The sequence below is a fragment of the Schistocerca piceifrons genome, chromosome 3 (assembly GCF_021461385.2).
Source record: "Schistocerca piceifrons isolate TAMUIC-IGC-003096 chromosome 3, iqSchPice1.1, whole genome shotgun sequence".
NCBI classification, from domain to species: Eukaryota; Metazoa; Arthropoda; class Insecta; order Orthoptera; family Acrididae; genus Schistocerca; species Schistocerca piceifrons.
Window position 1 is genome coordinate 862,771,652 of NC_060140.1, and position 288,358 is coordinate 863,060,009.

Sequence of the window (288,358 nt, forward strand, 5' to 3'; positions counted from 1 at the left end):
CGCTGGAAAGGTGCGAAAACACGGACAGAGGACACAGGAGGTTCAACAAAGCATCCATCTCCTCTAGAGGCGAAAGATAAATTTTTGTTTACAAATTTGCAGATGTGCACTGCTACAAAACAATATGCCCGGACGTGTTTCACAACATTTCTGTCGTTTCATACTGTTTCGTTATTTGCAGACACACTTTGCTAATCTTCCTTGGCACACTCTTCTTCAAACGGAGTTCCTTAATATCGCATCTTACGATAGTTTAAAATCAGTATGGACGCATCTTCGTCACACAAGAAAGGTAGCATGAAAAGAGGGCTGGCAGGGGTAGCGACAAAAAAGCCAAAAATGAAGACAGCCAGAGTTCCCAGGCGGTCGCCGATCCGAATACTAACGTTGTTGCTTATCTTCGGTGATCGGACGAGAACGGCTGTTTTTTTTTTTTTTTTTTTTAATTTATGTATTTAGTTAGTTTTTCGAATTTAGCGCCGCTACAAAACAGTTGGCTCTGACGCGTTTCAAGGACACATCTGTCGATTCGTAGTGTTTCGTTAATTCCAACGACTTCCTAGCACTCTTCCTCCGCGCATTCTTGCTCAAACTGAGTTCATTACTGCAATTTCGTGTCTTACGTTTAGTACAGTACTTTAAAATGCTTGTGGAAGCATCTTTGTCACACCTGAAAGTTAGTATGAAAAAGAGGGCAGGCAGGTGTAGCGACGCAAAAATTAAAAAATGAGATAGAGCCAACAGCACCCGGTGTTCCCAGGCGGTCACCCATCCAAGTACTAACCGGGCCCGATGTTGCTTAACTTCGGTGATCGGACGAGAACCGGTGTATTCAACATGGTATGGCCGTTGGCGTCCTTATAATGTGGCCGCACGGCAGAGGAAGCCTTCGCCCCTTCTCCCAACACACGCAATCGCCGTTTTCCGTGGCACATTTGACGCAAAGCACGTCCTTCCACCGCCACGTGGGTGACACGCACAGCGCGGCTGCTCGTTGCACCGCCTGTCATTCGTTTGGTGCGTGCGGCCTCCGACACTCGCGGGAGACGCACCTTGTTCTTGTTATCCGGCGCGGGGCCGGGCGTCGGGGGGACTGCGCGGGGTGTGGCAGTGTCCTGCTGGACCGGCGGAAGCTTTCTCACCCGGCTGACACGCGCCGCGCTTCCAGATATTTGCGTAATTTGCGCGGTGCATTTTCGCCTGTCCCCTCCCCTTCCGTCCCGACTTGTCCCGACTTTGCTTCGACTGCCGCTCGCTGCCGCTCGGGTCGCGCTCCATATGACCGCACAAGCACGACAAACATCTGCGAGATGGGCGCGGGCCGAACCGGCGTGTCCGAGACGCCGTGTGCGGCCGTTCGGAGCTACTAGAGTAGAGCAGCGCTGCGCTGGAAAGGTGCGAAAACACGGACAGAGGACACAGGAGGTTCAACAAAGCATCCATCTCCTCTAGAGGCGAAAGATAAATTTTTGTTTACAAATTTGCAGATGTGCACTGCTACAAAACAATATGCCCGGACGTGTTTCACAACATTTCTGTCGTTTCATACTGTTTCGTTATTTGCAGACACACTTTGCTAATCTTCCTTGGCACACTCTTCTTCAAACGGAGTTCCTTAATATCGCATCTTACGATAGTTTAAAATCAGTATGGACGCATCTTCGTCACACAAGAAAGGTAGCATGAAAAGAGGGCTGGCAGGGGTAGCGACAAAAAAGCCAAAAATGAAGACAGCCAGAGTTCCCAGGCGGTCGCCGATCCGAATACTAACGTTGTTGCTTATCTTCGGTGATCGGACGAGAACGGCTGTTTTTTTTTTTTTTTTTTTTAATTTATGTATTTAGTTAGTTTTTCGAATTTAGCGCCGCTACAAAACAGTTGGCTCTGACGCGTTTCAAGGACACATCTGTCGATTCGTAGTGTTTCGTTAATTCCAACGACTTCCTAGCACTCTTCCTCCGCGCATTCTTGCTCAAACTGAGTTCATTACTGCAATTTCGTGTCTTACGTTTAGTACAGTACTTTAAAATGCTTGTGGAAGCATCTTTGTCACACCTGAAAGTTAGTATGAAAAAGAGGGCAGGCAGGTGTAGCGACGCAAAAATTAAAAAATGAGATAGAGCCAACAGCACCCGGTGTTCCCAGGCGGTCACCCATCCAAGTACTAACCGGGCCCGATGTTGCTTAACTTCGGTGATCGGACGAGAACCGGTGTATTCAACATGGTATGGCCGTTGGCGTCCTTATAATGTGGCCGCACGGCAGAGGAAGCCTTCGCCCCTTCTCCCAACACACGCAATCGCCGTTTTCCGTGGCACATTTGACGCAAAGCACGTCCTTCCACCGCCACGTGGGTGACACGCACAGCGCGGCTGCTCGTTGCACCGCCTGTCATTCGTTTGGTGCGTGCGGCCTCCGACACTCGCGGGAGACGCACCTTGTTCTTGTTATCCGGCGCGGGGCCGGGCGTCGGGGGGACTGCGCGGGGTGTGGCAGTGTCCTGCTGGACCGGCGGAAGCTTTCTCACCCGGCTGACACGCGCCGCGCTTCCAGATATTTGCGTAATTTGCGCGGTGCATTTTCGCCTGTCCCCTCCCCTTCCGTCCCGACTTGTCCCGACTTTGCTTCGACTGCCGCTCGCTGCCGCTCGGGTCGCGCTCCATATGACCGCACAAGCACGACAAACATCTGCGAGATGGGCGCGGGCCGAACCGGCGTGTCCGAGACGCCGTGTGCGGCCGTTCGGAGCTACTAGAGTAGAGCAGCGCTGCGCTGGAAAGGTGCGAAAACACGGACAGAGGACACAGGAGGTTCAACAAAGCATCCATCTCCTCTAGAGGCGAAAGATAAATTTTTGTTTACAAATTTGCAGATGTGCACTGCTACAAAACAATATGCCCGGACGTGTTTCACAACATTTCTGTCGTTTCATACTGTTTCGTTATTTGCAGACACACTTTGCTAATCTTCCTTGGCACACTCTTCTTCAAACGGAGTTCCTTAATATCGCATCTTACGATAGTTTAAAATCAGTATGGACGCATCTTCGTCACACAAGAAAGGTAGCATGAAAAGAGGGCTGGCAGGGGTAGCGACAAAAAAGCCAAAAATGAAGACAGCCAGAGTTCCCAGGCGGTCGCCGATCCGAATACTAACGTTGTTGCTTATCTTCGGTGATCGGACGAGAACGGCTGTTTTTTTTTTTTTTTTTTTTAATTTATGTATTTAGTTAGTTTTTCGAATTTAGCGCCGCTACAAAACAGTTGGCTCTGACGCGTTTCAAGGACACATCTGTCGATTCGTAGTGTTTCGTTAATTCCAACGACTTCCTAGCACTCTTCCTCCGCGCATTCTTGCTCAAACTGAGTTCATTACTGCAATTTCGTGTCTTACGTTTAGTACAGTACTTTAAAATGCTTGTGGAAGCATCTTTGTCACACCTGAAAGTTAGTATGAAAAAGAGGGCAGGCAGGTGTAGCGACGCAAAAATTAAAAAATGAGATAGAGCCAACAGCACCCGGTGTTCCCAGGCGGTCACCCATCCAAGTACTAACCGGGCCCGATGTTGCTTAACTTCGGTGATCGGACGAGAACCGGTGTATTCAACATGGTATGGCCGTTGGCGTCCTTATAATGTGGCCGCACGGCAGAGGAAGCCTTCGCCCCTTCTCCCAACACACGCAATCGCCGTTTTCCGTGGCACATTTGACGCAAAGCACGTCCTTCCACCGCCACGTGGGTGACACGCACAGCGCGGCTGCTCGTTGCACCGCCTGTCATTCGTTTGGTGCGTGCGGCCTCCGACACTCGCGGGAGACGCACCTTGTTCTTGTTATCCGGCGCGGGGCCGGGCGTCGGGGGGACTGCGCGGGGTGTGGCAGTGTCCTGCTGGACCGGCGGAAGCTTTCTCACCCGGCTGACACGCGCCGCGCTTCCAGATATTTGCGTAATTTGCGCGGTGCATTTTCGCCTGTCCCCTCCCCTTCCGTCCCGACTTGTCCCGACTTTGCTTCGACTGCCGCTCGCTGCCGCTCGGGTCGCGCTCCATATGACCGCACAAGCACGACAAACATCTGCGAGATGGGCGCGGGCCGAACCGGCGTGTCCGAGACGCCGTGTGCGGCCGTTCGGAGCTACTAGAGTAGAGCAGCGCTGCGCTGGAAAGGTGCGAAAACACGGACAGAGGACACAGGAGGTTCAACAAAGCATCCATCTCCTCTAGAGGCGAAAGATAAATTTTTGTTTACAAATTTGCAGATGTGCACTGCTACAAAACAATATGCCCGGACGTGTTTCACAACATTTCTGTCGTTTCATACTGTTTCGTTATTTGCAGACACACTTTGCTAATCTTCCTTGGCACACTCTTCTTCAAACGGAGTTCCTTAATATCGCATCTTACGATAGTTTAAAATCAGTATGGACGCATCTTCGTCACACAAGAAAGGTAGCATGAAAAGAGGGCTGGCAGGGGTAGCGACAAAAAAGCCAAAAATGAAGACAGCCAGAGTTCCCAGGCGGTCGCCGATCCGAATACTAACGTTGTTGCTTATCTTCGGTGATCGGACGGGAACGGCTGTTTTTTTTTTTTTTTTTTTTAATTTATGTATTTAGTTAGTTTTTCGAATTTAGCGCCGCTACAAAACAGTTGGCTCTGACGCGTTTCAAGGACACATCTGTCGATTCGTAGTGTTTCGTTAATTCCAACGACTTCCTAGCACTCTTCCTCCGCGCATTCTTGCTCAAACTGAGTTCATTACTGCAATTTCGTGTCTTACGTTTAGTACAGTACTTTAAAATGCTTGTGGAAGCATCTTTGTCACACCTGAAAGTTAGTATGAAAAAGAGGGCAGGCAGGTGTAGCGACGCAAAAATTAAAAAATGAGATAGAGCCAACAGCACCCGGTGTTCCCAGGCGGTCACCCATCCAAGTACTAACCGGGCCCGATGTTGCTTAACTTCGGTGATCGGACGAGAACCGGTGTATTCAACATGGTATGGCCGTTGGCGTCCTTATAATGTGGCCGCACGGCAGAGGAAGCCTTCGCCCCTTCTCCCAACACACGCAATCGCCGTTTTCCGTGGCACATTTGACGCAAAGCACGTCCTTCCACCGCCACGTGGGTGACACGCACAGCGCGGCTGCTCGTTGCACCGCCTGTCATTCGTTTGGTGCGTGCGGCCTCCGACACTCGCGGGAGACGCACCTTGTTCTTGTTATCCGGCGCGGGGCCGGGCGTCGGGGGGACTGCGCGGGGTGTGGCAGTGTCCTGCTGGACCGGCGGAAGCTTTCTCACCCGGCTGACACGCGCCGCGCTTCCAGATATTTGCGTAATTTGCGCGGTGCATTTTCGCCTGTCCCCTCCCCTTCCGTCCCGACTTGTCCCGACTTTGCTCGACTGCCGCTCGAGTCGCGCTCCATATGACCGCACAAGCACGACAAACATCTGCGAGATGGGCGCGGGCCGAACCGGCGTGTCCGAGACGCCGTGTGCGGCCGTTCGGAGCTACTAGAGTAGAGCAGCGATGCGCTGGAAAGGTGCGAAAACACGGACAGAGGACACAGGAGGTTCAACAAAGCATCCATCTCCTCTAGAGGCGAAAGAGAAATTTTTGTTTACAAATTTGCAGATGTGCACTGCTACAAAACAATATGCCCGGACGTATTTCACAACATTTCTGTCGTTTCATACTGTTTCGTTATTTGCAGACACACTTTGCTAATCTTCCTTGGCACACTCTTCTTCAAACGGAGTTCCTTAATATCGCATCTTACGATAGTTTAAAATCAGTATGGAAGCATCTTTGTCACACCCGAAAGTTAGTATGAAAAAGAGGCCTGGTAGGTGTAGCGACGTAAAATATAAAAAATGAGATAGAGCCAACAGCACCCGGTGTTGGGCGACTCACGCATGCCGATGCGTGCTAAGCGCTCGTTTGTGGGGATCGTCTTGTGTACGACTTTGTACCACGTGTCTCTAGCTTCTGCAGGTACGGCTTTTTCGTAGAGATTCTTCCAGACTTGTGGCCAGTCGTGGCCTGGAAGATTCGTCTCCGTTCTGCTTCTGACTTGTTTACCTCGTAGCGCTCGGTAGATTTTCCCTGCAGTTCTCATCTCCTCGATTGCTAGGGTGGATGTTATGTAGCTGCTGTCCATTTTTACTTGTTTTCGGTAGCGCATCTTAAAAGGTATTCGACTGACGTCTATCGGCGCTGCCTCGGAGTCTGGTCTGTGTTCCTTCAGCAGAGACGACGTGGTACAGTCTACACTTCTGTCCTCTAATTGTAGAGCTCTATGGAGCAACAGTGCCGCGCATTTGGTTGTGACGTCTTTTACACCAAGTTCCCCTTCTTCTCTAGGAAGAGTGCTGGTGGCTTGTGACACTTTGAAAATTTCCCGCCTCCACACTAGGTAGTACACAGCGCTTCTTATAGACTTCCCTATTTCTATTGGTACGTTTATGACTTGTGCCATGTACCAAGCCTTCGCCAGGATCGTTTCGTTGATCAGCTGCGTTTTCTGATCCAACGTTAGGTGTCTGTTGGCGTGTGTCCTGACGAACCCTCTGGTGGTGTTCAGGATGTTCCGTCAGCTCTCTGCGGCCATTTTGAGTGGGCAGGCCTGCAGCTGGACACCTAGCACCTTATATTTGTCGGTCACCTGGTACCATGGTCTGGCCTCTCTCAATTTCACGTTCCCTATCGGGAGCAGCACGGTTTTCTTGGGGTTGGTTTTCGCCCCAGATGCCTTGCCAAAGGATTCAATTATTTGGAGGACACTGGTGTTCTACGGATCGGAGCGTGGAATGTCAGATCCCTTAATCGGGCAGGTAGGTTAGAAAATTTGGAAAGGGAAATGGATAGGTTAAAGTTAGATATAGTGAGAATTAGTGAAGTTCGGTGGCAGCAGGAACAAGACTTCTGGTCAGGTGACTACAGGGTTATAAACACAAAGTCAAATAGGGGTGATGCAGGAGTAGGTTTAATAATGAACAGGAAAATAGGAACGCGGGTAAGCTACTACAAACAGCATAGTGAACGCATTATTGTGGCCAAGATAGACACGAAGCCCACACCTACTACAGTGGTACAAGTTTATATGCCAACTAGCTCTGCAGATGACGAAGAAATTGAAGAAATGTATGATGAAATAAAAGAAATTATTCAGATAGTGAAGGGAGACGAAAATTTAATAGTCATGGGTGACTGGAATTCGAGTGTAGGAAAAGGGAGAGAAGGAAACGTAGTAGGTGAATATGGATTGGGGCTAAGAAATGAAAGAGGAAGCCGTCTGATAGAATTTTGCACAGAGCACAACTTAATCATAGCTAACACTTGGTTTAAGAATCATGATTGAAGGTTGTATACATGGAAGTACCCTGGAGATACTAAAAGGTATCAGATAGATTATATAATGGTAAGACAGAGATTTAGGAACCAGGTTTTAAATTGTAAGACATTTCCAGGGGCAGATGTGGACTCTGACCACAATCTACTGGTTATGACCTGTAGATTAAAACTGAAGAAACTGCAAAAACGTGGGAATTTAAGGAGATGGGACTTGGATAAACTGAAAGAACCAGAGGTTGTACAGAGTTCCAGGAAGAGCATAAGGGAACAATTGACAGGAATGGGGGAAAGAAATACAGTAGAAGAATGGGTAGCTTTGAGGGATGAAGTAGTGACGGCAGCAGAGGATCAAGTAGGTAAAAAGACGAGGGCTAGTAGAAATCCTTGGGTAACAGAAGAAATATTGAATTTGATTGATGAAAGGAGAAAGTACAAAAATGCAGTAAATGAAACAGGCAAAAAGGAATACAAACGTCTCAAAAATGAGATCGACAGGAAGTGCAAAATGGCTAAGCAGGGATGGCTAGAGGACAAATGTAAGGATGTAGAGGCTTATCTCACTAGGGGTAAGATAGATACTGCCTACAGGAAAATTAAAGAGACCTTTGCAGATAAAAGAACGACTTGTATGAACATCAAGAGCTCAGATGGAAACCCAGTTCTCAGCAAAGAAGGGAAAGCAGAAAGGTGGAAGGAGTATATAGAGGGTCTATACAAGGGCCATGTTATTCAGGACAATATTATGGAAATGGAAGAGGATGTAGATGAAATGGGAGATGCGATACTGCGTGAAGAGTTTGACAGAGCACTGAAAGACCTGAGTCGAAACAAGGCCCCCGGAGTAGACAACATTCCATTGGAACTACTGACGACTTTGGGAGAGCCAGTCGTGACGAAACTCTACCATCTGGTGAGCAAGATGTATGAAACAGGCGAAATACCCACAGACTTCAAGAATAATATAATAATTCCAATCCCAAAGAAAGCAGATGTTGACAGATGTGAGAATTACCGAACAATCAGTTTAATAAGCCACAGCTGCCAAATACTAACACGAATTCTTTACAGACGAATGGAAAAACTAGTAGAAGCCGACCTCGGGGAAGATCAGTTTGGATTCCGTAGAAATACTGGAACACGTGAGGCAATACTGACCTTACGACTTATCTTAGAAGAAAGATTAAGGAAAGGCAAACCTACGTTTCTAGCATTTGTAGACTTAGAGAAAGCTTTTGACAATGTTGACTGGAATACTCTTTCAAATTCTAAAGGTGGCAGGGGTAAAATACAGGGAGCGAAAGGCTATTTACAATTTGTACAGAAACCAGATGGCAGTTATAAGAGTCGAGGGACATGAAAGGGAAGCAGTGGTTGGGAAGGGAGTAAGACAGGGCTGTAGCCTCCCCCCGATGTTGTTCAATCTGTATTTTGAGCAATTCGGAGTAGGTATTAAAATCCATGGAGAAATAAAAACTTTGAGGTTCGCCGATGACATTGTAATTCTGTCACAGACAGCAAAGGACTTGGAAGAGCAGTTGAAAGGAATGGACAGTGTCATGAAAGGAGGGTATAAGATGAACACCAACAATAGCAAAACGAGGATAATGGAATGTAGTAGAATTAAGTCGGGTGATGCTGAGGGAATTAGATTAGGAAATGAGACACTTAAAGTAGTAAAGGAGTTTTGCTATTTGGGGAGCAAAATAACTGATGATGGTCGAAGTAGAGAGGATATAAAATGTAGACTGGCAATGGCAAAGAAAGCGTTTCTGAAGAAGAGAAATTTGTTAACATCGAGTATAGATTTAAGTGTCAGGAAGTCTTTTCTGAAAGTATTTGTATGGAGTGTAGCCATGTATGGAAGTGAAACATGGACGGTAAATAGTTTGGACAAGAAGAGAATAGAAGCTTTCGAAATGTGGTGCTACAGAAGAATGCTGAAGATAAGGTGGGTAGATCACGTAACTAATGAGGAGGTACTGAATAGGATTAGGGAGAAGTGGAGTTTGTGGCACAACTTGACCAGAAGAAGGGATCGGTTTGTAGGACATGTTCTGAGGCATCAAGGGATCACCAATTTAGTATTGGAAGACTGCGTGGAGGGTGAAAATCGTAGAGGGAGACCAAGAGATGAATACACCAAGCAGATTCAGAAGGATGTAGGTTGCAGTAGGTACTGGGAGATGAAGAAGCTTGCACAGGATAGAGTAGCACGGAGAGCTGCATCAAACCAGTCTCAGGACTGAAGACCACAACAACAACTGTCAATACCCTCCTTTCCGTCCACAAAAATGCTAAAGTCATCGGCATATGCCATACTCGTTACTTTAACATCCTGCAACTTGTAGCCGTTGATGGTGGTGGCGAGTTTTCTGAGGACTTGGTCGAGGGCTACTGTGAATAGTGCCATCGACAGTGGGCACCCTTGCCTCACAGATTTCCCCAATTTTATCGGCTCAGATATCCAGCCGTTTACAGTTACTCGTGATGTGGCATTTGTCAACATGTTTTCGATGACTTGAGCGAATTTGGGGCCAAAACCTAGTCTCGTCAAAGTCTTCAGTAGGTACCGGTGACCGATCCTGTCGAAGGCCTTTTGGAAGTCTACAGAAATGATCGCTGTAGTCGTTCTGTTGGATGCGGCGTGTGCTATAACGTCTCTGTACGTGCAGACGGCGTCGAAGATGTTTCTGCCCAACACTGCACATGTCTGCCACGAGCTGATGGCTTTCTTCAGGGCGAGCTTCATATTTTCAGCAACGCATTTTGCTGTTAGCTTATAGTCCGCGTTTAGAAGAGTTATTGGGCGGTAGTCCGCTAATGTTTTAGGCGCTTTTGTTTTCGGGATCAGAGTGATGGTCCCTTCCAGGAACGAAGGTGGTATTTCTTTTCGATTTAATATTTCATTGACAATTTCCGTCATAATTCCACCTACTTTGTCCCAGCAGGTGGTGTAGAATTCTGACGGTATTCCGTCCGCTCCTGGAGCTTTGCCGTTGGCGCAGGTTTTGAGGACAGCTCTTACTTCGTGCTCTGACACTGCCTCCGTCAGCAACGCGCGGTCGGCGTTATTCAGCTGTCTGCGAGTTTGATCTAGGATTTTCGCTGTTTCTGCGTCGCCTGGTACATCGCCCTTGAAGAGGTCGGAGAAATGCTCTTCTATGTGACGCATCATGTCCCATTTAGTTGTTATCTTGCGGCCAGTTGCGTCGCTGAGCTCCCTGATTGTTCTGCTATGAGGCCTCTCCCTCACCCTGTGCAGGTGGTGCAGTGTGGCAGGTTCGTCTTCAGTGGCGCCGTGTGTCTGGCTGCGGACGACGACGCCTTTCATTTGTTGACGCTTGATGTTCAGTAGGCGCGCCTTTATTCCTCTAACTTGCGTGAGAAGCAGGTCGTCGTCTGAAGGACAGTTGAACGCGTCCTTTGGACACTGGGCGTAAAAGTCTGCCGTGCTCTTCCTCCAGAAGGCCTTCTCCGCACTGTGCCTTATCAGCGTCTTCCTTATTTGTGGTTTCCCACGTTGAACCCACCATTGTGTGGTCGACGGATACTGCTGTCGCGTCCGTAAGCTTTCTTCTATGGTGTGCGCAATCTCCTGATGTAATTTGGCGTCACTTAGGTGTTTCGTGTTAAGCTTCCACACTGATCTTCCTCCTGAGATTTTCCTCGTTGACAGCTGTAGCTTGCAAGTGTAGGCACAGTGGTCGGAGAAGATCACAGGGCAGACTTCCACATGCGATACAGAGGCGGCCAACTCTCTGGTCACATAAAACCTGTCAAGCCTGCTTCTTCCGCGGTTGTGGTAATAAGTGAATTCGATTGTATTTGGGTTTAGTATACGCCAAGAGTCGTCTAGCCTTAGCTTTCTTACGAGTTCCTGCAGCTCCGTGCACAGATTTGGTACCGGGACTTGGTCTTCTGGAGCAGCCACGCAGTTAAAGTCGCCTCCCAACACAACGTTGACATTGTTGTGTGGAAGGAGTCCACAGACGTCTTCGCTAAAGAACTGGCTTCTGGCCCGCTTGTTTTCTGTGCCTGACGGCGCATAGATATTGACGAGGTAGGTGTCGGCTAGTTGCATCGCTATTCCGCGGCCGTCAGTCAGGGTCTTGATGTTCTCCACGTCGATCTCATTTCTCACCATTATCGCAGTACCAGTTCTCGCTTCTGCGTCGATGTTCGTAAATACGTCGAATCCTGGTATTCCTTCTATGTCGTTGGTTACTGCTTCTTGCAGCATTGCTACATCAGCAGCTCGGTGCTGCAGGAACTCCGTGAGGGCTTCTATCTTGACAACCGAATTCATCCTATTTACGGTGCACGTGATGACGTTATAGCATGAGCGTGTCTCCATTTAAGCGCTGTGTGGAGGCGGGAGTTGTGCTTCCTGTGGCCGGTCCGGCCGGAGAACGACGTCCTCCGGTTCGGAGAGTTGTTTCCCCGCATTTGCGGACGGTATGTCCGACGCGGTGGGCGTGGACTCGGCGCTCGGCCCGGCCTGCTGGCTGCTCCGAATGACAGCCTCAGCCGACGGCTGGGCGGGCGCGGCGGCGGGGGAGGGGGCGGCCGCCGGCTCGGCCTCCATTGTGGTCTACTGCCGCTTCTCCCCTGCGCTGACCGCGGCGGCCGCTGCTGGGCTGGTGTTGCCGGCCTCGGCTGGCGCTACTTCCGCTACGGCAGCCTCGTCGTTGGCGCGCGGGCTCTGCCTGCTCCGCTGCGTTTTCCGCGTTTTCACGCGGCAGCTGAGCCACTCTCTTATTTCTGGGGCAGCTGCTCCTCATGTGCTCCGTGGAGCTACAAATGGAGCACGTCGGTGGTTGTCCGCTGTATTGAACCACACCTCTGTGTCCCCCTATCACTATGAACGACGACGGCACGTGTTTTCTTAGGACCATCCTGACGGACCTAACACCAGAGTCCACTTTATACCGGTGCCCGGCACCCCAGAAGTCTCTCGTTACAGAGAGAACTTCACCGTACAGCTTGAGGTAGCGTGCAACTTCCTCGTTTGGCACCTCGAAGGGGAGGTTATAGACTTTGATGTTTCTCACGCCGTGTCCGGCGTACGTGATTTTCACATCGCTCACACGACCGTCCCTGTGTTTGAATTTTCTAATACCCCCGCTTACGTTCACGAGCGTCTCGCATCTCACTGAAGATTTTAGTTTCAGAAAGAGGCTTAGCAGCGTAAAGTCTAGCTGCAGCCCCTCTATTTCGTCCTCCTGTATTTTTAGATCGTCGAACACCCATTCCTCTATACCGAAGGAGGATGGCCTCTCGTATTCACGATCGAACGCGCACTGTATCGTGGTACTGAAGCGGTTGAACGTTGTCATTATTCCGTTGAAGACTCACAAAACCGTTTCACACGAATAAACGATCGCCGACGGCGAAACAGCTACGGCTGGCGCGGCGCGCAAGCCGGCGAGCGCGGTTGAATATCGGGCGGTGGCGGCTCGGCGGCCGGAATTCTCGTCTACCTGCGACACACAATGGGCTGCTAGACCCTCGGACCGGAGCAACCTGCGCGCCCGGCGCCTCAGCGGCGACTGCTGTAATCCCGATGCAGTCTCTGTATTCGCCTATGGCCTCGAATATTGTCCTTCCCGGTACGGCACATGTCTGGCGAGGGCTTATTATTTTTGCCCTGACTGTTTTTAGTTTGTCGGCCACGCATCTCGCAGCTATTTTATAATCTGCGTTTAGCAGCGTGATGGGGCGGTAATCTTCCACTTTCCGGGGCGCATCTTTTTTCGGGATTAGTATTATGTTTCCCATTGTGAAGTCTTCTGGCAGTCTGTCTGTATTATATCGTTGACGACTTCGGTGATCGTGTCGCCGATTATGTCCCAGTATTGGATGTGGAATTCCGTCAATTCCTCGGGCTTTTACAATCGCACTGGATTTGACAATGTTGTGTACGTCGTCTTTTTCCATGTTTGCCACCAGCTTCGCCTTTTCTGTGTCTGTCAGGACGTACGGCAGGTCGTGGAGTAGAGTGTCTGTTGCTGCTTCGCTCGTTTCTTCTCGCTTGAAGAGTTGGCTGAAGTACTTGTGTACAAGCTTTAGGATCTCTGCTGGCGCTTCTGTGGTGGTTCCGTCTTCTTTCTGCAGGTGTTTGATCTGTTTTTGTTGTGTCCTTCGGATTATTCTGTGTATGTGGTGAAATGTGGCCGGTTCTTCTTCCACTGTCCATAAGGGCTGGCTGCTTCTTTTTATTGCTTCAGTTTGTTCTTTCTGCATGTTTACTAGTTTTGTTTTTATGCGCCTTAATTTTGAGGGGAGGGCAGGGTGATCGTTCGTCTGGGTGTTTATTACGTCTTTAATGCACTGTGTGTAGAAGTCAGCGGTCCATTTCTTCCACATTGCTTTTTCCGCACTGTACTTTATGACCTTTTCCGTAGCAACGGTTTTGCATGTTTTACCCACCATTCTGTGGGTGATTGTGTGTTTGATTTTTTTCTTAAACATTCTGTCCACATGTCGATGATAAGTATTTTGCTATGGGCTTAATTTCTACTGTTTCTATAGCTTTTTCTAAGTTTTTGGAACCGTATATCCTGTCGAGCCTACTCTTTCCGTTCCTGTAGAAAAAGGTAAATTCAGTTGGTCTCGATATTTCATTCTCCACACGTCTCTGAGTTTCGTTTTTCTGATTATTTCCTCTAATTCTACGCACATATTGGCTGTTGGTATCTGATCTTCCTTCGCCACGCCGCATTTGAAGTCACCTCCGAGTACAATGTTGTCGAAGTTTTCGTTAATTAGCGTACAAACGTCTTGTTTGAAAAATCTCGCTCTAGTTGTTTTATTTTCCGATCCTGAAGGGGCGTATATGTTGCTGAACAGCGTGCCTGGTGTTTTGATAGCTATGCCTCGGTCGTTAGGTGTTGTGCGTACGTCATCAAGTTCGATGTTTTCTTTTACGAATATAGCTGTTCCGCATTTTGTTTCAGGGTCTACGTTTGTGATGATATTGTACCCATCAATGTCATCCATTGTCGTTTTGGTAATTTCTTGTATTAGCGCTACATCCACTGTGTTGTAGCGAATGAAATCCGTTAATATTTTTGTTTTTCCGGTATATGAGATTTTTTTCACATTTAATGTTGCGATCGTGTACGTGTGCATTGCAGGGCCAGTCCTCGGAGCTAGATTCGGCATCCATGGTTGGTGCGGGTGGTCAGTTTTCTCTGCTTCCGCTTGCACCTGTTTGTATTGAGCGAGAGTTGTTTCTCCTCTTTCCATTTTTACTTTATCCTTTTTTGATTGTGCTTGATTCGTTGGTGCCGTTTTGGTTCGTGTTCTTTTTGGTGTCCTTTTTCGATTCCGATTTTTCGCCACTTATTTTTCTGGATGTTTTTTGTGTCCTGTTCGTTGTCTTGGCTTGGTTTTAAGATCTTTTTCAATTGGTTTGTTCTCTCTAATTATTTGCTCAGGCGTTGCCTCGTGGGTCATTTTTCCAGTGCTTCCCGTCTCGCTCTCGCCTTTCTTCTTTCCTTGAGTTCCTGCGGTTTTCGTGTGCTTCGGCTGCTCCTCGGCGCTGTCCTCGCTAAGTGGCCTTTTGTCAGTGCTGGCCGCTGGCCGCTGGCCGCTTCCGCGCGCGCGCGCGCGCGCGCGCGCGCGCGCGCACACACACACACACACACACACACACACACACACACTTTTTATTTTTATTTGTTTGCTGTGCTCGACTATCGGCGAGGCACGAAAACCTCCATGAATGAGTTTCTTAGTTTTGAGTACACTTACGAAAGAAATATAAAAACCAACTATGGGAGTTACTGATTTATGATGCGTAGTTTGCAGTCAGTTCTGAGTATTATTAGTAACTACGCTCCAGCCCCTAAACCTAGTACAGAAATGAGAATCCGACGCATTACGTATTCCAGGCCGTAGCAGCCTCGTCTTTGAGACGTCAGCTATGGTCACATCTCAGCCCGCCGCAAGATAACATCGGTTCGTCTTCTTCCTGCTGGTACTGTAACTGAGATTTGGCAACAAGGCAAGGTATGTTTGGCGACTCTGTGCTGGACGAGTTACTCCCTGGTGTGCACGGAATTCAGCCTCAAAGTTAACTTTTTCCATTGAATAATCTGAGTTATTATCGCTTGAGGTGTAACAAAGGATTGCAGATTTACAGTTTTGAGCCCCTGTGAGTCGTTGCAGGTGGAAATCGCAACTTATGTCGTCCTTTAATTAGCGGTTTACTATTTCTAGCCACTATTGGCCTCGTAAGAAGCAGCCAAGACACCTCTTCGCTAGCTGCGCGGAAACATGCTGACCTGAGAAAATGTGTCTTATAGTTAGCGGTTCCAATCTCACCAGCTGTGACGTTTTGATCCCTTCCGTGAAAGAGCTACTAGCAGTCAGATCAAACATCGATAAGGAAATCGCAAAAAAGACTTTCGGGTCAAAGTGCAATGGTTAAAAACTTTCGCCACTGACAAGCAAATTTTGGCTTTCTAGGAATACACCACATTATTTATGAAGTGCCACATTTGCATACCTCTTGAGTATGACACAGCATACTAATTAAACACAGACTCAATCGAAATCTAAGTGAGTAGTATTTTACTAATTCGTGCCGATAGAGGCACGCTTGTGTACAGATATTCAGTTTTATTAAAACAGACTTTCGACGTAAGGTTATCGTGGGTAGTTTTGTTTCATTTCTTATAATACAGTGCTCTATTTTCGTAAGGTTTCTTTTAGTGTTGTTAAAACAATAGTAAACATGAGAGAGAAATTAATCATCAACGACATATGCGAATTCTCTGATGTTATCTATAACAGTCTGACAATGCACATGCAGCTTATTGATTACATGCATTTAGAAAACTTGTTCTGAGTTAAAGCTGTCAAACATGGTTTGAAGAATAAAATGCCACCACCACACGACATCAAATGTAGAAAATACTTTTCTGACGTATTTTGGCACAATGCGTTCTCACCATGCATAATACAAACATTTCGAGATGCATCTTTCGCCTGGTCGTCTATTTGAACAAGAACAAAATGTGGCAGAAGTTAGCCCTTTTTCCACATGTGACAATTTTGGAATGGGAAGTGAAGGGAATTATGTTCAAAGTTCCAATAGACTGATAACTTCAGCAGAATTGCGTTTTAAAAAATGTAGCAGTGAATGTACTCCAACTAGAGACAGCTTATTTACAGTGCGCAACGCTTACCGTTAGCTACTAGCTGACACATAGCTACAGCAGCTCCAGACATCAGCAACAATTGCTCCAGAACTTCCGCATTCCACAGTGCTGTGAGATGATCCATATGACTGGATCCAAACTTCTGAGAGACAGACAATTACAGCTTTTGTTTTGCACTGCATGACGTTCTCAACAAACAGATAGCGCAATAGAGTAACTCAAGTGGAAACGAACTCTTCCTATCTAAATTTCTGCATCCTACACTGTTGGCAGTTCTGTGTATGTGGCAGTTACGTAATTCTATTTCGGTGATTACAAAATAGAGTCGAATGTATGCACTGGGTTGCCGAGGCAGGTAGTTCATGGCGATTCGGTCAACCAAGTAAATGAATGTACTGGACATGCTGCAAACCACTACAGGGAGCTTGTGTGTCAGAATTCTCATCCAGTGTGGCGCACCGGCGTTACGATAAATAAATGAGTCAGAGGATTTGGCGGTCTATTGGATTGATGATAGGTTCATATACTTATGGTCTGGGTTTGATTACAAATTCTGCCGATGATTTTTGATAGAGAGAAACAGATTTTATTCTCTTCTGGCTACGCCAAGTGAAGAAGGTATAATAGCATTGTGGTCTGAAATTCACATTAAGCATTATATTGCATCTCTGCTAAGTAGACGTTAGGTTGAACCACAATAAAGTCAGGAGTGGCGACATGTAGAAACTCCATCACAACCTTTCTTATACTAGTTATTTATTTCTAGTGACGAAAAAAACGCTATGTAGGGGCACGGGACACTTATTCCATCTTTTATTTGGGCTTCTGTATGTGAAGGAGCAATATTTAACATCTCTCGTAGTTCTTTAACAGGGGCAATAGATGCTGGGTAGGAATTCCAGTCCGTTAAAAATGTTTACGTAATGTAATTTAAAGTTGATATTTGCTAACTAATACTGTCTAAAGTCGAGGTATATCACTCTCTGTATGCCTTGTCAGGAATGACTGGTAGTTACCGTCAGTCACGAAATCTTTGCTTAGTCTGCATGACCTGAGTTTTAATCCATATGCAGAAGGAGATGGTTCGTCGTGTCATTTGAAGTTCATACATATTCTCAACTCGCTGCTCGTCAGTAACTTAAATTTTTAATGACATTTTGTGTTAAATAATAAGTACGGTATGTTACCTTGAAGAGGAATCCATGAATACGACGAACTTACTACGTGCATTACCTATCTGACGCAAAAATTAGAGTGGTAACATTTCAGGTATGTCATTTATTGTAATAAATGTGAGCTTAATAGCCTTAAGGACAGTCATATCTGTGATAAGGTGTTCCCTGTTATTTGTAGTATCGTGGTGTTACTTTCCACCTTGAGTTATTGCGATACAGAGCAGTGTTTTCTAGTGGTGACTTGTTGGAACTGTTTTCAATAGTAAAACGATTAGAGCACTTGCTAGACAGTTCAGCTGCGTTATGAGGGTTGCATGCATTTCAGGTGAAATGGAATGTAGGTCGTTCGGATACTTTTGAGCATGACTGTACACTACTAAAAAACAATAAGCTCTGACGTATTTCAGAACATATCTGTCGTTTCATACTTTTTTGTTATTTTCAGTGACTTTTTGGAAATCTTCCTTGGCACACTCTTCTTCAAACTGAGTTCATTGTTATCTTATCTATTACAATAGTTTAAAATCATTATGGAACCATCTGTGTCGCATGAGAAAGGTAGCATGAAAAGAGAGCTGACAGGGGTAACGACAAAAAAGCAAAAAATGAAGACAACCAGAGTTTCCAGGCGGTCACCGATCCGAGTACTAACGTTGCTGCCTAACTTCGGTGATCGGAAGAGAACGGTTGATTTATTGATTTCTTTATTTAGTTTGTGGAATGTAGAACTGCTACAAAACAGTGGGCTCTGACGTATTTCACAACAGATCTGTCGATTCGTAGTGTTCCGTTATTTTCAATTAATTCCTAGCACTGTTCCTTCTCGCGTTCTTCCTCAAACTGAGTTCATTACTGTAATTCCATATCTTACGTTTAATACAGTCGTTTAAAATTCCAGTGAAAGCATCTTTGTCACATCCGCATGTAAGTATGAGAAGAGGGCTGCAGGGGTAGCGACGTAAAAAAGGAAAAAATGGAGGGGAGCCAACAGCACATTTTTTTTTTAATGAGGGGAAGCCAACAGCACCTGTTTCTAATTTTTGTTGAAACCTCCTTCCGAAACGGAAAACACTGCTACTTGAGGTTCTCCCAATACCTTTGTAGTGCGCCTCACCGGCAGAAATCCGATGTATATTTGAGCACAAGTTCGTGACGAAAAATAGACCACTTCGCGGTAGTGAAAAGGAAAACACAATCACTGCAACAAAACTAAAACTCAAACATTAGTCAATAAGCTCGTCATGCTTCAAAACGAGAATAACCGGTATATACTGGCACAGAAGCCAAAGACTATTGTTGGCAATGACATCCATGAAACACTTTTTTTGTTCGTTTTTCATTTTCGTCAATTGTCGTTGAAGAAAGAAACAAACATTGATGATGTTATATATGAATCTATGTTTTTTTATCTTTTTTTTCGTTTAAGGGCGATAGAAGGAATTAGAATAGAATGTCCACGCTACGGAGCTACTGACATTCGTGCAAATGTATTCACGAGTGCGACCTCCCCAAAAAGTTAGCAGAAATTTGCCGATAGTTTGGTAAAGTTTGAGTCTGACCGTGTTGAGTCGATAGATAGGTAAGAAAGTCCAAATTGTACGCAACTTTAGGGGAAAAATCTCAAAGACTGTGTGGACAAAAATCCATACCGTGGCATTCAGCTTGGTCAGTGGGGATACGGCCGACTGTGGAATTAAAACATGAGCCACTGTAACAGCACGAGTGTCCACTCAATGTATAAAACGGGTCATGTCTCTAGTGACACCCCAGACGCGACGAAAGTGTTCACATTAAAAGCGGTGTTCAAAAGTATCTTCTGCAGTACACAAGTCACACGCCCCTGACTGGATAAGGTTGATAGTGTGCCGTTTGGAGTTGATGGGGAAGGTACGGTGCACAACCTTATACCACACTGCGTGCACAGAAGCAGGGAGAACTTCGTTGGCGAGGTTTTGCCAGACTGCCAGCCAATCACAGTGTGGCAATCGATACTCCTCCTTGCAGCGAACAGGAGACCCGCGAAAAGCACTGCAAGCAGCGCGAAGTGTGTCGGTGGTGATGTCGCCAAGCGTCATGTAGATATTGTCCAGATAATAGCGACGCACGTAGGTAAGAAAGAATGGGATGTGTAACACAGTGACAGGCGCCGTCTCAGAGTGAGGACGATAATGACTGAAAACTGCCGGTGAGACTGCAGGGGGCCTTCTTCATAACAGCGGTAGTTCGCTTCCAGGAAAGAGCTGCACAATTAGCCGGAAAATCGACGAGCCCAACCCCCGTCGTGCAGGCCCAATGTGCAGATGGCATGCGACACTTTAAAAATGTGCCCCCTCCACAAAAACCAATAAACTACCTGTTTAATAGCGCGCGCCGCCCCCCCCCCCCCCCCCCTGCTTAGGCACCGGGAGAACCTGCGCAAGGTATCACGCCCTGGCCAGGATGTTAACATTAATTAGGTTCACCTTATTTCGAAGGGCCAAATTACGAACCGCCTAGATCTTCGCAACGGCGCGTATCTGATACAGCGTGGACCTCAAATTTAACGCTTCCATCCGCTGCGTGTTAGAAAATAAAAGAACCTCGAGAACTTTATGCTGCTCCTGTACACAAAATCAGTCCCGACTGAGGGTACGTGCGCGGGGGATCAGAGGTAAAAGAATAGTTTATTAATTTACTATTCAAGTTCCGTAGGACCAAACTGAGGAGCTAATCTCCAAGGTCATGGAACGTGTCAGTACATGAAATTACAACATAAACGTAGTAACAGATAAAAATAAATGTTCATGAACCTTTATAAAGTCAGTCCATAAGTTTAAGTAAACGCTATCAGCAATACAATAAAAATCAGCTTAATTTTTCAAGGAACTCGTCGACGGAGTAGAAGGAGTGACCCATGAGGAAACGCTTCAGTTTACGTTTGAAAGCGCGTGGATTACTGCTAAGATTTTTTAATTCGAGTGGCAGCTTGTTGAAAATGGATGCAGCAGTATACTACACACCTTTTTGCACAAGAGTTAAGGAAGTCAGATCCAAATGCAGGTTTGATTTCTGCCGAGTATTAGCCGAGTGAAAGTTGCTTATTCTTGGGAATAAACTAATATTGGTAACAAGAAACGACAATAGGGAATATACGTATTGAGAGGCCAATGTCAAAATATCCAGACTCGTGAACAGAGGTCGACAAGAGGTTCGTGAAATACACTACTTATTTCCCGAAACGCCCGTTTCTGAGCCAAAAATATCCTTTTAGAATGGGAAGAGTTACCCCACAATATAATACCATACGACAACAACGAATGAAAAAGAGCAAAGTAGTCTAATTTTCGTGTCGAGCGATCACTCACTTCTGATACCGTTCAGATAGTAAAAATGGCAGTATTAAGTGTTTGAACAAGATCCTGAACGTGGCCTTTCCACGACAGCGTGGCCTTTCCTATCTGAACACCTAGAAATTTGAACTGTTCAGTTTCACTAATCATATGACCGTTCTGTGAAATTAAAACGTCAGGTTTTGTTGATTTGTGTGTTAGAAACTGTAAAAAATGAGTCTTATTGTGATTTAGCGTAAGTTTATTTCCTACAAGCCATGAACTGAGGTCATGTGCTGCACTATTTGAAACCGAGCCAATGTCGCACACAACATCCTTTACTACCAAGCTAGTGTCATCAGCAAACAGAAATATTTTAGAGTTACCCATAATACTAGAGGACATATCATTTATATAAATAAGGAACAGGAGTGGCCCCAACACTGATCCCTGGGGCACCCCCCCCCCCCCCTCCACTTGATAGTACCCCACTCAGACCCCACGTCACAGCCGTTATCAATATTGTGAATAATGACCTTTCGCTGCCTGTTGCTAAAGTAAGATGTGAACCAATTGTGAGCTACTGCCCGTATTCCGTAATGGTCCAACTTCTGGAGCAATATTTTGTGATCAACACAATCAAATGCCTTAGTTAAATCAAAAAAATATGCCAAGCGTTCGAAACCTCTTGTTTAACCCATCCAGTACCTCACAGAGAAAAGAGAATATAACATTTTCAGTTGTTAAACGACTTCTAAAGCCGAACTGTACATTTGATAGCAAATCGTGTGATATACATAGCCTTTTCAATAACTTTTGCAAAGACTGATGGCATAGAAATAGGTCTAAAGTTATCTACATTATCCCTTTCTCCTTTTTTTATAAAGCGGCTTTACTACTGAGTTCTTTAATCACACGGGAAACTGACCATTCCTAAAGGAAAAATTACAAATATGGCTAAATACTGGGCTAACATGTGCAGCACAGTACCTTAATATTCTGCTAGACACTCCATCATAACCATGAGAGTCCTTAGTCTTCAGTGATTTAATTATTGACTCAATCTCCCTCTTGTCTGTATCCCAGAGGATTATTTCAGACATCAAACTCGAAAAGGCATTTGCCAAGAAAGTTATATGATTTCCTGTACAAACTAAATTCTTATTTAATTCACCAGCAATGCTCAGAAAATGATTGTTAAATACTGTACATATATATAATTTATCAGTAACAGACATATTTTTACTGCAAACTGACGTTATATCGTCGACCTTGTGCTGCTGACCAGACACTTCCTTCTCAACTGACCATATGGTTTTAATTTTATCCTATGAATTAGCTATTCTATTTGCATACCACATACTCTTTGCCTTCCTGATAACATTTTTAGGCACCTTACAGTACTGTTTGTAATGAGCTACTGTAGCTAGATTGTGACGACTTCTAACATTCTGATATAATTCCCACTTTGCTCTACATGATATCCTTATCCCACGAGTCAGCCACCTGGGCTACTGCTAGTACCCCGTTTAGGATATTCAAATGGAAAGCAACACTCAAAGAGCATGAGAAATGTGTTAATGAAAGCATTGTATTTATCATCTATGTTATCGGCACTATAAACATCCTGCCATTCTTGTTCCTTGACAAGGTTTTTAAAAACTCTCTATTGCTGTTAGATTAACTTTCCTATATAGTTTGTAATTAAATATGACATTGGTGTGAGTACAAAAGCTTTTTAGTGTTAAAATTTGTGCATCATGGTCTGAAAGGCCATTCACGCTTTTACTAACAGAATGCCCATCTAGTAATGAAGAATGAATAAAAATATTGTCTATGGCTGTGCTACTGTTCCCCTGCACCCTAGTTGTAAAAAACACAGTTTGCATCAGATCATATGAATTTAGGAGATCTATCAACATCCTTTTCCTTGCACGATCATATACAAAATTTATATTGAAGTCACTACATATAACTAGTTTCTGGTACTTACTACAAAGTGAACCAAAAACCGTCTCTAGCTTGAGCAGGAATGCTCTGAAGTTGGAGTTACGGGACCTATAAACAACAACAATTAGAAGTTTACTTTCACTAAATTCAACTACCGCTGCACAACATTCAAATATCTGCTCCGTGCAGTGTTGTGATACGTCTATGGACTCAAATGGAATACTGTTTTTTTTATTTTTATTTATTTATTTATTTATTTATTTTTTTTTTTACGTATAGAGCCACTCCCCCACCCCGCAAGGAACTCCTTGAGAAACAGCCAACTAAGCTGTAGCTTGGTAAAGGAAGCCTCTGATTTGTCAAATTGTTTAAGTGGTGCTCTGATATACCAATAATTTCATAGTCAACATCTATAAGCAGTTCACTAACTTTAATACCTCTTATATTTTGATGAAATATGCTAATTCCTTCTCTACTTGGAAACATTACATCCTCTGAAGGTTAGCCCTTAGTTAGAGGGACTTCCTTTAAGCAGGTATACCTATCAGCTGACTTCAATCTAAAAAAGGTGCACTTCTAACACCAACTACTACAGGAATTTTTCCATGAGTGACACCACCACTCCCCACTACACTGTCACCTATAAGCTTAGCCAGCATCCCCTTCCCGTACCTATTGAGGTGCAGGCCATGCCTAGTGAAATCCGATCTACTGATAGTCCCAACTGGCACCACTGAGATGTGACCCATGCCGTCTGCCGTCAGCGGCCTCCCCAGCCCCACGTTAACGCGCCTAACAGCCGCATTACGGTGAGGTTGATAATGATGCTGAAACAGTTGCACAAAATGCACACTAGTGCCACCAGTTGGAGTAGCTATCTTTACGGGGTCAACACTTACATCATATTCACCGTCCCTATCGAGACTGTTCCCTGCTCCACCCATTACCACTACCTGATCCTCCTCCGTAAAATTCTTACATAACTCCCCTATGCTGTCAGTCACCTGAGCCAACCCTGCACTAGGCTTCACAATACTGGTGACCTGGTACTCACTCCCCAACACTTCCTGCAACTACTGGCCCACACCTCTACCGTGAGAACTACCTAGCAGCAGAACCTCCTTCTTTCTGCTACACTTTGCGACTAACCTAAGCCTCCTAATTGGTGAGGACTGCTGCATGTTCCCTACCTCTACAGCTACACGAGGCTCCTCTCCACTCAGCTCTGACAGTTGGTCATATCTATTGCATGTATGCAAAGAAAAACTGTCTGAATACCTCCTCTTCCTAGCTGCCTTCTTGCCGACTGCCAGTTCCCATTCCCCACCACACTTCATCTCCTCAACCTATGTAGTTCCTCCTCTGCACATTGTAACTGCAATTGAAGGGCACAGATCTTACGCTCCTGCTCCTCTGTCAACTTATTTCTATTACAGATTCTGCATTCCCAGGAGGGAACCTCACTAAAATGACCACTGGCTTTCCCACTGCATTTCCCCCGATGAAATTGCTTTGAACAAATCCCACACCGTAACCCACTACTCACAAACCTTCGACGGAGCCCACACTTCTCAAAAAATGTTTCAAATGGCTCTGAGCACTATGGGACTTAACATCTGTGGTCATCAGTCCCCTACAACTTAGAACTACTTAAACCTAACTAACCTAAGGACAGCACGCAACACCCAGCCATCATGAGGCAGGATTCGAACCTGCGACCGTAGCAGTCGCGCGGTTCCGGACTGCGCGCCTAGAACCGCTAGACCACCGCGGCCGGCCCACACTTCTCACTGGTAAAATTTTACAGTTACTGAAAAAACTATATGTCTACGTTACCAAAGCTCAGGTACACCAGTAGAACTATTTAAGAACTAACAATAACGGTCTCGAAACTCTGCCTATTAAGAAAGCTGCTACTCGTATTAATACTACTACACAACAGGTAATACCAATACCAACAAAATTTCACAAAATTATTTGCTAAAACCAAAAAATTCAAACGGCCACTGGAACACTAAGCGAAGTTAAAACACCGAATGAAAATTTTACTGAAATATTTCACTAGAAACAATAATAAACGTCAGTTGAAAACTAAAGCACGACATTTACTAAACGACTTCGACGCACAGAAAACTCTAAAAAACACAGCGAGCGAACGATTACAGAAGTTTATTAAGTCGTTATTTCGCCACAAACGGCACGCAACACCGCTGAAAACTATTAAATTTAATAACTGTATTACAGAGCACAAATACGTTTGTCAGTACTTAGCTTTATAACCGCTACAGCTGCAGTGCACGCCGCAAAATGTAAACACACTACTGTCTTCCGGGTGTTAAAAATTGCACCTGTAGCTCGTTGAAAGTTTTGCAGGACACCATGCAACTTGTCAACATCGTCCGAATGTTCAATAAAAACGCCAAGGCCATCAGCGTACACATTGCATATTAATCTGGCAGCCTCCATCTGAATTTCACGACATTCCTGGGCGATATACCGGAGCAGGGGATCCCATGCAATGGCAAAGAGTGATATTGAAAGCGGACACCCTGCCGCACCGAGCGACCCACCCGGAAAGCAGGAGTAATGCGTCCAATAACATATATGGGACGTCGCATTTTGTAACCAATGTGCCACCAGTTTAGTAAATTTCAGTCCAAACCCCACGCGCACCATGATCCAACGCAGGCAGACATGACTGATGCGTTCAAAAGCGTTTTTAAAGTCAATTAATAGTATCGCCGCTGTCTGTGGCCGAGCACTTTTCACGTAACCAATACAGTCTCTGTAAGTGAGGATAGCGTCAAAAATGTTCTGATCTCGCACCGCACACGTTTGATGGTCACTGAGAACTGTCTGTAAAACTTTTTAACTCGATGGACTACGCAGCGCGTCATAGTTTTGTAATCGGCATTTAATAAAGTAATCGCCGGACAGCGTGGATATGTGGTGTAGCATTCGATTTGGGGACGAGCCTCACCTCCCCCTCCACAAAGGCAGTAGGTATAGTCACACCATTTTGAATATCAGTTGCTGGATCCGCTAAATCTCCCTAAAAGTAGTAAAAACTTTCAAGTGAAATTCCGCGGGAATCCCATCGGACCATGGAGATTTCCCCTTGGGGCTCGGTCAAACGGCGTCTGACATAAAGGCGTCATTTAAATGATTTCTATCCGTGCTCGTTAATCCATGTAGTATAGTCCGTAAAAAAAAAAAAACGCAGTGCTTCTGAATCCACCTCAATAGGACGGAAAAGCTAATTGAAATGCTCAAAAATATCAATTTCGATGTCTGTCTGTACAGAAGTCCGACTGCCGTTTGGCATCTGCCAAACGTTAATACTCAACCGGTCGCGCCTTTTGCGTTCTCTGTTTTAATGATAGATGGACAAAGGTTCTCCATTAACAGTTCCCATAGGCTGCGTTTAGTCACTCCATCACTGACTGCACGCATTTCATGTAAAAGTTGGGCTTGGAACTGTTTCAGAGTGGGCAACAGCTCGGGCTGTGACGTCACCCGTAACGTCATGTTCTGTAAACATGCCTGGTGGAAGCGAGTCGCCGCCCGACGCCAGCGTGCTGCCTCGCGGCAGTAGTCGATTAAAAACTTGCTGATGGCCGGCTTGGCTATCTCGACCCATTACGCAATTGCGCTACTATGACCGTTCCTAGTCCGCACCAACCTTTGCTATATAAGGGTAAAACGAGTCACAAAATGGTCGTCATTTAATAAACTACAATTAAACTTCCACATATTGGTACGTCGATGAACACACAAACGAGGCAACAAGACCCCACAAGGATAATTAGAGTGCTCGGAAAAAAAATTACAGGAATCACTTCAGTCCGACAGATGCGGGCAGAAAGTTGTGTAGACACGTAAATCATGTCGAGGCGACTACGTCCCGCACCGTAAAAATAGGCGAAGCACGTAACGTCTGGATTTAAAGCATGCCACGTATCGAGGAGTTTAAAGTTAATGACCGAAGTTCCCAGTTCTGGTGTCTGTCATCCAAAACACAAAATCACCTCCGACGATTAAAGTATCTACATTCCTATATAAAAGCTGACACAAGTCTCTTCTATAAAATCCTGTTCTGGCCGGTTTGTTGTTCCCTAACGAAGCATACACATTGACAAACACAATTCCAAAAATAGTAGAAGCCACAACACGATCACTTGTTAAAATGTCAACTTTTGTTATTTCTAAGTCATAACGCACTAAAATTGCAATCACAATACAATCGGTAAAATCGTGCAAAAAATAAGAGAGCATCACAAGTGACGTCTTGCAAAAAATTTTTAAAAAGCATTGCCTTCTGGGATTGCGCATCTTGTTAAGATTAACAGTAAAAATATTCCACTGACTACAATCCTAAGCCATATGCACGTAAGACACAGTTAAAAACAAATAACACTAATAATCACGCCAACGTGCTGGGTGGGGGGGGGGGGGGAGGGGGGGGGAGGATACACAATAAGTCACACTAAGGTCTGTCACCTTTCTCAACTTCCGCCGACCAGTCCAAAGGTTCACTGTGAGTGGGGGTGTGGGAGCGGTGTGGGCGCAGAAATTGTTACACCATACTCTGTGGCCGAGTGCTCCACGACGGGAATCTCTACATCCGAAGATGAAACTGGCACCAAATTGTGGGTGGAAGGAGAAGCAAGACGGTGGTACGAATTTTCGACTTTCCGTTTTGTCGGAAAGTGGGACGATGCTAGAGACAGAGGTGGATCCACTGCCATGCCGGAATCGGTATCAAAGTTCGGTTGACTCAGTATGGCTTTCAGATGTTGAACCGTAATGTCTCGTTTTTGAGCTGCAGTAGTGACATTGTCTTCCGGCTGAGTGCGGGAAGAGGCCTGCTACCCGCACCCTGAGACGGTCGATGGCCAAGGTCTACGCCAGGGGTGGGCAAATAGCGGCCCTCGGGCCACATGTGACCCACGGAGGGGTTTTGTATGACCCGCCAAGACATTTACAAAAATCATAGGAAAAACAAAATTTCCCTTCCCCGCGCGACTAAAAAAATCCGCTAGCGTCTGCGCTGCTTGGTAGTGCTTACTGCCGACTGATGTCTCTACTGTCACGAAACCAACCTAGCTGCATGTGGGAACGATGGATTATGGCAGCACTACCATCACCCACCACGGGCACGGAAAAAAGCACTGTGCATCCTGCTATTGGCGCAAATTTATGCTCCACGCGGTGGCTAATGGGAGCGCTGTATTTCTCCCGCGCCGAGTGAATACTAACAAGGGGAGGCCGCCAATTGTGAAATTCAGATTCGATTCATACTGCGCATAATAAAAGCTCATGGCCAGAGGTGTAATGTGGCAAAGCACCAAGATGCACTTCTCAGCCGTTGTCGAGAAAATCGACAGTTAAAAGAAACCGTTGTGGTGAAATGCTCTCTACGGTTAATAGTTTTATACAGTGTCGTGGCGCAGCGGTAAGCGCTCGCGTTTGTAATCCGAAGGTCGGTCGCCGGATCGAATCTCGCGCCATGCAACATTTTTTTATTATTAGTTTTTTATAATTCAAATTATATATATATATATATATATATATATATATATATATAAAAACTATTAATGAATTGCTTATGCATTTTGGTGCAGGCGGATCGCTCTCCAATTGTACCGCCTCCATTTTTCCGTTTGTTTAACAGGGTGTACCAAAGCTCTCACGTCCGCACTGATTTTCGACGATGTTATAAGTTGCGCTAGGGACCGCATCTACCTTCTTTCGAAGTTAGGAGGCAACTACGCTTTTATGCGGCGGCTCGTTTCGGCCCATTCAACATCTGTCCTTCAAGTGTAACGAGCGAGTAACGGAGCTTATATTTCATACCTGCCACAGCAAATTTGTGTTCGTGGGGTCTGTATTCTAATTCGAACGTTTGACTTACGCTATACGTATTCGTTTCGGAATATCGTTTCTACGTCTTCCGTTAACTATACGTGGTTAACATTATGAAGACAATTAATAACATTTGTGAAATACAACTTTGTTTGCGGGAAAACATAATGATGTTCGAAGTCGCCAGTTTTTCCACGACAAACGACTTTCAACAACTTATTATATGCATAATTGTTGCAACTGATTGCCGGGAATTATATATATATATATATTTATTAATCGTTGAGAGTATTCCACCGCAACGGTTTATTTTAACTGTCGATTTTCTCGACAACGGCTGAGAAGTGCATCTTGGTGCTTTGCCACATTACACCTCTGGCCATGAGCTTTCATTATGCGCAGTATGAATTGAATCTGAATTTCACAATTGGCGGCCTCCCCTTGTAAGATGTTCAGAGCAATTTTCTTCTTTTTCGGGTGGTTTACTTGTGTTTTGTCTGTGCAGCATATATATATATATATATATATATATATATTATATATATATATATATATATATATATATATATATATTACTCCAGTGCAATCATGACTCTTAAGAAGAAGCGTAAAGTCGGTAATAACTGCCGTCTGTTTAATGAAGACTGGACGACCAAATATTTCTTTATTGATGCAGGTAATAAAGCCGCATGCTTACTATGCCACGATACAGTTGCCGTATTCAAGGACTACAATCTGAAACGGCATCACGAAACAAAACACAGTGACTTTGGCTGCAAACTTTCAGATGAGGAACGAAAAATAAAAGCAGCGGAGTTCGTGAAAAAGCAACAAGTGTTATTTACGAAGCAAACGCCGCTTCAAAATAGTGCTATAGAAGCAAGTTTCACGGTCGCCTATAACCTTGCTAAACGAAACAACCTTTTTCGGATGGCGAGTTCATTAAACAGAGCATGGTAGAATGTGCAAGTGTATTGTGTCCTGAGGCTAAAACCAAATTTGAGAGCATTTCGTTGTCACGGAGGACTATAGCGCGGCGCATTGATTTAATTAGTGACGAACTGGCAGACCAGCTAAGGACTGTGAGCGAAGATTTTGTTTGGTTTTCACTGGCAATGGACGAAAGCACAGATATTGAAGACACTGCACAAGTACTCGTCTTTATCCGTGGAATTAATGAACATTTCGTCATCACCGAGGAATTACTTGGTATAGTATCCATGAAAGATAGAACCACTGGTCAGGACTTGTTAGAATGTGTTGTTAATTAAGTGGAAACAAATGGCTTATCGTGGAACAAAATTGTGAGCATTACAACAGATGAGGCCAGAGCTTTCCGTGGAGAAAATATAGGTATGGCGAAACTTCTAAAAAAACAAGTTACAAGCCGAAGACACAGACGGTGATATTTTGGATTTTCATTGTATTTTACATCAGGAAAGCCTCTGCAGGACTGCACTAGACTTAAAGCATGTGGTAGATCCTGTTGTTGGTGTTGTGAACATAGTCAGAGCAAGGGCACTCTATCACAGACAGTTCAAATCTCTTCTTGAGGAGGTGGGGGCAGAATATGAAGATGCAATTTACCATAACAGTGTGAGGTAGTTGAGCTTGGGCAAAGTATTAAAAAGAATCTGGCCATTACAGGATGAAATTATTTTATTTCTGGACACTAAGGAGATATCTCATGATTTTGTTGCAAAAATAGGATGTGAAGGGTGGAGATATGAGATGATGTTTGCAGCTGATTTTGAAAAACTGAATGAGCTGAATGTGACATTGCAGGGAAAGGGGTTGTTTGCTCATGAAATGTGGACATGTGTCAAAGTATTTAAAACAAAACTAGGTCTGTTTGCAAGGCAAGCAAATGAAGGCAAATTTTGTAATTTCCCTTTACTGGGGAAAGAAAGTACCTGGAAGTGTTTCAGCTAAGATTAGGTATTATCTGCAGAGTTTAGAGGCTGAGTTTCCTGCAAGATTTCAGGATTTTAAGAAAATTGAGCCTCAGTTTAATGTTTTATCGTATCCCATCACTGCTGATATTGAAACTGCACCACAGGAGCTGCAACTTGAACTGATTTGACATGCAGGCCGATCACGCAGTGAAAAAAATGTTTAGTGCTGTAACTTTAGTTGACTTTTATAAATCTTTGTCATCTGAAAAATTTCCATGTATCAAGAAATTTGCAGGCAAAATGTTCTCCATATTTGGATCGACGTAGATTTGTGAAAAAAGTTTTTTCTTGCCTGAAAAATCAACAAGAGCAAATACCGAAACTGTTTAACATACAGTAATTTGCAGGCTGTGATGAGATATAACTAGCAGTCTGATACGTGATTTCAAAAAAATTGTCCAAAATTGTGATAGGATGCATTTGTCCCATTAAACTTGTTTTAAAATTTAATGTACTTGGAGATGATATTAAATTAGCAAAATAAATGAAATTGAACACAACTGCCTTATTTGAGGATGTCAGAAGGAAAGAGGTACGGAAATACGGAAGTGTCCGATCCCACCCGTCTGCTTTGACCCATGACGTCACAAATATGGCGGAAACAAAAACACACACACTTTCCACAAGAAGCCTAATGACACTAATGGGACAAGCGCGGGAAATGGGGTGTTTTGGGTGGGGGGCAAACTAAATATAAACAAATTTAGACGCCTTGCGTAGCTACAACGTGTAAGTGAAGACAGCCATGCATGAATACCCACCCACCTCCCCAGGGGTCGTAACCCCTGCAACCCATAGAAGATAAAGATGCTTCAGTAGCTGATTAGTGTTTTTTGTCTTAAAAAAAATCTCACGGGATAGAACGAACAGATCAGAAAGATAAATATAATAAACTAAAACAGAAATTCGAGGAAACAGATAATTAAAATAAGTAATAAGTGTTTTTAAATTAAAAAAAACTCACGAGATAGAACGAACAGATCAGAAAAGTAAATAAAATAAGATAAAACAGAACTGGAGACAGCCACACTCAAACCAAATTCCGCGCCGTCATGACGTCACACACGACAACATCCTTACGTCACGGGTCAAAGCCGACGCGTGGGATCGGACGCTTCTGTCGACCCATTTATATCTAATGATTTTTAGATATCTTTTATGAAATATAAAGCTAGCTAATCAATGCATTTTAACGCTTTCACTGCTACACCCGAAATTGCAACTTTGTGTGTGCTATGTGATTAGAAATAAAGAAAACTTGCATGTTCATTAAAAATTTGGGAATACTGCGCGCACGCACACGCGCGCGCGCAAACACACACACACACACACACACACACACACACACACACACACACACACACACACACACATATATATATATATATATATATATATATATATATATATGTCGCCAGTGTATATATATACGGCGTTAGAAGTGAAAGGTTTATAAGGTGCGGCCCTCCGCTAACCTCTGTGTCTATAATGTGGCCCCCGAGCTAAAACAATTGCCCACCCCTGGTCTACGCTATCCCGCGCGGCCTGTTTGAGGTCGGCTGCCCGTCGAGTGGGTTTGGGGGGGGGGGGGGGGGGGAGAGACGCACTATCTTTACCTGAGGAGCCACGCCTATTGAAAGAAGCAGAACTACTATAAACTACGTAAACAATGCGTGCCAGCAGTTCGAGCAGTAGTTGGTTCCCTGAGCGTTTTAGGTTTGGCAGAAACTTGACGTTCAACGGCAACAGCACTAGCAGGAAAAGCACATTCTCATTCGGCAACAGGAGCAGCCGCTGGGGTGGCGGTTTTGTAACTGTCACTGTCTGTGGAACAGTTTCTGCCGATAACGGCACGGATGCGGGCAATGGCCTGGGTAATACATCGTCTACTACCGGTTGTTCAGTAACTGGTATATTTCCGTAGCCATTAGCAAAGATGCCGGTACGGGAGTCACAGAACCAGAGTCACATTCAGGAGTGGACGTAGCCACTGCGCATGTGCGGGGGCGGGGGGGGGGGGGTGGTACCCAAAACTGTCGCAGCAATGGAAGCAAAACAATGGCTCTGAGCACTATGGGACTTAACATCTATGCTTATTAGCCCCTAGAACTTAGAACTACTTAAACCTAACTAACCTAAGGACCTCACACAACACCCAGTCATCACGAGGCAGAGAAAATCTCTGACCCCGCCGGGAATCGAACCCGGGAACCCGGGCGCGGGGAAGCGAGAACGCTACCGCACGACCACGAGCTGCGGACGGAAGCAAAACTGGGCCCGTTTAAAGTGTCCTCGCGTGGCAATTGAACAGGCTGCCTGCGTTTAGGACAATTTTGGTGATAATGACCGACAGCACCACAAAAGGAACATGTCTGAAGCTGTCCGCTATAGGTTATAAAAGCATGGTGCCCATTAACTAAGACAAAAGGACGGGATATGTTGTACAACAATCTTAACGCTCCGCACACAATTATCAACCTGAAAAACGAGCGCGGATGACGACTTTTCTTTAATAACAGATAGAAAAGACGAGATATTGTGTCATTCTGTATTTCAAATGGCAAATTGAACACATGCATATGCCGAACGCCAAACCCACCAAAGGATACAATCACGTTACCAATTCTACCGTCATGATATGGGAATTTTCGAACACCATCATTGTCTTTGACAACGGTATCACACATTTCGAGAGTATTCAATTTCAAAAAGACGGAGTTGATAAAGGTGTCAAACTGAACCCGGTGAAGGTCATCGGCCGATAAACATAGTTTCTCAGTTATCCATCGATGTATTTCGAAAGCTGTCGGTTTTCAAACTGAACTAACAAATTCGCACTGAACACTGTTTTGCCTTTCCTCACTGTCATCATACACTGAAGTCATGGTACTTACAAGTCAGAAGATCACGTTCACAAGGAGAAAGAAGCAGACGAACGCCGAGACGCCGCCGGCAAGCTGATCTCGTAAACACTGCTGCGCCCGTTGTGGACAGTCAAGCAGCCATCCAAATACTAACCGGGCCCGTTGTTGCTGAACTTCGGTGATCGGACGAGAACCGGTGTATTCAACATGGTATGGCCGTTGGCGTCCTTATACTGTAGCCGCACGGCAGAAGACGCATTCGCCGTTTCTCCCAACACACACAATCGCCGTTTTCCGTGGCACGTTTGACGCAAAGCACGTCCTTCCACCTCGAAGGCGGCGCGCAGTGCGCGCTCGGCGTCTCACAGGCGACTGCCGAATTGGCAGGCGCGCCACCACGTGGGTGAGACACACAACACAGCTGCTCGATGCACCGCCTGTCATTCGCTTGGTGCGTGCGGCCTCCGACACTCGCGGGCGATGCATCTTGTTCCTGTTATCCGGCGGAGGGCTTGCGCGCGGCCGGTTGGGGGCGGGGGGGGGGGGGCGGGTGTATGTGGGGTGTGGTAGTGTCCTGCTGGAGGGCGCCCCTGCTGACGACGGGATCTTCCTCACTTGACACACGGCGCGCGGCGCGCTTCCAGATATTTGCGTAATTTGCGCAATGCATTCGCACCTGGCCACTTCCGTCCCGACTTTGATACATTACATTTATACAGTGGGTGGAAGGAAGTTATAAGGAAACATCGATTGCAAAATCGAGCAAAGTCACGGATAAGAGTGGTGAAGTAGAAGTAATGGTAGACTCTTTTTGCTTAATACTAATTTGGTGGGACTAGTGTAGCAGGGGATACAACCCGTCGGCTTTGGACAATGACGTCACAAGTGGCCAATCGAGAAGCGATTCTTCTTAGTGTTGTAGCTCCCTTCAGTGGCTGATTAGTGTTTTTTGGCTTTTTTTAAAAAAAATCTCACGAGATAGAATAAACAGATCCACTTTATTAAGCAATCAGTAAAAAAACGAAACTGAAACATAACAGCAAAAGCGAAAATGGTAAACTGCTCTCTGGCGACTTATGACGTCATTGTCCAAAGCCGACGGGTTGTATCCCCTGCTACACTAGACCCAATTTGGTTATATTTATATTTTCAATTGTGCATTTTTTCTATGCATTTATAACCATGTTGTATTTTAACTATTTACCTATTGAATCTAAGTGTTGGGAAGCAAAAAGGCGAAACGCATTACACTGGGCCATGAAACAGATCGTGGTTGAATATACACAATTCATAAAAACAAAATCTTGACAGAAACATCAAAGAATGTACCAAAAAACATCAGTTATTAAGAAATCAAAGAAGAAACAAAAAAGAACAGTTATGAATGAATATTTTAACATAAACAAATACCAAAAGACTTAAAAAAATCATTACTACGAGATCAAATCGTTCAAACCATTTTGTCAGACTGAGCGAGGAACAAGACACCAGGAAGCAGTGGACAGTGCAAATGTAGAGTTGGTTTGATAAAGATGGTGAGCGAGAGTATAAGAGACTGAGAGAAGAGGCAAGAAGCTATTCATGGTGGAAGAAAAGGCATATTTTAGCACGTAGACACTATATGGTTTGACTATTAGGATGTAATAATGGTGAGGTACTCACTGTTCTGCCCACCTGCTGATTGCAGACGAGTGAGGGTAGAATACACTCAAAGCAAGGGATACGCTGGCACTGTAGTGGAAAATAATACTTGTTAAAACACTTTTCACCGTCACTTTTCAACACTTTGGGACACACGTATCACTATAGGTGCTTGTAGGGTGTGGGAAGGCGACGATGGCGTGGGAGGTTGTGAGGGTAGGCGTCGTCGTCGGCGGCGGCCAAGCAAATTGGCGGCAGACAGGGCATCTCTGAAGGCTACGGTCAGCGGCATCTCCAGGAAGCTGTGGAAGGTCTCGCGATATTTGGCGCGTTGTTTTACCGTCTTGTGTTCTTCCCACAAGTCCGTGAGGAAGTGCACGCTGTCTGATTGTTTTTTGGCGTTGACTGCGTGTGCAGTCATTGCGAGTATCCACATCGTGGCCGTCCGTTTCGGTCTTGGGAAAGGTTTCGCATCAGGGACGGTGAGTGCCATGATTAGAATGTTGGGTGGGTCGCTTCTGTTTATGTAGGCTATCATTCTTTTGCTTGTCGCCCATATATTGCTGCTTGCCCTGTATAGGAATCAGTGTTCTGTGGTATCCCTTTCGTTGCAGGTTTCACAGTTGGGCGATTCTTTTACACGGATTTTAGCCAGTCTCTCGTCGGTCGGTATGGTGTTGTGCACTACTTCGTACCTCGCAGATCTGGCGCGCTCCGGTATTGCTGGTTCAGAGATTTTTTTCCAGATGACTGGCCAATCCTGGTCTCGAAATTTTGTCTCGATTCTTGTTTTGCACGTTTGTCCTCGAAGTGCGCCATAGATGTGTTTCACCGTCCGTAGTTGTGTGCTAGCCACGGAGGGTAGTGCGTAGCTCTTGTCGAGTATAACAGTGTCCTGATGTGTCGCATTTGAAGGAGATGTGGCGACTGTCTACCGGCGCTTCCTCTGACCGTGGCCTGTAGGTATTTATTAGGCAGGTCGTGATGCTGTGTCCGTTCTCGTTCTCCATTTGGATTGCTCCGTGGAGCAACAGCGCTGCGCACTTTGTCTTTACGTCTACCAACCCCAGCCCTCCTTCCTCCTTCATCACTGAACACGTCGCCTGTGATACTCTGAATTCACCCCGCCTCTACAGTAGGCTATGTCTGTCGGTGCACACGGTACCTGTGCCACGTAGCAGGCCTTCGATAGGATCGTTGTGTTGATAAGCTGGAATTTTTTTCCCAACGTCAGATTTCTGGTCGAGTGAGTCCTGGCGAGTCCTCGTATCGTTTGTAGGGTTGTTCGCCAGTTTTGTCCCGCCATCTTTAGTGGGCAATTTTGTATTTGTATCCCTAGTGTTTTGTGAGTATCGGTTATTCGATACCACTGCCTGTTGTTGTCGGCCTCCCGTTGCCAATGGGGAGCAGCACAGTCTTTCTTGGATTCACCCTTGCTCCCGGTGCTCTTTGGAACGCTTTCATTATTGGTTCTATTTTGTCTGTCTCCTGCTCCTTGTTGACGAAAATTCCCACATTGTTGGCGTAGGCCATGCGTGTGACCTTCTGTGCTCCGATTTGGTGTCCATTTAGGCTGGCAGCTAGCTTTCGTAGCAGTGGGTCAAGTGCAATCGCGAAAAGGGCCATGGACAACGGGCAGCCTTGTCTTACTGACGTCCCTAGTTGTATTCTTTTTGCGTCCATCCATTCATGGTTATTACCGATGTGGCCTTCGTTAGAAAATTTCTTATGATTTTCGTCCAAATCCGACTTTCGTCAGCATTTGTAGCAGGTATCGGTGGGTGATACTGTCGAAATCCTTGTGAAAGTCAACAGAAATTACTGCTACAGTCGTTCTGCTGGTGGCGGCGTGCACAGCCACGTCTCTGTATGCGCACGCGGCGTCGAATGTGCTCCGGCCGAGCCCTGCACACGTTTGCCAAGGGCTAATCGTCTTCATTAACGCAGTTGTGATGTTATTCAACAGAGTTAAGGGCCTGAACTCCTCGATGTGTTTCGCTACCTGTGTTTTTGGGAGAAGGATTACCGTCCCTTCCAGAAAGGAGGCCGGTACTGCTGTCCCCTTGAGGATTTCGTTTACCATTTCTGTGAGATGTCCTCCCACTAGGTCCCAGATATGGCTATAGAATTCTTCGGGAATTTCGTCGCCACCTGGTGCTCTGCCGTTTGCGCTGTCTTTGAGGATGGCGCTCACCTCATCCTCCGTCATGTTTTCGGTCAGTAGCGCCCGGTGTTCATTAGTCGGGATCCGACGAGTTTCCAGCAGGATGTCTACCGTTTCGGCGTTGTCCGTCTCTTCGCTTCTGAAGAGGTTTTCGAAGTGGTTTTCATTGTCATCTAAGATTTCCCGCTTAGTGGACAGCTTGTTTCTATCGTTATCGAGGAGTTCGGAGATAACGTTGCTGTTAGCACTTTGCCTTTCCCTGACTAAGTGGTGCAGCGTGGCAGGCTCTACATCTACATCTACATCTACATTTATACTCCACAAGCCACCCAACGGTGTGTGGCGCAGGGCACTTTACGTGCCACTGTCATTACCTCCCTTTCCTGTTTCAGTCGCGTATGGTTCGCGGGAAGAACGACTGTCTGAAAGCCTCCGTGCGTGCTCTAATCTCTCTAATTTTACATTCGTGATCTCCTCGGGAGGTATAAGTAGGGGGAAGCAATATATTCGATACCTCATCCAGAAACGCACCCTCTCGAAACCTGGCGAGCAAGCTACACCGCGATGCAGAGCGCCTCTCTTGCAGAGTCTGCCACTTGGGTTTGCTAAACATCTCCGTAACGCTATCAAGGTTACCAAATAACCCTGTGACGAAACGCGCCGCTCTTCTTTGGATCTTCTCTATCTCCTCCGTCAACCCGATCTGGTACGGATCCCACACTGATGAGCAATACTCAAGTATAGGTCGAACGAGTGTTTTGTAAGCCACCTCCTTTGTTGATGGATTACATTTTCTAAGGACTCTCCCAATGAATCTCAACCTGGCACCCGCCTTACCAACAATTAATTTTATATGATCATTCCACTTCAAATCGTTCCGCACGCATACTCCCAGATATTTTACAGAAGTAACTGCTACCAGTGTTTGTTCCGCTATCATATAATCATACAATGAAGGATCCTTCTTTCTATGTATTCGCAATACATTACATTTGTCTATGTTAAGGGTCAGTTGCCACTCCCTGCACCAAGTGCCTATCCGCTGCAGATCTTCCTGCATTTCGCTACAATTTTCTAATGCTGCAACTTCTCTGTATACTACAGCATCATCCGCGAAAAGCCGCATGGAACTTCCGACACTATCTACTAGGTCATTTATATATATTGTGAAAAGCAATGGTCCCATAACACTCCCCTGTGGCACGCCAGAGGTTACTTTAACGTCTGTAGACGTCTCTCCATTGATAACAACATGCTGTGTTCTGTTTGCTAAAAACTCTTCAATCCAGCCACACAGCTGGTCTGATATTCCGTAGGCTCTTACTTTGTTTATCAGGCGACAGTGCGGAACTGTATCGAACGCCTTCCGGAAGTCAAGAAAAATAGCATCTACCTGGGAGCCTGTATCTAATATTTTCTGGGTCTCATGAACAAATAAAGCGAGTTGGGTCTCACACGACCGCTGTTTCCGGAATCCATGTTGATTCCTACATAGTAGATTCTGGGTTTCCAAAAACCACATGATACTCGAAAATTCTACAACAGATCGACGTCAGAGATATAGGTCTATAGTTTTGCGCATCTGCTCGACGACCCTTCTTGAAGTCTGGGACTACCTGTGCTCTTTTCCAATCATTTGGAACCTTCGTTCCTCTAGAGACTTGCGGTACACGGCTGTTAGAAGGGGGGCAAGTTCTTTCGCGTACTCTGTGTAGAATCGAATTGGTATCCCGTCAGGTCCAGTGGACTTTCCTCTGTTGAGTGATTCCAGTTGCTTTTCTATTCTTCCTCGATGACACCGTGTGTTTGGCTGCGAGCGATTATGCCTTCCATTCGCTGCCGTTTCGTGTTGAGGAGACGTGATTTTAATCCTCTCACAGGCGTCGGGTACTGTAGGTCGTCTGTAGGGCCATTCAGCACGTCTTTTAGCCAGAGTGCGTAGAAGTCTGCCGTGCTTTTCTTCCAGTAGGCTTTCTTCGCAATGTATCTACCACTCTACTGATTGCTGGCTGGGCAGGTTCTACCTTCCACTCTATAGTGGAGCTGTACGAGTGTCGCCTTTCAGAACATTTTCCTATTGTCTCTGTGATTTCCGATCGTAGTCTCTCGTCTGTGAGGTGTTGTATGTTCATTTTCCATCTGTCTTTGTGACCAGCGGTCTTTCTTCTTTGCAGGTGGATTTTGGTCTCGTATGCACAGTGATCAGAGAAGATCACGGGGCAGACATCTACGTGTGATACAGAGGCGGCCAACTCTCTGCTCACGTACACCCTGTCTAGTCTGATTTTCCCTGTGTTGTAGTGGCAAGTGAACTCTGTGGTTTCTTGAGCAGACCAAACGGGTCGTCAAGTTTTAGACGCCTTATCAGCTCTTGCAGCTCTACGCATAGATTCGGTACCGAGATCTGGTCTTCTGGCGCAGTTACGCAATTACAGTCTCCTCCTAGTACAATGTTGGTGTGGGAGGAGTTCGCAAATGCATTCGTTGAAGAATTGACTTCTCACCCTCTTTTTCTCTGTACCAGACGGTGCATATATGTTTATGAACAACGTTCCTGCTGTTTCTGCCGGCCACTGTGGCCGAGCGGTTCTAGGCGGTTCAGTCCGGAACCGCGCTGCTGCTACGGTCGAAGGTCGAATCCTGTCTCGGGCTTGGATGTGTGTGACGTCCTTAGGTTAGTTAGGTTTAAGTAGTTCTAAGTCTAGGGGACTGCTGACCTCAGATGTTAAGTCCCATAGTGCTTAGAGCCATCTGAACCATTTGAACCTGCTATTTCTACTGCGATGCCGCTACCTTTAGTTTAGGTTGTCCTGTCTCTATTTCTTCTGTGACTATAATCGGTGTCCAGAATGAGATTTTCACTCTGCAGCGGAGTGTGCGCTGATATGAAACTTCCTGGCAGATTAAAACTGTGTGCCCGACCGAGACTCGAACTCGGGACCTTTGCCTTTCGCGGGCAAGTGCTCTACCATCTGAGCAACCGAAGCACGACTCACGCCCGGTACTCACAGCTTTACTTCTGCCAGTTCGACTCTCGGTCGGGCACACAGTTTTAATCTGCCAGGAAGTTTCATAATCGGTGTCCCTTGTCGGGGTTTCGGCGTCGATGTTGCAGAAAACTTGGTATCCCAGCACTTCTGCTATTTGAGTCGTTACCGCTTCTTGCAAGAGAACTATGTCTGCAGTTCTGTGCTGCAAGAATTCTGAAAGGGCGTCTAATACTGCTGAGGAGCTCTTTCTATTGACGTTACATGAGAGGATCGTATGTGTTGTTTTCCTGTGCATTTAAAGTGGGGGCGTCAGGCGCTTTGCGGGGGTGGGTTGGGTGTGTGCTGTGGCCGGTCCGGCCATAGGACGACGTCCTCGGACTTGCTGGTGGGCGTTTTCGTTTATCGGGGTGGTGCGTCCGATGCTTCTGCATTAGATGTGCCCACCCGTTCCGCGTTTTCTTGGCCCCTCCTGTCGCCTTTGTCTTTTCGATTTTGTCGACTTTTGCCGCTCTGTGTTGGTCTCTTTCCTCTGGTCGTCAGACTCTTTGAGTATGCGAGCTATTTTGCTGACATACGAGTATTTCTTAATGCTGGCCTCGCGCATCTCTGCTGGGTCCGGCCAGGACCACCTACAGCAGGGCTTCCCAACCCCTTAGGAGTCCGCCGGCTCTTTCTAGAGCGTCCGCGGCCGCCTTTCACCAAATCGTGTAAAATAATGAGTAAAATTATTGAATACAACTGTGAAAATCAAATTCATCACTTTTTTTTCGTGTGAAAAACATGTGTACTTTTACTTCAGGTCGTATTCCCAAGTAGCCTTTGCGGTTCCTAAGTGAGAACGCATACACAGTTTAGTGCAGGAGAATGCGGCTTTTCTGATCGACTGTTTCGCAACAATACGGGAGTAGTTTGTGCGCCGGCTCACGGCGCTAGATGCGCTGAAACCTTTTACGCATGCACGGAGCGAGCTTTGTCGACCAGTCACAGCGCTCGCTGGCTCGTATGGGGCCCCAGGCATCATTAAATGTTAAACTTGCTTTGTCAGTGCACTACCTATTTCATCAGTCGATTTTTGACCAGTTTATTACTTCTAACATGGATCGGTTGCTGAAGTCAGGATCATTCAAGAAGGGTGCAGTTTCTCTATCGCCTTCACAACAAAGGGAGTTACCAGTTGAAATGAATGAGGAGGGAGGACGACCAAAGGAAGAACCATCACAAGAACCTCCACAGCCGGATTTATTATGTGAAAACGCTGCAAGTACTCCATTGGTTGCAATATCCTGTGGAAATGGAATATCCAAGAAGCAACGAAAGCTATTTAGAAATGGACTTTATGGAGACAAAGGAGGGTAAAGCTCAGTGTGTAATTTGTGCGCGAGTCCTTCCGAACAGTTCAACGGTTCCAGTTAAATTGCGCCGTCATTTTGAAGGTCCTACTTACCCGGATTTCCAGGCTAAGGATATCGATTTTTTCAAAAGGAAGAGTGCTGAACTAGCTGCTTCTCAGCATTGCGTGAAAACGTATGCAAAAACAATTAATGAAAATTCATTAAAAGCTTCTTTCTTGGTTAGTGATCGAGTGGCAGAAACAGGCAAAGCTCATACCATTGCAGCAAATCTCATAAAGCCGTGTGTCAATGATATTGATTCTTGCTTGCTAGACGAAAAGGCAGTAAAGCTTGTACTTCGGTGCCATTATCAAACAATACTGTCAAGAGACGCATTGTTGACATGTCAAATGATGTGAAAGACACTCTTGTTTCTCGCATCCAACCCAATTCATTTTCTCCGCACATAGATGAATCCACTGATGTTGCAGGATCAGCGATTGTATTGGCTTTTGTCTGTTATGAATATTCTGGATGTTTTGAGGAAGACCTCTTATTGTGCAGACCACTACCTGCCAACACAACAGCTGCTGAAATATTCTGTCTATTGGATGATTTCATGGTCTAATTGCATGGATGTGTGCACAGATCGTGCAAAAGCTATGACGGGTCTTACAGTCAGAGCAATAACGAAAATAAAAGAAAACGCAAAGAGTTGCAGCAGTAGTCATGATGCTCTGCACACATACGCTTTAGCTACGAAACAAATGCCTGTTTCGTTCAAGAAAGTTTTAGACGAATCCATTCAAATCATTAACTACATAAAATCAAGGCCGTTGAAGTCAAGACTTTTCACAATACGGTGTGAAGATATCGGAAGCCTTCATCGTTCACTGCTTCTCCATACAGAAGTGAGGTGACTCACGTGGGAATGCACTCTCTCCGTTGTACGAATTAAGATTGGAAGTCTTAGGTTTCCTTTTGGAGCATAACACCAAATTAGCAGACCTTATTAACGACGAAAATTGGCAGTGTATACTTGCCTATTTGTTAGATATTTTCTCCAAAATGAACGAAATGAATATTTCACTCCAAGAGCAAAGTGAAACAAAGGTCACTGTTATCGGCAAAGTTCGAGCATTCAAAAGGAAAATCAGTTTTTGGGCAGAGAGTGTCGAGGAATGGGAGGTCGAGTGTTTTCCTCTTCTCAAGGAGTTTTTGAAAAAGAAAACATTGGCGCTTGGGAAGAATTTGTTTCATCAAACCCTGGAACATCTCCGAAGCTTGACGTCATTGTTGGAGCATTATTTCCCAACAGCTGAAGATGAAAAGCTGCAGAAATACGAGTGGGTGGTCAACCCATTCACTGTATCCAGAAAGCCGAACATTCTATCATAAAATGAATATGTGTTATTGATAGAAATTGCCACAGACCCTACTTTGAAATCAAATTTTGACGTTGACGGTTACTCACACTTTTGGATCTATTTGGATAACAAGAAGTACTACCCCTTTGTTGAAAAGGCAAAACGTGTACTTCTTCCGTTTGCCACAACTTACATGTGTGAATCTGGATTCTGAATCTATGCTGCCCACAAAACTAAGCTGTCTCTATACGGAACCAGACATCCGTCTCCAGTTGTCAAGAATTGAACCCAACTTTTCAAAATTATGTCAGCAGAAGCACCCTCAACCATCACATTAGGATTCCATCATTATTCCTACAGACTCATCTATAGTAAAGAAGAAAGCATTTTTCTTCGTAGATGCTCGGTGAACGTACCTGAACTATAACTCTATAGGAATTTTATTTCCTGTCTTCTGTCATTTACAAAATAATTATTAATTGAATTCTGCTGGCATTGATATTTTTGTTACGAAAATTAAAATGATTTATAAAACTAATTTCTTTTCTTTATAAGATATTCCGTCCTCTTAGTTAAAAATATGGCCTGCCTATACTTCAATTACAATTACTTGCTATTACTCTGCCACTATATTGTGGCAATTGGCTGCGAGTATAAACAAATGAGGACTTTTCACGTGCCACCTTGTAAAAGGTAAACCTCCTCTGCCACAATTGTTTCCTTTGAGAAAAAAAGTCTTACGTTCTGTGAAATGCTTTGTCTTCTTATTTAGAAAAAAGAGAATCCGTTTGTTTGTTTTCCTAATTTGTTTACAGTCGAGGCTGACTGCCACGATATAGTCTCCAAGTAGTAATTGAAGTTGTCAGCTGTGACCAAACTGTTGCCACGCCATCTGCCAGTTGCCAGCTACCAACTGACAGTACACTGTTGCAGCGCCGCCTGCTAGCTGCTGGCTATGGACTGACAGCTGCCGTTCAGTGGATACGCAAAGAAGTATAAATAACTAGACTTTCCGAGCTGTTTACATGGGCACGAAAATCGATTGTGGAACTGGAAAACGGCTTTATAAAAGCAGATTTCCAGAATCGATTTTGAAGTGTTTACCTGACCAACCAAAAGTGGAACTGGGACATCAGCTTACGAAATCCGGTTTTGGAAACGCATGTAAATTGAGTGAATGTATTCCCACACATTTCACAACAGATGTCACAATAGACCTTTAAAGGCAATTCCATGACCTCTTTTCCATCGTGATGTGTTTGTATCCCTAATCATGGGTCTGTCTCTTTTCTTCACAGCCGCGCGGAATGGCCGCGCAGTGTTAGGCGCCATGTCGTCGTGGATTGCGCGGCCGCTCCCGCCGGAGGTTCGAGTCCTCCCTCGGGCATGTGTGTGTGTGTGTGTGTGTGTGTGTGTGTGTGTGTGTGTGTGTGTTTTGTCCTTAGCAGAAGTTAAACTTAGGTTAATACTGTCTAAGACTAGGGACTGATGACCTGAGCAGTTAAGTCCCATAGACTTTACATACATTTGAACATTTTTCTTCGGATTTCACGAAAAACCACAAACACACACACACACACACACACACACACACACAACTTTACGAAATATGCATGCTCCTTACACAACAGTAGCCAAACATTGGAAGTGAACAGACCACAAGCGGCAGCTTGTCAACAGCGAACAATTTGGACGTGACGTTGATTGCTCTTGGAGGAAGGCAGCTCCAACGTGTGAAATGTCAATTACCAAGTAATTTTAATCAGGCTATAGTGTGTCGAACAAAGGTAGTAAATCCACTAGTAAGTGTCTGGATACAGTGGAATTCAAATTGGATCGTTAATTTCAAGTTGTTTTCATTCATCTCTAAACCAAAGGCTATTGATACATGGGGGGGGGGGGGTCATTAGGAACATCGCACTTGCATTAAGAAGCTTTCAGTTCTCATGGGTTTCGCTCTGAAATTTAAAGTTACTGTGCTCTTGACTGACTAGGGGGTCCGCCATGGATTTTCGACTGAGGAAGGGGTCCGCCAGCTGAAAATGTTGGGAAGCCCTGATCTACAGTATATCAGACCACAACACAGAAACCAAGATGGCGGCAGTCTTAGGGATAGTATATCAGACCACAACACAGAAACCAAGATGCGGCAGTCTTGGCCAAGTATTTCAGAGGTACCCTAACACGAATTATTTACGAACTTCATAAATGGAAAGTAGATTCTAAATTGTGTAAGAAATAATGTATTGTTATGTATTTTTCTATATTCAAACTTAAATAAAAAGTTGTACTACAGTCACAAATTAGGCAATAAGTATTATGAAAAAGTAAAATTTGGAGTGTAACTCAAAATAAAATCCAAACAGACTACTACACAACACATGCAAATGGCATATTTGGACACTAATAATAATTTGCAAGATAGAAGCCACATAGCAATAATAAGTGAAGGGTGCAGCTAAAGCACGAATTTTGTATTAAACAAGCTGCAGTTAAATCTAGTCACTGTCATTACGTAATATGCTAGAAGTGGTTTGATTTTGAGTATCTGTTGGATTTATTTGCTGCTCAGCTTGCCCACTTCGCGTTTTGTTATTTCTGCTGCAATGTCTTCTTGAGTTCCTCTTTTTTGTTTTACTAGTGTTCGAGCAATTTCCTTTGAAACACACTTTTCATTCAAGAGCTTTGTATAATTATTAATAAAAATATTTGAAAGCACTTTAATACTTTTCTTGATTATTGTTCAAAGGAATGCCACATTTGCACACCTCGCAGAGGTTACTAATGGCATTTTCACACAATTCAGTTCCTAAGGCAAGTACTGCATCTCTTTGATTTTCAAGTCTGAGAAATTCTGATTCATATGTACTGCTAATCAGAACGTGAAAAAGTTTATATATATTACAACACAAGGAAATCATTATAGAAGAAGGACACTTTAATCCCCCACAATTCAGTTGGTTGAAATAGGAAAGGAGTTCTTTGGTTTCACATTGCAACAAAGTTTCATCCTCTTTCTGTAACATTTCTTCACAATCTGAACATTTTCCACCTTTTCGCAGCTTTTCAAGCACTGTTTTGCTAGCGTAGCTAGCAATACAAACCAAGACTTTCAAATCTTCATCCATCATGAGAATGTTTGCTAGCTCCTCTAGAGCAGGTTCTAATTTATCAAAATTTTCATACGTTTGGTGCTTTATGCTGTAATTTGCTTTCGCTGCAAAATCGTTTAAAGTCAATTCAACATGTTTAGTACATCTGAGCTTCAGTAGACTGTGTAGAAAGACACTGATGAAAGTAAATGTATCCTCAATATTTGGCATTATGAATGATTCATTTTTTCGATTCAACCAGTTATTTCTGATACACTTAAGCAAGTGCACACTGTCAAACAGAAGAAAGAGAAATTTGGATGGAGCAATTGGATTTGCAATACACGGCTGTAAAGTGCCACCACACATAAGCTAATACACTTTCCTATTAGTGCTATGGTTATCTGTTACCAGGCATATTGCACCATGTCCAAGCTCATCCATTATCTTTAATACATCAGTTGTCATTTTCAGTAGTGTATCAGAATCAACATTTTTACAGGAAAGAGAGCTATTATTTCTTTATAATCAGGATGTAAAGATGAGTCCATGAAAAGCTGCATTGTACCTGCTGTTGTAGTACCTGAAGCATTCTCAGCAACACCAAGTATCTTTCCTGCCTTATAAGGGAATTTTGTGTTAACATAAACTTCATCTAGCATCACTGACATTACCTTGTAATTTTCCTGAAGAAATTTATTTTTTCCCTCAAAAACACTATCTGTGATGGACCAATACATGGTTTATTTGGACCCATTTTGCATAGAAACTGCCTTAAATAGACAGGATGAGGAAATGTTAACACATTTGTTTTTCTCAAGTGATGGTAGGCACCAGGAAATCAAAAGCACATGGGTGTTGCTCATATCAAAAGCTCAGGAGAATATCCACTTTGCTTTGTTATTGCAACTTGTAATTGCTCCAAAACAAATTCCTATTTTATGGGGCTATCACCAGCTTTCAGTGCTTGTTTGAGAACATTGACTAAAATTATAATCTTGTCAATGGTACCAATAGAGCTATCCGTGAAACCCTTTAGGTGACTCACCAGATTGTCAAATTTCGTCCATTTGTCACATTTCATGTTCTCTTGCACCATGGACTTTAATATACATTTCAAGGTTTCTGTAGGCAAACATACATTTTTATGAAACACTTTTACTTCCAAGGAACTTCATATCCTGAAGCACGCTGAAACTAATGGAACATCACTGACTGAAGCATCCACGTAGCCAACCTTTACTGAAAGTGTAAATGGAGAAACATTCTTGTTCTGTACTTCGCTTCTAAAATGCTGAAAGTCAGGTATATTGTCATTTTCGCACCAGTTACTGAAACTACATTTATCACGTTCCAGTAGCTGTTGAACATGATCTTCAGGATTATTCCTTTCCTTAGAAACTGGTACTGTGTGATAAGAAGGTTGATTAGGAAAGATAGTTGGAATTGCATCATTTGTTAGTTTTGGTATTTTTCGTGGCACAGGTATTGGTTCACTATTTTCCACAGGAAAAATGTCATCCCTAACCACAAACTTAGGTTCAAAAAGCTTAATGCATACCACAGTTTTATCGTTCACTTCAAAATTATCTCTACGAATTAGTTCAATCAATTTGTTCCTCAATGCTGCTTCTTTGGGGAACTTAAATGTTGAAGTATCGTATGTTTTGCCGTAATTGGATTTACATCCTGCTACACAACAGCTACGACCCACCGCAAGAACAGTTTACACTTTCAATTATGACGAAGTTACTAGAGAATCTAGAAAATAAATACAAGCGTAACACTCGTGACGACATTCACAGTGTAAAGCATAAATAATAGACAGTAATAAATGCTTTCGACAATAATCGCTTGAACGTCACATATAGATCTTCATCTCTGGAGCCAGACAGACGCGTGTATACGAAGCTCTAGCTAAGTGATTAATACTGAAATATAGCTAATTTAGTTAATATTACATTTTAGGCTAGTGTATATACTTCTTCTCTAGGCTATCTATTGAAGGTTTCGCTTTTCTGACCGTATTTAGATCGAAAAGGAAGTATTTCGCAAAAGGCCGGTAGTCGCTAGTTTTATGTTTCTTAGGTGTAAATTTCGCCGGCCGGAGTGGCCGTGCGGTTCTAGGCGCTACAGTATGGAGTCGAGCTACGGTCGCAGGTTCGAATCCTGCCTCGGGAATGGATGTGTGTGATGTCCTTAGGTTAGTTAGGTTTAATTAGTTCTAAGTTCTAGGTGACTGATTAATTCAGAAGTTATGTCGCATAGTGCTCAGAGCCATTTGAACCATTTGTAGATTTTCCTTTATGACCAGAGTTATCGTTTCGAAGACAAATTAATTCGTGCCGGTCATACAGAGTTTATGTAGTTAAAACTCTCGGAAGTAAGTTTAAAAGTTTCTTTACATTAGTGTTTATTTACGGATTAGTAGGCTACAGATTACGAAACTACTGTTTGTCTTGTGCCAACTTATTCTCTGCTTTTGTGTTAAGTTTGTCTATCAAAACATGTGTGCTATAGAATTTTGAAAGAGGGGGTATTCTGTGTAGACTGTAAGTTATGGTTTCATTGGGGCGAATGTAGCTGCGAGGAAACGAGGGTAGAAAATGATGCTCTTCCATAGCAGTGTAGGTTATGTAGAAAGGACAGAAAAATCGCGGAACAGAAGACAAAAATTTGTGCCCTTAAGGCTGAATTAGAACACGAGAACTTGGAATTACGTAGGTTAAGGGAGGAAAAAGAGACTGGGAACTGGGAAAAGGTAGCAAGCAAAGGGCGAAAAAGGGAAACAGTTGAAAAAACTCCAGAAATTCAATTAGTAAATCAGTTTGGCTTGCTATGTGAAGTGGAGGAAGGGCCTCATCCAGATGTAGTTGAAAGTAGGTTGAAGCAGAATATTAGCATAAAGAAAAAAGACAGGTCGGGAACTAACGAGAAAAGGAAAAGAAGAATTCTGCTTATAGGCAGCAGTCATGGGAGGGTTGTGGGCCAGCTGCTTCAGGAGAAATTAGGTGCAGGGTACCAGGGCACAAGTGTTTTGAAACCAAGTGCTAGCCTTAGCCAGGTGACAGAAAACTTAGGTCAGCTGTGCAGGGACTTTGAGAAGGAAGTTGGGGGAGTAGGGAACAGCCTGGCTATGAATCCAAGATACAATAACAGGAGTGACCTGGATAAAATAGGAGCTGAAACTGAGCACACAAATATGGGGTTTGTGGAGATTTTTCAGCGCTATGATCAGCTCTGGGTAAACACTGTTGTAAGGCATGTTATCATTGAGCTGAACAGGATGCTCCAGACACCGGCAAAATCTCAAATAAGTGTTGTTCCAATAAATGCCATTGGTAGGCGGGGATACACCACACATGGCCTGCACCTGAATAGGACAGGGGAAAGTAATTTAGTTTCTCTCTTAGCAGAAACTGTAAGGAGGTCCACAGTCACACAAGGGGTGACCCCTGTGGTTAATGGGTCCAGGCAGACAGGTTTTTTAGTTTAAAGCCAAAGTCCAGACAGATGACAATCAAGATAAATAGAATAAAAGAAACTTCACGTACAGTTAATAGGGGTAAAGGTAAGGGCAGTATCAACATGCTTCATCAAAATATCTGGGGAACAAAAAATAGAATAGATGAGCTATTAGTGTGTTTAGATGATCTCAAAAATAAGAACGACATCGATATACTCCGTCTGTCTGAACACCATGTAACTGTGGGCATGGATAGTGTCAGTATAAGTGGGTATAATTTAGCATCTTAGACTTGTAGATCTAGGATGGATAAAGGAGGAGTTGCCATTTTCATACAACAAGGGTATAAATGCAAAACTGTAGAAGTGAGCAAATTTTGGGTTGATCAGTACTTCGAGGTTTGTGCTTGTGAACTTTAGCTAGATAATGTAGTATTTATATTGGCAGCAGTGTACAGGTCCCCATTAGGAGACTGGGGGCTGTTCATAAAAAAGTTTGACTCCCTATTATGCTGTCTCTCAGACAAAAAGAAGAAGTTATTAATCTGTGGTGATTTCAGTGTAAACTTTCTAAGTAATTCTGATAGGAAAAGTGAACTAGAAGTGTTACTAACAACATATAACTTAGAATAAGTGATCAATTTCCCTACACGTATAGCTCAGGACAGTAGCACGCTAATAGATAATGTATTTGTACAGAAAGAGGATCTAAAACAAACACGTGCTTTCCCTGTGGTAAATGGATTGTCATACCATGATGCATAACTGATTAACTTACAAAACCTAACGGGGTGTACAGTTCAGAAACCATTAAGTGCCGGCCGCGGTGGCCGAGCGGTTCTAAGCGCTACAGTCTGGAACCGCGCGACTGCTAAGGTCGTAGGTTCGAATCCTGCCTCGGTCATGGATTTGTGTGATGTCCTTAGGTTAGTTAGGTTTAAATAGTTCTAAGTTCTAGGGGACTGATGACCTCAGATGTTAAGTCCCATAGTGCTCAGAGCCATTTGAACCATTTGATGTATATAATGAGCCAAATGCTAATGATAACTGCAACATATTTCGTGATAAATTTATATCCCTCTTTGAACATTGTTCCCCAAAGAAAATTACTAAGTGTAACACCACACACTTTTCAAAGAAATCTTGGATTACTACAGATATTAAAGTGTCTTCAGAAAGAAAAAGAAAACTGTATGAAACAGCAAGAACTAGTAAAGATCCAGAAGTAGTTTTACACTATAAAAATTATTGTAACATACTGAGAAAAGTTGTAAGGAAATCAAGAAATATGTTTGTTAAATTAACAACTCTGGCAATAAAATCAAACCAATATGGAATGTTGTTAGAAGGGAGACAGGAAAAGTAACCACTGGGGTAGGTAGTATTACTGTTAAAGAGAACGAGACCATCCTGACCAACAGTACACAAGTAGCTAATATATTTAACAGTCATTTCTTAAGTGTAGGAGAAAAAATTGGAGAGAACAGGTCAAAAGAAAAAGCTAGGCAGTACACGGAAGAGTCCTTTTGAAAAAAATTAGTCAAATTAAGTTTCACCTAACAACCTCTTGTGAAATAAGTAAAATTATTAAATCTCTGAAAAATAAATGTTCTGTTGGAGTAGATGACAGCTCTAATAAGATATTAAAACAATGTGGAGCAATTACAGCTGATGTTCTGAGTCACATATGTAATGCATCACTAACTCAAGGTATTTTCGCACACAGGTTAAAATATGCCATTGTCAGGCCTGTCTACCAAAAGGGGGACACCACAGATGTCAATAATTATCGGCCAGTATCCTTGCTTATAGCATTCTCAAAAATCTTCGAGAAAATAATGTACTCAAAAGTGGTTAGCAATCTCAACAGTAATGGGATACTTAGTAAATCACAGTTCGGAGTTCAAAAATGCTGTACCACTGAGACAGCAATATACAATTCCACTGTCCACATAATAGAGTCTTTAAATAGTAAAATGTCACAATAGGAATTTTCTGCAACTTGTCCAAAGCATTTGATTGTGTGAACCATGACATGTTACAGAAATTACAATTCTATGGTATAAATGGAATAGCATATGAGTGGTTTAAGTCATACCTACAGAACAGGAAGCAAAAAGTTTCCTTATGTGGGTCAAGTGATTTAAATAAGTTTGCCACTTCATCTAACTGGGGTGAAATTACATTGGGTATTCCACAGGGTTCAATCATGGGTCCCCTTCTGTTCTTGACATATGTGAACGACCTCCATTCCTATCTGAAACAGGAAGCTGAACTGACACTGTTTGCTGACGATACAAGCACAATTATTAATCCAGTAAAAGAAAATCCAATTGAAAATGATACAAATAAGGTCTTTGGAAAAGTCATTAATTGGTTTTCTGCAAATGGGCTTGCTCTAAACTTTGAAAAAACACAGTACATCCAATTTTCTGCTGGAAAAAGTACAGTTCCTTCAATAAATATAACACATCAACAGAAGTCAGTAGACAGGGTAGAGCATACTAAGTTTTTGGGTGTACATATAGATGAGAATCTTCATTGGAAAATTCATATTTTGGCTCTCCTGAAGCGACTAGGTTCAGCAAGTTCTGCGATCAGAATAATTGCCAATTTTGAGGATATAGAAATTAGTAAGCTAACATACTTTGCATACTTTCACTCTCTGATGTCATACGGAATAAAATTTTGGGGTAACTCAACATTTAGGCAAAAAGTATTCACTGCTCAAAAGAAAGTAGTTAGAATAATGTGTGGGGCTCATAGTTGCACATCTTGTAGGCATCTTTTTAAATGATTGGGAATTCTTACAATAGCCTCACAATACATCTTCTCACTAACGAAATTTGTTCTCGACAACATGGATCAGTTTAAAAACAACAGTGACATTCATGATTATAATACCAGAAAAAAGAAAGACTTACACTATCCTTTGCTCAACCCATCTTTGGCACAAGGAGGGGGTAAAATAAGGTGCTATAAAAATTTTCGACAAATTACCAGATGAAATAAGGTGTCTGACAGACAGCAGTAATAGCTTCAAAAATAAATTGAAATCGTATCTCCTTGACAACTCCTTCTATACCATAGATGAATTCTTGAATAGAAATGAATAAATCTATAAATATAGTATATGAATTTTGTGCCCATTAAGGGAATGGGGTAAATAATAGAAATATTAATCTTTAACTTTGTATTGTAATATTAAAAAATTTTGTTCCGTATGTGCATTTCTTGTGCACCTGACACGTTCCACATCATAACGGCTACAATACCGTGGGTTTGATCAATGGAACACGCAACCAACTACCTAACAATATTACACACACACACACGTTGCGGAAACACAAGCACGTTCGTTTCCCCCACGATTGCCGCCATATTGTCAACTATCGATATCTGCCTTAAGGTCTGATTTACTGTAGGTGGTCTTGGTCCGGCCGTCCGACTGGCCACAACTGCTTCCTGGAAGGGGGCGTCGACCTCCGCTACCCTCGGCCAGTGGGAGGCGGGGGCTGGGGCTGTACTTCCGCCCTCCGAGTCGGAGCTCAGCAGGCGTTTCTCTCCCGCGCTACCTGCGATGGCCGCGGCCGGTGCAGGGACAGGCGGCTACGCCTCTGTCACAGAGTAACGTATATCTTCTTTGTCTGTGCATCTGCCTGCGCGGCTAACGGTGCGGCCGCTTCGCTGCGGCCACGGCTCTTCGTTTAAACGTGCAGCTTCGCCTGTTAAAACTCCGGCGTAGCTGCTAGTAATGTTCTGTTGCTCGGCATTTGTGCGTGGCACTTGCGCCAGTCATTTGCTTCTCAGGCAGTTTGCTCGCACATCCTCCGTAGAGTTGCATATGGAGCACGTCTGGGGCTGGCCATTGTACTCCACCACCCCCTGTGTCCGTTCTCAAATCAGTACGAAAGATGCCAGGTGTTTCTTGAGCACTATCGTCACAGACCTGAGTCCCGAGTCAACTGTCTCGCCTCCCCTCCCCGCCCCCCACCAGAACTCGCGGTTCACGGTTAGCACGTCCCCATATAATCCGGCACCGTCCCTGCGCTTGAATTTCCGTAATCCACCATGCGTGGTGACCAAGGTTTCACACCGTACGAGCGTTTTTAGCTTAATGAAAAGACTGTATACCGCGAAGATCAGTCCTTCAATTTCATCTTCCTCTATCCTCAGTTTGTTACACATCCACTCCTCAATTTCAAACGACGTTGGCCTAATGTATTCTCGGTCGAATTGCAATGGCAGCATTGTATTAGATCGTTTGTAAATTGGCATTTTGACTCACCAAATCGTTGGAACTGACGTTAAAACAGCGAAGCAGCTACGGCTGGCGCGGCGCGGAAGCCGGTAGGTGGCGGGCGCGGTTGAATGTCGCCCGTCGACGGCTCGGCGGCCGGTGTTCCTCGGCTACCTGGGACGCATAGTGGGCAGCGGCACACGTCCTCCCCGAAGGGCAGCCAGCCAAGTACTAACCGGGCCCGATGTTGCTTAACTTCGGTGATCGGACGAAAACCGGTGTATTCAACATGGTATGGCCGTTGACGTCTTTACCATGTAGCTGCACGGCAGAAGACACTTTCGGCTCATTCTCCCAACATACACAATCGCAGTTTTCGCTGACACATTTGACGCGAGGCATGTCCTTGGGCAACAGCTAGAGCCTCGAAGGCGGCGCGGACAGCGCACTCGGCGTCTCACAGGCGACTGCCGAATTGGAGGGCGCGCCGCCATGTGCGTGAGACACACAGCTGCTCGATGCACCGCCTGTCATTCGCTTGGTGCGTGCGGCCTCCGACACTCGCGGGCGACACATCTTGTACCTGTTATCCGGTGAAGGGCTTGCGCGCGGCCGGGCGGCGGGGGGAGGCCTGCGCAGGGTGTGGCAGTGTCCTGTTGGAGGGCGCCCCTGCTGCCGACCGAAGTTTTCTCACCTGACACACGCCGCGCTTCCAGATATTTGCGTAATTTACACACTTTCGCACCTGTCCCCTTCCGTCCCGGCTTGTCCTGTTCATTGATGCTGAGACATGGATGTTTATCTCTGCTCTTACGCTGGCAGTCTTGGTTTATATTGGGCTTGATATAACCACCGAGGATGTGTCTGTATGTTGGATAACTTGAAAAACTTTTTATGTTAATTAATACAGACTGAAACAATACAGACAGATGACCTAGCAACAAGGGTCAATTAGCTTCTCTGCATTATCAAGTCAATGCCAAGTTCCTTGCTTGACCATCGAAGTTCATCTTGCATTACCATCACTCATTAGCTGTGAAACATCCCCTTAGGAAGAAATTATGAATTACTGTGCTGGTAAACCTCTTACCTTATTTGATTTTCAAACATCTGAGCAAAACTGAACGTACGCAGGCATTTCTCACTTTACTTATTCTGATTGGCTCTGAGCACTATGGGACTCTGAGGTCATCAGTCCCTTAGAACTTAGAACTACTTAAATCTAACTAACCTAAGGACACCACACACATCCATGCCCGAGGCAGGATTCGAACCAGCGACCGTAGTGGTCGCTCAGTTCCAGACTGAAGCGTCTAGAACCGCTCGGCCACACCGGCCGGCACTTATTCTGATCATCACTAAACTGACACACAATATTTTTAGCGCAACGCAATATGACTTTCAATAATCGCCACAAAAGAATGGCCCTGACTAACAATAATCTATACCTTTCATGAATCACTTACCTCACAAAAATCTTCGTTGCTCGAACTACTGCAATACAGCGAGCGCCAATACTGCCAGCTAAATAAAAGATTCTAACTACTGAAGGCACTAACTACTGATAGTCATAGTTAGCAAATCAAAGATTTTGATAGAGAACAAACAATGTATGTACCGTAATAGTGTTCATGACATCCAGTCTTACACATTTCGTTTTTCTGACGGACACACGTCCAGATCGTCCTCTCTCAAAACTCTGCCATCTCTCTCCCCACATCCACCACTGCTGGCGGCTCACCTCCAACTGCACAACGCTATGCGCTGTTCACATCCAACTGCCTAACACTGCAATAGCGAATATTCCAACAGTGGCAACCAGCCACAGATTGCACACAGCATAGTCAGTGATTTTCATACAGAGCGCTACGTGGCGTTACCAACCTATAAACCTGAACAGCCTACTTACTGCAGTTTTTGTTATTGTGATGCAGCGCTGATGCCTCTCTGGAGAGAAACGCAGCGAGCTTGCTCGGGAAGAAGGCGGCTGTACCCACCTTGAGGGGAGGTTTGCGCCGCGGCTGAGGAACTGGGGAGCAGCAGTTCCTACAGCGGCCGCTGGAAGTGCTCTCTCCAGAAGCCGCCCTTGGCTCCAGTGGCAGTCAGTTCCAGCAGCCTGTACAAAGGAGGCGCTTTACGCTCACAGTCGACGGCACCCTATTCCTTTCGGGTCTACACTTTGTGCCACTTCAAGTACAGTCATGATACGACCTCTTCCTATTAAACTTCATTAGTTTGCTCCAGATGTTCGTAATTTGTGGACTGAGAAACGACAGCAAAGCAAATAATCGGATATCAAAACGTGACTGCGAAAAAACTGCATGCAGTGAATGTTTTAACACCAACTGAAGCACAAGAAGCTTTCTGAGTCAACTGCATATGCCCCATTTAAACTTGTAGAATATTGCTGGAATATGGTTGAAAATTAAATGCCGGCCGGTGTGGCCAAGCGGTTCTAGGCGCTACAGTCTGGAACCCCGTGACCGCTACGGTCGCAGGTTCGAATCCTGCCTCGGGCATGGATGTGTGTGATGTCCTTAGGTTAGTTAGATTTAAGTACTTCTAAGTTCTACGGGACTGATGACCTGAGTAGTTAAGTCCCATAGTGCTCAGAGCCATTTTTTTAAAAATTAAATCATCATACAGATAATGTTATGGCGTTGTACCTACCGTAGCCCATCCACTAACTGTGAGCAGGTGGCCCCCAGTACGATTTCGTTTAGCTCAGACACGATGTCGGTAGTCTGGTACAGTTCCATGAGGAAACTGTGCGCATCATCCCTACCTTGCTGTGCACTGTAGCAGTAGACGATGTGTTTCAAGTCTGGTCCCACCCATCAAAAATGTAAGGTTATAGGTACAACTTGAATTTCTTGCCGCAGTATGCCTCAAATTCTAATAAGTATCTTCGTCTGTATTCTTTTTCCGACTACGTAGAGTAAGTTCGGTAAATCTGTGATCTGTTGTATGTGATACGATGGCATCACTGAAACGTCTTACATGGTGGAACGAATTTCTCTACTCATGTTGGAGGTCTCGTACAGCACATAACATAATGTACCATGGGCATTCAATAATTAATGCAGCACAATTTTTTCTCTGCCAGTTTCAGTAGAAAAAATGTGGAATTTGTTAGGGAACATCGTGGGCTATTCCCGCTTCACCCCTACAGTTTCATGAAGTTCTGACAGGTCTAGGCACTATACGCAGCCTAGAAATTGGCTTCTGTAATGGAAGTGTGTTCCAGGCAGAGAGCTGTCATTAAGTTTTCTTTGGCGGAAAACCAGAGCACTGCAGATATTCGTAGACTCTTGCAGAATGGCTACGACCTGGAAGTAAACAAACGGCGAGACGTATCATCATTATAGCAAATCGCGTGAGCTCGTCTGACCCTGCACATGTCAACTGGACGTACACAGCTGTGACTCCTGTAATATTAGAAGACACTCTCATTCGAGGTGAGCGATGGACCACAGTTAGACACTTCCATGGCAGCGCAAGGCCTCATATAAAGCTTTGCAGCCGAGAGGAGCTCACAAAACTTCATTGGATTGTTCTTCTATCCAGCCTAGAGCCCGGATAGCTCACCTTCTGACTTCCATTTGTTTGTCCTAATGAAAGATGCGTGCCACAGGAAACGGTACATCGATGACAGGGAGGTTACTGATGCAGCAAGATGTTGCTGAGACGTCAAACGTTGGAGTGGTACCATGTAAGCGTACTGGCCCTCCCCATAAGGTGGTATAAGGCTGTCACATGGAACAGAGAAAATAGAGAAAAATAGAGTGTAGCGAAAAAAGTGGAGAATGGTGTGATATATCAGAATCTTGCATAAAATCAAGAAATGTGTTGCATTACCTATTGACTGCCTCTTGTATAATTTTTGCTGAAGGTCTTCGTGTAAGCTGATCATGAACCCATACCACATTTGACACTACCCGGTGGCGTACAAATGATGCTCCAGTGACGTCTGAGTAGAGGTATTTTGTAGTGTTGGAATCCTTACAGCAGGTTCCTCCTTCTACGCAATAAAGTAAACTGAAGGAACCATATGAAATGCAGGTATGTATTGAAAGGTAAATACCACTTTTCATTGATGAATAAGTGACATTTGATGGTTCTATAATAGACTGCGTTGTGTACTTGTGGGTTATAATACTGCTTATTTATTGATATTACAATTACAAAACGTTCAGGACAACAGCTGTAATCAGTTATTTCTGATTTAAAGAAAGCTAAAAGTTCGTATTAGTAAGGCTGCATAGTAATGAAGATGTGTTTGATGTGCTAATTGTCTTATTGAAAAATATTACCTTATTATGTAACTGATGATGGATATCGGTACGAAATAGAGCATATAAAATTGTGCTTCCTTTACTGTAGCCAGATGTAGGTGACAGTTTAACAGACTATCATTTTCTTCTGTTCCACTTCAGTAACATGAAAGCCACGACATAAATTTATAAACTGTGTTTACTTCAGAAGCTACACTGAATTTTTGCGGGGCACGATAACTAAATTAAGCTACCAGGCACCAATTATAGCAACAAGGCTGAAAAACTTATTATGCTAAAAATGTATACTGGAAAAAAACGCAACGTACCCACGAGACATATCACCAGTATCTTCTCTTTTGGGTTACATCAGTAGGTAACAACCGGATACGAACGATCCAGAATCGACGCAGCAAGTAATGGTATCACTGCTTAATAACGGTCGTTTCCGTTAGCCCACTAGGACGGGTCCATGTGCCAGCGTTCCGTTGCAAGTAACGAAACTTTTGCCACCAACGTTGGCGCCGGAGGCAGTCCTTCCTACATTTTGACGACCGCCTCCCCACACCACAATCAGACAAAGACAATCAAACGCAGCACCTCTAGAATGGTACTCCGTAACTGTCAATTCCATTACATTACTACGGTGGAACGCTTTTGTTGTTCTCCTTATCAACCTTAGCGACAAGAAGGTTATCAGGTAAAGCTGTTGTCGGAGCCAATCCTCGCAACAACTCACAATCGCCGCACCACAAAGGAAATCAACACGTCCAGTCGTTACCGCCACTTTAATACGATATAAAACACCACAAAGAAGCTAAGAAACCGACGCAGCTGTCTTAGCTAGCTCTCGCAATCAACCACCGTGGTGACACCACAAAGCTTCTTATCGTCGGCGTTGCCTTCTTGAGAAAGAAATAAACGTTACAAGGCCGCTATTCACCGCTTAACGGAACTCGGCCGGCAACGTTGAAGAAGAAAGACAATGGCAAGATCTGCCGAGCATTACCACAAATTTCGGCTACGAATTACTGTCTCCAATGTTGTTGTTGTTGTTGTTGTGGTCTTCAGTCCTGAGACTGGTTTGATGCAGCTCTCCATGCTACTCTATCCTGTGCAAGCTGCTTCATCTCCCAGTACGTACTGCAGCCTACATCCTTCTGAATCTCTTTAGTGTATTCATCTCTTGGTCTCCCTCTACGATTTTTACCCTCCACGCTGCCCTCCAATACTAAACTGGTGATCCCTTGATGCCTCAGGACATGTCCCACCAACTGATCCCTTCCTCTAGTCAAGTTGTACCACAAACTCCTCTTCTCCCAAATTCTATTCAATAACTCCTCATTAGCTATGTGATCTACCCATCTAATCTTCAACATTCTTCTATAGCGCCACATTTCGAAAGCTTCTGTACTCTTCTTGTTCAAACTATTTATCGTCCAAGTTTGACTTCCATACATGGCTACACTCCATACAAATACTTTCAGAAACGACTTCCTGACATTTAAATCCATACTCGATGTTAACAAATTTCTCTTCTTCAGAAACGCTTTCCTTGCCATTGCCAGTCTACATTTTATATCCTCTCTAAATAAATTTGCTCCCCAAATACCAAAACACCCTTACTACTTTAAGTGTCTTATTTCCTAATCTAACTCCCTCAGCATCAACCAAGTTAACTCGACTACATTCCATTATCCTCGTTTTGCTTTTGTTGATGTTCATCTTATATCTTCCTTTCAAGACACTGTCCATTTAGTTCAGCTGCTCTTCCAGGTGCTTTGCTTCCTCTGACAGAATTACAATGTCATAGGCGAACCTCAAAATTTTTATTTCTTCTCCATGGATTTTAATACCTACTTGGAATTTTTCTTTTGTTTCCTTTACTGCTTGCTCAATATACAGATTGAATAACATCGGGGAGAGGCTACAGCCCTGTCTCACTCCCTTCCCAACCACTGCTTCCCTTTCATGTCTTATAACTGCCATCTGGTTTCTGTACAAATTGTAAATAGCCTTTCGCTCCCTGTATTTTACCCCTGCTACGTTCAGAATTTGAAAGAGAGTGTTCCAGTCAACATTGTCAAAAGCTTTCTCTAAGTCTACAAATGCTAGAAAGGTTGGTTTGACTTTCCTTCATCTATTTTCTAAGATAAGTCGTAGGGTCAGTATTGGCGCACGTGTTCCAATATTTCTACGGAATCCAAACTGATCTTCCCCGAGGTCGGCTTCTACCAGTTTTTCCATTCGTCTGTAAAGAATTCACGTTAGTATTTTGCAGCCATCACTTATTAAACTGATAGTTCTTTGGGATTGATCCTAACTGAATTCAGCTAATAGCCCCGGCCAACACATCTCTGCCTCGTCGCTGCGGTGGTCCTACGGAACGCTGCGGCTGTAAATACCAGCAGTCAGGAGCTGAGCTCCGACCTGGCTTGCACTGCTCTTCGCTGTCACCTTTGACGCCAGTAGCGTCACCGCACTGACATTCGCGCACCTAGGCACAGCCAACACCCCGTGGAACACAGAGGAACAATTGTAGCACCGCAACGGTCCGAAATGCAAATTACCGGAGGAGCAGACCATCCGCCACAAAAGTCTACTTCCACTTCTTCATTTAGCTGTAACACATATCACATTTCAATTTTTTGCGAACATTTTCTCTCGGTATAGCCACCTATATTCGTTAATATGGGAAAAGTTTCGCCAGAAATGTCGTGTAACTTAAAATTTAAATTTCTGAAAGCATCCATAAATCAGTGCTATGATCCGAAATTTGCTGAAAAGGAATTATAGTATCCAAAGGTATATTAGTATTCTGAGCAGCAAACAGCACAAGAATTTTTAAATTTTACCTTCCTTTCATTTTCATTTATATGACAGCTGGCCCCACTAAGTTGTCAGTAGGGTTCAAAGTGGCTCTCAAGATGGACAGATTGAAGCTTACCAAGCAGAACGTAGTCCATTCTGCAGACCTGATAAATATGGGATTATTTGAACGAAAGATTCTGTAATTCAGATTAAAAACTGAAATGTCTGTGAGGACAAAGCAGCAAGTGGCGGGACTGATAGTCACCAAATTTTCATCCAATCACAATACCACAAAAAAACTTGTATTACTAGAGAACGTTTCTCTGAAGGCTTCTCTGCTGGAATCATTAAAACTTTGACTATCAAATACGGTTTTGACATTAACAATCTTTTACCAGTTGACAATAATTTGAAGGAAAACTACTGTTTGGTTTATTTATTATAACTGTTAGGCAGATATTCTGTGGTATGTTTCAATGCTACAACATACTTGCGATCAGGAATTGCTTTGGTTTGTACTTATTGTCAAACTTTAGATCACTGTAATGTTTCACCTCTCGTTACCATTATTTCCATTGAAAATTCTTAATGAGTTTCACAATCTGCTTTTGAACTGATGAAAGATACGAAGCCTTTGATGGGAGAATGTGACCATACTTAACGAAACAGATTTTTGCTGTCTTAAAAACGTGTTCCAAATGTCGATACTGTGCTGACAGCATTACTGAATGGTCCTTCATACCGGGAAAATGCAAAGTTGTTTTTAAAAATATCGTTTTATTCAGTAGTTCTGAGGGATTTCAAAATGTTGGCAGTGTCTAACAATAAAAAAAGTAATTTTCAATGTTCAGTAGAAGGCTGCAGGATTTTATTGGTGCTGAAAAGTTCATAAGCTTTCCTGTTAAAACTATAAGTGAGGATAATTACTTTGAAACCATCATTTCCAACATACACACGACATTGTGGTTAAGGATTTAAACCGCCCACCTGCTATATTACTAAAAGGAATGGTAACTATTAAACCACCATATTTAGACAAAAATGGAAAGACTATAAATACCTGTCGTGCTGCAGACACAAGTTCCAGCATCATATTACCGTCATACGTCTTACCACACTTAAATTAAAATCTTGGCTGGATATATATCTCACCTGTCAAAAGAGGCACCACGAATTCGTATACTTTCAAATTTGTCACTGTAACGATTTTCTTGGTCAACGAGTAATTACAAGTTAGTTTTTGCAAAGTACGTGGATGTAGTAAAACAATCGGACTGCACGTTCGGAGAGCACTGTATGCAGATACTGAATATAAACTTCTAGCTACTATCATAGTTTTGTTGTCATTTTAATTATTGTTTTTAGTTATTTGTAGCACTTTCAGGTTCTTCACAACAAATTTTAAATGTTCATTTTCAGTCAAACTGTGTACAGGTACAAGACATTCGATTGCACAGTCTAACTTATGTTTAACATTGGCTCCAATTTCGCTTTTTCCATTTCCGCCATCAGAGAGTCTAAAGTGTTTACTGAGTTCAGTTGATTTGTGTTCTCTGATAAGGTTTTTAGGAACACTGCTAGCGTATTAACACTTAGACCATATGACAAATCACCATTTACTTAAATGGGTCTGGAAGAACAGACACTGATGACGATCCACAGCAATAAAAAATACTTCGAAATTAATTCGCTGAGTGCGTATTTTTTGTTTTCAGCTGTGTTAGGTATAGATTTACTACCCAGTACTGACATATGAAAATTTGTGCCACACCAGGACACGAACCTCGATCTCTAACTTACTGCGAGTTGTCGCATTAACCACTTCACCCATCCATGCACGCTCCCTGAACTAAAGCAAACACCCATATGGGACACTGTCTAGGTGCTTATATCGTAGACCACTATTTGTTATGAATGTACATTCTAGAAGATAAAAAGAAAAACAGAAGATTAACATATTATCTTGAAGTACCCATCACAATGTACCTAAAGTTCCATGTTTAATCAAAGCATGAAACCGGTTGTAGTTTTCAGCCTCTCTATGAAAATGGAAATGTAGCATTCACTAAAACGATATGGATACGCGGGTAAATACTACAAACCTATTTTCCAATTCAAAGAGATAATTGTTGAAAGACTCGCATAGAAACAACAATAAACAGCGTACACTTAATACTCTCATGGTCTATAGACTGCAGCTCAAATCACTTTGGAACAGAGGTGCTAAAAAGGCAACTAATATTACATCATCAGTTTCTTCTGAGTTCGAATTTCCGCTTGGGTCTCGGTGAAACGTCGTTAGTCAACTTCCCACCAGCAATAAATGCAGTGTATATAACAAGAGACGATCGGAGCATCTGATAGCGACCTACAATGCACTGCAGGAGTACAGAATGAATGAGAAGGCTTAAGTGTCGCGAAAAAAATCTAATAACAATAGTGTAACCCACTGCTTCAATAACATTGAGAAAGCAACATGAGTCTTTTGTATCAATGTGGTTATTGAATCAGTAGACAGTTGTGATACTGCGTTGTAGATTTGAATGTAACTGCAAGTAACATAATTTTGTTTAAGACAAGAATGTTACGAATTGTTGCTAATGCACACTGTGTGCGTTTATTGACGTTAAGGTGTATTCCAATATTGACTTTCGGCATGGCTTGGGTTAATTGACGTAGCTTTGTTGTTGTCATTGTATACAGCAGGGACAGACTTCGTGAGTGAATATTTTATTGCACACAGTAACAAACAAATGTGAAGTCGAAGAGGTAGAGGCAGAGAAAATAAGAACTGTAGTTGTTGATATGTGGTACTTACTGGAATTAAGGAAAACGTGGAAGGGAGGACCCACCAATATATCTTTCTTTTTACACAACCTGTTTGTTTAACAATATGTGAACAATGTTTTATCTATAATCGAAATATTTAACCATAAAAGTTTCTTTAACAACATGAACAGTTTGCAGAATTCTTTTGATCTTAAACCTTAAGTTGGATAAGCTTTTAAACTTTGCAAAATAAATCTGAAGTGCTGTATTGCAAAACAGCAGACAATATGACAATGATTACAAGACGGCCGGACCTGCAGCCCGCCCGTTATCGGGTGAAACAGCGGTGTTCACTAACGCGCTGGGCGCAGTCTGTCTTATTAAATGCCCTTCTGCAACACATGAAAACTATATAAGCATCATTGATGACAAGTGTGGTGTCACCGCTAGACACCACACTTGCTAGGTGGTAGCTTAAATCGGCCGCGGTCCATTTAGTACATGTCGGACCCGCGTGTCGCCACTGTGTGATCGCAGACCGAGCGCCACCGCAAGGCAGGTCTCGAGATACGGACGAGCACTCGCCCCAGTTGTACGGACGACATTGCTAGCGACAATACGGTCGAAGCCTTCCTCTCATTTGCCGAGAGACCGTTAGAATAGCCTTCTGCTAAGTCCATGGCTACGACCTAGCAAGGTGCCATTAGCCTTACCTAGTTTGAGAGTTATCGTATAAATGTCTCAAGAAGAACGTTGTAAACCAACAAAGAATAAAGTTAAGTATATTTCAAAGCTACGTATTTTCTTGATAGCAGTCATAACGTATCCTGTTCCAGACTTGACGCCAGTCGGCGTGTGTGCACGCGTGCCTTTCGGCTCCCTTCTCAGTGTGGCGTAACTAGCTTGTTACGCCACAACAACAAGAATGACTCAATTACTCAAAACAGATTACTTACGTCGAAAGGTTCAGGTTTAAGATGCACACCTGTGCTTAGAGGTTAAACAGATTAGCAAACAATATGACAATGATAAGGCTTACTTCAAAGCAACCAACCTCTTAATTTCAATCGGCAACCAAGGTGCGACTGGATCCCAACCCGTACCTTCTGACAATTTTATTTCGACTGAAGTCCTGGTGACAGTTGCCTGCTAATATTTTCAAAGTTAAACTGATTGCCAGTTATTAAGACCACTCTGAAGGAACATCTTAAAACATTACTGGTGAACACTTATTACAAGAGAACTCACTCTGGGGAACCATAAGATCCAGCTAAAATACACCAATAATGACCCGGTCTTTCAAATACAAAAATGAACAGCTTAATAGAACAGGTTATTCAGATTATAACTAATGACTGAGAAATGAAATTATAACCAGAGAACTGAACCGGTTAACAGCTAAATCTAACCACAAGGTCCCTCTTTTGTTTAACGGCAACCTGTGCCTTAGTACAATTGTTCCAGCTGTATTTATGACCAAGGGCTGATTAATTAGAACATTAATGATCCGGTACAAACCAATGGCAATATAATAGCGGCACAAATTTTGAAATGACAGGTAGCGTCTTTGTACAGTACTACTGCCTACATTCACGACCAAAGAGCCGAGCCAGTAAAACTCTGAGGGTCGGGTACAAACCAGAAAATAATAAGGGGGCAGGTAGACAATGAAAAAAATCACCACCAGGATTACAGAATGTTACTCCCCTTTATTAGCAAGCAGTTGCATGGATCTACGGTGCATTGCAGCGGTTACTGAGTGGCGCCGATGAACGCCAGGTAGAAGAGGGCAGCCAGGCCACGAGCGGTCGTCCGACACGAATGTTGCCAACCAACACGTCCAATACGTTTCCGCGAGAAAGTCAAATACCTCGGTGTCTGGCTGGACCGGAAATTACTCTGGGGATACCACATACAACACATGACCAACCGAGCTTGCTCTAGGCTCAAACAGCTCTATCCTATGCTCAACAGGCGTAGCACACTGAACAGAAGGGTGTCGAGGTCCATGTACATGACACTTATCCGACCCCTGATGACGTACGCAGCTCCTGTCTGGGGATACGCTGCGCCTACACGCCTGCGCTGTCTGCAGCTCATACAAAACTAAGTACTCAAATTCATAAGCAATGCTCCACGATACACACGCATCGCGGACCTTCACCGGGAATACCGACTTGACACTCTCACGGAGGTAATCCACAAACTCACCACAAGACTATACAGAAACTCCATTCGCAAACATTCGCAGAACCCGTTTATTCTGAATCTGGGGAACTACGACCACAACCATAGATGGAAACATAAAAGACCGAAAGACATACTTTTAAGGACATAACATCTATGGCAAACATACGCAAACATAACGGCACAGGCGAGCCTCTGTTAATCAGACGCCATTACTGGATATCCAGCTGAAATACACTGCCGAATAACTGGCACCACACAGGGAAGCCGTACCGTACACTGCATGCAAACAAGCTCCACGCATCCCCCACACAGTGAGATGATCTATGGCCGATCTCCCACTACTGTATAACGATCTTGATTGTTCCAGGAATGCATCAGCTGCAGCAACTGGGACACATCGCCATCGCTTGTCACGGTAATGATGCATGATACCTATACTAACAAATCCAACCTTGCATGAACTATCGCAGCTAGTAAGACACTACTGCTCTTACTACCCATCCCACTGTCGCAGTGGTTTTTTTTCCACGGCTCGAACCATGGCACTTTTTTCCCTCTGCACTTCAAATCGCTACCCTCACTCGCGTTTCGTCCAATATCTATCACCTGATGGACCGTGTTAATGCGTAGTCTTACCCAGACGCACGGACAATATCGCAGCCCAGCATTCTGTGATCCACTTACTAGATAACTAACATGTTTATGGAGGTGACAGTAGAACTTTTCGTTTGGTCACCACGTTGGTGCGGGCGTGGAGGGGCCCCATCTCTTTTAACCGATGGGATGTCGGCCTTCTGCTTGTAGTCGATGCTGACGCCGGCGCAGTACTCCGGTATCTTCGCTCTGTGCTGGCCCTCCTTGCGCAGCCCGTGGCTTCGGCCGCCTCGACCTCGTGACCTCCTCTTGTCGCGATGCTACCGACAATCCCCAAACTTCATGCCTCCTCCTCTGGCCAGCGAACCCCTTATATCTATCGGCAAGCAGTGGCCTTCTAAGTACACGACCCACAGATACCAACTCTTCCTCAGACATACTGTCAACGGGGTCGCAAAAGAGATAGTCAATACCACACCTGAGTCAGTGGCGCCAGACTAATTCAATGCCACCACAGCTAAACCTCCCCCTACAAATCTAAACAAGCCTCCCACGGGGCTAAGAACCCCTCACTCCGCTGGAATGTTTAATCTGACTGAGATGAACTCTTATGAGCTTCCCTTTCCTGGGTCCCTGTCCAGAAGATTGACCGGGCTTAGAATTTTGACAGTGGAATATGGACCTAGGAAACGAGGGGCGAGCTTCCCTAAGTATACCCAGGAACGTTCTTGATGTAGACAAGATTCCCTATCTTCCCCTGAAAGCAGCTCTTGTTTCTATTATAGCGACAGACCTGATGATCGTGTTCGTTCCTAATATATGCCTGAGCTCACCCCATTTCTCACTAAGAATCTCCGGAGTGATAGGTGGAGGTAAAAGATCATTTATCTCCCATAAATCGGAGGGCGGGGAATTTATGGGATATGCGAGCATTAGGTTAGCTGGGGTGGCCTGGGGTGCTTCATGTCGAGCGGAGTTGAACGCTAAGTTTAACCAGGGAAAGGTGGTATCCCACTTCTTGGGAGATTTATGGTGGTAAATAATCAACGTCGACTTCAAGCTGCGGTTAATTCTTTTGGCAAAGGAAGCCTCAGGATAATAATGTGTGGTGGTAAAATATTTTATCCCATTTCCAAAACAGAACTGTCTACACGAAAGCCGGGAGCATTACCCTTAACCAACGCCCGCGGTGGCCCGAAGCACCTAAATATATTAGTAAGATGAAAGATCGTGAAAAGAGCGGTCACACCCCGGTTAGGTATCAACCAAACAAACCTGGAGAAGGCGTCCACCACTACGAGAATATATGAATTGCCTTTTTTCGTCCGGGGAAGCGGGCCTAAATAATCAACAAACAATTTGTCAAACGGATGCTCTTCCCATTCCGACTGCTGTAATGGCCACGCCAGGGAGTTACTAGGTTTTCCCTTCTTACAATCTCGGCGTTCTTTGACTAAACCTCCAATGTCTTTATAAAGTGTCAGCCAGGTCAGCTGCTCCTTGACCTTCTCTAAGGTTTTATAAAGCCCTAAATGCAACGGAAGACCGGAATAACTAAGGTTCGTGGGAGAAAAATTCTAGCTTCCTCAGACCTACCCCTGTGGTTACACAAAATGCCGTTCTTCAGAAAATAGTCACTGGATACCTGTCCATCTGGTATTTGTTTCTTGAGGCCCTCCCACAATGGGTCTTGCTCTTGTACAGTTTTCAAATTATTAAACAGTTGGGGTGCCTCGGTAAGGATCGTACATACTAGGTGACTGTCCGGCCTTTCCTGATCAAGCTCGTGCTGTTGCAAAATCCTGCTAAGGGCATCAGCAACCTGATTATCAGATCCCTTAACGTGCCGAACCTTAAAATGGAAAGGCGAAATGCGGACCGCCCATCTCGCGATACGCCCTATCTTCCTAGGACGAGCTAAGAACCAACTAAGGGCCTGATTATCCGTCTCTACTTCAAATTCACGATGTTGGAGATAGAACCGAAATTTTTCCAGCGCAAATAACACAGTTAACGCTTCGCACTCATATACCTTGTAATTGAGCTCAGGACCCTGAAGACGTCGGGAAGCAAATGCAAACGGACGCCTGATATCTTGATCATCCTGTGAAAGAACTGGCACCACACCAATATTGCAAGCATCAGTCTGGACCACAAATCTTTTCTTAAAGTCAGTTACGGCTAAAACCGTTGGAGTGGCAATCGTAGTTTTAATTCCTTCAAAGGCCATCTGCTGACTTTCAGTCCCAACGAATTTTTCATTATTTCTGCAAAACTAATTTAACGGAGTTGCAATTTGCGCAAAGGTTGGGTCAAATCTGCAGAAATAATTATCCATCCCTACAAATCTGGCAACCTCCCTCTTATTTCGTGGCTGCGGAAAATTCCTCAACGCCTTAGTGCGTTCCTGATCAATGCTAATTCCATCCCCGACACCAAATGACCCAAAAACGACACTTGGCGCTGAGCCAAAGTTATCTTTGAGGATTTGACAGTCAGACCCGCATCTCTGAGCCTGGATAAAACCTTCTGGATGTGCTCTAAATGCTCTTCAAAGGAGGCACTAAATATGACCACATCGTCCAAATAATTGAAGACACAATTAAACTTTAAATCACCTAAAATTTTATCCACTTAACGGGATAAAACTGCTGCACTGTTGACAAACCAAACGGAACCCGGTTGAACTCATACAAATTTCGATCCGTGGCGAAGGCGGTGAGATGCTTACATTTCTCCACTGGGTGTATCTGATAATAAGCCTGATTAAGATCTAACACCGTAAACCAAGATGCTCCAGATAACCAGGTGAAATAGTTGTGGAGATCAGGCAGTGGCAGCGATTCCAAGACTACCTTTTTATTGAGAAGCCTGTAATCAACCACAGGTCGGAAATCCTGCTCCTGATCTTTACGTACTAAGAAAATGGGGGAAGCACAGACGGAGGTGGACGGTCTTATGACTCCGTCTTTTAACAAGCCGTCAATTTTGTGCCGCAATGTCTTTATCTTAGGTGGTGACAAGCGATATGGACCTTGGCGAACCGGCACTTCATCCATGATACGAATATGGTGTCTAATGACGTCTGTGACTCCCAACCTGTCACAAAGTACGTCAGGAAATTCTCCAAATGTTCACTTAAATGTTTCCCTTGTTGACTAGAGAGGTGGCCTACTCCAAGAAGGCACGTTATTACTGGTGTCACGTCCCATCCTCACATGAGTACATGAACAAAAGGCTATTCGATCGTTAGGGGAAAATTTGAAATAAAAGGTCTGGGTACCAAAAGTTAACACCATACGGTCTTACGGATGAAATCATGCCCTAGAATTAAGTCAGGCACCAGTCGTTTAACTAATAAAAACTTGACAGGCATCAAAATTCATACAGAGAAAGATTTCCCCTCAGTTCCCATTCATTCCAAATTAATAATATAAGTGTAGACCAGATGTGGCTTGAATTCAAAGAAATAGTACCGGCAGCAATTGAGAGATTTATACCAAATAAATTAACAAACGACGGAGCTGATCCTCCTTGGTACACAAAACAGGTTAGAACACTGTTGCAGAAACAACGAAACAAACATGCCAAATTTAAACAGACGCAAAATACCTAAGACTGGCGATCTTTTACACAAGCTCGAAATTTAGCGCGGAGTTCAAATGCAGGAAGCCTATAATAGTTTCCACAACGAATCTTTGTCTCGAAACCTGTCAGAAAATCCAAAGAGATTCTGGTCGTATGTGAAGTATGTTAGCGGCAAGAAACAGTCAATGCCTTCTCTGCGCGATAACAATGGAGATACTGTCGAAGACAGTGCTGCAAGAGCAGAGTTACTAAACACAGCCTTCCGAAATGCCTTCACAAAAGAAGACGAAGTAAATATTCCAGAATTCGAATCGAGAACAGCTCCCAACATGAGTAACGTAGAAATAAATATCCTCGGAGTTGTGAAGCAACTCAAATCACTTAATAAAAGCAAGTCTTCTGGTCCAGACTGTATACCAGTTAGGTTCCTTTCCGAGTATGCTGATGCATTAGCTCCATACTTAACAATCATATACAACCGTTCGCTCGACTAAAGATCCGTACCCAAAGACTGGAAAGTTGCACAGGTCACACCAATATTCAAGAAAGGTAGTAGGAGTAATCCACTAAATTACAGGCCCATATCGTTAACGTCGATATGCAGTACGATTTTAGAACACGTATTGTGTTCGAACATTATGAATTACCTCGAAGGATACGGTCTATTGACACACAGTCATCATGGGTTTAGAAAACACAACTAGCTCTTTATTCACATGAAGTGCTGAGCGCTATTGACAAGGGATTTCAGATCGATTCCGTATTCCTGGATTTCCGGAACGCTTTTTATATTGTACCACACAAGCGGCTCGTAGTGAAATTGGGTGCTTATGGAATATCGTCTCAATTATGTGACTGGATTTGTGATTTCCTGTCACAGTTCGTAGTAATTGGCGGAAAGTCATCGAGTAAAACAGAAGTGATTTCAGGCGTTCCCCAAGTTAGTGTTATAGGCCATTTGCTGTTCCTTATCTACGTAAACGATTTGGGAGACAATCTGAGCAGCCGTCTTCGGTTGTTTGCAGATGACGCTGTCGTTTATCGACTAATAAAGTCATCAGAAGATCAAAACAAACTGCAAAAAATATCTGAATGGTGCGAAAAGTGGCAGCTGACCCTAAATAACGAAAAGTGTGAGGTCATCCACATGAGTACTAAAAGGAACTCGTTAAACTTCGATTACACGATAAGTCACTCTAATCTAAAAGCCGTGAATTCAACTAAATACCTAGGTATTACAATTACGAACAACTTACCAGAATGAGAGTTTCACTCTGTAGCGGAGTGTGCACTGATATGGAACTTCCTGGCAGATTAAAACTGTGGGCTGGACCGAGACTCGAACTGGGGACCTTTGCTTTCTGCGGGCAAGTGCTCTACCATCTGAGCTACCCAAGCACGACTGACGCCCCCTCCGCACAGCTGTACTTCAGCCAGTACCTCGTCTCCCACCTTACAAATTTTACAGAAGCTCTCCTGAGAACCTTGCAGAACTAGCACTCCTGAAAGAAAGGCAAAGGTCCCGAGTTCGAGTCTCGGTCCGGCACACAGTTTTAAAATGCCAGGAAGTTTCACGAACAACTGAAATAGGAAAGAACACATAGAAAATGTTGTAAAGAAGGCTAACCAAAGGCTGCGTTTTATTGGCAGGACACTTAGAAAATGTAACAGATCTACTGAGGAGACTGCCTACACTACGGTTGTCCGTCCTCTTTTAGAATACTGCTGCGCGGTGTGGGATCCTTACCAGATAGGACTGACGGAGTAATCGAAAAAGTTCAAAGAAAGGCAGCACGTTTTGTATTACCGCGAAATATGGGAGAGAGTGTCACAGAAATGATACAGGATTTGGGCTGGGAATCATTAAAAGAAAGGCGTTTTACGTTGCGACGGAATCTTCTCACGAAATTCCAATCACCAACTTTCTCCTCCGAAAGCGAAAATATTTTGACACCGACCTACGTAGGGAGGAACGATCACCACGATAAAATAAGGGAAATTAGAGCTCGTACGGAAAGATATAGGTGTTCATTCCTTCCGCGCGCTGTACGACACTGGAGTAATAGAGAATCGTGAAGGTGGTTCGATGAACCCTCTGCCGGGCACTTAAATGTGATTTGCAGAGTATCCGCGTAGATGTAGACGTAAATGTAGGGGTAATCCTTGGCCATTGGCCACCCGACATCTCTTACTCGAGAGACGTACTGGAAATAATCTACATAAGTGTCCATATTCAATAATTCACTCGTAATTAAGGAGTGACATAGAGCTGCCAGAATCTAATAACCTGCACAACGGTTCGTGCCCTATTGCCGTGCAAACAAATCGTAAGGAACGCGTGGTGGCTGCCTGTATACGACTGCACCACCTCAGTCTCCGAGGATGCGACCCGCCCCCATCTGTCGTCATTTCACAGCGCGAGACGTCCTTGGAACCGGGCATCCTCGTACTAAATGGTCACGTGCGCCGCATCTGTAAGACAAGCCCCTGATTTCATTGAACCGCGCGCTGTACCTATCTCGCTACCTTCTGGACCTAAGTTAGATAAGTCCTGATGTCCCCCCATTATCTCATCTCGCTGGTTGTCGGCAAAAGACAATTTCATAACAGAGTTAACAAGATTTTGTAACCTACGAGGAGTGACTGGACGAGGAAAGAGTGCGATCCGAGACCTATCTTCAGGCCGAATACCTTCCAAGACATTAGCAACTAAATTCGCCTCGGGAACATCCCGCTCTTTGTGCATACGGTCTGATAACTTACCCTCCACGACCGTTTGCCTCACTTGCCCGATCGTCTTAACCTGCTGTAAGGTTTCGGATAGCAGATTACTTAAGCTACCGCGTGATAACGGACAGAGTGCGATAAGTGCTAAGTGATGGGAGATCCTTAATGGGTCAGCATGCGACTCAAACTTAACTGGCAGCCATAATACGTGTTGTATATTTTCTAAGGTTTCAATTGACAATTTATGAATACTATTTGGGAGACACGTCATCGGGTTAGGGAGGCGGGCAAAATATTCCTCAGACCGATCACTTAGATCTCGGACGACGGATCCACATTCGACTATTGGATTGTAAGAAGCACATTCCATATTATTTGTATCAACCCCACTTTCTAATTCTAAAGCTGTAGTTTGGATTCGAAAATCAAACAAAAAATTATTTAACTGAATGACACGTGCTAATTGCTCAAGGCTCGATTCTAGGAGTTTAAGGGCCTTTACTCTGTTGCCCAGGTGGACTAATTGTGTACGAATGCGCTTCATCATACTCAAAGTTTGTTGATTACTTTAGAGGAAGGAGAGATTTTCTTGTAACTGATTCAATGGTACCATAGTAGCCTGTAAATGTTGGCTCACCTCGCCAACCGTGCTGACACAAACGGAGAGTGGTGTTGACAACGCTGCCCGTAGCCTGGCTGTCAGCTCCCCCACCTTACTGTGAACATTTTGTTGCCTAACACTCGGTTCATACTCAAGCTGGTCGCGTTTTAGGTACTGAATATTGGGATACTGACGTGAATCCATGGTGCTACTGTGGACAAAAGAGAATAATTAGGCAATGTCCCAAACAAATCAAGTACAAAATTTAAACTGAAGCAGGACAACTTCCCCCCCCCCCCCCCCCCTGTAATGGGTCGAAAACCACGCTCTGCTACCAATGATGCATGGTACTTATTATTGGAATTAAGGAAAACGTGGAAGGGAGGACCCACCAATATAACTTTGTTTTTACACAACCTGTTTATTTAACAATATGTGAACAGCGTTATTTCTATAATCGAAACATTTAACCATAAAATTTTAATTAAAAAAAGGAATAATTTGGAGAATTCTTTTGATCTTAAACCCTAAGTTGAATAAGCTTTTAATCTTTGCAAAAGAAATCTGAAGTGCTGTATTGCAAAACAGCAGAAAACATGGTAATGATTACAAGACGGCCGGACCTGCAGCCCACCCGTTATCGGGTGAAACAGCGGTGTTTACTAGGGCGCTGCCGAAGTCTCTCTTATTAAATGCCCTTCTGCAACACATGAAAACTATGTAAGCACCATTGATGACAAGAGTGATTTAATTACTCAAAACAGATGACTTAACTTTTAATTTGAAAGCTGTACGACGAAAGGTGCAGGCTTCAGATGAGCACCTGTGCTTAAAGGTTAGACACATTAGCAAACATTGTGACAATGACAAGGCTTACTTCAAAGTAACCAACCTCTTAATTTCAATCGGCAACCAAGGTGCGACCGGATCCCAACACATACCTTCTGACAATATTTTTTTAACGAAAGCCCTGGTGTCAGGTGCCTGCTAATATTTTCAAAGTTAAACTGTTTGTCAGTTGCCGGCCGTGGTGGCCAAGCGGTTCTAGGCGCTTCAGTCTGGAACCGCGCGACAGCTACGGTCGCAGGTTCGAATCCTGCCTCGGGCAGGTTAGTTAGGTTTAAGTAGTTCTAAGTTCTAGGGGACTGATGACCTCAGCAGTTAAGTCCCATAGTGCTCAGAGCCATTTGAACCATTTTTTTTTGTTTGACAGTTATTAAGACCGCTCTGAAGGAACATCTTAAAACATTACTGGTGAACACTTATTACAAGAGAATTCACTCGGTGGAACCACAAGATCCAGCTAAAATACACCAATAATGACCCGGTCTTTCAAACACAGAAACGAGCAGCTTAATAGAACATGTTGTTTAGCTTATAACTAATGACTAAGAAATGAAACTACAATCGGAGAACTGAACCGGGTAGCAGCTAAATCTAACCACAAGGTCCATCTTTTGTTTAACGGCAGCCTGTGCCTTAATACTATTGTTCCAGCTGTATTTACGACCAAGAGCTGATTACTTAGAGCATTAATGATCGGTTACAAACCAGAAAGGAATGGCAATACAATAGCGGGACAAATTTTCAAATGACAGCTAGTGTCTTTGTACAGTACTACTAACTATATTTAAGACCAAAGAGCCGACCGAGTAAAACTCTGAGGGTCGGTTACAAACTAGAAAATAATAAGGGGGCAGGTAGACAATGAAACAAATCGTCACGAGGATTACAGAATTTTATTCCCCTTTATTAGCAAGCATTTGCATGGACTCTTGCTCACCGATTTTGGCAATGGGGCCACAAGAGGGATAGTCGGTACTATACCAGAGCCAGTGGCGCCAGACAGAACAGTCTACTAATTCAATGGCGCCACGACTCAGTTGTTGACAATAAGGTGTCAAATGATTATTGTGTTGATGATGTCATCCGACATGGAAAATTCAGGAACAGATTTGTTCCCAGCTTTTGGAGCTGTACAACTAGAGGATGTCGTTCAGGGTGTAAAGTTATTTACTATGATGGAGCAGTTCCAGGTGTGTATCAACCAGAGCAGGGAAGATATTAAATAAAGTAGAACTGAGGCTGCCAGGACTCAGGAAAACTTGCGAAAGAGATTAAACAGTTAGATATACTCAGGAGATACAGAAGAAGTTAAGAAGGTCAATGTATACCGCACTGTAGCACTTCAAGAGTTTAGTAAACTCTCCAAAAACAAGATGAGAAGGTGGATCACGCGAAGGAAGAATTATGGTATAAGATCGATGGAAGTCAACTAAGAATGCAAGAAGGATGTAGGAGAACTGACAACACATCTACATCAGCAAGCGGAAGACTGCCATAGAGTACAGATAACAGTTGCGAAAACAGACATCAGCAGCTACATTGATTTCAATACGTATGACGAGAGGTGGGAACACGTAATGCACTCAGGAACATTCTCGAACGTGATAATTTTGGTGGGCCAGGAGGAAGTGTAATGTTGCATAGCTCTACTGACTTCCAAATCTTTGAATGCTGTGAACTCATGGGCCAACGTTATTCTCACACTCCACTCCATCGCCAGGTGCGTCTCTTCATTGGTGCATTCTGCCATGATTTCATTTTCATGGATGATAATGCGCGACCGTATCGAACTGCGCAGGTGAAATATATCTTTGGAACAAGAGGATATTTGGCGGATGGACTGGCCTGGCCGTTCCCCGACTTAAATCCCGTCGAGCACGTGTGGCGTGCATTTGTGAGACGCATTACATGACGTCCACAAACACTAACGAATATCCAGCAATTGTCAAGAGCGCTGGAGGAGGAACGGAGAGCCCTACCACTGGAATTCCTTACCAAACTTTTGGCCAGCATGAGAGCACGTCGTGGAGCAAGCATTACCATCCGTAGTGATCACTCACTCTATTAAAAATCATGTCCCCCCTTTCGTTATGTCCTGGGGTCCGTCATAAATCGCAGTGACTTCAGTGTGATTATTATCTTTCAATAAGTTATTCCTGTTCGTCTCCTTGCGCATTCCTTTCAGTTACCTACTGCACTATACTGTAGCATTTCTTTCTATGTATGGTCGAAGTTTCATAGAGGAGTGTTAGTTGGCAGTTACACATAATGTGGAAGTTACTTTCTTCTTTATACGTCAGTGTAGTTAATTTGGTAATAAAGGAAGTGTGTGTTGAAAGGGGGGTTAAAAATTCTCCAATGAAACCAAGGCTCAGATACAGTAAGCAAGCACAAATGGATTTAAGATGGAACAGTTATGCAGATATGAAAGGAATTCTATATGATAGACTCGCACTAGGTGCTGCATAATACCATTTTTTTAACTGATGGCTGTCACAACAAAATTTTTCAGGTCTCTTGTTATTGTTGCACTAAACATATTAGCTTTACCGTGCATGGATTCGTTAAATCGTATGTTAAATTGGAGTGAAGATATTCAAAGCACTTTAATTTTTCTATTGTTTTATTGCTTACATCAATTTTAATCCTAGTCAGGTGTTTAACTATAACAGTCTTTTAGTTTTCTGCATTGAATTTTCCAATTTTATTCATAACATGTTTTTTATCTGCAGCTTATTTTCTTTCCCAGAAAACAGGGCAATTTCACAAACATAAATATATACTTTTAATATTGAGAGATAATGCAGCTGTCACTTTTTTCAATAAGTTACCTTAAAGAAAAGGTTATATCAGTAACTGAATGTGTTATAAAATGAATTGTTTGTCCTTTGAGAAGCAAATATTCAGCAGAGCTGCTTTGAATGGGGTGTTTATAAATTGAACTGCAGTTTGAGAATTGTGTCAAGGAAGGTTATTCTTCTGTAAATATATCATACTCTTTTGTTCCCTCCCACATGCAGTGAAATTATTTTGCCGTCTTCCATTTTTAATGTATTTCCTTTTGATTCAACATATTCTAAAATGTTTCAATCTAAAATTTAGCAGCATCCTCCCATAATTAACTTTACACTATTCTGTCCATATTATTTCTTATTTTTGTGGTCTTTGTGATCATCACATTTCTTCTACATTAACATCACCTGGTCTTAGTGCTTTATAATAAAAAAAAATATTTTTCCTACCAGCTCGTGCATAGTTTTACCACACTGTAAAATTTTATAATATTTTACCAGTGGAGTAACCCATGTGCTATGTGTGGCACTTTAAGTTGTACTTTTTGGTGCAAGTGATGAAACCATGTCCCCTTCATCTATGAGATCATTATCATCAAGTGACAAGCTCGACCCACTTTCTTTCTCACCTCCCCTCCCCATCTCCCTCGCCCACTTCTCTGTACCCCTCTCTTCACCTTCACCTGGCCTTTCTCCCCCTCTTCCTCTCCACTGCACCACAGCATAGCAGTAACATGAGACATCCAATGAGAATGTAGTGTCTGTAATAAGATAAATAAATAAGCAAATAAAACAGATAAAATAAATTAAAAATCCAAGAGAGTGGACTAGCTCACTTGTGGTTTGAATCTGTTCCCTCCCCCCTCACCTCCCATCCTTTCCCCTTTCCAGCCAATCACAGTCTATTATTTCATTACAACATATCACTTAAACTTCTGTACACAACGAGAAACGTCTTCTGTGTGTTTTGTAATATTTTATGTACTCAGATGAAATTAATATTGTCAGTAATGCGGTTGCCTGTATTTTAAGAAACTATGCATACAATATGGAAATATTTAATTTGAGGGTTGATTGTGCTTGTAAAACGCGATAGGAATATCGAACTTTCAGTTTTAGAGATGGAGGAATAACATTGATTACTTCGGTAAAGCTCTTTAATAAGCGTACTTTATGCTTTAAGTTAGTTTTACTGTAGTTCCCATGCGTGTTCGTTTGGTTCGTATTATTATAGAAAGTACATTCCAGGATGTATGGTGACTTTCTTTTGCGAGCATAAAATGTTGTCAGTGTTTACCTTGTTATTTCTCAATGCACTTTTAGTTGTAATCTAGTCCTGCAGTAGTGCTCATGTGTGAATGTTCTGCAACTAATTTTTACATATGTAGATGAATTTAATATAAGGACTAAGATCTAACAATAATCGTCGACTAACCTATAATTTATTTAAGTATTGTCAATAAACGAGTTATGTGTATTTTAATATATAATACAGACAATTTAGTGGTGAAAATATTTCATTTTAAGGTCCACAGAGGTTGCAAAATGTGGTATAACAACTCAACTTTTGTCGTTAGTAAGTACTCCAAAACCTACTAGTTTTTATCAGTAATGCCAATTTGCAAGCTGCAGGTATTTTTAATAGTTAATGTAGTCAGTTTAGATGTGTTAATATTTAATTTTAAGGTCCATTGTGGTTGCAAAATGTACGTTGTGCTCAAAGACTTCCATATTCAGAGAAATAAACAATTTTTTTGTGCAAAGTTCGAATTTTCGAGTTCTGGAATTATACTAGCATAAAACCCCCACATGTTTTGGCAACTAATTTTATTTCACTGAAGAATATTTTACTCTTCAGTTACCAACTCCATTATCATCTTTTCAGATGATTTATCTCTATGACCATCTATGGTTGTGTTTTTTATAAGCACAGCAGATGTTCCCATTGTGTATTGTAATTTAAGTGATACACTGTAATAAAAACACCTTCTTCATACGACTTGGTAAACAAATAGTAATGAGATGGGGAGCTATTAATATCAATGGGGGCTACTCTGGGAAGAAGGTAGAGCTGGCAGAGGCTGCAAGCAAGATGGGGCTGGACGTTTTAGCTGTTAGTGACATTCGGGTAAGGGGTGAGAAAGAAGAGGAAGTGGGAGAATGCAAGGTCTACCGGTCAGGAGTCAAAGCAGGAATATCACAATGGGGTGTAGGGCTTTACATCAGGAAAGAAATGGAACCCAGTGTAGTTGCAATAAGGCATGTAAACGAACGACTGATGTGGATAGATTTGACAGTGTCTAGCAAGAAAAATTAGGATTGTGTCAGTATATTCGCACTGTGAAGGGACAGATCAAGATAAGATGGATAGTTTTTATGAGGCACTCAGTGATGTAGTTGTTAGGGTAAAGGACAAGGACAGTGTTCTGCTCATGGGTGATTTTAATGCCAGGATTAGAAATCGAACAGAAGGCTATGAAAAGGTAATGGGTAAATTTGGAGAGGATATGGAGGCCAACAGGAATGGGAAACAACTCTTGGATTTCTGTGCCAGTATGGGCTTAGTAATCACAAACTCCTTTTTTAAACATAAGAACATTCACCGGTATACTTGGGAAGGCAGGGGAACCAGATCTGTCATTGACCATATAATAACAGTTCAGGAATTCAGGAAGGCTGTGAGGGACACACGTGTATTCAGGGGATTCTTTGATGACACTGATCATTATTTAATCTGCAGTGAAATTGGGATTGTGAGGCCGAAAGTGCAGGAGATCAGGTCCATATGTAGGGGGATAAGAGTGGAGAAACGTCAGGATAAGGAAATCAGGTACAAGTACATAAAAATGATCTCAGAAAGGTACCAGGTAGTTGAATGTAATCAATTACAGTCATTGGAAAAGGAATGGACAAGGTACAGGGACACAGTACTAGAAGTGGCTAAAGAATGTCTTGGAACAGTAGTAGGATGGTGGAATGACACAGTCAAAGCAGCCTGTAAAAGGAAATAGAAGGCGTATCAAAAATGGCTACCATAATAGAACTCAGGTAGACAGAGAAAGGTATGCTGAAGAAAGAAACAAAGCCAAACAGATAATTGCAGCATCCAAGAAGAAATCTTGGGAAGACTTTGGAAACCGGTTGGAGACTTTGGATCAAGCTGCTGGAAAACCATTCTGGAGTGTAATTAGCAGTCTTCGAAAGGGAGGTAAGAAGGAAATGACAAGTATTTTAGACAGGTCAGGAAAACTGCTGGTGAATCCTGTGGATTCCTTGGCCAGATGGAGGGAATGTTTCGAAGAGTTGCTCAATGTAGGTGAAAATACGATCAGTAATGTTTCTGATTTCGAGGTACAATGGGATAGGAATGATGATGGAAATAGGATCACATTTGAGGAAGTGGAGAAAATGGTCAATAGATTGCAGTGCAATAAAGCAGCTGGGGTGGATGAAATTAAGTCGGAACTCATCAAATACAGTGGAATGTCAGATCTTAAATGGCTACACAGGATAATTGATATGGCCTGTGAGTCGGGACAGGTTCCATCAGACTGGACAAAAGCAGAAATCACACCAATCTTTAAACATAGAAACAGAAAAGATTGTAACAACTATAGAGGTATCTCTTTAATCAGTGTTGTGGGTAAAATGTTCTCAGGTATTGTTGAAAGGAAAGTGCGAGTATTAGTTGAGGACCAATTGGATGAAAATCAGTGTGGGTTTAGGCCTCTTAGAGGTTGTCAGGACCAGATCTTTAGCTTACGGCAAATAATGGAGAAGTGTTATGAGTTGAACAAGGAATTGTATCTATGCTTTATAGATCTAGAAAAGGCATATGACCGGGTTCCTAGGAGGAAGTTATTGTCTGTTCTACGAGATTATGGAATAGGAGGCAAACTTTTGCAAGCAATTATAGGTCTTTACATGGATAGTCAGGCAGCAGTTAGAGTTGGTAAATTGAGTCCATGGTTCAGAGTAGTTACAGGGGTAAGACAAGTCTGCAACCTGTCTCCACTGTTGTTCATATTATTTATGGATCATATGTTGAAAACAATAGACTGGCTAGGTGAGATTAAGATATGTGAACACAAAATAAGCAGTCTTGCATATTCCGATGACTTAGTTGTGATGGCAGATTCGATTGAAAGCTTGCAAAGTAATATTTCAGATCTACATCAGAAATGTAAGGACTATGGTATGAAGATTAACATCTCCAAAACGAAAGTAATGTCAGTGGGAAAGAGATATAAACGGATTGAGTGCCAAATAGGAGGAACAAAGTTAGAACAGGTGGATGTTTTCAAGTACTTAGGATGCATATTCTGACAGGATGGCAACATAGTGAAAGAACTGGAAGCGAGGTGTAGAAAAGCTAATGCAGTGAGCGCTCAGCTACGATCTACTCTCTTCTGCAAGAAGGAAGTCAGTACCAAGACTAAGTTATCTGTGCACCGTTCAATCTTTCGACCAACTTTGTTGTATGGGAGCGAAAGCTGGGTGGATTCAGGTTACCTTATCAGCAAGGTTGAGGTTACGGATACGAAAGTAGCTAGGATGACTGCAGGTACTAGTAGATGGGAACAATAGCAGGAGGGTGTCCACAATGAGGAAATCAAAGAAAAACTGGGAATGAACTCTATAGATGTAGCAGTCAGGGCGAACAGGCTTAGATGGTGGGGTCATGTTACACGCATGGGAGAAGCAAGGTTACCCTAGAGACTCATGGGTTCAGCAGTAGAGGGTAGGAGGAGTCGGGGTAGACCAAGGAGAAGGTACCTGGATTCGGTTAAGAATGATTTTGAAGTAATAGGCTTAACATCAGAAGAGGCACCAATGTTAGCACTGAATAGGGGATCATGGAGGAATTTTATAAGGGGACTATGCTCCAGACTGAACGCTGAAAGGCATAATCAGTCTTAAATGATGATGATGATGTCTTCATTCCTTCCTGAAATGGTGTTTGGCTATGGTGTGTGTGTGTGTGTGTGTGTGTGTGTGTGTGTGTGTGTGTGTGTGTGTGTGTATGAGAGTGAGAGAGAAAGAGAGAGAGAGAGAGAGAATGTGAGAGAAGGAGAGGGAGCTTTTACATCATGCGTTTTTGTTAGATGTTGATGTTATTTAGTAGCTGATTGTAGGAAATACACTCTGTAAACGTTTTAGAATGCGTTGGCACAATAGTTGCAATTTATAAACGTTTCAGAGTACTACGGCACCTTTGTTCTGATTGAAAATATTGCACCCATCGCCAAAAGTTCGTGTTGTACGTAACCCCAACGAGAACCAAACATTTATAATAAAAATTAGTAAGTTCCAATCAGAACCATCGACTGTATTTTTCTAGTGATACTTGTCTTGGGACCCCTAATTTGGTGCTCAGTAAGGTGAAAGATTACTGAAAATTTGGAAAACGTTATGTAATGACAACATGCTCTATGAAACAAGAACAACATTTTATCAGATAGAAATGGCAGCCACCTTTAGGTATTTCAGATGTGGAGATATTACTGCAAAACTTGTCAAACACCACCACAAAAAATAGAGATGTAATATTTAGTTTAAGGGTGTACTGTTATTTACACCAAGAGTAGATATTAATAACAGAATTATTTACATTCTTCCAGTAGCTAACAGTAATTCAAACTGACAGTTTGTTTGTTTAGCAAATTATTTTAGCTAACACATATTTTCTCCAGTTATAAGCCTGGTCAGATTAGTTTTACTGTGACCATGTTTAGGCCCACCCTGTTATATCAAGTATCTGTTTTGAATATTATTTGTAAGTGTTTAGGAATGGAAATAGCATTGGGGTAATTCTTCTAGAGTACACAACCGTAGTTTAGGCATCACTTTCACGGAAGTGTGTATGTCGAAAATAAAATTGCTTTAATGAGGCATTTTTGCCGATATTTTAGATTTAGAAAGAACTTTGTGATACATGACAAGCATTTAGTCATGGAGAATAATTAATTTGATGCTCATTTGTATCTTCAATGAAATGTGCTATAATAATCGAAATTTGAACATTCGCAAGTGCAGCCATCTGTTGGTGCGGACAAGCAAGAGTACCATAAAGTGGTAGTTAATTTTCTCTCGCTTTTTGAAGTTTTGTGGAATAGTGTTTAAAGAAAATCATCTTCACCAGTTACGAATTACTAATTTGTTAATTGCATTGTACAAACAAATGTGGGCTTTATCTACTTATGGAAAGTATGTTTTATACTAGTTCTCACATTTAATAGCAAATGCTTTGTAGTTTCCGATAATATTTGCGGATGCGCCTGGTGAGACAACCCGTGAAAAACTCTTTGTAGTCAGGAATGAAAACACAGTAGGCAATTTTTTGCTCCAGTCAACCATGATTCAAATGGAGGTTAAGTACTGTTTTAAGTTTCTATCGTTTGAAGATGTGTTTTTTTGATGTAGGTGGTTTTTGCGATAATTCATTCAGGTTGTTTGGGTATTTTTGATCAAAATCAAGGTGGGTGCTCTGGAGTGCATTGTTTTTTTTCATTTTAATAGCTGCTAAAATACTCCACTGTAATTGGCTCTTTCATTTTAAAGGCAACTAAAATGCTTAGTGAACAGGGAGGTGAGGGGGAAAGGATGTGGGGGTTGTAATGTGATGATAATGATGTCATAAATAAAGTGGACCTAGCTTTATTACAAATGTAAACAAACTGCGCCAGAATGCCCAAAGTAAACAAAGTGTACCAGCTATTACATACGTTAAATTGTTTTTACACGTTCTTGCTTTGTGGTGTTTCATTGGAATTTTTTCTCTTTCCAACTTGTTTAATGCTTTGAAACCATTATAAACTATTGTTTGTCCCTCATGAATGCAATTTTTATATTAATAACGTATCGTTCCCGAGCTCTATTGTGGACGCCTTTAAGTAATCTCTTTTCAAGCTATTTTATCAGTAAAATTTCAGAAGTATTTTGATAACAGGCTTACTTCTCGGAACTCATTGTATTAAACTCTAATGGAAGAAGTCTTTAGTCTTCGCTATTCGCAGTATTTATATTTCATTCGCATTCCTTCATTTTTTGCCTTTTTTCAATTTCTGTCTTGATATTTGACCGTTCTTCAGTACATTCCTCAGTACACAGATATTCCAGTCCTGTCGTTAATCGGTTGCAGTATGAGTCCTTCTTACTTTTTCCTTATACTAAATAAACTTGAAACACCCTTCTGTACTTCCCTCTGTTATCTTCTATTTCGTATTCTCACATTTAGCGTATGCATCCATATTAAAATGTAATGCTCGAAACTGTATCACAGCTTCTACATAAACTTGGTTTTTGCATGACCTTATATTCGCTCCTTCACAATAAAATAATCTATAGCTCTACGGCAACCTTAAGCTTATTTCTTAAGAAACGTTTCGGTTACTGCATGTCATAAGAAATTCATCCAAATACACCCACTACATTGCATGTAAGGTTATGTCTTACTCTTGCATTTAGATTGCCTAACTAAATTACTTGATGATTTTGATTGCAATTGTTGAATACATTTTAGACGAATTTCATTAAAGGCTTCGAATTTGTGATATTTATCTACTTCTGGACTGCATACAACAATCAAAGCTAAATTCTGACTTTCTGTTTTGATTTTCAGTCCGGAACCGCGCTGCTGCTACGTTCACAGGTTCGAATCCTGCCTCAGGCATGGATGTGTGTGATGTCCTTAGGTTAGTTAGGTTTAAGTAGTTCTAAGTCTAGGGGACTGATGACCTCAGATGTTAAGTTCCATAGCGCTTAGAGCCATTTGAACCATTTTTTCTGATTTGGTTGTTGCTATTAAAATTCTATCATTGGCACGCTCACAGTCTTTAACATTCTGTTCTCAACTGCTATGTATGAAGCGTACTACACCTTTACTTACTCTTAAATTTAGTCTAGCAATATTTTACAGCATTATGTAGATCCCAGTGTACACACTAAGGGGAAAAAAGGGTGCACCACGAAGGAATTATCCAAATAGGACGGAAATCATTGTTGGACATTATGTACATGTGCAGACAAAAAAAATGGTTACAATTCTGAGAAATTGGATGGTTTTTTTCAAGAGAAAGAGCTTCGTAAACTGAGTAAGTCAATAGGGCGTAGGTCCTCATCTGGCCCTTATGCAAGCAATTATTCGGCTTGGCACTGAATGACAGAATTTTTGGATGTTTTCCTAAGGGATATCTTGCCAAATTCTGTCCAACTGGAGTGTTATTACATCGACAAAATCCCGAGATGGTTGGATGGCACTGCCCATAATGCTCCAAACGTTTTCAATTGGGGAGAGATCCGGGGATCTTGCTGGACAAGGTAGGGTTTGGCAAGCACAAAGGCAAGAAGTAGAAATTCTCGCCGTGTGCCGGCGGGCACTATTTTTCTGCAGTGTAAGCCCAGGATAACCTGTCAGGAAGGGAAACAAAACAGGGGGTAGGGTATTGTCGATGTACCGCTATACTCTGAGGATACAGCGAGAGACAACTGAAGGGATCCAGCTACGAAAACAAATGGCACCCCAGACCATCACTCCTGGTTTTCGTGTCATACAGCGGTCGACACTCATGTTGGTAGGTCACAGCTGTCTCACGTATCTGCTGGTCATGGGGTCTCTGACCGAAGCGTGACTGAGCACTGAAGATAATTATATTCCAGTCAATGAGAATTCTAGACAAGCTGTCATGATATTACATTTCAGGAAAATTAAGCCGGCCCGCACACGGCGAAAGTTTCTACCGCTTGTCCTCGTGCTTGCCAAATCCTAGCTTGGCCAGCAAGGTCGCCGACCTCTCACTAACTGAGAAAGTTTGGAGCATTAAGGGCAGAGCCCTCCAACCAGATCGTTATTTTGACTATCTGACGACCCAGTTGGACAGAATTTGGCACAATATCCCTCGGGAGGACATCCAACAACTCTATCAATCAGTGCCACGCCGAATAATTGCTTGCATAAGGGCCACAGGTGGAACAACGCGTTACGGACTTGCTCAATTTGTGAAGCTCTTTCTCTTTAATAAATGTTTCAGTTTTTCACAAATTCTAATGATTTATCTGTGTGTACATGTAATCACATCTACAGTTTTTTGTACCATTCCAATAATTCCTTCGTGGTGATTGATTTTTTATTTTTTATGTTTTTCGCGTTTATTCACGTATGTATTGCTTCTGAGATGTATACGAAATATGTTTTCTGTTGCATCAAAACATCTGAAATTTTCTCTTTCTTAAAAGTAACAATTCTTACGTTCCATGTTGCTAACACAGTTCTGCCTGGTACTAATTTTCACTTGTTCTTTGTCCGTATAAGGTTGCTATCGTGGATACTCCCTGTTTTCCGATTTAAAACTTGGACCTGAAATCAGCGGCGTTTTTACGAGAACTAGGTACTAACCATCTGCTCATTCCCCAAGCTGAAGGCCTAGCATGTTTTATCAGGCCTCTGTCATAGTCTTTGTAACAAAATCATGCGTCACAAGACACAGATTTTGGATCTTTCCATTGAAGTTGATATTCCGCCAGTAAGACCACTGTCAGCTTCTCATATGTCCTTCTTACGAAGGACAAATAAATGATGCTTAAGAAGAATGGTTATAACATGGTTTATCCCAGATCTAGATGATGGGGCAAACCAAGAGCTCAGGTCGGTGGGCTTCTAGATATCTGACGTAAGACACAGATATATAATGTAGTGTATTATTTAGTGTAACACATCAAAAGCTCCTTGAGACTATTCGCAGACGGAAGGTTGCAACGCCAGAAGGCTCTAGCGAAATGGAAGGACACCTACTGTGGACTGACGATTGGTGGAAGCACTGGCAGTTGACTCTGAACGTAAATAAATACAATGTGTCCACATAAGTGCTGCCGATAATTTACTGAAACCAGTAGTATCACACAATAAAACCTTGAGAGTCTCTCGGAGAATCTTAAGGAAATGAAATTCACCCTCGTAAAAGAGGATTAAAATCAATTTTTCGACCGGTTCTCAACAATTGCTCGTCAGTCGGGCTCATTTACTTGATAGTTTTAGTGCAGGATCTAGAGCAAATGCATGGAAGCGAGACGCCTTGAGTCAGTGGTTCATTCGCATTTCACTAGATGACCACTACGAAAAAAAATCAAAGAATCAGAGATCATGCGAAGGCATACCCACAATCGTTCCTCCCGAGCAGCAATTATGAATAGAATAGGGAAGCACGGCACCAGAAGTACCATCCGACACACACCGGAACGGAAGGTGTATTACCAGGTATGGATGAGAGTGTAAATATAGATTCTCACTCGTTGACTTGTTTCCAACGGATGCAGTACAGCCGACGTTTTCTCGAGAAATCTAGAGCACTGCCGTCTCTAACTACGAAACACAACGGTAAGTAAGGGAGGAAGAAAATATATCGAAGTATTCATAACCGAAAAAGGTAAGTTACGTTAAGAATTTCTTTACTACTCCTACAAGCTTTTCCCGAAGACTGATAGATGGCCAGTGCGCCAACGAGAAGCCTCCAGTGCTTGAAGAAAACGGTCTACGGCACTTTTCTGTGATCAGTGACGGACGATCTAAGTGAAGACCGTGGAAGATGAAGTTAAGGCTCTGTGACGAATGAAGCGAACATACTGACGTGAGCTGTCTTCTCGAAGCATGCTTCCAGCATTTCCTCGATAACATCTGTTACATAAAACTGTTTAAGCGTTCACCATCTTTTCTTCTTTCTCTGCGACATTTCTTGATGTTAACTGATGAAAAGCATTCTCCAATGATCCTTGGGTTTTGCAAAGAATTATTTCTGCAAAAAGATAGTAGTTGAAGTAGCAAGATATGAGCTATCTTAGGGTTGAAGGAAAAACGATTGATCGTAATCAAGTAACAGTCATAACTTTATTTTCTGAACTTCGCGTAAGCTTGCTGCTGCCGCTGCTGCTGCTGTGTGCAGGAGACAAGGCCCTCCCCTCCCACTCAGAGGTGCTCCCATCGCCTCTCTCTGAGCCAGCGGGCTGCCTCTTTGCGCGCCGTCTCTCCACGGGCGATGACGTCACGCCGCCTCTGTGCAGCTCTGTGTAGTGACTTGTCCTCCAAAGCGTCAGCTACGCGCTCCACCTGATAAGGGCAGCAAACAGAAATAAAAAACTCAGCTGGTAATATTACTAGCAAGGGTGAAGGAGAAGGAGAATATCATTACATAAGGGGACAAAAACCAAAGTAGTGGAGAGCGTTGCATCTAGAGTTCAGTATACCTACGTAATCTGTCACTGTTTCAAACGATTTTAGAATCACGTGAAGGAATATCCTCTAAAGACTGTCGTAAGCAGTTTCTGACATTTTCTACTGTTTTCCATACTATGAGACGTGAGGCGGTGTTTTGTGTAGTGTTTATAAAAATTATGAGTTCTACACATTTGAGTAATGTATAACATATTAAAGCTATTTGAAGTTTACAGTTAATTCTTCAGATACAGAGTTTTATAGTGAGTAAAATTCTGGATGTTTCTAAAACTCGTTAAATAATGTGTGGACGGTTAAGCCACACATCAGTCTGAATCCATCTTATACCTTGAAACAGGAGGTCTTCTGTCATGGAACACATCGTATTTGCAAATGAACTTAGTTTCTTTAATGTCTTAACAATTTTCACTGTCTTCAAAATGGAAATTTGTGTTAAGTGTCCACAGCTCCTATTTTAAAATGTTTTTAAATTTTAACAGGTTATTGATAACACTACTAAATTTGATCTCATTTACCGATTATTAGTGTGTAGTAGAGTAATAAGGTAACACACCTATGTCGAAATATACTACCGACAAATTTTTCTCGGTTACAACACTTTTAAATTTGAATAGAATATTTGATCCTATGTACATGACCCTGTTGTACCTTATAACACGTTTTCACATTTGGAGCAACTAAAATTTTCTGGAGTAAGTTTTGTAGTTACAGAAAAAGACTGCAGCACACATAAAATGAATTTTATCATTTCAAGATGGAATAATAAAACATATTAAACTTTTATTGCAGGGCTGGTTAGGGCGGAAAGTGTGAGAAGGTTCAGTACTTTCCCCAACGTATTAGAAAATGTTAAAGGTTGTTGAATCTGAAGTGGTAACTCATGGAGAGACGCAAGTATAGCAGACAACCAATACTTGTGGCAAGAAAGACATCATAGAATATAAGTGCATACACCCTGATGACTGTATGAATACCTCTCTCTCTCTCTCAGCCCACCGTTCTCTACCTCTGTTAATGAGTGTGTGTGTGTGTGTGTGTTGTCATTTTATTTCATCATTATGAGATATTTGGTCTCTATCACAATATGAACCACACGACAAGGCCCAGGCAACAAGCAGCAGCCAACAGTGCCACTCACCTGATCCAGCAGCTCCTGTTCGTACATGTTCAGCGTGGCTCCCATCACCAGCTTTCTGACCGCTGCCTTTTCGCCTGGCCTGTGAACAAAGCAGAAGAAATGTCAATCGATCTGCTATATCAAGTGTGTACAGATTCCAGCACAAGCAGCAAGCTCGCATCTCAAGACGACAGCACCACTTCATGCGATTGTGAGTAGTGCGGACCGAAATCACACACGTTGTTTGTAAATATTTATAACAAACATTGTGAGAAGATTCTTACGATCAAACTAAGACAAAATGTTCATATATACTTTTGTCCTAGGAGAGGTTTTAGCGAGGTATTGGTGTGGCACAAAATATTCATTACACAACGTTCATTTACACTGAAGAGCCAAAGAAACTGGTACACCTGCCTAATATCGTGTAGGGCCCGCGAGTATGCAGAAGTGCCGCAAAAGGACGTGACATAGACTCGACTAATGTCTAAAATAGTGCTGGACGGAACTGACACCATGAATCGTGTAGGGCTGTGCATAAATCCGTAAGAGTACGAGGGAGTGGAGATTTCTTCTGAACAGCACGTTGCAAGGCATCCCATTATGCTCAATAACTTTCATGTCTAAGGAGTTTGGTGGCCAGCGGAAGTGTTCCTGGAGCCACTCTGTAGCAATTCTGGACGTGTGAAGTGTCGCGTTGTCCTGCTGTAATTTCCCAAGTTCGTCGGAAGGCACAAGTACATGAATAGACTCAGGTGATCAGACAGGTTTCTTACGTAAATGCACCTGACAGAGTCGTATCTAGAAGTATCAGGAGTCCCATATCACTCCAACTGCACCTGCCCACCATTACAGAGCTTCCACCAGCTTGAACAGTCCACCGCTGACATGCAGGTTCCACGGAGTGATGAGGTTGTCTCTATACCGGTACACGTCCATTTGAAACCAGACATGTCTGACCAGGTAACATGTTTCCAGTCATCAAGAGTCCAATGTCGGTGCTGAAGGGCCCAGGCGAGGCGTAAAGCTTCGTATCGTGCAGACATCAAGGGTACACGTGTGGGCCTTCCGCTCCTAAAGCCCATATCGATGACGTTTCGTTCAGTGGTTCGCATGCTGACATTTGTTAATGGCCCAGCATAGAAACCTGCAGCAATTTGCAGAAGGGTTGCACTTCTGTCTCATTGAACGACTCTCTTCAGTCGTCGTTGGTCCAGTTCTTGCAGGATCTTTTTCCGGCCGCACCGAAGTCAGAGATTTCATGTTTTACCGGATTCCTGATATTCACGGTACACTCGTGAAATGGTCGTTCGGGAAAATCCCCACTACCTCGGAGACGCTGTGTCCCATCGCTCGTGCGCCGACTGTAGCACCACGTTCAAACTCACTTAAATCCTAATAACCTGCCATTTTAGCAGCAGTAACCGATCTGAAAACTGTGCCAGGCACTTGTTGTCTTATATAGGTGTTGCCGACCGCAGCGCCATCTTCTGCCTGTTTAAATATCTCTGTAATTGAATACGCATACCTATACCAGTTTCTTTGGCACTTCAGTGTGTTATATTGGTGGTTGTGCAATCTTACATTCAGTGTAAAGCAAACATGTCCCCGTACGTTATGAGTCACGTCTAAAACATAATTCGGTGTAAAGGGAAGATGATGCGGTTCCCTTATTTATTAACTGGATTTGTACAAATAGGCCTCGTTTAAAGTCTGAAGGTGCAGAGCTCTTCCAGTTTAGTACTGTTAGACGTGGTGTATCAATAAAATCAAACACGTGGTTCACGGGCCTTGTGGAGGCGGGTGGCTTGGGTGCCCTCGTGATACAGATAGCCGTACAGCAAGTGCAGTCACAATTAAGGAGTGTCTGCAGACAAACATGTGATTTCTGAAGAGCGGCAGTAGCTTTCTAGTAGCTGCAGGGGCAACAGTCTGAATGATTGACCTTGCTGTGTTGGTGCTACGAACGGCTGAAGGTAAGGGACGCCGATCTACTGTGTGATTAAATAATGATGTTATCCTCCCTGGTAAAATATTCCAAAGACAGAATAGTCCCCGACTTGGATCTCCGGACGGTCACTGTTCACGGGGATGTTGTCATTAGGAAAGGTGAGAGAGTGGAATATTATACCCCGAAATCGGTCAGGTAGGCTTGAAAATTTAAATAGGAAATTGATAGGGTGAAGTTAGATATAGCGGGAAATAGTGAAGTTCTGTGGCAGGAGGAGCAGATCTCCTAGTCAGGCGAGTACAGTTTTATGAATGCAAAATCATATAGCGTTAATGCAGGAGTGGGTCTAACAATGAACAAGAAAACAGGAATGCGGATAACCTATTATGAACAGCTTAGAGAACACATTATCGTAGTCAAGACAGACACGTAGCCAACACCCAACATAGCTAGCATGAATATTTTTTTAATTGTCTGTGAAATCTTTTCAGCCGGCCGCAGTGACCGTGCGGTTAAAGGCGCTGCAGTCTGGAACCGCAAGACCGCTACGGTCGCAGGTTCGAATCCTGCCTCGGGCATGGATGTTTGTGATGTCCTTAGGTTAGTTAGGTTTAACTAGTTCTAAGTTCTAGGGGACTAATGACCTCAGCAGTTGAGTCCCATAGTGCTCAGAGCCATTTGAACCATTTTTGAAATCTTTTCGTCCAGTTAACACGTTCCACTTCACGAAGTTTTTCGTGGAAAGTATATACAGGATACGGAGTTAATTAAAATAGCCCACCTGTAGTTCTGTGCCTTCTGTTTGGTTCACCGATGTGACCACGTAGGATTCTGGAACATATAAACATACACTGTGCTCGAACATTATGAATTATGTCGAAGAAAAAGATTTATTAAGAAATAGTCGAACCTGATTCAGAAAACATCATTCTCGTGAAGCGCCACTAGATCGTTATTCTCAGGAAGCAAAGAGTGCTCTCCAACAGGGGACGTCAAATTGATTCCACATTTTCAGATTTCCTGGGGGCTTTTGACACTGTTCCTCACAAGCGACTTCTAATCAAATTGCGTGCATATTAAGTATCGTCTCAGTTGTGAGACTGGATTCGTGATCCTGTCAAAAAGGTCACAGTTCGAAATTACTGACGGGAAGTCATCGAGTAAAAGATAAGTAATATCTGACGTTTCTCGAGGGAGTGTTATGCGCACACAGCAGTCCCTGATCCACATAAGTGATTTAGGACACAACGTGAGCAGCATTTTTAGATTGCTTGTAGATGATGCTCTCATTTACCGTCTTGTAAAGTCATCAGATGATGCAAATCAACTGCAAAATGATTTAGGCAAGATATCTGTATGGTGCAAAAAGTGGCAACTGACTATAAATCATGAAAAGTGTGAAGTCATCCACATGAGTACTAAAATGAATCCGCTAAATTTCGGTTGCACGATAAATCACACATATGTAAAGGCTGTAAATTCAACTAAATACTTTGGTATTACAATGACGAATAACTAAAATTTTAACGACCAGATAGATAATGTTGACAAAGTAAAGCCTAGACAGCGATTTATTGGCAGAACACTTAGAAAATTTAACAGGTCTACTAAAGATACTGCTTACACTACGCTTGTCCGTCTTCTTTGGAATATCGCTGTAGAGTATGGGGTCTGCATCAGATAGCAAAAAAAAAAAAAAAAAAAAAAAAAATGGCTCTGAGCACTATGGGACTTAATATCTATGGTCATCAGTCCCCTAGAACTTAGAACTACTTAAACCTAACTAACCTAAGGACATCACACAACACCCAGTCATCACGAGGCAGAGGAAATTCCTGACCCCGCCGGGAATCGAACCCGGGAGCCCGGGCGCGGGAAGTGAGAACATCAGATAGCACATCGAAAAAGGCCAAAGAAGTGCAGGTCGTTATGTTTTACCGCGAAATATTTGAGTGAATGCGACGGATATGATACACGAATTGGGGTGACAGTCAATAAAATAAAGGTGTTTTTCGTTTCAGCAGGACATTCTCATGAAATTTCAACCATCAACTTTCTCCTCAGAATATGAAAATATCTGAAATATTTTACTGGTGCCCACCTACACAGGGAGAAATGATCACCATAACAAAATAAGAGAAACAGAGCTCGCATGGAAAGATTTAAGTGTTCGTCTTCCCTGCTCTGCTCGAGAGTAGAACGGTAGAAAAGTGGCTTGAAGGTGGTTCGATGAACCCTCTGCCAGGCATTTAACTGTGAACTGCAGAGTATTATATAGATCTAGAGATGTAGATGTATTCCTAACTTCAAGCAAATACCAGACGTGTCGTCGTCACACAAAAAAAAGTGTATAACACTATGGAAAATTCACGGCAGTAACATTTTTATTCAAATAGAAGTAATAGCTCTCTTGACAGCTTGGTTATATGTGTGGCTGATGGGCATTATAAAAAGAACTTCAAAGAAACAGTGATCCTAGCGGAGAGCATAAGCAAGAGGCATACAGAGCCTCGCACATCACCAACTTTACTCTGTATACACATAAACTGGTACTCTAACACATTTTCTAGGTTTTCATATCATTTGACCTGTTTCAGAACGAAACAACATATTTGCCGAACATATGAACGAACGATGACACGCTACTGTTTACTTATCTAGGTGAGCCTTAGTTTTTGAGATTTTGTAAACATACACTATGCTCCATGAAGGGGAAAGCAGCGGTACTCACCAAGTGAGGAGATGCGCGCTGTGGCTGAGAAACTGGAGGGCCGTGGGTATGCCCTGCTTCTGCTGGAGAAGTCCCTCCAGCAGGCGCAGCAGGTGTTCTCTCCGGAAGCCACCCTGGCCTCCAGCCGCCGTCAACTCCAGCATCCTGCACACAGTAATATCTCATCTATTCTGTAGACTGAGCAGGCGACCCTTACAACTCAACCTTTTATACCACTGAGTTAATTCAATAAAACCAAGTTTTTAAATGCCCCTCTCCACGTGTTGCTTAATGAACTGAGATTACCATCACATAAGAGAATCTCGAACCATTCAGGACTGCTTAAAAGGAAAACAACCGGTGGCTCAACACTGTAACTGCGTATTTATCTCACACACGATGGTTACGATGGATGAGTATCATGGGGGATGAAGGAGTCAAGGAGGTGCCCATAAGACCCAGCTATACAATGCGGGTTCTTTGTTTCAAAACGTAAGGCTGCCGTCTAGTAATGGATGATGTAATTATAACATTACATACTGCGTGTATCGTAATTTATTCTGAAGACCGACAGAGCTGAAATTATACGATAATATAAGCAAAATCGCTCTAGTAAACTTGAGTTCGTAAATGGGCCGTTTGTGAAGTAATTTCCAATGTGTGTTTAGGGGTCGCCGCTGACTTCAGTACAAACTATCGTCCTACTTAGCATAAGTGTATTTCGAGCGTACACTTTTCGAATAAATCCATTCTAATCCAACTCAAACCGAAAGCAGGGGAGGGGGGGGGGGGAGGTAAGGGGGTAGAGAGGGTGGAGAAGACATTTTTTATTTATTGGTTTTATATTTAATAGTTAGGCTGCTGTTAAAAACAGAGACGATAATGTTGTAAACATCACTCTTCTCAGTTAGGATGGACTCACGTTGTTTCCTTTGGTGTTCGTGTATTTGGAATATTTCAAATGTGTCTAATTCTTTTTCGTTGTGTTTGGATATGTAGAAAACTGATGCTTATGTTATTAACAGGGTGTTTTGCTGCTGATTTGTGGCGTTATTTCTTTCTTAGCACGATCATGTTTCCTTCAATCTGATGTCAAATGACCCATTTTCGTGAATTTGTCATATGTATGGGCGCGAAGAGTGGATGATAAGTAGTACAGACAAAAAGAACCGACTCTTTTAAAATATAATGCTACAGAACAATAGTGGCTAGATCAGATAACCACTGAAGGAGTACTGAATCGAATTGTGAAAATGCATTTTGAGATAGTATGAGCAGCTTATTCCATAGTGAAGTGGAGGGAACTTTGAGTCTGTGCGGAAGACATGTTTGTGAAGCGAGATAATGGTGTGAATTCACTAATGAAGTTCGAATGGATGTAGCTGTCAGGAGCCATGCGATGCATACGATAGAAGATCTTGGAAAGCTGCATCAAATGAAATTTAGATCTGAAGAGCACAAACCAACATGTGCGATCAAGGATATTTTTTTATATGATATTTCGAAGGCACGGTATGTGAGTAGCACACATGAAGTAGAAGGAATCCAACAAGAAACACATTTATCGTATTAAATATTCAGAGGCACAAGCAGTCAAATCTACACCCCAGCGCTACTCGAACATATTGTCTGGAGTTACGTTACATTTCAGTGACACCTAAACCCCCTGCGCACTGATCACCGTGTTATCTTCTGCCTGTGGCGTTATTCCGACGGGGATACAGAGGGGCATGTCGTCAGCACCCCGTTCTCTCTACCATTGTTAGTTTTCCAGACTTTGCAGCTGCTACTTAATATTCAAGTAACTCCTCAGTTTGCATCACGAGGGTGATTACACCCCATTACAGTACCCCCCTCAAGGAAAAACTCTTTGACGATGACAAGAACCCAAGTCCTCCACACAGTAGACAGACAGCTGACCCCTTACTTCTGGAGGAGGGCGTGTCACATTTTAATGAACAAGCAAAAATTATAACGGAAAGGATGCCATCGCATTAAAGAAACTCATGTACATGCCATCCACACGAAACATTCATCCAACAATATGTAGAGTGTGTCAGACCAGATCAGTTACCTTGGTATCAAACTGAGAAAAAAGGCCGCATGAATATTACGAAAAAGTCTTCAGAATACGTTGGTTAGCGATTTCAACTTGGGGACTGAGTCAGTGGTATACGACGCATATTCTCTGCCCATTTTCAAGATGGCACAATGATTAAGGCACTGTATCTGCATTCAGGAGTGTGTAATGAAACCGCATTGTATCATTAAAAACTATACAGAAAAAAAACTAGCAGATACACATTTTCCAAGATGCTACTCCAGGCGGGTGTAAAAATGAATGAGCGCAACGGAAAATAATAAACGCTAAAATGATGATTTGGCCCAGATCTTAGGATCTCTTAATGCTCTTTTTTACATATAAACTACAATCTAAACATAAATGAATGATGAAGGCAACTAATACTACTGAATGATAGACGTTGTTATTCAATATATATTTATTATAGATTAAAATCAACTCTTTAAGTACAATTGTCTATATTTCCTAGCTAAAATTATTAATCAATTGCCCAACTCTGCCCCTTATTATGACTGCGCTCTCTAATATCACTAACGCGAAATGACTGACATCATCTACGTAGTAGAAGACGCTATTTTCAAAGAAGCCCTAATAAGCCGGAGCAATTTGCGATATCATCGTATGTACTGCGTCCAGAGCGTCGAAGTGATGGTTCTCATACTCGTCAGCGACGACGGATGAACTCCAGCCACAAATAAACGCTTTCAGACACTAGGACGGCAGAATGCGGTCCTCTGACTAATATACTCTAATACTGTCTTTTCCTCTCTGTGTTCTACAGACGAGAAGCGCGAACTCCCAGCCACAAGGACGGAGTTCAGATAACGTCTCAACGTAAGTAAAGGCAGAAGAAGTGCTCTCATTTACTGAACGCTGCATACTCAACGACGATTTCCAACCCGGAGGTGAAGTCCAGAATCGTATAGGTTCGCAACAGTACAGTGCCTAACTGTTCTAACTATAAACTCTCCTGAGAGCAAAGACAGCAAGTCCGTCCGTACCAACAAGAAGCTGATACTGAACGACCGTCACACACGGGTGCTCACAACGGAAGACCTCGTCTCCCCACCGCTGGCTTCCCAGCAAGGCTCGGCTCCCCACCCTTGTAATTCCGAAAACGAATCATATTCCCGAAACCACGAAGTATTCTCCCTCTCTGCAGATTCTTCCTAACGCCGACCAAACATATTTTAGTCTTTTGTCGTCCAGCGCGGAAAGTTTGCGAGGGAAAACCTATACTCGTACGCTTCTGAGTAAAAATCCTTGGAAATAATCCAGCCTGCGTGGTTTCCAAGGTGCCACTTCTTCATTCCTCTCACCTGCGTCTAAGATTTGTTGAGTTCTCGATTATCCTTCCGGTCCTGTTACAATAGCGGCCAGCCGTCACCCTATTGTACTCCAGGGGCCCTATTCTGTATCGTTCATACCGATCGGTGTTGTAGGTTAGTCTCGGTAGTGACGTCATTTTCGGTTCTTTATCCAAAAATCCTATTCAGTAAGCTTCTGAGACCAGTTAAGGAACGGTCCTCCCACCGATTTTACGACAATTGTACCGAGAGGTTTTGGATTTCGGTGTAGCACTGTCGATCGGTGACCTGTGGTTTATGTACACCTATAATTTGTTATTTTAAACATATTTAGCGGTTTTAGCGTTGGATTTAGTGATTTTGTTACTAAAGATTCACCAGAGGACGCATCCGGTTGGAACGTGAGTTCATATTAGACTATTTTCCTTTGTTAGAAACATGGTTATGTTGGGTTGTTACTGTGAATGATTACATCCAAAAAAAACTTTTCGGTCAACATTCTCTCAACATACATGTTATTTTTATGCAAATAAGAGTTTCAAGATCATTAAATATCAAGACGTCGGCTCTGCTTTCGTATATTACACGAGTGTGACCTGACGTTGCTAGTGACATTGTGTACTTTTTCCCACAAATGGTTTAGTTAGTAATTATCGAAACGTGTTTATAACTTTCAAGTAACAATGGAAAGCAATTATGTGAAGCCTGATATTGGAAACCTTCCAAACTATCACGCATTTATGACTTACGCAGCACCGTTTGGCAACGAACTCAGCCTACGTTTCTCTATGCAATAGTACAAGAATTGAGCAGCAGCTGTCAGTTGTTTGGCGTGGCCAAGTGGTTAGCGCTCAGGAGTGCAATACGAAAGGACATGGCTTCGCGCACGGATGGGTTCAAAGGTTTTTTTCTCATCTTCATATATGCGACACGTTCTGAGACATTGTTATTCGTGTAAGTTAAGATTTTTCTGCAATATTCGTTATTACTTACATGTAAGAGCGCACTTCCTCAGTAATGATTTCGTGATTCCTGTGTGTTTAAAAAACGAAATATGAAACTGCTGGAGATGAAATTGCTGTGAGCAGAACAACCGACAATGTCCTTTATATTTTTTCTTGTCATAAATAATTCAACATTTTTTTCCGAATATGTAGCGATTTCCGAGAATCTAAGAGCACAACTTAAATTACTGGGAATGTAACTAGCAGCAGTCATCTTCATAATCTTACCTGTCACAAGTATTTATCTGCGATCGAATCCCCAACAACAGTAGACAGAGGTGAAAGATCACCGTAGTAATATTTTTAGACTGTGGCACCATATACGAAACATTTTCATTCATGAGATGCATGTTATAAACTTCGACGAACTGCAGGAAGCTCTCGAAATTCCTTTTTTTCAATTTTGTTTTTAAGACCAAAATCGTTGACGTATCATATAGGGAAGTGGGCTACTTAATGATTTGGATCTCTAGGAGCGAGTTATAACCACATTCTGTTTATCTTCTTATTCTTTGAACTCTCATAATCAATTTTTCGGGTGTTTTTATAGATGTATTAGTACAATGTGGTACTACACACTATTCCTAACTCATTTTCCGAAACTTAAAATCCAAAACACGATGTCAGTGTGAATGAGAATAGGATGACATAATGCGGCATTTCCACAATCTGCAGAATACAGTCAGATATGCTATCGTTATTATGCATGCATGGAAACATGCGGTCAGGGAAACTAAAAATTTCTATATATGCCTTACCACCTACTCTGCCCGCCCGCTGCTTACCTAGTGGTAAGGCGTGCCGCTCCCCGGCACGAAGCCGCCCCGCGGCTTGGTGTCGAGGTCCGGTGTGCCGGTGAGTCTGTGAATGGTTTTTAAGGCGGTCTTCCATCTGCCCCGGCGAGTGCGGGCTGCTTCTTATTCCAATTCAGCTACACTATGTCGGCGATTGCTGCCCAAACACTGTCTCCACGTACGCGTACGCCGTAATTACTCTACATGCATACATTTGGGGCTGAGGTGGAGCAGTGACGGGCGACTGGAAATCAGTTGGTGCACGGCCAAGAACGGGCTACTTTTTCCAATTTGGGGCGCCAACGTCTTCTGTACCAGACATCAGTTACAGCCGACGCGTGACGTTCCCAGTATGTGAACACGAAGAACTCCATGGAGTATTGGGTGTCTTTTGCCGAATTCTGGATCAATCCAATTCTCTTAATCACACCTGATCCAGAAATAGTTCAGTTGATAGCCTCTCTGCTACCATTAACTTGATTTCCCATATAAAATCCTGGACTTCCAACTTAATGACAACCCACCAAAACATCTGCAAGGCACTAAGAATTGGCCGTCACATATAGCGTGTCATCCAAATCAAATCCAAATACGACCACCCACACACTGCTTGGTGTGTGCAAAACCACTTATGAACCACTACAGTCACACAGTTACTGGTGTCCAGAACGCAACGGATCTTTGATACTGATGCGCGAACCTAGCCTCATTTCCTACAAGGGCAGTGACAGAACTGACATTCTTCACTGCACACCAACCCCTCCAGACCAGAGGATGGCAATTCCAGTGGAGGCAGAGAGAGACTTTTCTGCAATTCAAGAGGAGCAGTACCTGTGTGCTGTAGCAGCTGACTGCCACATCTTGATGGTTCAGTGATCCAATATAGTGTACAGTGTCGAGTACAAGCGATGTATTGGGCGTATTGGTTAATATTATGCTCGTAAAGTCAGAGGTTATACTGCACTGCGTTATGGTTGTTGTGTATTGGCGTGCTTAGTGTGCCATTGTTTCCTCTAAAGGCGATGGACATTCCGCTTTAGTCCATTACCTGCCGTGAGTGTGCCTCATTTGCATTAAGGAGGTTACCTCATTATTTTTCTCTGTGAGAGTGACTGATTTATGTGTTTTATTGTGCAGAAAAGATTGTATTCAGATATATGATACATAATACTGTAGATCGTTGATAGCAGCTTGTCGTAGTGACTTGATAGTGATGGGTAAAGGTAGTAATATTATACCACTGTTTAGCTCATTGTTGTGTGGGTGATGTTAACTAAGTCTAAGAGCTGTCCTGTGGTTGGTTGTAGAAGGTATATATTTATAGTGTTTTCCATCTGTGGTCAAGGACCATATATTATAATTATGATTGTCCTTGTTTGTTCTGTGTGTTGAGGCGAAGTTGATTTTAATTCTCTTTCACTAATTTCTGTTTCATTATGTTGAAATCATTTTGATTGTTTTTCTCTTGTTTGAGCTCTACTGTAGAGATCTACGCTAGGTTGCAAATTAATTTCCTTTTTTTATCGTTTTATTGCCATCAAATTGGTTGCAAACTGAGCCCATACCTGCAAAGCCCCCAGCCTGAATCCAACTCCAGCGGAATTCTATGCCACAACTGGTAGCAGAGTGTGGTTGTGCATTGTGCCGACGTGGGGACGAAGCCTAGAAACATTAAACCATAGATAAAAGCCTGTGTCTTGCATTCCTATGTGCTGTTCCAGTCATGGCTTGCAGGGACGTGATGGGTGTGGCCAGGCTTAATAACAAGGAGCTCTCTTATTAGGCGCCGGCCTGTGTGACCGAGCGATTCTAGGCGCTTCAGTCTGGAACCGCGCGACCGCTACGGTCGCAGGTTCGAATCCTGCCTCGGGCATGGATGTGTGTGATGTCCTTAGGTTAGTTAGGTTTAAGTAATTCTAAGTTCTAGGGGACTGATGACCTCAAATGTTAAGTCCCATAGTGCTCAGAGACATTTGAACCATTTCTCTTATTAGGTGACAGTATGCAGCCAATTACTGGCGAGCACAGTAGCAGAGCTATGTCAGCAACTTCAGTAGGTTGTGGGGGCGTGTTGGCGCAGTTAATGGAGCAGCAGAACCAGGACATGAGTATGAGAAGTAAAACTAATTGGCCGACTCTCTTGTAGTTTGAATTAGTATTGCCAGCCTGGAATGTGCATCGTCTTCACAGTGCGTATGTTACAAGCAAGGGCTGTGTATTATAGGAGGAGAATTAATGATCTGTTAGTAGTAGCTGACGATGAGACTAGGCATGAGCTGGATGAGTTACACAGGAGGTCGGCCAGGCTAGATGTAACAAACGGTGATTTGTGAACAGCAGTCTCTGTGCAAGGTAGTCAGACGAATTAAAACTTAGTAGTGAAAGATGAGGAGTGCAACAGAATAAGACAGCTGCTGGAAAGAGAGGGTAAATCATGTAAAATACATTTTGCTAAGATTCCCACCCATTACCAGCAGTGTTCAATAGCAAGAAGTATCGATAGATTCAATATCAGATATTGTGAAGTGACTGTACAATATGGTGTTCTTGACAAAAAAGAGGGGAATGTTTGCGTCAATGCATATAGGACTTGTCCCCATAGCATAGGCAGCTTGGCAAGTGGGACAGCAAGGGCCATACTTTAAGGGGATGCGTAGCAAATTTTCGACAAGAGTTATGTAAGAGAGTAGTTCCAGTATGGGCAGTGTGGAAATTACGGGCATGAACAGGGGATAAACGAAACATTTAGAGATTTTGCTATCAGCCGCACGTGCAAATTGTGTTGTGGCTTCTAAGGATGATGTAGTGGCTAATATTGTTGGAGGATTTAAACCATCGGATCGTTCGCAGGTGATGTTCGCCTGGTCCCCTTATACATTCAGGAATTTAGAAGAAATAGCATATCAAATCGAAGGGTTTAAATACGTTGTCTGCTGTCGGGAGCATGAATCCTAGCAAGCATTATAGGTGACAAGGTGCTGTGAGAGGCAAGTTTAAAACGTATCAGTTGTTTCTTATGTGGGGCAGTGGGACGTTTCCGGAAGGACTGCCACCACAGGAGATGCGTTGGTGGTGTCCTAGCGGTGCACCGAAGTTCTGTCACTGCCCCTATAGGAACACAGGCTAGGTTCGCGCTTCTGCTCTGGAATTAATAATGAACCGACAGCTGGGCTGTTGGACACCAGTAATCTCTGTGACTATAGCAAGTAATAAGTGGATTTGCACACACCAAGCAGTGTGTGGGTGGTCGAATTTGGATTTGATTTGGATGCCACGATACATATGACAGCCAATTCTAGCGCCTCGCAGATGTTTGTGAGGGTTGTTGTTAAGTTGAAGTCCGGGATTTTACATGGAAATCAAATTAAATGTAGTGGAGAGGCTATCTACTGAACTGATTCTGGGTAGGTGTAATTAAGAGAATTGGATTAATCCCGAATTTGGCTCTATATCACTTCACCTTCCATATTTTGAAATGGCTGCACTTCAGCAACTGTCGCAGAATTGCAGGTGAATAAGCAGCCAACCAGCTACAAAAAATGGGTATATTCAGTTAAGCTTAGCCATGGTTTCAACGGATTTAAACCCTTCGCCTTCATAAGGACGACAAACTAACTTCACATCAGCAAACAGTCTGTTAGTAAAGCGATCTAACATCGCCACATGAAATGCGTCGGCAACGATCTGTACATCCATTTGTAGAAGTGAAGGCCCTAAAATCAAGTTCTTGTCACATTAGTAAAATCAATCACATTAAATGCCAGACCATTTTAAGAGCTACACGCCAGCATGTCTTCTTCTGAAGAAGACTGGTTTAAATCCGTTGAAACCACGGTTAAGGTTAATTGCATACCTCCATTTAGTGCAACTGCTTGGCTGTCTTATTCACGTGCTACTACGCATTCCAATTTTGAAAAATATGACGTTCTCCTTTTGCCTTCATTCTGAAGCACCGCTATTGGCATTACAAGAGAGGGATTGGGGAGGTGATGTGGCACAATTAGATCGCCTAATACGGAGTCAGAGGGAGCTTGCACAGCAACTGATCAGTGAAATTGGCGATGTGCTAATGGATGGGTTAGGGTTGACTAACCTAATTAAGTACTAGATCGAATTAACCGAAAGGGCTGGTTTAAGGCCCAACCGACACAAGTCACCACTTGGTGCGCCAAGGTGAGAAGGTTCAAATGGTTCAAATGGCTCTGAGCACTATGGGACTCAACTGCTGAGGTCATTAGTCCCCTAGAACTTAGAACTAGTTAAACCGAACTAACCTAAGGACATCACAAACATCCATGCCCGAGGCAGGATTCGAACCTGCGACCGTAGCGGTCTTGCGGTTCCAGACTGCAGCGCCTTTAACCGCACGGCCACTTCGGCCGGCCAAGGTGAGAAGGGCGCTGGAGCCGCCACAAGTGTACGATTTCTATACAGGATGTATCGCAATTCATTAATAGCGGCCTCATGGGATGCCAAACTGAATCACCAAAAGTAAGATTTGTATACGGTGACTATTACAGTTAGTATGGGTGAAAGTGTATGAGGGAAAAACGGCGGAGGCAGGTCAGGGGGGGGGGGGGGGGGGAATGTCGCCAAATGATAAGTCGCTTGTGTTGTAACGTCGCGAGTTAAACCGCAATAGCAGTTTATTGCAGTAAGCTACCTTGCAGTACGGGCTCTTAGCTCTGAAGTCGGTGGTGGTGACAGCCGCTTGTATCTCGGCGTGATTCACTCGCACCTGTCGCTAGCACGGCCGTGGGGAGCGCTACTTGTGTCAGTTCCAGCGACAGAATATTCAAACCCTTAAGAATCTAAATAAACTATACTAAAACTTATTCAATTTCGAAAAACTTTATACACTACTGGCCATTAAAATTGCTACAGCACGAAGATGACGTGCTACAAACGCGAAATTTAACCGACAGGAAGAAGATGCTGTGATATGCAAATGATTAGCTTTTCAGAGCATTCACACAAGGTTGGCGCCGGTGGCTGACATGAGGAAAGTTTCCAACCGATTTCTCATACACAAACAGCAGTTGACCGACCTTTGCCTGGTGAAACGTGTTGTGATGCCTCGTGTAAGGAGGAGTAATGCGTACCATCACGTTTCCGACTTTGATAAAGGTCGGATTGTAGCCTATAGCGATTGCGGTTTATCGTGTCGCGACATTGCTGCTCGCGTTGGTCGAGATCCAACGACTGTTAGCAGAATATGGAATCGGTGGGTTCACGAGGGTAACATGGAACGCCGTGCTGGATCTCAACGGCCTCGTATCACTAGCAGTCGAGATGACAGACATCTTTGCCGCATGGCCGTTACGGATCGTGCAGCCACGTCTCGATCCCTGAGTCAACAGATGGGGACGTTTGCAAGACAAGAACCATCTGCACGAACATTTCGACGACCTTTGCAGCAGCATGGACTATCAGCTCGGAGACTATGGCTGCGGTTACCCTTGACGCTGCATCACAGACAGAAGCGCCTGCGATCGTGTACTCAACGACGAACCTGGGTGCACGAATGGCAAAACGTCATTTTTTCGGATGAATCCAGGTTCTGTTTACAGTATCATAATGATCGCATCCGTGTGTGGCGACATCGCTGTGAACGCACGTTGGAAGCGTGTATTCGTCATCGCCATACTGGCTCATCACCCGGCGTGATGGTATGGGTTTGCCACTGGTTACACGTCTCGGTCACCTCTTGTTTGCATTGACGGCACTTTGAACAGTGGACGTTACATTTCAGATGTGTTACGACCCGTGGCTCTACCATTCATTCGATCCCTGTAAAACCCTACATTTCAGGAGGATAATGCACGACCGCATGTTGCAGGTTCTGTACGGGCCTTTCTGGATACAGAAAATGTTCGAGTGCTGCCCTGGCCAGCACATTCTCCAGATCTCTCACCAATTGAAAACGTCTGGTCAATGGTGGCCGAGCAACTGGCTCGTCGCAATACGGCAGTCACTACTCTTGATAAACTGAGGTATTGTGTTGGAGTTGCATGGGCAGCTGTACCTGTGCACGCCATCCAAGCTCTGTTTGACTCAATGCCCAGGCGTATCAAGGCCATTATTAAGGACAGAGGTGGTAGTTCTGGGTATTGATTTCTCAGGATCTATGCACCCAAATTGCGTGAAAATGAAATCACATGTCAGTTCAAGTACAATATATTTGTTCAATGAATACCCGTTTCTCTTCTGCATTTCTTCTTGGTGTAGCGATTTTAATGGCCAGTAGTGTATTTAGCCATTTGTTATTAAAAAGAAGCTGGTTGCAAAATCTCAGCTTTCTTGCTGGGATTCTTTCAGAGTTAGAGAAAATTACAAAAAATACCAAACACCGACACTAGTAAGATTAAAGTCATTTCGGATGCATAAAAGTTTATCCTTTGCTATCAGTTGGAATCATTACTGAAGTTTACAAAATGTTAGGTCAGTATGTTTGAATTTTTATACTTAAATATCTTTCACTATTTTTTGTTTTGTAATAGAGATTTAAGTAAGAATTTGATTTGGCATCTAAAGCAAATAAAGAACTATTTGCCGAATTTTGACATTTTTCTAAGGGATGAAATAATCACCCTCCAGCCGAAAACTGTTATAAGATATTTACATGACATTTAGCTGTCCGAGTTAACGTGGACTGTGCTAACGTAAGTATTGACGATGGTTTTCTTCAACGCTGCTTTTAACATCGTCAGAACAGTATCTGCGTTGCAGAGAAGCGGGTTCGTGACCAGACGCCGTACTGAGGTAGGTGGAACTTTTGTGGTTGACAGTACGACGAAAGAAGCAGTAAACAGTTACGCGAATTTTAACCCAGCAACGCCGCAGTGTGAAATAATTTTCTCGAACTGACCTTGTTAATCGATACCGTCCTGGTAAGGATGCCACTGTTTCATCTGTTGCCAACGTGATTGAAGGGATGGAGAGGTCTAGTAGAAGAGATGTTGCAGTACGAAGTTATTCGCTCCTGCAAATCATGAATATTTCTTGTGCTTAAACCGTCTGGCAAATCGATACCGGTCGTCGAGTACAGAAGGTAGTCCTGTGGTCCATTCTGTTGCCAGACTTGCATGTGTGTTTTGGCTGGTTCGCAGTGTAACATAACCAATATGTCGGCGAGAATTCTGCCAGATTAAAGTTTGACATTTGGAATGCAAGAGTTGCCCCGGCTGAGCGAGCCGATGCAGGAGATGATGGGAGGGGCTTTCACGGTCATCCGAAATAGGGACGGCCAGCGGAAAGTAAACGACGGCTTCTCCCAAAGAAGTTGAAGGCCGGGGTGAGCTCCTGACCGGCAAGCATGGTCCGATATATGAGACGTGCTCGATGGCGACTTTTTCGACAGTATGGACGATGGCTAAATTCAAATACTTATTAATTCTGTAAAAAACGGAATGTCTTCTCCAAGCTAATACGCGAAGGAGCTGTCTGCCAGACATCGCATGGTGCGTGGCCGCTTTGTGGGTACAAACAATCCAGTGGAGTGGATGGCGTCTTTTCCTGAGGCAGAGGACGGCAGTTCCAGCATATGTGGAGACGGATGCTTCTGCATTTCAAGAGGAGCACTACCTACGTGATGTAGTAGTAACACCCATATTTAGGTGGTTAAGTGATCAGTCATAGATTACATACAGAGAACAAGCGGTCCATTGAGTGCATTGTTTAACAAGTACTATTACGCACGGAATGTACGTGGCAACAATCCGACGTGGTGATGGTAGTTGAGTGGTGGAGCGCTGGGTGTGCGAGAGCCGTTTTGATTTTCTTAGTTAAACGCCATGAGCGGTTCTGATTTGTATGATTTATTACAATGAGAACCTCACTGATATGCCATTTGAACTACGAAAGTTACCTTGTTATTTAGTTCTGTGAGAGTGATTCATTTATATGTTTTGTTCTACACAAGACTGTATTGAGATGTATGTGTGGCTGATTCTGCAGACAGTTGACAGTAGGTCATAGCAGCTAGTTGGCTACGGGAGTAATCGTAGACCAGTGTATAACTGTGTGCTACGCGAGTGATCTTAATTAATTCTGAGGGTTGTCTTAGCGTCCTATGATTAATTGCAGAAGCTATATTCAACGTGTTTTTTTGTCTGTAGTCAAGGTCCATATAGTGTAATTATTACTGTCATAGTCAGAGTTTCTGTGCTGAGGCAAAGCTTATTTTATTTTTGTTTGATTGAATTCTGTAGGACGAGGGCACTCTAATTGTTGTTCTCTTGCCTGAGACCTGCATTGAAAATTACACACATCAAAAAAAGTTTTGCATCACTGCGGTTCCCAGAACTCCTGAAGATAGACGTTTACTGTGGATATTGTATCACAGACACAGTCCCTTTGACTGTTCAGAGATGTCACTAAACCCGCCCAAAGATGTAAACAATCATGCATGAGCAGCGCCTATTAGACGGAGGGGGTGCGACAGCCGATCAGTTCCAGTCATTCCATTAAGAAGGAGGTACACGGCTCGTATTGTCTGTTGTTCAACTATACTTAGACGGTCAACACCGCGGTTCGATAGTGTCCGCATTGTTACTTTGTGCCAGGAAGGGATCTCAAAAAGGGAAATGTCCAGGCGTCTCGAAGTGAACCAAAGCGATGTTGTTCGGACATGGAGGAGATACAGAGAGACAGGAACTGTCGATGGCATGCCTCACTCAGGCATCCCAAGGGCTACTACTGCAGTGGATGACCGCTCCCTACGGATTATGGCTCGGAGGAACCCTGACAGCAACGCCACCATGTTGAATAATGCTTTTCGTGCAGCCACACGACGTCATGTTACGACTCAAACTGTGCGCAACAGGGTGCATGATGCGCAACTTCGCTCCCGACGTCCATGGCGAAGTCCATCTTTGCAACCACGACACCATCCAGCGAGGTACAGATGGGTCCAACAACATGCCGAATGGACCGCTCAGGATTGTCATCACGTTCCGTTCACCGATGAGTGTCGCATATGCCTTCAACCAGACAATAGTCGGAGACTTATCTGGAGGCAACCCGGTCAGGCTGAACGCCTTAGACACACTGTCCAGCGAGTGCAGCAAGGCAGAGGTTTCCTGATGTTATGGGGTGGCATTATGTGGGGCCGACGTACGCTGCTGGTGGTACTGGAAGGCGCCGTAACGGCTGTGCGATACGGGAATGCCATCCTCCGACGGATAGTGCAACCGTATCGGCAGCATATTGGCGAGGCATTCGTCTTCATGGACGACAATTCGAGCCTAAATCGTGCACATCTTGTGAATGACTTCTTTCAGGATAACGACATCGCTTGACTAGAGTGGCCAGCAAGTTCTCCAGACATGAAACCTATCGAACATGCCTGGGACAGATTAAAAAGGGCTGTTTATGGACGCTGTGACCCACCAACCATTCTGAGAGATCTACGCCGAATCGCCGTTGAGGAGTGGGACAATCAGGACTTACAGTGCCTTGATGAACTGGTGGATAGTATGATACGAATACAGGCATGCATCAATGCAAGAGGACGTGTCACTAGGTATTAGAGGTACCGTTGTGTACAGCTGTCTGGACCACCACCTCTGAAGGTCTCGCTGTACAACATGTAGTGTGTGGTTTTCATGAGCAATAAAAAGGGTGGAAATGATGTTTATGTTGATATATTCCAATTTTCTGTACAGCTTCCGGAACTCTCGGAACCGAGGTGATGCAAAACTTTTTGATGTGTGTACGAGTATAGTGGGCTGAAAATTAAGTTACTTTTTATTGTTATTGTTATATTGTCAAGAAGATTTTACATTTAAGAAAGTAAATGTTAAACTAAGCCTACACCTGTACAGCCCCCAACCCAGACCGTACAGCAGCGAAATCCGACGCTACAAATTAAATTATAAAATACATTTTAAAAAATGAAGATTTCTTAAGATTAACGTAAGAAGTAATCGTGTCATTTGTCCTAATCAACAGAACATACAAATAATTTACTAAGTAACGTAACTAGGATAACATTTGTCGGCCGGCCGAAGTGGCCGTGCGGTTAAAGGCGCTGCAGTCTGGAACCGCAAGACCGCTACGGTCGCAGGTTCGAATCCTGCCTCGGGCATGGATGTTTGTGATGTCCTTAGGTTAGTTAGGTTTAACTAGTTCTAAGTTCTAGGGGACTAATGACCTCAGCAGTTGAGTCCCATAGTGCTCAGAGCCATAACATTTGTCCATACTATCTTCAGCATCCCCAATCTATGTTGTGTAGTAAGACAGGTATCAACTAGTTCCTCTTCATTTTCTTTTGGGGTTTCTCGCATCCTTGACCTCATGTAGCTCCTATGGATAAAATACATCACTGAAAACCATAAAGACGATTGTGTATTATTTTTAAAGTTAGCTTCAGCAGCGTCGATGCAAAAAAAAGGCACCTTACAAACGCGAGCGTAGAGAGCAGCGGTCATTCAGGAAATCGTACCACTGGAATTATGTACTACACTCGTTGATCCCTTATCTCGAACAAATCAGTTTATGATCCCCTTCTGTCCGCTTAATTATACCCCTGAGACTAATGTAACTAACAATATAGCTCAAAAATGGCTCTTAGAAACTCTACATACTGTAACTAAGCAATTCGATGCTATGTATTTTTGTTGTAACGAAATAATTACAGTAATTTTTTCTGTTTTAGAACACTGAAGAGACTTAAAACATCTAGGAAAAGATTGTTGCTTTCAGAAACAAGCTAAATGTCAGTAGTAAATGAAGGGTTATTGTCGATTTACAAGATGATCTGAATGAGAATGTAATTTTCATTCTGCAGCGGAGTGTGTACTGATGTGGATTAAAACAGTTTAAAACTGTTTACCGAACCGGGACTCGAAATTGGGACCTTTGCCTTTTGCGGGCAACTGCATTACCAGCTGAGATGCCCAATCACAACCCTCGGTCCCTCTTTGCAGCTTTACTTCCTTCAGTAACTCGTCTCCTACCCCCTAAACTTGGAGACAAGGTCATACCCTCCAAGCTAGGAGACGACTTCCTGGCGAAATTAAAGCTGTGAGAACAGTCTTGCGTCGTGGTTGGGTAGCTCAGTTGGTGAAGCACTTTCCAGCGAAAGGCAAATGTCCCGAGTTTGAGTTCCAGTCCGGCATACTGTTTTATCTGCACGAAGTTTCGTGATGTGCAAGAAATCGTTTCCTCGTGCATCACAGACTCCTAACACAATTTTTACTAGCGATAGAATATCAGCACATCTTAAATAACATTAGTCAGCCATTAATGCAGCACACTGTAGTTCTATAGGTTATTTGACGAAAATCAATCCTCAAAGAACAATTCTCTTGGTGGAAACACTGCTTAAGAGTATGACCTGTGGTAAGGGAAAAGTGTGCACAGAGAACTTCCACACGAAGAAGAGAGAAAACAACACACATTTTAGTACGTTCCCCTTACCGTAAACCAGCCACCATCTCTGAACAAGTGGCGCCCAGCAGGATGTCGTTCATCTCGGAGATGACCTCTGTGGTCGCATATCGGTCCATCAGGAAGTTATAAACATCAGCGCCAAAATATCGCACGCCCTGGCAGTAGACGATGCGCCTCAAGTCCGGGTCCACCCTGTCAACAGTTGGCTTAAAGTTACATCACTCTGCAACCAAAAGTTAACACACTTAAAAAAATCTACGAGTTCTGTCTGCTTCTGCCTCAAATAACACGTCCAGAGGTCTGACCGTGAAATACGGCAAAGTGTATAAATACTGATGTATTCATGCTTCTTCGCTTACAAATAAAATTTGTTTCCGCTTCGAGCAAACACAATGTTTTCTTCTTTTTTGCAAGACATGTTTCGTTGATGTTACAGCGTCATCAGTGACAGTTTTAGTTTCTTTTTGTGAAATAACAGTAAAATTGCTCTTTAATATCTATAAACTTAGAAATTTCAGTTATTAAAACTCGTACTTATAGATTTGGTAACAGACAAAATATACAACAAAATATACATACATACGCCACATTCTGTGGTTTTGTGGTGTACTGCACTACCCTTTACAGTTGTTTCTCTTTCACGGTTTTTCTGTAGCCATAAAGGACTTAATCTAGAAACTTTGTTGTGCCAAAAATTTGCGACTGGGAATGTTGCGATTAGCTTTATTTTACACTGTATGGAAGATTGTGTTTTGTGTTTGTATTTGTCTGTGTGTTAGAGTTACATTTGAGTTCTGTGTTGATGTCCACTGGCCTGTGGTCCATATCCGTTGGTTGTTCTGCGAATGTAGAATGACAGCTCTTACCTTTTAGTGCATTTGTGTATATCTAATACTGCAATTTCTGCTTGACTATCCAATGTAGACTGAACTCAAGTCCTGACAGTCAGTTCATAAATACACGAAGTGTTGATTGTCTTTGTTGGTTTTGGTTGTCCTTAGTTTTCTCCATGCAATGTTAGCTATCCTGTAGCCTACATTTAGTTCTCGTGCCATTTGCTGGTCGTCCTGTGTGTCTGGTATATCTGTGTTTGTATGTTGGTTACGATTTGTTTGCTTTTGTGTGCTACGTGAATGGGTCACCTAGCACACAAAAGCAAACAAATCATAATTTTGTGATTCAGTTTGTCTACAGTATTTGTGCCACTGATCACAGCTATTTGTTTCATTATCTGTAGTTCGTTTTGTAGAGTTTCATTCAGTCCGTGCAATATGTACTGGAAAACGGCTTATTTGTGCGAAAGACGCACCAGAAAGAAGTAGGCACAGCTACATCGAAATGCTACACTCTTACTTACAACAACAAAGCACCTCACAGGATAGGCAACATAGATAAAAAATAAGGACTAACAATAGCCTACAGGATAGGTAACTCAACACAGAGACAAGTAAGGACAACCAATACGAACAACGACAAACACAACACTTCCAGTATTTATCAACTGAAACATCAATACTACAGTTCAATTTACATTGGACAGACAAGCAGAAATTACAGTGTTAGATACATATAAAGCCCTAAAAACGACAGCTGTCATTTTATATTCACGGAACACCTTATAGGTATGGACCACAGACCAACAGACATCAACACCGACTTCTCAAATTCTCAAATGCACCAACAGCCCCTCACAAAAACTAATAATTTAGGAAAGCCACTAAATACAGAAAGCAATAGTTGAAGGCAAAGAAATAATAAACGAATACACAGCTCTTTCAATGTAGCTATGTTCGCGGCCTCCAAAGAAATGTCAGACGACCTAAACTCATAAACACACATGCACACACACACACACACACACACACACACACACACAGACACACACACACACACAAAAGAGAACTGCCTCCCACACTCACTCTCACATACTCCTAAATACACGTACACACAACACACAGACACACACACACACACACACACACACACACACACACACACACCTTCACATGTTACTAAACATTACCAAATTTAAAAAGTTACGTCAACCATTTCCCTAAAACGGTTTCATAAATTTGTGTATAGCATCTTAAATTGCAGAGCTGACATGTAAACAGTGTGTCCAAGCAAATGGATTCACCACGATGAGAAAACTACTCACTGGTTGTCAGGATTGGGAGGGTCGGCCATGAATCGCTCCATTTGCTCGTATGTGGAATTGAGACAAGCCTGCTGTCCGTAGTTGCAAGCAAGGTTGACAATGATGGCCCTCAGGATACGTGTGACGTGGTCCTCACCTGGCACCTCACGATAGCCTAATTCATCAGTCATGTGCTCCAACACAGACAGTGCAAACTCCTGCAGAAATTTATTGCGAGTGAAATGTGCAGAACTTATAAGTGAAACAACTGCAGTATAACAGGGAAAGCTAAATCGATAAAAAAAAGAGTAAGTGACAAAAAACAACAATATAGCTCTAAAGAATACGAAAATTTTGATTGTGGAACGTTCACAGAACTATGGAGGGAAGTTAAAAATGAAAGTCTCGTGTGAAGAACTGATGATAAGACAGGTTTATAGACAAACAACTGAAACAACTTCTAGTTAAAGGAAAAAGGTTTGTGCATTGGTTATACAGGGTGATTCAAAAAGAATACCACAACTCTAAAAATGTGTATTTAATGAAAGAAACATAATATAACCTTCTGTTATACATCATTACAAAGAGTATTTAAAAAGGTTTTTTTTTCACTCAAAAACAAGTTCAGACACACGAGCAATATCAACCCGATACTCCAACTCGTTCCACACTCTCTGTAGCATATCAGGAGTAACAGTTTGGATAGCTGCTGTTATTTCTCGTTTCAAATCATCAATGGTGGCTGGGAGAGGTGGCCGAAACACCATATCCTTAGCATACCCCCATAAGAAAAAATCGCAGGGGGTAAGATCAGGGCTTCTTGGAGGCCAGTGATGAAATGCTCTGTCGCGGGTTGCCTGGCGGCCGATCCATCGCCTCGGGTAGTTGACGTTCAGGTAGTTACGGACAGATAAGTGCCAATGTGGTGGCGCTCTATCCTGCTGAAATATGAATTTTTGTGCTTCTTGTTCGAGCTGAGGGAACAGCCAATTCTCTAACATCTCCAGATACTGTAGTCCAGTTACAGTAGCACCTTCGAAGAAAAAGGGACCAAAAACTTTATTGGCTGAAATGGCGAACAAATGTACAACTAAATGAAACTTTATAGCTCCCTTAATTCGCCGACAGATAGTGCTTAGGTCTGCCTTTTGTCGTTGCAGAGTTTTAAATTCCTAAAGTTGTGGTATTCTTTTTGAATCACCCTGTATATGCGATAAACCCGCTCTAAGTTAATAAATAAAATTAAATACACCTAACTATTAATTAACAAGCGCTGTCGGGCGTGGTCGGCACTTGGATGGGTGACCATCCAGCCCGCCATGCGCTGTTGCCATTTTTCGGGGTGCACTCAGCCTCGTGATGCCAATTGAGGAGCTACTCGATCGAATAGTAGCGGCTTTGGTCAAGAAAACCATCATAACGACCGGGAGAGCGGTGTGCTGACCCCACGCTCCTCCTATCCACATCCTCCTCTGAGGATGACACGGCTGCCGGATGGTCCCTACTATCGACATAAACCCATTCAGGCGATAGCAGGGTCACCCGGTGAGGAATGACGGCTAGTCAGTGCACGCAGTATCAGCGAGCGTGTGTGACCGCGTGTAGAATGGGGACGGCACTCGATTTGTTTGAGTTTGACGGAAGGTAAGATTGTGATGGCCCGGAGGCCCGCCATGGGCACTGAGGAATCTGCACGTCTCGTCGGCTGTGGTGAGCGTCTTCAACACGTGGCGGGACCAAGCAGGAACCACATCCAGACGCCGTGACGTTGGGCGGCCACTCCTCATTACAGGTGTCGATCGTAGTTGGTTGGGCAGACTGGTAAAACAAGACAGGCGGCGAACTGTGGCGGAACTAACATCAGACTTTAGTCTGGTCAGAGTACAGGTATCTCTGAACACACAGTGTTCTGAACACTCCTAACGATGAGCCATGCATGTATCAATGTAAGCATCGACAATTACGACTGAAATGAGCAAGTGATCTTTGGCACTGGACGTTGGTGTACTGGCAGAGCGGTGTGTAGGCTAACAGATCCCGATACGTACTTCATCACGCCGACAGGAGGACACGAATACGTCGTCTTCCTTGACACCTGCATTGCGGGACGGAGACAAACTGGCGGCGGCTCCATTATGCTCCGGGGAACATTCAAGTGGACACACATGGGTCCTGTGGAACTCGTGCAAGGCACCATGACGGCCAAGGAGTGTCGTACACTAATTGTAGACTACGTACACGTCTTCGTGATGATCATGTTTGCCGGCGGCAGCGGCATTTTTCAACAACATAATTCGCGATATAACAAGGGTAGAAATGTGATGGATTGGTTCAAGGGACAGAGTGGCGAGTTCCATACGTGAACTCGATTGAATACATCTGGGATTTGATTGAACGTGGCGTCAGATGTAATCGTCCACGGCCCCCGAATTTACGGGAATTAAGTGAATTGTGTGTGTAGATGTGGCGCCAACTCCCCCTAGCGATGCACCTCACTGCTTCCATACCACGACGCGTCGCAGCTATTGTCCGTGCCAAAGGTACCAGCCATTAGGCACGCGGTCATAATGTTGTGGCTGATCAGCGTACTTGTACGAGTGTGTTCGTCAAGAAAGCCCCGGTTTGTAGCTCACAGGAGACTGATTCTTCCATTACGACAACGCACCTGAAAACATAGACATCTCTGTTATGACAGTTTTTGACTAAAAATAGCATGGTTTCGCTGTCCCACGCACGTTACTCGCCTGAGACTTTTTCTTGTCTCCACGCATGAAAAGGGGTATGAAAGGACACCAGTCTGACAACATTGAAGAAGTCAAGAAAAAAACTAGGGAGGAGCTGTCAGCCATTTCTAGAGATGACTCCAAAAATAATGAAGGCACCGCTGGGACAAATCTACACTACTGGCCATTACAATTGCTACACCAAGAAGAAATGTAGATAAAAAACGGGCATTCATTGCACAAATATATTATACTAGAACTGACATGTGATTACATTTTCACTCAATCTGGGTGCATAGAGCCTCAGAAATCAGTACCCAGAACAACCATCTCTGGCCGTAATAACGGCCTTGATACGCCTGGGCATAGAGTCAAACAGAGCTCGGATGGCAAGTACAGTTACAGCTGCCCATGCAGCTTCAACACGATACCACAACTCATCAAAAGTGCGGACTGGCGTACTGCGACGAGGCAGTTGCTCGGCCACCATTGACCAGACGTTTTCAATTGGTGAGAGATCTGGAGAATGTGCTGGCCAGGGCAGCAGTCAAACATTTTCTGTATCCAGAAAGGTCCGTACAGGACCTGCAACATGCAGTCGTACATTATCCTGCTGAAATGTAGGGTTTCGCAGAGATCGAATGAAGGGTAGAGCCACGGGTCGTAACACATCTGAAATGTAATGTTCACTGTTCAAAGTGTCTTCAATGTGAACAAGAGATGACTGTGACGTGTAACCGATGGCACCTCAAACCATCATGCCGCGTCATACGCCAGTGTGGCGATGACAAATACATGCTTTCAATGTGCGTTCACCGCAATGTCACCAAACACGACCATCATGATGCTGTAAACAGAACCTGGATTTATCCGAAAAAATGACGTTTTGCCATTCGTGCACCGAGGTTTGTCGTTGAGTACACCATCGCAGGCGCTCCTGTCTGTGATGCAGCGTTAAGTGTCATGGTTTCCGAGCTGACAGTCCATGCTGCTGCAAACGTCGTCTAATTGTTCGTGCAGATGCTTGTTGTCTTCCAAACGTCCCCATCTGTTGACTCAGGGATCAAGACGTGGCTGCACGATCCGTTACGGCCATGCGGTTAAGATGCCTGTCATCTCGACTGCTAGTGATACGAGGCCGTTGGGATCCAGCACGGCGTTCCGTGTTACCCTCCTGAACCCGCCGATTCCATATTCTGCTAACAGTCATTGGATACCGACCAACGCGAGCGGCAATGTCGCGAGACGGTAAACAGCAATCGCGATTGGCTACAATCCGACTTTTATCAAAGTCGGAAACGTGATGGTAAGCATTTCTCCTCCTTACACGAGGCATCACAACAACGTTTCACCAGGCAACGCCGGTCAACTGCTGTTTGTGTGTGAGAAATCGGTTGGAAACTTTCCTCATGTCAGCATGTTGTAGGTATCGCCACCGGCGCCAACCTTGTGTGAATGCTCTGAAAAGCTAATCATTTGCATTTCACAGCATCTTCTTCCTGTCGATTAAATTTCGCGTCTGTAGCACGTCATCTTCGTGGTGTAGCAATTTTAATGGCCAGTAGTGTGATAGTTGTAGTGTCGAGTAGTTTGAAAGGAGAAGACTGTTTTGTAAACATTTAGAAAATATATAGCTTTTGAAAAATAATTGTGGTTTGGTTGGTTGGTTTGGGGAAGGAGACCAGACAGCGTGGTCATCGGTCTCATCGGATTAGGGAAGGATGGGGAAGGAAGTCGGCCGTGCCCTTTCAGAGGAACCATCCCGGCATTTGCCTGGAGTGATTTAGGGAAATCACGGAAAACCTAAATCAGGATGGCCGGACGCGGGATTGAACCGTCGTCCTTCCGAATGCGAGTCCAGTGTGTAACCACTGCGCCACCCCGCTCGGTAATTGTGGTTTCTTTGATAACCCCTCGTTGGAGGTGACTTAGGCAAAATGCGAGGCCGTGACTTACGTTGTACTGTTCGGGGGCGTCCCAGCCCACAAGACGCTCCATGTTGAGCAGCGTGCCGGAGGCGACCCTCCAGGGGATGTAGTCGCGCTCCCGGCTGAGGTAGGAGTGCAGCCGCAGCGCCGCCTCGGCGGACAGCACGTAGGCGGCGCCGGACAGGCTGGCCGAGTCGTCCAGCAGCTGGCCGCGGTTCGCGGGCGGGATGGCCTCGGGGTCGGACCGCAGCTGCTCCGTCAGCAGCGCCCAGTTCTGCTCGTCGTAGTTCACCCGGTAGTAGCCTGCGGGCACAGCACTCGCACTGACGTGCTACCGGCAGCTGTTCTCCTCTGTCAGGTAGCGTTCTGCCGATCCTATGCCTCCCACAAACTAGCCAAGCGCAATTCCACCGCCCTGGAAGCTAGGCTGAAGAAATATCGAGACTCGTTCATATGATTTGTCGACCTGGGAAAAGTGTCTGACGTTGTATAATGTTGCAAGATAATCGAAATACTGAGACAAACTGAGGTAGGCTACAGGGAAAAACGGATATACACAATACGTATTAAACCAAGGGGAACAAAAACAGTGTTAGACCAAGCCTGTGATGTGGGGTTGATCTGAGATTCTGTTATTCTGCGCAACGGATTAATATGACATGTACCCTTTACCCTTTGGCTCCTGCAAGATTCAATTTCCACCCCTACACTACTACACAAGTCAGACAGACGCTCCTAACGTTCTAAAGAGAAATGCCTGAAAAATTTTCAGCAATAAATATCTTCTGGAGTCGTCCGCTGTAAGGAAATGGCACAAAAATTCACAAAATTTCTTACGTAACTAGTGGGATACTTGGGTGCTGGAGAAGTGTTAGTTAGTGTAAGAAAAACATGAAAGTAACGAAAGTTATTATTTATTTTACAAAAATTATGAGAAATCGCAATGGCACTTTCAGTTATGAATTGAACAAGTTATATCCTGGTTCTTTTCGGAATGTGAGGTTACCTCTCAAGGATAGGATTCTCTAATGAAATTTCTATATAAAGTTTAAGATGGTTGTTGACTTGGCAGAATGGCTGAGAGGCGTGCCTACTCAACTTGAATAATTATCCTTTAGAACGTTGCTAGGTACGGTCGAGGCTGACGCGTGTGAAATGCGGTGAAGTGTACTGTTGTGGAGGAAATATGGGGCTTGCAATAGCTGTAGCGCACAATACCATAAGGTGCGATGACTGCTGTCTGCACCGTTCGCTGCTGACAAATACGTTAACTCTCGTTCTATCTGGATTGACCTTCGCCAATCAAACTCTCCCTATGCCTTGATGAAGTCAAGGATTCCCATTTGCCCCTAGTCTAACTATTGGCGTGGTACACTGGTCAGATAACCAGTCCACCGCGATGCCACTCAAAAATTTGCTCGCAGGCGTTTAACTATAGCTCTGTCCGTTGACACCGCACAATAAGTGTGTCGGCCAACACAGTGAACAACGCTTCATCGCAAGGACTCAATATAGAGAGTCACACTTCGATTCGCTCTGGACAGAGGTGGTCTCCCAGTGAAGTACTGAGGAGAGACTTGTTCCTCGCTCCAAGAGCGACAACGAAACGGCGCCTCTCCACTTCAGACATGAAGGGGTATATCTTTCGGTCTCTTCCATTACTCCTTCAGCTCAAGGCGTCAGAAATATCGTCTGCCAATCAGCAGTGCTCTTCTAAAACGGGAGAATGACGTTTCGTTTAAGGCGACCAATCCGGAAACCTGTTGTATCGGCGTTTGGTGTTTGCTGTCTCCCTGTGGAAATTTCTGAAACTGCATGTTATGTGTAAAGAATGCGTAGGCTGGCCGCTCCCACACAATGTAGCGGAATTTGCTTTTAAGCCGAACATGGGGTCGTTCCTACTTTCCTTCGGGCGAACGCTGTCCGCTCCACGGGCAGCCACCGACCGACGTAGATGGGTTGGGACTGGCCTCCTGACGTGCGGATGCCTCTCTCGCTCTAAAAGCTCCTGCGACCGTCGTGTCTGGAATGTGTGTCTGTACGCCAGCCTCGAGTATTTCAACCACGGTGCGCACTTGCGATTTATAGTTATTTGCATATTGTTTACATGAATTCATACAACATTGACTTTGTCGTATCGAGTTTGGGTTCGAATGAAGCGGCTTGATGTGCAGAATATGACTGTGAGGGCGGAATATGTAAGCAATGAAGGTCAGGACACCACGAAGTCTTACACAAGAAAGAACCAATCACACTAAAAATAGTGTAACACAGGTACACTATGTGATCAAAAGTATCCAGACACCAAAACAGACGTTTTTCATATCAGGTGCATTGAGGTGCCACCTATTGCCAGGTACTCCATATCAAGGATCTCTGTAGACATTAGACATCGTGAGAGAGCAGAAAGGGACGCTCCGCGAAACTCACTGACTTCGAAAGTGGTCGGGTGACTGGGTTCAGCCGCGTGGGATTAGCCGAGCGGTCTGAGGCGCTGCAGTCATGGACTGTGCGTCTGGTCCCGGCGGAGGTTCAAGTCCTTCCTCGGGCATGGGTGTGTGTGTTTGTCCTTAGGATAATTTAGGTTAAGTAGTGTGTAAAATTAGGGTCTGATGACCTTAACAGTAAAGTCCCATAAGATTTCACACACATTTGAACATTTTTGACTGGGTTCAATTGTGTCATACGTCTGTAAGCGAGATTCCCACACTCGTAAACACCCATGTTTCCGATGTGATAATGGAAACGTGAAGGGACAGATACAGCACAAAAGCGTACAGGCTGACCTCGTCTGTTGACTGACAGAGACCGCCGACCCTTGAAGAGTGTCATAATGTGTAAGACGCAGACATCTATCGAGACCATCACACAGGAATTCCATAGTGTGTCAGTATCCATTGCAAGTACCATGACAGTTAGGTGGGAGGTGATAAAACGTGGATTTCATTGTCGAGCGACTGCTCATAAGGCACACATCATGCTGGCAAATGCCAAAAGACCCCTCGCTTGGTGTAAGGAGCGTAAACATTGGACGATTGAACAGTGGAAAAACGTTCTGTGGAGTTACGAATCACGGTACACAATGTGGAAATCCCATGCCAGGGAGTGGGTATGGCGAATGCCCAGTGAACATCTGCCACCGTGTCTACGCCAACAGCAAAATTCTGAGGCGGTGGTGTTATGGTGTGGTCGTATTTTACATGGAGCGGATTGCACGCATCGTTGTTTTACGTGGCACTATCACAGCACAGGCCTACATTGATGTTTTGAAGCACCTTGTTCCTTCCCACTGTAGAAGACCAATTCGGGGATGGCGATTGCGTCTTTCAACACGATCGAGCACCTGTTCGTAATGCACAGCCTGTGGCGGAGTGGTTACACGACAATAACATCCCTGTAATGGACTGGCCAGCACAGAATCCTGCCTGAATCTTATAGAACACCTTTGGGATGTTTTGGAGTGCCGACTTTGTGCCAGGCCTCACCGACCGACATCGATGCCTCTCCTCAGTGAAGAACTCCGTGAAAAATGGGCTGCCATTCCCCAAAAGACCTTCCAGCACCTGATTGAACGTATGCCTGGGAGAGTGGAAGCTGTCATCAAGACTAAAGTTGGGCCAACACCATATCGAATTCCAGCATTACCGATGGAAGGCGCCACTAACTTGTAAGTCATTTTCAGCCAGGTGTCCGGATACTTTTGATAACATAGTGTAAGTTGTCTTTCACCCCTGCTATTCCATCTACACGTCGAAAAAGCAATGCTGGAAATAAAATAAAAGTTCAAGAGTGGGATTAAAATTCGGGGCAAAAGAGAACTGAAGGATTTCAGACGTGCTGGTACAGAAGAAGGTTCAGAATCAGTTGGATAAGATTCCCTAATGACACTGCTATACTCAGCGAAAGTGAAGAAGAATTACAGGATCTCTTGAATGGAAGGAATAGTCGACTGAGTACAGAATATCGATTGAGAGTAAATCGATGAAAGAGATAAGTAGTGAGAAGTAGCAGGAATGAGAAACCCGGGAAACTTCTAATCAGAATTGGTGATCGCGAAGTACTGAAGTTAAGGAATTCTCCTAACTAGGCACTAAAATAAGCCATGACGGATGGAGCAAGGAGGACGTGAAATGCACTGGCCAAAAGGGCATCCCTGTCCAAAGGAAGTCCACTAGTATCAAACATGCGCCTTAATTTGAAGAATAAATTTCTGAGAATTTACGTTTGGAGCACAGCATTGTATGGTAGTGAAACATGGACTGTGGGGAAAATCGGGGCAAAAGAGAACTGAAGGATTTCAGACGTGCTGGTACAGAAGAAGGTTCAGAATCAGTTGGACTGACAAAATAAAGAATGAGGAGGTTCTCCGAAGATCGGACGATAGTACACGTGTTAAAACGTCAGCGAATAAGTTCCATGCTACTAGAGGCATCTGTAGAAGGTAAAATCTCTAGATGAAGGCAGAAATTGGAATACATCCAGCAAATAATTGAGGAAGTAGGTTGCAAGTGCTGCTCTTATGGTTCAAATGCCCCTGAGCACTATGGGACTTAACTTCTGAGGTCATCAGTCCCCTAAAACTTAGAACTACTTAAACCTAACTAACCTAAGGACATCACACACGTCCATGTCCGAGGCAGGATTCGAACCTGCGACCGTAGTGGTCGCGCGGTTCTAGACTGAAGCGCCTAGAACCGCTCGACCACCCCGGCGGCTGCTACTCTTAGATGAAGAGGTTGGCACAGAAGAGGAATTTTTGGTGGGCTACATCAAACCACTCAGAAGACTGAAGATGCCCTCTCCCACCTCCCCCCCTCCCCCCCCTCCCCCCCTCCCCCCCTTCCCCCCCCCCACACACACACACCTCCAAAAGGAAGAAGAAAATCAGTTAACACCGATATTTTTCACTATAAATAAACAAACACTACATTATCAGTCAGTCTACCACTTCGCCCTCTAACTCCAATGATAGCCGCATCATGTAGAATGGACGCACAGTACGAGTCTACGTCTACGTCAGTACTCCGCACGGTATGTAGCCGTGAGTACATCTGGTAACATCTGGTGCAGCTAACTGATCCCCTCTTCCACACCCCACTCGCGAATGGAGCGTAGGGTAGAATCATTGTTGGTAAACGTCTGTATTACCTCAATTTCCAGAGCTTTCTTGTTGTGGTCATTTCTCGAGATGTACGTGGAAGGGTGTAATATGTTGCCAGACTCTATTGAAATTTCACCGGTACAGTTCTTCGTGATGCACAACGCCTCTTTGGTAGTGTGAACTCGGCCGCGTGGAGCGCGGGCAGAGGGGAGTCTGGCTGGAGTAGTGCAGTGGAGCAGGTGTGTTGTGTGACGCTCCCGCGAGTTGCCGCGCTTTCGGGGTTTGGCAGCATGTAATTGCGCTCGACTTGCTATGGTAGTTTCTGACACGGTGTCGCGGACGGGAAGCATTAGCTGGCGCACATCAAGAGCTCGTTTCGCCTGGCGACCGTGTCGAGAAGAAGGCGCGCCAACATCCAGCTTCTGCAACAGCGACGGCCGACAATGAGTGACTGTCGCCACCTCCTCGATCGATGACTTCAAACCTTCAATCAACCAACAAGGAACACTGGAAGCACGTAAAGTTTTAGAACTGTATGGCAGACCTCAGCTTTTCAAACTGTTCAAATCACAAAATTACAGCAACGTAGCACGAACCTTTGTTGCTCATTGTCCCAATTGCATTACCAAGCAGGGTCCCTTCCTTTTTCGGAATGAACCCGAGTGTCGTTGAAATTCAGACGCCAGCGTTGAAGTAATATCATTCCATTTCACTGCTTTAATTTCAAAGTTCAGTTAATGTATTCATAGCTGGCTACAGTATTTAGATTACGCAAGCACAAATTAAGAGTGCGAGTTTTGTTACCATATTTTAGCTTACCTGTGACTGCAGCTCAGCTTGGTACGTACTAAATTTTACTATTGTTAATTGTTCAGAATCATTTAATTCAAGTTCAAAGTTAAATCGCTTATTTCTAAATGCGTAGATTCAAGTAGCTTTTGAAATGATTGTTGAGGTAGCCCAAGACTAACCGTATTTTACTGAATTTCGATGTGCTTCAGAAACAAAGCTCACTATTAATTTCAGTCACTAAATTAACTTTCAGTTTTCCGGTTTTATTAATTCTTTTGCTAAATTAAGTCAGAGTGTAGCGAAATTTATTACTTCTGACAAACTTTCAGTTTTCACAAAACACGTGTCAACCTTCAGTTGCCACGCTTCTAGTGCTAATTATATGTGTAATAACCTTTCTTTTTCAGTTACTATAGTAATTGTCCATAGGACTGGCGGCCGTGATTTTCCCCCGAATCTGAAATATCTAATTACCGCTAGTTAATTGTTAACGTAACGGTCGCACATTTACTTTCTTTATTAACTTTACCCCTTTTCAAAATTAATTTCCACCAGTCTCATTTGCATTTTTCCTTTCATTTAGATGTAACCTTTTCCTCCCTCTTTACCGACTTCGGTGACGATTGCTTTTCCCAAATTTCCATTAGGTACACGCGGTTTAATTTTTGCTTGTCATTAAGGTCGATAAGTGAGGGAGAGGTTACAATGTTTTTGTGTGCCAATCGCTTGTGGTATTTCCAGATTCAGATTCTGAATCTTCTTTCTTCGACTCACCGGTTGTGTCGTTCTTGATTGCAAGTGCAGTAATTCCCTTACATGTTCATTTAAGTAACTAATTACCTTTGATTTAGCGACAGCATCTTTGAAATGCATGAACTTGAATCTTGGGGCAAGAGTTTTTAAAACTTCCAATACAACAGAGTGATGTAAGTCGTCGAATATTCTTGCCAGTTGTTTATTTATTTCATTTTTTAATTTAATTTGTAGGTGTCGTACTTTCGACTGCGTATCGACCACACCTGGCCAACGGGATCACTTTGTTTACTGTAAAGTAACTGTCCCCTGACATTGCTTTTGTTAATTTTGCAAACGGTGGTAGCAATTCCGCCATTTCTTTGACACGCTATAACTCGCTACTAGAATCCGTTGAGGGAGCCTCACCTCTAGTTAAAAGTATCTCTCTGAGTACAAATACTATCGTATGCGAAAGTCAGGTACCATTTTCTTCAATTTTGACTTCTTGCAGTCCCGTATCTAGCTATCTTTCCCATAACTCGTTACTTGCACTGATGCTCCCTTTAATATACTTGACAATATCTCGAATCTTCAGTGTTTTACATCATCAATACATGTATTTACGACTAAGTAATCGTATGAACAAAGCAAGGAATAATCTTTTTTTGGCCAAACGTGTCTCGATTGACCTCAATAACAGTGCTGTCATTATCCGTGAGGATAGCAGAAAGTGTTTCAATTGAATATTCCATTCGGAAAATCGATGTGTCAGTTTTTAGGTGATGTTCAGTCCAAAAACATCTAACGTTCCGTCGAAGAGTTGAATCTCGTGTATAAAGTGAATATTAATGACCATAAGTAGTTCGTTTTGCATTGCTACAGGAGAATGTTGAAAATTATCTGGAGTGATGAGTTGAGGAATGAGATATCCTTTGGAGAATCGGCGAGGAAGGGACTATACGGAAAACACAGACAAGGAGACGGGACAGGATGGTAGGACATCTGTTAAGACATCACGGAATAACTTTCATGATGCTAGAGGAAGTTGTAGAAGGTAAAAAGTCTAGAAGGAGATTGAGTCTGGAATACATCCAGGGGAAGACTGAGATTGGAATACATCCAGCAAATAACTGAGGCCACAGGCTGCAGGTGCTACTCTGAAATGAAGAGGTCGGCACAGTAGAGGTATTCGTAGCGGGCCGCATCAAACCAGTCAGAAGATACATATTCTGTAGTACAGAAGCAACTGTCCATCACAAATGAAGGAGACAGATACTAACAACAAAAGCCATCCATAGTCGCAAGCCAGCATCCAGCATTACGCTTGAAATAGCTATGTAACATGTAATTTTCTTTGCACCATCTGAAGATGAGCCTGAAAAGATTCGAAAACCGGTTCATGGAATGAATAAATCACTATTTCAAAAAGTGACTGGTTGCAGTTTTACGTATTTACTTTGAATAAAATGTCACGGATTGTTTGGGAAAAAAAGCTTAATTTAAGCTCCAGAATAGAAATCGGTCACTCACCAGCCACGTGCAGGTTGAGGAGTAGCCAGTCGTCTGGCTGAGCCACGGCCGGCACCTCCAGCTCAGAGTCCAGCAGCCAGAGCCGTGGGGGAGAGGCGGAGAAGTTCGCCTCAGAGCGGGACGTGTAGGTGATGGGCACTGGCCACACGGTGTCTGCGTCCGACAGGTACGGTGCCTGCAAATTCACACAGGTGGTTCCGTGAGGGCTACCGTGCGTCACCAAGGGGATCAGCTGCGTAGACCTCAGTGGGGAGTGGGAAGGGAAACACCAGGTTCACATCGGTAACACGTCTGCGTGACGTCACTATGACGTGGACGTGCGCGGTTTCGACCGTCGTGGACATCTATCGACTTTCGTGGTCGTGTCGAGTATGAGCGTGATGGGCCTCGTTTGCAGTGGTCATCCATCTTGTGTTTACGCAGAGGTATCACTGTGTTGAGCCTACAGTCCCACGATTTCACTCGGGAGTTGGCACCATCATCGTGTTGATACATGACACCACCTAGGAAACGTTCGATCTGAAATATTGTGACTGTCTGCTGTTTTCAATACCTTATTATTCCCAAGAATGAAAGTAATGTATGCATAACAGTTATGTTCTTTTAAGAAATGGTCTGTAAATACCCAATCAGTATGTGTGCGCCTCATTAACATTAAAAACTGAACCGATTTATTTGTTCCATACCAATGGATAAGCCACATCTTCCCTTACCTTATTCCATTTGACATGTTTATTGACTTCGTTTTAATTTATATGTTTAGTCATTTGAAGACTATATAGGTAAAGTACTTTTGTCTAGTTTCACATACAAAATTATAAGTGCTTTGCACACCATAATAATAAATCTAATATTACCATAACGCTTTTCTCAAACCGTAAAAGGATTGTAAATATGGAGTATCGTTTTGGCTGTTGTAACCACTCTTGCTCACGAATTAAAGCAGCATTTCATATCTTCGATTAGTACAGTTTTGAAAACTATTGTTGTCTTTTCTTTCTTTGAAACTCAGAACCAGCCAACTCCATACTCGTTTTTTACATACGGTTGTTGAGCCGGCCAACATACACTCCTGGAAATGGAAAAAAGAACACATTGACACCGGTGTGTCAGACCCACCATACTTGCTCCGGACACTGCGAGAGGGCAGTACAAGCAATGATCACACGCACGGCACAGCGGACACACCAGGAACCGCGGTGTTGGCCGTCGAATGGCGCTAGCTGCGCAGCATTTGTGCACCGCCGCCGTCAGTGTCAGCCAGTTTGCCGTGGCATACGGAGCTCCATCGCAGTCTTTAACACTGGTAGCATGCCGCGACAGCGTGGACGTGAACCGTATGTGCAGTTGACGGACTTTGAGCGAGGGCGTATAGTGGGCATGCGGGAGGCCGGGTGGACGTACCGCCGAATTGCTCAACACGTGGGGCGTGAGGTCTCCACAGTACATCGATGTTGTCGCCAGTGGTCGGCGGAAGGTGCACGTGCCCGTCGACCTGGGACCGGACCGCAGCGACGCACGGATGCACGCCAAGACCGTAGGATCCTACGCAGTGCCGTAGGGGACCGCACCGCCACTTCCCAGCAAATTAGGGACACTGTTGCTCCTGGGGTATCGGCGAGGACCATTCGCAACCGTCTCCATGAAGCTGGGCTACGGTCCCGCACACCGTTAGGCCGTCTTCCGCTCACGCCCCAACATCGTGCAGCCCGCCTGCAGTGGTGTCGCGACAGGCGTGAATGGAGGGACGAATGGAGACGTGTCGTCTTCAGCGATGAGAGTCGCTTCTGCCTTGGTGCCAATGATGGTCGTATGCGTGTTTGGCGCCGTGCAGGTGAGCGCCACACCAGGACTGCATACGACCGAGGCACACAGGGCCAACACCCGGCATCATGGTGTGGGGAGCGATCTCCTACACTGGCCGCACACTACTGGTGATCGTCGAGGGGACACTGAATAGTGCACGGTACATCCAAACCGTCATCGAACCCATCGTTCTACCATTCCTAGACCGGCAAGGGAACTTGCTGTTCCAACAGGACAATGCACGTCCGCATGTATCCCGTGCCACCCAACGTGCTCTAGAAGGTGTAAGTCAACTACCCTGGCCAGCAAGATCTCCGGATCTGTCCCCCATTGAGCATGTTTGGGACTGGATGAAGCGTCGTCTCACGCGGTCTGCACGTCCAGCACGAACGCTGGTCCAACTGAGGCGCCAGGTGGAAATGGAATGGCAAGCCGTTCCACAGGACTACATCCAGCATCTCTACGATCGTCTCCATGGGAGAATAGCAGCCTGCATCGCTGCGAAAGGTGGATATACACTGTACTAGTGCCGACATTGTGCATGCTCTGTTGCCTGTGTCTATGTGCCTGTGGTTCTGTCAGTGCGATCATGTGATGTATCTGACTCCAGGAATGTGTCAATAAAGTTTCCCCTTCCTGGGACAATGAATTCACGGTGTTCTTATTTCAATTTCCAGGAGTGTATTACTTCCCCCTACATATGTCTCTCGTAATGACCATGAATAGAAAATTTGAGAAATTAAAGCCAATACAGTGGCTTACTGACAATCGTTCTTCCCTCGCGCTATTCGCGAGTGGAACAGGATTGGAGGGTACAGTTAGTGGTACAAAAGGTACCCTCCGCCACACACCATTACGTGGCTTGCGGAGTATGATGTAGATGCAATTATGTAATATCAAAAGTAATTAAAATACATAATTATGTAATACGAAAAGTACTTAACAATAAGTTTCCCCAATGGAAAAAGTGTGGTGGTTGTGGGAAGTATATTCTAATTTGTGCGAAAAATTACAATTCACCGCGAAAGAAAACTAACTTGTGAAAGTAACTGAAACAATGAGAAAAAGCAGCTGTAGGTACAGAATATATTACATCTGCATATGTATGGTCTTTAATAAAATATTCTTGGGTTTCGAGCCGCATCAAGTGGTTAACTGCTGACGAGCTATCGGTAGGGATCTCCTCTGTCATTGTCAAATGGTTGACTGTCCTTTGAATGCCGTTGCCGTGCTTATACAGCTGCGCCGCCCTCAGTGACGTCACTGGTGCCTAGTCCAGCATCATATATGACCATGTTTTGGTTCCGGGACTCTGCCGAAAGCTCTAGGGCAGTTAACCTATTGATGCGGCTTGAAACCCGAGAACATTTTAGTAACCGATATCGCCACGAAAGCATGCATTCGTACATAACATACGTTCTCGTTTGAAACAGAAGTATCCTAAAATAACTAGCTTGCAAATCATCTTTTGTACTTTATAGACGGTTGAGACTATGCCGTGTTTTAATTCTTTTTATGTATCAGTCTTTTCTATGCTTTTTATTTTGAGTTGTACTTTTTTTGTTTTACTCGATGAACAACTTGTATCGAACATTTACTGATATTTAGGTGATTTATGCTTAATATGTAAATTATTGACAATTACAAGTCACTCCTGGGATAGAGCGCTCTTATATGGACATAACGTCAAATACTGCAGAACATACTGTACTCAGCTTAAAAAAGTCCGAGAATTTTTTAAGAAAGCAAATGCGGAAAAAAAGTTGGAGGTACCAGCTACATTCTTTTCCACATTCCGACATTCTAAGCACTACACTACTGTAGAGCCTTGCAGCTTACGCCTCGAAACTTCAACTGCCGTTACGCTTTTAGCGACACGTTTTCGAGTGGTCCTCAATACTTGAAGCAGCTTGTTTTCAGAGGACATACCTAGTAGTATAAAAGCTTTCAAACATGTTTTCACCCACTTCTTAGAACACGATATTACCACGGAAGTCGATAGACGTCCCCGACAGTCGAGAATGAATATGCAGAAGTAGTGACGTTACGTAGAAGTGTTATCGAGGTGAATCCAGCGTCTCCCGAGGTGGGAAAGTCGAAGCACCTGTGATATGATAGCTGAGCCGTCGGTGTAGTTCCTGGAGACGGAGATGAAAGGGAAGCCACCCTGTCGCACCCAGGGCAGCATGACCTCTTCTAGGTAGGTTCCCTCGGGCAGGTAAGAATCAGGCGTCACGTAATCCAGGGTCCTCAACAGGAGGTCGTCCGTCGCCGCGCTGAACATGCTATGGACAGATCACATTACATTACAGCAGATTCACTACTACTCGTGAGGTGACAGCAGAGCTAGTTACATTTCCACGGTATTCTATATGAATTAAACACATGTTAAAAAGCTAAACTTAACAGTGTGTGACGCTTGAAGGATAACCATTATCTCCATGCACTGACCTCAACAGATAGCAGCGCTAACCTGTGTCAAGTGCTAACACGTTATGTGAACCTATTACCCGTTGCCTTTCGTCACGGCATCTTAGGTCAGCATATTCTGTTTAACGATTTTTCTGACGTTTTGCTGGTATCAGTGTCTGGCATGTCAAGGATTCACCCTTCATTGCTGTTGACGGACATTGGCCGAAGATCACGAGACGAACAACAGGCAATATATCAGTAAGTTGCCACGAAAGCGTCATCATTGTAGATTAGTATTTCGAGGACGGGTTACGACAGGTGGTTTCAATGTGGCCTTACAGCGTTTTGAAAGGTTAACTTTAATTATAATCACCCTGTATGTATTTCACATGCCGCGCCAGCTTGCATTAAATTACAACTAACATTACGACGTCTGGCAACTCAAGACACTACCGTCACTGCAATACATGTGTCGCATTTTGAAGAGTAATATTTCTAAATTTTTGCGTTAAATAGACAGATGCTATGTACAGCACACTAATGAATATCGGAAAGAGTTTTATCTCAACAGCTCTGTTTTTTTTTTTAATTTCTAGTTACTCAAGATTCTCACTGGTCACAGGTGCTGCGAAGTACACGTTTCGTTTGTCGATAATACTTAATTCTGTAACCAAATTTTGTACTACTGTACAGACAATCATTACTTAGTGATTGCGCCAAGTTTTTTGTTTACACTTCATCATAAAATTTATACTCTATGACTGAAGCAAAAAATTATTTTCATTGTACGTCAGCAAGTCATTTTAAACGATGCTCTGTTACTCTATTACAAAACTGATTACAGGGAATGCTGAGTGCTGAGGTGCCTGTCGGGCGGTTTTAGAATGTTTTTCCACTTGACAAAGTATTTATTTAGTTAGTTGAAAACTAAGACCATTATTTTGTCATGGCGCTAACTGTTGACGTACGCAAGCAAATGATTTAAGACGTGTACTGTCCAACGAACAAGAGAAAAATGAATGCATATGAACCTAGCGGCAGTTACTGAAACTCGTAGGCGATGGTGGGGAAGCAACATCATGCAAGAAAAACGTCTTTTAAAATTTCGTAACTTACGCTTAAGCTGCAGTGTGTGCAGTATATTTATTTATGCATTTATTTTACCTGGCAAGACCAAGACCAGTATAGTGTCTCCACAGGTAAGATAACCTACGTGAATGGTGGTGAGGGCATGCACATGTAAGTAATTCATGTCTCTGCAAAGGTAGGTCAAAATTATTGTGGACCACCTGCATCTGTTCACTCCTGATGTCTTCTCCGAAGGTGATGCCGTCATCCAGAAGGAGAACTGTCCTTGTGACAAGGCGAGAATCGTGTTGTAAACGTTTGATGAGAGTGTTGGCGAACTTAGGTAGATGCCTTGGTCTCCTTATTGGTCTGCTCTGAACTGAAGGAACACACCTGCGACGCTATCGTTCACCAGCTTGGCGCCCACAGACCAGAGGTCCGAATTTTACGAGAATTACGTGACTTGTGAATACGACCTCTTGGTTCAAATGGGTCTGAGCACTATGGGACATAACATCTGAGGTCATCAGTCCTCTAGACTTAGAACTACTTAAACCTAACTAACCTAAGGACATCAGACACATCCATGCCCGAGGCAGGATTCGAACCTGCGACTATAACAGCTGCGCGGTTCCAAACTGAAGTGCATAGAACCGCTCGGCCACAGCGGCCGGCAACACGAACTCTTGCTCATCAGGTGTGCCGTGGGTATGATATTTGACTGATGCTGGATCTATCACCCCAGTTCATACAAAATGATAGATTACCCCTTGAGGCGAGCATGACACATAGAAATAAACTGCCACGCGCGTCGAAAAACGTTATTTCATAAGTTTCTGAACTCGCCAGGTACATCGTCTACTGCTTTTGGTTGGAGGACCTGGGCATTTCAGTTGGATAATTTACTTTAATGGTTGCTCTCTTTGATCTCGTAAATTAATGTTTATTCAAACAATGTGTAAAATTACTCAAAACACATAAACACTGAGCGAGGTGGCACAGTGATTAGCACACTGGACTCGCATTCGGGAGGGCGACGGTTCAATCCCACGTCCGGTCATCCTGATTAGGTTGTCCGTGATTTCCCTAAATCTCTTCAGGCAAATGCCGGGATGGTCCCTTTGAAAAGAACACGCCCGACTTCCTTACCTGTCCTTCCCTAATCCGATGAAACCGATGTCCTCGCAGTTTGGTCTCCTCCCGCAAAACAACCCAACCCAACATAAACATCGAGGTTATGAAACAATCTGAGAGCGAATTTACACAACTAAAATAGAACAATGGGAAGGTAAGTGAATGTTTGTTAGGGTCGCCATCAGCATGATACTGGACAATTACGATTGAGACGGTGCCCACACACGTAAAGGACGCAAATTACATTTTTCCCCATGATTGCAAAACAGTATGAACCCGAACTGAGCACACAACAGATCGATAAATAAAGGAAGAACCAGAAAGAAATATTATCAGGCGCGTGCGCTCCAATGAATTAAGTCGATAACGAAACAAAACGAGTTGTTACGGAAAAGATTCCTTTTGAAGCAAGAATTAGATTGCAGGAAAACTTGTATACTAGTGTGTGAGACGGGTAGACAGAGTTATGGAAACTAAATATAGAAACCGGGATGAAGTTCTATTCTGCTCACTATGTCGCCGATTGCCAAAGGCGGGAGCGCGCATTGCAAATGCGGTCTACCGTGATTGTTGGCGGGCAAGGTTGCTGCGGCAAGTCACGGTGCGCCGAGCTAACTGTTGTTGGGGCTGAGCCGACGTGATGTGACTGCGAGTCAAGGATCTCATTACTGATCGTGAATATGAGTAAGTTCACAGTGAAACTTCGAAGACTTGCAGAATCCTGAAGTCAATGAAAAACACGTATGATGGCGTAGTTCAGAGTAAAACCACAAAGTAGAAGTTCGGATTAGAATCGCGAATGCCTCTCTCAGTTTTGGTAGCCTTCCTTCAGACCTCAGAAAAGCACCCTGCACAGTCATTTGTAGCCAATCCAAGAAAGGGACTAGGTGCTCTTCCAGTCAGAATCAGGATGTCCCTTCACTGGCTCCCACCATAAAGTTAAAGATGTACCCGCCGGAAACAGGAAACGAGTGTCTCCCTATCTTAAGTCTAGACTTCGTAATTTTTTCCTTCTTTTCTACGTAATTCTGTAGCTCTCAATTCGTTCGAGCAATCAATCATAGGAAACACAGTCATAGCTCAGTCACTCAAAATGACTCTGAAATTTTACTTGTTAGAATGAAATCAGGCGATGATTCTTCTTCTCTGCAGGCTCGTGCTTTGCGGCAGTCTGCTAATCTGTACAAATAAAATGCCTCGTAATTTTGGGAGCGTTGTATAATCAGTCTGGAAACCTCATATCAAGCGGATGTTTGGCTTTGATGAAGTTTAACCTTCCGAAGAAGTAATGGAGCTCTTGGATTATTAAATGCAGGTTCGTATCCAGTCTTTCGGAAGTTCCCTTCTGATTAACAACCACGCAATATATCGATAAATATCATTAATTCTCAAATTTCCAATACACACCTTTTATTTGAAGGAGCAATCTATATATATTTCCTTTTTAATTGTACAGTTTCGTCTCAGTTATCTTCTGTCATAAATCTCAATAATCAGATTACAGTTCTTCCAAACCAAGCTCAGGCTAATCGGCACGAAGACAAACTCGGAAGCTCTCTTTCTTTTTTTCTCTAACAACCACCAGAGAGAGTACTACAAAGAATACTTATGCGCTCATGGCATAGCTATTGTATGAACTACTTTTCGCCTGGATTCTGCGAGCATGAAGATAGAAAATTAGTAAACGTCATTAAAGGGTAGAATTGTATCAGAATAATTCATCGAATATAAAGAGATATTACAACTTGATAGTCGGAAATTCTGAAAATTTTGTTGGGCTTCGCACGGTAGTCTCACGACAGAAGGAAGTTCAAAAATTTGGAGACACGAATGGCTGCATATTTTGCTTGAGGAAAAGTGTCTGGAGACCGCACACAGAAGGACAATGGGAAGTTGACAGCTAAGACCTCCACTCGAAGTTTACTAAGAAGCAGGGTTCTTCTATAGAGGACACCAGTCTTCCTTCCCACTGCTCATTGTCCAAGGAATTTGGGCCAGGGGATAATCTCTGCCCGCCGCTATGGCCGAGTGGTTCTAGGCGCTTCAGTCCGCGCTGCTGCTACAGTCACAGGTTCGAATCCTACCTCGGGCATAGATGTGCGTGTTGTCCTCAGGTTAGTTAGGTTTAAGTAGTTCTACGTCTAGGGGACTGATTACCTCAGATGTTAAGTCCCATAGTCCTTAAAGCCATTTGAACCATTTGATAATCCCTGAAAGGCTCGCCCGACTGTCCATGCCCTCCGCTAGCGTAGGCCTACAGTCTGAGTGACCGGTAGCTCTTACAGAACGTGCGAAAATTTCACCTGTTCTTGACCCAGCGAAGAGGAACTGCCCTGGTCAATGCCAGAAGCATTATTGGAGAAACTACCATAGGAATGAAATGTTGGATTACATACAGAGGAGTGGCTTACCAACACTGCTAAACGACACCCCTTAACCACTCATGTAATCGGTGAGCAACACAGTAAAAACCGAATCGTAAAGTAAATGAAGCAAGAGAATCTCGTAGGCAATTCAGCATGCAAATAGGATAAAATGTGAGGAGAGAGGCATGAAAATGGTTGCCACTTCGCAATGTCTGGTGTTATATGCCTCCAAAAATCTCCCAAGGACTTTTCAAATGCGTGCCACGCAGATCGATGTTGTATTGCGTTACAAAAGTCGAACATCACGATATCAAGTAGGTGCTGATAAACGTTTTGCCTCATCTGTGCACAGAGGTAGATATTTGATTCGAGTTTTGCCGCAAAGACGCCCTTGTAGACTGAATGAAGTAGCTAAAGAGCTAAACTAAAGTACAATAAAATATGTAAACAAACAGTTTTCAAAGTTTCTGCGTGCACACGACCCCTGAAGTGGACATATTCATTAAATCACAATACGGTGTAAACGTACTAGTATTAGCCACTTTACAGGACTTCACAATTAAAGAAATGAAACCAAGTGAATCTAGAAAAGTAGACTATAGAATAACTCTTAGGGCTACATCACGTCCGTAATTTTGTACTGCACATTTTTTTTGAAAAAGGTTATGTTATATCCAGGGTCAAGAAAATTTATTACCAATTTTGAGTGGTACTTACTTGTTTCTGAGGTAGTTGAAGAGGCCTTTGAAGAACGCATCAGATCCCATGACGTTCTCTATCATCCAGATTATTGATGCACCTGCCACAAACACAGATTATGTTTCGATGGAACAGCGTACTTTGTCAGCAAAAATCAACTAAGGCAGCATGGTCAACAATTTTAATTAAGCTATAATTACTGCATGTGCTGTAAACGCCTCAAGAACAGTTCATATTATTCATAGTGTAGATCCACCATTTCGTTCTAATGTGATAATCTTCATTACAGGTTTATATTTCAGATGCACACAAATCTACACAGCCACCTGCTACTGTCACATCACCGGCCGGGGTGACCGAGCGGTTCTAGGCGCTACAGTCTGGAACCGTGCGACCGCTACGGTCGCAGGTTCGAATCCTGCCTCGGGCATGGATGTGTGTGATGCCCTTAGTTAGGTTTAAGTAGTTCTAAGTTCTAGGGGACTGATGACCTCAAACGTTAAGTCCCATAGTGCTCAGAGCCATTTTTGCACTGTCGCATTTTTAAAGCCAGCGAGACAGTGGCGCCATCCAGCCACCTATCATCAGCTCCAACGGCAATCCGCATGTGTGTCATTTAAGCCGACATCCGGAATAGTCGGAAATTTCAGCTCAGATTTTCAGGTCGGAGATCACAACGACAAGTCAACAATATTCATGAACAATCTCACATAATAGAGAACACATCGGATAAGACGGACGCAATTTTTATTTTCAGAATGGTTGACTACATCAGAGCGAGGTCTTCGATCAACACCGCCAAGCGGTAGTTCGTACTAGATTATTATTTGCAACAAGGTCGGAGGTGTTCATACCACAGTAGCGGACTAAGGTCGACTTACCTCTCAGTTTCAGCACATTTCTTAGACATGTCACCGAAATTTTTTAATGCTTACATGCTGGTACAGCTACTTCTCTTTTTTCCAAAGGCTTCTTTAATTTGCCTGTAGGCGTTGTCTAGCTTTCTCCTAGTTATACATGGTTCTATAGACTTACATTTCTCCTGCAGCCATAGGGAAGAGTTGAAAAGTGGAAAGACTTTGCAAGGGAAATGAAACAAATACTGTAGGTAGGGAATATGGTGCAGATGAGATAGGAGATATGATAATGCGAGAAAAATTTGACAAAGCACTGAAAGCCCTAAGACGAAATAAGGCGCCTGGAGTAGGCGACATTCCCCCAGAACTGCTGATATCCTTGGGAGAGTCAGCCATGACCAAACCATTCCTCTTGATGTAGAGGCTATATGAGACAGGAAAAATAATCTCAGACTTCAGGAAGAATCTAATAATAACAGTTCCAAAGAAAGTAAGTCCTGACATGTGTGGATATTACAAAACTGTTAGTTTATTAAGTCACGTTTGCAAAATATTGACACGAATTATTTACAAAAGAAAGGAAAAAAACTGGTATAAGTCGACCGCAGGGAAGATCATTGCGGAGTTCTGGAGAAATATTGGAATACGTGAGGCAACACTGACCCTATGACTTACCTTAGGTTAATGAAAGGTAAACCTACATTTATAAAATCTGTAAACGTACAGAAAACTTTTGACACTGTTTGACTTGAATGCATTCGTCAAATTTCTGTAAGCAGCAGGGGTAAAATACGGGGAACGAAAGGTTATTTATAACTTGTACAGAAACCAAAGGGCAGTTATAACAGTCGTACAGCATGAAAAGGAAGCAGTGGTTCAGAAGGGAGTGAGACAAGGTTGTAACCTATCAGTCTGTACAGTAAAGAAGCTGTGAAGCAAAGCAAGGAGAAAGTGAAAGTGAATTGCAGTTCAGGGAGAAGAAAAAAAAACTTTGAGGCTTGCTGATAACATTGCAATTTTGTCAGAGACAGCAAAGGACTTGGAAGTGCAGTGGAACGGAATGAGCAGTGTCTTGAAAGATGTAAACATTAACAAAAGCATGATGATTATCTTCTCCGTAATGTAAAAACATTCACTAAGATTCACTAAGATCATCACCAAGTGTATAGTAAAACAACGAATCTTAATCAAGGGGGGAAACAAACTGGATATAGAATTATTATCCATGTAGTCACGTCTCCTTGCCCGTAATGCTTAGTGACAAAAGGTAGATGTTAAAATGTCATTCTAACATGTATACAACTGCAACACTATCACACTTGAGTAACAGAAATCATGAAAACAAGCATTCCTACTTAAATTCCACTTCTGTGTTGAATATGCAGAACTAATGCAAGATAAGATGTAGGAGAGGCGCCTAGTAGGACAGTAATGCACCTGCACTCACAAGACAGCAGTTATACACTCTTTTTGGTGCGTGACATGATCAGAATAACAAATGCAGAGGAAGCAACAGTGCTCTTAGACAAATATGTCCTTCACTTTACTCTCACACTGCTGTATCACAGTAATGCAAATTAGTAGTACGCGTAAACAATTGAAAATGATGTTCTCAAACAATAGTGTTGCTCTCAATCATCCACTGGCTACACACAGTTGGCAGTGTATCTCTTTGTAGCATGATGTCTTTGTTATCGGATGACATGTTTACGGCAGGCTACATGCTCACTGTGAAATGGTGGACAGGTCACACAGACCTTGTCAGTTCACTTTCATAAACAAAAACGGATAGTCCTACCTTTAAATTAATTAACAAAGCAGTAAAATAGTAATTTATTAACGAATGACACAGTATCACTCGGAACTTGTATTATCAACTTCTGCACAAGTAAAAATGTGTATCTAATCAGGATCCCTAATTATAACAAAATTTTGACATCACCAGTTTTGTCGAACGTTGCCATCAACAGATGAGGTACAAATATTCACAAAAAGTGTATACATGAACACTATTGTCAACTTTCAAGCTTTGGATAACCCTTTTTGCAAATATTCATACCACGTCTGTCAAGTAATAATTTGACCGAACTGACGATGTTGACATTTTATAGTAATTACTGATACTGAATTAATAAAAATATTAATAATATTTTAGGCACTGAAGGGACTTAATCGCATGTGAGTGACGTTCAAAATTTTTCAAATAAAAAAAAATTGTATCAATACTAGTCGTCACTTTCTTGAGTAATTACGTGATCGTCAACATGCAGTGTGGTGTTCATGTACTGTTGGCCTCCTAATTCGATTCTCGTAGTGTATTTCGATGGACGCCGTTTTCCAATCTACTGGCGATTATTATACATTGTATTGTTCCGAAATATACCAAGTAATGGAAATAAAAGGCTGTAGTCTGTAACTTACGTGCAAGCGGGTGAACAAGCGTGGTAACCAAACCAAGAGATAATCCATAGGTCGCTCTATACTTATTTCTATCCACACTCATTCATTTTACGTGCACTCAAAAGATCCATAGTACGCTATAGGTCTTTACAAACGTCGTGGCAACTGACTCATCTGTCGCAAGGTTACACCAATGTGTTTCAGACATGCAAGCTCAGTGCTTACTAGGCACTGCATTGCTCCTTGAGGAAAGTCTTCGCTGCCAATTGTCGCATTCGCAAGTCTGCCTATCCTGTGTGTGAAAATATTACAATGCAATGGCTGGATTGCATAAGGAAGACTGATAGGTACTTTCCTGCGTAATAGGATATTTTTGGTCTGTCTCCAGGGCAAGAAGAGCAGGTGGAGAAATCAGAGGAATGGTCTACCTCAGGGAAGCGTCCTCGCCTCAGCTATGTATAATATATATACAAATGACCAACCAGTGCAAACATCACGGGCCAATTTATGTATGCCGATGACACTGCAGTTGCAGCCCAAGGTAACAATTTTATGGATGTAGAGGAGAAATTAACCAGTACCTTGGAAGCTCTCTCCCAGTATTATGAGGCAAACCACCTAAGGCCGAACCCTTCCAAGACGCAGGTCTGTGCATTCCATTTAAAGAACAGGGAGGCAAATCGTGAATTAAATGTAATATGGAGAGGTGAACGTCTCGAGCATTGTAAAACGCCCAAATATGTTGGTGTCACGTTGGATCGCACACTGACCTACAAACATCATTGTAATGCTACAAGGGAAAAAGTCTCAACTAGAAACAACATCATCAGGAAACTAACCAGCGGATCCTGAGGTGCAAACCCAAAAGTCCTGAGAACTTCAGCCCTTGCGCTCAGTGTGTCAGCCGCGGAATACGCCGCTCCAGTACGGTCTGCATCAACACACGCGAGAAAAGTTGATGCCGCGGTGAATGAAATGGCACGGACTGTTACCGGATGCTTGAGGCCAACCCCAGTGCACAAGATGTACTTAATCATGGGGATCGCACCGCCCAACATACTACGTGACATCTCTGCCGAAGCCGAAAAATCCAAGCAAGAAAAGGACATTCGTCACCCTTTATATGGACACCAGCCTGCTGACCGACGGCTTTGTTCGAGGAAGAGTTTCCTGTCACGTACCCGAACCCTGGAAGGGTCGGCTGCAGAGAATCGTTTGAAAAGGTGGGAAATCGACCTAAGAAACCCCCATAAAGATGTAAAAGAAGAACTGGCGCCTGGTGGAGACCTACCATACACTGTCTGGAGAACCCTAAACCGTATTATGGTAGAAGTGCCAAAGTGCAAGACAAACCTGCAGTAATGGGGTTTCCTAAAAGAGAACGCGAACACTCTCTGTCTGTGTGGTTCTGTCCAGGATCCTCAACACCTGCTTATCTGTCCATATTTAGACCAGCCCTGCACAATGAATGGCTTATGGGAGGCAAATGACAAGGCCATATTGGCTGCTGATTTTTGGAAGTGTGAAGTCTAGTTCCGGACACGGAAAGTAAGTATAAGGAAGAACAGAACACTGCCTGCTTGACATGTATAGATAACACATGCTGCAGTTGTGGACATACCTGTCACTATGTACACTTTGTTTTAATAGTCATCAGATAATTTCGAGTAAATTGAAATTCACTTATATAAATTTCCATTCCAACTCATGAACCATGGACCTTGCCCTGGTGGGGAGGCTTGCGTGCCTCAACGAAACAGATATCCGTACCGTAGGTGCAACCACAACGGAGGGGTATCTGTTGAGAGGCCAGTCAAACGTATGGTTCCTGAAGAGGGGCAGCAGCCTTTTCAGTAGTTGCAGGGGCAACAGTCTGGATGATTGACTGATCTGGCCTTGTAACACTAACCAAAATGGCCTTGCTGTTCTGGTACTGTGTACGGCTGAAAGCAAGGGGAAATTACAACCGTAATTTTTCCCGAGGGCATGCAGCTTTACTGTATGATTAAATGATGATGGCGTCCTCTTGGGTAAAATATTCCGGAGGTAAAATTGTCCCCCATTCGGATCTCCGGGCGGGGACTACTCAAGATGACGTCGTTATCAGGAGAAAGAATACTGGCATTCTACGGATCGGAGCTTGGAATGTCAGATCCCTTTATCGGGCAGGTAGGTTAGAAAATTTAAAAAGGGAAATGGATAGGTTAAAGTTAGATACAGTGGGAATTAGTGAAGTTCGGTGGCAGGAGGAACAAGACTTTTGGTCAGGTGAATACAGGGTTATAAATACAAAATCAAATAGGGGTAATGCAGAAGTAGGTTTAATAATGAATAAAAAGAATAGGAGTGTGGTTAAGCTACTACACACAGCATAGTGAACGCATTATTGTGACCAAGATAGACACGAGGCCCACACCTACTACAGTAGTACAAGTTTATATGCCAACTAGCTCTGCAGATGACGATGAAATTGATGAAATGTATGATGAGATAAAAGAAATTATTCAGGTAGTGGAGGGAGACGAAAATTTTATAGTCATGGGTGACTGGAATTAGAGAGTAGGAAAAGGGAGAGAAGGAAACATAGTAGGTGAATATGGATTGGGGCTAGGAAATGAGAGAGGAAGTCGCCTGGTAGAATTTTGCGCAGAGCATAACTTAATCATAGCTAACACTTGGTTCAAAAATCATGAAAGAAGGTTGTATACGTGGAAGAACCCTGGAGATACTAAAAGGTATCAGATAGATTATATAATGGTAAGACAGAGATTTAGGAACCAGGTTTTAAATTGTAAGACATTTCCAGGGGCAGATGTGGACTCTGACCACAATCTATTGGTTATGAACTGTAGATTAAAACTGAAGAAACTGCAAAAAGGTGGGCATTTCAGGAGATGGGACCCGGATAAACTGACTAAACCAGAGGTTGTACAGAGTTTCAGGGAGAGCATAAGGGAACAATTGACAGAAATGGGGGAAAGAAATACAGTAGAAGAAGAATAGGTAGCTTTGAGGGATGAAGTAGTGAAGGCAGCAGAGGATCAAGTAGGTAAATAGACGAGGGCTAGTAGAAACCCTTGGGTAACAGAAGAAATATTGAATTTGATTGATGAAAGGAGAAAATATAAAAATGCAGTAAATGAAGCAGGTAAAAAGGAATACAAGCGTCTCAAAAATGATATCGACAGGAAGTGCAAAATGGCTAAGCAGGGATGGCTAGAGGACAAATGTAGGGATGTAGAGGCTTATCTCACTAGGGGTAAGATAGATACTGCCCACAGGAAAATTAAAGAGACCTTTGGAGAAAGGAGAACCACTTGCACGAAATTTCTATTTACTCAAAAAGAAGAAAAATCAAAGCTATATTTTCCTAGAAATTTTGAAGCAGTGTGAAAGGAAAAGATAAAATCTAACGAGCTGTACTGCTTACCCTTCTGGTAAATGTTGTAATCCATGAAGGCCTGATCAGCTGTGATATTGGGGTTCTTGGTGAGTGGGTACTCTTCGCCGCTGACATCGGCCGTCATGGCGGTCTGCAGCAGAGTGGTCACAGCGAAAACCTCGCGCTGGCGCCACGTGGGCTCCACCTGCGCACACAGACACGCGTTAACACTCTCTGCGACCGCTGTGAGAACACGCGTCGTGAGAACTCCACAGCAGCGCGTGGGAACTCACCACATCGGTAGCGATCCACTGGAAGTAAGTGGCGAAGCCCTCGTTGAGCCAGAGGGCGTTCCACCAGTCGCAGGTAACCAGGTCCCCGAACCACTGGTGGGCCACCTCGTGCTGGATGGTGCCCAGAGATTGCTCCTTGGTCGCCTCCGACGTGTAGTTCTCCAGCACCAGGAGGCTGCCCTGCCTACAGAAGGCACCGCATTGTCGTCCACTGTATCGCTAACGCTCACAGGGTGTCAGCACCTAAATCTATCTACATGTGCCTCTAAGTGTACATCTATGTACTGACTAGGGTGGAGGGAACATAGTGTAGAGGTGAATGTTCTACCTAGAAGATAGTGTACCTACGAACACGTGATAAAATATTGTACTTTACAGACATAAGTATTCAGAAGGGGGTGAAGCTGACTCCTGCACGTGGTGCCCCTGCATAGGTACTGGACTAGATTCTCCAGTACTGAACTGAACGTCAGCATTCCAAAAGCATTGCATTATAGGTTTCACTATGAATGGAAACCAAAGGTCTTTATCAAGACCTCACCTTGTGATTGTATCAATCAACATAGAAGGATTGTCTGTTGCCAAAGAAGAACTCCTGCAACATATTGCCAAGGAACCTAGGTGTGATATTTTATGTATACAAGAAACCCATCGAGATGACACCATGAGAAGACCAAAAATCCTTGGGATGAAACTGGCAGTTGAGCGACCCCATAGACAATATGGCAGTGCTATCTTTGTGAGGAACGATATAGCTGTTCTCTCTACCTCACTTACAGAATTCAACAATATTGAAATACTGTCTGTAGAACTGAATGGTTGTATTGTGTCGTCAATTTACAAACCCCCAGGAGCAGATTTCCAATTTTCACCTACAGACAACTACACCAATCAACAAGCTCACTTTATTGTTGGAGATTTCAATAGTCATAGCAGTGTTTGGGGTTATGCTGAGGACGACAGTAATGGTGAAGCAGTTTTGACTTGGGCTGATACCAACCATCTTAATCTTGTCCATGATAATAAACTCCCACCATCTTTTAACAGTGGGCGTTGGAAACGTGGGTATAACCCCGACTTAATTTTTGTTAGCGAGAACATAGCTCACCAATGCAGAAAAACTGTTCTAAATCCGATACCAAATACTCAACACCGCCCCATAGGCTGCCAAGTGTTTGCAGCCATTACTCCTAGAATCACATCATTCCGAAGGCGATACAATTTCAAGAAAGCAGACTGGCAGAAGTTTGCTGATCTCCTTGACTCAGAAGTTTCACGCATAGAACCCTCAGTTTCCAACTATGATGAGTTTGTAGAAGCCGTGAAAAGATGCTCAAGACTCTCAACTCCCAGAGGCTGTCGAGTTAACTACATACCTGGCTTGACAGAAGAATCCGTGAAGCATCTACATAACTATATCCAACTTTTCAATGATAATCCTTACAGCATTGAAACCTTAACTGCTGGCCAAAATTTATCCTCAGCCTTAGCCAAATCCAAAAAAGAACGATGGATAGAGCTACTCGAGAACCTTGATATGTCTAAAAGCAGTCAGAAAGCCTGGCAGTTGCTGCGACGCCTGAACAACGACCCTGTCCACAATCATGGCCATGCAAACATTGCACCAGATCAAATTGCTCATCATCTAGTTCAGAATGGAAGGGTCAATTGTTCTAAAGATAGAACAAAACTCAAAAGAGAACCTGAACGTGAAAACAACCATATATCAAATGACTTCATCTTACAAGAACTCAGAACCGCAATTCAGAAATGCAAAAATGGTAAAGCGCCTGGTCTAGACGACCTAATGATTGAGCAAATTAAACATATTGGTCCCATCACGGAAAGATGGCTTCTGCAATTCTATAATGGTTGTCTGAAGCGGAAACAGATCCCTGCCATCTGGAGGAAAACTAAAGTTATTCCCTTACTAAAACCTGGAAAGGGTGCAGCTGATCCCAAGAACTACCGACCGATTTCGCTCCTTTGCCATTTGTATAAAATCTATGAAAGAATGTTGCTAAATAGACTCACTCCCATTGTTGAAAAACAACTCATACCTCAACAAGCAGGTTTCCGACCTGGAAAGAATTGTACAGCACAAGTCCTTAATCTGACTGAACATATTGAAGAGGGATATGAAAAAGGATACATTTCCGGGGCTGTCTTCGTGGATCTCACAGCAGCATATGACACCATTCAACATCGACAATTATTGCACAAAGTCTACTACATCACTAGAGACATTAATTTCACCAGAACTGTGCAGACACTTTTGGAAAACCGGCGATTCTATGTGGAGTTCCAAGGAAGAAAGAGTAGATGGAGAAGTCAAAGGAATGGCTTGCCTCAGGGTAGTGTCCTTTCCCCCATATTGTTCAACATATTTACAAATGACCAGCCTCAACCTTCTCTTACAAAGAGTTTCATCTATGCAGATGATCTTGCCTTAGTCACACAAGCCAGAGATTTTGACACAGTAGAAAACCAGCTTACTGTTGCTCTCAAGGACCTATCTGAGTACTACAGAGTCAATAACTTAAGACCGAACCCTGCTAAAACTCAAGTTTGTGCTTTCCACCTACGCAATCGAGAGGCCTATAGAAAACTTACAGTGTTTTGGGAAGATCAAGAGCTTGAACATTGTTTCTACCCCAAATATCTGGGTGTCACCTTAGATCGAACGTTGACCTACAGAAAACACTGCACTAACACCAAGCAGAAAGTTGCTGCTCGTAACAACATCCTGCGGAAGCTCACTGGCAGCGTTTGGGGTGCAGATCCCAAACTACTAAGAACATCAGCCTTGGCCTTGTGTTATTCCGCAGCTGAATACGCATGTCCTGTATGGTACAAGTCATCTCATGCAAAGCAGGTTGATGTGGCCCTGAACGAAACCTGCAGGACAGTAACGGGATGCCTCAAAGCTACACCTATTGATAAACTCCATAAACTAGCAGGTATTGCTCCTCCAGACATAAGGCGTGAAGTCGCAGCCAAACTTGAGAGACATAAAGCAGATCATAACACCGATCACCTGCTACATGGATACCAGCTACCAATTAGTAGACTCAAATCTAGGAGGAGCTTCATGAGAACTACTACACCCCTCACCGGTCGGACTGGAGCAGCCAGACTATCTCAGTGGACAGCAAAATCTGACAGTAACGATTGGATGACTCCTTCTGAGACCCTTCCTCCTGGTGGAAATCAAGTCTGGACAGTGTGGAAGTCTCTAAATCGGCTCAGGAGTGGCGTCGGACGAACTAAGGACAATCTGTTTAAATGGGGCTTCATGAAGGAATCTTCCACCTTGTGTGACTGCGGAGAAGAACAGACAACCAAACATTTAATTAACTGTCCTAGATGTCCTGTATCATGTTCCACACAAGAGCTTGTTGATGTTTCAGACAATGCTGCTGCCGTTGCACAATTTTGGGCTAATACCGTTTAGTTTGTTCTTTTATGATTTGACCTGATTTGTTATATTGTATATATTGTAAATATTGTTGTAATGTTTTTGACTCGAAATAAATAAAATAAAAAGTATTCAGAAAACGTGAAAACTATGACAAAACGAAAATGCATATTTGTTACCGTTTGAAAACGATACTGCGTATAATGCCTGTAAAATTTCAGAAACAGTTACATGAAAATAACTCAGCTTTGTGAAAATGCCTTTGCTTCTATCTGCCAATCATCTTGAATCAACTAGCACTATTAGTCAGACTGTAATGTGTTACAGTTCAGCTGTACACGTGGAATATTAAAATCTCTAAATAATGTTTACATTTCAAGAGGAAACCGAAAGAAATTGTGTTTGGTAACTACAGCAGTCGAAAACACTCTAAGAAAAGAAGGCACTGCTGCATGAATTTCGACTCAAAAAATTCAGTCTGAATAAAAAATTCAAATAAATGACTTTCATTACTAATAAGCTCATACGTGTTTCACACTGAGCAAAATGTGAAGTACGAAGTTACACAAGCCACCAGTTATGGATTTTGATTCCATTCCTCACTAGGCAGGGACACTGCTAAAGGGAGGCTATACTTTAGTTGATGTCAAGTATCTAAGAAACGGGAGACTTCCCATGACAGTTCCAGACTAACATTAACATCTCATTAGCGAAGAAGGCATGTGCACATATATAAGGAGGGTACCAGACGATAATCGTCTAGCAAATCATAATTTGCTGTCCAAAATACACACAAGAATAGGTAGAGAAAAAGATTAGGTAATAGCCGAAGAACAGTTTCATTACTTTAGAAGAGAAGTCCTCTGGCGTATCTGTGACCATGTTTGGTGCTAATAAATTTTGTTTTTGTCGCCAAAATATTTATTTTATATTTCACTCGTTATGATAGTTTCGATATCATGACCACCACACCTGTGGTACAAAATTATAACACGCTGCATAATAAGCTGCTAATTGATCCATCTGATGGCGACTAGAGAAAATCTCACTGAACTAAAATAAATAAATGTCGTGTGGTTAGGGCCCTCCGACGGGTAGACCGTTCGCCGGGTGCAAGTCTTTCTATTTGACGCCACTTCGGCGACTTGCACGTCGATGGAGATTAAATGATGATGATCAGGACAACACAACACCCAGTCCCTGAGCGGAGAAAATTTCCGACCCAGCCGGGAATCGAACCCGGGCCCTTAGGATTGACATTCAGTCGCGCTGACCGCCTTTTTTTCTCATTTTGCTCGGTATTGTTCGTTGCGTTTGGTCTGCGCGGATGTCATAAGACATCCGTTCTTGCTGATCATCGATTCCTTTACTCATTTTTTTTTATTACAGAGGGCGAGCAGCTCTCTGACTGAACACGATGAGCTACTGTGCCGGCAGCACTCAGCTACCGGGGCGGGCCTCGCTGAACTGCCCCGTATTGACGAGGGAAGGTAACAACAGTATCGGTGTCAACTGTCCCTCAATTGGAACTTCAGATGGCTCCCATCTAAACAAGGAATATCTGATAAGTGAAGATATCTCCTTAGATGGCAAAGGGCCTCGATATGGCGAATTTATTATATTTTCGGTTTACTACTTAATTATATATCACAGCTTCTGGGAAAAGGGTAACCATGTGTCGAGATATGAAAAGTGGTAATAAATTAAAATCATTGGGGAAGTGGCAACAAAACGACTATTCACGTTGGTGTGTAGAATATATGAGTCTGGCGATATACCATCTGACTTTCGGAAAAGCATCATCCACACAATTCCGAAGACGGCAAGAGCTGACAAGTGCGAGAATTATCGCACAATCAGCTTAACAGCTCATGCATCGAAGCTGCTTACAAGAATAATATACAGAAGAATGGAAAAGAAAATTGAGAATGCGCTAGGTGACGATCAGCTTGGCTTTAGGAAAAGTAAAGGGACGAGAGAGGCAATTCTGACGTTACGGCTAATAATGGAAGCAAGGCTAAAGAAAAATCAGGACACTTTCATAGGATTTGTCGACCTGGAAAAAGCGTTCGACAATATAAAGTGGTGCAAGCTGTTCGAGATTCTGAAAAAAGTGGGGGTAAGCTATAGGGAGAGACGGGTCATATACAATATGTACAACAACCAAGAGGAAATAATAAGAGTGGACGATCAAGAACGAAGTGCTCGTATTAAGAAGGGTGTAAGACAAGGCTGTAGCCTTTCGCCCCTACTCTTCAATCTGTACATCGAGGAAGCAATGATGGAAATAAAAGAAAGGTTCAGGAGTGGAATTAAAATACAAGGTGAAAGGATATCAATGATACGATTCGCTGATGACATTGCTATCCTGAGTGAAAGTGAAGAAGAATTAAATGATCTGCTGAACGGAATGAACAGTCTAATGAGTACACAGTATGGTTTGAGAGTAAATCGGAGAAAGACGAAGGTAATGAGAAGTAGTAGAAATGAGAACAGCGAGAAACTTAACATCAGGATTGATGGTCACGAAGTCAATGAAGTTAAGGAATTCTGCTACCTAGGCAGTAAAATAACCAATGACGGACGGAGCAAGGAGGACATCAAAAGCAGACTCGGTATGGCAAAAAAGGCATTTCTGGCCAAGAGGAGTCTACTAATATCAAATACCGGCATTAATTTGAGGAAGAAATTTCTGAGGATGTACGTCTGGAGTACAGCATGGACTGCCGGCCGGTGTGGCCGTGCGGTTAAAGGCGCTTCAGTCTGGAACCGCGTGACCGCTACGGTCGCAGGTTCGAATCCTGTCTCGGGCATGGATGTGTGTGTTGTCCTTAGGTTAGTTAGGTTTAATTAGTTCTAAGTTCTAGGCGACTGATGACCTCAGAAGTTTGAGAGGTGGCATGAGCCCCCTCTCATATTTCTATCTTACGATTACGAAAGTTGCTATTCCTTCACACGCGGACTTCCCACGCAGCGTCTCTCGTCACCCGGGTGGTCCGGTGACAGGCGGGCTCTGCTGATCTGGAAAGCTTTAAGCCGACGGGTGTGAGGAAGTCGAGTGAATGCTTTGCAGACACCGACATTGTCAAGAGGCACACCCGCAGAGCTTGAAGTAGCGGCTGGGCTAGAGGTTCTGTTACTTCGCAGAAACTTAGCGAAAACACTTTCTGGCGGGCTACCAGCGAGGCGTGGGAATGACTTGTGTGCCCAGGCAGCTGTGGCGGGAAAATTCCCGCACTTTCTGCAAAATAGAAACTGTGATTGGCTTGCTCAGGGCATAGCTCCGTGACGTAGCAAGATCGGCGCAGAAATTGGCGCCAAGGATCTCCATTGGTGGAATGGTAGCGTTCCGGCAATGGAGTGGAATTTTCCGCCGGTTTTCGAGTTGCTGATTGGAACGTTTAACCACGGCCACTGTCGTGGGGGCGGGAATGTTCTGTGTTCGGTTTTTGGTACGGGTGCTCTTGTGATGAGTTGGCTCTCGCCTATCGGTCGAGGACGTCGAAGCAACCAGCCAACGGCTCCGGTACGGCAGATCGTGTCCTGGGAGTCAAGAAGTCGGTTTGGTAATGTATGTCCGCAGCACCGGCAGATAGGGATTTTCCTAGGTGATAATCAGAGCTCAGCAGAGCGCGCCTGTTCGTCTTTTTCTAACTTTGTTCTGTCTTGGGTAGCAGCAATTAATGTTGGGTTGGCTATGTGTTTTCTCTAAGAATTGAGTTGCTAGGAATTGGCTGCACATATCACTTTGTCATAATCCTCACAATCTAGTTTAGGGACAACTTCACATTCACAGCGTTTGTTGAAGTATCCAATTAGAGCCAATTTGATGTATTGTTAATGTTTCATGTGTTGTTGTTTATTATTTTGTGTTTAGTCTTAATAAATCATATTGTTATTTTGGACAGAACTTTCATTCTGTTAATAGGTAGAGCAACCCCATCATTCCTCACTATGTTAATGAAACCTTCGTTTAATTAACTTATTTATCAAATTAAATTATTGCAGGTGCCAAACTCTCTTCTACTCCACTGGCAGGATTGATTAGAGTCAGTTCGCGTATTTTTTTTATCCTTGTGCAACAGAAAAAGTTGGAGTTAGAATAGGGGGGGCTTAGAGCATCATGTACATATGTAATTTCTCTAAGAATTGAGTGTTAAAAAACACTGCTAGCCCCGGCACCTCGCATAAAATGGCGACCCTTAGCCTCGGATCTTCCCTGTGAATCTTCTGATAAGCAAGTATTATTAGTAGTAGGGACACTCAGAATTTTTTTTGCTTAATTTTTTTTATTGATTGATACCCACGTTTTTTTCTGGTAGTTCCGCGTTTAGTTTTAAGTAGCGGCGCATGATTACTGTTTTTGTTTTCAGTGTATATATATTTTTTTTTGGTCATTGTTTTTGTGTTCCTTTGATGGTGTGTCCGTATCACGTCACACTTTGTTGGGTTTGTGTGCGGTTTCTGTACCACAACAAATCGTGCGTATAATTACAGCGTTGGAGCGACGTTGTTGAAACTTTATGTCTATGTGTAAAAATATATGAAGTAGATTAATTTTATTGTGCATTTTAGATAAATTTGTTTTTCATGAATGATAACGAGAAGTAAGGCACGACTATTATCGAGCGACGCTAAAACAAAAGAGGATAGCATAATGGATAAGGGGCAGTTTACCGACGGGAATAGGTTCGGAGATGAGATGGGCACATTTTTAGCAGGACAGGACGCCAGGGTCATTGATGAGGAAGGTGATTTGGACGCGATCTTAGAGCAGCGTTGCGGCCGTGATTATGATAGTGAGGTAGAGGATGAAACAGAGACACACAGATCGAGACGGTAGCAGAAGTTTATAATCAAACGAACGAGAGCAGACAGGGGCCAGCTCGGCCACGTCAGAGCTCTAGCGCCCAGGTGTCCAGAGTTACATCACCCATGTGTGACGAGTATCAAAATGATGACATTAACCCTATACTGAGCTTCCTACGATCAATGAAAGAAGAAGCTGACGAACAACGTAAGAAGGAGAAGGAAGAAGATGAGAAACAACGTAAGAGGGAGAAGGAAGAAGCTGACGAACAGCATAAGAGGGAGAAGGAAGAAGAGGAGAAACAACGTAAGAAGGAGAAGGAAGAAGCTGACGAACAGCGTAAGAGGGAGAAGGAAGAAGAGGAGAAACAACGTAAGAAGGAGAAGGAAGAAGCTGACGAACAGCGTAAGAGGGAGAAGGAAGAAGAGGAGAAACAACGTAAGAAGGAGAAAGAAGAAGCTGACGAACAGCGTAAGAAGGACACTGAGGCAATAATTTCGCATATAGGGGAAATTCGTGGGGAATTACTAACAATAAAGAAAGAATGTGGAGAAGTAAAACAAATGTCAATGGCTGCACAAAAAGTAGCAGGCCTGGCCAAAACGGCAGCAATAGGGGCACTGAAAGTCGCGGAAGCAACTTCTAAACTCGCAGGGCGCTTGCGACGTACAACACAATCCCACTCAAAATCCCTAGCGTTCTTAAAAACTCAGGGTAATATCGCGGTTGCGAACAACACGAAATGAATGGAAGAAGTAGAGAGTCGGATAGCAAAACTAGAGCAAAACGGGCACACGAGCACTGCGCGTTCGGATACCAATGATGGAGTACACAGAATTGTGTCTCCGAGGAAAAGCCCGCCGTGCTCTAGCCCAATGACCGAGTGCGGAACTAACAATGCACACGCAGAAACAGTGAGTAATAGCTCCAATAATTGTAGCCCACTTGTGAATTCTGAGTGCCACTTCCACTGTGATACAGAGGTAGCACATCACAGTTATCACCAAGATAGAACAGGACACTCAGCAGACGTGCAAGTATCGGAAACGAGTGACAACACCAGTGCAAGGATCAGACAGGATTTTGATCAGAATCATTTCCTGTCGATACTTAAATTCCAGAAGTTCAAAGAAAATGGAGGGTCAATGCATCCGAAGAGCTGGGTGATGCAGTTTACAAATTCATTACCGACATCATGGCCAACCCAGGCAAAATTAGAATTCATGTGTGGACACATCGAAGGCCAAGCCGCGGAAAAGATGCGGGGTGTAGCAGTGACGTGTCGGACTTATCAGGAATTTGTTGGTGCATTCCTGCGGACCTACTAGTCAAAGGAAACGCAGGACAGGATTAAAGAGGAAATAATATTTTGTCCTGAACTGGAAGTGTCCGGGTATAGGAGCGCAACCAAATTTCTTGATGAGTTACTCAAGAAGAATCAATTTTTAGATAGTCCATATAGCAACGGAGAAATCATTAAATTTTGCTTTTCCAAATTGCCAGTTAGGTACCAACAGACACTTGTCGGCAAGTGTGGATCTGACATAGAAGCATTCAAGAGTCTATTGCGCGAACTCGAAGTAGTCTTTGATAAAGAAGACGCAAAGGACAGGAAGAAGGGGCAAAGTAACAAATACCACGGGCCAGGAAGGGAAGACGACAACAGATCGCATAATCGCACTGGTCAGTTAGGAAACCAGGGTTACGGAAGTCAAGGTTACGCTATTCAAGGTTATGGAAACCAAAGACACGGAAACCAGAACGTCAGGGAGCGGGGTCAATCTAGACAAGGAATCTGGGATAGGAGGAATAACGAACGGCAAAGCGACCGTAATTGGAGAGAGCGAAACCAAGGACAACAGTGGAACCAGGAGATTGAAACTAGACCCGCAAATCCTAATGCACGTCAGAGGAGGGGGAGCTTAACAAGGGATTGACGCCAGACTAGTGCGAACACAGGCCGCCGGAATTTCGCACGTAATCTCGGACCTGGCCAACTACGGATGATACATTACGAAGATTTATCAGAAATCCTGCTCGAGGAACATAAAGCAACTCCTCGACAAGATCGGCAGCCTCTTATCACAGTAGCAATAGCTGAAAAGAGTATGAATGCGATAATAGATAGTGGAAGCTACATAACAGCAATATCTGAGGCAGCATACAAGAGGTGCTCTCAGGAGATGGACTGGCCTGTCCTATCGGTTAAGAAAACCAAAATAAAAGGGGCATTAGCGGGTAAATGTACGGAGGTCACCCAACAAACAAGACTGGAATTCTCCTGCCAAGGACACAAAATAGAGTCTAACTTCTGGATCGTGCCAAATCTGGCGATCGACATGATAATAGGAACGGACTTCCTAAATGAACATGAAGCGATAGTTGATCTAGGACGAGGTGAGGTGGTTTTGAGGAAAGGGAATCCCATCCACATTAAGTTCGACGACCAGCTGATCCCAGCTCAACTACCGTCTAACTGTGTACGGATAAACTATGCGTGTCTGAAAGACAGAAAGGAAGAACAGGTCGACGTTGCGGGTAGGGGAGAGGACACGGATGAGAATGAAGTCGGAATAATGGGAGAAATAAAGGAGAAAATAGAAGAAAAAGTGGAAGCAATAAAGAATATAAGGTGCGACCACCGCAAAGAACTTCATAAATTACTAGTAGAACATGCGGAGGTCTTCCTTCCCAAGACAGGATCAATAAAGAACTTCCAATATGAATTTCGTGTACGTCCGCACAACCAGTTTCGTGTGCCACCCTATCCAATCCCCTTGGCATATCGACAGAAAGTAGCAGCTGAAATTGCGCGAATGCTGAGTGAAGGAATAATAGAACCTACGACTTCAGCCTATAATAACCCGTTAAGAGTAGTCGAGAAGGCAGATGGTAGTATTCGTTTAGTCTTGGACTCGTGACAAATTAATACCATAATAGAACCCGAAACAGACAGACCGGAACGACTGGAGGAACTCTTACAAAATTTCCATGGAATATCAATCTTCTCATCAGTTGATCTAAAATCGAGTTTCTGGCAGATCGAGCTCCATCCAAATTGCAGACAGTACACAGCCTTTTTAGCATTTGGAAGATGTTACCGGTTTCGTCGTCTCCCATTTGGTTTGAACATTTCGTCTGCCGCATTCATTCGGGGACAGGACGGCATACTAAGCGATAATTTGAAACGTCATGTCACCAGCTATGTGGACGATTTGCTGATCGCGGAGAAATCTTGGGGAGAGCACAATGCGGTCCTCGGTGAACTCCTTGCGACATTCAAGGAATACGGAGTGACTATCAATATCGAAAAATCGAATTTTGGGACGTCCTCTGTCAAATTTCTAGGACATATCATCACGGGTGAGGGCATTGCGCCAAATCCCGAAAAGATCGAAGCGATTGAAAAGTTTCCCATTCCTACGACAAAGAAGCAGTTAAGGGGGTTCTTGGGGATCATAAATTTTTACAACCGCTTTATACATGTCAAAACTCAGAGCAGTCCTAGGTTGCATCAACTTACAGGAAAGAAGATTCCTTGGGAATGGGATGAGGCGGCCGAATCCGAATGGAAAGCATTAAAATTCGCATTATTACAAGCACCCATCCTATCACACCCTAACTTAGCAGAAGAGCTTTGCATAGTAACGGACAGTTCATACTCAGGTCTGGGTGTCATGGTGTTCCAAGACTATGTACATGAAGGAAACAGGGTGTGGAAGACAATTGCGTTTGGTAGCAGAGTACTAGCCAAGAGTGAGAGGAATTACTCAGTAACCGAGTTAGAGGCGCTGGCTATTGTATGGGCGTTTGAAAAATTCAGATACCTTCTGTTTGGTCGCAAGACGAGGGTCTACACAGACCACAAGGCACTCGAGTTCTTGATGACTGCAAAGCTTAATCACAGGCGGCTCATTAGGTGGGCATCATATCTGCAGCAGTACAACTTTTCGATAGAATATATTCCCGGCAGTCAGAACATTATTGCAGACGCCTTGTCACGGTCACCGATCGGATTTGAGCACAACATGGAAGAAGATCTGGAGGAAAATCACTACTGCCTTTTTTATATGCAGAAAGTAGCCTTTGAAAATTTTATTACCTGTAGTATGCAGGACATCAAGAAGGAGCAAGACAAGGACCCTGCCCTAGTGTTATTGAAACAGAAATGGATAGACAGAAGACACGCCACCATCAGGCAGTTCTACCTCTTGCAGAAAGGCATAATTTTCCACCGAAATTATGCCAATGACACTGAATGGGGGGTATGCATCCCTGAACACCTAATAAACAAGGTTATATGGCATACTCACCTCAGCTATGGACACTTCGGACCACGCAAGTGCAATCTCAAGCTAAGGACCATGTGTTACTTTCGAAACATGGAGCGTCGAATACGGAGGGTACTGTCGGTGTGTAAAGACTGCCAAAAGGCTAAGCACACCACTGTGAGCATGCAGGCACCATTATACCCAATCGTACCGACAAAATTAAGACAATTAGCAGCAACAGATTTGATGGGACCTTTGCCAAGAACAAGAAGAGGATATACTTACGTATTAGTGTTTGTTGAACTAACGTCCAAATACGTTACCTTTACGCCACTGAAGAGGGCGACAGGACGAACTGTATCACGAGCCCTAATCCGGGATTTCCTACAACAGGTTGGTCATGTGAGTAAAATTATTTCTGATAACGGGCCACAGTTTAAGTCAAAAACTTGGAAGGAGACGTTGCGTCGATGTAAAATTGATCCCATTTTTATATCTTCGCACCATCCGAGCTCGAATGCTGCAGAACGGGTTATTAAAGAACTCGGAAACTTGTGCCGGTTGTACTGTAACAAACAGCACACGACATGGGACGTTTTCCTTAAAGAGTTCCAGGAGGTGATCAATGAGGCACCCCATGGGATAACAAAATTGGCACCCATTACAGTACTGAAAAACCGGATTCCTAAGGACTTGATAACCAAGGTCGTAAACTTCCCACCAAGATCGCGAACGTAGCACCAAGCCATAGTGGATTTGGCTCTCAAGAGGATACGGGCTGCAGCAGAGGTCAGGAAGAGACGTGCCGACAGGGGAGCTCGTCTACGACACTTCCAAATTGGACAAAAGGTGCTCGTTAAGTCTTTCCGACTTTCGAACAAACAAAAAATGAAATGCCAAAAATTCTATTCTGTTTACAACGGCCCGTACCGTATAAGGAGAGCAGCTCATCACAATGCTTATGAATTGGAGACGCTGAAAGGAAAGAAGTCCATAGGACTCCACCACATCTCTCACATAAAGGAGTTCGTGGAATAGTAGTAGTGTAAGTGGTGTACATAGTAGAATGGGCAAATACATGAACCTTGCTATAGTAGTAGTGTAAGTGGTGTACATAGTAGAATAGGCAAAGATATGAACTTTTCTTCGGGGAACAATACTCGTCGCATTAATAGATTAAGATTGTTAATTAAAGTAATAACACGCTGCGTTTTCTCGCATAAGAATGTACTGCTGTTAATTTTTGTCTATGTTCGGGATCTCCTCTGTCGTTGCGATAAGAGGCACTACCTTTCCATGAGCAATGTTTTTGTCCTTTCCTATCTGGTGTCCATGTTAAGGGATAAAGACGTCGCACAAACGGGCGCATACAAGAACGTGCTCTTAGAAGCGTTCTGAGAAGTCGTGATACGCTCCATAGCGGCCACAGCCAGTTCGTGAGACGTTCATACCAATGCTTGCAGGCACGCGTCAGTGCACCGCAAGATTGTGGTATATTGCGTGATTTTGAGGATGAATATTGGCAGTATAGTTTTTGCAGAGCTGCGCCAGCATCGTTGTCTTGCAAGTCGGGGTGAACCTGTGAGCGTTTGACTCCAATGGTGCCCTAGACGGTAGAAATGCGGGCATAAAGCCTACCATGCCAATGTGCTGGTTGGGGATTTAGCATGCTGCTTGCGACTGTCACAGATGAATAACCAGTGACTCATACTAGGATATTCGTGACATACTGTGTAGCTGGCGTGTGGTGGGCGACTGAATCCTCAACAGGAACCAGACTTGGCTGGGTCAAATTACATTGCCTCTGGAAAGGTGCGCTTTCATTGCTAAGACTGCATCACATACAAAATTAAGTTCAACTATAAATTTATTGTCTTGTATAGCCATGGCTAACCCAGTCTCCGGAGTTTCAGTGAGGCGTAATGAAAACTTGGATGTCATGTCGTACGGCGCGCACATCACTGTCGTCAATAGCGGCGAGCAGCGAGACATCTCAACGTAACAGGAATTATGTAAGAGTATTGTATAAGGTAAACAAAAAAAATATAAATAAATAAAATAAATAAATAAATAAATAAAAGGGAAAGTACGTTATACTAGGATAAGTTAAACTGTAGGATTTAACAATAACTAGATTAATATTGTGGGGGTTTTCTACCACAAGTGTGGCGCGCGCCTGTTGGGATGCTATTTTTCAGGTCATCAAACCACACACCCGAGATGGAGGGAAGACTGGCGAGCGAAAGTAGCATAGTTGCATGTTCTTTATAGCTCAGTAAAACTTAGACCTGCGTAACAACATAATTTAATTAAAAGACATGGAATGTAGATCGTTGGCAAATGGTAGTTAATTCTTGAGCATGTCTACTGTCGATCTATATAATTAATAGTAATATTAGTGCGGGCCCGCACATTTAGTGGTTCATCCATTACATAACATCAGTTATCACACACCATGTACAATACTGAGATCGGTCTCTACACAAATATCAAGATAAATTATTTCCATTTTTTGTTATGATAGCTACAGATAAATAACTATAAAATTAAAATTACAGTGTCTGAAATGACAGACCATCAATGTATCGTTATGTAAATTTATTATAAAATAGAAGGTCATGGGGAAAAGTTAGGCATAGGATTTTTGTAAGAATTGTGCAGATGACGGGGATCGTGGCAATCCAGAGGCCAGCCGGAGGTCATCGGCTACCTGCAGGAGGAGGGCGCGCTACCTGACGTGAGGGGAGCGAGGGCGTCCGGTCCTACAAGCTGACAGTCACCGGGCCGTGTACCTGAGGGATTAGGCGGGATCCTCGCCGGGCCACAAGCGAAAGTGAGGCTGGCTGTTGACACTGACACGCGACCCACGCGCGACAGCCCGCTAGCTCTCCGGTCGCGGCGGCCGTTTGGAGGGATTCCCTGCGGCAGGCCACGTTGTCGTGAGTACACGAAGAAGATCACATATCATGTGCCTCAGGACAGAAAGGGACGCTATATACTCACCTGTTTGGGTTTTTACAACTCACTAGCATTGGCCGATCTGCATACACAAAGCAGTATCGTGCCACACTAACAAATGTATGGTCTCATTTCTAACTTCTCCTCTCTATTAGAGAGCAGTTTTAGCAATCGTCGCTCCTAGTTCGATCCTGTATGGATGACCTCACACACTTGTGGAGTCACTCCACGTGCCATCATCCCTCGTCGAACTGCAATATTGGGAAACGTAAAGTACTGTCCAGCGAGAGAAGAGACCTAGACTAGTGATGTATCCCAACACGTAGACCTCAGAGACAATTAATCGACATGAGGAGAGCATATCACTGTGTTTTCCTACCGTACTGCCGTGATCATATGCGTGGGTCTGACTACAATCTCAACAGCGTACTGCAGACGCTCCAGCACTCCCTATTGCTGTTGCAACAACGTAGCAACAACACCCGACGTTTAGCCCTATGTGATGTCAGTACTGTGGCCCCATCCCAAAAGCCCCCCTCCAATGCTCAAGACATGGAACCACGTGCATCAATGCATATGACTCAACATGCCAACCCCCTCAGAGAAACTAATGAATTTGTGAAGTGCTTCGAACATTTCTAACAATGTGATTTGGTGCCTCATTCTCAGCACAGTCGTGAACAGTGTGCAACGTGCACGCACAACTTAATGTCCCATGAACCTTGTTTTTTTTAAATTTCTTTCTCTAGTGTTGTTTTTGTAATGTATGTGATACCTTGTATGTGTTTGTTTTACACTGTAATTCTTATTACAAATTACTGTATTGTTCTCCACACCATGTTTTTTTTGTATCTTGTATTTATTGTTGAGTGTATGGAAACAGTGTGCCTGAAGTCCCCATAAACTGAAGCAGATACCACCACTGTCATTGTGAATGGACCATCAGTTCAGGGAACATTTTGTAAAGGTTATTCTTGCTGCAGGGAGACAGAATGAATCAGAGGTTGTAATTAGATTCTGAAAGCTCACAAAGAGATTGTTAACTTAAATAGTATCATGTGTGAGTGAGTTCAGGTTAGTTTAATGATTAAAATTGTTGTAACATCTTGGGCATTTAATTGCGGAGCACTCCAACTCTGATTGTAAAGAATAAATTGCTCCATATTTGGCTCACATGCCCGGGCCATATTTAGAGAGTGAATGTCTGTGTGAATCGGTGTTTGGAAGGGGCTCCCTGGGTATGGATGTGTGATGTGAGTGTTAGTGTTCCATATTAAGAAGGTGAAGTTGGCTACATCATAAATAATCCTCCCTCTAAGAGCTGCATATTTCAGTTGCAATTATTTTCTTTATAGAGTGCGGCATGTGCAGCCAGTTTGCGAGATTGTTCTTGGGCGATTGACTCACTACCTTGCTCCTCAGTGAGCCAACCGCTCACCAATTACAATCTAAAATGGCGTAGGGGCTATGAGAGGTGGCATGAGCCCCCTCTCATATTTCTATCTTACGATTCTCCTCTCTAATTGCATGCGGTGGAAAGTTGCTATTCCTTCACACGCGGACTTCCCACGCAGCGTCTCTCGTCACCCGGGTGGTCCGGTGACAGGCGGGCTCTGCTGATCTGGAAAGCTTTAAGCCGATGGGTGTGAGGAAGTCGAGTGAATGCTTTGCAGACACCGACATTGTCAAGAGGCACACCCGCAGAGCTTGAAGTAGCGGCTGGGCTAGAGGTTCTGTTACTTCGCAGAAACTTAGCGAAAACACTTTCTGGCGGGCTACCAGCGAGGCGTGGGAATGACTTGTGTGCCCAGGCAGCTGTGGCGGGAAAATTCCCGCACTTTCTGCAAAATAGAAACTGTGATTGGCTTGCTCAGGGCATAGCTCCGTGACGTAGCAAGATCGGCGCAGAAATTGGCGCCAAGGATCTCCATTGGTGGAATGGTAGCGTTCCGGCAATGGAGTGGAATTTTCCGCCGGTTTTCGAGTTGCTGATTGGAACGTTTAACCACGGCCACTGTCGTGGGGGCGGGAATGTTCTGTGTTCGGTTTTTGGTACGGGTGCTCTTGTGATGAGTTGGCTCTCGCCTATCGGTCGAGGACGTCGAAGCAACCAGCCAACGGCTCCGGTACGGCAGATCGTGTCCTGGGAGTCAAGAAGTCGGTTTGGTAATGTATGTCCGCAGCACCGGCAGATAGGGATTTTCCTAGGTGATAATCAGAGCTCAGCAGAGCGCGCCTGTTCGTCTTTTTCTAACTTTGTTCTGTCTTGGGTAGCAGCAATTAATGTTGGGTTGGCTATGTGTTTTCTCTAAGAATTGAGTTGCTAGGAATTGGCTGCACATATCACTTTGTCATAATCCTCACAATCTAGTTTAGGGACAACTTCACATTCACAGCGTTTGTTGAAGTATCCAATTAGAGCCAATTTGATGTATTGTTAATGTTTCATGTGTTGTTGTTTATTATTTTGTGTTTAGTCTTAATAAATCATATTGTTATTTTGGACAGAACTTTCATTCTGTTAATAGGTAGAGCAACCCCATCATTCCTCACTATGTTAATGAAACCTTCGTTTAATTAACTTATTTATCAAATTAAATTATTGCAGGTGCCAAACTCTCTTCTACTCCACTGGCAGGATTGATTAGAGTCAGTTCGCGTATTTTTTTTATCCTTGTGCAACAGAAAAAGTTGGAGTTAGAATAGGGGGGGCTTAGAGCATCATGTACATATGTAATTTCTCTAAGAATTGAGTGTTAAAAAACACTGCTAGCCCCGGCACCTCGCAAGTTAAGTCGCATAGTGCTCAGAGCCATTTGAAACATGGACTGTGGGAAAACCGGAACAGAAGAGAATCGAAGCATTTGAGATGTGGTGCTATAGACGAATGTTGAAAATTAGGTGGGCCGATAAGGTAAGGAATGAGGAGGTTCTACGCAGAATCGGAGAGGTAAGGAATATGTGGAAAACACTGATAATGAGAAGGGACAGGATGATAGGACATCTGCTAAGACATGAGGGAATGACTTCCATGGTACTAGAGGGAGCTGCAGAGGGTAAAAACTGTAGAGGAAGACAGAGATTGGAATACGTCAAGCAAATAATTGAGGACGTAGGTTGCAAGTGCTACTCTGAGACGAAGAGGTTAGCACAGGAAAGGAATTTGTGCGGGCCGCATCAAACCAGTCAGTAGACTGATGACCCAAAAAAAAAAAAATGATAGACCAGTTATTAATAAAATGTGAGAATTGATAAAATGTGATTGAGAATAGCTAAGAAAATTATTTTACGTAGTAACAGGTTTGAAACTGAGGGAGCTTATTACGAGCTGGGAAAGGTGTTCCAGACTCATTAGTTTCCCAAACTTATTATTGTCTACGAGAATTTCCAGCTTTGAAAAAAGTTAAGGGTAGATGTGTCTAACACATATGATGTAATGGGTAAAGAATGTTCTTAATATGGCGCAGTATGCCACAAGGCCTCTAGTCCGGTGGAAGGAAGTGCAGCTTACAGCTCGGCATTTTGCTGACGTGCGACAACGCCATCCACTTGGAAACAACATCCTTGCATGCTACTGGTTAAACAAGAGTTCACTACATAAAATAGCGCAAAATCTCCTTTTCTGTTGGTGGCTAAAATGCTCAAGGTCCATGGAGCTCTTCTATCCCTGACGTTTCGTCCAAGGCTACGTTGGACATCTTCGGAGGTGCTACTGGTTGTGCTGAGTCTTTCCAACTGACGAGTCGGACGTCGAAGAGCGGCCTAAATACCGTGGAAAGTGGGCGTGACAAGGTTTATCTCTGCTATCACGTGAAATCCAGACCACGCCCACTTTCCACTGTCTGCTTAGCTAGCACTGACAGATGTTTTAAGGTACAATGCTTTGTCGAGCTATCAATTTGAATAGCGATTTTTACCAAAATAAGAAGGGAACAGAAACCTTTATTGCGACAACCTACAGAAAAAATCATAGCGTCATCATGAGTTAATGTAAAACTGCTGGAACGCCGCTCTCAGATTAAGATGAAGTGCGGCACAAACGTATCACGTTTTCCTCAGAATATATAATACAATTAATTCTATTTTTTACAAACGTTTGCTGTCCTTACCAAGCTCAAAAAATGCAAGGGTTCTTCTAAAGTATAAAACAATGTAAATGGTAGTTTCAGATTAATGTAATACCTATTAAAAATCAATAAAATAAATATTTACAGACTTAATGCCATGCATTTAAATAATATATACGCTATGGCACAATTTTTACTGATCACATGCTGTTGAAACAATATCAAATATATTATTGTTAGCTAAGTGATGGCTGTAACTGTTGCACTTCAGCCTAACGAAGGTAAAGTGAACAAAGCACATGCGAAGTATACGTGCAATGAAATAATACGAAACCATTATAACTAACAGTCATACAAAAGTCAATTAAATAAGAACGCTATACGATTGTGCCTCTTCCTCTACAAAGCAAAGTAGTCAGCCTGCGGTTTCACGATAATTTATGTTTAACAGTAATAACGGTGAAACTAAAGAAGAAAGACCAAGAAATGTATGTTGTGTACGTCACATTTGGGAGTATTAAGGTCCATGCTCGTGTCACTGCTAAGTGGGAGACACACGAAACCACACGGCTGCGAAGCGTCTGTCAACCTAACCAATTGGTCAGAAAGCGAATTGGAAGGCCAAGAGACTAAGTAAGGACTAATACACAAAGAAGCAACCAGCGATGAAGCTTAAAAATGGCATTGAAGCTAGATTTGAATTCGGAAGAAGCATTAATAGGGGCTGTTGTCTTTCAGCCACTCTGTTTACCACGTTTATCAAAGACTAGGTAATGAAGATGCTAGAAGTAGTATGTATAGGAAAAAGAAGTATGTTTAGGAGGCCACAAGATCAACTGCGTCAGATTTTCTGATGACACTGTACTGCTTGAAGGTAGAACAATATCTTTTCAAAGAACACTATGCAGTCTTTAAGAAGCATTGCAAGAGAACAGAACTGAAACTAATACAAATTAAACTAAGATGTATAGCACATGACAAAGAAAATATGAAAGTGAAAACAACAGAAGGTCAAGTTGAACTTATCGCACTGTAAGAGAAAGTGTCGTACCTGGAGGATATTGTTTACAGAAAGACATGTTATTTCCTCATCGGTGTTTCAGTGTAGTGACCAATTTTAGAATCACATGAAGGAACATGCACAACAAACCAGCTTAAGCATTTTCTGTTGTTTTTATAGTTGTGAGATACGAGGTTGTGTACTGTGCAGCCTTTGTAAATATTATGAGTGCTACACGTTAAATGCCGTATGATATACATATTAAAGCTATTTGGAAGATATTTATAACTGTGTACGCTTCCGCAGCCAGAGTCAGTTAGCATGAAAGTTTTATGATTATGGTACCGCATCATAATGTAAAAACTAACGGTTTCCAGATGGTCGCAGTGGCTTTCTTCTGTGTCTGCTCTTGGAGTACAGAGTTTTATCGTAAGGAAAACTCTGTATATTCGTAAAACTAGCTACAAACCGTGTGGACAGTTAAGCCATACTTCGCCAGTCATGCACCATTTTGCACATCGAATTGAAAGGACTTCTACCATGGGACACATGATATTGCCAAACGAACAAAGTTCCTTTAATGACTTCTGCAATTTTCCCAATCTCGACAATGGATATTTGTGTTAGTTACCAATGGCTTATATTTCAAAATGTTTCTATCTTGTAACTGGTTTTTGAGAATACTTCTTCCCCCTTACTGATTATTGGCTTGAAGCAGAATAAAAATGTAACACATTATTTATTAAATACAAATTGAGAAGATTTTCTCGATTGCAGTATTATTTAATTTTAATAGAATATTTGTTCCTGGATGGATGACAATGTTGTATGTTTTAACAGTTTTTCACATTTAGAAAAACCTTGCTTTTCCGGAATCGTTTTTGTAATTTCAGAAAAAAATGCAGTGCACATAAACTGAATGTTGTCATTTCAGAATGGCATAAGAAAATATATTAGACTTCTATTACAGAGCCAATGTCTGAAAAGTGTTCCATTATACAACACTCTCCCCCAACAGATATTTGGGGTGCTTGCTAGCTGCTAACCAGGCTAGTGAAAAAGAAATAAGATGAAGAACTGTAATGGAAAAGTTAGCTCTCCTGAAAAAGAAGCTTTTGTGATGCAGTAAAGTTGGATTGGAGTTCAGGAAAATGTTGGTCAAGTGCTTCAGGTGGGGTGCTTATCTGTGAAGGGTGGACATTGAAGGAAAGAAAAACAGACAAGATAGAAACATTCGAGATGTGGGTTTTGTGGAGGACGGAAAAAGTAAAATAGGTAGATAAAGTGAAAAGCAGTGAAGTAATGGAAATGATACAGGAACAAGGAACTTTCTTAAAACTGATTAAGGAAAGGAAAGGAAACTGAGTGGGGCAAATACTCCAAGGAAAAGGAATTCTAAAAACACCTACGGAAGGTAGAGTGGACGGAGAGAACAAAATAGGAAGGAACAACACGCATTGTTATTGCGGTGTATTATTTCAGTACTACAATTTATTATTATTATTATTCCAGTTGTATAAGACGCAAGCAGTCTCAGGATCAAATGAAGATAGGAATGGTGACAGGAACCTGTGAATGGCTAGAATAACTTATGATGATGTTAACAGTGGATATGTTACTGTTTTATTCTCAATATAAGGATATGATGGAAATGTGTTAATCGTTTCAGAATATGATTTGAGGGGCTCTGCAATCAGTTTAGCTGTGACCCAGAACTAGAAAAATTCTGCAAAAACAAAAGCAAGTACAATATTCCTTAATCAGATTTGGTAGCCGGATTGTCTACTCTACGAGGACCGATCAAAAAGATTGCGTTTGAGGGCGTTGTTACACGTACCTCTGCATCTACATCATACTCCGCAAGCCACCTAAGGTGTGTGGCGGAGGGTACTTACAGTGCTACTATCTGATCCCTCCGAATAGAGCGTGGGAAGAATGATTGTCGGTAAGCCTCCGTATTGGCTCTAATTTCTCGAATTTTCTCCTCGTGGCCAGTACGCGAGATGTATGTGCGGCTAATTAATATGTTGTTCGACTCCTCCTGAAACGTACTGTCCCGAAATTTCAATAGTAACTCTCTCAATGATGCACAACGCCTCTCTTATAACGACTGCCAGTGGATTTCGTTTAGATTCTCCGTAACGCTCTCTCGCGAGCTTAACGATTCCCTGACGAAACGCGCCGCTCTTCGTTGGATCTTCTCTAACTTCTCTGTCAGTCCTATCTGGTAGGGATCCCAGATAGATGAACAATACTAAAGAGTCGGGCGAAAAAGCGCCTAATAGGCCACTTCTTTCGTGGATGAGTTCCATTTCCTTACGATTCTTCCGATGAATCTGAGTCTGGCGCCTGCTTTACCCACTGTTCTATATGGACATTCCACTTAAGGTCGCTCTGGACAGTTACGCCTAGATATTTTACGGCAGACGCTGTCTCCAGCTGTTTGTCATCAATAGTGTAGCTGTACAGTAGTGGATTTCTTTTCCTATGCCGGCCGGAGTGGCCGAGCGGTTCTAGGCGCTTCAGTCTGAAAATGCAGGACCGCTACGGTCGCAGGTTCGAATCCTGCCTCAGGCATGGATGTGTGTGATGTCCTTAGGTTAGTTAGGTTTAAGTAGTTCTAAGTTCTAGGGGACTGATGACCTCAGAAGTTAAGTCTCATAGTGCTCAGAGCCATTCGAACCATTCTTTTCCTATGTATGCGCATTATGTTACATTTATTTACGTTCAGGGTGAACTGCTACAGTCTGCACCATTCATCAGCTCTCTGCAGGTCGTTCTGCAAAATCTTACTTTCTTCTGGAGTTGCTACTTTGATATAGACAACTGCATCATCTGCAAATAGCCTTAAAGAGCATCCGACGCATTCTATTAGGTCATATATATATATATATATATATATATATATTGTAAACATCAGCGATCCTATGCCACTTCCCCACTTCCCTGCGGTACTCCGGATATTACCTTTACATCTGTGGCTTTAATTCCGTTTAGAGCGACGTGTTGAGTTCTATCTGCAAGAAAGCCTTGAATCCAGTGGCAGGTCTTCTCCGATACTCCGTAAGCTTGTAATTTTGGTGTCAAACGCCTTACTGAAATCAAGAAACACGGCATCAAGCTGAGCGTCGTTGTCCACTGCGCTGTGGATCTCACGGAGGCACAGAGCGAGCTGAGTTTCACAGGATCTCTGTTTGCGGAATCCACGTTGATTTTTATAGAGGAGCTGTTAATTTTCCAAAAACGTCATAATTCTTGAGCAGAAAATATGTTCCAAATTCTACAACAGATTGAAGTTGTAGGTCCATAGTTGTGTTGATCTGTCTTACAGCCTTTGTTAAAAACGGTAATGACCTGTGCCTGCTTTTTTCCAGTCGTTAGGTACCTTTCGTTGCTCAAGCGATCTACGATAAATTACTGCTGGAAGGGGAGCAAGTTCTTTCGCATAATCTTTATAGAATCTAACAGGTATCTCATCTCGTCCTGAAGCTTTTCCGCTGCTAAACGATTGTAGTACTTTTCAATTCCGCGATCGGTTATCTCAGTCTCTGCCATTTCGATGTTCGTACGGCGATTGAAAGGAGGGACAGTGTTATGGTCTTCCGCTGTGAAACAACTTCGGAAGACCGAATTCAGTATTTTGGTCTTCTCTCTATTATCTTCCCTCCCGGTGCCGGTGTGGTCGCTGAGAGAATGAATAGATGATTTTGACCCACTTACTGATTTTACATACGACCAAAATCTCTTGGAGTTTTTACTCAGGTCGGTCGACAACGTCTTACTGTCAAAGTCATCGAACGCTTCTCTCATTGCTCTCCTTACGCTCATTTTCCCTTCGTTCAGCTTTTGTTTGTCAGCTAGGTTTTTACTGCTCTTGAATCTGAGATGAAGTGCTCTTTCTTTACGTAGCGCTTTTCTAACACTGCTATTAAACCGTGGTGGATCTTTCCCTTCCCTTACACCCTTACTCGGAACATATTTGTCTAGGGCATATTGAACGATGCCTTTGAATTTTTTCCATTTGTTCTCCACACTTTAGTCCTCATCACTGAATATTTGATGCTGACTGCTGAGATGTCCTGAAATTTGTATCCTGTCACCCTTGCTGAGCAAATATATCTTCCTATTTTTCTTAACATTCCTTGTAGAACCCGTCGTCATAGGTGCTGTCACATCCTTATGATCAGTGACACCTTCCTCTACGTTAACAGATTCAAAAAGTTCAGATTTGTTTGTTGCCTTGAGGTCTAAGACGTTACGCTCACGAGTGAGTTCTCCAACTATCTGCTCAAGGTAATTTTCGGACAAGACATTGACAACAATGCCACACGATCCCCTGTCTCTGGCACCAGTTTTGATGGCATAACTCTCCCAATCTAGACCTGGAAAGTTGAAATCAGCCCCTATTATAACGGAATGATCAGGAAAATTACTAATGCTTTTCTGCAAGTTCTGTCTGAAGCGCTCTACAACAACAGATCCTGACCCAGGTGGTCTATAAAAGCATCCGATAACCATTTTTGACCGTTCTCTGATACTTAATTTCACGCAGATTAATTCACATTCGGAATCTGTGATAACCTCGCTAGATTTTATCGATTTTTTTACTGCAGTAAACACGCCGCCACCATTGGAGACTAACCTATCCTTACGATAAACATTCCAATCTGAACGTAGGATTTCGTTGTCATTGCCGTCTGGTTTCAACCAACTTTCTGTTCCCAATACTATCTGTACATTACAACCTTCAGTAGGTGATACTAATTCTGGGATGCTCCTGCAGTTTATTAAAATCATATTAATCTTCTCTATCTCTGATCTGCGAGGACCAAGATTCTCCGAGGTCGCTGTGGCTGATTTAACATGCAAATCGCCTTTTATTCCAAGGGAGTGGTAACCTAAAAAAGCTCCATTTGCACGCCACACGTACTCCGCTACCCTAGTAGCTGCTACCTGCGTGTAGTGCACGCCTGCCCTGTTAACGGGAAACCTTCAATTCCGCACCCAATAGCGGAGGTTGAGAAACTCGCAGCCGATACCGTCGCAGAGTCGTCTCCGTATGTGCGACGTAGTGCGATTCCAATGCGGGTATATAAGCACCGACATGTGAGCAAGGCATTAGTGTGGCATTCGCGTCTTTCCAACGAGGTGTGGTAAATATAGAAACTTGAACTACGAGGACGTTATTGCTTGATGCGTCCAAACAACTCCAGCGTGCTATTAGTCTTTTCTTGACTCCCGATGGGCAAACAATCGTAGACATCCATCGGAGAATCAAGAATGTCGAAAACCACCGTTCTGGAATGGTGCGCCAAGTCCCGTGCTGGTCACGATTCGACACAAGACGGCGGTCGATCTGTGAGGCCAGCACCACAGTGCCTCGTAACGCTGAAGTTACGCCCACTCAAGTGGGAGACACTCGAGGATCCGCCCTGTAGTCCTGATCTCTCCCCAGGCCATTATCACGCCTTCTGTCCCTTAAGAAAGCCCTGGAATGGTCATTCATGCCTGTCGGACGAGGATGTGCAGCAGGTGGCTACGGACTTCTTTGCGCAGCAGAACGCAGTCTTTTACCAAACGGGTATCCTCAGCCTGGTGCGTCGGTAAGATGACTGTCCCAATGCTCACGGCTACATTACGTGGTAGGCGTAGCAGTTGCGGACTGTAGGGCCTTCGAATGGAAACTTTTTGATAGCCCCTTGAAAGGGTCCTGTAGCCACCTTTCATTAGTCCGGTAGCCCATTTTCACTAGCATTTCTCTTTCTTTTCCTTGCTTATCTTTTCTCGTAACTCTCACAGTGGTGTGATTGAATGAATGTGGTTGTGTGTCACGCTGCTAGACGGTGGAGTAGTCTGCTGCAGAAAGTCTGCGATAGTGATACAGAATAGGCAACTCTCGTAGTGGTCAAGTAGGCATAGAGGTTTGCGCTACTTGTGAGAAATCCACCTGCGTTAGGTTGGTGGCGGAAATGGAATCTGTGGGTTTTCCGGGCCACGCGGAGCGTGGAGGAGGCTGGAGATGAAAAAGGGAGGCAGTCTGCCGCCGGTACGGGAAACGTCCACAGCTGTGCTCCAGTCGAAGAAGGGTGAGTTAGACTGACCGCGTGGTTACTTGGCGAGGGGAGAGCTGTTAGCTTTTGGTCTCGCTTTTCAACTCTGAAAGATTGCTTTGCCTTGTCGCAGCAAGAAATGCAAAACGTTGGCAGATTTTTCTTTTAGTAAATTTCTATAGCAGACTTGGATCCACCGGAAGAGCGCCACACAAAGGTGTCGATAAGAAGTGAGCACTCGCTTCTGTATGAATGTCTGTTTGCCTTCAGCTATGCCTGTTTAAGCTTTCATTTTTCTAAACATTATTAATAGCTTTGCCTTCTCGTAAATTATTTTTGCATTATGTATCTTTTGTCCGTGGGGAGCCGATCACATGGTTGAACATTAAAGTTTGTTGGGCTACCGTTATTACTAACTGTCCGGTCTCATGTTTGTTTTAAAGAATGCTAACTGTTCATGATTGTGTGGTGTGATATTGTTGCAACTTGGCCACGATATCTAGAAATTGCGTCTCCACAAACCACGTGGGCAGGCGGGTGTCCTACGAAACGTGTACCGTTTCACGAGTTATTGCGATGAGATATCAGTCAGGCAACAGCAGTTGTATGAATGATTCACACCAATGATTCTAGGTGTAGATTATAACGGTGTATGTATTGATGCTATTCTTTAATGTTTCAGGAATTAATGTTATCAGGAATTGTGTACATGCCTCACATCCATATCTTAGGAATAAATGATTTTATACACAATTTTCTCTTGAATTCCGAGGTTACGTTTTTGCACCTAAGCCACTCACCTCGTAGCTTTCTTGCTAGCACATCCAACGCGTTTCCTTACGCACAGGTCCAGTGATTAGTTTCCCCTTTTATTTTAAAACCATTGCTTTAGATTAAGCCTTATTTTGAGGTGTGTTGCTGGGAGCTGATCTTATGCACAGTGTTCATGCATTTGCTATTTTATTTTAAATGGTTGATTCTCGTGATCAATGCACAGGAAATACCATTAATTACATCGCATCCCCTATGAGCGATACCACGACGTATGCATTTTTATGAGTTTTTGATTTGTGATCAAATTAATTTATTTTCCGACTCGGCCAAACCTTTTATTAATTGTATGGTTAGAGTCGGTGGCGACCCTAATCTTAACGTAATAACCCGTAGAAACACGTTAGTTACACCCTTATCTGTATTTCAAACTGGCTGCAAGTGCCGCAGCCAATGAATGTTTTTAGAGCTGGTAAATGTTATTGGAATGAATTACTTCCTTAGGTTGGGTAGCGTAATAAAACCTTCACTGCATGAATTACTTCATTAATCGTTATAAATCTACTTGCAGTCTGATATTGGGAAGTGAAAGAACATATGTATTAAAGTGCACATGATGTGCACCACTTCTCCTTGCTTCCCTCTATAAATCTCTGGGATTTGGAAGTAAGACAGGATTTGCTCCTAGGCTTCCATGTTTGCCTCAATTAGATCTACAGCTGTACTCCTGTGCACGTGATCAGCTCCTCTCTATCCATTCCTCCCTCTTTTTGGAGTTCTGGTAGACGGGTGTGGGAGACAGTAGCCGTACTCACGTGTAGGTGATGAGCCCCCAGTTCTCCATGCCCCCCTCTATGAAGCTGGGAATGGCCACATGGTCCAGCTTAGTCAGTGTGTAGGGCACGCCCACCAGCTGCTCCATCGCAGAGACGGTACTGGGCGTGATGATGCTGGAGTAGACGGCCTGGGGGAGCGTGCTGTCCACCGTCCAAATGGTCGTGGCCGGGTCGGAGGGCGACACCACGCTGGACGTGTTCAGCACGACCCAGGCCAGCAGGTAGGCGCTCATTGGGGGCGTCTCCTCGAACTGAAACGTGCGGAAGCCATCCTCGTCTGGGCTGGAACGAGAGAGCAGTGTAAGTTAATGTCGAGATCTACAGAACTTCGTGCCATCAGCTTCTATACCGCCAACAATTTGATAGAAAGATAAACATATGGAAATTTCACAATATCAAGAATCTGCAAAATAATGAACCCACATAGACACATAATAAATTCTGAAAATACACTCCTGGAAATGGAAAAAAGAACACATTGACACCGGTGTGTCAGACCCACCATACTTGCTCCGGACACTGCGAGAGGGCTGTACAAGCAATCATCACACGCACGGCACAGCGGACACACCAGGAACCGCGGTGTTGGCCGTCGAATGGCGCTAGCTGCGCAGCATTTGTGCACCGCCGCCGTCAGTGTCAGCCAGTTTGCCGTGGCATACGGAGCTCCATCGCAGTCTTTAACACTGGTAGCATGCCGCGACAGCGTGGACGTGAACCGTATGTGCAGTTGACGGACTTTGAGCGACGGCGTATAGTGGGCATGCGGGAGGCCGGGTGGACGTACCGCCGAATTGCTCAACACGTGGGGCGTGAGGTCTCCACAGTACATCGATGTTGTCGCCAGTGGTCGGCGGAAGGTGCACGTGCCCGTCGACCTGGGACCGGACCGCAGCGACGCACGGATGCACGCCAAGACCGTAGGATCCTACGCAGTGCCGTAGGGGACCGCACCGCCACTTCCCAGCAAATTAGGGACACTGTTGCTCCTGGGGTATCGGCGAGGACCATTCGCAACCGTCTCCATGAAGCTGGGCTACGGTCCCGCACACCGTTAGGCCGTCTTCCGCTCACGCCCCAACATCGTGCAGCCCGCCTCCAGTGGTGTCGCGACAGGCGTGAATGGAGGGACGAATGGAGACGTGTCGTCTTCAGCGATGAGAGTCGCTTCTGCCTTGGTGCCAATGATGGTCGTATGCGTGTTTGGCGCCGTGCAGGTGAGCGCCACAATCAGGACTGCATACGACCGAGGCACACAGGGCCAACACCCGGCATCATGGTGTGGGGAGCGATCTCCTACACTGGCCGTACACCACTGGTGATCGTCGAGGGGACACTGAATAGTGCACGGTACATCCAAACCGTCATCGAACCCATCGTTCTACCATTCCTAGACCGGCAAGGGAACTTGCTGTTCCAACAGGACAATGCACGTCCGCATGTATCCCGTGCCACCCAACGTGCTCTAGAAGGTGTAAGTCAACTACCCTGGCCAGCAAGATCTCCGGATCTGTCCCCCATTGAGCATGTTTGGGACTGGATGAAGCGTCGTCTCACGCGGTCTGCACGTCCAGCACGAACGCTGGTCCAACTGAGGCGCCAGGTGGAAATGGCATGGCAAGCCGTTCCACAGGACTACATCCAGCATCTCTACGATCGTCTCCATGGGAGAATAGCAGCCTGCATTGCTGCGAAAGGTGGATATACACTGTACTAGTGCCGACATTGTGCATGCTCTGTTGCCTGTGTCTATGTGCCTGTGGTTCTGTCAGTGTGATCATGTGATGTATCTGACCCCAGGAATGTGTCAATAAAGTTTCCCCTTCCTGGGACAATGAATTCATGGTGTTCTTATTTCAATTTCCAGGAGTGTAATTCTAGACGAAATAGTACCTTAACCCTTTGTTTCCTGACATAAGAAAAAATTTACTTTTTAACATTTTCTTTGCAGAATTTATGCTATTGTGGCCTCAAATGACGGTAGGATTTTTTGTAAAATTTTATTTTATTTTTCACAACTTTTTTCTCTCCTGGTACTCAGAAGTACCGTCAGACTCCATGGACAGAATCACAATATGCGCAGAAAAGTGCTCCAATTTTTATAACTTGTACTTTATTCCACATAAATATTAAATATTTTTACATTAGAAAATTAATTAACAGAAATATGATATTTTTGAACGTTTTTTTTTAAATTTCGCATAAATTTATTCTAGAGCAACTTCACAATACATAGTAACTTAGCTATACATTTATGACAGTATATACATATCACATATTTAGTGTTAGTGATACCTCATGAAATTGTAGGAAACAGTTCTTTTTCTCATTGTAGCACAAATACACTTTACATGTGCTACATTGTGAATGTGCTGTCGCCTGAATTTTATTTTTCGCACACTTTCGCATCGTCCTCTTTTACAACTGAACACTACAAAATGGTTTTCTCAGTTGCCAAGACGTACATTCTTCGGAACAGAAAAGTTATCCTTCCTTCTCTTTGAGGGAGTTATTTCATCTTTACCAGAGTTTCTCTTTTTGAGATTTGGCACTTGCTGTTCATTCATTAGCCCTAGTGCCACAGCACTCCTGAATTCCAGCAGTGGCAGTGCCCCATGTAGATCACTGAAAATTACGGAAGCATTGACAAAAGCAATTTCTATTGCTCCCCAGGAGAGACGGTGCCACCATTTCTTTGATCGCCTGTCAAGACCATAAGTTGAACGTAATCTTTCTGCATGATCCACACCACCCATGTGTTTATTGTAATGACATACAATAAGTGGTCATGGTATAGTCATACTAGTTCCATATTTCTGTTTTCTTGTCACTACGCTCTGTTCAGTGCCATGAAAGTTTGACGCAAAATGCACTACTTTATTTTCCCTTCACTGAAATACTGTTAGGTCTAACGATGAATCTCTGTGATTTGATTCCCCACGGTTTTTGACATTTTTATTTAGGTAAATTACCTGGCAAACCTTTCCTGTTTGTTCTAATTGTTCCACAGACAAATCTATTTACGGATTTCTGTGTGAGAAAAAGTGGACAGAACAACTAGTGAGAGGTAACGCATTGTTGCTACAATAGAGTGTTCTCGCAACCTGACGGTACTAATAAGTCCGCCTTATAATTTCCACTTTATCTCACTCACTTCTAACGTAATGCTTCAAACTATTATAAAAAAAACAAAGAAGGTAAGTACGTACAATGGAAAACTCAACGGAAGTTTCAATAAATTGCACACAAATTCAGGCAACACCATGGAAACAAGCACATACAATCTTCTGTTTTCACAGCAGCGCGCGAAAAGCAATATCAAGCTCTGACCGCCAGAGAGGTCTATGTATTGCACAATAACATCTATGAAACAGTAGAGCAGAGTTACTGTTACGTACCGACAGGCTTTCAGATCATGAAACTGCACCACGAGAAAATAATGAGAGTCAAAACTTACTGATACTTTTAAGTACCGTCAGGCAACAAAGGGTTAAACAAAAAATAAAAAAAAGCAGAACGAAATAGACTTTGGAAATACACACCCATCGTAACATTAGTTAATACAACTTCTGATAGTATTGCAAATCTTATGAACGGCCTCCTCTTCCATGCAGAATCAAGAAGGGCCTTATAAATTCGAATATCTTCATGAAGGAGTAGACCTGGTGCACTTGCTGGGAGGAGCACCCTTAGTTTCTCAAGCTGTAGAGATACAGTGTGACAATTAGTCAACTGAAACTTCCTGTCAGATTAAAACTGTATTCCGAACCGGGGAACTTTGCTTTTCGCAGGCAAGTACTCTCCCAACTGAGCTATCCAAGCACGACTCACGACCCGCCCTCACAGCTTGAATTCTGGCAGTACCACGTCTCCTACCTTTCAAACTTCACAGAAGCTCTTCTGCGAATCTTGCAGAACTAGCACTCCTGGAAGAAAGGATATTGTGGGACATGGGTTAGCCACAGGCTGGGGGATGTTTACAGAATGAGATTTTCACCCAGCAGCGGGTGTGCGCAGATATGAAACTTCCTGGCAGAATAAAACTATGTGCCGGACCGAGACTCGAGCTCGGGACCTTTGCCTTTCGCGGGCAAGTGCTCTACCAACTGAGCTACCCAAGCACGACTCACGCCCCGTCCTCACAGCTTCACTTCTGCCAGTAACTCTTCTCCTACCTTCCAAGGTTCGCAGAAGAGCTTCTGTAAAGTTGCCCGCGAAAGGCAAAGGTCCTGAGCTCGAGTCTCGGTCCGGCATACAGTTTTAATCAGCGCTCACACCACTGTAGAGTGAAAATCTCATTCTGGAATTAGTGAACTATTTGAAAAAAAAAAATTCATTCAAAATGTAAACTTCACTACAGATATTTGGATTTACGTGACATGTTCGATATGCCTGCCGTCATTGGCAATGATGTGGCGCAGACGAATAGCGATATTCTGCATGACCCGCTGAAGTGTCTATGACCTCATAAATGGCTGTTTTCAGCTCTGCAACGGGTTGGAGTTATTGCTGTACACCTTGTCTTTAATATAGCTCCAAAAAAAGGAGTCGCATGAGTTCAGATCCGGAGAATATGGCGGCCAATCGAGGCCCATGCCAGTGGCCTCTGGGCACCACATAGCCAGAATCCGATCCCTAAAGTGCTCCGCCAGGACATCAAACACTCCCCTGCTTCGATGGGTCGAGCTTCATCTTGCATGAACCACATCTTATCGAAAGCAGAGTCATTTTGGATAAAGGGGATGAAATCATCTTCCAAAAATTTCACGTACCGTTCGGCAGTCACCGTGCCACCAAGGGATATCGCAGCAACTATTCCATGACTGGACATTGTAACCTATTGAGGGTGAAGAGACTTCTCGATCGCGAACTGCGGGTTCTCAGTCCCCAAATACGCCAATTTTGATCACTGACGAACCCATTCAAATGAAAGTGAGCTTCGTCGCTAAACCAAACCATGATGCGCATACTAATTCCCATTGTGTGCAGCGACCAACCGTGCAGTTTGAACGTCCTAATGCAAACCGTCCAGACGGTACGACGATCTTTCCGTGTTTCGAAAAAAACTGCATAAAAACAGAAAATGATTTAAGTCTCCTACTTTCCTTTCTGGCATGCGTAGGGGTAATGGTTTACACACATTCTTACCAGCAAATTGGAATATATAGGGTTTCTTATTAGTGACTTCAATACCTGCCTTTAGATTTGACTTAGAGGAAAGATGAAAACACTATATATAAATATTTTCTGAATGATAAGTGTTGAAAATTAATCTCAGAATACATTCAGATCAATTTATAAGGAAATTTGCGTAAGAGCACACCGTTTCAGTTCAATAAATCAATGATATTCATGCTGTGTGTTTCATAGTCACATACATCAACGGAAGAAATTCTCTACTACATTTCATTGTCTTACTCTTAAATGTTGTACACATGTACTACATCACTCTATTGTTGTTATTATTATTACTACTACTATTATTATTATGCACTGCTGTAAGAACAATAGTGAAGGATAGTTCCAAGATTATGCTTCTCAAGATGGAAAGGTTGTGATTTCTCTGCCACTTTGGTGCAAATAATCGGTTCCCGTTGAAGACATAATTTTGAACACATGACTGCGTTAGAGAACAGTGCGGAGAATTTTTTACTTAGATCAGAAACAGTGTTCCTGCTATTACTGTTCATCTTCGGACTGGGATCCGACGATAAATGAGAGGTCTGTATAGGAAAGAAAACTACAGTTGTTTCTGTGCTTGTCTGTACATAGTCGGAAAACTGTATCTACAATAGAGAAATGTAATCGAAGAGGTTAATGTTAAAAAAATCTTACTGGGTAAGTGTTCGTCACCATCTCCAGCCAGTCATCTGAAGGTCGCTGCAAAATAGCATGCCTGTGATCAAGAACTGAAATACAAATGATTCTACGACCTTCGCTACAATCTACAGGTAAGATACTGGCGTATATCTGCTGGTGCGTGTGTGTGTGGTGGGATGATAACGCCTTCTTACATTACGGCAGTTTGTTGATTTCAGATTAAAGGGTCACCCATTATTACGACTTGGTTCCCGCTAAGGGATAAATTTGTGTACAGTTAATGATCAGTGTTGGAAGCCATTTTCTGAAGTGATTGTGTCATATGTAAAATTTCTTGAGTTTTATAAGGTTCGGTTGTTGAGAAAAATTTTACATGCGTTGATAAGACAAACATGTAAGTGTTGACGTATCAGATACATTCTTCCATGGTATTACTATGTCGTTATATTGGCTTGTCCATCATTCGTCAACACTAGTCAATATGGAAATAGTAACCACCATACATAAAAGGTGTCAGATCCCATCTACCCCCTACTGCCGTATAATTGACATCGAGTTCCAAGCAGTTCTTGACACTGTCACAACGAACTGGATGTAATGACGTTATATAAGGGCTGACCTGAAGACTAGTTCAGTTGTAAGAAAACGATTCTTACGAAGGCCGCTTGCAACAGTGACCGAATTGTTGGTTCAGGTAACATAATGAAAAGTATCGACTCAAAGGTCTTACAGCTAATGAGATGATTAACATCATAATCATTACTAGTGGTGTTAAAAGCTTTTTAAATCACTAATACTCAAGAACTCCACAGAGAATTTGGTTGCCAAATTTTGTACATACCACGAAGGTCTCTGATCGCAAATACTTGTTTATTCAATTACCGATTTCAATCATTATGATCATCTTCAGATTGATCTGCTTCAAGAAGATAGCAGAATAAGTAAATAAAACACATGGCCATATATGACATCGTCACATAGAATAAAATCAAGATAAAATCGTAACTATTCATTACCTGTAATGGACAGACGTTGCTGGAGTGTTCGTTTTATACTATATGTCTTTTTACTCTATGTGACGATGCCATTTATGGCTATGTATTTAATTTACTTTCTCTGTTAGCTTCATGAAGTCTAAATATGATCGTAAGGACTGAAACGACAATTGGATAAAGAAATATTTGTGACCAGAGACTGTTGTGGTATTTACGGAATTTCGTAACATTGGATCGCTGTCACCTTTATAGTGACTACATCAGCCCTCATCAATTTGGGAGTGAATTGGCACTGCTATCGACTATAGTTGACCGTAGATTTCTTGAGCAGAGGTATGTTCCCCTTGATAGGGAAATGTACAGAAGTACTGTCATGTTACAGTCACATCTGTTTCTACAGAACATATTGTGAGTTTATACGACCTAAGAGTGGCAGTAACAGTTTCAATCATCACGTCGAAAAAAAAAAATCGAGCTGCTACCATCAAACGCGGTGTTAATCCTTTACTACGCCCCTCAGTGCGACTAATTTGCTGATTTTCCCACCGAAGGATGATTCGACGTAGTCCTTAGTTGTTGAAGTCTCTGTCTGGCTGTTCAGGAGGCGTGCCGATTTCAACATCAACTTGTAGGCACTCTGGAGATCAGATGAACCTTTTATGATTCCAGAGACCTTTTGAAGCCTCAAACATCTGTGATGTATATATGTGGACTGAAGTGACGAATAAAAATTTGTGCCATGGCCGGGATTCTAATCCGGGTCTCCCACTCACGAGGCAGGTGCGCTAACAGCTTCGCCACCCTGGCGCAGTGGCTTTGCATAACTTCACGGACTACCCTAGCGCTTCTCCTTGCCCAGTCCAAATTTACGGAAGCAGGGGTCATGGGTTCGAATCCTGGTCTTGATAATTTTTTTTTATTCCACGCCTCAGTGTACATATATACACCGTAGATGTTTGAGATTTGAAGAGGTCTCTGGAACAAAATAAGTTTCATTTAATTAAAGTACCTGCACCTTGGTTTCAGGGAGAACTCACCGCTTTGCTCGATACTGATGTGCTATACCAGTACAGTTGCAAAGCCTCTGCAGTGATGTTCAACTTTAGGGGGAATACCAAGTGGGCTGAAGCATGAATGGGAATTTGGATTAAGGAGGGAGGCGTGATGGGGTATTTCATGCAATTGCACATTGCCACTGTGCCATAGTGGTTAGTGCATCTGTCTAATGAGCGGGAGACACGGGTGGAAATCCCGGCTTTGATACAAATTTCCATTCGTCGCTTCAGTCTGCATCCATACATCATTCTGGAAATGACTGCCACGTAATGGTTCACTTGACCGAGGAAAGTGGAAATAGTCACGCTATTCAACCAATCGTCCAAGAACTTTGCTGTCTCTGACAGAATTACCATGTCATCGACAAACATCATAAGTTGTTATTACTTTTTGTTGAACTTTAACTCACTCTACAAATTTTTCCTTCGCTTTCTTGACCCGTTATTCTAGGTATAGATTGAATAAGATGTGGCATAGGCTTTCATCTAACGCCTTCGTTCCTTCGACTCTTACACTGTATTTTATCCCTGCTAAATTCAGATTTTCACTACGTGGATTCCAGTCAACGTTCTTTATTTCTTTAAAACCATAAATTATATGAATATACGAGGGCTGTCCAGAAAGTAAGTTCCGATTGGTCGCGAAATGGAAACCACTGGGAAAATCCGGTAAAGCTTTGCACAGATGTGTTGCGCAGTGTCTCTAGTAAGCCCTTCGATTGTGTCACGACGTCGCTCTTTTCAGTATTGAGTGAACAGTGAGCACGTAAAGATGCGTAGGGAATAACATCTCCCGCCAAGTATGAGGGCCTGGTTAGAGATTTCGTCTGTGTCTTGCAGCCCACATAACACAACTGACGAGCAGTTCCTTCTTCATGCCATTTCTCGGCCGTACACAGCAGGGGCAATGAAAACGCTCCTGCAGCGTTTCCAATGAGAAAAGTATTTAATCACCCTTAATACAGTCCGTAACTGGCTCTGCTGACAAGAACATGATGAAGACAAATTTTTCCACTGACAACGAGCTCCAGACAAGGGCAGGTAACTGGTCGAAAGCACAGGCGACTGCTATCTATGACAAGGATATTGGAAAGTTGATACAACACTACTACAACACTCGAAGTTGGAGCGGCGACTATGTAGAGAAGTAGGTGGAAGGTATACCTAACTGTTGCAAATAAAACGTTTATGGTTTTCACTGTGGTTTCCATTTCGCGACCGATCGGAACTTACTTTCTGGACAACCTCGTAGGTTTCCATCATAGGCTTCTGCGGCCGGTGTCTTGATGATTAAAATTCTTCCGAGAGGATAATGCTGATAAATGGTGAAACAACGCTCTGGTGGGCGGTTGGGGGGTTTAAATCACCTCGGGGTATGACCATGCGGTGCATCTGACCTGCGGTCTTCGCATGGTGCCCGCTGGAAGCAGTCCACATACGCAGAGGTGTTTTGGTGCATGTCAGGACAAAGTGCAGCGAGTAAGTGTGCAGACGTTTTCAGACGTGCTAATGCTGACTGTGTGTTGAAAATGGCTCAAAGAATACATATTGATGACGTTATGAGGGGTAGAATACTAGGGAGACTGAATGCTGGTCAAAGACAGCAGGTCATTGCATGGGCCCTCCGTGTGCCACAAAGCGTGATCTCAAGATTATGGCAACGATTCCAGCACACAGGAAACGTGTCCAGGCGCTACATTACGGGACGTCCACAGTGTACAACACCACGAGAAGACCGATATCTCACCATCAGCGCCCGCAGACGGCCACGGAGTACTGCAGGTAGCCTTGCTCGGGACCTAAACCCCATCGAGCACGTCTGGGATGCTCTCGTCGACGTATCGCTGCACGTCTTCAAACTCCTGCGACACTTCAGGAGCTCCGACAGGCACTGGTGCAAGAATGGGTGGCTAAACCGCAGCAGCTGCTCGACCACCTGATCCAGAGTATGCCAACCCGTTGTGCGGCCTGTGTACGTGTGCATGGTGATCATATCCCATACTGATGTCGGGGTACATGCGCAGGAAACAGTGGCGTTTTGTAGCACATGTGTTTCGGGACGGTTTTCTCAACTTATTACCAATACCGTGGACCTACAAATCTGTGTCGTGTGTGTTCCCTATGTGCCTATGGTGTTAGCGCCAGTTTTGTGTAGTGCCACGTTGTGTGGCATGCATGTAGATGAACGGTTTCAGCACGCCATAACCCACTATATTATAGGGCCAATAAAGTTTCAAAAATATGACGGACTAGCCTACTATATTTTAGGACCAAGAAAGTTTCAAAAATACAACGTATTGACACCGTTCGTCTAAAGTAGACACCTTTTCTCCACCAAAACGAGTCTAGCCCTGGGGAAGGTTGCTGCAATACGGTCGAAACGTTCATTTTAAGTTTATAATTAAAGTTTTTTATATAATGACAGGGTACAACAACCAGAAGACTTTTAATCATCGTAGGTTTCCATCATTCTGCTAGAAATTGTCAGTGACATAGGCCAAGTCCGGAAGTAAAGTATCTAATCTGGGGATTTCGAAAGCTTTATGTGAAGGGTTTACAAGTGCAGCGTCACAAATGGGCCTACCTTTCGTCGATGCTGGAGGCTGGAGTGTTGGAGAGCACGGTGTAGCCGTCTGGCACGCGCACGCTGAGGGTGTAGAAGGTCTTCACAGCCGGCTCGTCGTAGCAGGGCAGCGCGGACCTCGCGAAGTTGGGCTCAAACTGCGTCGCGTATATCGCCCTGCCAACAGCACAACGCAGTCACACGCTGGAAGCTACATCCGTCATCACGTTCTCGTGCCGAACCACACAACAAAAATGGGTCATATGTACTGAAGAAGATATCTGGGAGACTGGACGATGGTTGGAAGGTTGGGACTCCAGGATGAATTTTCGCTATGTAGCGGAATGAGCGCCGATGTATAACTTCATGGCAGATTAAAACTGAGTACCGCACTGGGACTCGGATATGGGACCTTTGTCTTTCGCGGGATTGTGCCCTACTGACTGAGCTATTCAAGCACAATACAGTACTAGACCTCACAGTTTCACTTCTGCCACTGCCCTTCACAAAAGAAGGACAAGTGTCATACGTTCGAGTCACAATCCGGCACATAGTTCTAATATACCACGTAGTTTCACTTCACAAATGACTGAATTTTTTAGGAGGAAGCGTCACTAACGTCGATTCGGTAGGCTGTAGTTTGTTATGAAACAAAACAAACATGCATTGCTCAGTGGACACTTAGTACCACAGGAAATATTTAATTCCAACTATTGGTTCCTTATTCCCAGGTCTGTATACAGGGTGGTCCATTGATAGTAACCGGGCCAAATATCTCACGAAATAAGGATCAAACGAAAAAACTACAAAGAACGAAACTTGTCTAGCTTGAAGGGGGAAACCAGATGGCGCTATGGTTGGCCCGCTAGATGGCGCTGCCATAGGTCAAACGGATATCAACTGCGTTTTTTTTTTAAATAGAGACCCCCATTTTTTATTACATATTCGTGTAGTACGCAGAGAAATATGAATGTTTTAGTTGGACCAATTTTTCGCTTTGTGATAGATGGCGCTGTAATAGTCGCAAACGTATAAGTACGTGGTATCACGTAACATTCCGCCAGTGCGGACGGTATCTGCTTCGTGATACATTACCCGTGTTAAAATGGACCGTTTACCAATTGCGGAAAAGGTCGATATAGTGTTGATGTATGGCTATTGTGATCAAAATGCCCAACGGGCGTGTGCTATGTATGCTGGTATCCTGGACGACATCATCCAAGTGTCCGCACCGTTCGCCGGATAGTTACGTTATTTAAGGAAGCAGGAAGTGTTCAGCCACATGTGAAACGTCAACCACGACCTGCAACAAATGATGATGCCCAAGTAGGTGTCTTAGCTGCTGTCGCGGCTAATCCGCACATCAGTAGCAGACAAATCTCAAAAACGTCGGTGTTGAGAATGCTACATCAACATTGATTGCATCCGTACCATATTTCTATGCACCAGGAATTGCATGGCGACGACTTTGAACGTCGTGTACAGTTCTGCCACTGGGCACAAGAGAAATTACGGGTCGATGCCAGATTTTTTGCACGCGTTCTATTTAGCGACGAAGCGTCATTTACCAACAGCGGTAACGTAAACCGGCATAATATGCACTATTGGGCAACGGAAAATCCACGATGGCTGCGACAAGCGGAACATCAGCGACCTTGGCGGGTTAATGTATGGTGCAGCATTATGGGAGGAAGGATAATTGGCCCCCATTTTATAGATGGCAATGTAAATGGTGCAATGTATGCTGATTTCATACGTAATGTTCTACCGATATTACTACAAGATGTTTCACTGCATGACAGAATGGCGATGTATGCTGATTTCATACGTAATGTTCTACCGATGTTACTAAAAGATGTTTCACTGCATGACAGAATGGCGATGTATGCTGATTTCATACGTAATGTTCTACCGATGTTACTAAAAGATGTTTCACTGCATGACAGAATGGCGATGTACCTCCAACATGATGGATGTCCGACAAATAGCTCGCGTGCGGTTGAAGCGGTATTGAATAGCATATTTCATGACAGGTGGATTGGTCGTCGAAGCACCATGCCATGGCCCGCACCTTCACCGGATCTGACGTCCCCGAATTTCTTTCTATGGGGAAAGTTGAAGCATATTTACTATCGTGATCCACTGACAACGCCTGACAACATGCGTCAGCGCATTATCAATACATGTGCGAACATTACGGAAGGCGAACTACTAGCTGTTGAGAGGAATGTCGTTACACGTATTGCCAAATGCATTGAGGTTGATGGACATCATTTGGAGCACTTATTGCATTAATGTGGTATTTACAGGTAATCACGCTGTAATAGCATGTGTTCTCAGAAATGATAAGTTCACAAAGGTACATGTATCACATTGGAACAAATTTAAAAAACCTACTTGTTACCAACTGTTCGTCTAAAATTGTGAGCCATGTGTATATGACTATTACAGCGCCATCTATCACAAAGCGAAAAAAGTGGTCCAACCAAAACATTCATATTTCTTTACGTACTACATGAATATGTAATGAAAAATGGGAGTTCCTATTTAAAAAACGCAGTTGATATCCGTTTGACCTATGGCAGCGCCATCTAGCGGGCCAACCATAGTGTCATCTGGTTTCCCCCTTCAAACTAGACAAGTTTCGTTCTTTGTAGTTTTCTCGTTTGACGCCTGTTTCGTGAGATATGTGGCCCGGTCACGATCAGTGGACCACCCTTTATTTTGATCTCTCGTTAGAGTAACCCGACCATTTCTATCGTTCCAGCAAACGTGTACAACGATTATGAGCTCAGCTGACACATCGCATAGAAATGTCTAGTTCGTTTGACTGTGCTGAGCAATGTCCAAAGTTCCTTGTAGATCAGGAATGGGACACTAGATTCCAGGAGCTCTAGGCTGCACATTAACTGGCCTGTGGACAGCACAAGTGGCGCGTGGATGTACTGTACTTACTGAAGTGCTGTACTCACTTTTCCTGGCCGTTCTCAAGGTAGTCGTATCGAGCGAAGCCGTCCTCCCTGTAGCCGATTTCGCCGCTGAAGTCCACCTCCAGCGTGATGCTGCTACCCGAGGTCAACTGAAAGAAGAGAAACGTAAAGTGCACAGTTCTGCTGTTCTTTTTATCACCGCTGTGTTTACTTTCGTAATCGGCTACCTACAACACATAGCCGGGTGTAGAGGCAAAAATTACAGAAAGAGTAGAATTACTATTAAAAGACAACGCAGTCTCGTTTCTGTGTCCTCACTGGAATTGTTAAAAGTGGAATTAAGACGAATAAGTTTCTTTATTTTAGAGATTACCAACTAATCTTACGATTAATTTCAACTTCACATTTAGAGTAAAATCTGTTCGGGCCTCACTTCGTTTCTGCATATGGATCGATGAATATGTTATACGCTTTCTTCTGGTGGTCCAGACCCTTCATTCACGTTTGCCGTAAGGCATTGTACTACGATAAAAACAAAGAAGGTGCGTAAAAATAAACTGACAATGAGGTTAGAGCAACATAGGCGATGTCGAATCTAGAAAAAATCGCCCGATAACCGCATATCGGAAACCCAGCTTACTTGTTCTGATAAAGAATGCAATTACTTGTTAAATAGCCCAAAGTGAGCAGTCTGAGCTTGGCAGACGTCAAATTGGTATACGTGATTGGTTTTCATAGACATGAAGTTTCTGTGATAAAGTGTGAAGATTGACAATTAAATCAAATACCCTGAAAGCGTCCTTACGCGGTTTATTTGTTAATATGATAAGGTGCACTACACAACAGCTCTGGAGTAAGGTGATCGACACATGGTATTGTAATGCACAATTTCTTTAGTAACATAATCGTACCCTGGAAGCGTTGAACCAGTGTCAATGGTCAGTACTTCCACCACCGGTAAACATCAGAGGAAGAATACACAAAAAATCGGACATTTTCAAGGCCTAAAATTGTGACGAGTTCTTTAAAGATTGAAGGACTATCAAGAGAGAGGCAAATATAACCGTCAGACAAGTGTAAAAACATTCATGAGACATTTAGTCATTACAGGAAGCAGAGAGGGGTATACGACCGAAGACCAACAATTAAAGCGATGAAGATGATATTAGAAATCCTCATGAACAATATCTGGAAGACCAGATATAGACATTAAGTCAACAAGTATCACAGACAAAAAAACATTTAAATTTTAATAACTGAGTGTTATGTCAGTGCACAAACGACCTAATGTTGATTTTACCCCAAATATGCCAAATAATTTTCATAACCAAAACTTGAAAGATGTATTGGGAGACTTTAACTGTCAAAGTGTCAACTGGGGACGTAACTCAGCTGTTGAAAATGTGGAGGAACTAGGGAGTTACGCAGAAAGAGAGGAACTGCAGCTTATTTGCTTATTTTTTATCCTAAATTAAGACCATCAATAACGGTAGATGGCAGGGATGGTATAATCATGACAACATCTTGATTACTAAGAACATCGCTTCTCATGTTATAAAAATGGCAAAATAACTTTTCCCAGGACAAAACATCTCCCTAGCTCTTATAAAGCTTCTGGAGTTATCAGAGTAGACAGTGTTTTACCTTCAAGAAAGCGACATGGAAGGTTTTCAGAAAACAACTGGTTCTCGAAGTTGAAAACATAGAGGCTGACCCAGAAAACTACAATTCATTTGTCGATTTCTAAAGATAACGTCAAGGAGGTACACTGAATGGTCAACGAAACTGGTATAGGCATGCCTATTCAAATACAGAGATTTGTAAACACGCAGAATACGGCGCTGCGGTCGGCAGCACCTGTATAAGCAAGTTCAAATGGTTCAAATGGCTCTGAGCACTACGGGACTTAACTTCTGAGGTCATCAGTTCCCTAGAACTTAGAACTACTTAAACCTAACTAAAATGGCAGGTTATCAAGATTTAAGTGAGTCTGAACGTGGTGTTATAGTCGGCGCACGAGCGATGGGACACATCATCTCCGAGGTAGCGATGAAGCGGGGATTTTCCCGTACGACCATTTTACGAGTGTTCCGTGAATAGTAGGAATCCGGTAAAACGTCAACTCTCCGACTTTGCTGCAGCCGGAAGAAGATCCTGCAAGAACCGGACCAACGACGACTGAACAGAATCGTTCAACGTGACAGAAGTGCAACCCTTCCGCAGATTGCATTGCTGGGCCATCAACGAATATCAGCGTGCGAACCATTCAACGAAGCATCATCGATATGGGCTTTCGGAGCCGAAAGCCCACTCGTGTACCCTCGCCTGGGCCCGTCAACACCGACATTGGAGATGATGGAAACATGTTGCCTGGTCGGACGAATCTCGTTTCAAATTGTATAGAGCGGATGGACATGTACGGGAATGGAGACAACATTATGAATCCATGGAACCAGCATGTAAACAGGGGACTGTTCAAGCTGGTGGAGGTTCTGTAATGGTGTGGAGACGTGTGCAGTAGGAGCGATATGGGTCCCCTTATACGTCTAGATACGACTCTGACAGATGACACTTACGTAAGCATCCTGTCTGATCACCTGCACCCATTCCTGTCCATTGTTCATTCCGACAAACTTGGGTAATTCCAGCAGGACAATGCGACACCCCACACGTTCATAATTGCTATAGAGTGGCTCCAGGAATACTCTTCTGGGCTGAAACACTTCCGCTGGCCACCAAACTTCCCAGACATGAACATTATTGAGCATATCTGGATGCCTTGTAACGTGCTGTCACAAGAGATCTCCACCCCTCGTACTCTTACGGATTCATGGACAGCCCTGCAGGATTCATGGTGTCATTTCCCTCCAGCATTACTTCAGACATTCGTCGAGTCCATGTTACGTCGTGTTGCGGCACTTCTATGTGCTTGCGGGGGCCCTACACGATATTAGGCAAGTGTACCAGTTTCCTTGGCTCTTCAGTGTATATTCCAAGTGGATGTAGAACCCAGTTTACTTCTGGCCTTGACGCAAGTTCACAAGATTTCTTTGTCGACTATCGTAGCAAGTGCAACGCAGATCCTTCTCAGCACATACGACTGAGGTGGGAGAAAAACTACTCTGAAACAAAGCTGAACGAAGGAAGAAGCGATAAGCTGATTACTATCCTATCTGGACATGAAACAGAACAGTCGAAGAGCGTGAAAGCTGATAAAAAAAATCTTGATCCTACGAGTCCGCCATTGAGTGCAGTCGTCGCTCTGAACCAGACTGCTCAGCAGCTGCTACTGAATGGAAAGACAAGACAGATGGCGAAAAGATTGAATCTCAGGCGAAACGTAGATGGAGGGAGCGAATCTCCAAAAGCTCCATTCTCACATGAGGAACTGGGAAGAGCAGCGTGAGAACAGAAAGTAAATAAAGCAGCAGGCTATGACAACACACAAATTGAACAAATAAAGCAGTTTTGTCCAAAACCTAATGGAAGACTAGTGAGGATGATGAACAGATGTTGGTAAACGTTTCAGATTCGCAAACTGGAGAGGATAGCCAAGTAGTAGCATAGCATTACTAAAGCCTGGCAAAGAGCCGATCGAGCGGAAAAATTTTCGTCATATTTCCTTGACCTACCACCTACAAACGTTACTCGTAAGAATTTGTCGAGAATAGCAACGAAAATCAGTGCAAAATATATTGCTGAATAAGCTAGTTTCGGACTGACGGTACCTAACGGTTACGGCTGCAGAGTTGCTCTTCTAAACAGCATCTTCTACGAGCAACCCAGGGCGTGTTTACCAGCGGTTACTCATACTTTAGATACTTGGGCTATGCACGACTCTGTTTAAAAAGAATAGCTCGAGCAGTCAAATAGTCTAGGCTTTGGTAGAGTTGAGTGTTAATGAAATACACAGAAATACAAAATAAAAATTAAATGAACAATTTAATAACAAGGATTCTATTATAACGTCTGCAATGAATGTAGACGACAGAGAATTATGTTGAATAGTGTTTATTCAGGAAAGGACATCTCAAGTAAACGGGAAGTGGTCCTACGAACAATAAAGACAATACACTTATCACGAGTTTGTTTGCGTGGCCATCCTCCGCAGCAAGCACAGTTTCCTTGCAGTACTTTATTTTATTTTCCCAGACGGTTTCGCCTTTTGTCCTTTTAAGGCATCATCAGTGAGATCTATAATGATTATTCGCAGGTCATAAAATAGTTTAATTCCAGCTTTTTATGAAAATAAGTGATTACTTAGTGTTCTTCCTGTTTTTAGTTGGCATCGGTGTTTCCTCTCACCTGGTCACGTGCATGATTTTTGTGTTCCGAACATTTTTCTTCCCAATTTTCATTTTGTTTGCACTTGTTGTTTTGGTGCGCTATTAGTCTTCTGCCAGTATTATAGACGTAACACTAATATACACACAACTACTTCGAGCTCACTGTGTTACTCATCCGGTTTGGTTTGTTTATATATTTGTACATGTTGCCAGCCTAACGAAGTGTATAAACTCCTGTTGTTGAAGTATGGTAGCGGCTGTTCACTGTTCAGAATCGGTTACCTACACTATCGAATACCACTCGTTACCACAGGCAGGACTGCCTCCTTCAAGTACAATGTAAAAGCTTCCAGAATCGCTCCCTTGCGCTCTTCACTCGTGAAGTCCCAGTCTCCACTCGACTCCCATAGTGTTCCACTACCGTCTGATTTTCCATTGGCTGAAGACCGTCCCCATCGAAAATACATCGTTCTTAAACTCTACAGACATCATCTGACTCACCTGACTACTTCAAGGAGTAAACTAGTATATTTGACACTCAGACGATTCACGATAAATACAAATAAAGTTTTGTCGATAAGCAAATAACCCAGTATTCTCGCGCACGTACGCTTACGATAAATGACAACAGATTGTCGTTAATATTGTTTAAACAATTACTTAGATCAGCTTGTCAGGAGCGTCTTTTGACGCTCTTTTACAAAGGTGGTGTCACCTAAGTTAGAATTGCATGAAGTGTTTAAAAGTTGTTAATTCAGAGGTTCATTGTGAAATGTTAACTTCTGTAATTGCAAAGATATTGAAATATTTTGCCAATTTTTGAAGAGCTTTAAGAAGCCATCGTTCAGCTTATCATACACACCGCAATTTTTGATGCATCTCCTGTACAAAGACCATGGGAGCTACAGCCGTCCATATTCCCAACTTTTGGATTTACCTATTTCTGGCGATGTGCTCCTTGTCTGCACCTGGGCTCGCCTACAGTGGTCGCGGGGCGTCCACGTCACATCGACTCGCACTCAGCCCAGCAGAAAAATCCAGCTCTCCTCAGTACCAGCCCAAGGTGGACGAATACCTTGACCATATACTCGTAACGTTACAAGACCAGGGAAAATGTTGTAGTCAAATAATGAATCTGACTCAATACATTGAAGATGGTTTTGAAAGGAAAGTAATAACCGCAGATGTGTTTATTAACCTTTCCGCTGCGTATGACGCAGTAAATCACCAACGACTCCTCACGAAAGTCTGTGAAATAACGAAGGATATTCGACTGAGTTACATGTTAATAACCAGGGAAAAAAGTAGATGGAGAAACCAAACGAATGGATTACCGCAAGGGGGCGTTCCTTCCCCTAACCTGTACAATACGTAGACAAATAACCAGCCACACCAGCCAGAAATAAAAATATTAATATATGCAGACTCCAACGATGAGCAAGCGAACAACGACAGTAACATGACACATTTCACTGAGAGTATTGCCAAAAGTGTCTGCTCAGATCTCATTTCACCACATTTTGTGTAAGTGCGTGTGAGGTGAAGTAGTGAGCGGAAATTTATGAAAAACTGAGTGAAAGCAATCCACTAAATAGTAGTTGATTGAGACACCAACCAGGGACACGAAAGAGGACGGAAAATGTTAAGTACAGAAACGTACATAACCTCTATCCTCGAAGCAGCTATCCACAAATATGCAAGAATTTTCTTCAGGCTAGTTTGCAGATGACTTGCGGTCAAAAAAACGACGAAAACGAGCACTAAAATCGATGTTCAATAATACAGTTCAATTAGCGATGTAGTTTTAAGGTGAGCGTCCAAAGCAAAACGAAGCAAATTGCAAATATTGTATTTCCTAGGCCTACAGTAGTTAAAGTGTGGTGTCGCCGCCAGACACCACACTTGCTAGGTGGTAGCCTTTAAATCGGCCGCGGTCCATTAGTATACGCCGGACCCGCGTGTCGCCACTGTCAGTGATTGCAGACCGAGGGCCACCACACGGCAGGTCTAGAGAGACTTACTAGCACTCGCCTCAGTTGTACAGCCGACTTTGCTAGCGAAGCTACACTGACCAATACGCTCTCATTTGCCGAGACGATAGTTAGCTTAGCCTTCAGCTACGTCATTTGCTACGACCTAGCAAGGCGCCATAGCATTTGATAATTAATATTGTGAAGCATGTACAGTAACGAGAGATGTTCTACAATTGTGGATTAAAGTTAAGTATTACATCAACTACGTACTTTATTTGCTATTATTAATTCCTTTAACTGTTCTAGACCTCACGCCAATCTGCGTGAGCTTAAAAGCGTGCATTTCGGCCTCCTATAGCAACACGGTGTTGGCTCTTCTGCCAACACTTCATAAAGTATTACAAATGTGATCTTATACTGTACAGAAATAAAGAATTTAACCCACAGAAGATGACACATTGGTGTCGAAACATGTCTGGGGAAATACGAAAATAAATTAATTGTGTTTGCATATAGCTGATTTCCAAAACAACCCAGTTTTTAATATTATACTTCAACTAACTGGATCAACATGAAGGGCGTAGTGTAAATTTCTTCCATCATCGGTAATGGGACTGTTTTGCAGATGGATAATGCGCAGTACCTGTATGTGAGACGTCTTTCCGCTTCAAACAAGTAGACGTCGCTTTAAATGAGACGGTCAAGATTGTCGTCGAACGTCTGAGGCGTATGTCTGTCCACACAATATACTCACTTGAGGCCATAGCGCCACAAAATATCATACAGAAAGTAGCCAGTGAAACAGAGAGGAAAAAACAGCAAACCCAACCAAAGTAAATTCTTCCAACTCGTTCGAAGTCAAGGAAGAGCTTTATAAAACGGACAGTATTGCTAGAAGGCGAACCTGAGATCCGCCGTCTCTCTTTATGGTTGGAGTCTCTGCAAAATATAAACCTGCATCCTGAAGAGGAAATCACACAAAACAAGGGCAGTAGCTACAATATAGTACATGGGGAGGTATGAGTAGATCTGATGCGAAGTAAACGTGGTTATGTGGGGCTACTCTGAAAGAGACCATTGTGAATGCGGAGAAACGTAGGTTAAACACTTGCTCATGTGCCCAAGGATGGAGACTGTTTGACAGCGGAAGATTTCTTTTTATGGAATCACGAGGCCATTAAAGCCGCAGAGCTTTCGAAGAAGAGACTACAGATGTTTTCACCTGGACACGGAAAGTAAAGCAAAGTAAGCTTACATCTAACAAGGGAACCTCCCCATCGCACCCCCCTCAGATTTCGTTATAAGTTGGCACAGTGGATAGGCCTTGATAAACTGAACACAGATCAATTGAGAAAACAGGAAGAAGTTGTGTGGAACTGTGAAAAAATAAGCAAAATATACAAACTGAGTAGTCCATGGGCCACATAAGCATCATAATGGACAGTGTGAGATTAGGAGCGCCGTGGTCCCGTGGTAGTGTGAGCAGCTTCAGAACGAGAGGTCCTTGGTTCAAGTCTTCCCTCGACTGAAAGTTTTACTTTCTTTATTTTTGTATAGTTATTATCTGTCCGTTCGTTCATTGACATCTCTGTTCACTGTAATAAGTTTAGTGTCTGTGTTTTGCGACCGCATCGCAAAACCGTGCGATTAGTAGACGAAAGGACGTGCCTCTCCAATGGGAACAGAAAACATTTGATCGCAAGGTCATAGGTCAACCGATTCCTCCACAGGAAAACACATCTGATATATTCTATACGACTCTGGTGACGGCATGTGCGTCACATGACAGGAATATGTTGTCGACCCACCTAACTTGTACACTTGGCGAATGGGTAAAAAGATTCTTCTACCTTGCCCGATTTAGGTTTTCTTGTGGATGTGATAATCACTCCCAGAAAAGTGATGAAAACATAAGAGTTTGTCACATAAACTGAAAATAACAAATTAAACTTTTCACTCGATGGAAGATTTAAACCAAGGACCTTTCGTTCCGCAGCTGCTCACGTTACCACGAGACCACGGCACTCCTGCGTTCCCATAGTCCTTAATGTTGCCTATCTTCCGTTGAACTACTCAGTTTGTATATTTTGCTTATTTTTTCACAGTTCCACACAGTTTCTTCCTGTTTTCGCAATTGATATGTGTTCAGTTTTTCAAGGCCTATCCACTGTGCCAACTTATAACTAAATCTGAGGGGGGTGCGATGGGGAGGTTCCCTTGTAAGTACTGTGAGCTTTAAGTCTCAATAACGTACAGAAAATAGGATTGAACTTTTATTCTAATAACAAAATATGAAAGTTCAGCTTATACACTGGCAAAAAAATATAAAAAATTTAAACATTTTCGTTTTCTGAAATACGATTTGTAAAGCAAAAGTTCGAATGGTTCAGATGTTGTTGGTACACCGTGAAGCGAACATCTAACACTGTGAAAATTTGTGGCTCTGAGCACTATGGGACTTAACATCTGAGGCCATCAGTCCCCTAGACTTAGAACTACTTAAACCTAACTAACTTAAGGACATCACACACATCCATGCCCGATACAGGATTCGAATCTGCGACCGTAGCTGCAGCGCCGTTCCGGACTGAAGCGCCGAGAACCGCTCGGCCACAACGGCCGGCGCAACAGTTCGAAATTTATACCTGGAGATCACTGCAGTGTGAACATCAGAAGTTATAGGCTGACCTACTCAAAAATTCTTGGTGGGTGACAAATGATTGTCGGAGCCTCAGCAGTTGTTCCATCAGCCCTTGGCGTGATTGACTTCAGCGCTCTCGTCGCAGACTGACTGCCGTTTTGTGTCGTGGCTCAACAACGGTGCTTACTCAACTAAAGGTTGTCTTCCAGTTTACACTCAACTCGACGTTCCTTGCTCTGGTTGTTAGGGTTTAGTCTCTGCCACCGATACAGCTCACTTCGTTATGTCATATGAGGGAATATGCCAGATATTGCTTTCGTCGGTTACGCCAGTTTGTTTGGTGTCAGGAAACCTTCATCAGTCGCCGTCAGTCTCTGTTGTTGCATTAGAGCGGCCAACTGCGCAAATCGACCACTATAATTCCTATGTGGACCACAACGCACTTACTATCCGAGTTCTTCGGTGAATGTTTGTTTGTTAGAACAGATACCATACACCAATATTAAAGCGAGACTTAAAAGCGTAAGTACTTTTCTTCCTTTGTAACATCTGGACAGTTCATTTGCCCTTTGTAGCGAAACGGCTCTGTAAATTCCGTACATATGGTACGGATTATGTTTGCCAAATGTTGCTTTAGATCGTCAAATGCAGTATTTAATTGCTGCCAATGATACAGTGAATTTAGCCAACAACGAACCGTGGTTTTTTCGGCGTGTTCACATAGCAAGCTTCATCAGAAAAAAATACGCCGTTCGCGAGCGATCTTCCATCAGGCATGTGCGGAAACAGCCAGCTGCAGTACTAATGGTGATCTGGGGAAACAGGAAGAAGAAGATTTAGGAACAGCTGTAAGATTGGGAAGAAACTGTGAGAGATTATTGAATGAAATTTAATGTCTACAAATGTGAGACCCTGGCTACAACTAGAAAGAGAGATAGACCAATTAACGGAATAAGGATTGGCGGTGGACTATTGAAGAAGGTGAAAAGTGTCAAGCACTTGGGAAGCGTGATACAGGAAATGGAAGAAATGAGAAAGAGATCACTGAAAGCGGTAGACAGGCAGAAGCATTCTGTTGGAGTGTTCGGAGCCTGGTTTAGGACAAAGATGTTCAACAAAAAAGCGAAGAATTAATAAGTAGAAGTTACTACGTTCCAGTACTGACCTATGGGTCTGAAACATGGGTAATAAAGAAATGAGACGTAAGCAGACTACAAGCACGTGAAATGAAGTTCTTCGGAAATAGAACAAGAGGAACAAGGAGAGATAGGTTGAAGAATGAAAGTGTAAGGGAAATAGTGAAAGAGGAACCCTTGCAGAGCAGGACAGTAAAATCAAGGCTGAGATGGAATGGACACATAAAGGAAATCGAAACTAAGAGGATTTCCAAGAAGATGCATGAAATGGGGATGTAAATGAAACGACCAAGAGGAAGACGAAAGGATAGAGGGCTGAAAGATGTGGATGTTAGAAAAAGAGGCAAGAGTAAACACTGAAAGATGGTGGGAAAACAGAACTAGATGGTGAGCTTCTGCTGCAAACAGACCCAGATTGGGGCTGAAACTGTCCAACGTAAAGAGGTGAAGAAGAGTTGCTGACTTCGAACAACAGTATTTGAACTGATCAGTTGATGCAGTACCGTTACTTTAAGACTTCCGTTTGAGACTGTATACAACAGAAACCACTGTGACAGCAGCCTTAAGTGCTGAATGACGCAGTGATACTACTAATTATACTACTAATTCGACTCGTTCGGTTGAAACAGACACGCCACTTAACACAGTGCACGAGGGAGGAGCCGGAGAATATGCGGTGATCGGACCCTGCCTGTGGGGATACTGGTTGCGCGCAGCGCCAGAGAGAGTGCTGCCTCTATGTGTGAAACATCCTGCGTTGATGCACATGATTACAGCCATGATGTCACACTGTGCACATATCCATAATTCACGACTTTCCCACAAAAGCCTCTAGAGGTTATAAATGGGAACTGTAAACTAGCAAGTGTTTTTTGGTTTGTAATGCAGCCAGAATTAATAATCGATCAATCAGTTGACAGGTAAGAACCCTTTGAGAGTGAGCAGCCCACAGCTGCATCCATAATTTTCCTATCAAGTACATTTCGAGTTCCTTGAAAATTCAATCGCGATTTAAATCATTAACGTAATTTCCTTGGGAAAAGAAACTCCATGACAATGATTTTTCACCTGCTGAGGAACCTAAATCTCAAAACAGATTTTGGGTGAAGTTATTTTAAGAGGAGTAGATAATTTATTTAAAATGACGGCAACTGTTAAAAATTACACAATTTTTCCAGAATCGTCCTTCTTCCTCTTGGAGTCATAGGGACACGGCGAGAACCGCATCTCTGGCGGTTGTACTGAGTTGTTGTTGTTGTGGTCTTCAGTCCTGAGACTGGTTTGATGCAGCTCTCCATGCTACTCTATCCTGTGCAAGCTTCTTCATCTCCCAGTACCTACTGCAACCTACATCCTTATGAATCTGCTTAGTGTATTCATCTCTTGGTCTCCCCCTACGATTTCTACCCTCCACGCTGCCCTCCAATACTAAATTGGTGATCCCTTGATGCCTCAGAACATGTCCTACCAACCGATCCCTTCTTCTGGTCAAGTTGTGCCACAAACTCCTCTTCTCCCCAATCCTATTCAGTACCTCCTCATTAGTTATGTGATCTACCCATCTAATCTTCAGCATTCTTCTGTAGCACCACATTTCGAAAGCTTCTATTCTCTTCTTGTCCAAACTATTTACCGTCCATGTTTCACTTCCACACATGGCTACACTCCATACAAATACTTTCAGAAATGACTTCCTGACACTTAAATCTATACTCGATGTTAACAAATTTCTCTTCTTCAGAAACGCTTTCCTTGCCATTGCCAGTCTACATTTTATATCCTCTCTACTTCGACCATCATCAGTTATTTTGCTCCCCAAATAGCAAAACTCCTTTACTACTTTAAGTGTCTCATTTCCTAATCTAATACCCTCAACATCACCCGACTTAATTCGACTACATTCAATTATCCTCGTTTTGCTTTTGTTGATGTTCATCTTATATCCTCCCTTCAAGACACCATCCATTCCGTTCAACTGCTCTTCCAAGTCCTTTGCTGTCTCTGACAGAATTACAATGTCATCGGCGAACCTCAAAGTTTTTATTTCTTCTCCATGGATTTTAATACCTACTCCGAATTTTTCTTTTGTTTCCTTTACTGCTTGCTCAATATACAGATTGAATAACATCGGGGAGAGGCTACAACCCTGTCTTACTCCCTTTCCAACCACTGCTTCCCTTTCATGTCCCTCGACTCTTATAACTGCCATCTGGTTTCTGTACAAATTGTAAATAGCCTTTCGCTCCCTGTATTTTACCCCTGCCACCTTTAGAATTTGAAAGAGCGTATTCCAGTCAACACTGTCAAAAGCTTTCTCTAACTCTACAAATGCTAGAAACGTAGGTTTGCCTTTCCTTAATCTTTCTTCTAAGAAGTCGTAATGTCAGTATTGCCTCACGTGTTCCAGTATTTCTACGGAATCCAAACTGATCTTCCCCGAGGTCGGCTTCTACTAGTTTTTCCATACGTCTGTAAAGAATTCGTGTTAGTATTTTGCAGCTGTGGCTTATTAAACTGATTGTTCGGTAATTCTCACATCTGTCAACACCTGCTTTCTTTGGGATTGGAATTATTATATTCTTCTTGAAGTCTGAGGGTATTTCGCCTGTTTCATACATCTTGCTCACCAGATGGTAGAGTTTTGTCAGGACTGGCTCTCCCAAGGCCGTCAGTAGTTCCAATGGAATGTTGTCTACTTCGGGGACCTTGTTTCGACTCAGGTCTTTCAGTGCTCTGTCAAACTCTTCACGCAGTATCGTATCTCCCATTTCATCTTCATCTTCATCTACATCCTCTTCCATTTCCATAATATTGTCCTCAAGTACATCGCCCTTGTATAGACCCTCTATATACTCCTTCCACCTTTCTGCTTTCCCTTCTTTGCTTAGAACTGGGTTTCCATCTGAGCTCTTGATATTCATACAAGTGGTTCTCTTCTCTCCAAAGGTCTCTTTAATTTTCCTGTAGGCAGTATCTATCTTACCCCTAGTGAGATAAGCCTCTACATCCTTACATTTGTCCTCTAGCCATCCCTGCTTAGCCATTTTACACTTCCTGTCGATTTCATTTTTGAGACGTTTGTATTCCTTTTTGCCTGCTTCATTTACTGCATTTTTGTATTTTCTCCTTTCATCAATTAAATTCAATATTTCTTCTGTTACCCAAGGATTTCTACTAGCCCTCGTCTTTTTACCTACTTGATCCTCTGCTGCCTTCACTTGTACTGAGCCTGTATAGGAAACCTCTCTTGACAAAATAGACGTGGTCAGCTCCTGTGTTTGGCAACGGTTCTATTTTCTTTATCTTTATCTTAAAAATATTTCACATAAAAGCTCGGCTGAAGGCCACACACTGGACATTGAAGAACAACAACAGATGAAACAGATAGAACAAACTTTCAAAATTTTAGTTATTAAACAAATCAATATCCAAACTTTAATTTAAGTCAGCTGAAGGCCTTATCTTAAAATTAAAACAAACTAAATTAATAGACGGCTGAAGGCCTCGGACAGTACATCAGACTAAAATGAAAATCACAATCTAAAAGCAACAGAACAGTGGTGCTCAGAAGTGTTCCAAGGGTCGGCCTGAGGAGGTAGCTCTAAGGTAAGGTGAGGTGAGACAGGCAGCTAAAAGTAAGGTTAAATAATCGGATGGCAACCCGACCCAGGGTCGGCAGAAGGATCGACCAACAACCTAATCAATTCCCTTCTACCCGGCCAACGGTACGACAACGGAAAATATCATCTGAGGACGGAGATACCAGCCGCACTACGTCTTAAAAGTGGCGTCTAAAAACAGCCAAAGCACAATAACCGCTCTTAAGAAAAAAATAGAACAAACAATTGAAAGGCTGTCGAACTACATGCCGTGCCGGACACCATCAACAAGGCGAGGAAAAACACACTGCTGGAAAACTACGCTAACGACCAGGGCAGACAACTGGGGCGTTAACGGCCACAAGGCAAAAAAATAGCGCTGGTGCACTTCACTGATAAGTAACAACCAATTTAATAGTTAAAGACCAGACAGGAAGACGGCTACAAAATTTCGCCGACTCCAACACACCACGAACTTTGTAGCTCTTACAGTTAGCACCGCACAATCCCAACGTGCGTGCAAGCCACCAGCAGTCCCGGCCTGACCTCGCCCGGCGGAAACTTCCTCGCTGCTCTGTCCCAACCGACTGACTGCCACACACACCACCACACGGGAATATAACGGTCACACCAAAGCTGGTACAGCAGTACTAGTATCGACAAGCACTGCTGCTGCCACTGACCGAGGAAGTCAGCAACTCATTATGCTAGTAACTCAGGGAGAAATAAGACGCCACTCGATTGCGACAAACTGTCAAAGAACAAACGGCATCGATGCGAGCTGGCCACGGCTCAACCAAAGAATAGCACCAGGTAAGCCATAAAAGGTCTCACTGTCACCACGTCCTGTACATTCAGTTTGAACTCCGAGACGGACTAGAAGCTGGAGTATTGTCACCGCCATGGATGCTTCTTGCTAAACGGATTTACCATCTTGCAATTAGTAGCAGTTTAGATGTTCATTGCCTTGAATAGAAAACATTAATGTCGCTTACATACGCACGGCATTTCGTTTGCTCAGTAAACCCAAGTCTCTCGTGCTACGATTGTAATACCGACGTCGCCAGCCATGTCGTAAGATTCACCAGAATATTCCTCTTTATTGCCTTGGTCTGCTCTCTTGGTTGGCCTAATCGTAGTTCTGTATGTCTAGCTGTAGTTTTAATACGTGCCTCCCTGCGTCGTTTATCAGTGTATAACGTCAGTAAAGGCTGTCATCGGCTAAATATAGTGTTTTGCTTAATTATGATCTCAAAATATATCAATATTTCTCTTATTCTTTATTTTAATCATTAGAGTTGTGGAAGGCAGGGGGTAAAAAGTAAAGTCGTCTGGCATTAATGACTGCGAGACCCCGAAGGGCAAGTTCAGCAGCCTAAGTGGAAAAGTTTTCCCTATCCTTCGCGCCCACTTGCATCTTTCTTTCGCGGTGTGGGAGAGTTGTACACGTAAGTGTATCTGTCAAGTGCAGACGACTTTGATGGGTGTGTGCATAGTGTAGTCTCATGCTCTTGTTGGAGACGGTGAGAGAAGAGCTCAAGTGAAACTCGGTGCCGGCAAATAGCTTATTCCTCTCGTAGGGCACCAACGAAGCGGCCGAGCTTAACATCCCCATCCGATGGACGGATCACCATCAACAGTGTCCACTGTGGGGAGGTTTGGAATTGAATCCAGAGCGTTTGGTGCAAAGATAGGTTATCAGGAACTCCTCTTTATCGTAAAGGCAAAGGGGAAAATGTGAAAAGCGCGCAGCGCACCTGGACGGTCACCCGTCCAAGTAATGCCCACGCCGTGTGGCGCTTACTTTCAGTGATCAGACGGGAATCGGTGTATCCACATCGGCAAGACCGTTCACGGCAGGGGGATGGGGTAGAGGAAGGGGTTGGGGGAGGTGGAAGGGGGTAGTCATAGTCAGTGTGTGCAAATGGAAATATAAACGGGCCCAGTTATACTAAGTCGAGGTCTCCTCACCTGCTCTGCAAGTGTGACGACCAGGAAAGCTCCCTGCTCGTAGCTGGAGCTGACGGGGCTGCCACTGGCGTCATACGCCGTGACGGAAGAGATGCCGAGCGCGGCGTGTAGCACGATCTGCGTTGTGTTGCGCACCGCAACCACCGTCAGGTTTGTCCGGCCTTCGAAGGTGAAACTGCTGTCCCTGTAGTGGCAACAGAGTTCTTACATCTTTGTTTACATTTATGGGGTACAGAAAAAGTCCTTTACTGGTCGCGATCGCAATTTATTATTTTTATTGATTACTAGTTTCGGCTAAAGTTGTCAGCCATCTTCTGATCACCGACACCTACCTATGATCACCAACCGGTAGGACACATTGTCATAAATGTTGAGCAGGCTACATAGCCCACTTTTATTACACAACTCGATGAAACATTAATGTAAAGTCACACAAGACAAACAAAATGGTTCAAATGTCTCTAAGCACTAAGGTACTTAACGTAAGAGGTCATCAGTCTCCTAGACCAAGAACTACTTAATCATAACTAAGCCGGCCGTTGTGGCCGAGCGGTTCTAGGCGCTTCAGTCTGAAACCGCGCGACCGCTACGGTCGCAGGTTCGAATCCTGCCCCAGGCATGGATGTGTGTGATGTCCTTTGGTTAGTAAGGTTTAAGTAGTTCTAAGTTCTTGGAGACTGATGACCTTACATGTTAAGTCCCATAGTGCGCAGAGCCATTAGAACCATTTTTTAATCCCAACTAACCTAAGCACATCACACAGCTCCATACCCGAGGTAGGATTCGAACCTGCGACCGTAGCAGCAGCGCGGTTCCTGACTGAAGCTCCTAGAACCGCTCGGCCACAGCGGCCGGCCAAGACTAACAGATCGTCGCATTCACTGGGAACACCATTACATCAGATAATCGTCACATGAGCAGAGCGAGATCACAATTAAAACACTACCTCACTCTAGAGAAGTAACATCAGGAAAAGGCACATAAGTTTCACTGAGAGAAAAAGCTTCTCAAATTGAGCAAGTCAACAACGCATTGGTTCACCTCTGACCTTATGCAAGTAGTTATTCGGCTTCGCCTTGATTCATAGAGTTGTCGGATGCCTTTCTGAGGGATAAATCCCAGATTCTGCCCAATTGGCGCGTTAGATCGTCAGAATCTCTAGTTTTTCTGGAAGGCCCTGACCATAATGTTCCAAACGGTCTCAGTTGGGAAGATATCCGGTGACCTTGCTGCCCAAGATAGGATTTACCAAGCATGGAGGCAAGCGGTAGAAATCTTGTTGAACTGTAAGCCCAGTATGGTTTGTCATGAGGGGCAACAAAACGGGGAGTGGAATATCGTCGACATATTGATGTGCTGTAAGAGTGCCGCGCATGACAACCAAAGGGGTCCTGCTATGAAATGAAATGCCACCTTAGACCATCACTCCTGGTTATCTACGACGGGTGACAGTCAGGTTGGTATATCACCGCTGTCTGGGGTGTCTCCAGAAGTTCCTGGAATCTTATTGGACCAAAACTGTCTTCAGTGATGAGTCCCGCTTCGTATAAAGCCCCGATGACAAGCAAAGACATGTCTGCAGACACTGGAGACGCCCTGGGCAGCAGAGGTGGACCATCGCATTATTGACTTGCTCAATTTTTGAAGATCATTCTCATGAATAAATCATCCAATTTTTCTGAAATTGTAATAATTCGTTTGTACATGCATATCACACTCATCGATTTCCGTCTCAATCCGATAATTCCTTCGTGGAACACTGCTTCTTTTTTTTCTTTTCTTTGCTTTCAGGCAGTAAGGCAAGCACACGCCAGTTTCTTGTGGAGGAGTTACGTCAAGTAGATCACCGACAGCTTCGCTACGTCACAGTCTTCTCAGAGCAGCTGTTACTGGACTCTGCTTTATTCGTCGTCTCGTCCTGGTTTACGCTGAATCTGTCAGCAATGGTCAACTAAAAGTAAAACCTTTCCACACGATGTATGTGCTAGCGTACACTGTATCATCTGGAAAACTCTCAGCTTGTTCACATTACTATCAAGTGTCACTGCTAACACGTCATTCTAGACGCTCATCTTCAGGTACTTCTTCGACTACTCTTCTTCTGGGCTTTACTTTAACCTGGGTGTAACTATTTGGTGATTTAATTTGTATTAATGTTTAAACATCAGTAAATACTGTAATTGTAAAAGTGTTTATTTATTTGCTGTAGGCTACAGGAAGAATGAACCTTCAGCAGAAGGTGTGTTCGTGACGTCAGCGAATCGTTCTGCTTTGTGGTTATCGAGACTTTGGCTCATGACTCTGACCCATACGTCTGTCCCCCAGCATCTAAGTGACAACGCAAGAAATCAAGTACCGCTCCATAAAACAGTGTTAAATTTATTACCATAGTTATTAAAGTAAAGCCTTCAATAAAACTGGACATCGGACGAAAGTAAAGAGGGAGGCTTGACGATTGTAGGGACATGGGAGCGGCAGTTCCAAATGTGGCGCCGGACTCCTGCGCTATCTGACGTCACTCGGTCCTACGCGGGGCCTACAAAAAATACTGGCCCCGCAACGAACTTGTGACGTCACACTAGTCCCCTTGTCCACCAGATTTCGCGAAAGCTCGGTTCCACGCAGGGCCCACGGGAATTCATACGTCAGTGAAAAAGTTGCTCACTAAAGGTCTTAACTTCGTTGTGTGCTATCGAGAGCCTGCACTCATTTAAATGCGCAGTTAAGAATTATTCAACACGTCTAAAATAGTTACTGGTTCCTGCCGGAGACCGCTGCTGGCGCTCGTAAGACCTGTATGGTCACATTCTGTGACGTACACGCCGAGCCTGTCTTTTTCATGGGCCTTGGTCCCGTGGCAGGACAGAGCTGCTAGGACCTGCCCAACTTGCCTTCGAACATGCGTCACTGCGGCCCTCTTAGGAAGGTTCCACTCGCTGACACTGTATCGATATAAGCAAGACACCGTGCCAGCCCCGGCAGTCAGCAATTTTAACTCCTAATGATGATGGAATTTTGAAATTTGTGGTAAAGTCTTACGGGACCAAACTGCTGAGGTCATCGGTCCCTAAGCCTACACACTACTTAATAGAACTTACACTAACTTACGCTATGGACAACAGACGTACCCATGCCCGAGGGAGGACTCGAACCTCCTACGGGGGGAGCCGCACAGACCGTAATAAGGCGACCCAGACGACGCGGCTACCTCGCGCGGCTGATGACGGTGGCAGAGCCAGCTATCGAAAGCTCCAGTGTTTTATTTGAAGTGACACAGCTTGTAAACTGAGAAGATTTTACTGAAGTATGTCACCATGAAAGACTCCAAGAATACATAGTCATAAAAGAAGACCAAATCGGACGACCTCATCGACACTCACAGCGAATATGTAGTTGAATTGAGATAGCCCCTTCCACTGACATTCCCATTACAAAGAATTGGCTTACAAAACATTTTACCGATAGATTCTTCGTTTCTGCTCATCTTTCTGGGTCATTTACCCGCTCGAATTAACAGAAGAGATAGAGAAGATCCAGTGCAGAGTGATGTAATTTGTCACGGGATCGTTCAGTGAGAGCGTCACGGAGGTGTTCAGCAAACTCCAATGACGGACGCCACAGAGGCGATGTACATCACGGAGAGATTCACTGTTGCAATATGTAAAAATTAGTGAATAAATAAAAATAGTGATAAAGTAAATAGTCGTTAATCCAACGCACCAATCGAGAATGGTACAGGAAAATGGGTGACTAATAGGTACGAGAAGTACCCTAGGCCGTAATCTGTGGAGTGGTTTGCAGAGTATGTGTGTATATTTAAAATCTTCAGCTCAGTCATTCCTCATGTGAAGAGTGCAGATTTGTAGTGAGGGGATCAATACCTGATTCACCACTCACTCCCATGCTAAACTGTGGGACTTTTCCTTTTCGACGAGGTAGGCTATAAGTGACGTATCTTTTCTTCGTAGCGCATGGAACTGCTGTTACAGAAATGAATGGTGACTTACAGGTAGCTGTGGAGGTAAGCCGTCAGCTATTGGGCCTATCTGCACTATATTAAGAAAAGTGCTGGGATAGCCCTATGTAAAATAGTATCGACCACTAGATGTCACGTGAGGTGGACTAGCCAGTATAAGAGGAGGCGGTGAGTACAGTGTTGTCAGAAAAGAAGCAGTAACAGCAAAATGGGTCAGGCAGATCTCATTGACTTCAAACGTGGGCTAGCCATTGGATGTAACCAAATTAACAAACCCATCGTGGACATTTCAACACCTCTGAAGCTGCCAAGTGGACTGTTGATGAGATGGGTGTGAAGTGGAAATGTGAAGGAACAATCACAGCTGAACCAAGACCTGGCAGACCACACCTGTCGATGGAAAGGAATAGTCGAGACTTGCAAAATATCGCATGAAATCAGCGGCAGGAATCACTCGCGAGTTACAAATAACTGTGCACAGGGAGTAACCAAATGGAGCACGTTTGGGAAGACTTATAACGTCGTCTCTGGCTCGGCTTTTGAGGAATAATGGGCAGCCAATATATATATACCACAAGCCACTTCCCCTTAAAGAGTTTCTGTTTATTCGTTTTCCGCATTGCACCTCTTTACAGGCCCTAATGTTTCTTACATTATTATCGTGGTCTTTATACGAGATATACGACTGTGGCAGTGGAGCTATTGCATAGTCTTTGACGAACTGTGGTTGTCTAAATTTACTCAGCAGAGTTTCATCAGAAATATGTTGCCTTTCCTCTTCCAGAGATGCTCATTTAAGTTCCCTGAGTATACCTGTTACACTTACACATGGCTCCGTCGTCCTTTTATTTTACTAATAGCTATTACAGATTTTGCGTGTTCATTCCACTTCACATTAGTTATTAGTATTTTGCCTAAATACATTAATACAAAAAAAACCACTCACCACTAAGGATTTACGAGAATGCGACAGAAATCGGTCGATGTGATATACATGTACAGGCAAACAAATGATCACCATTTCAGAAAAATTCGATTACTTATTCAAGAGAAAGAGCTTCACAAATTGAGCAAGTCAATAACGCGTTGCAAGTCAATAACGCGTTGGTCCTCCTCTGGTCGTTATGCAAGCAGGTATTTGACTTGGAATTGATTGAGGCAGTTGTTGTATGTCCCCCTGAGGCATATCATTCCAAACTGTGTCCAGTTGGTGCGTTAAATGGTCAAAATCCCGAGCTGGTTGGAAGGCCCTACCCATAATACTCGAAATGTTCCCAACTGGGGAGAGATCCGGCGATCTTGTTGGGCAAGGTATGGCTTGTCAAGCACGATGGCAAGCAGGTGTGCGGGCGGGCATTAACATGCTGAAATGTAAGCCCAGGATGGCTTGCCAGGAAGAGTAACAAAACGGGGCATAGAAAATCGTCGACGTACTTCTATGCTATAAGGATGCGGTGGATGACAATCTACGAGGTCCTACAATGAAAAGAAATGGCATCCCAGAGCATCACTCTCGGTTGTCGGGGCTTATGGCCGTAAGATAGCCTATTTCTGTCCGGGGCGCCTCCAGGCATGTTTTCACCGCTCATCGATGCTCAGTTCGAAGCGAGACTCATCTCTGAATCCTACTCCAGTCACTGAGATTCCAGGACGAAGACGCATCTGGAGAGGCCTGGACAGTGGTAGGATAGCATATTCGTCTACCTCCGTAGGGGAGTGATGAGCGCGACTGACTGCCATGCAGTGAAACCAATTTCAGTTCGCATTCTTCTGAGGGATGTTGGAGGTAACAGAAGTACGTCGCGAGTCCAACTGAGGAAACCCTTGAATTAGAAGTTATGTCCGTGGGATGTATAAAGCTGTAAACGGCTGAAAGAGCGTTGTCCTGGCTGCAAGCTCCTCTATACTGTATCAAAATGAAGCCACTGAAAGAAGGGGAGATGGTGACCAGTTAGCATCGCGAGTTCGTTCGCGCTTGACAGCGGTGTTAGCCTGAAATATTTAACCAGTATGAAATATTCCTGATGCTCGCCACTGAAGTTGCCGGTTATCTTCCTTTGTTATGTTCAATATCTCGTATTTACTCACATTTAAAGAGAGCTGCTGTTCATTAGACCAAGGCGGTCATCCATGGACGACACTTTCCTGTAGACTACAGCATCGCCAGCGAACATTCTGGTAGTGCTGCTGACACTATATGATAAATCGTTTGTGCGACTCGAGGACTTCAGTGGGGACTATTACGCTTCCTTGGCGTACACTTTAGTTTGTGATGTACTGGGTCATACTTGTCCAGTATCCATCGAGTGAATCACCTGTCTGTAATGATACATTCTATGACTATTTTTTAGTTATTACTCGAAGATATTGTACAGTGTCAACCTCTTTCAGAACTATAGCAAGATAGAAACAGGTTTTTCCCCTGCACCTGAAGTTTTCGTGAAATCATGTACGAATAAAGTAGCTTAAGATAATTCTGTGGCATAGCGTCTTACGATCCGTCATCCTTCAAATTTGTGACTGTTTTTTCACCGTATGGATCACAAAGCCACTTTTTATTATGGGCGATACCGCCGTCCTCGAAAAGCATCATCAGATCTTGTGATCCATGTACCACTTGCAGTAGGATCAACTGCGCATGACACACGGGCCACAACAATTGATTATGGATTTTGAAGAAAACCGAAATAGGTTATACAGTATACAGAAAGTGCTTTTATGATCCAGGCAGCTGTTTTTCACACAGATTATTTTTCCTCAGTCCCTTTTATGACGAGGTAAGCTTTGATTGTGACCCCTTTTGGCGAGACAGGCCGTAGGTGGCACTAGTTTTTCGAATGGTAACCTATTGTAGCTGACATTTTTTTTCGCAGACAATGTCGTGTGACTGGAGCCTCCCGTCGGGTATGCCATTCGCCGGGTGCAAGTCTTTCGATTTGAAGCCACTTCGATGACTTTCGCGTCGATGGGGATGAAATGATAATGATTAGCACTACACAACACCCAGTCCCTGAGCGGAGAAAATGTCCGACCCAGCCGGGAATAGAACCCGGGCCCTTAGGATTGACAATCTGTCGCGCTGACCACTCAACTACCGGGGACGAGCTTCGCAGACTATGAAAAGAGGGAATAAATCACTTTCGGATATGTACTAACAGTCATTGTTCCATTTGAGACCACTCTCCAACATCTTCTGCCCCTGGACTGTAGTAGTGTTGGACCTGCTCTCCACTACAGATGCTTTTTGTCTAGTGATGAATCAATTAAACAAAAGAGGGGCAGTATGGGAGCTACAGAGCACTGAAAGTCCGTATATTCTGGTAATGAAATCGTACATTCAGAACTTACGATGAAGCCCTACCACAATGTCTTCGTTAAGGTATCGCTCACAAATAACAGCCTCTTGGAGAGCAATTTCCTTGCTGTACCACAGTTCGATAAACCGATACAATATCACAATTAAGTCCACTCCCTAGAGAGAGTGCGGAGAGTAAACCAGATTGAAAGAAGCCTGCCATGGGCAACGAACACTACCACAGAAAACAGGGGTCAGGCGTAAGAGCTTACCACGTTACAAAATGTGGATATGCAACGTCGATACTTCACAGTACACATGCCGCGGTAGCACAGTCGTAACATCCGTAGTTGCGGCCCGCTTCCGAGGGCTAAACACAAGGCTTCTCCCAAAGTTATGGAAGGTAACAGTTGTAACAAAATTGCAGTAACTGTCGTATGACGACTATCGAGATACAGACTCGTTCAGAATCTGTGTGGGCTGGAGAGTTGCTCTCCGGGCTGTTTCCAGACTCGGACGCCGCACCTCAGTGTGTGTCGGCAGTTAACAAATAGATTCGCGTAGCTAGCGTGACAGGGGGTGGAAACGAAGTGTTGGTGCAGCATCGCTCCGGCGGAGAAATGGTCTCTTTGTCCCTCTGCATGCGACACGTTTTGATCACCGATGCTCCGACGATGGTCACTTAAATTTGAAATAATGACCAGGGAATTTTGCTGGACTTCGCCGTCTTAGGGGTTTTCTATATTAATTAAAAAGGGAATATCGAAGTTACCCCGCCCCTACAATCGGTTGTGCTCTGTCTAGACAAATTGGTGGTACCTGTTTTTTTTAGAAAATTTACTCACTAGAATCTAAAGGGAGATTAAGCTTGGCAACTTGTTAGTTAATCAACTGAACGGTCTGAGTTTAGTATCAAATTATACAAAATTTAATCAGGACTCCTAATCTGTGACTGAAATCAATGAATTAGTTATACTTCTCTCTCTTCCTTTGTGGAAGGAACTGGTGTGGATAGTGCATGCGGTCCCGCCAAGTGCAGCGTCTGCGCTTACATAGGTCACTGAGTTACGCTATGTGGTAGCAATGCAGCAAGAGACCCAGCTGGTGACTCACCCCTCGTCGCCGAGGTGGACCGTGAGATCGACCCTCTGTCGGAGCGGCCAGCTCTCCCCCGGCAGGCGGTCGGACTGTCCGTGGGCCGCCGCCGCCAGCAACACCAGGGCCGCCAGACATCTCACAACCGTCATCACGCACCACCTGGACGCAGCACACAGAAATAAATGTTCCATTAACACATATCCAGGCCGTGTGTTTAACCATTCTCATGCTCAAACAACTAAATTACAAATACCTAAGAAACGTGTGACAAAACAGCTCAAAAGGAGTAAAGACATAAGCACACTGAACAAAAGTTATTCTCCAAGATACATCACACTAGTACAGTGTAACCCCGCATCTCTTCTTGGGGCCTCAATTCTGCGAGGGGTTTAGTCCACGAGATTCTTCATGTGTGGATAAGCCGAGCGGTCTAAGGCGCTGCAGCCATGGGCTGTGCGGCTGGTCCCGGCGGAGGTTTGAATCCTCCGTCGGGCATGGGACTGATGACCTTAGCAATTAAGTCCCATAAGATTTCACACACATTTGAACGTTTTTTTCTTCATGTGTGTCATGAGCAGATGAAGGCACTCATTGATGACCAATGATTAGATCCTGTAGGGCTGTCAAACTGTGGTGAAGATCAGATCACCACGTTTCCTTTGCCAGTCCAAATAGTCCCAGACCTATCATATGGCAAGGGTGTCCAACTTACGGCCCAAAGCAAGTGTCAGTGCGGCCCAAGAAGTGAGCTATCGGTATTAAGATATATATATATATATATATATATATATATATATATATATATAATACAGGGAAACATTCCACGTTGGAAAAATATATCTAAAATCAAAGATGATGGAACTTACCAAACGAAACCGTTGGTATGTTGATAGACACACAAACACACACACAAAATTCAAGCTTTCGCAACCCACGGTTGCTTCGTCAGGAAAGAGGGAAGGAGAGGCAAAGACGAAAGGATGAAGGTTTTAAGGGAGAGGGTAAGGAGTCATTCCAATCCCGGGAGCGGAAAGACTTACCTTAGGGGAAAAAAGGACAGGTATACACTCGCACACACACACACATATCCACCCGCACAAATACTGACACAAGCAGACAGTTGACTCCTTTACCCTCTCCCTTAAAACCCTCAGTCTTTCGTCTTTGCCTCTCCTTTCCTCTTTCCTGATGAAACAACCGTGGATTGCGAAAGCTTGAATGTTGTGTGTGTGTTTCCTTTGGTAAGTTATGAAGTGTTGGCAGAAGAGCCAACACCGTGTTGCTAGAGGAGGCCGAAATGCACGCTTTTAAGCTCACGTAGATTGGCGTGAGGTCTGGAACAGTTAAGGGAATTAATAGTAGCAAATAAAGTACGTAGTTGATATAATACTTAACTCTAATCCGCAATTGGAGAACATCGCTCTTGATGATACAAAAGTATATATAAACTGGTAATGGCGCCATGCTAGGTCGTAGCAAATGACGTAGCTGAAGGCTATGCTAACTATCGTCTCGGCAAATGAGAGCGTGATTTGTCAGTGAACCATCGCTAGCGAAGTCGGCTGTACAACTGGGCGAGTGCTAGGAAGTCTCTCTAGACCTGCCGTGTGGCGGCGCTCGGTCTGCAATCGCTGATAGTGGCGACACGCGGGTCCGACGTATACTAACGGACCGCGGCCGATTTAAAGGCTACCACCTAGCAAGTGTGGTGTCTGGCGGTGACACCACAAGTTACATCACCTTTGTATATATATATATATATATATATATATATATATATATATATATATATATATATATATAAAGTAATAATAAATTGAATGTTTTAAGTTTGAAACCTCCCCCACATGATGCCATTATCTAATTGATTCGTCCTGTTCTTAACAGTGTCGCCTCTGCTACACTTCAACCCCATATCGTTCTAACAACTAGCCAATCCATCAAATGTACTGGTCTGTTATCTTACGGCTACTTCATACATAAAATTTCAGATTAATTCCCTCTTGCTTTTTTAGAATAACGAACCATAAATTAATAAATTCTAAACAATTTAAATGTGTTAACAATATACCTCCGGCAGCCCTTTCTTTCCTCGAATTGTGGTTATTTTACTTTTTATGGAATTCTAAAATTTTAATTTCAAAAAGTAATATATCTACCATTTTCTCACAAAATTTTCTCTGTTTAATCTATCTGCATACAGTTAACTTCTTTCATGAAGTCTTTTGAATATACTGAGTAGGAGAATTCTGACAAATTTTTAATTGTATTTCTGTAAGTATAATATAAAACTCGTGCAAAATTCAAAGCACTTTCCCCCATATCTCATCTTACACTTGAGTTTATAGAAATAGGTGTACAAAATATGTGAGTGCAGGCTTTCTCGGCGAATTTCAATAATGAAGTGTTCACGGGTTGTCAGCCGAGTAGCGTCGTCGTCTCGTAGCAACGTTGCAGACGCATTCCATCGAAACGTTGCTACGAGACGACGACGCTACTCGGCTGACAACCCGTGAACACTTCATATAGGTGTACAAAATGTCGTAATTCTAGGCTTCATAGATTCTGAGAAAAAGGTACATAACCTGTAAACTTTCAGAAACATAATTTCATGAAATGCAATTTAAAGTTCACCCTAACGTTTGTTTCATGTCACCTTTTCCGAAGTCCTCAGATTTGTATTCATGGTCCTCCTTCCCTTCAAGATTTCTTATTTCTTGCTTGTTTTCTGCCTCCTTTCATTTACTAGACTTTTCAGCTGCAGAGACACGCTGTAAATCTATTTTTTCTCAACATATCTCGAGGGCAATTTCTTATTTTAAAGCCAATTCTCTGTAATACCTTCATCCTCCCTACGTTCCCGTCATTAAATACAATAACTGCATCACAAGCTGCAATTCTGACAACTATAGCAGATTAAAATGTGGTTTTAGGGCATCGTTTCCATATGAGTTAATTTAGAGACTCGTTTGGTTTCTGGGTTTTGCCATGAACACACTTTTTTTAAAAGTTCAGAATCGGCCAGAAACCTGTAAGTGTGCTTAACAACATCCAGGATACAATTTGGAAGCCTCTCCTTGTGAATTTTGGGGTTGTTATCCCTCTGAATGTGTAGAGACTTACAGCAGTTGTTTTGGCGCAGTGGATGAATGGGATGTTCATCTTTTGAGAACGTGTGGAAATACGTAGCCTATACCGCATTTTTCATGTTGCGTACACTGGATAGGCTCTGTCTGACAGCCTTACCATTATACACTTGAAGAGTGTCTAAAATTTTCTTTGTGTGTCTGTAGTGTCCACCAATGCCCTGTTCATCTTCCAACTTTTTGCCCTTCATATCACCGACAAGGCTGCTTATTCCCATCTTTATGATCTACAAAAACAGAGAGTTTATATCACAGCCTTCTAGAAGCATCCGTGCACATTTGCTTGAAAGTAATCCACGGTATCGTTGTTCACAGAACATATTGACCATAAGCTCTACTAATAAGTGCCAAAACATCCCAAAGGTGTTCTATAGGATTCAGGTCACGACTCCGTGCAGGCCAGTCCATAACAGGGATGTGTAACCACTCCGCCGCAGGCCGTGCATTATGAACAGCTGGTCAATCATATTGAAAGATTCAGTCGCCATCACCGAATTGCTCTTCAACAGTGGGGAGCAAGAAGGTGTTTAAAACATCAATGTAGGCCTTTGCTGTGATAGTGTCAAGCAAAACAACAAGAGGTGCAAGCCCCCCACCTCCCCCCATGAAAAACACGACAACACCATAACACCACAGCCTCCGAATTTTACTGTTGGCACTACACACTCTGGCAGACGACATTCACCGGGCACTCGCCATACCCACACACTGCCATCGGATCGCCACATTGTGTACCGTGATTCGTCACTCCACAAAACATTTGTCCACTGTTCAATCGTCCAATGTTTACGCTCCTTACACCAAGCGAGGCGTCGTTTGGCATTTACCGGCGTGATGTGTGGCTTATGAGCAGCCGCTCGACCATGAAATCCACGTTTTCTTACCTCCCACCTAACTGTCATAGTACTTGCATTGGATCCTGATGCAGTTTGGAATTTCTGTGTGATGGTCTGGATAGATGTCTGCCTCTGCAACTGTCGGCAGTCCCTGCTAGTCAACAGACGAGGTCGGCCTGCACGCTTTTGTGCTGTACGTGCCCCTTAACGTTTCCACTTCACTATCAAATCGGGAACAGTTGACCAAGGGATATTAGGAGTATGGAAATCTCGCGTACAGACGTATGACACAAGTGACTCCCAATCACCTGACCACGATCGAACTCCGTGAGCTCCGCTGGTCGCCCCATTCTGCTCTCTCATGATGTCTAATGACTACTGAGGTCACTGATATGAAGAACCTGGCAGTAGGTGGCAGCACAATGCACCTAATATGGAAAACGGATTTTTTTGGGTGTGGCCGGATACTTTTGATCAAATGGTGTACGTCTATGGTATCAAAAGTTGGGGCCGGCAATGATTGCCGTCGAACAGCGTCCGACTGTTGCTGTGCCTCCGACGCGTTATTGTTCAAATCAGTTTTTGGCGTGTTGTCGGAACGTGATGTATGGGGAGAAAGTCTGCCCTTTGTCAGGCGAAGATGCCGGCCTCACTGGCGCAGCGTAAATGAGGGGGAAGGTCATGGCCGCATGATCCTGCTACTGATAGCCCAGTGGGTGTTGCGTAAGGCATCGTTAGAGACTCGCCGACCTGACGTGGCTTTCCTAGCCACATTCAGAACATTTGCACGGCTGTCTATCGTGTATCATTATTACTTGAGAGCACCAATGTTGGTGTATGTCGGCACGTGTTTAGTTAGCTCCATCTTAACCTGGCTGATTCTGTTAAGGGACAATTATGTTGTGAACGTATTCCGTTTTGCGGCTACTTCGTCCAGCACTTTCCCACTTGCTTATAAGGCAGCAACGGCGTCAGGGAGCACTTCAAAGGGAAGCTAAGTGGATCTAAGGCTTGCTTCAACCCTTGTTGACCAATCTGGCGTGCCAGTTGAAGACAGAAATACGAAAGCCAAGGTGTTAAATTTCACGTTCAAGAAATCGTTCACATAGGAGAATCGTGCAAACATATCATGCAAACGTACCATCATTAGAACATCAGACAAACCACCGTACGGACGACATAGTAGTAAGAATCCCAGGCGTAGAGAATCAGCTGAAAGATTTGAAAGCAAATAAATGACCAGGTCGCGTTCGAATCTCAGTTCGGTTTCGCAAAGAGTACTCAACGGCGTTGGCACCTTACCTAGCCTGTAGTTATCGTGAATCTCCAGCCTATCGCAAAGTCGCAAGTGACTGGTAAAAAAGGTCTAGTGACTCCAATATATAAAAAGGGTAAAAGAACAGACCCACAAAATTACAGACCAATATCCCTAACTTCGGTTTGCTGCAGAATTCTTGAACATAGTATCAGTTCGAATATACTTTCTTGAGACTGAGAAGATTACGTCAAAGAATCACCATGGTTTTAAAAACCATCGCTCCTGCGAAACGCAGCTTTCCTTTTTCTCGCATGATATACTGTGAACTATGAATTAAGAGCAATAGGCAGATTCCATATTTCTAGATTTCAGGGAAGCATTTGAAACATTGCCTCGTTGCAGTCTGTTAATGAAGCTACGAGCATATGGAATAAGTTCACAGATATGTGAGTGGCTTGAAGACTTCTTAAATAATAGAACCCAGTATGCTGTTCTCGACGGCGAGTGCTCATCAGATACAAGGGTATCATCAGGAATGCCACAGGGAAATGGTTTGGCGGACAAGTTGAGCAGCAATCTGCTGTTTGCTGTTGCTGCTGTAGTGTGCATTCCGGGGGGGGGGGGGGGGGGAGTCATTCCGGAAGTGGAAAGGGTGCTTCCGGATGCCATGAAGAGTACAGGGTGCAGCCAACTGCAAGGTGGTGGCTCATGTCGGTACCAATGACGTGTGTCGCTTTGGATCGGAGCAGATTCTGTCTGGTTTCGGGCGGCTAGCGGAAATGGTAATGACTGCCAGTCTTGCTTCCGAAATTAAGGCGGAGCTCACCATCTTCAGCTTCGTCGATAGAACCGACTGTGGTCCTTTGGTGCAGAGCCGAGTGGAAGGTCTAAATCAGAGGCCCAGGCGGTTCTGTGACCGTGTAGGCTGCAGATTCCTCGACTTTCGCCATCGGGTGGTGGGTGTCCGGGTTCCGCTTAATAGGTCTAGAGTCAAGTACACACAGGAGGCGGCTACACGGGTAGCGGGGGCTGTGTGGAAGGGACTGGGCGGTTTTTTAGGTTAGAGAGTCTTAGGGAACCACAGAAGGGGCGTCCGTCAGAAAGTGGGCAGGTAAAACACAGTAAGGTAGTTGTAGAAACGATTGGTATTGTAGTTGTAAATTGTTGTAGCTGTGTTGGGAAAGAACCAGAGCTTCAAGCCCTAACAGAAAGCACTGGATCTCAAATAGCTGTAGGTACAGAGAGTTGGCTAAAGCCGGAAATAAGTTCAGCTGAAATTTTTTCAAACGATCTAACAGTGTTCAGAAATGATAGATTAAATATAGTTTGTGGTGGAGTTTTTATTGCTGTCAGAGGTAGTTTGCCTTGTAGCGAAATTGAAGTAGGTAGTTCATGTGAAATAGTATGCGTAGAGGTTATACCTGAGAATCGGACTAAACTATTAATTGGGTCGTTTTACCGACCCCCCGACTCAGAAGACATGGTTGCTGAACAGTTCAAAGAAAACTTGAGTCTCATTTCAAATACGTACCCCGCTCATACAATTATAGTCGATGGTGACTTCAATCTACCCTCGATATGCTGGAAAAAATATACGTTTAAAGCCGGCGGCAGGCACAAAACATCATCCGAAATTGTACTGAATGCTTTCTCAGAAAATTATTTTGAACAATTAATTCATGAGCCCATTCGAAGCGTAAATAGTTGCGAAAGCATACTTGACCTTTTAGCAGTAAATAATCCTGGACAAATAGTGAGTGTTGTGACGAATACAGGGATTAGCGACCACAAGGCAGTTGCTTCTAGGCAGAATACCGTAACACCTACAACCATCAAAAAGAAACGCAAAGTATATTTCAAAAAGCTGATAAAAATGCTCTTAACGCCTTTTTAAGAGACAGACTTCACTCCTTCCGATCTGATCATGTAAGTGTAGAAAAGTTGTGGAATGTTTTCAAAGAGATAGTATTAACAGCAATTGAGAGATATATACCACATAAATTAATAAGTCGTGGTACTGATCCCCATGGTACAAAAAAGGGTCAGACCGTTGTTGCAGAAGCAACGAAAAAAGCATGCCAAATTTAAAACAACGCAAAATCCCCAAGATTGGCATAGTTTTACAGAAGTTAGAAATATGGCGCGTACTTCAATGCCAGATGCTTTTAATAATTTCCACAACGAAATTCTGTCTCGAAATCTGGCAGAAAACCCAAAGAGATTCTGGTCATACATAAAGAACACCAGTGGCAAGACGCAATAAATACCTTCACTGCGCGATAACAACGGTGAAGTCACTGATGACAGTGCCACTAAAGTAGAGTTATTAAACACGGTTTTCCGAAACTCCTTCACCAAAGAAGATGAAGTAAATATTCCTGAACTCCAATCAAGAACAACTGCCAAGATAAGAAACATAGAATTAGATATCCTCTGTGGAACAAAGCAGCTTAAATCGCGTAATAAAGGCAAGGCCTCCGGTCCGGATTTTATACCAGTCAGGTTCCTCTCAGAGTATGCTGATAAAATAGCTCCATATTTAGCAATTATATACAACCACGTTGTATACGTAGCTAAAGACTGGAAAATTGCTCAAATCACACCAATACCCAAAAAGGGAAGTAGGAGTAATCCGCCGAATTACAGGCCTATATCACTAACGTCGATTTGCAGCAGGGTTTTAGAACATATACTGTATTCGAACATTATGAGGTACCACGAAGAAAACGATTTATTGACATACAGTCAGCACGGATTCAGAAAATATCGTTCTTGTGAAACACAACTAGCTCTTTATACTCATGAAGTAATAAGTGCTATCGATAGGGGATGTCAAATTGATTCCATATTTTTAGATTTCCAAAAGGATTTCGACACCGTTCCTCACAAGCGTCTTCTAACCAAACTGCGTGCCTACGGAGTATCGACTCAGTTGTGCGACTGGATTCGTGATTTCCTGTCAGAAAGGTCACAGTTCGTAGTAATAGACGGAGAGTCATCGAGTAAAACAGAAGTAATATCCGGCGTTCCCCAAGGAAGTGTTATAGACCCTCTCTTGTTCATGATCTATATTAATGACATAGGAGACAATTTGAGTAGCCGTCTTAGAGTGTTTGCGGATGATGCTGTCATTTACCGTCTCGTAAAGTCATCAGATGATAAATACGACTTGTGGCAATTGACCCTGCAAAAGAAAAGTGTGAAGTTATTCACATGAGTACTAAAAGAAATCAGCTAAATTTCGATTACGCGCTAAGTCACACAAATCTGGGGGCTGTAAAATCAACTAAATACTTAGGGATTACAGTTACAAATAACCTAAATTGGAACGATCACATTGATAATATTGTGGGTAGAGTAAACCAAAGACTACGATTCATTGGCAGAACACTTAGAAGGTGTAACAGGTCTACCAAAGAGACTGCTTACACTACGCTTGTCAGCCCTATTCTGGAGTACTGCTGTACAGTGTGGGATGCGCATCAGGTGGGACTGACGGATGACATCGAAAAAGTACAAAGAAGGGCAGCTCGTTTTGTATTATCGCGAAATAGGGGAGATAGTGTCACAGACATGATACGTGAATTGGAGTGGCAATCATTAAAACAAAGGCGTTTTCGTTGCGACGGGATCTTCTGATGAAATTTCAATCACCAGTTTTCTCCTCCGATTGTGAAAACATTCTGTTGGCACCCACCTACATAGGGAGGAATGATCATCACGATAAAATTAGAGAAATCAGGGCTCGCACGGAAAAATTTAAGTGCTCGTTTTTCCCGCGTGCCGTTCGAGAGTGGAACGGTAGAGAGACAGCATGAAGGTGGTTCATTGAACCTTCTGCCAGGCACTTTATTGTGAATAGCAGAGCGATCACGTAGTAGAGTAGATGTGCAGTAAGCTGTTGAAGTTGAATAACTGTAGGAGGGTTAAGGACGACTTAGATGAAATTTCTAGTTGCTGTGATGAATAGCAGCCAGCTTTAACTATAGAAAAATGTAAGTTAATGCGATTGGGTAGAAAGAACAAGCATGTAGTGTTACTAGTGTCCTGCTTGGCACAGTCAACTCGTTTAAATATCTGACTGTAACATTGCAACGCGATATGAAATGTAACGAGCATGTGAGAACTATGGTACGGAAAACAAATGGTCGACTTTGGTTTATTGGGAGAATTTTGGGAAAGCGTGGTTCAGCTGTAAAGGAGACTGCATATAGGACACTGATGCCACCTGTTCTTGAGTACTACTCGAGTGTCTGAGATACATACCAGGCTGACTGAAGAAAGACATCGAAGCAATTCAGAAGCTGGTTGCTGAATTTTTATCAGTAGTTTCGAACAACACGTAAGTGTTACGGAGATGCTTCGAGACCTGAGATGGGAAGGCGACATTCTTTTCAAGGAACCCTATTGAGAAAATTTAGAGAACCGTCATTTGAAGCTGACTGCCGAGCGATTCTATTGCCGATAACATACAACGCGTTCGTCCTCTGTTAGAATATTGCTGCGCGGTGTGGGATCCTTGCCAGGTGGGATTGACGGAAGACATCGAAAGGGTGCAAAAAAGGGCAGCTCGTTTTGTATTATCACGTAATAGGGGAGAGAGTGTGGCAGATATGATACGCGAGTTGGGATGGAAGTCACTAAAGCAAAGACGTTTTTCGTCGCGGTGAGATCTATCTACGAAATTTCAGTCACCAACTTTCTCTTCCGCATGTGAAAATATTTTGTTGAGCCCAACAGCGATTATACTGCCGATAACATACAGTGCGTTCGTCCTCTGTTAGAATATTGCTGCGCGGTGTGGGATCCTTACCAGGTGGGATTGACGGAAGAAATCGAAAGGGTGCAAAAAAGGGCAGCTCGTTTTGTATTATCACGTAATAGGGGAGAGAGTGTGGCAGATATGATACGCGAGTTGGGATGGAAGTCACTAAAGCAAAGACGTTTTTCGTCGCGGTGAGATCTATCTACGAAATTTCAGTCACCAACTTTCTCTTCCGCATGCGAAAATATTTTGTTGAGCCCAACCTACATAGGTAGGAATGATCATCAAAATAAAACAAGAGAAATCAGAGCTCGAACAGAAAGGTTTAGGTGTTCGCATTTCCCGCGCGCTGTTCGGGAGTGGAATGGTAGAGAGATAGTATGATTGTGGTTCGATGAACCCTCTGCCAAGCACTTAAATGTGAACTGCAGAGTAATCATGTAGATGTAGATGTAAGGACCACGAAGATATGAGAGATTAGGGCTCAAACATAGGCGTGCAGACAGTCGTTTTTCCCCTCGCTCTGTTTATGAGTGGAACAGGAAAGAAAATGACTAGTAGTGGTACAGGGCACGTTTCGCCACGCACTGCACGGTGGCTTGCGGAGTATGTTTTTAGATGTAGGTGAAGACGAACAGAGAACTTAATCCGAGCCCCACATGATCGCCGATGACCGCTGCTGTGTGTCCATTGGCGTGTTTGAACTTGAGGCCGCTGGCATATCTGGACAGTTCGTCATGACAGACGGCGTCGCTTGTCATTTTGACATATACGACTACTGGCGATAGAAAGGTGGATGCCTACTATGTCTGAGGTGAACTTCGTCTCATTCCATTTAAAAGCCCTGTGTCGTGCACAAACAGACTGAGAACTGAACCTCATCCTGAATTTTCGATATAGTTGAGCCGTGGCGCGTCCATCGACGGTCGTAGAACCAAGCGGCGGCGATCATGTGCACAGACTGGGTGCTTGTGGGTCATTAGAATTCTTCCTCCCCTAGTCCAAGAGTATTTAGATATTCAGGAGATTCCAAGGAAGACAATTACAGCACCTAGACTAAATAGTTTTAGCGTCCCACTTGCGTTGAATTTTTCTCGCGGAAAGGTAATAATTGGCATTACCTTTGACCATGAGCCTCCCATTAATAATAAAACATTGGCACAGTTTTTAAGACAATGCTTTCTACAAGAACTTGTAGGCTTGGTCACACGTTGGCTACCTGTGTGACGGTTTTGTTAGCAAAACAGGCTTCTCAACGCCGTGTGCAGATTCACCATTGCCCCAAATATACGCTTCTAGCAATGAGGTGCACGAAAGTGTTCTGTAACCCTTGATTATGTAGTACTGGTCTATCTGTAACTATGTTTTCACTGTACTGCGTGTGTGCGTGCAAACAAACAAATATTATGAGTATGAAAGTATGAGCTGCTTGTATGGTGCAAGCTAAAGGTCAATAAAATCAATTACAAAATTTAGTCAGCGTTCTGCAGCCTCTAGCTTTGCTTTATTGTAGCATGACACGTATTCGTGCTAACCCAGGTGTACACGAGCATATACTCGAATACTGTTTACGTCCCCATCTAACAAACTGTATCATCACTAAGAGACATACAGAAAATTATATCTGTGACTGTCGGAGACTGCGTATGTAAAGGTTGTATATACAACATAAATATTTCTGTTAGAATCATATTGCAAGTTAAACAACAGAATTGTGCACATATTCCTTTGAAATGATAATGGAGGCGTGGTTCAAATGCAAACCGTTTATTTCTCTAATCTTTACTGAATGACGGCAGAGGATACTTTTGAAGGAGACCATAATCTGATCAACAGGGATGACAGACTTAGAATTCCCAGACGACTGAGCAAAGAGCTGCACGAAGTTTACGAACGGACATTTGCAGGCCATTCTGGTATCCCTTTCTTGTACTACAAATATCCTTTTGAATGCATAGAAAACGAGTGCAAGTCAATTTCTTAATCTTTAGCTGCCATCTGACATTATTTAACTGATCTTATCTTGAAAGTTAGAGTACTGACGCACGTATGGCAGGTAAAAAGCAGATTATCATTACCACTCTGTAGACAGAGCGACAGCAGGCCAAGACATATATCTCAACCACTCGAAATCTTTTATCAGTACCGCACTGAAGGCAAACTCTATAAAGACGAGGTGTCGGTTTCTCATATTGCTAACAGGCACTCTCACAGAGAACCTGAGGACCTCGCGGGAAGCTGTAGGGTTGCGGCAACATTTAACTGGCACCGAGTCCTTATGAAGTGTACCACCACAGTATGGGGAGCCAATTCGTTATTAACAACCTTGTTCTCCGCAGACTGATGTAAATAAGCCCACATCGACAAAAGTGACTGCGCTATCAACGAGACTGCTGACTCACTCTCTAACGACGAATAATTTCATTTTTGTTATCAAACTGCTTCACTGTTAACAGTCATGATTTTTACCACTTTTGTTCATCTTGTGCACTAAACGTTTCAGAAAATAATTCCTATTGCCAAGCGCTTTTTAATTTTTTCTGCACCTGAGTAAAAAAGCACACATCAACTTAAGTTCTGTAGCACACATCAACTTAAGTTCTGTAGCAGTTTTCCGAAATGCTTTGTATGATGTCAATAAATGACTCAGAACCAATGTTAAATGCTTGAATGTTATACACTATGCTGAATACACTGTAACACTTGCTGGGGTCTTATAAGGCCTACAATTCCTTCTCGACGGAATTAACATCGCCTGTAAAGAGGCGAACTTAATATAAATTTCCAAAAAATAAAAACTTTGGTCATCAGCAAGAATACGGTAGACAATGGGATCATCAATTTGTGTGGAACATACCAGAGGGGGTAAGAAGACTGAAATACCTAAGATTCTGATTGACAGATGAAAACCAGAATCCCCAATGTGTGAACACCAATTGAAAAACTTTCGGATCTGGTATGCAGCCGTGCTCTGCAACGTAGCACCCGTTGGCGAATGGTGAAGAGTTACGTTGCATCAGTACGTTGTACGGGTTAGGAAACTGCGCAGCAAAGACATCGTTCATGAATAAAGGCATCTGAAATGTATACGTACGTTCGTATGTTGAGCATCACATGAAGAGATCTGACCGACGACGAAATACTTCACTGTGGTGTTAAACTGTTAAGTTGGTAACTAATTAAAAAAAAAAGTAAATTCTTAACAACTTTTTGAAGCAACTTATCTTTGAAGAAAAGGTACTGATAGAAAAGAAGAATATACTAAACATGTTGCCAACCTTCTATAAGAAGACGGTACTCAAAGAACAGAAAATTTAATATATGATGTTGTAAATGTGGAATAAGCCAACACATCAGTTGTCTAAACATTAAATCGATCGATTATTATAAATGTAATACCTAATTCTAGGATACGATTCTCAAGACGCACCTTTTCATCAACAAATGCTTCAAATTTCTAAAGCCGCCAGTGGTGTCACAAGAGAAGTACGTAGAGTTCCTCAGTTCATAACAGACTGGCACGCCGAAGCTATGTCACAGTGGCTTTTATAGTGGAATACAAGTTGAAGTACTTGACATTTTCCGCCGCTTAATGCCATATATGATATCACCAGAGATAAGATCGACATTGTCTCTCCGGTGTCGCCTGAGAAACCCCAGACGCCAGTCTAGCGCGTGTAAAGACCTCTTATGTCTGTTTACTCCTTCATCTCAAGCATCCGCCAATCAGATATTCAGAGAAGTCCCAATCTGAGTGTCCAAAAGGTCTAGTGCCCCACTACGTTACAATCGAAGCAGTGGCTCGTTTAGGGACAAAACATAGAGAAAAAGCGAACTGTCGCTTTATCAGTGTCGTGCTGAAAGTTGTTTTGTTGAAAGATCTTGCTTAAGGAGTCTCAACAAGCTCTCAATTTGCAGCACTGCCACAGAACTGATGGTTACACTTTGGAGTGGACGGCTTGTAGTAGAGAATTCAGAAGTTCTGTAACAAGCTAGGTTGAGAACTATAGAGTCCTCTGCGTGTGGGGTGCACACGAGGTTTTTTGTGGATTAGGAGAATTTCCATCCAGTCCAGACAAACACCTATAGCAGACAGGTATCGGTGTAAAGATCCAAAGAAAGGAAAGAGAGATCCCTACAAGCGCGAGTATTAAAATCCTATTGTTTAATTGCTCAAGCATTAGCAAGAAAGTGCCAAAATTTAAAGCTATCCTAATGAAACAAGCGAGCTCGCGTAATACCAGGTACAGAAAGCTGGATAAAACCTGAAATTGATAACAATTAGATTTTTTGGAAAAAATTAAGTTTATATCGAAGGGATAGGTTAATGGGAAATGGAAGTGGTATATTTGCTGTAGTAGACAAGGTACTCAGATCCGTGGAGATGGAAACTGAAGCTGCATAGGAGATTGTGTGGGCAATACTTGGTGTGAAAGGTGGACATAAAGGTAGTAACTGTATCTTTCTATCGACCAACAACTAACCTTCTGGTGCACCGAAAACTGTAAGAAAATGTCAGTTTCCTACCACTAAATCTCCCAACCATTCTGTCATCTTTCGAGACTTTAATCTTGCGACGTTTAAATGGGAAAATTCCAAGATTTTTTAGTAGTGGGCGCAATAAGACGTCCTATTAAAAGTTCTCTGAAAACTACCTAAAAGAGATAGTTTACAATATATTGCATCTAATGGTAACTACGAGGGCAGTTCAATAAGTAATGCAACACATTTTTTTCTCTCGGACAATTTTGGTTGAAAAAACCGGAAATTTCTTGTGGAATATTTGCAAACATTCCCGCTTCGTCTCGGATAGTTTCATTGACTTCCGACAGGTGGCAGCAGTGTACGGAGCTGTTAAAATGGCGTCTGTAACGGATGTGCGTTGCAAACAACGGGCAGTGATCGAGTTTCTTTTGGCGGAAAACCAGGGCATCTCAGATATTCATAGGCGCTTGCGGAATGTCTACGGTGATCCGGCAGTGGACAAAAGCACGGTGAGTCGTTGGGCAAAGCGTGTGTCATCATCGCCGCAAGGTCAAGCAAGACTGTCTGATATCCTGCGTGCGGGCCGGCTGTGCACAGCTGTGACTCCTGCAATGGCGGAGCGTGCGAACACACTCGTTCGAGATGATCGACGGATCACCATCAAACAACTCAGTGCTCAACTTGACATCTCTGTTGGTAGTGCTGTCACAATTGTTCACCAGTTGGGATATTCAAAGATTTGTTCCCGCTGGGTCCCTCGTTGTCTAACCGAACACCATAAAGAGCAAAGAGAACCATCTGTGCGGAATTGCTTGCTCGTCATGTGGCTGAGGGTGACAATTTCTTGTCAAAGATTGTTACAGACGATGAAACATGGGTTCATCACTTCGAACCTGAAACAAAACGGCAATCAATGGAGTGGCGCCACACCCACTCCCCTACCAAGAAAACGTTTAAAGCCATACCCTCAGCCGGTAAAGTCATGGTTACAGTCTTCTGGGACGCTGAAGGGGTTATTCTGTTCGATGTCCTTCCCCATGGTCAAACGATCAATTCTGAAGTGTATTGTGCTACTCTTCAGAAATTGAAGAAACGACTTCAGCGTGTTCGTAGGCACAAAAATCAGAACGAACTTCTCCTTCTTCATGACAACGCAAGACCTCACACAAGTCTTCGCACCCGAGAGGAGCTCACAAAACTTCAGTGGACTGTTCTTCCTCATGCACCCTACAGCCCCGATCTCGCGCCGTCGGATTTCCATATGTTTGGCCCAATGAAGGACGAAATCCGTGGGACGCACTACGCGGATGATGAAGAAGTTATTGATGCAGTACGACGTTGGCTCCGACATCGACCAGTGGAATGGTACCGTGCAGGCATACATGCTCTCATTTCAAGGTGGCGTAAGGCCGTAGCATTGAATGGAGATTACGTTGAAAAATAGTGTTGTGTAGCTAAAAGATTGGGGAATAACCTGGTGTATTTCAATGCTGAATAAAACAACCCCTGTTTCAGAAAAAAAATGTGTTGCATTACTTATTTAACTGCCCTCGTAATAAACCTGACCTCTTTGAGGATGTTCACATTAAAATTGGTATCAATGATTATGAGACAGTTATAACTTCAGTGGTTACCGAAGTAGAAATGGTAACTAGAACGAGTAGAAGGATATATGTTCATTAAACTAGATAAATGGGCGCTAGTGTCATATGTCAAAGAGAAACGTGAAACACTTAACTCTGGACAGGAGCACGCAGAAGAACTGAGGCTCAAAGTAGCTGGGTGATAATAAATAAAGTGGCTGTTAGACTACATCCTTGTCGAATTCCCTGGTCTATTAAAATTTCATCCAACATTTTCGAGCATGAACCTGTAAATATTTTCGTATTTACATACAAACTCATTAGGGTATTGAGAAAATGTTTAGGAAAAGCTTCTGATTCTAATATTTACCATAAAAGGGGTCTTCCTACCTTATCAAACGCTTTCTCATAATCAATAAATGCTACGCGCGGTTCTAAGCTGAATTTCCGACGTTTTTCAATAATTTGTCTTACTTAAAATATGTGACAGTTACACAATGTCCCTTTCTGAAGCCTGATCGTTCTTCTGACGTTATTCAGTCAGCGATAGTCTGTAATCTTTGATTAATAATTTTCCTGTAAATTTTATAACCTGCATTAAGTAAACTTAGTCCTGTATAATTTCCCGCGTCTTTACTACTGCCTTTTCTACATATAGAAATAACTTTGGCTGTGTTCCATTCATCAGATATATGGAATAGTTCATGCGATATATACTTAAAAATGAAGGAACAAAAATTCTAAAATTATTCCTCCATATTTGATTAAATCAGTATTAATTTCATCCAGTCCAGTAGCTTTCCGATTTTTGTTACATTTAAGGCTGCTTTTAATTCTTTTATATCTGTTACATCTAAAGATTCAGTTTTTATGCAATAACTTTCTTCACTATCCTTATCACACTACAAATTTCTGTGACAGTATATCCATTGATTTTAAGTTACTATGTTAATGTTTGCAGCATATTTCCTATTTCATTCATGTGTTTCATGAGTTTTAACACTATATTAAATACTATATCCTGTCTTCCATAAATATCATGTTCAACAGTAGCAATAAAAGATTTTCAGGATTCATTATGGTATATTTTTATTACACTTTGTAACATACCACCCGCTGCTTGTCGTATTTTGCGTGTGTTCGCCCCTGACAAACAACTTACACAGAAATTGTGAGTGGAACTGTACGCAAAAATGGATAACGCTGGATTTAAATGTGGCCCTGTCACCCCTAATTAATCTGCGATGGTGGTGTTGACGATAAATCATATCCATTTTTACTTACAAACATGAACGATAACTAACACTTAGAGTGTTCAGTGACATCAAACCATACACAAAAATAAAATAAAGCAAAAGGGTGCATTCAGGATCAACTACTGAAAGTAAAGGCTCTACTGAATCACAATAATTTTATTATAACCTTCAGATCGATGCTGAATAAAACACAATGAACAATTTACAAATTACCCTCCTAACTGGCATTGGCAGTGAACTGTGTTAAAATTGGTCCAAAACGCGATCTCTAGTAACTTGGCTGACCGACTGACATCGACACAAAACGTAAAATACGAAGAACAACCATATCCCAAGGTATTGTGAAACCTCTGTGGAAACAGAAATTCTAGATGATCCAACTATTTAACGTGACTCCTAACACAGGCCGAAGTGGGAGCGATCTCACTGTAATATTCCTGTTGCAGCAGCGGTCTCCGACGGCGACGGCGCGGCTGTGCGGTCGGCGTATGTCGTCTCGGAAAGTACACTCCTACAACAGTCGGACAACAGACCGCTGTCCGTAAACTTACCTATTTGCAACAATCTTCCTGGAACCAAAGAGCTGGCGCGGCCCTCTCAGAGCGAAAGACCAAGATGGGAGACGACTTTGCTAACATCCTCTCAAAAACGGTTCAAGTGGCTCTGAGCACTATGGGACTCAACTTGTGAGGTCATTAGTCCCCTAGAACTTAGAACTACTTAAACCTAACTAACCTAAGGACATCACTCACATCCATGCCCGAGGCAGGATTAGAACCTGCGATCGTAGCGGTCTCGCGGTTCCAGACTGCAGCGCCTAGAACCGCACGGCCACTTCGGCCAGCTAACATCCTCTCAGTACGAGAGCTCAGTACGGAAGACATCTACAGAGAGTCGAGCAAGATCGCTCTTCACCTCTGTTTTCCCACCTCAACTTTTACCGAGTGAATCACATTACTAGAAGCTGCCAAAATACCCAGTTTGCCAGTGCCGACTAATGTACGGCCTGGGAATAGAACTCTTCTCCACAATTCTACCCTTTCTACAAAATTTCACAAGTAAACTCCACCCACGCCGGCTGGGAAGAACCACGGCTGTGCGCAATTACACGTTTACTGGAATTTATCTCCTAAGAGACCACTCGAGATTTTCCCTGCAAGATTCCCCGTCGTGGCGAACACAGACTCCTGCATTGAAAGTTTTTGTTATTCGGAACTCCTGGCCTGCCCCAATTGAGTTACTCGAAGGCGTAAAATTAGTGGAACATAGGCGAGAGCACACACAGGAAAGCCCGTCCAGCTATCCACTGCTCTGTTTTGTCTGCAGCCGCGCGTCTTTCAGAGGCTGGCGGCCGCTGTGGCCTCTCTAAACAGATTACAGGACTTTCCCAGTTCACCATTCATGCCGTCAGGCTGTGGACTTCGGCGGCTATCTGGGGAGGTAGCCGAACTCTGTCTCGCATACCGCATCTCTGCAAAATCTCATAATTACAAAATCGCGTAATTCTCGCTGCATTAATAGCCAGTGTGCCGATGCGTTTCCACATAGATTTCCTACACCGTAATTTAGAGTGTTACTCCAACAAACAACAACTTATATACAAAGCGATTGGCCGCTGTTAGTCGTTTTTTATTGACCTAAAGTGCTCGTCAAGTGATAACAGTCACGTTAAATGGACCCATGTAAGGTGCAAGACCGTTGCACCTTACAACTTTTATCTTTTTACTAAACTTTTTGTTTTATTTCTTTTCGAGATTATATATTTCCCATGCTTCATTTGTTCGTGTTTGTAAATAGGCATTAAAGCATTTTTTCTTTAATATTGTTAGCTATTTCTGTATTCCATTTTTTTCAGACCCCTTTTCTGTTTAATTCATTACTTTTCGCTAGTGCCTCATTAGCTATTTTCCACATTGTTGGTTTTAACCTTCCCCATTCTTCTTCAATACTGTCTTTAGTGCCAACCATTTGCAGTTCGTGTGGGAGTCTTTGTTGGTATAAATTCCTTATGCTTTCTTCCTGTAGAAGACGAATTTTAAATTTCATGCCTCAGTTTTTGAATTTCTTTAGATTTGTCTGTTTCCTTCATCTTCCCATCTTTGAAGTAACCAGTAAGTGATCAGAGCCTGTATCACTAACTATAAATAGATGAGTATCTCGAATGTGAATGCTTATTTTTTACTAGCTATTACACAATCAGTTACTGAGTGTGAATCCCTTGCAATTCGGGTGTATTTATTTATTTTCTGGCTGAAGAAGGTATTTGTAATTTTTAGCTGGTTAAATGTAACAAAATCTCTTAATATCTTGCCATTTTCGGTTAAAGTCATTTCATCAAATGTGCCAATTTTTCATGGTATGCATCAAATCAAGTATGGTCCTTGGAGTCGTTTTATTACTGATGTTAGGTTAGAAGAATGTGATTTGTCATGTACGGGTTGGCTCTTTCATATATACTTTAACTGGACTCTGAATGCTATTAGTATTGTTCCTCAATACGAATGAGCTATGAATGATATTTGGAATATCCCACATTACAAGGCACTTGTTTATAGATGATATAGAACTATGTAGTACTGGCCTAAATGTCTTAACAATACTACTTTGTAGAGAATAAGAATGCAGGTGGACTGTCCACGCGTATTAAACCCCTTCAAGCAGCGGTATTGTGCTGCGGTACCTCTGCTGACACTTGCTATAACTGTTTGGCAATTGTGTGATTCTCATACGCTTTGGCAGTAAAATCTTGATTATAATACCTTGGGTTATAAAGTAGAAAACCATAACCACTCAAATTACAATTGCGTAGCACTAATAAGCAATGGTAAATGCATGGGTTTTTTAAAAGTAAATCAGCTTTACTGATTTTCTTTAAAAATGGTGTCATTACTGCATAAATAGTCAGAGGAATCAGTGGCAAGCGGCAATTCTCCGTAAACAATTATGTGCAACAGTTTACTTCGATTCTTGAAGCTGCCATGAAAAAGACATTGTACAGTAGACGTTTTAAATGCCCTACATAGTACTGAACAGGGATCTGTAACCCATATCTTCATACAGCATGTTGTTTGTAACACTGTGCGGGGACGCTTTGCCAGTCAGTCAACGATTCCCGTGTGGGAGTGACGTGTGAGTGACAGCGAAACCCTATCCATGTGCTACTTTCTCCACAATTCAGCTCACGATTTTCACTTACTAGCTATAAAATGTAAACCGTGAGTTTAATTTTCGGGATCTCAATTTTACCCTAACAGATGACAGTATCTTTTGAAGTCTTTCGTAAAGCAACAAGGACCAACCAAATCGTACCTTCTTATTCGACATGTCTTCGGTGCCACGATACAACTTTATTCCATTCAGCTGTTCGTCACGTTGTAGTCACATCTTTACCACCAGTTAAACTAAAGCAAAAAATTAATTAAATTAAAATATTAGCCTGTAATAATGGTCGTGAACCTTCATTCGTAGAAAAAAACTAAGCGAAAACTGTTAAAGGAGTCACTACTCTTGGTAACTCCCAGAATGGGGATAATGATTACGTAAATGTTACTGCAGGACCTTACTCAGGTAATGGGCCATAAAGGATTCGGTGGCTGTTGGTTGAGACATATGGATGCATAGTTGTCGTCTCCACAAATAACGGTTTTCCAAAAAAATATTGATCCAAACCTTAAAATCTTCAAACGACTCTTTAAGTTGCGCAGGAGTTTACAAAATTGTTTGCGATACGTGTGCGCTGTTTTACATTTACAGATCTGTAGGGCCTTTAACATAAAGTACAGGAAACAGCTGTTAAGAAAGAAGGTTACTAATGTTCATAACGACACTTTCACGGAGCATTTATTAACATCGAGACAAGATCCAAACGGAGTAGACGAAATGACGATTCTGTATAGAGAGAAGAAAGGGTGGAAGCATGTTGTCTTGGAAGCATTTCAGATCTTTAGACATATAACCTGTAAAGATGGCCTTATTTTAAATGAACAACTACACTTGAGAAACGCTATAAGCCTTTGCTCGCAACTGCATGGTGTTTTGGCTTATGTTTGTGTGCACTTCCATTTCGGAAACGTTGTTTTCTCTCTGCTTGGCGGATTCTGTATTTTCTTAATGACAGCACACCAGACGGCACTGTAATCCGGCTATGCAGATTTTACATAAAGAATATTTTTCGTTTTTGTGTTTTGTAATATTATGTTAAAGTCCTGCTATATAATTTTTCACCAGCACATATATTTTTGTAATTAATCATTTTATCCAGAACAAAAAGAAGGTCAGCATCGGATGTAATAGCATCTGTTTTCTTTATTGCACTGCAGATCCAAATTTCAACTGACAGAGCAGCTGTCATCAGTGCTATGAATATGAATAATACAAGAATCAGATACAGAAACAGCACATTGATCAAAACCCTTGTGACAGTTGCAGACAATTACAATTCCACATTCATATACCATTGTAAGTAGTCATGTAGACTGACCATAACTGTAACGACAGACATTCTAACGTAACTCAGGCAAGTACCGCATCAGTCCAACTGAGTCCGCTGTTTATAAATCCACAGACCTAACATAGGTTTATGTAATGCTGGATAGCCAACCCCCTCTGTTCATTGCCCACATGTAAAAGAACTTGTACATAAAAATACAGGGATTTCAAATAGTAATACCAAGAAAATTCAATGTTGTATTCAGGCACACAGTTCAGAAGTCGTTATGACAAGAATCATTATGACAAGAGTTAGATTATGACATAAAGGACAGCTAACACAGACTAATTTTTTGTCCATATGTAAAAGGATGGGTTACACTCAAAAATTTTATACAAATAAAAATACAAATACAGGTAGTTCAATTAGTAATTATAATAAAATAAAACTTTGTATAGAGGCACATAAATTTAAAAAATCATTATGACAGGTGTTATATTACGTCATACGGGACAGCAAACGCCCCCTTTTTTATGTCAGTATGTAAAAGAATGGGTTAACATAATTTTTGTATACATAAAAATACATTGAATTCTAATAACAATAGTAATATAAAACAGTTTCGTCTACAGGCATGTCAATTAAAAAATAATTACGAATTATACGTTACACTTAATCAATTATCTTGAAATAGATAGATATATAATTTATTTCCATAAAACATTAGACCAGGATTAACGAGTCGGTGTAAGATTATAATTTACATTCTTAACTTGTAAACAGCAGTGTTATTTGGATTAATGCTTGTACATGCCTGAGTTAGGTTGAAATATGTGTCGTTATAATTAAATTCAGTCTACGTGACGATTTATAACGGTATGTAATTGTGGAATTGTAACTGTGTACAACTGTGACTTGGCGTTGATCAATGAACTGTTTCTATGTCTAATTCTTGTATTTATAACACTGATGATAGCTGCATTGTCAGTGGAAAACTGGCTCTGCAATGCAATATAAAAGATAGATGACATTACGATCGCTGCTGACCTTTCTGTCCGAGTTACATCGCAATCGTGGGGTACAATCATTCCCATGGAATCTATCAAGAAAACCATTTATTCATATTTAAACAAAATTATTTTATTACTTTTACCATTTATTCATATTTAAACAAAATTATTTTAGTACTTTTGTAATCTCATTTATAATGTCCTTGCTAATACACTGTGTACAGATGTTCTATTTAAAACACTTACACTGATGTATTATTACTTCAATCACGTATTTCATACTGCTGAGTATATGTCACGCTACTATAACCCAGCAGGTGGCACGCTCAATACTGCTTTAATTGCCATCGAAAATGGTCGCTACATGTTCAGTTCAATATTTGTTGGAAACCTCTTCAAGGCTTATTACAATAAACTTTACGCGACCGATTGACTGTATTCCTCATTCATCGAAAACTGACTATTCCTTGATGCCTTGCAATCGCATCAACCAATACCTTGTTTAGTCAAATTGTGCCATGATTTCTTTTCTCCTCGATCCTATTCAGTACCTCTTCATTATTTACCCTTTCTACCCAGCTCATATTCAGCATTCTTCTGTGACACCACTTTTTAAAATTTCCATTCTCTTCTTGCCTCTATCTTTATCGTCTACTTTTCGCTTCCTTACTACACTCCACACAAATATTTTCGGTAAAAACTTCCCAACAGTTAAATTTATATTAGATGTTAAAATAGCTCTCTTGTCCAGAAATGCTTTGTTTGGTATTGCCGCTGTGCACTGTATAGCGTCTTATTGCGGACATTGTCAGTAATTTTGCTGCCCAAATAGCAAAAGTCATCTACTACTTTCAGTGTCTTATTTTCTAATCTAATTCCCTCATCATCGCTTGATTTAATTCGACTACACTCCATAAGATTCATGTTCATCTTATAAACTCTTTTCAAAACATTATCCATCCCGTTCAATTGATTCAACTAATACTCCAGTCCCTTTTCCATCTCAGCCACAATTACGATGTCATCGGCAAGTCTAAATTTTGTTAGTTCTCTCTGACCTTTAATGACCTTTCCAAATTTCTCTTTGGTTTCCTTTACTGCCTGTTCAATACACTGATAGAACGGCATCGAGTCTTTCTCATTCCTTTCTCATTTACTGCCTTCTTTTAATGTACTTCGAATCTTATAACTGCATTCTGCATTTTGCTGCCTTCAGAATTTTAGGTAGAGTCTTCTAGTCAATATTTTCAAAAGTTTTTTCTAAAACCAAAAATGCTGTGAATGCAGATTTGCCTTTCTTCAATCTGTCTTAAGATAGGTCAAAATGTCAGTACTTACTCGTGTGTTCCTACATTTCCCTTCGCTCCAAACTTATCGTCCACAACGTCGGATTCTGCCAGTACTTTCCAGATAAAAGTAGCACAAATACTGCTGTAGTATTGCAATGGTCACGTAGATCGTCGGATTCTACTATTTTAAAATAACTGACCAATAGGGGTATCGTCTTGGATGTAGTGAAACCTGGAAAGTACACGTCAACAGCGTGCGACTGTTATAGAAGACGCTTTTGCTCGTGCCCTCGGATAGAGGTGTGACAGACTATTTTAACAGAGATTATTTTCTAATGCAGATTTGCCTTTCTTCAATCTGTCTTAAGATAGGTCAAAATGTCAGTACTTACTCGTGTGTTCCTACATTTCCTCCGCTCCAAACTTATCGTCCACAACGTCGGATTCTGCCAGTACTTTCCAGATAAAAGTAGCACAAATACTGCTGTAGTATTGCAATGGTCATGTAGATCGTCGGATTCTACTATTTTAAAATAACTGACCAATAGGAGTATCGTCTTGGATGTAGTGAAACCTGGAAAGTACACGTCAACAGCGTGCGACTGTTATAGAAGACGCTTTTGCTCGTGCCCTCGGATAAAGGTGTGACAGACTATTTTAACAGAGATTATTGTAATGACACTAGTAGACATTCTGGGTAGTGACTGTTCAGTTACTTCCACCCGAAAAGCGGCTAAATTCTTCCTTTTTTATGGTCACATTAGAATTGTTTCTAGTATACCAAGTGATTGATATTTCGAATTAAAACTATTTAAAAATTTTGCAAAGATAATCTGCTGTAATTGTAAATTATACTCGATCTGTATTAAATGTAAATGCGGCATTCCAGTATCAGGGATATCTTGGTTTGTCTGAACAACTTCAGCACGCCTTATACCGGGTGATGACCGAAGGTGCACATAAACTAACTTCACGGTTTCATCAGGAATTTCTCACCATGATCAACAACTTTGGTTGTAAGGTGGCGTTATTTTACAACTTAGAAACCGCGCTTGCATCCAATACGACATAAGTAAGCCCCTTCATTGATAGAAAAGACAGTTTTGTGGTCGTTCATTAAATACACGTATGCGACTGACATCGTCTAGTACACTTAATTTATTGTATAATGTCTGCATTTTGGGTGACTGGGGAACAAGCAGAGCTGTGAAATCCGTGGTAGAGCGGAAGCATACAGGAAGCTCACACATTCCTTCGGACAATAGGTCGGCACAGCCACGAGACCCGCCCGTAAGTTGGACCACCTGCAAAACGGGAACGCGTGTCCGACGGGCAGGAGTGAGAAGGCGGCCTGGCCGGCCAAAAAAACATGGCAGCAGGTATTCGCGTACTTTCCTACGTACATAGAAAGAACTTCCATAAACTTCGATCTGGATTGGTCGGCGTTCAGAAACGAGCGCCTTCCGGAAAGATGATTTGCCACCCAAATTTAATGGGGAGAAAAGATTTTGAGCAGCGAGAAGAGGAGAGTAGAAAAAAGGAGACAGTCGTTACGGGGTCGTGGAGCAGGAGGGTTGTCTTGGAGGTCCACGGCAGTCGACGAACGTCTTCGGCTGTAATTTTGGTGAAGTACAATTTCGCTGTCATCTCGCTGAGGCGAGAAGTCCTGCGGTTATAACTTCTGATCATTACGGTGATCTTGCTTATGCACCGGCGTGTGTGAAAGTGAATTTACATCGGTGAATCACGTGTCCTACTCCGTTCGGCACTGAGGTTTCATACTGCTTCTTGCCACTTATTATACGGGGGTGTCAGTTACTCCGCTCCTAATCACAGATCGCGGGTGCATTATGGGGCACAGCCGGACAGTTTAAGGGGCAGTATTAATAAAGGGAGAACCTGAGATTTGTAATCCTTACTTAGTTTTTTAAATTGTTTTTTTTATGATGAATAAATGTATGAAAATCACTGCATTTATCCTTTAGCACATAATATTTTCCTGTCTCTGCGTAGTATTTTCAGGTCTCATGTGTACATTTTATAATTTATTCGTGAAAAGGGGGACTGGATTTTGTCGGCTTATCCTGACATTTTATCGTATCCACAGGATAATATTAGGAAACGGGTAGGTTTTCACATGACAATTTACATAATTAATGAGAATAACGTACTCCTACTGGGGGACGTATAATTGTCAGTAGCGTTAAAATATCCATTGCGCAAATTATCTCTTGTACGTACTCATGGAAAGTCTCCGTCATCAATAGGCAGTAGAAGAAGTGGAGATACGTTGGATGCTATAATCAGCAAGCAATCAATGGAAGACTAAGCGTTCTGAGAAACACGGGATGTCCAACGTTGTGAAGAACCCGAATGAAGAAGAACTTATCACGCGCCGAATTCGTGCTGGGAGTTTTCGCTGTGGTCATCAATGAGACAAAGTCGACCTTATCTTGAACAATCTGATCTCATATAATGAGGCACGCCATTGATCTTTTGAAATACCTTAAATGTCCACCTTCCATAAGAGCTATTCCAGATGACATTACCATTGTCTTACTAAAACCGCTGAGCTAAAATCATTTCATCTGTGTCTGCACAGACCATTTCACACCTTCGAGTCACCATTCTGATACTTCAGTGAATTACACTGACGCTTTTAAGACTTTATTCCCGTCTGCCATGCATTTATGAAGTTTTTGCCTTCCTACAGTGTTTTCCTTAAGATGAAACTCCTAACGTCCTTGAAGTAGTACCATTTAAATAAAAGTACCTCATTCAGATCCATCCAACAATAAAACTTTACAGGCACCTTTCGTTTCCTTATTGTGGCTGTTGCTACTTCCAAAAGAGAATTCGTACTTACTTATATTATTTTCCTGCGGTCCAAGGGCTGATCTACATCAGGAAGTTAATTTGCAGACAATGTGCGAAGTCTTTAACACTGACTAAATATTCTCTGTTTGAAAAGTTTTTCACAATTAACTGTGTCATTCATTTGTGATTAATTTCCATAAATTATTAACCCTTAGTTCTAGCATACATTGGAAGAAGTCGCTGTAAACACAACAAGTTTATTTCTTGAATTTAATTATTTCTGTAGTCCGTTTATGCGGGACAGGGAGAATATTCCAGAGCTACAGGGCGTCAGTAAAGACATTTACTGCTGCTAATACGAGTTACTTTGGGCTAACAACTTTCTCCGCAAGCTAGCGGAAAAGGAGATTTGTTGCTGTCTATAGTTTGCTTCAGATCAGGAGGCGATCCAATTTTTAGCTGTTCTGGTTAGCCCCTTCAAATCCACCAGCAGCCAATAACATTTATTGTCTTTACGAGAACCTAGCTGAGAACTGCTCTCCTTCAAACTGCGATGTCAGCTTGCATCGCAACAGTACAATTTCTTTCACTGTGCGACAGAACTGTTCTTTGCATCTCAACAGTTGGTGGCATTTTCTTTGGTCATATAGCTATGAATGTTTGTCTGTAAATGAACTAGTGCGATCCATAAAGAAACGGCAATACAAGTTAAGTGCTTTAAGGGCAGGTGAGAGTGCCTAATTATCTGTTTATAACGTTTACGAACTTTAATCTGAAAGTGAGCCCTTATTCATGACATTTGGAAGACACGAGAACGGACTGTAGCACCATTAGTGGTCACTAAAAAACTTATAACCGAATTGTGTCAGGGATGTAGGAACATTTTAAAATATTAGCTCCCTGTCACCTGAAAGGCAACCAAATCCCACGAAACCAGTAACAAAACTCAATCATTATACATGAAAGTGTTAAGGCACTCCGTGTTCGAAATTTGTGTAAATTCAGTGGACTTTATATCATGCCAACTTGTTAAAATGATGAATAATATCGTATTTCGTCGATGCAAAGAGTTTTAAAATATATTAGTTTTAAATATATTAAAACAGTTATATAACGTGATTTTTAGTATAGCAAAGTGACACATCAGTAGCACGGGATCAATTCCTTGGAAAGATGAAGGTAATTCTACAGCGCATTGCCTTTTTGAAACATGGGTGAATCAGAATACTTCTAGAAAAACCTACCGACAAATGAATGGTGATATTGGCAGTTTTAAACTACCTGATGTAAAAGGCTTAGTTGTTCTGTATTCTGGTTTTTATTTTTGTTTTCTATCTGGGAACAAACTTGTATTTAGGTGTAACGAAATCAGCAGTGACTGCCATTCAGGAATTAACGCTATCACTATCAAGAAGTGATTCGCTGAACTGTTCTTGTCAAACGTTGCTCTACAGTCAGTTATTGTAATGGTCAATGCAGATATCATTCACCTATTACAGAGAAACACGAAGTGAATATACCAGGGAAGCTGATATTATGATGTGGATTCAAATATCCAAGACTGTCTTGTAAACAGCTCTTAGTGATTTTTTATTTCCTTGGCGTGCATTAGGGGCCATTGATTATCGACAATATCATGTACAGGCATTTGTGGACCCGGAGATCGTGGAGGGGACGTACATCACAGGCCACTGAAGGTTGTCACAGGCTCCTGAGATGTCAACCACGAGAGAAATTGCATATTTCGGCATCGAAGTTTCTGCGAGCTGAAGAACTCAATTCACTACGTCATCTATAGACTTCCTTTTCCTGAATCATACGGACACTGGTTAAGCACCAAGAGCTCCTCGTGAGTCTGCAACCAGTATTTATGAAGACGCTTCTATACCTTGTTCGAGGTGCTTGATAAGCAAATAGGTCTGTAACATTTCAGTGGATGAGGTCTTTATCCCTTACCAGTTTAATGACTTGTCTGAGATGTTTTTCTCATCGCTTTCTATTCGTGCCTCTTTCAATAATAGGGGCAGTTAGGCACTGCCAATGTACCTAGACCTTGCTGATTTTGCAATCTTTGCGATTCGTTCGGCATAGTCACTAAGAAAATCAAAAATCAATTAATTCAACACCCAAGAGCATAAGGGGAGCCTCCAGATCTCTTTCGAGAACGGGAATTTATAACTAACATTAAATCATCGCCCAGAGAACTAGATGTCGATAAGAACATAACTGGACTGGCTGAAAAGTTCAAGTGTCTACATCTACATCTGCATCTACATGGATACTCTGCAAATCACATTTAAGTGCCTGGCAGGGGGTTCATCGAATCACCTTCACAGTTCTCTATTATTCCAATCTCGTATAGCGCACAGAAAGAATGAACACCTATATTTTTCCATACGAGCTCTGATTTCCCTTATTTTATCGTGGTGATCGTTCCTTCCTATGTAGGTCGGTGTCAACAAAATATTTTTGCACTCTGAGGAGAAAGCTGGTGGTTGGAATTTCGTGAGACTATTCTGTAGCAACGAAAAACGCCTTTTTTTTAATGATTTCCAGCCCAAATTCTGTATCATTTCTGTGACACTCTCTCCCATATTTCGCGATAATACAAAACGTGCTGCCTTTCTTTGAACTTTTTCGATGTACTCCGTCAGTCCTATCTGGTAAGGATCCCACACCGTGCAGCAGTATTTTAAAAGAGGACGGAAAAGCGTGGTGTAGGCAGTCTCCTCAGTAGGTCTGTTACATTTTCTAAGTGTCCTGTCAATAAAACGCAGTCTTTGGTTAGCCTTCCCCACAAAATTTTCTATGTATCCTTTCCAATTTAAGTTGTTCGTAATTGTAATACCTAGGTATTTAGTTGAATTTACGGCTTTTAGATTAGACTGATTTATCGTGTAACCGAAGTTTAACGAGTTCCTTTTAGCACTCATGTAGCTGACCTCACACTTTTCGTTATTTAGGGTCAACTGCCACTTTTCGCACCATTCAGATATTTCTTCTAAATCGTTTTGCAGTTTGTTTTGATCTTCTGATGACTTTATTAGTCAATAAACGACAGCGTCATCTGCAAACAACCGAAGACGGCTGCTCAGATTGTCTCCCAAATCGTTTATATAGGTAAGGAACAGCAAAGGGCCTATAACACCACATCGGCGAAAGCCAGAAATCACTTCTGTTTTACTCGATGACTTTCCATCAATTACTACAAACTGTGATCTCTCTGACAGAAAATCACAAATCCATTCACATAACTGAGACGACATTCCATAAGCACGCAATTTCACTACGAGCCGCTTGTGTGGTACAGTGTCAAAAGCCTTCCGGAAATCCAGAAATACGGAATCGATCCTAAATCCCTTGTCAGTAGCACTCAACACGTCGTGTGAATAAAGAGCTAGTTGTGTTTCACAGGAACGATGTTTTCTAAACCCATGTTGACTATGTGTCAATAGACCGTTTTGTTCGAGGTAATTCATAATGTTCGAACACAATATATGTTCCAGAATCCTGCTACATATCGACGTTAACGATACGGGCCTGTAATTTAGTGGATTATTCCTACCACCTTTCTTGAATATTGGTGTGACCTGTGCAACTTTCCAGTCTTTGGGTACAGATGTTTCGTCGAGCGAATGGTTGTATATGATTGTTAAGTACCTAATTGGTAAGCATTCTGGACCAGAAGACTTGCTTTTATTAAGTGATTTAAGTTGCTTCACTACTCTGAGGATATTTACTTCTACGTTACTCATGTTGGCAGCCTTTCTCGATTCAAATTCTGGAATATTTACTTGACTTCTTTTGTGAAGCCATTTCGGAAGGCTGTGTTTAGTAACTCTGCTTTGGCACCACTGTCTTCGTTAGTATCTCCACTGCTATCACGCAGAGAAGGAATTTATTGTTTCTAGCCGCTAACATACTCCACATACGACCACTGAGATTCATTGGAAGAATCCTAAGGAAATGCAGTCCGAAAACAAAGGAAGAAGGTTACAAATGGTTCAAATGGCTCTGAGCACTATGGGACTTAACATCAATGGTCATCAGTCCCCTAGAACGTAGAACTATTTAAACCTAACTAACCTAAGGACAGCACACAACACCCAGTCATCACGAGGCAGAGAAAATCCCTGACCCCGCCGGGAATCGAACCCGGGAACCCGGGCGCGGGGTGCGAGAACGCTGCCGCACGACCACAAGCTGCGGACAAGTAGGTTACAGTACGCTTGTTCGCCCACTGCTTGAATACTGCTCAGCAGTGTGGGATCCGTACCAGATAGGGATGATAGTAGAGATAGAGAAGATCCAACGGAGAGCAGCGCGCTTCGTTACAGGACCATTTACTAATCGCGAAAGCGTTACGGAGATGATAGATAAACTCCAGTGGAAGACTCTGCAGGAGAGACGCTCAGTAGCTCGGTACGGGCTTTTGTTGAAGTTTCGAGAACATACCTTCACCGAGGAGTCAAGCAGTATATTGCTCCCTCCTACGTATATCTCGCGAAGAGACGATGAGGATAAAATCAGAGAGATTAGAGCCCACACAGAGGCATACCGACAATCTTTCTTTCCACGAACAATACGAGACCGAAATAGAAGGGAGAACCGATAGAGGTACTCAAGATACCCTCCGCCACACACCGTCAGGTGGCTTGCGGAATGTGGATGTAGATGTAGATGTAGACCAGAATCTCTTTGGATTTTCAGACATGTTTCGAGACAAAGTTTCATTGTGGGAACTGTTATAGGCATCGCGCATTGATGTCCGCGCTAACTTTCGAGCTTCTGTAAGAGATCGCCAATCTTGCGGACTTTGCTTCTGCTTAAATTTGGCATGTTTGTTTCTTTGTTTCTGCAACAGTGTTCTAACACGTTCGGTGTACCAAGGAGCGTAGGAAACTGGGTAGTACTTAATATCGCCGAGACATATGCTTTCACATTCAGCATCAACAAGTAGCATATCTGCTGACTGGATTTTTACAACAAATGATCTGTGTTGTTTAATCCAAGCCGAGGCACTATGGTGCCGTCATTCACCCAGAGGCTCTGTATACAGTAGAATTCCTCGCAATAAGTAGGAAAGATCTGAATGGGAAGCTAGAAGCCATGAATGTAAAGGTCTTAAGGAAGATCTTAGGCACAATAAGAGAGTAGGCAGGCTACAGAATATGGTATATCAACTGACAGTACTTGCACGTGAAAAAGTTGACAGACACTAGGGGCGGAAAGGCAAATGCTGGACACAGTTGCTCTAGCGCCTGCTTGTGGGCATGCAGAGTCAAATGTTTGTCTGAGGGGTTGCCTGCCCTCAGGCGCTAGAGCAGCGCCGAGCGCTGCTCAGATGAATGGAGATCGAAGTCTCTCGACAAGTACATTTTTCAAGTACTCACCGAGGGTGCATGGGTGGCGCCGAGGATGTTGCCCAACTGGAAAGTCTTAGGAGGGCCCTTTGCCGTTTTATTCACCCACATGTTAACATTGCACATCCCTGTGATCACGTCACAGGAGGGCACGAAACAGGAGGGCTGAAAAAGCTTACAAACCTTTCACTGCTTCAAATCATGTTCAAATTTTGTCAGATGCTTTTGAACGGTCTTTAGTAGTTCAGCGCTGTATACCAGAGAAAACATTGAAAGGGTCCTGTAGCCACCTTTCATTAGTCCGGTAGCCCATTTTCATTACCATTTCTCTTTCTTTTCCTTGTTTCTCTATTCTCTTTACTCTCATAGTAGTGTGATTGAATGAATGTGGTTGTGTGTCACGTTGCTAGACGGTGGCGTAGTCTGCTGCAGAAAGTCTGCGATAGTCGTACAGATTCAGCAGCAGTTGCACAGAATAGCCAACTCTCGTAGTGGTCAAGTCGGCAAAGAGGTTTCCGCTACTTGTGAGAAATCCACCTGCGTTAGGTTGGTGGCGGAAATGGCATCTTGGGGTTTTCCCGGTCCACGCGGAGCGTGGAAGAGGCTGGAGAAGCGGGAGGCAGTCTGCCGCCGGTACGGGAAGCGTCCACAGCTGTGCTCCAGTCGAAGAAGGGTGAGTTAGACTGACCGCGTGGCGCGTTGTTACTTGGCGAGGGGAGAGCTGTTAGCCTTTGGTCTCGCTTTTCAAATCTGGGAGATTGCTTTGCCTTGTCGCAGCAAGGAATGCAAAACTTTGGCAGATTTTTCTTTTAGCAAATTTCTGTAGCAGACTTGGATCCGCCGGAAGAGCGCCACACAAAGGTGTCGATAAGAAGTGAGCACTCGCTTCTGTATGAATGTCTGTTTGCCTTCAGCTGTGCCTGTATAAGCTTTCACCTTTCTAAATATTTAGAGCCTTGCCTTCTCGTAAATTTTCCTTACTTTCCGTGTCTTTCGTCCATGGGGAGCCAACCACGTGGTAGAACATTATAGTTGTTGGGCTACCGGCATCACTAACTGTCCGATCGCATGTTTGTTTTAGAAAATGTTAACATGATTGTATGATGTGATATTGTTGGAATTTGGCACTATACCTAGAAATTGTGCCTCCACAAACCACGTGTTATCAGGAATCGTGTACATGCCTCACATCCTTAGTTTAGGAATAAATGATTTTATCTACAATTTTCTTTTGTGTTCCGAGATTACGTTTTTGCGCCTAAGCCACTCACCTCGTAGCTTTCCCATTAGCACATCCAATGCGTTTCCTTATGCACAGGTCCAGTGATTAGTCCCCTCTTGTATTTTATAACAAATGCTTTAGATTAAGTCATATTTTCAGGTTGTTGCTGGGAGCTGATCTTACGCAGTGTTCATGCATTTTCTATTTTATTTTAAATGTTTGATTGCCGTGAACAGCGCACCGGCAATACTATTAATTACATCGTATCCGCTGTGAGCGACCTCACAACGTATCCATTTTTGTGAGTTTTTGATCTGTGATCAAATTAATTTATTTTCCGACTCGACCAAATCTTTGATTAGTTGTATGGTTTGAGTCGGTGGCGACCCTATTCTTCTCACGTTGATTTCATAAGCAATAAGTATTTCCATTCCCAATAATAAGGAATAACCCGTAGTAACCGGTTAGTTACACATGGCTTACCCTGCTCACGGATTTCGGTAAACCAGAGATCTTCTGATGCGCAGTGAGGATTAGTTATTTTCAGTTGGGTGTGCTAATTGGTATATTGTTTTTCTGTAATACAGAATTTACGTGAATTTATGATATAGGCGTGCATTTTCTTACATGTTTTATCTTGTATATGTATTACTGTATAGACATTGTGATTTAGTATTCAATTGTGTTACAAGTGTGGGTTGATTCTTGTCCTGTGGCGTGTATCGGTGTCATATAGTAAATCTTGGGTGCCTTGTGGGGACTGTGAGTCCATTAGGAGACTTTGGCGTTATTCTTGTTGTATTTTGGAGCACGGAGTAACTATCTTTATGATGGAGACGCGTAGCTGTTCAGGGAGCCGCGATCAGAAAAACCTGCCAGACAATAACCCTGAACAAGGACGAGGTCAAAACGTCGAGTCCGACCAGGAACGAAACGCGGAAAACGCAAGTACAAGTGTTGTCCATCCTGAGCCCGCTGTAGTGATTTCGAATCATTCGATAGACGCAAAGTCATTACAGGCTATGCTACGACAATTACTAGACAGTAATAGGAGACATATCGAGGAAGTGAATAAAAAACAAGCAGAAGAAAATAGGAGGCATATCGAGGAAGCGAATAAAAGATTGAATAGTGAAATAGTACAGGGTGTTGGGGAGAAACTGGCGATCATTGACCAGCGCATCTCCGCCTTAGAAGAGGGGCAGCAAGTCATTAGCAAGCAGGTGATGGAGCAAGAAGAAAGGTTCGCTGGGAATATATGTATACTAGCAGAACAATGCCAGAGTGAACAAGCGGCTCTTGAGTCCCGAGTAGAACAAAATTCCGCCAGGGATCTCCGCGCGTTAGCAGAACAATGCCAGAGTGACCACTCGGCTCTTGTGTCCCGAATAGAGGACACTGCGGCTAAGTGCACGGTCCACCTTAGCGCGCAGGTAGAAACCCTCAGCCAGGCGATAATAGCTCTCGAGCGAGAGCAAGGGCTTACGCAAACAAAACAAGACACGGCCCACCGAGAGATGCGAGAAGAAATAGCCAGGATCTCAGACGCAGTGGTGCGTAAGTCTGACAATAATAGGGAAACGATTACCTCGTCATCAGCGGATGCAGACGAAATAGGTCGATAACGAAATGTCCGCGTGGACAGTGTGAAATAAAAATACAACAAAGAGGGGTTACAGAGGGAATATGTGAGCGCATTGCCCGTTTAGAACTTCACCTAAAAGGGTTAAAGGCTCATGAAGTTGAAAGAAATGAACGAAAGGGCCTTTATTCCGACGATGATTCCGGGAACGATGGCGAATTTGATCATCGTCATGATCACGGATCTCGTACCAGGTGGGAACGGCGCGGATCCCCTCAGGAACGTTCGCCAAGGGAAACTCACGAATTTGACTTTAAACATTTTCTGATGGTGAGGAAGTTTGAAGTCTTCCGTAACTCGGCTACGAGGATTCACCCGCGGGCCTGGTTACAGCAGTTCGAGTTCTCCCTTCCTCCTACGTGGCCCAGTGCGCACAAGATGGAGTATATGTGCGGCTACCTCGAAGGTGAGCCAGTGGCGCGGATGAGGTCAATTGCACGCAATTGCTACACTGTTGGGGAGTTTCGACAACACTTCCTGTCGATCTATTGGTCAGTGGCAGCGCAAAGTCGCGTAAAACACGGACTCATTATGTTACCAGAGTTAAACGGGTCAAAATTCTCCAGCCCTGTGCAGATGTTCGAGCACATACTGCAGGCGAATGAACATCTTGACGATCCTTATGGACCTGCGGAAATTATTCGTATTTGCCTGGGAAAGTTTCCAATGCAGTTGCGGCACGTTATCCTTGCAGGGCGATGTAAGGATGACGTAGAGGGCTTTCGCAATTTCCTTTTAGAGCTTGAGTGCGATGCGAATGGCACCACGCAGAATTACGGTCAGAGCGCCTACGAGCAGCGGCCGCGCGAGCGAAGCCGCAGCAGTAGAGACAGGTGGCACTCCGGACGTAACGGGTCGCCTCAGAGTTACAGGGCGCGCGAGCGTTGGCAGCGTCGCGACTCCTCACGGAACGCGGGCAGAACGAACGATGCCAATCGTCATCATTCGCCGAGGGTAAATCAAAGACACCCCCGGGAGTTTAGAAGATATGGCAATGAGCAGAGATATTGGAGTAATTATAGCGGACCTAGGAACGGTAGTCGTGACCGACCACAGAATAATTATCCGAACAAGCAACAACAGGGGTGCTGTAAACAGTACGGGTGGTCCACCAGTGGGTGTTGAAATTCGTCCCGCAAACCCGCGGCACAATCCGACAAATGCCCCTAATCAAAGGGATCAATGACTATTGGATGACTCGGTTGGCGCAACTTAATGAGGACCCGTGCTATTGAAGATATTGATGTGCATTTGATAAAGGAAGACGTTATTATGGAAGATTTGTTGAGGGAGGGCCACAGTATTGGTGTGTCTGCGGTAAACCCAGTCGCTTCTGTTTCGTAAAATTACAGTGCATATTTTCCAATGTTTTGATTCACTCTGGTGTGATTAAAATTAAAGTGTATATTTTCTGTGTATTGTAAAGGGTCCCCCAATATGTGTGTAGTTATTTCTTCTTGTCAGCAGAAAGGAGTAGTGTTGTGCAGCTTCAAAACTCTGAATGTGAATGATTATGAGGCTCATATGAAGCGTTTCCTATTACAGTAAGATGGCTTTCGTTCTTTGATGACTAAAAAGGTATCGGGTGTGTTGGCGTGGCGAGTCAATGGTCGTAAGGCAATTCTTGATGATAAATTACAGTTTTAGTGTTCTTATTCCCCTTAGGTGAGCATGATTCAGTGAGATTTTTCAAATGTACTGCGATGTTAATGAAGCAACTTGGTGACTTGTAGGTGAAGGACTTGTGTATGAAGGGAGTTTAATAGTGTTTGATTTTCAGAGTTGCCATCTTATAAGATATTTGGAAAGTGTAACTTGCCGTCACATACTACTAGGTACGGTTGAGGACACCAGGATGTGAAACCCCAGAAGATGTATATGGAAATAGCTTATAAACTCAAGCAGCTTGATATTTAATAGAGAATCAATGCGACTACCTCCAAGCTAAAATAACATGGCGGTAGGTGAGGACCCCTGGGGACATGTGGTGAGTAAGTGTGTAATCATTATATCTTACGATAGCAGTAAGTTGGGTACTCATGGCCCTGGACAATGGATTTCTTTTGACAGTATTTTTTTATGTACTTATAGGACGAAGTGTTTATGTGTTTGCTAATAGGATAGGATGATTTTTATTTCCATTTTTTTGCCCACTGACCTTTTGCATTAGTCTGATGAAGAGATGTTGAAACATTTACCATTCCAGATGTGACTTGAATGAACCTTCTGTGTCTCATTAATCATAAGTTTTATTATGCAATGTCCATAGAAAAGAAGTCTCGGAAATTTTTCACAGATCAGCAAACATGTTCTGCAAACCTTGGAGGAGCAGTCAATGAACAACGATATGGGTATTGGTGTTGAAAGGAATATTTTGTTTATATGTGGGAATTGTAATCGGGCTATATGGTGATGGTGACTAGTACGAGCTGTGTAGATTGTGTGTGAGAGCGTAGTTAGGAGTAGGTAGAGTTTTGTGTCTGTAGCTAGCAGCGGCGCCAAATCCTATCCAAATCCTGACCAAACCTTGTACAAGATCTACCTTGAATGATTGACAGCAGATGTAATGCTGGAACTATATTTTATAAAAAGGATTTTTTGTTTGTTTGAATATTGGTTATTTAATTTTCTTCATTGTTTTTTTTATTAGTAATGTTAAGAAGGCCCTTTTTGTCAAGTTAATTTTGGGCACTATTCCATGTATTGATCAGGAGTGAGAAACTCCGAAGATTTTGTGGTAATCTGTACACATGATATTTTGCAACGATCTCTGTGAGCGCAGTTCTTAAGTGGGTGCAAGGCCGCCTAGGGAGCCTCCGCATCAGAAACCACAGGGCTTGGTCCACCGCCAGGCGTTGCAGAACCCTGGTATCAACGGCGAAGCAGTGGTGCGGCGAGCGGTCACAGCTGTTTCCCCATCAGAGGGGAGGGGATGCTGGCCTTCCCCCAGGCACAGGCTCACACCGGAGCCCGCAGGCGTGTCACCACGGCAGCGCCAGCTGATGGCCGGCGTTCCACCCCATGCGCTAGTCATCTGACAAGCGAAAGGGAAAGTATGACGCACACCAGGCGAGGCCGCCGATCCCTGAGCGCCGCTAGTCCAGACGGCTGCTGCGGTGAGGTAACGCCCACTGCCCGGAGGGACACGGGTCCCACCACTGACGCATCAGCTGAGACGGTGCAAAGAGGTGATAAGCGGGTCTCAAGCCCGACATCCGCACGAGTTTACGTCGACCTCGATGCGACGCAGAAGAGCGCGTGTCTCCCCATTGACACGACAGGAGACGGGGGCGTGTGTCGGTAAAACACATTCCTCCACAACACACGGACGACGACCGCCAAGCCGCCTTCTCGATGATGAGGCAGGGCCCACAAGTGGCGATGTCCTGCAAATCTGCAACGCCGAACCATCCCACAGTATGGACGCAGAGGGTGGAAACGGGCACGAGGCAACGTCGCGGGGTGCTGTCTAGGATGAACAACCTGGGTTACAACGGACGTTACAATCAACGCCGCTGCGAACTCCCCAGATCAGTGTTGTGGTCCCCTAGTAGCTTATTCTCCAAGTCGCCTTTAGAAGAGACGCCCACCCCAGCACCTAAAGAGAATACCCAGTGAAAATACCATGTGACGAAACTGCAAAATGACAGCGTGTCAACGAGCTGTTTTCTGGGTGTGTTTTAGTACTAATGTCTTATTTTCCATAGGTGGTTATTTACCAGCTGTCATTCCATTGGGTTCATTAATGATTTTGTATCACTGTATTTGTTGCGAAAATTGTATTTTGCACTTTCACTTACATGTTTTTATTTATGTCAGCACCAGCTGATACTGCTTTGGTTCGTGATAATGATTTTGCAACATTGAATTTGTTTATATATGTATATATTTTGTGTACCTGTTCATCTATGTCTCTATGTTAACTTTTGATAATAGGTTTAAGCAATTTTAAGATAATATCTCATGTTTGTTGTCGTTGTAGGTCAGATGACATGATGTTAGCGTACAGTATCACACTTAATTTAATTTGTTTTGTTAGCCTTGCGGACCGCATGAGGTCACAATTATTGACTAAGGTCAGATAAAACTCATTTGGATCTAAGAGAGCAATCAATTCTTTTGTGCTGCTGTTTGCCTGTTGCAATTGTTGCTCGTTAGGGTATGTTTGTTTTGAAGACTGTTGGCGAATCTCCTAGCATGGCGAGAAAATTCGCGGCACAGTCTTCTCCGGGACGTTTGGGGTGATGAAAGGGTCCTGTAGCCACCTTTCATTAGTCCGGTAGCCCATTTTCATTACCATTTCTCTTTCTTTTCCTTGTTCCTCTATTCTCTTTACTCTCATAGTAGTGTGATTGAATGAATGTGGTTGTGTGTCACGTTGCTAGACGGTGGCGTAGTCTACTGCAGAAAGTCTGCGATAATCGTACAGATTCAGCAGCAGTTGCACAGAATAGCCAACTCTCGTAGTGGTCAAGTCGGCAAAGAGGTTTCCGCTACTTGTGAGAAATCCACCTGCGTTAGGTTGGTGGCGGAAATGACATCTTGGGGTTTTTGCGGTCCACGCGGAGCGTGGAAGAGGCTGGAGAAGCGGGAGGCAGTCTGCCGCCGGTACGGGAAGCGCCCACAGCTGTGCTCCAGTCGAAGAAGGGTGAGTCAGACTGACCGCGTGGCGCGTTGTTACTTGGCGAGGGGAGAGCTGTTAGCCTTTGGTCTCGCTTTTCAAATCTGGAAGATTGCTTTGCCTTGTCGCAGCAAGGAATGCAAAACTTTGGCAGATTTTTCTTTTAGCAAATTTCTGTAGCAGACTTGGATCCGCCGGAAGAGCGCCACACAAAGGTGTCGATAAGAAGTGAGCACTCGCTTCTGTATGAATGTCTGTTTGCCTTCAGCTGTGCCTGTATAAGCTTTCACCTTTCTAAATATTTAGAGCCTTGCCTTCTCGTAAATTTTCCTTACTTTCCGTGTCTTTCGTCCATGGGGAGCCAACCACGTGGTAGAACATTATAGTTGTTGGGCTACCGGCATCACTAACTGTCCGATCGCATGTTTGTTTTAGAAAATGTTAACATGATTGTATGATGTGATATTGTTGGAATTTGGCACTATACCTAGAAATTGTGCCTCCACAAACCACGTGTTATCAGGAATCGTGTACATGCCTCACATCCTTAGTTTAGGAATAAATGATTTTATCTACAATTTTCTTTTGTGTTCCGAGATTACGTTTTTGCGCCTAAGCCACTCACCTCGTAGCTTTCCCATTAGCACATCCAATGCGTTTCCTTATGCACAGGTCCAGTGATTAGTCCCCTCTTGTATTTTATAACAAATGCTTTAGATTAAGTCATATTTTCAGGTTGTTGCTGGGAGCTGATCTTACGCAGTGTTCATGCATTTTCTATTTTATTTTAAATGTTTGATTGCCGTGAACAGCGCACCGGCAATACTATTAATTACATCGTATCCGCTGTGAGCGACCTCACAACGTATCCATTTTTGTGAGTTTTTGATCTGTGATCAAATTAATTTATTTTCCGACTCGACCAAATCTTTGATTAGTTGTATGGTTTGAGTCGGTGGCGACCCTATTCTTCTCACGTTGATTTCATAAGCAATAAGTATTTCCATTCCCAATAATAAGGAATAACCCGTAGTAACCGGTTAGTTACACATGGCTTACCCTGCTCACGGATTTCGGTAAACCAGAGATCTTCTGATGCGCAGTGAGGATTAGTTATTTTCAGTTGGGTGTGCTAATTGGTATATTGTTTTTCTGTAATACAGAATTTACGTGAATTTATGATATAGGCGTGCATTTTCTTACATGTTTTATCTTGTATATGTATTACTGTATAGACATTGTGATTTAGTATTCAATTGTGTTACAAGTGTGGGTTGATTCTTGTCCTGTGGCGTGTATCGGTGTCATATAGTAAATCTTGGGTGCCTTGTGGGGACTGTGAGTCCATTAGGAGACTTTGGCGTTATTCTTGTTGTATTTTGGAGCACGGAGTAACTATCTTTATGATGGAGACGCGTAGCTGTTCAGGGAGCCGCGATCAGAAAAACCTGCCAGACAATAACCCTGAACAAGGACGAGGTCAAAACGTCGAGTCCGACCAGGAACGAAACGCGGAAAACGCAAGTACAAGTGTTGTCCATCCTGAGCCCGCTGTAGTGATTTCGAATCATTCGATAGACGCAAAGTCATTACAGGCTATGCTACGACAATTACTAGACAGTAATAGGAGACATATCGAGGAAGTGAATAAAAAACAAGCAGAAGAAAATAGGAGGCATATCGAGGAAGCGAATAAAAGATTGAATAGTGAAATAGTACAGGGTGTTGGGGAGAAACTGGCGATCATTGACCAGCGCATCTCCGCCTTAGAAGAGGGGCAGCAAGTCATTAGCAAGCAGGTGATGGAGCAAGAAGAAAGGTTCGCTGGGAATATATGTATACTAGCAGAACAATGCCAGAGTGAACAAGCGGCTCTTGAGTCCCGAGTAGAACAAAATTCCGCCAGGGATCTCCGCGCGTTAGCAGAACAATGCCAGAGTGACCACTCGGCTCTTGTGTCCCGAATAGAGGACACTGCGGCTAAGTGCACGGTCCACCTTAGCGCGCAGGTAGAAACCCTCAGCCAGGCGATAATAGCTCTCGAGCGAGAGCAAGGGCTTACGCAAACAAAACAAGACACGGCCCACCGAGAGATGCGAGAAGAAATAGCCAGGATCTCAGACGCAGTGGTGCGTAAGTCTGACAATAATAGGGAAACGATTACCTCGTCATCAGCGGATGCAGACGAAATAGGTCGATAACGAAATGTCCGCGTGGACAGTGTGAAATAAAAATACAACAAAGAGGGGTTACAGAGGGAATATGTGAGCGCATTGCCCGTTTAGAACTTCACCTAAAAGGGTTAAAGGCTCATGAAGTTGAAAGAAATGAACGAAAGGGCCTTTATTCCGACGATGATTCCGGGAACGATGGCGAATTTGATCATCGTCATGATCACGGATCTCGTACCAGGTGGGAACGGCGCGGATCCCCTCAGGAACGTTCGCCAAGGGAAACTCACGAATTTGACTTTAAACATTTTCTGATGGTGAGGAAGTTTGAAGTCTTCCGTAACTCGGCTACGAGGATTCACCCGCGGGCCTGGTTACAGCAGTTCGAGTTCTCCCTTCCTCCTACGTGGCCCAGTGCGCACAAGATGGAGTATATGTGCGGCTACCTCGAAGGTGAGCCAGTGGCGCGGATGAGGTCAATTGCACGCAATTGCTACACTGTTGGGGAGTTTCGACAACACTTCCTGTCGATCTATTGGTCAGTGGCAGCGCAAAGTCGCGTAAAACACGGACTCATTATGTTACCAGAGTTAAACGGGTCAAAATTCTCCAGCCCTGTGCAGATGTTCGAGCACATACTGCAGGCGAATGAACATCTTGACGATCCTTATGGACCTGCGGAAATTATTCGTATTTGCCTGGGAAAGTTTCCAATGCAGTTGCGGCACGTTATCCTTGCAGGGCGATGTAAGGATGACGTAGAGGGCTTTCGCAATTTCCTTTTAGAGCTTGAGTGCGATGCGAATGGCACCACGCAGAATTACGGTCAGAGCGCCTACGAGCAGCGGCCGCGCGAGCGAAGCCGCAGCAGTAGAGACAGGTGGCACTCCGGACGTAACGGGTCGCCTCAGAGTTACAGGGCGCGCGAGCGTTGGCAGCGTCGCGACTCCTCACGGAACGCGGGCAGAACGAACGATGCCAATCGTCATCATTCGCCGAGGGTAAATCAAAGACACCCCCGGGAGTTTAGAAGATATGGCAATGAGCAGAGATATTGGAGTAATTATAGCGGACCTAGGAACGGTAGTCGTGACCGACCACAGAATAATTATCCGAACAAGCAACAACAGGGGTGCTGTAAACAGTACGGGTGGTCCACCAGTGGGTGTTGAAATTCGTCCCGCAAACCCGCGGCACAATCCGACAAATGCCCCTAATCAAAGGGATCAATGACTATTGGATGACTCGGTTGGCGCAACTTAATGAGGACCCGTGCTATTGAAGATATTGATGTGCATTTGATAAAGGAAGACGTTATTATGGAAGATTTGTTGAGGGAGGGCCACAGTATTGGTGTGTCTGCGGTAAACCCAGTCGCTTCTGTTTCGTAAAATTACAGTGCATATTTTCCAATGTTTTGATTCACTCTGGTGTGATTAAAATTAAAGTGTATATTTTCTGTGTATTGTAAAGGGTCCCCCAATATGTGTGTAGTTATTTCTTCTTGTCAGCAGAAAGGAGTAGTGTTGTGCAGCTTCAAAACTCTGAATGTGAATGATTATGAGGCTCATATGAAGCGTTTCCTATTACAGTAAGATGGCTTTCGTTCTTTGATGACTAAAAAGGTATCGGGTGTGTTGGCGTGGCGAGTCAATGGTCGTAAGGCAATTCTTGATGATAAATTACAGTTTTAGTGTTCTTATTCCCCTTAGGTGAGCATGATTCAGTGAGATTTTTCAAATGTACTGCGATGTTAATGAAGCAACTTGGTGACTTGTAGGTGAAGGACTTGTGTATGAAGGGAGTTTAATAGTGTTTGATTTTCAGAGTTGCCATCTTATAAGATATTTGGAAAGTGTAACCTGCCGTCACATACTACTAGGTACGGTTGAGGACACCAGGATGTGAAACCCCAGAAGATGTATATGGAAATAGCTTATAAACTCAAGCAGCTTGATATTTAATAGAGAATCAATGCGACTACCTCCAAGCTAAAATAACATGGCGGTAGGTGAGGACCCCTGGGGACATGTGGTGAGTAAGTGTGTAATCATTATATCTTACGATAGCAGTAAGTTGGGTACTCATGGCCCTGGACAATGGATTTCTTTTGACAGTATTTTTTTATGTACTTATAGGACGAAGTGTTTATGTGTTTGCTAATAGGATAGGATGATTTTTATTTCCATTTTTTTGCCCACTGACCTTTTGCATTAGTCTGATGAAGAGATGTTGAAACATTTACCATTCCAGATGTGACTTGAATGAACCTTCTGTGTCTCATTAATCATAAGTTTTATTATGCAATGTCCATAGAAAAGAAGTCTCGGAAATTTTTCACAGATCAGCAAACATGTTCTGCAAACCTTGGAGGAGCAGTCAATGAACAACGATATGGGTATTGGTGTTGAAAGGAATATTTTGTTTATATGTGGGAATTGTAATCGGGCTATATGGTGATGGTGACTAGTACGAGCTGTGTAGATTGTGTGTGAGAGCGTAGTTAGGAGTAGGTAGAGTTTTGTGTCTGTAGCTAGCAGCGGCGCCAAATCCTATCCAAATCCTGACCAAACCTTGTACAAGATCTACCGTGAATGATTGACAGCAGATGTAATGCTGGAACTATATTTTATAAAAAGGATTTTTTGTTTGTTTGAATATTGGTTATTTAATTTTCTTCATTGTTTTTTTTATTAGTAATGTTAAGAAGGCCCTTTTTGTCAAGTTAATTTTGGGCACTATTCCATGTATTGATCAGGAGTGAGAAACTCCGAAGATTTTGTGGTAATCTGTACACATGATATTTTGCAACGATCTCTGTGAGCGCAGTTCTTAAGTGGGTGCAAGGCCGCCTAGGGAGCCTCCGCATCAGAAACCACAGGGCTTGGTCCACCGCCAGGCGTTGCAGAACCCTGGTATCAACGGCGAAGCAGTGGTGCGGCGAGCGGTCACAGCTGTTTCCCCATCAGAGGGGAGGGGATGCTGGCCTTCCCCCAGGCACAGGCTCACACCGGAGCCCGCAGGCGTGTCACCACGGCAGCGCCAGCTGATGGCCGGCGTTCCACCCCATGCGCTAGTCATCTGACAAGCGAAAGGGAAAGTATGACGCACACCAGGCGAGGCCGCCGATCCCTGAGCGCCGCTAGTCCAGACGGCTGCTGCGGTGAGGTAACGCCCACTGCCCGGAGGGACACGGGTCCCACCACTGACGCATCAGCTGAGACGGTGCAAAGAGGTGATAAGCGGGTCTCAAGCCCGACATCCGCACGAGTTTACGTCGACCTCGATGCGACGCAGAAGAGCGCGTGTCTCCCCATTGACACGACAGGAGACGGGGGCGTGTGTCGGTAAAACACATTCCTCCACAACACACGGACGACGACCGCCAAGCCGCCTTCTCGATGATGAGGCAGGGCCCACAAGTGGCGATGTCCTGCAAATCTGCAACGCCGAACCATCCCACAGTATGGACGCAGAGGGTGGAAACGGGCACGAGGCAACGTCGCGGGGTGCTGTCTAGGATGAACAACCTGGGTTACAACGGACGTTACAATCAACGCCGCTGCGAACTCCCCAGATCAGTGTTGTGGTCCCCTAGTAGCTTATTCTCCAAGTCGCCTTTAGAAGAGACGCCCACCCCAGCACCTAAAGAGAATACCCAGTGAAAATACCATGTGACGAAACTGCAAAATGACAGCGTGTCAACGAGCTGTTTTCTGGGTGTGTTTTAGTACTAATGTCTTATTTTCCATAGGTGGTTATTTACCAGCTGTCATTCCATTGGGTTCATTAATGATTTTGTATCACTGTATTTGTTGCGAAAATTGTATTTTGCACTTTCACTTACATGTTTTTATTTATGTCAGCACCAGCTGATACTGCTTTGGTTCGTGATAATGATTTTGCAACATTGAATTTGTTTATATATGTATATATTTTGTGTACCTGTTCATCTATGTCTCTATGTTAACTTTTGATAATAGGTTTAAGCAATTTTAAGATAATATCTCATGTTTGTTGTCGTTGTAGGTCAGATGACATGATGTTAGCGTACAGTATCACACTTAATTTAATTTGTTTTGTTAGCCTTGCGGACCGCATGAGGTCACAATTATTGACTAAGGTCAGATAAAACTCATTTGGATCTAAGAGAGCAATCAATTCTTTTGTGCTGCTGTTTGCCTGTTGCAATTGTTGCTCGTTAGGGTATGTTTGTTTTGAAGACTGTTGGCGAATCTCCTAGCATGGCGAGAAAATTCGCGGCACAGTCTTCTCCGGGACGTTTGGGGTGATGAAAGGGTCCTGTAGCCACCTTTCATTAGTCCGGTAGCCCATTTTCATTACCATTTCTCTTTCTTTTCCTTGTTCCTCTATTCTCTTTACTCTCATAGTAGTGTGATTGAATGAATGTGGTTGTGTGTCACGTTGCTAGACGGTGGCGTAGTCTACTGCAGAAAGTCTGCGATAATCGTACAGATTCAGCAGCAGTTGCACAGAATAGCCAACTCTCGTAGTGGTCAAGTCGGCAAAGAGGTTTCCGCTACTTGTGAGAAATCCACCTGCGTTAGGTTGGTGGCGGAAATGACATCTTGGGGTTTTTGCGGTCCACGCGGAGCGTGGAAGAGGCTGGAGAAGCGGGAGGCAGTCTGCCGCCGGTACGGGAAGCGCCCACAGCTGTGCTCCAGTCGAAGAAGGGTGAGTCAGACTGACCGCGTGGCGCGTTGTTACTTGGCGAGGGGAGAGCTGTTAGCCTTTGGTCTCGCTTTTCAAATCTGGAAGATTGCTTTGCCTTGTCGCAGCAAGGAATGCAAAACTTTGGCAGATTTTTCTTTTAGCAAATTTCTGTAGCAGACTTGGATCCGCCGGAAGAGCGCCACACAAAGGTGTCGATAAGAAGTGAGCACTCGCTTCTGTATGAATGTCTGTTTGCCTTCAGCTGTGCCTGTATAAGCTTTCACCTTTCTAAATATTTAGAGCCTTGCCTTCTCGTAAATTTTCCTTACTTTCCGTGTCTTTCGTCCATGGGGAGCCAACCACGTGGTAGAACATTATAGTTGTTGGGCTACCGGCATCACTAACTGTCCGATCGCATGTTTGTTTTAGAAAATGTTAACATGATTGTATGATGTGATATTGTTGGAATTTGGCACTATACCTAGAAATTGTGCCTCCACAAACCACGTGTTATCAGGAATCGTGTACATGCCTCACATCCTTAGTTTAGGAATAAATGATTTTATCTACAATTTTCTTTTGTGTTCCGAGATTACGTTTTTGCGCCTAAGCCACTCACCTCGTAGCTTTCCCATTAGCACATCCAATGCGTTTCCTTATGCACAGGTCCAGTGATTAGTCCCCTCTTGTATTTTATAACAAATGCTTTAGATTAAGTCATATTTTCAGGTTGTTGCTGGGAGCTGATCTTACGCAGTGTTCATGCATTTTCTATTTTATTTTAAATGTTTGATTGCCGTGAACAGCGCACCGGCAATACTATTAATTACATCGTATCCGCTGTGAGCGACCTCACAACGTATCCATTTTTGTGAGTTTTTGATCTGTGATCAAATTAATTTATTTTCCGACTCGACCAAATCTTTGATTAGTTGTATGGTTTGAGTCGGTGGCGACCCTATTCTTCTCACGTTGATTTCATAAGCAATAAGTATTTCCATTCCCAATAATAAGGAATAACCCGTAGTAACCGGTTAGTTACACATGGCTTACCCTGCTCACGGATTTCGGTAAACCAGAGATCTTCTGATGCGCAGTGAGGATTAGTTATTTTCAGTTGGGTGTGCTAATTGGTATATTGTTTTTCTGTAATACAGAATTTACGTGAATTTATGATATAGGCGTGCATTTTCTTACATGTTTTATCTTGTATATGTATTACTGTATAGACATTGTGATTTAGTATTCAATTGTGTTACAAGTGTGGGTTGATTCTTGTCCTGTGGCGTGTATCGGTGTCATATAGTAAATCTTGGGTGCCTTGTGGGGACTGTGAGTCCATTAGGAGACTTTGGCGTTATTCTTGTTGTATTTTGGAGCACGGAGTAACTATCTTTATGATGGAGACGCGTAGCTGTTCAGGGAGCCGCGATCAGAAAAACCTGCCAGACAATAACCCTGAACAAGGACGAGGTCAAAACGTCGAGTCCGACCAGGAACGAAACGCGGAAAACGCAAGTACAAGTGTTGTCCATCCTGAGCCCGCTGTAGTGATTTCGAATCATTCGATAGACGCAAAGTCATTACAGGCTATGCTACGACAATTACTAGACAGTAATAGGAGACATATCGAGGAAGTGAATAAAAAACAAGCAGAAGAAAATAGGAGGCATATCGAGGAAGCGAATAAAAGATTGAATAGTGAAATAGTACAGGGTGTTGGGGAGAAACTGGCGATCATTGACCAGCGCATCTCCGCCTTAGAAGAGGGGCAGCAAGTCATTAGCAAGCAGGTGATGGAGCAAGAAGAAAGGTTCGCTGGGAATATATGTATACTAGCAGAACAATGCCAGAGTGAACAAGCGGCTCTTGAGTCCCGAGTAGAACAAAATTCCGCCAGGGATCTCCGCGCGTTAGCAGAACAATGCCAGAGTGACCACTCGGCTCTTGTGTCCCGAATAGAGGACACTGCGGCTAAGTGCACGGTCCACCTTAGCGCGCAGGTAGAAACCCTCAGCCAGGCGATAATAGCTCTCGAGCGAGAGCAAGGGCTTACGCAAACAAAACAAGACACGGCCCACCGAGAGATGCGAGAAGAAATAGCCAGGATCTCAGACGCAGTGGTGCGTAAGTCTGACAATAATAGGGAAACGATTACCTCGTCATCAGCGGATGCAGACGAAATAGGTCGATAACGAAATGTCCGCGTGGACAGTGTGAAATAAAAATACAACAAAGAGGGGTTACAGAGGGAATATGTGAGCGCATTGCCCGTTTAGAACTTCACCTAAAAGGGTTAAAGGCTCATGAAGTTGAAAGAAATGAACGAAAGGGCCTTTATTCCGACGATGATTCCGGGAACGATGGCGAATTTGATCATCGTCATGATCACGGATCTCGTACCAGGTGGGAACGGCGCGGATCCCCTCAGGAACGTTCGCCAAGGGAAACTCACGAATTTGACTTTAAACATTTTCTGATGGTGAGGAAGTTTGAAGTCTTCCGTAACTCGGCTACGAGGATTCACCCGCGGGCCTGGTTACAGCAGTTCGAGTTCTCCCTTCCTCCTACGTGGCCCAGTGCGCACAAGATGGAGTATATGTGCGGCTACCTCGAAGGTGAGCCAGTGGCGCGGATGAGGTCAATTGCACGCAATTGCTACACTGTTGGGGAGTTTCGACAACACTTCCTGTCGATCTATTGGTCAGTGGCAGCGCAAAGTCGCGTAAAACACGGACTCATTATGTTACCAGAGTTAAACGGGTCAAAATTCTCCAGCCCTGTGCAGATGTTCGAGCACATACTGCAGGCGAATGAACATCTTGACGATCCTTATGGACCTGCGGAAATTATTCGTATTTGCCTGGGAAAGTTTCCAATGCAGTTGCGGCACGTTATCCTTGCAGGGCGATGTAAGGATGACGTAGAGGGCTTTCGCAATTTCCTTTTAGAGCTTGAGTGCGATGCGAATGGCACCACGCAGAATTACGGTCAGAGCGCCTACGAGCAGCGGCCGCGCGAGCGAAGCCGCAGCAGTAGAGACAGGTGGCACTCCGGACGTAACGGGTCGCCTCAGAGTTACAGGGCGCGCGAGCGTTGGCAGCGTCGCGACTCCTCACGGAACGCGGGCAGAACGAACGATGCCAATCGTCATCATTCGCCGAGGGTAAATCAAAGACACCCCCGGGAGTTTAGAAGATATGGCAATGAGCAGAGATATTGGAGTAATTATAGCGGACCTAGGAACGGTAGTCGTGACCGACCACAGAATAATTATCCGAACAAGCAACAACAGGGGTGCTGTAAACAGTACGGGTGGTCCACCAGTGGGTGTTGAAATTCGTCCCGCAAACCCGCGGCACAATCCGACAAATGCCCCTAATCAAAGGGATCAATGACTATTGGATGACTCGGTTGGCGCAACTTAATGAGGACCCGTGCTATTGAAGATATTGATGTGCATTTGATAAAGGAAGACGTTATTATGGAAGATTTGTTGAGGGAGGGCCACAGTATTGGTGTGTCTGCGGTAAACCCAGTCGCTTCTGTTTCGTAAAATTACAGTGCATATTTTCCAATGTTTTGATTCACTCTGGTGTGATTAAAATTAAAGTGTATATTTTCTGTGTATTGTAAAGGGTCCCCCAATATGTGTGTAGTTATTTCTTCTTGTCAGCAGAAAGGAGTAGTGTTGTGCAGCTTCAAAACTCTGAATGTGAATGATTATGAGGCTCATATGAAGCGTTTCCTATTACAGTAAGATGGCTTTCGTTCTTTGATGACTAAAAAGGTATCGGGTGTGTTGGCGTGGCGAGTCAATGGTCGTAAGGCAATTCTTGATGATAAATTACAGTTTTAGTGTTCTTATTCCCCTTAGGTGAGCATGATTCAGTGAGATTTTTCAAATGTACTGCGATGTTAATGAAGCAACTTGGTGACTTGTAGGTGAAGGACTTGTGTATGAAGGGAGTTTAATAGTGTTTGATTTTCAGAGTTGCCATCTTATAAGATATTTGGAAAGTGTAACCTGCCGTCACATACTACTAGGTACGGTTGAGGACACCAGGATGTGAAACCCCAGAAGATGTATATGGAAATAGCTTATAAACTCAAGCAGCTTGATATTTAATAGAGAATCAATGCGACTACCTCCAAGCTAAAATAACATGGCGGTAGGTGAGGACCCCTGGGGACATGTGGTGAGTAAGTGTGTAATCATTATATCTTACGATAGCAGTAAGTTGGGTACTCATGGCCCTGGACAATGGATTTCTTTTGACAGTATTTTTTTATGTACTTATAGGACGAAGTGTTTATGTGTTTGCTAATAGGATAGGATGATTTTTATTTCCATTTTTTTGCCCACTGACCTTTTGCATTAGTCTGATGAAGAGATGTTGAAACATTTACCATTCCAGATGTGACTTGAATGAACCTTCTGTGTCTCATTAATCATAAGTTTTATTATGCAATGTCCATAGAAAAGAAGTCTCGGAAATTTTTCACAGATCAGCAAACATGTTCTGCAAACCTTGGAGGAGCAGTCAATGAACAACGATATGGGTATTGGTGTTGAAAGGAATATTTTGTTTATATGTGGGAATTGTAATCGGGCTATATGGTGATGGTGACTAGTACGAGCTGTGTAGATTGTGTGTGAGAGCGTAGTTAGGAGTAGGTAGAGTTTTGTGTCTGTAGCTAGCAGCGGCGCCAAATCCTATCCAAATCCTGACCAAACCTTGTACAAGATCTACCGTGAATGATTGACAGCAGATGTAATGCTGGAACTATATTTTATAAAAAGGATTTTTTGTTTGTTTGAATATTGGTTATTTAATTTTCTTCATTGTTTTTTTTATTAGTAATGTTAAGAAGGCCCTTTTTGTCAAGTTAATTTTGGGCACTATTCCATGTATTGATCAGGAGTGAGAAACTCCGAAGATTTTGTGGTAATCTGTACACATGATATTTTGCAACGATCTCTGTGAGCGCAGTTCTTAAGTGGGTGCAAGGCCGCCTAGGGAGCCTCCGCATCAGAAACCACAGGGCTTGGTCCACCGCCAGGCGTTGCAGAACCCTGGTATCAACGGCGAAGCAGTGGTGCGGCGAGCGGTCACAGCTGTTTCCCCATCAGAGGGGAGGGGATGCTGGCCTTCCCCCAGGCACAGGCTCACACCGGAGCCCGCAGGCGTGTCACCACGGCAGCGCCAGCTGATGGCCGGCGTTCCACCCCATGCGCTAGTCATCTGACAAGCGAAAGGGAAAGTATGACGCACACCAGGCGAGGCCGCCGATCCCTGAGCGCCGCTAGTCCAGACGGCTGCTGCGGTGAGGTAACGCCCACTGCCCGGAGGGACACGGGTCCCACCACTGACGCATCAGCTGAGACGGTGCAAAGAGGTGATAAGCGGGTCTCAAGCCCGACATCCGCACGAGTTTACGTCGACCTCGATGCGACGCAGAAGAGCGCGTGTCTCCCCATTGACACGACAGGAGACGGGGGCGTGTGTCGGTAAAACACATTCCTCCACAACACACGGACGACGACCGCCAAGCCGCCTTCTCGATGATGAGGCAGGGCCCACAAGTGGCGATGTCCTGCAAATCTGCAACGCCGAACCATCCCACAGTATGGACGCAGAGGGTGGAAACGGGCACGAGGCAACGTCGCGGGGTGCTGTCTAGGATGAACAACCTGGGTTACAACGGACGTTACAATCAACGCCGCTGCGAACTCCCCAGATCAGTGTTGTGGTCCCCTAGTAGCTTATTCTCCAAGTCGCCTTTAGAAGAGACGCCCACCCCAGCACCTAAAGAGAATACCCAGTGAAAATACCATGTGACGAAACTGCAAAATGACAGCGTGTCAACGAGCTGTTTTCTGGGTGTGTTTTAGTACTAATGTCTTATTTTCCATAGGTGGTTATTTACCAGCTGTCATTCCATTGGGTTCATTAATGATTTTGTATCACTGTATTTGTTGCGAAAATTGTATTTTGCACTTTCACTTACATGTTTTTATTTATGTCAGCACCAGCTGATACTGCTTTGGTTCGTGATAATGATTTTGCAACATTGAATTTGTTTATATATGTATATATTTTGTGTACCTGTTCATCTATGTCTCTATGTTAACTTTTGATAATAGGTTTAAGCAATTTTAAGATAATATCTCATGTTTGTTGTCGTTGTAGGTCAGATGACATGATGTTAGCGTACAGTATCACACTTAATTTAATTTGTTTTGTTAGCCTTGCGGACCGCATGAGGTCACAATTATTGACTAAGGTCAGATAAAACTCATTTGGATCTAAGAGAGCAATCAATTCTTTTGTGCTGCTGTTTGCCTGTTGCAATTGTTGCTCGTTAGGGTATGTTTGTTTTGAAGACTGTTGGCGAATCTCCTAGCATGGCGAGAAAATTCGCGGCACAGTCTTCTCCGGGACGTTTGGGGTGATGAAAGGGTCCTGTAGCCACCTTTCATTAGTCCGGTAGCCCATTTTCATTACCATTTCTCTTTCTTTTCCTTGTTCCTCTATTCTCTTTACTCTCATAGTAGTGTGATTGAATGAATGTGGTTGTGTGTCACGTTGCTAGACGGTGGCGTAGTCTACTGCAGAAAGTCTGCGATAATCGTACAGATTCAGCAGCAGTTGCACAGAATAGCCAACTCTCGTAGTGGTCAAGTCGGCAAAGAGGTTTCCGCTACTTGTGAGAAATCCACCTGCGTTAGGTTGGTGGCGGAAATGACATCTTGGGGTTTTTGCGGTCCACGCGGAGCGTGGAAGAGGCTGGAGAAGCGGGAGGCAGTCTGCCGCCGGTACGGGAAGCGCCCACAGCTGTGCTCCAGTCGAAGAAGGGTGAGTCAGACTGACCGCGTGGCGCGTTGTTACTTGGCGAGGGGAGAGCTGTTAGCCTTTGGTCTCGCTTTTCAAATCTGGAAGATTGCTTTGCCTTGTCGCAGCAAGGAATGCAAAACTTTGGCAGATTTTTCTTTTAGCAAATTTCTGTAGCAGACTTGGATCCGCCGGAAGAGCGCCACACAAAGGTGTCGATAAGAAGTGAGCACTCGCTTCTGTATGAATGTCTGTTTGCCTTCAGCTGTGCCTGTATAAGCTTTCACCTTTCTAAATATTTAGAGCCTTGCCTTCTCGTAAATTTTCCTTACTTTCCGTGTCTTTCGTCCATGGGGAGCCAACCACGTGGTAGAACATTATAGTTGTTGGGCTACCGGCATCACTAACTGTCCGATCGCATGTTTGTTTTAGAAAATGTTAACATGATTGTATGATGTGATATTGTTGGAATTTGGCACTATACCTAGAAATTGTGCCTCCACAAATCACGTGTTATCAGGAATCGTGTACATGCCTCACATCCTTAGTTTAGGAATAAATGATTTTATCTACAATTTTCTTTTGTGTTCCGAGATTACGTTTTTGCGCCTAAGCCACTCACCTCGTAGCTTTCCCATTAGCACATCCAATGCGTTTCCTTATGCACAGGTCCAGTGATTAGTCCCCTCTTGTATTTTATAACAAATGCTTTAGATTAAGTCATATTTTCAGGTGTGTTGCTGGGAGCTGATCTTACGCAGTGTTCATGCATTTTCTATTTTATTTTAAATGTTTGATTGCCGTGAACAGCGCACCGGCAATACTATTAATTACATCGTATCCGCTGTGAGCGACCTCACAACGTATCCATTTTTGTGAGTTTTTGATCTGTGATCAAATTAATTTATTTTCCGACTCGACCAAATCTTTGATTAGTTGTATGGTTTGAGTCGGTGGCGACCCTATTCTTCTCACGTTGATTTCATAAGCAATAAGTATTTCCATTCCCAATAATAAGGAATAACCCGTAGTAACCGGTTAGTTACACATGGCTTACCCTGCTCACGGATTTCGGTAAACCAGAGATCTTCTGATGCGCAGTGAGGATTAGTTATTTTCAGTTGGGTGTGCTAATTGGTATATTGTTTTTCTGTAATACAGAATTTACGTGAATTTATGATATAGGCGTGCATTTTCTTACATGTTTTATCTTGTATATGTATTACTGTATAGACATTGTGATTTAGTATTCAATTGTGTTACAAGTGTGGGTTGATTCTTGTCCTGTGGCGTGTATCGGTGTCATATAGTAAATCTTGGGTGCCTTGTGGGGACTGTGAGTCCATTAGGAGACTTTGGCGTTATTCTTGTTGTATTTTGGAGCACGGAGTAACTATCTTTATGATGGAGACGCGTAGCTGTTCAGGGAGCCGCGATCAGAAAAACCTGCCAGACAATAACCCTGAACAAGGACGAGGTCAAAACGTCGAGTCCGACCAGGAACGAAACGCGGAAAACGCAAGTACAAGTGTTGTCCATCCTGAGCCCGCTGTAGTGATTTCGAATCATTCGATAGACGCAAAGTCATTACAGGCTATGCTACGACAATTACTAGACAGTAATAGGAGACATATCGAGGAAGTGAATAAAAAACAAGCAGAAGAAAATAGGAGGCATATCGAGGAAGCGAATAAAAGATTGAATAGTGAAATAGTACAGGGTGTTGGGGAGAAACTGGCGATCATTGACCAGCGCATCTCCGCCTTAGAAGAGGGGCAGCAAGTCATTAGCAAGCAGGTGATGGAGCAAGAAGAAAGGTTCGCTGGGAATATATGTATACTAGCAGAACAATGCCAGAGTGAACAAGCGGCTCTTGAGTCCCGAGTAGAACAAAATTCCGCCAGGGATCTCCGCGCGTTAGCAGAACAATGCCAGAGTGACCACTCGGCTCTTGTGTCCCGAATAGAGGACACTGCGGCTAAGTGCACGGTCCACCTTAGCGCGCAGGTAGAAACCCTCAGCCAGGCGATAATAGCTCTCGAGCGAGAGCAAGGGCTTACGCAAACAAAACAAGACACGGCCCACCGAGAGATGCGAGAAGAAATAGCCAGGATCTCAGACGCAGTGGTGCGTAAGTCTGACAATAATAGGGAAACGATTACCTCGTCATCAGCGGATGCAGACGAAATAGGTCGATAACGAAATGTCCGCGTGGACAGTGTGAAATAAAAATACAACAAAGAGGGGTTACAGAGGGAATATGTGAGCGCATTGCCCGTTTAGAACTTCACCTAAAAGGGTTAAAGGCTCATGAAGTTGAAAGAAATGAACGAAAGGGCCTTTATTCCGACGATGATTCCGGGAACGATGGCGAATTTGATCATCGTCATGATCACGGATCTCGTACCAGGTGGGAACGGCGCGGATCCCCTCAGGAACGTTCGCCAAGGGAAACTCACGAATTTGACTTTAAACATTTTCTGATGGTGAGGAAGTTTGAAGTCTTCCGTAACTCGGCTACGAGGATTCACCCGCGGGCCTGGTTACAGCAGTTCGAGTTCTCCCTTCCTCCTACGTGGCCCAGTGCGCACAAGATGGAGTATATGTGCGGCTACCTCGAAGGTGAGCCAGTGGCGCGGATGAGGTCAATTGCACGCAATTGCTACACTGTTGGGGAGTTTCGACAACACTTCCTGTCGATCTATTGGTCAGTGGCAGCGCAAAGTCGCGTAAAACACGGACTCATTATGTTACCAGAGTTAAACGGGTCAAAATTCTCCAGCCCTGTGCAGATGTTCGAGCACATACTGCAGGCGAATGAACATCTTGACGATCCTTATGGACCTGCGGAAATTATTCGTATTTGCCTGGGAAAGTTTCCAATGCAGTTGCGGCACGTTATCCTTGCAGGGCGATGTAAGGATGACGTAGAGGGCTTTCGCAATTTCCTTTTAGAGCTTGAGTGCGATGCGAATGGCACCACGCAGAATTACGGTCAGAGCGCCTACGAGCAGCGGCCGCGCGAGCGAAGCCGCAGCAGTAGAGACAGGTGGCACTCCGGACGTAACGGGTCGCCTCAGAGTTACAGGGCGCGCGAGCGTTGGCAGCGTCGCGACTCCTCACGGAACGCGGGCAGAACGAACGATGCCAATCGTCATCATTCGCCGAGGGTAAATCAAAGACACCCCCGGGAGTTTAGAAGATATGGCAATGAGCAGAGATATTGGAGTAATTATAGCGGACCTAGGAACGGTAGTCGTGACCGACCACAGAATAATTATCCGAACAAGCAACAACAGGGGTGCTGTAAACAGTACGGGTGGTCCACCAGTGGGTGTTGAAATTCGTCCCGCAAACCCACGGCACAATCCGACAAATGCCCCTAATCAAAGGGATCAATGACTATTGGATGACTCGGTTGGCGCAACTTAATGAGGACCCGTGCTATTGAAGATATTGATGTGCATTTGATAAAGGAAGACGTTATTATGGAAGATTTGTTGAGGGAGGGCCACAGTATTGGTGTGTCTGCGGTAAACCCAGTCGCTTCTGTTTCGTAAAATTACAGTGCATATTTTCCAATGTTTTGATTCACTCTGGTGTGATTAAAATTAAAGTGTATATTTTCTGTGTATTGTAAAGGGTCCCCCAATATGTGTGTAGTTATTTCTTCTTGTCAGCAGAAAGGAGTAGTGTTGTGCAGCTTCAAAACTCTGAATGTGAATGATTATGAGGCTCATATGAAGCGTTTCCTATTACAGTAAGATGGCTTTCGTTCTTTGATGACTAAAAAGGTATCGGGTGTGTTGGCGTGGCGAGTCAATGGTCGTAAGGCAATTCTTGATGATAAATTACAGTTTTAGTGTTCTTATTCCCCTTAGGTGAGCATGATTCAGTGAGATTTTTCAAATGTACTGCGATGTTAATGAAGCAACTTGGTGACTTGTAGGTGAAGGACTTGTGTATGAAGGGAGTTTAATAGTGTTTGATTTTCAGAGTTGCCATCTTATAAGATATTTGGAAAGTGTAACTTGCCGTCACATACTACTAGGTACGGTTGAGGACACCAGGATGTGAAACCCCAGAAGATGTATATGGAAATAGCTTATAAACTCAAGCAGCTTGATATTTAATAGAGAATCAATGCGACTACCTCCAAGCTAAAATAACATGGCGGTAGGTGAGGACCCCTGGGGACATGTGGTGAGTAAGTGTGTAATCATTATATCTTACGATAGCAGTAAGTTGGGTACTCATGGCCCTGGACAATGGATTTCTTTTGACAGTATTTTTTTATGTACTTATAGGACGAAGTGTTTATGTGTTTGCTAATAGGATAGGATGATTTTTATTTCCATTTTTTTGCCCACTGACCTTTTGCATTAGTCTGATGAAGAGATGTTGAAACATTTACCATTCCAGATGTGACTTGAATGAACCTTCTGTGTCTCATTAATCATAAGTTTTATTATGCAATGTCCATAGAAAAGAAGTCTCGGAAATTTTTCACAGATCAGCAAACATGTTCTGCAAACCTTGGAGGAGCAGTCAATGAACAACGATATGGGTATTGGTGTTGAAAGGAATATTTTGTTTATATGTGGGAATTGTAATCGGGCTATATGGTGATGGTGACTAGTACGAGCTGTGTAGATTGTGTGTGAGAGCGTAGTTAGGAGTAGGTAGAGTTTTGTGTCTGTAGCTAGCAGCGGCGCCAAATCCTATCCAAATCCTGACCAAACCTTGTACAAGATCTACCCTGAATGATTGACAGCAGATGTAATGCTGGAACTATATTTTATAAAAAGGATTTTTTGTTTGTTTGAATATTGGTTATTTAATTTTCTTCATTGTTTTTTTTATTAGTAATGTTAAGAAGGCCCTTTTTGTCAAGTTAATTTTGGGCACTATTCCATGTATTGATCAGGAGTGAGAAACTCCGAAGATTTTGTGGTAATCTGTACACATGATATTTTGCAACGATCTCTGTGAGCGCAGTTCTTAAGTGGGTGCAAGGCCGCCTAGGGAGCCTCCGCATCAGAAACCACAGGGCTTGGTCCACCGCCAGGCGTTGCAGAACCCTGGTATCAACGGCGAAGCAGTGGTGCGGCGAGCGGTCACAGCTGTTTCCCCATCAGAGGGGAGGGGATGCTGGCCTTCCCCCAGGCACAGGCTCACACCGGAGCCCGCAGGCGTGTCACCACGGCAGCGCCAGCTGATGGCCGGCGTTCCACCCCATGCGCTAGTCATCTGACAAGCGAAAGGGAAAGTATGACGCACACCAGGCGAGGCCGCCGATCCCTGAGCGCCGCTAGTCCAGACGGCTGCTGCGGTGAGGTAACGCCCACTGCCCGGAGGGACACGGGTCCCACCACTGACGCATCAGCTGAGACGGTGCAAAGAGGTGATAAGCGGGTCTCAAGCCCGACATCCGCACGAGTTTACGTCGACCTCGATGCGACGCAGAAGAGCGCGTGTCTCCCCATTGACACGACAGGAGACGGGGGCGTGTGTCGGTAAAACACATTCCTCCACAACACACGGACGACGACCGCCAAGCCGCCTTCTCGATGATGAGGCAGGGCCCACAAGTGGCGATGTCCTGCAAATCTGCAACGCCGAACCATCCCACAGTATGGACGCAGAGGGTGGAAACGGGCACGAGGCAACGTCGCGGGGTGCTGTCTAGGATGAACAACCTGGGTTACAACGGACGTTACAATCAACGCCGCTGCGAACTCCCCAGATCAGTGTTGTGGTCCCCTAGTAGCTTATTCTCCAAGTCGCCTTTAGAAGAGACGCCCACCCCAGCACCTAAAGAGAATACCCAGTGAAAATACCATGTGACGAAACTGCAAAATGACAGCGTGTCAACGAGCTGTTTTCTGGGTGTGTTTTAGTACTAATGTCTTATTTTCCATAGGTGGTTATTTACCAGCTGTCATTCCATTGGGTTCATTAATGATTTTGTATCACTGTATTTGTTGCGAAAATTGTATTTTGCACTTTCACTTACATGTTTTTATTTATGTCAGCACCAGCTGATACTGCTTTGGTTCGTGATAATGATTTTGCAACATTGAATTTGTTTATATATGTATATATTTTGTGTACCTGTTCATCTATGTCTCTATGTTAACTTTTGATAATAGGTTTAAGCAATTTTAAGATAATATCTCATGTTTGTTGTCGTTGTAGGTCAGATGACATGATGTTAGCGTACAGTATCACACTTAATTTAATTTGTTTTGTTAGCCTTGCGGACCGCATGAGGTCACAATTATTGACTAAGGTCAGATAAAACTCATTTGGATCTAAGAGAGCAATCAATTCTTTTGTGCTGCTGTTTGCCTGTTGCAATTGTTGCTCGTTAGGGTATGTTTGTTTTGAAGACTGTTGGCGAATCTCCTAGCATGGCGAGAAAATTCGCGGCACAGTCTTCTCCGGGACGTTTGGGGTGATGAAAGGGTCCTGTAGCCACCTTTCATTAGTCCGGTAGCCCATTTTCATTACCATTTCTCTTTCTTTTCCTTGTTCCTCTATTCTCTTTACTCTCATAGTAGTGTGATTGAATGAATGTGGTTGTGTGTCACGTTGCTAGACGGTGGCGTAGTCTACTGCAGAAAGTCTGCGATAATCGTACAGATTCAGCAGCAGTTGCACAGAATAGCCAACTCTCGTAGTGGTCAAGTCGGCAAAGAGGTTTCCGCTACTTGTGAGAAATCCACCTGCGTTAGGTTGGTGGCGGAAATGACATCTTGGGGTTTTTGCGGTCCACGCGGAGCGTGGAAGAGGCTGGAGAAGCGGGAGGCAGTCTGCCGCCGGTACGGGAAGCGCCCACAGCTGTGCTCCAGTCGAAGAAGGGTGAGTCAGACTGACCGCGTGGCGCGTTGTTACTTGGCGAGGGGAGAGCTGTTAGCCTTTGGTCTCGCTTTTCAAATCTGGAAGATTGCTTTGCCTTGTCGCAGCAAGGAATGCAAAACTTTGGCAGATTTTTCTTTTAGCAAATTTCTGTAGCAGACTTGGATCCGCCGGAAGAGCGCCACACAAAGGTGTCGATAAGAAGTGAGCACTCGCTTCTGTATGAATGTCTGTTTGCCTTCAGCTGTGCCTGTATAAGCTTTCACCTTTCTAAATATTTAGAGCCTTGCCTTCTCGTAAATTTTCCTTACTTTCCGTGTCTTTCGTCCATGGGGAGCCAACCACGTGGTAGAACATTATAGTTGTTGGGCTACCGGCATCACTAACTGTCCGATCGCATGTTTGTTTTAGAAAATGTTAACATGATTGTATGATGTGATATTGTTGGAATTTGGCACTATACCTAGAAATTGTGCCTCCACAAACCACGTGTTATCAGGAATCGTGTACATGCCTCACATCCTTAGTTTAGGAATAAATGATTTTATCTACAATTTTCTTTTGTGTTCCGAGATTACGTTATCGCGCCTAAGCCACTCACCTCGTAGCTTTCCCATTAGCACATCCAATGCGTTTCCTTATGCACAGGTCCAGTGATTAGTCCCCTCTTGTATTTTATAACAAATGCTTTAGATTAAGTCATATTTTCAGGTGTGTTGCTGGGAGCTGATCTTACGCAGTGTTCATGCATTTTCTATTTTATTTTAAATGTTTGATTGCCGTGAACAGCGCACCGGCAATACTATTAATTACATCGTATCCGCTGTGAGCGACCTCACAACGTATGCATTTTTGTGAGTTTTTGGTCTGTGATCAAATTAATTTATTTTCCGACTCGACCAAATCTTTGATTAGTTGTATGGTTTGAGTCGGTGGCGACCCTATTCTTCTCACGTTGATTTCATAAGCAATAAGTATTTCCATTCCCAATAATAAGGAATAACCCGTAGTAACGTGGTTAGTTACAACATTGCTTTTGGCATTACTCATTACAGGAGTCAGATCAAGTTCAGTGGGGTTGCAGCCCCACGATGTCCTCACGGAAGGGTTTAATCGTCCGGGGGATGTCAGCAGTGTCGAATGACAAGAATGTCGTCCTGTTGCCCATCGCGCTGCGAACTGTCGTTTTAGACCGCCAAATGTTTGGGAACCAATTCCCCAAAGGAAGGGGTGGTTCCATTGATGTCCTTTATGTTATCTCAAGCCTTTTCGTATCGATTACGAATGGTAGTGCGAATGGTAGTGTGTCTGAAGCAATTTCCTCGCCCACTCATGAGAAAACAATGCGATTTCAACACAGGGCGTCGTAGCTCGGTCCTCCATCGCAGAGGCTTCAATAGAAGTGGTGAACTTTGGGTAAATGGCGTGGTACCGACTTCTCCATCCTTTAACACGTCAACCGTGACGATGTGCAGAATTGTGGTGAAATTTGATGCCAAAGTGACATCATTAGCTCACCTCACACGAACTTCTGCGCCCTGGTCTTTTTTTCGCTTGCGTCGACGCCTTGTTGGTTAGAGTGTCACTGAACCCGAGTGTGAGGTCCCAATGTGCCTTCTTTTGCTTCTTTACAGAGGGTCGTTTTAGGCAACTTTCATCCGAATTTTATAATTGTGTGACGCAATGCGGGACAATTACGGGGTTTTGAAAAAGTGATGCTTCAATTGTGGTGCGCAGTGTAGTTCACGGCTTTTCGTAGCCCATCACAAAGCCGCTGCTGGTGGCTGCCAATGACGTTCCTACTTAGATGATTATGTGGTACAATAACACAATACCAAGAAAGGAAAAAGAGGAGAGAGTAGAAACAAACTGAAACTATGGAAGATACCTGCCAGTTGGTCAATGTCTACACCTAAATAATAAAATCATGGAATGTCATTGGTAGTGATAATCTGATTTGGAATGCGTGAGAGGTAGGATAAAAATATATAGACACAGCGAGGACTACATACTTGAACACAAATGCAGATGATAGCCAATCCTGCAGGTTGCGCTGTTACACTTGACCACGAACGGCACCTGTGCAATGTCTTCAATGTGTTTCAAATGTCAGTCGTGGTCAAAACAACATTCTACGTGGTTGTGAGTGCATTAAGCGAATGCGGACGTGGGCAAATTGTTGGGACTCATATGGTTGATGCTTCTGTAACAGGAAAACATCATCCACCAAGTCAGAAAGAAAGTGTGCGTCTAGTGATCATGACAGACGAAAAATAAGAGGACGACAGCTGTAAAAGTCGCTGCACAACTGAGTGTCGCACTCGCGAACCCTGTCTGCACCAAAATAACACGAAGGGAGCTCCATAATCAGGAAACTGCGTAGTCGTCAGATCTCATGTTATTGAGCCTTCGTGCTCTACTTTGGAGGGAAGAGTGCGCGATCGCTGTCCACATCCACTATCGCTACCTGAGGTTTCCTCTGTTTTTCAGGAACAATGGTATAAGAGTGCCTCGAAAGCCAGACACGACTCGTATTTGTCCATTCTGAGACGATTGGAAGTTGTCTGTGTGAAAATGGTTTTCCTGCACAGTATTAGGTATGGTTATGTGTACTGTCCCTGCACATTTATGAAGTGTCATTCTAGTGGCTTCAGCAGAAATGTCAGGCCTACGTCCAGATAAAACGACAAACAATAAATGAAAAGTTTGCAACAGGATGAAAGATCTCAGACCAGAAGTAGATAGTGTTGATGATATGAACGGATGGGGGAGTACTAAGGCATCTGATCTTTAATATGTCTTTATTCAAATTTGCTGGTAATATTTGGTGTCAAACGTCTATTATTGCTGCGATATTTGTGACAGGTTGTAGAATACAATCATGTTATATTTGTGTACCAATTACTCAATAAATATTAGAGCAGGTAGTTCGAATGAGATGTCAATATATTTCCAGCTTGATATGCTAGGGAAAAATCAAGGCCCCCAAGGCAACGATAAGCTATCAGTAATGTTGAGATAAAAGCGGTCAAGTACATAGGCGGTGAAGTATTTTGACCCATCACACTCATGAAAAGCTGTTCGAGTGCCGACAGGGCCGGCCGCGGTGACCGAGCGGTTCTAGGCGCTTCTGTCCGGAACCACGTGACTGCTACGGTCGCAGGTTCGAATCCTGCCTCGGGCATGGATGTGTGTGATGTCCTTAGGTTTAAGTAGTTCTAAGTTCAAGGGGACTGATGACCTCAGATGTTAAATCCCTTAGTGCTCAGAGCCATTTGAACCATCTGAGTACCGACGGTCCGTCGAAGACTCATCGTACCGAAGCAACAGAATGGACAGACTTCGAAAGTACGAAGCAGTTTGTACGTCTCAGCCCTAGAGCTGACATGTGTATCTGCGTGATAGAATGTTCGACCTAGGGGAATTTACACACTCTTGTTGGGTAGCGTTCGGTCCAAGACAAAGGCTCTGCGGGAAGACTAATAATGCGTGAGACCGTTGCTAGGCTCCTTCATATTGTTGATGATATTTCGAATCAAACCAAGGCTGTAGTCGCTTCATAGTAAACCCACAACAGTAACAGTATGGGCTCACAGAACTAGATGGCGTCTGAGAAATCACTAGTGAGCCCGCGACAACTCACGCTAACTGGACACTAGCAGAGCCTGCATACATGTAGTGGTACTTTTATCAGTGACTTTGTGGTACCATATCTTGTTCAGAGATCAGTTTTGCTTCCCTTTGATTAACGATAACAACCCTGTTTGAACATGCATAAGACAAGGTTATCCTTCTGTGAATAATACATCGTAGTGGTACAAGACACTGTCTCGTAGATCAGAGATTGTCAAACTTTTTTCACAGTGGAGAAGATAACTGACCAAATGACAAGCGGCTTCGCCGTTCTTTATAATACTTGCAAACCGGAACGAAAGCTCTGGGAAAAAAGACGAAAAACTAAGTGCAGCATTCCGTCTTAATTAGGGGCGAGTGCCAAGCAATGCACAAAGAAAAACAAGCACAACGAAGATATTTATTTACTAACAAGTTATCAAAGAAGGCGACGTTAGCAAAAAGAGAGTTACATCATACTTACTATGCAAATATCCGAATATCACAAACAAAGCAGCAAAAACGTTAGTGAGATTTGTGAAACTAGCGTTTGGCTTTCAAGATATCAGCCATGTTTCAGTTGGTATTGTTGATTCCAATAAGGAGAACTGCTGTCAAATGTTCATCAGCCTTCTCTTTCGATGTGCTGACTTAACATACTGCGTTTCTGAAAATGTTTGTTCGCAAATACAAGTTGTTCCAAACGCTGATACATACCAGTAGTAAATTTCTTCAGCTTCAGAAACACGACATCAAGTATGCAACAGTAAGCCCGCGCGGTTGGCCGTGCGGTCTAACGCACGGCTTTCGGGGCGGGAAGGAGCGCCTGGTCCCCGGCACGAATCCGCCCGGCGGATTTGTGTCGAGGTTCGGTGAACCGGCCAGTCTGTGGATGGTTTTTAGGCGGTTTTCCATCTGCCTTGGCGAATGCGGGCTGGTTCCCTTTATTCCGCCTCAGTTACACTATGTCGGCGATTGCTGCGCAAACAAGTTCTCCACGTACGCGTACACCACGATTACTCTACCACGCAAACATAGGGGTTACACTCGTCTGGTGTGAGACGTTCCCTGGGGGTCCACCGGGGGCCGAACCGCACAATAACCCTGGGTTCGGTGTGGGGCGGCGGAGGGGTGAAGTGGACTCCGGTAGTCGTCGTGGGGTTGTGGACCACTGCGGCTGCGGCGGGGACGGAGCCTCTCCGTCGTTTCTAGGTCCCCGGTTAAAATACAATACAATGCAACAGTAAAATTCGACAAGTTTTCCTTCTCTTTCGACAATTCGTTTGCTTGCAAATCAAAGTTACAATCAAACGGATTCTATAAGAATATCATTCTCATTTCTGTTGAGATGTGACAGTCTCCCCAAAAAGTACTTCTCCAAGCCACAAATAATTTTTTGGGGAAAATGAAGGTTGACATCTTCGGGGTTATAGCACAAAACTCTTTAAAGCAGTGAAAATGGGTAACGTTTTCTCTGCGTGTTGTACTACAATGACAGCTTTCTCTGAAGTCCTTTGATTAATCGGTAGGGATCACAGACAGGGTTATTCTTTCTCTAATGTTTCAAGTTCAGTTCATTCATGAGCTTGTGGTGTCAGCCAAAAATGACAACTTTGATAGCCACGTAGGATCTGACAGCTATGACTCAGCTCCATATTTTTCTATGAGAAAAACATCTAAATGTTCATCTTGTGAACAGCCATCTCGAAACCGGTTGCGGCGTTATTTACTTAAAGAAATAGCATTATTAATAGTGGCTGGTTTCTGTTTCTTTCTTTGAAAGAATCAGCCTATATTATGTACACAGCCACGGTCTCAAAATGCACTATCCATGCTTATTACTGTATTAGTAAATACTTAGGATTGGAGTGAAGATCATTGGCTTTTCACATCTCGTCATGACAGCTATATTTTTCTCTCTTGTAGTTTAATGGTTTACTCAAAAACGTAAAAATGCTAATCAAAATTGTAGAAAAAGAAATCTCGTTTCAAGCCTTACTGAATCTGGAGGGCACATCTACTCACTGTAAATAATTTTTATAGCTCCGTCCTCGTGAATTATAAGAAGCCGGTTTTTGGTTTTGACATCTTTAATAATCACCAGTATAGATTATTACCGTTACCAGTTTGTTATAAAGAACCTGGGGCATTCGTCGCTTTAATAAAAATTCCGGCAAAAGGACAATCTCATCAACAGCCTTTTTTTATCTTTTTTACTCTCTTCCGCGAGAACAAGCATTGTTAGCAGTGAAAGTAGGAAATTTAAAAATCAATCTCAGACTTTAGGCTTTGTATAGAATTATTACTGAAGGAGGTCAGTGCATCGTTTTGAGAGAAATGCCTGAAATTTATGATTGCTGTAACCAATTTAATCACCTATAATTGCTTGAATATTTGTCAATTAGGAGATTAAATTAGATTGAAGTATCGGTGTGCTTACATTTGTGAAGCGTTTCAAAAGTGCATATTCAAAAACGTGACCATAACGACAAAAAATTGATGTGTGTATTAATAATGTGACGGACGCACCACAGAGGTCGAGAATTACTCTAGCTGAGAATTATTTTAGATTCAGATATTTCAAAGATACGTTTTTCAATAAATTTTGGTCCTTACAGTGGATTTGTGACGTAAAATCTAAAACACACACACACACACACACACACACACACACACACACACACACACACACACACATTTAAAAAATATGCAAGCATCTTCACCTGAATTATGTAAACTGCTGTGCACACACATATGCAAGAGCACACGCGCATGAGCATATGTGAAGTGTTCTACTTTTTAATATTATTATCGTATTCTGTCAAGGAATGACGAAAAATTCAGTTATTGTAATGAATTACAGAAGTTTCCGATTTAGCGAAAAATATGCTTCCTAATTTGGCAACCGACACTCTTTTGAAAATGTGGTTTAGCAATTAATACAGCTCCTCCATATCTGACTTGCAAGGATATCGCTAGCCTTATTTATCATATTTTGCATTATTTTTTCAAGCACACTATTGTTCATTAATTTGAAAATAATCTTCTCGCTGTTGTTGCTCATTCAATTTCGTGCATTACTTTCAACGTGTGGCTTTATCCTGGTTAAATGATAAAATTCGTTGATCTTTTCTTAAATCAATTTATGTTGCAAACTTTGTTTCAGATTCCTCCTTTCTTACTGTTTGATGATGGTGATATGTTTTCTGGGCATAAGGACAAATGTAAACGCAAATCGCGAATATTCTCAGAATATTAGAAACCCACTTTTAAATGTAACGTATATTGGAATTCCATATTTCCGTGTTTTCTATATTGAAAGGTACAACACTTTCTGGAGAAAGTCACACAAAACTGGACACTTGAAAATACTTTAACGCCACCCAGCTGTAAAGGCTTTTGACATAAATATATGCAGCATAAAATGCAAAAATTTTGTCATCATAAGACCATGAATCTGCTATTGGCAACAGCATGGCTTCATGAACAATGGAACACCTCTAATACCTTTCAACAAATTGGAGTTCATCATTATCAGTAATAAACTGGATTTCCGCTTTAGTAATTTTCGGCAGAGCATACTATGCCAAGCCCAGTGAAGTAATGCAATTAGTGGGCCTAAGCCAGTGTCGCCCCACTCTCCATGGTTGCCATATGTATCCAAAACGGCGGAGATGACATCATCCAAGATGGTGGCCTATAGACTTGGCAACAGCGCACGACATCGTCCAAATGGCGGATTTTGCCAGGAAGATAGGTCAATTGGGCTACCTCCACTAACCTAACCCCCTCCCCCTCGCCCAGAAAATGGCAGGAAGTTCAAATTCCATCAGCACAATGCAACGCACCTCTACTAACCTACGAAAATGGTGGGAAAACAGGTCACTTGGGCTATCTCCACTAACCTAAGAAAATGGCGGGAAAGAAAGGGTAGTTGGACTGCCTCTACTAACTTAAGTCATCTGACCACCACCTCATCCTAGGAAAGGGACACCATCGCAGCTACCAACCTCTGTACACATGTGGTAAGTCTTGATGAAGAAAGAAAGCGAATATCTACACTCCTGGAAATGGAAAAAAGAACACATTGACACCGGTGTGTCAGACCCACCATACTTGCTCCGGACACTGCGAGAGGGCTGTACAAGCAATGATCACACGCACGGCACAGCGGACACACCAGGAAGCGCGGTGTTGGCCGTCGAATGGCGCTAGCTGCGCAGCATTTGTGCACCGCCGCCGTCAGTGTCAGCCAGTTTGCCGTGGCATACGGAGCTCCATCGCAGTCTTTAACACTGGTAGCATGCCGCGACAGCGTGGACGTGAGCCGTATGTGCAGTTGACGGACTTTGAGCGAGGGCGTATAGTGGGCATGCGGGAGGCCGGGTGGACGTACCGCCGAATTGCTCAACACGTGGGGCGTGAGGTCTCCACAGTACATCGATGTTGTCGCCAGTGGTCGGCGGAAGGTGCACGTGCCCGTCGACCTGGGACCGGACCGCAGCGACGCACGGATGCACGCCAAGACCGTAGGATCCTACGCTGTGCCGTAGGGGACAGCACCGCCACTTCCCAGCAAATTAGGGACACTGTTGCTCCTGGGGTATCGGCGAGGACCATTCGCAACCGTCTCCACGAAGCTGGGCTACGGTCCCGCACACCGTTAGGCCGTCTTCCGCTCACGCCCCAACATCGTGCAGCCCGCCTCCAGTGGTGTCGCGACAGGCGTGAATGGAGGGACGAATGGAGACGTGTCGTCTTCAGCGATGAGAGTCGCTTCTGCCTTGGTGCCAGTGATGGTCGTATGCGTGTTTGGCGCCGTGCCGGTGAGCGCCACAATCAGGACTGCATACGACCGAGGCACACAGGGCCAACACCCGGCATCATGGTGTGGGGAGCGATCTCCTACACTGGCCGTACACCACTGGTGATCGTCGAGGGGACACTGAATAGTGCACGGTACATCCAAACCGTCATCGAACCCATCGTTCTACCATTCCTAGACCGGCAAGGGAACTTGTTGTTCCAACAGGATAATGCACGTCCGCATGTATCCCGTGCCACCCAACGTGCTCTAGAATGTGTAAGTCAACTACCCTGGCCAGCAAGATCTCCGGATCTGTCCCCCATTGAGCATGTTTGGGACTGGATGAAGCATCGTCTCACGCGGTCTGCACGTCCAGCACGAACGCTGGTCCAACTGAGGCGCCAGGTGGAAATGGCATGGCAAGCCGTTCCACAGGACTACATCCAGCATCTCTACGATCGTCTCGATGGGAGAATAGCAGCCTGCATTGCTGCGAAAGGTAGATATACACTGTACTAGTGCCGACATTGTGCATGCTCTGTTGCCTGTGTCTATGTGCTTGTGGTTCTGTCAGTGTGATCATGTGATGTATCTGACCCCAGGAATGTGTCAATAAAGTTTCCCCTTCCTGGGACAATGAATTCACGGTGTTCTTATTTCAATTTCCAGGAGTGTATATTGCTCTTTCTGTTATAACAGTTTTCTGAATAAGATTACATTCTCGGTTAGTATGAAAATGAAGTGAAACACAATGCCTGGCTATTTATTTGACAAACATTTCATCTCACCGCATCGAAATAGAAGTTTCTTTCATTAGGTGACACAGTCAACAATTAGCAACTTCTACAGTAGCTGTATTTGACATGGCCATTGCAGCAGAAAGAAGAGGTATAGGTTCCCACTGAAAAGGCAATACAACTAAGAACGTTTACTTTTAAATTTCCTAGAAAGTTTATTTCAGATTTGTTTGATGGTGTCTGTTTGGGAGCTGGCTGTTAAAACATTTTATTAACTTCCATTTATGACTTCACAGTTAAAAGTGATAAAACATTTCCATTTCAAAAACTCTAATTCAGTATCCAGCCAGCAACTAAAATAAAATAGAATATGAGAAGAAAACGCAATACAATGGCACTGCCACCAGCAACTCCCTGGACTGGTCACGCCAATTCAAAACAAGCTCAGATAGCGTGCCACGCAAGGTCTCGGTACGACACAGAAGATTTGCCCACTGCTGACCACAGTCCCACAGTTCCAACCTCACCTCACCTCGGCGTGGCACTGTTTCTGCAAATTTCACCAACATGAGCACCCCGAGTGGCGAGAGGAAAACAAGAGCTGTGCTGGGGCCTCCACTAAGGAAAAGGGAAGTCATCTATAACGTGAATTGTCAATTCACTGAACAAAGGTATCGTTGGGAGTGCCCTAAGAAAACCTGATAGGCCTGTTCTTGGTCTCTCTATACATATAAACGATCTGAGGGATAAAGTAAACAGCAATGTGCGAATGTTTGCTGATGATGCTATAGAGTATGGCGAAGTGTCATCGTTGAGTGACTGTAGAAGGGCATAGGATGTCTTGGACAAAATTTCGATTTGGTGTTCTGAGTGGTAGCTTGTTCTAAATGTGTAAAAATGAAAGTTAATGCAGATGAGTAGGAAAATCATTCCTGTAATGTTTGAATAAGTGCTAGTGATGTACTGTTTGACACAATCATGTCAATGAAATGTTTATCATAGTGTGATAAAGTGGCATGAAATGGACAAGGATGTAAGTTCGACTGTGAGGAACGTGAATGGTGAAACGTCCCCTTAGAAAAATTATAAATGACTGTGCTTAAACTGACACACAATATTTTTTTAGCACAACGCAATCTGACTTTCAATAATCCCTACAAAAGAATGGCCCTGACTAACATTAACCTATACCTTTCACAAATCACTTACCTCACAAAAATCTTCGTTACTCGAACTACTGCAAAACAGCAAGCGCCACTACTGCCAGCTAAATAATAGATTCAAACTACTGAAGGCACTAACTACTGATAGGCATAGTTAGCAAATGAAAGATTTTAATAGAGAACAAACAATGTATTTACCTTAATAGTCATAATATACACTCCTGGAAATTGAAATAAGAACACCGTGAATTCATTGTCCCAGGAAGGGGAAACTTTATTGACACATTCCTGGGGTCAGATACATCACATGATCACACTGACAGAACCACAGGCACATAGACAGAGGCAACAGAGCATGCACAATGTCGGCACTAGTAAAGTGTATATCCACCTTTCGCAGCAATGCAAGCTGCTATTCTCCCATGGAGACGATCGTAGAGATGCTGGATGTAGTCCTGTGGAACGGCTTGCCATGCCATTTCCACCTGGCGCCTCAGTTGGACCAGCGTTCGTGCTGGACGTGCAGACCGTGTGAGACGACGCTTCATCCAGTCCCAAATATGCTCAATGGGGGACAGATCCGGAGATCTTGCTGGCCAGGGTAGTTGACTTACACCTTCTAGAGCACGTTGGGTGGCACGGGATACATGCGGACGTGCATTGTCCTGTTGGAACAGCAAGTTCCCTTGCCGGTCTAGGAATGGTAGAACGATGGGTTCGATGACGGTTTGGATGTACCGTGCTCTATTCAGTGTCCCCTCGACGATCACCAGTGGTGTACGGCCAGTGTAGGAGATCGCTCCCCACACCATGATGCCGGGTGTTGGCCCTGTGTGCCTCGGTCGTATGCAGTCCTGATTGTGGCGCTCACCTGCACGGCGCCAAACACGCATACGACCATCATTGGCACCAAGGCAGAAGCGACTCTCATCGCTGAAGACGACACGTCTCCATTCTTCCCTCCATTCACGCCTGTCGCGACACCACTGGAGGCGGGCTGCACGATGTTGGGGCGTGAGCGGAAGACGGCCTAACGGTGTGCGGGACCGTAGCCCAGCTTCATGAAGACGGTTGCGAATGGTCCTCGCCGATACCCCAGGAGCAACAGTGTCCCTAATTTGCTGGGAAGTGGCGGTGCGGTCCCCTACGGCACTGCGTAGGATCCTACGGTCTTGGCGTGCATCCGTGCGTCGCTGCGGTCCGGTCCCAGGTCGACGGGCACGTGCACCTTCCGCCGACCACTGGCGACAACATCGATGTACTGTGGAGACCTCACGCCCCACGTGTTGAGCAATTCGGCGGTACGTCCACCCGGCCTCCCGCATGCCCACTATACGCCCTCGCTCAAAGTCCGTCAACTGCACATACGGTTCACGTCCACGCTGTCGCGGCATGCTACCAGTGTTAAAGACTGCGATGGAGCTCCGTATGCCACGGCAAACTGGCTGACACTGACGGCGGCGGTGCACAAATGCTGCGCAGCTAGCGCCATTCGACGGCCAACACCGCGGTTCCTGGTGTGTCCGCTGTGCCGTGCATGTGATCATTGCTTGTACAGCCCTCTCGCAGTGTCCGGAGCAAGTATGGAGGGTCTGACACACCGGTGTCAATGTGTTCTTTTTTCCATTTCCAGGAGTGTATATAGCAGTTCATGACATCCATTCTTACAAATGTACTGTTTCTGATGGACACACCTCCAGATTATCCATTCTCAAAAATCCGCCATCTCACTTGCGCACATCCACCACTGCTGGCGGCTCACCTCCAACTGCGCAACACTACGCGCTGTTCACAGCCAACTGCCCAACACTACAATAGCCAAAAACAATGCAAACCAGCCACAGACTGCACACAGCACACCCAGTGATTTTCATACAGAGCGCTACGTGGCGTTACCAATAAAAAAACCTAAACAGCCTACTTACAATGGTAGACTTTGAGTAACTGGAAAACTTCCATGAAATTCTAGCTCTTCTATAAAGGAGACGGCATACGGAACGCTTAAGTGACTTATTCTCAAGCACTGCTTGTGTTTAGTTCCATTCACAAATTCCATTCACAAAAGACTGCAGAGGAAGTTTGCCAAAGTGACATTTGCGACAGACTGCAGAATGGTTCTACTAGCACCAACGTACAAGCACCGTGAAGGCAAAAACATTCAGGACCCGTACAGAAGCATATAGTCGTTTTTCCCTCAGTCCTCACGGGAAAGTGAGTCACTAGCAGTGGTACAAAGTACCATCCTCCATGCACCAGAGTATGTCCAATGAATTATGTACGTAGGTGCAGAATGGTTGATTCCTGTTTTGCAATGACGAGCTCTCAGAACATGGCGCATTTGGGATCACTGCAGTTGTGTAAAATATTGTAACTAAATACTGTTTTTATACTGATCAAAAGGTGATTAAGGATTTGATCGGTGACAGGCTCTTTAGTTTGACGACAGGGCTACTGTAGCTCGGGTTCTTAAATAATGCGACAAAGCGGTACTCCTCTAAGCTGAAAGGGGAGCCAATGTTAACATTAGACTAGCTGGCTCCTTCCCATTTTTATTAGTGATGAGCCAGCCACATCCATCTGGGCAAAAGTTTTAGTATATGCTCTAATAAACGGGCCGCTGTGGCCGAGTGGTTCTAGGTGCTTCAGTCCAGAACCGCGTGACTGCTACGGTCGCAGGTTCGAGTCCTGCCGCGGGCATGGATGTGTGTGATGTCCTTAGGTTAGTTAGGTTTAATTAGTTCTAAGTCTAGGGGACTGATGGCCTCAGATGTTAGGTCCCATAGTGCTTAGAGCCATTTGAACCATTTTTAAACTCTAATAAAGAAACGCTCCACGAAGGAATTATCCAAATGGGCCAGAAAGCAGTAGATGTGACGTATGTACAGACAAACAAAAGATTACAATATCAGAAAAATTGGATGATTTATTCGAGAGAAAAGCTTCATAAATTGAACAAGTCAGTAACGAGCTCGTCCATCTCTGACCCTTATACAAGCAGTTATTTGGCTTGGCACTGATTGACAAACTTGTTGGATGTCCTCCTGAGGAATATCATGCCGAATTCTGACCGACTGGCGTGTTAGATCGTCCAAATACCGAGCTGGATGGGGGACCCTACCTATGATGCTCCAAACATTCTGAATTGGGGAGAGATTCAGCGCCCTTGCTGGCCAAGGAAGGGTTGGGAAGCAAGCAGCAGAAACTATCGCTACGTGTGGCCTAGGACGTCTTGACATGAAGGACAACAAAATGGGGCGTAGAATATCGTCAACGTACCGTACTGCTGTAAGAATGTCACGGATGAAAAGCAAAATGGATGGTCCTGCTACAAAATGCAATGGCACCCCAGCCGATCACACCCTGTTGTCGGGCCGCATGTCACACGACAGATTGATGTCCCACAGCTGCCCGGCGCGTCTGCAGACACGTCTTCGCTAGTCGTCAGGGACTCATCACTAAAGGCAATTCTACTCTAGACAGTGAGATTTCAGGACGAAGACGAGTCTGGAGACGCACGAGTCAGCGGTGTGATACCAACCAGATTCTCTTACGTCATACGGCCCGACAACCAGTAGTCATGGTCTGTGATGCCAATGCATTTCATAGGAGGACCCCTTTGGCTGTCATCTGCGTCACCCTTACAGCACAGCGGTGCGTCGGCAATATTCGACGCCCCGTTTTGTTGCCGGTCATGGCAACCCATCCTGGGCTTCTTTCAGTAATACACTCCTGGAAATTGAAATAAGAACACCGTGAATTCATTGTCCCAGGAAGGGGAAACTTTATTGACACATTCCTGGGGTCAGATACATCACATGATCACACTGACAGAACCACAAGCACATAGACACAGGCACAGAGCATGCACAATGTCGGCACTAGTACAGTGTATATCCACCTTTCGCAGCAATGCAGGCTGCTATTCTCCCATCGAGACGATCGTAGAGATGCTGGATGTAGTCCTGTGGAACGGCTTGCCATGCCATTTCCACCTGGCGCCTCAGTTGGACCAGCGTTCGTGCTGGACGTGCAGACCGCGTGAGACGACGCTTCATCCAGTCCCAAACATGCTCAATGGGGGACAGATCCGGAGATCTTGCTGGCCAGGGTAGTTGACTTACACATTCTAGAGCACGTTGGGTGGCACGGGATACATACGGACGTGCATTGTCCTGTTGGAACAACAAGTTCCCTTGCCGGTCTAGGAATGGTAGAACGATGGGTTCGATGACGGTTTGGATGTACCGTGCACTATTCAGTGTCCCCTCGACGATCACCAGTGGTGTACGGCCAGTGTAGGAGATCGCTCCCCACACCATGATGCCGGGTGTTGGCCCTGTGTGCCTCGGTCGTATGCAGTCCTGATTGTGGCGCTCACCGGCACGGCGCCAAACACGCATACGACCATCACTGGCACCAAGGCAGAAGCGACTCTCATCGCTGAAGACGACACGTCTCCATTCGTCCCTCCATTCACGCCTGTCGCGACACCACTGGAGGCGGGCTGCACGATGTTGGGGCGTGAGCGGAAGACGGCCTAACGGTGTGCGGGACCGTAGCCCAGCTTCGTGGAGACGGTTGCGAATGGTCCTCGCCGATACCCCAGGAGCAACAATGTCCCCAATTTGCTGGGAAGTGGCGGTGCTGTCCCCTACGGCACAGCGTAGGATCCTACGGTCTTGGCGTGCATCCGTGCGTCGCTGCGGTCCGGTCCCAGGTCGACGGGCACGTGCACCTTCCGCCGACCACTGGCGACAACATCGATGTACTGTGGAGACCTCACGCCCCACGTGTTGAGCAATTCGGCGGTACGTCCACCCGGCCTCCCGCATGCCCACTATACGCCCTCGCTCAAAGTCCGTCAACTGCACATACGGCTCACGTCCACGCTGTCGCGGCATGCTACCAGTGTTAAAGACTGCGATGGAGCTCCGTATGCCACGGCAAACTGGCTGACACTGACGGCGGCGGTGCACAAATGCTGCGCAGCTAGCGCCATTCGACGGCCAACACCGCGCTTCCTGGTGTGTCCGCTGTGCCGTGCGTGTGATCATTGCTTGTACAGCCCTCTCGCAGTGTCCGGAGCAAGTATGGTGGGTCTGACACACCGGTGTCAATGTGTTCTTTTTTCCATTTCCAGGAGTGTATAATGCCTGCCCGCACATAGCGAGAGTTTCGTGTTTCCCAAACCCTGCCTAGCCAGCAAGGTCGCTTGATCTCCCCTCAATTGCGAACGTTTGGAGTATTATAGGCAGAACCCTCCAGCCATCTCGCCAGCACGACAGACTTTTGGCACGATATCCGTTTGAAGGACATCCAACAACGAGGTCAATTAATGTCAAGCCGCTTAACTGCTTGCCTAATTACCAGACGTAGACGAAAGCGTTATTTACTTGCTCAGTTTCTGAAACTCTTTCTCTTGAATAAATCATCCAATTTTTCTGAAATTGTAATCATGTTTATCTGTACGAGTATTTTGGAAATTTGTGGTAAGGGCTTATGGGACCAAACTGCTGAGGTCATCGGTCCCTAAGCTTACACTTTACTGAATCTAACTTAAACTAACTTAGGCTAAGGACAACACACACACCCATGCCCGAGGGAGGACTCGAACCTCCGACGAGGAGAAGCCACGCGAGCCGTGGCAAGACGCCCTAGACCGCGTGTCCAGATAATCCTAATTTCGCAAACCAATGTTTTAAACTACCATGGTTCAGTGTGTGGAAGTGTGTCTGAGCTAGTATGATGACAAGAGAACACAGCCCTGCACATTTCTCTTCGATTTTGCCTGATACGTCCTCTTGTTCAGTGCCTCTGTGTTTAGTTTCTGTCTCGCTAGGTGCCTGGCCTTGACGAATGCAATAATGGAACATTCGCTCCACACTCTGATATGTCCATCCTGATGCTGTGCACAAAACTGCGACGAGTCTGAAACGAAGACGTGGTGTCAGCACTCTTGTGTCTAGTGTTGTAGGTGCGCCCCTCTCTCTGCTGCTTCAAGAAAAGCTACAATAGTTGCAGGTGTCGTCACATCGTCCTGGGGATAAGTGTATTTGCGCAAACAACCTAATTTTCTGACAAGGAACGTGACGTGACTGCACGAACCTGCAAGGCTGATCAGACAGGATGCTTCGAGCGTTACTCGCAGAGATCCTACATGTCGAGTACGGCCCTCCTGAAGTCGTCGATGCCACATCCCCATCAGGTTTGTCGGATACCGATCAAGTCGAGCCACGATCCTGCAGCTGCAGTGTTCTGACAAGTAAGGTAAACGTTTTTCCTTCTTACACGTGGGATAACACGTTCTTCGGACGAATGGCAATCAAATGCAATTTCTGAGTGAGAAAACCGCTGCGTTATCTTTCCGTACAAGTTGAAAGCTTATTTGTCCGTCGCTGACATAGAATACTGCAAACCTTCTTTCCTTCCCGTGCAGTGACTAGAGTACATGTAAAACTTCCTGGGACAGGGTAAATGCTAGCTACAATGAAGTCGATAATTCGATTATAATACTGGCATTTTAATTTGATATCCCCCACAACTGACAAAATTTACAAAAAAAATGTTAATTTCTTTGTCCACCCACACACTCCTGAGAATCGCAGATTAACAATTTGAAATTACGCGCCCCTATTACCGGCAGCTACGTTGATAAATACCCGGCACCTCGCAAGGATAACTACCATATCAAGAATATTAGGTAAGTTGTTGGAAGTGGTTAAGCGTTGGTGAAAATCTCGCTTCTGAGCACACAAAGAGCTCTAACCGCAGAACTCTGCACGGAACACGCGTTGGTCAGTGCTGCCGTACAGACCGTATATCTCCCTTCGAAGACGATGGCCAAGACGCCATCTTCAAGTCCGTACCGCTCGATGGCTGAAGGCGAAGTCCTCTCTCTCCACAATTCTCCCGTCTCACCATGCGTAAGAAAACGCGGCAGAAGATTACTCAGTTTCGGCCAATGTCGAACGCTCTATCATCACCGGAATCCCTTCAACGGCGTTTCTGAGATCCACCCAATGATCGAGCAGGTCATAACGCCCCTAGGCAAACGAAATTCCCGTCTTCGTCACGTGTTGCTTAGCACAGGTTGCTCCGGATGCCGGGCTATCCCCAAAAGCGCCATATTGTCCCGAGTTTCCGGTGACCGCTACCTGCCGCCCACGGCGGCCCGGCGAGCTATGGCCAGCTGCAGACTATATATTCCACAATTGTCAACTTCAGACACTTTGCACCAACGCTTTAAGTTAGTGACTTAACCATGCAGACATGTAGGGAAGACTCCTCGAGAGTGCCTCATATTTATGATAATTTAATAGAGTCATGATCTGATGCCCTTGCCAGTCCCTTTATTATTAATGCTAATGTTGGTAAGCTAACGTGTAAGTGCCCATGTCCTGGCACGTTACAAAGCAGATGGCGTTACTCCTCCCTACATACAAGTAGAAAGCCTCAGACACGGCCAACCGATTCGGCTCATATTTGACAAGTCGTTTGTGTGCAACCTAAAATTGAAGTGTATGGATCTAGAGACTTTTTCAAGTCTCAAAGATGATGTATATACATGCAGACTGAAGCGACGAATGAAAATTTGTGTCACGGCTGGGATTCGAACCCACGTCTCCTGCCCACTAGGCAGATGACGGACTAACGAATACGTCACCCTAGTACAGTGGCTTTGCACAAGTGCGCGGTTTATTCTCGCACCCCTCCCTCCTCAACTGAAATTCTCATTCACGCCTCAGCGTAAAGGTCTCTGGAACCGTATGGTTTCATTTGCCTGGGTTCTTGTCAGGATCTCCTGTTTCGATCGACGCTGAGGTACTATTCAAATGCAAATCGAGATCTTTGCAGCGCTGTTAGAATTTAGGGAGAATACTAAGTGAGCTGAGGCGTCAATGGGAATTTGGATTGAGGAGAGAGGCGGGCTAGGATAAACTGCGCACATGTGCAAAGCCACTGTGCTAGGGTGACGTAGTGGTTAGAGCATCCGTCTAGTGGGCAGGAGACCTGGCTTCGAATCCCAGCCATAATACAAATTTTCATTCCTCGCTTCAGTCTGCGTACATACATCATAAAATGAAAGTCTCTATGATATTTTCGCACAACACTCCTCCGTTTTCGAGAAAACTGCCTCTGAAGTTCATCACACGCAATCGACCCAACACTGAAGGTGTCAATAGATAATTTGAGCATTTTTCGTCAACATATATGTGCCACGCAAACGCATTTTTCCTAGAAATCAAAGATACAAACTTTTTCGTCTGTCGCCTATGTACCTAAAAGGCAAACACCGTTCAACGAAAGAGCCGCTAGCGGCCAAAGCATCTGGACGGAGAGCACCGAATCTGTGTTTGATTCGCAGATGCATTCTGCAGATTTTCACCATTTGATTTTTTCTCACATCCACATTGCTAAGAATAAGAGCATTAACAAGATAAGTAAATCACTAAGAAGTAATATCAAGGTACACCAATCAATTTCTCAAATGGCTGGATTAGTAATGATATACAATTTTAAGCCTTTTTGTAGGAAAACATTTCCGAGTAGGATTCCTGCGAAGACGACCACGTTATCGAGTACAGGAGGAACAACGAACACTTTCCACAGTTGGCAGTAACCATAAAGTAACGCATTCGTACATGGGGCAATATTTCATCACAGCCTTTGGAACATTTTTGCCTATGATTTCCCTCTGCTTATAAAACACCGATGACAATTTGGTCCCCGAGATATATAAAACGATAACCGATTAACCGACTCGTTAAAAAATGTTTACGTCACTTGTTCCGAATCCGTGAAACTGACAATCTCAATTTAAAAAATCTCAAAAAAATTTGAAACCATAAGTTGCTAATAAAAAGTTTTGTCTGATATTGGATTCCAGGGGTGGACGAACTAATGCCGCCGTGTATGGTAGCACGTTTGTAGCTGAGGAGGTTCAATAGACTTGCACGGTAAAAACAGTACCATCAAACTGCACACCTGTGTGCCGGCCATGTGATGTGTATTTTTATCGTTAAGATGAAAAATTTGTTTCGAGGCTTTAAATTTGCAATCTGCTTCTGGAAGTACAGCAGTAACCGTAGAACCGCGACGATGCAACAACGATTCAAAGCGTAATTCACGATCAGTTTTAAGCACCGATTTTTCAGGCAATGTAATCCGATGCGTGACTTGTATCAAAAGCAATTTAGGTATTGAACCGTGACGAAATGTCACGGTTGGTTCTCTGTCTTTCCTCCTTGTCTGTAGCGCGTTGCTTTTGAAATTCCCGCTTCGCGCTCTTCTGTTTTCTTACCCTAGCCAGAGGGCGCTGTGGTGTTGCTGCGGCCAGCTGCCTGCCGTGTTTGCGGGAGAGCGTCGGTCTGGAGGAGGGACTCTGATTGAGGACGTCTGGGAGTGTACAGGAGGCTACGCCGTTTTGTTGATGGTTTGGCGTGACTCGTGTCAGGTGTGACGCCTCGTTAAATGCGTGATAGCAGCCAATGTTACTGTCTTGGTCGCAGGTGGATCCAAGGAGATGAGGCCTGGTTGTCCATTGAAACTCCTATCCTATGGACGTCATCTGACTTAAAGTAAGACGTTTTGACCATTATTTGCGTCATTTCCAAGCAACTGGGGATTCCGGCGTCTGCAGTAATTCGGCGAAGATTATTTGTTTCGTCGGTGTGTAAATGATTGAACAAGGAGCAGTTTATTTAATGCTCACTTTATGCCCGTGTTCTGCGTGTGCTCTTACGAGTATAAACTGACTCTCACCTTTGTCTGTTGATTTTAAGCGCATCGTCAAGTATTGAATCCAAGTAGTGGCTTTCAATTAATTAGCTGGATTCCTTCTTTCCTCGTCACGACACGTGTTAAATGGCAAAGTAGAACTGTAGACCTTAACTTGCTACCTCATTTGGGTGGCATCAATAACAGAGCCTAACCTGTTAACTAATTAAGGCTTGTGGTAAACAAAGGTAACTAAGTGTGATATTTTAAAATATTATCTGAAATGTGTCAATTATTTATGTTGCGCTAGTTGATTCTGGCGTATGAACGGAAGTGGTGGTGGTGGTGGTGGTTAGTGTTTAACGTCCCGTCGACAACGAGGTCCTTAGAGACGGAGCGCAAGCTCGGGTTAGGGAAGGATTGGGAAGGAAATCGGCCGTGCCCTTTCAAAGGAACCATCCCGGCATTTGCCTGAA

At 43.7% G+C, this 288,358-nt stretch overlaps 1 protein-coding gene, 4 non-coding genes and 1 pseudogene across 6 annotated transcripts; all 6 read right to left on the bottom strand.

Annotated features, from left to right (window-relative positions):
• Nucleotides 1-735: 735 nt before the first annotated feature.
• On the bottom strand, nucleotides 736-854 carry LOC124790243. The gene has a single exon (XR_007016246.1). It is a non-coding gene; the product is annotated as a 5S ribosomal RNA (ribosomal RNA).
• A 1,266-nt stretch (nucleotides 855-2,120) lies between these two features.
• On the bottom strand, nucleotides 2,121-2,239 carry LOC124790255. The gene has a single exon (XR_007016247.1). It is a non-coding gene; the product is annotated as a 5S ribosomal RNA (ribosomal RNA).
• Nucleotides 2,240-3,505: 1,266 nt separating this feature from the next.
• LOC124790267 lies at nucleotides 3,506-3,624 on the bottom strand. Its single transcript, XR_007016248.1, has one exon. It is a non-coding gene; the product is annotated as a 5S ribosomal RNA (ribosomal RNA).
• Nucleotides 3,625-4,890: 1,266 nt separating this feature from the next.
• Nucleotides 4,891-5,009, bottom strand: LOC124790278. Its single transcript, XR_007016249.1, has one exon. It is a non-coding gene; the product is annotated as a 5S ribosomal RNA (ribosomal RNA).
• Nucleotides 5,010-54,112: 49,103 nt separating this feature from the next.
• Nucleotides 54,113-54,230, bottom strand: LOC124790561 (annotated as a pseudogene).
• Nucleotides 54,231-87,973: 33,743 nt separating this feature from the next.
• Nucleotides 87,974-209,024, bottom strand: LOC124789722 (aminopeptidase N-like). 2 transcript variants are annotated; one of them, XM_047257173.1, is made up of 17 exons: nucleotides 208,978-209,024; nucleotides 207,598-207,741; nucleotides 199,214-199,397; nucleotides 183,650-183,756; nucleotides 180,699-180,854; nucleotides 170,224-170,526; nucleotides 142,064-142,247; nucleotides 141,819-141,975; nucleotides 135,150-135,231; nucleotides 129,557-129,737; nucleotides 125,647-125,821; nucleotides 117,517-117,791; nucleotides 112,859-113,055; nucleotides 110,728-110,892; nucleotides 94,140-94,283; nucleotides 89,479-89,557; nucleotides 87,974-88,214 (listed from the first exon to the last, which is right to left on the bottom strand). In XM_047257173.1, the coding sequence occupies exons 1-17, from the start codon at nucleotides 208,998-209,000 to the stop codon at nucleotides 88,074-88,076; spliced, it is 2,697 nt and encodes an 898-aa protein (XP_047113129.1). In that variant the 5' UTR covers nucleotides 209,001-209,024; the 3' UTR covers nucleotides 87,974-88,073. The 2 variants fall into 2 exon arrangements, with proteins under 2 accessions (XP_047113129.1, XP_047113128.1); XM_047257172.1 differs by lacking the exon at nucleotides 208,978-209,024 and having other exon boundaries at nucleotides 207,598-208,213.
• Nucleotides 209,025-288,358: the final 79,334 nt, after the last annotated feature.

What these genes read in the sequence shown, in the direction of transcription:
- LOC124789722 (XM_047257172.1), bottom strand. Translation starts at nt 207,773, where the DNA reads ATGGAACATTTATTTCTGTGTGCTGCGTCCAGGTGGTGCGTGATGACG. An exon ending in CTTGAGAACGGCCAGGAAAA is followed by an intron (nt 180,855 to 183,649) that starts GTGAGTACAGCA and finishes TGCTGTTGGCAG; the next exon opens with GGCGATATACGCGACGCAGT. An exon ending in GCCTCCAGCATCGACGAAAG is followed by an intron (nt 170,527 to 180,698) that starts GTAGGCCCATTT and finishes CTCTCGTTCCAG; the next exon opens with CCCAGACGAGGATGGCTTCC.